At 40.7% G+C, this 288,358-nt stretch overlaps 1 protein-coding gene, 3 long non-coding RNA genes and 1 pseudogene across 8 annotated transcripts in view; 3 read left to right on the top strand and 2 right to left on the bottom strand.

Annotated features, from left to right (window-relative positions):
• The window catches only part of Adra1d (adrenoceptor alpha 1D), an 18,177-nt gene extending 12,276 nt beyond the window's left edge, over positions 1-5,901 (bottom strand). Inside the window, exon 1 of the mRNA XM_013159601.2 lies at positions 4,774-5,901. Within this exon, the coding sequence (XP_013015055.2) occupies positions 4,774-5,893 (1,120 nt within the window). The 5' untranslated portion in view covers positions 5,894-5,901. The remainder of the gene's footprint in view (positions 1-4,773) is intronic.
• Positions 5,902-61,411: 55,510 nt separating this feature from the next.
• On the top strand, positions 61,412-190,703 carry LOC106029041 (uncharacterized). 5 transcript variants are annotated; one of them, XR_010047520.1, is made up of 7 exons: positions 123,566-124,591; positions 145,278-145,355; positions 145,817-145,884; positions 151,408-151,524; positions 153,910-154,050; positions 182,058-182,173; positions 184,924-190,703. It is a non-coding gene; the product is annotated as an uncharacterized LOC106029041 (long non-coding RNA). The 5 variants fall into 5 exon arrangements; XR_010047523.1 differs by lacking the exons at positions 123,566-124,591; positions 182,058-182,173; positions 184,924-190,703 and adding exons at positions 61,412-61,570; positions 160,812-163,193; XR_010047522.1 differs by lacking the exons at positions 123,566-124,591; positions 182,058-182,173; positions 184,924-190,703 and adding exons at positions 123,125-123,531; positions 160,812-163,193.
• On the bottom strand, positions 100,618-189,166 carry LOC134476075 (uncharacterized). The gene is made up of 2 exons (XR_010047524.1): positions 188,874-189,166; positions 100,618-101,798 (listed from the first exon to the last, which is right to left on the bottom strand). It is a non-coding gene; the product is annotated as an uncharacterized LOC134476075 (long non-coding RNA).
• Positions 131,894-133,803, top strand: LOC134475917 (zinc-regulated GTPase metalloprotein activator 1A-like; annotated as a pseudogene).
• Positions 190,704-200,179: 9,476 nt separating the features above from the next.
• Positions 200,180-204,520, top strand: LOC134476074 (uncharacterized). The gene is made up of 2 exons (XR_010047519.1): positions 200,180-201,903; positions 202,228-204,520. It is a non-coding gene; the product is annotated as an uncharacterized LOC134476074 (long non-coding RNA).
• The last annotated feature ends 83,838 nt before the right edge of the window (positions 204,521-288,358 follow it).

Below are 288,358 nucleotides of genomic sequence, written 5' to 3'. Positions count from 1 at the left end.
TCCTGGGACACTGGCTGGATTGCATAGGGACTTTTGATACCACAGCCTCCACGTACACCTTGCAGTGCATTTGGGAAGGCATGATGGGCTCCAAGACTTTGGTGCTGCCCTGGGTGATGGCATTCAGAGGCCAATGAAGCTTGGTGACCTGCCCCTCAAGAGAAGGGCTATAAGAGCAAGCCTGGGGGACCAGCCAGTGGCCATCAGGAATGACAGGTGGTGAGGCTGGCATGCATGTGTGTATTTAGGTCTCAGGGGACAATACCATCTCTAGGTTTGGATGGGGGACACTCGCCAGGCCGGCCAAAGCCAAACACAGAGAAGTGCTGCTGCCAGGAAGACACCAAGGAGAGACGTGGCCCCTGGAGGCTCCTAAAAGAGCGAGAAGCTCTTCTGCAGAAGGGAGCTTGCCAGGGACAGAGTTCCCTGGTCCCTCCTGTCTCTCTCTCACTTGCAATGAAGGTGACCTGTGTGTCCACACCAAATGACTGGCCTAGACCAGTGGGGAGGGGGTACTTATACATCTTATGCCCCAGGCACAGAGATGTAATCAGGCCCACTTATGGCCAGCCTGCCCTGCTGACACTGCAGCTGCACTGGCCATGCCCTTATCTGGGGTCCTCCAGAAAGGCTCAGCTGTGACTCTGACTACTGCCCCTCTCATACACACACTGCAGGTTTGGGTTGCTCTAGACATCAGGCCACAGGCTGTCTGGAGAGAAGGGACAATTTGCACAGTTTCCTGTGATTTTCCATGGCACCCAGCCCTGCACCAGTTTGCTGACTAAGAGTATGTGCCTGTCCTGGGCAAGGCCACCAGGATTGGTGTCTGCATTCTCTTGTGCCCAGCCTGGAATACCTCTGTGACTGAAAAGGGAGCATTATTTGTAACCACAGATCAATACAAAAGGGGCCATGCAGTCACTATCCAGAGTAGATGGCTCAGCTGGTTATCAGCATTGAAGGCTGAGCAGGGGGTGCCCTCTTATTAGGTAAGGGGACTTCACCTGTCTACTCTCAGCTGTCACCAGCAGCTTCCTTCACTGCCTAGAGTTACAGCGTCAGACACATGACACACAAGGTTCCTGTTCTGTGACCCTCTATCAGTCTCAGGGGAACCCTATGCTCTGAAGTCCTTCCTTATGGGGAAAGTGGGGTAGCCAGAAATGTGTGGGATGATCCCCAGCCCCTGAGGGCCCTCCCATGTTTTGTGTCCCCAGGGGCCACTGCAACTCAGGACACCTCTCTGTCTGATCCATCGCATTTTGGTTTATAGGTGGAAGGTAACTCATGGCCCACTGCACCAATGTCCCTCTGGTGCTCAAGGCCTTTTCTTAAGGCTCTCATTACCCCAGGCTGCTTGCCAGCTGCTGTCTCTGCTGTGGCGAGGGTAGGCACTTCTACAAGGGTTGGTGTGGGGAGCCTCGAGGGTCGTGGCCTTCCTGGGTGCCTTTGAGGCCATGGTCTATGGCCCTTGCAGACACACACTGCTCTTTCTCAATTCCTCCATCTCTGACAGTTACCATATCTGGTGTGACCACTGGGACCTGTGAGGAGTATGGGGCCACCTGTGCCGCTTTCCTGTCTCTCCTGGCTGCCTCTTTCTCTGCCTCCTCTGGTTCAGTCAGAGCAGGTGCCCCCAAAGCTCTGTCTCGAGTCCTCTATTCTCTTCTCCCTCATCCTTTCTGGGAGACTGCACCACGTACTCCTGGAAGGATCCCATCTTTGTCCCCTCTGCCCATCTCCACACCCTCCCTCCTACCACACATGGGCACCTCTTTATCAACTTATGCCAGCCTCTTAGAGGACAGAATTCCCCAAAGGGCTGATTCTCAAAACATTCCCGGTTCCTTCAAAGCCACCCCCTCCCCAGGCCTAGGGATGTCAGGACCTCCTATTCTTTTTCCTTCCCACAAAGCCACTCCTGTTGCTGCAGCAGCCTCCACCCTCCCTCGTGCTGTGCAATGAACTCCAGACAGACTGGAATAGTCTGTTTCCTTACTTGGTCTCTGTCCTGTTTGCTCATTAACGCCAACTCCACTCAATTCAGCTCCCCCAGCATCCCTGAACCCTGTGTGTACATCCTAAGTGTACAGCTTAACTTTGCACATGCATATACCCATGCCATGTCCACGCCATGTGTAAGGGGTATCAGAGGTGTAGGGATTGGAAAAGAGCTATGAGTGCCAAAAAGGAGCAAAATCATGGGAATTTAAGGATAATTTCCTGGAAGAGGGGTCATGTGATCTGGGCCTCAAAAGCAGAAGTAGCCTTTTGCAGTACTGACATTAACAGTGAAAAGTGAGAAAAACCTAACATTCATCAGGAGATTGGATCAACGCACCATGGAACACTCTCAGAGGAACTGCTGTTAGAATGCCCAGCACTATGCAAATAAATCTCAAGGATGTAAGGTTAGGTGAAAAATGCAAACCGAAGGCTGACATACACAGAGGTGCCGCTGGTGTAAATCCGAAGGACGCACAGAGCAATGCTATATTTTGTTATGAACGCAAATGTTTGCAGTAAGAGTATACACAGATACATGGGGGTGATGAATGGCAGATTCGCCCCTGGGAGGCAAATGCAGAGAGGAAAAAGGGAGGAGGGCAGGGAGCTGCAGCTGCATTCGGTTCCGTGAAAGGAGTGAGAGGACCAGATCTGAGGCAAACATGGCAAAATGTTAACATCTGTTCAGGATCAGTGATTATAGGTTCACTGTTAGATTATTGCTTCCTCAGTTGTGCATTATTTTGTACCCAAATTTTAAAATAAGTTAAAGTAAAAAATAGAAAAGGAGGCATCTTTCTATAACAGGCCGAGCACCCCCTGCTGGGGTGGGACCCAGGTGCAGGGCAGGATGAGTGGGCCACAGCTGGGCAAGGCCCGAGCAGGGGTGTGGGGATGGAGCATGGGGAGCTGCAACTCCTGGTGGTGTGGGTGGTGTTAAAGAGAGGGATGCGAACTGCTTCACTGCTCCCCGCTCCAAGCATGCAGCTTTCAGGACGCTCCTCACTCTGCTGCCACAGCAGCCTTTGCTGGGTGATTTCCACATAGGGGATTCACTCATTCCTCACCCTGCGCTGGGTGCCAGTGTAGCTGACCCTCACCGTGTACCAGTCACTTTCACATGTGCAACTCACTGGACCTCCACTCAGCATTATTATCATCAGCACTGTTGGGGGATGAAACAGAGGCACAGAGAAGTGAAGGGTTGTTTTTCAAGATTACACAGCCAGTAAAAAAGAGGCAGAGCTGGGATTTGAACCCAGCCTGACTGGCAGCAGAGCTCCTGACCTTGCAGTCACGTACAAGGTGCTATTGTGGGGGCTACAGACTCAGGGATGACACAGCTGATGGGGCCTGGCCCTGTGGAGACTCAGGGCCAGTGAAGGAGTCAAATGCCAAACGCAGTGAGACACACAGATGTCACTACAACTGATGATCTAGTGAAGAAAGAGAACTGTGTTTTCAAGGAGAGAATAGGGAGAAGGACACAGCTGAGACTGACAGTCTAAGAAGAGGGGACATTTAGGCAGAGACCTAAGGGATGGGGAGTACGCCAAGAAGGGTGGTGGAGCAAGAGTAGGTGGGAGTGGAAAAGCAAGTGAAAAGGCCCAGAGATAGCCAAGAGCTTGACAAGGAACCAGGAGGGGGTGGGAGAGGGAATAGGCACATGCAGTGACCAGGTCCAAAGGCAGAGAGAGGTCCCAGTTCAGGCCTGCAGTGCTAATGTAAATACGCATGGGTCCCATTTTGGTGCAGACAGTAACAGATTTGAAAGCCACCTTTACTGGACCTTTGCTGTGGAGAGTTTGGATTCTGTTCCCAGGGCAGTGGGAAGGCATTGAGAGACTTAGGAGCAGAGTGGCAGATCTAATTCATAATGTATAAAGGTCACCGTGGAGGCAGTGTGGAGTGGCCTGTAGGGAGGAGGTGGGAGGCCATTGTCTCCTCCCTGACTCAGCCTCATGAGGCATCGGGGCCATGGGGAGAGTGATGTAGGGCAAATGTCCCCAGACAGCAGTCCCCTTCTCCTCCTGTGTCTCTCCAGCCCCTGGGTCTTGCTCCAGGGTTTCCAGGAGAGGCCTTAGGGGTGGGAAGAAGTCCCTGAGAACAGCTATCTGCCTCCTGGGACTGCAGGGCAACTTGTGGAGGAATCAGGAAAGGTCTGCACACAATGGACTCAGTAAAGAAGCCACAGACTAATAATCTTGATGTCCACTTAAGAATCTGCCCCTTCTTTCCCTTCCACACCCACAGACTCCTCTTCCAGCCCCTGCGGGAGGAGATTCAGAAGCAAGAATCTGGGCGCCTCTTACAGATACCGGCCTAGGCCCAATTTCCAACCGGATGTGTGCTGGGGTCACCAGGCAGCCCCTGGTGATGTGCGTGGTGCCTGGCCCGGCCTGTGGTTCAGGAATGACCACATATAGGCCCAACTGCTAGTACCTGCTTCTGCAGCGGTTATATGTAGGGAGTCACGGACGCTCCTGACTGCACTAGGAGCAGATGTGAACCTTGGTAGTCAGAGTTGGGAACATAAAACAAGGGTAGGGTTTGTAATGGCGACTCAGAAGAAGAGCTAGCAAAGTTCCTTGTAAAACGAAACCCGAGAGTAAAAAGAGCCTCTCTCTCCTTCTACCAAGTAAGAGACCAGACAAGTTGCTAAATCAACTTCCCCTGTCAGCTGAAGGGTCACCTTCATCTGCCAGGAAGGTGCTGCCACAGGCTGGAGAGGAGGGGCAGGGCCGAGCCCGTGGGGTCACTCACCGAGGGGCAGGACGAAGAAGAAGGGGAACCAGCAGAGCACGAAGACGCCCACGACGATGGCCAGCGTCTTGGCCGCCTTCTTCTCGCGGGAGAACTTAAGCAGGCGCACGGACAGTGAGCTGCGGAAGGTGTGGCCCTTGGTGCTCCTGGTCCCGCCGCGCGTCCCGTCGGTGCCGGTGGCCGCCCCGCGACAGTGGATGCGCAGCACCACCTCCGAGGCTTTGCCCCGCTCGCGTTTGACGCCGGCCTCCAGGCAGCGCGTGGTGCTGCGCGCAACCACGTACACGCGGCAGTACATGACCACGATGACCGCCATGGGAAGGTAGAAGGAGCACACGGAAGAGAACACGGCGTAGCCCGCCTCCTCCGTGATGCCACAGAAGCGCTCGTCCGGGGGCACGGGCTCCTTCCAGCCCAGCAGCGGCCCCACCGACACCACGAGGGCCACAGCCCAGAGCAGTGCCAGGATGGCGGCTGCCTTGCGCTCTGTCATGATGGACGGGTACTTGAGCGAGTGGCGCACGCCCACGTAGCGGTCCACGGAGATGGTGCACAGGCTGAGGATGGAGGCCGTGCAGCACAGCACGTCCACGGCGGCCCACACGTCGCAGAAGGCCCGGCCGAAGGCCCAGAAGCCCAGGACCTCCATGGTGGCCGAAAAGGGCAGCACGGTGGTGCTCAGCAGCAGGTCGGCCACGGCCAGGTTCACGATGAAATAGTTGGTGACCGTCTGCAGGTGGCGGTTGCAGGCCACCGAGAGGATGACAAGCAGGTTGCCTGCCACGGCCGTGAGGATGAAGGCTGCCAAAAAGACGCCCACGCCCACGCCCTGCGCGCTCACCACCAGCCCCCCGACGGCCGCCGTGCCGTTCACCTCGCCGCCCGCGCCCGCGCCCCCCGGCTCCCCAGCCGAGCTCCGGTTGTCCTCGCCGCCGCCCGCGCCCACCACGCCGCTGCTGCCGCCGCCGCCCGCGGCCCCCGGCACCCCGCCCACCGCCGGGCCCTCCGAAGCCGCCGTGCCGCCCGCGCCGCTCCCGCCGCCGCCAGCCCCGGAGCCCCCGGCGCTGCTGTCCGGGCGGGGACCCTCGAAAGTGACGCTCAGGAGGTCTTGGAAAGTCATCTCAACGCGCAGCCGTCGGGGGCCCGGCCGGGGCGCAGGACGAGCGGGGGGTGAGGAGGGGAGCCGCGAGCATAGCTGCGGGGCTCCGGGTCCAGCCCCGCGCGCAGGTCCCGTCGGCGTCCTGTCCAAGTTCCTGGGACGCGGAGCCGGCTGTGGAGCGCGGAGCTGCCAGGCCGGGCGGCTGCCGGGGACTCCGAGGCCGGTCGAGCGCCCAAGAGCCGGGCCCCGGCTGGGGCCGCGCGCCGCTCTGAGAGTGCCCGCGCGAGTGGGCAGAGCGGCGGCTCCGGGACCTGGCGGTGCCGGTAGCGGCCACTGCGGCGCTCCCAACTCGGCGCGGGGGGCGGGACGGAGGAGGGCCGGCGCAGGGAGGGAGGGGGCCCGGAGAAGGGGCCGCGCGCAGGCAGAACGGGGTGCCCGGGTCTGGAGGGGCTCGGCGCTGGTGCGCGCTCCGCCCGCGGCTGCCACCTACGCCTCGCAGCGGGCGCCCGCAACTGCCCTCTGCCCTCGCGGTGCCTTTGCGCCCTCGCCCGCCCCTCTCCTGGGCCTCCTCCCCCTTTGCCCTTAGCTGCGTTCCTCTTCCTCCCGCCCTCTCCAGCCTCGCGGTCACTCGCCGGTTGCCCTTGGGCGCACGGAGCTTAGAAGGCGCGATTCCCAGGTCCTCGGGCTCCCGCTTCGACCGCCAGAGAGCAGCAAGCGCCCGGGTTCTGCGGACTGCGGCCTGGACCGCGCAATGTCGTGGCGAGTCGCCACCAGAGAGTACCTGGGTGCACTGCTGCACCTCCTTTCTTCTCGCAGGCCGCGAACAGGGATCTGGCCTCAGGCGTCCCTGCCCAGAGTGGTGGCATGGAAAGAGCCCTGGAAGCGGTCAAAAGCCGGTGCTTGGCCCAGGCTGGGTATGACAGACCCGGGAACCAGAGGCTATGTGAGTGCAGCCCTCGGGCTCTCCCCACCACACAGTGATCGACATAGTACTAACTTTTGCACTGTTACTTTACTCCATATCAGATGTCGGAATAAATCTTCCTACTGCTACTCCAAAAATGCAGCCTTCTTCGGGGAGGGAGGGCTTAAGTGCTGGAGGGTGGGAAAGGTCACTTGGCAGAATGGCTAAAGCGGGAGGGAGGAGAAAGTCTGGCTCCGAATATCCAGGCTGCATCCTTAGTAGCTGTTTGTGCCTCAGTTCCTCGTCTGTGAAATGAGAAGTCCTGCCAAACTAACGGAGGGAGGGTTACATGGATTAACCCTTCTTAGTACCTGAGTATTTCAGCTGAGGGGGGGGGGTTTGGCAGGCAGGATCTGCACAGGGAAGGTGGGGGAGGGGTGCCACACTGCTGTGAAGCGGTGACACAGGTGGAGAAAAATGAGGACCAGCAGGACTGGCAAGGAGAGCGGTAGAGATGATTCACCGAGCCAACACAGAAGTCCTCACCAGGCTGCTGTCAGGTGCACCGAGCTGGACACTGGGTGGCAGAGGAAGGAGGACAGTGCCACCAAGTAGATGCAGCATGAGGATAACTTGAGTCATACAGGCAGTGAGGATCCATTTGGAGAGGTGTCTGGGAGGAGAGAAGAACTCATGGCTTAGGTGTCCTCTAGGTGTGGATGGCCCAGAGACAGGCAGGATGTCTGAGTGTCCCGAATGAGGGAGGTGGCTGTGAGAAAGCAGAAGACGGGAGATGTATCACCAGAAGAGTAATCTTCTCTCCTGCCTCACTAGCCCAGGAGGCCAAAGCTGTTATAATCACAGCTTAGCATGGCTCTTTCAAGGTCCTCAGGGGCCTTGAAGTCTTCAAGGATCTTTCGTGGATCTTTGGGAACCTAGTATAGCCAGTTGAAATGGGAGCACTGTGGCTTATAAGGATTAACTACAGTGTAGCCCTGGGTTTGGGCGTCCTTTCTGAAGCAAACTGGCAGAGGGCACTGAAAGCAGAGGCCAGGTGCTCCTCACTGGAGAGTGTTCGATGACAGGCCCATTGTCCACGCCTGGCTGCCCTCTCGGTGTGGTGGAGTCACCTAGATTCTGGGTGTGGTCAGTTTTTAAAGAAACCTGGGAATTGGAAAAATAATTAACCCCAAGTCTGGAGCTGGAATTCTAGGGAGCTACTTGGCTGATGTCACATAAAGACTGGTGACTGACTATGTCTAGAGAGGCAGAAGAAGACTGGCTGGAGGTATCTCTGTCAGCAGGGTGAGGAGGAGGTGTAGGATAGGGTTCCTGGAAGCAGATGGGGCAGTGTCACCCCATTTCAGGTTTCTGTAGTCCTCATGTGGTCTGCAAGAGAATTCCAGAAGTTCTCGGGGGGGGGGGGGAAGGAACATGGAATGGCAAGAGTTGTCAGTTTCTTGTGCCAGTTTATCACATGCTTAATCCTGGAGGGACCTGAAGGCAGGGAAGGTGCTAGGGGCAGATCGAGGAGGAGCTGTCTCCTCTGAAGGGAGAGCTCACAGTGCAGGGGCTGGAATAAAGCTCAGTGCCACCCCAGCTATACCAGCCACACCCATATTTTTGCTTGGATGCTTCCTGGGCACCTGAAATTAACCACGACCTAAATTAAACTCACCATTTGGACAGCCACATTCTTAACTTGGTCTACAAAAATGGCACTACTCTTGGGTCAACTGCCACAGCTAAAAACCTAAAATTCTCCTTTGGGTCATCTTCTGCCCCCTAACTAGCTGGTCTCCAACTTCATTAGTTTTTGCCTACTTGACTTTGTGAATCCATCTCTTCTCTTTGTCGTCTCTCCCTAAGGTTAGGTCCTGATCATTCCTTGTTCCAATTTTCATTTCTGACCCAATTATGCCTCTTTACAGTGTGTGGCTATATGAGTCTTCCTAAAGAGGATCATTTTACTCCTTTAAAACTAGTCTATTGATGGCTCACCAATGATTTAAGATCATAGAACTGTTGTTCCTGTGGGGCTGATCTCTTTCCTGTTTCTTCTGTTATTTTTTATTGGGGTGGTGGTGCTCAAAGTGATTAGTTTGGAGATGATGCCAGGAAGCATGAGACTAGGCTGGGTGGGACTCTGTGTTACAAGTGAATAAATATAAGACAGGAGCTTTTGTACCTGCAATGTTTGTCACATGCTATTTGTGTTTGAGGCTCTCAAGCATAATAGACACTGTCCTGAGGTATGTGCCCTCTCTAGATGGCTAGAACCTCCACACGGTCTAGGAACTCAGGCCCTCTGGTGTGTCACAAGTGCATTTCCATGAGGGGTCTGTCATTCCTGTACAATCATCTGCAGGGCTTCCTGGAAGATGAGGTTTCAGGGAGCGTTTATGCTTTTTGGGTCAAGAATTATCTTCCAAATCGGAAGAAGATGGTGGCTTGATAAGTTGCTGAGTGGAGAGCCTCTCTGGGAAAAACAGCTCAGACACTGGAATTTAACAACATGGAGAGGGCTGGATGAAGGGAGAGGGATTCTTGCACGACCAAGGAGGAAACTGAGGAAAAAAGGGAGGAGGAAGGAAAAATGCAGTTGGAGGGCTGGAGCCGGATGTGCTCACTGAGACCAGTCCTGTGCTGCGCTGGGCACGCTGTGGAGTCGGAGGATGCAAAGTCGCGCTGAAGCCCTGGCCACCGATAACTGGAGTTGGTGAGTCCGCGGCCCTTGGCGGGAGGACGCAGTGCAGTGTGGAGTGGAGCCAAGGTGGAGAGCTGCATTAATTCTCGGTGAGTGCTGGAAATTGGGTCCCGCCACGGCAGGTGTGGCCGGCTGGAAGACATCTTGCAATTGGGCAGAACAAGGCCTGAGTCCGGTGCTGCGGTGGCATCAGTTAGCTGCCCCTGGTCCAGAGAGGACTGGTGGGACCTGCTTGGGCTGGGTCACACCCCTGGTCAGGATCCAATAGCCAGGGAGGAAACTGTCCTGAACCTGTGATGTCTGCAAAGCACAGACTAAGTTGCCGAAGGCACTCGCTGGTTGACTGGCTCAGAGAAGTGGCCCTGCATGTACCTCAGATAACAGCAAACTGGAGAAGGCAGCAAAACCCCAGCCAGCACACTTCAGAAAAACCATAAGCAATACAGAGAGGGCCTGAGACCTCCACCACACACCTGTCAGAAAGAAACCAGAAACATGACAAGAGAAAGAAACAAGAAAAAGCCTCCAGGTGCTGATCCAGGGAAAGTAAGTCCAGGACAGGTAAATACAGAAGAGAATCAGAGCAGCAATCATGCGATATTGGTCACAACATCAGCAGACGTAAAGAAATACCTTTGTAACCTCATAGATGAACTTAAAACTGAATTTCTAATCCAAATGAGGCAAGATATAAAAAGATTAATAAAAGAAATGCTAAGCCCCTCTCAAGAAGACACAGATGGAACAATGGAGGAACCCAGAAAAGGAAGAGAAACCTTTGGTGAAGAATATAAACAAAATCTAGGATACATGAAACAAATCCAAAGAGATTACCAGGAAATTAAAAACTCCATTGAAAGCTGGCAAAATGCCTCGACAGAAACTAAAGTTAGCCTTTCAAAACTTGAATATAGATTTGCAATGTGTGATTGTGAAAGAAAAGAAAAAGACCTGTTAAAAATAACAAGGAACCAGGAAGTAACAGTTCAAAGGCTAGAAGATGACAAGAGAATCTGTAACTTAATAAAAAATGTGAGCAAAGAAGCAGGAGTAACCACAAATTACAAAGGCTATTCACAGAAATAATTAGGGAAAACTTCCCAAACATAGGAAAAAGAAAGAATATCCAGATAAATGAGGCATACAGAATTCCAACCAACTACAACCAAAACAGATCTACACCCAGATATATAATAATCAAGATCCCAGAAATTCACCACAAGAACAGAATATTAAAAGTGGTCAGAGAAAAGAAGCAGATCACCTACAAAGGAAAGTCCATCAAAATAATGACAGACTTATCAACACAAACTATCAAATCAAGAAGAGCCTGGGGGAAGCAGTCCAAACCCTGAGGGAAAATAACCTCCAACCCAGATTGATACACTCTGAAAAACTCTCTCTCAAAATTAATGGAGAAACAAGGTATTTCCAAGACAAGGAGGAACTATGGGAATTTGTGGCCACCAATCCAACCCTACAAAAAATACTGAAGGACATTCTAGAGAGAGAGAGAGAGAGAGAGAGAGAGAGAGAGAGAGAGAGAAATACCAAGATTCCAGCAACAGTGGCAGAGAGGCCTCAATGAACAGGGCAGTCAGTGGAATGAAGGAGAAAAAGGGACAAATAATAGCAGAAAAAATAGAATAGCAGAGATGAGGCAGAAAAGGTGGGCTATCATCTCTAATATAGATAGCCTTGGTACACTAACAAAAAGAAGCACAAGCAGAGTACATCAGGAGACAGGACCCATCGAGATGCTCTGAATAGGAAATACTCAACCTGAAAGAGGATTAATAATCTGAAAGTCAAAGATGAGAAAATGATGCTCTATGTGACAGGGAACCAGAGAGAAAAGGGACAACTTGTCCAGCAGCTGCAGATAAGTTGGAAAGTCATGACACTTTTTTGCAGTGGAGAACTACTCAGTTATAAGGAAGGAAAACTTTGTGGCTTTAGTAAGTAAAGGAGTATAGCTCAAGATCAACCTCAGTGGTAAAAAGGTTCAACACCACTTAGATAGATAATGGGTTGGCCCCCCGATCTAAAAACTAAAGGAGTTAGTGGGACCCAAAATATACAAAGCACTCTGAGAAAGGAAAGAGGAGGAATTGCCTAAAAAAGAAAGGCAGAGGACATTGTTAATAGTGTATCAGGATTTAAAAGCCATATTAGTCTTATTGCTCTGTTTAGTTTGATTTTATTTTGTTTCAGTCTGTCTACTCATACTAGATTTGAGGGCACAGACAGCTATTCCAAAAATAGCAGGATATACTACGGTAAATATTCTTAATTCCCTATTAACTTAAACTGAAGCCCTGTATTACTTACCTGTCTTACTATGACTGATCTTATTTGAATTTGGTTTGTTAGACCGCTGTTTTGTCTTGACTGATATTATTCAAATTTGGTATGCTTGATAGTATCAAGTCTAAGAGTAGAGGTAACTACTCTGAAGATGACAAGACATAATAAGATACCCATTCTGGTTTGATTATTAACTGCTTTTGAAGTCCTAAAATGTCTCCAATGTTGTGTTTTTACTAAAATTGCTATGCAATGCTATGTTCAATTATATTATGTCTGATGATGTAGACAATTATATTGAAAATAACAAGAGAAAGCATAGTAACTACTGTAGATCACCTAATATTGTGGTTTTATATGTCTTTTTTCATTTTTTTCTAGGAATTTGTTTTGTTTTGATCTGTTTTTCCCTATAATACAGAAAGGATAGGTATGCATGTAGAGATTCACACATGTGGAGAATTTCTAAACAGTTTACAGGAACAGATTATATAATGCATGATGTAATGAACAGATACTCTGAAGAAGAAGAGACACTAAGATACCCAGTGCTAATTCTGTAGCATTATGATATAAAATCTAGCAACTATTATTCACTGTTCAGAGTGATATTAGTCTAGTCTCTTATATTTAATTGCAGCATATGTAAAGATAAAGACAGCTACTTCGAAAAGAATGAGAGACATTATGGCAGCCATTGTTGACTTCCCTAATGTCAGGGCTTGAAGACCTAAAAAGCCTTCATCATCCTGTTCTGATTAGATTAGTACTATAATGTTCAGTATGTATTCACTGTGTGTGAAGATGGGGACAACTATTTGGAAGAAAACTAGAGACAATATGATAGACAGTGGGCTTGCCTTGAAACCCGTGTTTCTTAAAATTGTTTCCTTATGATCTGTTTTGTTGTGTTTCATTACGTTTAATCTTACCCTCTTTAAAAAATTTTTTGTTGGAGACCACTATGAAGCAGCTCTGAGCAGGATTTAAATTTTACTAATTGGCTTTCTATGTTTATCTGTGAGTCTGTCCTAGGCCTTGGCCCCTTGCCTGGTGACGGGAGCTGATTCTTAGTAAGTGAACCTCTGTGAATCACTGGTCCTGGCTGAGGCCTGTAGGGGCCTGTGAGGCCAGAGACACCTCAAAGGGCAAGATAAGGCCACAGCTGCAGACACTCTGGCTCCAACCCCAATTAACAAGGTAGAGACTGCAGCTGCAAAAATTGCTCTGGGTCTCCCTTCTTCCATGTCTTCATGATAAGACAGTGCTACTAAATTGACCTGATTCATGACTTGGAGATGTCCTTGAAGTGACTGTCAGTATCCTGCTCATTGCCTGCACTTTCCTCAGTCTCTCCACCCTTTGTCCTTGTATTTTTTCCTAATATAAGTGGACTGATCCAGAGAAGTTTTTGTCTTTATCCTCGAAGTGTCGAGCTTAATTAAGGGGTTTTGACCCTCCTGGAGCCCTAAAAATCATAGTTTGTCTCTTTTTATTTAATCTCCGCTGTATACTTGTTTGGGAGATTGGGGATCTAGGACAGAACCCGATAGAATTATCTTCGATTATTTTTTATTCCTTACCTTGAGTTGGCCTGTGGACATGTGGCCATCTTTCTTTATGGAAATGTTGGGGAGATTTCTGTCCCTGTCTTGCATGTGAACTGTGAGCACCTTCGCTGGAAGAGTACCTGCTGTCAGGTTTATTCCTTTGGTTGAAGTATTTGCCACAGTGGATGGAAGAAGAATGGCCATGACCAGTGGAGGTCTCTGTTGTGATGTGATGTGAGCTCCTTTCTCTCTCCTATCCCATCAACCCCCACAGAGCTCAGCTGAGCTGTGTTGTGTGACTTCTAATGGCAGAGGCTTCCTGGGCACAATAGGGAAGTTAGCAGCAATGCCGGTGGAAACTCTTACCTAGGAGGCAGCCACTGACATTCAGCCTCACAATTCTCTGCTACCTAACCTTTGGCAAATCTCAGTTGTCTTCTTTCTAATACAAGGCATTTGGGATTGATTTGATAACAGAGGTCAGGGTGCAAGGACTCCTGCTTCAAGTGAAGTCTTCATAGAACCCCAATGCAAACAGGCCCGAATTTGTAGAGAAACTCTGGCTGAATTAGGAGCAAACCTGAATCTGACCCACTGACCTTCCTCTAAGCCTCCCTCTGGTCCCTGAGGCACTCCCATGGCATCACAAGCCCAGGTGCCCTGTGACTGAGAACTCTGTTGGCCCTTGCGTGCTCTGTGATTTAGCAGCATGGATCCCAGTTAAAAATGGAAGACCAAGAGCCTCTATTCATCTTTCCTCCCTCATGGAACCCTTTTAAATAATAATAAAGAAAAAGGAAAAGTTGTTTTACAACTGATAAGTTCATGTCTAGTCTGAGTCTAATCCCTCAGAGCAGAGTGGAAGGAACTCTACTAGGAGGTTTGTGAGGGTACCAAGCTATTGTGCACCAATCTCTGTTCTGCAGATACGGTACAGGTTGGTTAACACTGTCAGAGCTCAGATGTTGAATGGGAGATAGTGTTGATGGAGAGGGCAATTGTGGCAGATATATCCTATTTGTAGGCAAGAGCTGGCCAACCATCAGTGCCACATCTCCAATCCTAAGCCACCTTCATTCATTTAAGAAAAGTTAACCAACCACCAGCTATGTGCTAGGAACTTTCTGGGAACCAGGGAGATAATGTTAAATAAAGCAAAGTCCCTGCCATCTTGGAGCTCACAACTAAATGGTTTAAACTCCACTAAGAAGAATTAGGACAGTTTTCTCTTTGTCATGGGTAGAAGTTTGGTCTGGGTTAGCTATCTGTGTCCTTGAGATTATTTTCAGTGAACTTTTCAAAGATGGTCCAATTCTAAAGGAGTCCTTCTGGTGCTTCCCTATCCCAGAATCATAGCAGACTAATATGATACAAATGCATGCATGTCATTGGGTGACTTGATTTAAACTTCCATTTCCTGAGATCAGACCCTGTGACTAACATAGACATTTATTTTATCTTTCAGCAACAAACTGGACTGACCTTTAACCTTACCTTAGTATACCCTGACCCATAGCCTTGACTGAGCCAAACCTTGACTGGCCCTTAACCTCAACCTTTCTGATCTCCTTAATTGTACCATTCTTCCCAGATACATGCTAAAGTTAGAAAGGGCACTAGATGAAGGGTAAGGAGTCTGTGTTCCCTTCCTCCAACTTTAAGAGCACTGTGGTGCTCAAGGCTGCCCCCTTCCTGAATATCTGGGGAAAGGATATTGTTTCTGTAGGAAGGACATGCCAGGTAGTCCATCTCCCTGCCCCATCCCTGTGTCAACAGAAGCTGGAGGAAATTTGAGGCCAGTTCTGATCTGATTGTTTACGCTAATATTTGCCAGACTCAATGGAGTTGGAATTTAGTGACCATAACTCTTCTTATGATAGAAATGGTAGAGGGCAGCGGTGGAATGATATTCCCACTGAATGTCTGGCTTGCAGCCCACTGTTCTGTGGACCCTTGGTGGGGGGGTGGGGACTCTGCTTTGCAGCTGTGTTTTCTTCTGCTCCTAAGAGATATTCCCTTGTTTCTTTTTATGTTGTTCAGTAGAGAGAATAGCTGGGAAGCCGGATATTGAATGAAGTTGGAAGACTCATTAGTGTCAAAAACTCTTAGAGCAGGGGTTAATTAGGATATAATAAGTCCTCCAAATTTCAGTGTCTTAAGTCAGTAAAGCATTCTTATTCAGTCAAAATCCAACATAATTCTACCTGTTTGAGCAGCTCTCCTGGAAGATTTTCATGGAGGTAATGGAGTCCAGATTGTTTCCAAGGTATGGTAGTGCTGCTTCCTAGAGACTTAGACTCTCCTAGGACCCTAAAGGTGTCTTATAAATTGTCTACATTGGTGTCCAAAGAACAAAGGGAGAGCACGGAGGATTACATGGCTATTTTAGGAGCCAAGCACAAAATGTGTGCTTAAGCTCACCAGTCCCTTGTCTCTACTTATGTGCAAGAGGGAAATGTGGTTTTATCAAGTTCCCACGAATAGAGGATGGGTTTGGTGACCGTCCAACCTGTCTATGCTTCAAGACAGCAAGAGACCTAGGAAGATCTGAGTTAGGCATCAGCTAGACAATACCTACTGGGTACATTGTGAAAAGAATGGTGAGACTGGCCTCTCTGAGTTCACAGCTGACACTCTATCCAGGGCCAAAGTCACTTTTGTGACTTTTCATGTGGCTATTTCTTCTAGATTGAGCCTGATATGTGCATTTCCAGCACAGCAGGCCATTTGGGAATATGCTGGTGACAGTGATAATCACTCAGTATGGGAGATGCAATAATACAATTAAGGAAAGCACTAGGGACTCAGCTACCACTGATTTAACTTTTATGGAAAAGGAGAAATTCCTTTTTATAGGATCCATCCTATGCACTGAGAATCTCAGCTTCCTTTATTAGTGTTTAAAATCCTACCCTTGTAACCTGGTTCTGCTAATTCCATGATTCAATGTATTTCTCTTTACATCACAGATTTCTCATACCTGCTAGCTGAAGTGAACTGCAAGGTTACTATCTCCTCAGGTGCCTGAGATACTATTAACCAGTGTGGGATGGGGACCTGGGAGAAGTGAGGAATTTCTGAGGAAGATATCACATGAGAGTATTTGGTAGTGATAGAAAGTTCCAGGGAAATACTTTGCTAACCTGACAAGTTCTCTGACCCCCAAGTGAAACAGCCAATGTTAATAAGGATATTTCCTAAGACAATTAAAACAAGCTAGTCCATTTAGAGGAAGTGGTCTATAATCAACTCGAGAGGCCAAGCAGGGTTGCATGACTCCAATACTAATTAGGGAATCTGAGACAACTCCTGCTGGGATGTTACTCTAGGAGTTCATGAATTAAGATGGCCCAAAGCCATTTTCCATTTCCTTTCTCCTGGGCCAAGATATAATCTCTGGAGAAGACAGTGAAAAAAGGAGGACTTCCCTTGATAATGATTCCCCAGAGGAATGGAAGGATGAAGGAACCTAAGATCTCAGTTCTTGCAGAAAAAAAAAAATTAGGAAGTAAGGTTGGTCTCCCCACTTGAGTTCCCCCATGTGACTTAGCTCCTGGACTTTCTCCTTCCCTCCTTCCTCTGTGGATTAGTCACTCAATTCTTTGTTACTCATTTCTCTGTTTGTAAAATAATAGTCTCATTCTGAATGGGGAGTAAGAGCTCACAAAAACCATGTCACTTGCTTCTTTGTGTCTCCATTGTCTTTGATTTATTCATCTGTAGAGTGATGTTTTATGATTACCTGTCCTACCTGGAGATAATAAAGTGCTTGGGTTTTCGGTGACTGTGACATAGGCATCTTTTCGTACTCAACATTCAGTGTAGCGTTGGTCTCTTGGAGCTGCTCAGTGAATGTTGAGTCAGTGAATGTAAATCGGACTTGAATGAATGGGTGAATGATACAAGATTGTGCATTTGAATATTACTGAGGTTTAGAATATGGGTCTTGTCCCAGGGTTCCAGGATTTTTGCAAGAAATAGGGTTTTCATATGTCCCAGGAGCCTCATCTCTCTGCCTCATCTCTCTCCTAGGAGGAGCCCATCCGAGAGGCATCCACAGGGAGCTGGTCTAGAGTGGGTCATACTCTTGTTCCAAGTTGGGAGTGATGTGTCAGTGCCATGGAACTTCTCAGCTTGTATCCCATGAGCCTTCCCTGGGAAGCTTTCTTGGGGTGACCCCTATGTCCATGTAGGTGGGTCTGCCTAGGTTAGTGTGGCCCATCAGTGGGTGGACAAGTCTGCTTAATCCTGGGACTCAAGCAACAGGCTCATTCAGTCTTCTTCAGGAATCTGGGACTAGATTTTAGTAAAGTTCAGATTTTTGTATCAAGGAGGAACCTGTTGCATACATGTGTGAGTTTTCCCTGAGCAATTGTGACGGAGGCAAAGATTTATCTAAGTGTATGAAGACTGAATTATTGGTCACTGAGTTTCATTTTCCTGTAGTAGTAGTGTATGTCCGTACTCTTTCTGTGGCCTTACAGTGGGAAGAATAAATGTCTCTGTCTTTTACCATTAAGTTAGGCCATCTAACTTGTTTTGACTGATGGGATGTTAGCTAAGTAGTGAAACCAGAGGGTTGAGATGTGCTGGTGTAGTTAGGTTTATGCTTTTTGTTTCTGCCATCACCATGAGAATGTCACATTCTAGGAGATTGTTCCATCTTTATCTCAGTCACCAGAATGAGATTCCCAGAGTGAAGAAGCTATCTTCACCAACCAGCAGATGTGTGACTGAGAAACAACATATATATGCCACGTATATACTCAATGCATGCCATTGAGATTTTGCGGTGTTTGTTATGTAGCAAGAACAGATTGACACAAAGAGAAATGAGTCCTTTTGATTTAAGGCCTAGTTGACATTGGCAATTGAGGGCATTATTTGCTGCTTTTGAATTGCAAGGCAGCCCATACTAAAGTTTAATATGCGAATAGGCTGTGACCTAGAAATTCAGGTTGATGCTCCCCAAGTGACATGTATAAATGCCCACAGCAGCTTCATTCATATGCTGGAATCTGCAAATGACCCAAGTGTCCTTCAGCCCTTCACAGAAGGTAGAGGAAGAATTGGCAGTGAGAGGCAGGAAGTTGCTGGGGGTGAAAGGAGAGAAAAGAATGGTGGCAGGGGTTCTGTGTGTCCTCACTTCTCTGGTGGCCTGTGTCCCCACATCCTGACTTCGTTGGTCTCCTTGTGCTCCATACTCTGCCTTCTCTCCTTGGGGAGTTTTTGGAGTTTGACCAGGCACCTTTTCTCTTGGCTTGAAAATATTTTCAAGGCAGTAATATGGAGGCACTTTTGGGACTCCTATAATTTGTTTCCTATCTCTCAGAGGTCAATGTCCATAGTTACCTAGTGCCTAGTACCTTAAAAATTATTTTATTATATTTTTTGGCCAGTGTTTTATTTGCTTCACATGGGATGCACATCTGATCCTTATTAAGCAATCTTGGCCAGGAATGGAATTCTTCTAGGACTGACCTGGAGGAAAGCTTGCTGTTTATCTTCAGGTTCCTGGAAGCAGATCTTAGGACAAGGACCCACATACAGTGATTTTCCCAGGAGAAACTGGTAAGGCCAGTGACACAAGGAAGGGAAAGCAGTCAAGAAAGCGCACTGTCTCCCACATATCCACAGAAGGTAACTTTGGATTCCAGGGCTGGGGGAGATTCTGAAATATGTCATGTCGCTGAAATGTTTTTGGGACCACAAAGGAGCTGGCTTTTGTTAGCCTCATTCCCAATAATTGATTGGCAATAATTGATTCAGGACTGTTATTTAAGGACCCAAATATTACAGTTAAGGAGGCTGGAGGTAGGGAAATCATACAGGTTATTTGAAATCTCTGCCATATATATGCTTCATGTGTATTTACTTGGAAGGATACACTATGCAAAAGGCACTGTATAGGGAAGAAAGAGTAGCACCTGGGTCTACTAGGATCTGATGAAGCCGATTGTCCATACATATAAGTAATTAGATGTTTAGTGTAAGGCAGGATATTGGGTGATTTTTCTTTCATTGGAAAACTGTCATTGATTAAATTGAGAGACTTTTCTTTGTCTTAACTTTTCTTTTGTATAAGACTGGGATCTGTTTGCAGTCTTGCTGCTGTTTATGATCTATAAATGTGTCTTTGCTAATAAAAGTGGGACATTTAGCTCTCTGATCTACAAGGTTTGAATAGTCAGGCCCTACTAGTGTCTTTCTCCCAGAGGAAAAGGGTCAACAGGAGATCTCTCTGTTTCGTTCAAGTCACATATTCCCCAGATAATCTTTGCTGAAATCAAGCCTCATATCAACGTAGGCACAAGAATTCAGATACTGAGTTTATATTCAAGATTCAGAAGTTTTTCCTAGAAGAGGTTTAGATTCAGTTGTCTCCAGCCTGACAGATGCCTGTCTCCAAATGAGCCCTGACAATTTGCATGTCCTATAGAAATCCAGAGAGGAGACACTGGACACAAGATTGAGATGGAAAAAGAACCTCACCCAACTTTATTGGTGACCCACAGCAGAGATTTCTCAATAGGTTTTAGCCTAGTAAGAACTACAAAGTTACTGGTTTACAATACCATCCTCCGGGCCCCAGTGGAGTCTATGGCTGTGTTCCACCTTGAGATTTTTCTTCTTGTGCTAAAAGACAATTTTGATAGTACAGTACAAAATGAAAGAACAAAAGGATTGAAAAGATATGGTTGATTCTGCAGAAAATGAAAACAAATATAACCAATAATGAAATCTGAATGTAGTAAATAGTGGAGAACCCAAACACAAAGAGAGTGGAGTTCTAACCCAGTACTGACTCATCGCTTTGGTGTGGCTTTGACAAGTCATGGTCAGCAAGGAACAAAGAGCCTCTACAGTTTCCACATCTGGCTGAAGGCTGTGGTCCATGGCCACGGACAGTGCATCTCAGTGGACCATCCAGGGAGAATTTAGAAATAAACGAAGACCTCACAAATGAGAACAAACGGAAGCTATTTATTCAAAGCTTGATATAGCAAGAGAGTCAGCTACAACACTTGCATATGGCTGGGAGTGAGAAATTTCAGGTATGTTATGATTGTTGGCATGCAGACCCCTGAGGTAGTTAATGGAAAGAGTGCCATCTTATGTGATTGGTGGGGGTGGCATGTTTGGCTTTCTCTGGTTAGTGATAAGCTGGAAGCAAATGCAAAAACAGAGAATATGGAGGTCATTGATAAATACCTGACCATTCTGGGCTGATTACTGCAGGGGCTTGACCTCCTGAGCTAGCTACTGCACACTGTGGGCCAGAGTTTTATAGTTGTATATGGTCTGGCCACTGTCCATTTTCATATTAAATCTCTGAAGAGATATTAGCACCTTGATCCAGAGCATTTGCAGTTTGAGTAAGGAATAAAATGTATCTTCAAGGACAGGACTGTTTGCGTCTAGGTACTGGGCCCACTGAGATCAGGGTGAGGTGCCAGACTTTGGGAAGGGCAAGGGTCAGACAGTAAGCAGAATGAAGTTCAAATTGGTATGAGTTAGGTGCAGGGTTGGGTGGTGGTCAGGTAAATGGTCAGAGCAGGGCAAAGGGTTGACCATAAGCTTTTTCTGAAGGTGAGTTACCTACATGGGGCTGACTCAGTGATGCTGCTCCACTTAGCCCCACTGAGCTCTGGTTTAAGGTCATGCTCTTCCCACTTTCCTAACATCTCCTATGGCACTAAGAGACCTCTCCCAGCTGCACCTGGTCCCTTGAGGGAGTGCTTTTAGGCATATGCTAGGGTTGGGGAGGAAGTGGCATGACTTTGAGAGCTGGGGCCCAGAGTGAAATTACAGCCTACAGTTTCTTCCTGCTGTGTGACAAGAGTGTCATCCCACTGGGAGGAAGGTGCTTTGAGCTGCACCTCCTCTGATGAGCCAGAACTGCCCCCTGCCATTGTATGAAGAATCAAGTTGCTATGATGTCAGATGTATGAGGGGATGGTAAGGATGTCAGGGGCTTTGTTTCTTTCATGGAGCCATTTAATGCACTTCCTTTTCGTTAAGAGGTTGACTCTGGGAGTAACAACAATCCATAATCTCCAGTCACTGCCTAGCTATTTTCTCAGATTAGCGGTTAGTGGTGAATACAGCAAAGAAGTTCCAGCTTTTGCAGAGAGACAAGGAGGAAAGCAAGGTGTGTTTGGCTGGTGACAAGTGAACTGAAGAGAAAACAACCATTATCAAAGTGTGGGGGCAGCTACTTGAGATTCTTACAGAATCCCTGTCTAGAAGGGTGACATCTGAGTTGTGATAGAATCATAAGAAGAGAGGAGGAGAGGGTAAGGCTTTGGGACAGGAGCTGGTGTGGGGGACAAAGCCAGGTCATGGAGCATTTGTGGGTCATGGTTGAGGATCTGTGTTTTTTTCCCGATGTTGAGAGGAAGCCAGAGAGAGCTTGTGTATATCCAGAGAGGGACTATGGCTGCTTTCACAGGAAAAGAAGTAGACAGATTTGAGATGTATTATGGAGGTGATCCAATGAGATATCTGGTGGGTTGGAGATGGAGGCTAATTGAGGCAAAGGAGGGTTCAAGGGTGGCTCCTGAATCTCTGACTTATATAACTCACTGCATGGTGGGGGCTGCTGTTCACTGACATGGAGAAGAATATTGGACAAGGAGAGGGAGTTTGGGGAGGAAAGTTAAGAGTTACAGTTTGGGCTGGGCATGATGGCATACACCTGTAACCCCATCACTCTGGAAGGCTGAGGCCAGATGATTGTGAGTTTGAGCCCAACCTGGGCAACTTAATGGCTTCCTGAGACCCTGTCTCAAAAACAAACAGTAAGAAAGGACTAAAGGTGGGGTGGATATAGTAAGTTTGAGATACACCTAGCTATCCAAGAGGAGGCTTCGTAATATCCAGATTGCAGTCCTGGGGAGGGGGCTGTGGGACACTAATCTAGGTGTAGATAGCAACCAGGTAAAAATGGATGTGATCACTTGGGAAGATGTACAGAGGGAGAAGAGAAGAGCTGTGGGGATACAGCAGAGGAAGAACTGCTGGAGAGGTATCTGGGAAACCTGGAGGGTAGGTGAGTTGTTTAGTTGTTTTTAATGTTCCTCAGAAAAAAAGTTTTTGCCTTGGGAATGCACTGAACCAAGTCAATACAGACAGCCATGCAGATGGGACCATCTGGGGTTCCTTAGCACTGAGGCTGTTACCATTCATGGGGAATGTGATCTCTTCTTTTTTAAGACTGCTGGGGACTTGGAGAGTGGGGATGGATGAGCACAAGTAAAAAGTCCCGAAGCTTGATGCTCTTAATGAAATTCAAAACTTTTTCTTCAAAAAACACTATGGTTAATTTTGGGAGTTCTACAAAACTAATTCTGTCAGTTTTTGTTTGCTGGTTTTCTCATTACTTTTCCACAAAAGAGTATTTTCAGAGGTCTGTTCTCTGTATTTTTGTTGATGTCACCTTATTGTGGTGTTATCTTTTAGTTTTAATTTTTTGTGGTTCTGGAGATTGACACCAAGGCTTCCTGCATGCCAGGAGTCAGACCCTTGTCCCCATGATACTATTTAACAAATTGATCTGGGCATTTTCCAATTTTTTTTTCAGTACTAAGGGATTGAACCCAGGGCCTTTACATTAAACTGTCTCCTCATTTTTAAAAAAATTTATGTTGAGACAGGGTCTTGCTAAATTACTAGACTGCACAGGCTGTGCTTTAACTTTCAATCCTCTTGTCTCAGCCTACCCGAGTGCTGGGATTGGACGTGTGCACCACCAGACAGAGTTTACGCTTCCCTCCCCAGTGACAACTCTCTAGCTCTGCTTTGATCATCCCACCCACCAGATAAAAAGTACCATGACCCCCCATCACCAAATTGCCCACACTTGGTGTCAGATCAGATGTGGTCCCAGAGCTGCCCTCCACGCTGATGTTGGAATTACAGGTGCGTGTCTTCACACCTGGCCTTATTTCACTTTTTTGTTTGTTTTTATTATTCCTTCTTTTCTTTTTTCTTTAGCAGTTATACTCCACAGACTGTGGCATTTTTCTTATTGTATCACATTAGAACTTCAATGACACCTAGTTGTCCCATTTTAAGGTACTAAGAATAAACTGGATTCAAGAGTTGTCAGCCTGGCCAACCCAGTGTAGTTTCCCCACAAATTTTGCTCAATGGTTTGAGTGGCCTTTAGTTACCTACTTAATTATTTCATTAGCAGGTGTGAAATTATGATTTTCTAACTCTGTCACTCCTTCTGTATTTATTAGCTGTTATTCCTTTATGCAGAACTTTTTTCATCAGTTGATTACTCTCAAATATCATTATACAGGAACAGCAAAGTATAAGTTTGAATCTTTCTTTGTTTTTATTTTTTATTTTGGTGTAAACATACCCTAGAATTTACTATCATGAGTTTAGCATATTGTCCAGTGGTGTTAAGTATACTTAATTGCTGTGAAATTTTTCATTCTCTAATCATTAACTAATTCCCTTTCTACTCCCTTTTCTGTTTACCATCCCATGGTAACCACCATTCTACTTTTTATTTCTATGAATTTCACTAGTTTAGTTGCCTTCCATAGTGTGATAATTCAATTTTGTCTATTTGTGACTCATTTAATAGAGTGTTCTCAATGTCCTCAATGTTCATACATGCTGTAGCATGTGAGAGGATATTATTTCATTTTAAGGCTAAGTAATATTATATAGTAATAAAACAAAATATAGTATTCTAGTAATGGGTTAATGGATACTTGGGTTGTGTCTAGCTCTTGAGAATAGTGCTGACAAGAACCTGGTTGTGCAAATATCTTCTCAAAATCTTACTTTCAAGTCTTTGGATGTATACTCAGGAATGGGACTGGCGTATCATACAGTAGTTCTAATTTAGCTTTTTGAGACCCTTCCATACTGATTTCAGTATGGATAGCACCATTCTATAATCCCACCAACATGTTTAGGAAGTCCAATTCTCCATATCCTTGCTATCACTTGCCTTCCTTTTTGGTTTTGATAGTAGTTCATTGTCTTGGTCATTTTCTCATTGCTAAGACACAATACCTGACAAACATGACTTAACGGAGGACAGGTTTATTTGGTTCACATCGTCAATCCTTGGTTGGCTGGCTCAAGATGGAAGCAGCATGGTGGAAGGGCCCGCTTCTGGGGGAAGCTGCCCAGACCATAGCAGCCAGGAAGCAGAGAAGGAAGGGTGGAGTTAGGAAGGACTATCTACCCTTTCAGGTCATGCCCCCAGTGACTCGCCTCTTCCACCTCCTACGATCAACTAAACGGTATCACCCTCATGATTCTAGCACCTTCCAAAAGCCCCATCTAGGACGGCATGAGACCTTTTGAGGACATTCTTGCTGTAAACCATAACAGTTATCCTAGTGTTTCTAAAGTGACGTCTCATTGTGTTTTTGATCTGCATTTCTTTGATTAGTGATGCTGAGTAGTTTTACATATGCCTGTTGGCCATTTATGTATCTTTTCTTAGAGAAATGTCTATTCAAGTCTTTTGCTTATTTAAAAAATTGAGTTATTTGGCTTTACTTTTTTGTTGAGTGGTAGAAGTCTTTTATATATTGTGGACTTAAACCCTTTATTGAATATATGACTTGTAAATATTTCCTCGTGTTTTTAGGTTGCTTTTTCACTCTTTGATTGTCTATTTTGATGTTCAAAGCTCTTTAAGCACGATGTTGTCTATTTTTGGTGTTGCCTGTGCTTTTGATGTCATAGAAGTCATTGCCAAGCCCAGTGTCATGAGGCTCTTTCCTAATATGTTCTTCTAGGAATTCTACAGTTGTGGTTTTACATTAGGTCTGTAATCCACTTTGGATCCATTTTTGTGAGATGTAATCTAATGCTCCTACTTCCTTTCTTTGCGTGTTGATATCTAGTCTTCCCAACAGCATTTGTTGGAAAGATCGTCCTTTCTCCAGTAAGTGGTATTGGCAGTCTAATCAAAGATCATTTGCCCATGTACCATTGGTTCAGTTCTGGACTCTCCATTGTATTCCATTGGCCTATTCATCTGCCTTCATGCAAAACTTCACTGTTTTCTTTTATCAGCTTCTGGAATAATAATTTGGTATCTGTTAATTTTAGATTTTACACATCCCCCAAAGTTCAAAGCTTGGTCCCAGCTGACGGCACTGTTGGGAAGTGGTGAAAACGCCAGGAGGTGGAATCTAGTCAGGGGAAGCAGGTCACAGGGTTGTGACTTTGAAGAGCGTGTCTTGTTCTGTCTCCTTCTTCCAGGCTCCTCTTCCCTCTAGCACTGTTCTCCATGAGGTGGTGTTTTACCTTACTACATGCTTCCCAATAGTTTTCTTCCTCAAGAAGCAACAGAGCCAAGAGACTGTGGACTGAAACCTCTGAAACGGTGAGCCAAAATAAGCATTTCTTCCTTTAAGTTGCTTTTCTCAGGTATTTTTAAAAATTTATTTTATTGGTATATTTTAGATATGCATAATGATCACACTTATCATAGGAAATTTGTATCCCTACGTAATATATCTTGATTCTTCTTTTCCCCAACCCCCTCCCCTCTGTTCAACTCCTTTCCCCTCCTTATTCACAAAAGCTTTGTTACCATTTTTTATTCTATTCTCTTTTTCACCCTTCTTTCTCCTCTTCCCCATCCTTTATTCCCCTCCCATTAGAGCATTTTTTTTTGCTATTTCACGGTATCTATTTGCAGTTTGGTCCTTATTTGCCCTTTTGGTTTCTCATACCAGATAAACAATATGACAGTTATCACCATAATTTTAGGTGACTTATTTCACCTAAAATTACAGTCTCAAGGAGCATCCATTTAGCTAGAAACATCTCAAGTTTATCCTTCTTTATGGCAGAGTATTACTCCATTATATAAAAAAAAACCCACATCATCTTTATTCGTTCCTTTGTTGATTGGGCTGTTTCCAAGACTTAGCTATTACAAATTCTTCTGCTATAACCATGAGTGTGCATATATCACTGTGGTATGATACTTTTAATTCTTTCAGAAGATAATAAGAAGGGAAACAATGAGGTCAAATGGAACTACTTGTCCTAGTTTTTTGAAGAATTTCCACATTGATTTCCACAGTGTACTAGTCTACACTCCCACCAATAGTGGAGAAGGGTTTATTTTTCCTTGTAGCTCCACAAGAATTTATTATTGGTTGATTTCTTGATAATAGATATTCTTCTTAGAGTGAGATGGAATTTATGCATGTCTTGGATGATCAGTGATGTTTGTTTGTTTTGTTTTTGGAACTGGGGATTGAACTCATGACCTCATGCTTGCCAGGCAGGTGCTTAAGCCACTGAGCTAAATTCCCAGCCTGTGACCAATGATGCTGAACATTTTTTCTTACGCTTTTTTTTTTGCTATTTATATTTCTTCATCTTGACCATAGCATATAATCTTCTTGATGATTTGCTGCATTTTGTTTGCCAGTAATTTTTGAGGATGATTATTTGTGGCTAGTTTCATTAGGGAGATTGGCTTGTAATTCTCTTTTTCGATTGGATCCTTCTCTGGTTTTGGTATTAGGGTAATGACTGCTTCCAGGAATGAGTTTGAAAATATTGCTTCCCTTTCAATTTCATTAAAGGGTTTGTGGAGAGGTAGCATTAGATAGTCTCTAAATTTCTTGTAGAACTCAACAGTGAACCTATCAGGACATAAGCTTTTCTTTGTTGGTAAGTTTTAAATTATATCTTCTTTTCATTGACTGATACTGGGCTATTTAGAATTTTTATGTCTTTTTAATTCAGCTTTTGCAATTCATATGTCTTTAGAAATCTATCCATTTCTTCTGTGTTTTCCCTCATTAGAATGTAGATTCTTGAAATATATATTGATGATATTCTGGACTTCTGCAAGATCTATTGTGATTTCATCCTTTTAATTACATGGATTTGAGTCATTTTTCCCTTTTTTTTGGATAAAGTTGGCTAAGTTTTGTCAATTTTATTTAATCTTTCAAAGAACCAACTGATTCATTGACTCATTGTATTGTTTTCTTAATCTCAATTACATTAAGTTTTTCTCTGGTCTTTATAATTTCCTCCCTTATACAAGATTTGGCCTTGAATTGCTCTTCTTTTTCTAGAAGTTTCAGGTTCAATATTAAGTATTTTTTTGAGATTACTTGATTTTTCTGATATGGAAATTCATTGCTATAAATTTCCTTTGTAGGATTGCTTTGATTGCATCCCATGAGTTCCTGTATATGGTATTGGTATTATTAATTAATTGTAGAAACTGTCTAGTTTTTTCTTTGCTTTCGTCTGTGACCCATTGGTTGTTCAGGAGGGTGTTATTTAATTTCCATCTGTTTATGAAGTTTTTATGATTTCCTTTGCCATTGAGTTCCAATTTCACTGCAATATGGTCTGACAACATGCATGGAATGATTTCAATTCCTTTGCACTTACTTAAGCATATTCTGTGAGTCAGTATATGGTCTGTTTTGGAGAATGTCTCATGCAGCTGAGAAGAATGTGTATTCTGATATTGTATGGTGGAACACTGTGTAGACATCAGCTGAGATCATATGTTCCAAGGTTTGGTTTATTTTGATCTGTCTTCTTGTGAAGACAGTGGAGTATTGAGGTCCCCCATTATATTTGTATGAGTGCTTCTTTGATTTTTCATATTCATTAATATTTGCATTATATTGTTGGTGTGCTGGTATTTGTTATATATCAAATATCATATATATTACTCTTGGATTGTTGACTTATCAAATATGTAATGACTAGTCTCTATTGATCAGTCTTGACTTTAAATCCATTTTTTTTTTGAGAGAAAGGTCTTACTATGTAGCCTCAAATTAGCAACACCTCCTACCTCTTGCCGTTGCCTCCTGACTGCTGGGATTACAGGTGTGCACCACCATGCCAAGGTTGAAATCCACTTTGTCTGCAAATAGAATAACTACCTCTACTTTTTTTCTGGGTTCCTGTCTCATGTAGTGTTAATTTATATGCTTTGACTTTCAGTCTATGAATTTTTTTGGAGTAAAATGTGTTTCCTATATGCATCATGTTGTTGGATCTTATTTCTTGACCCATTCTATCAATCTCTTTCTTTTGATTGGTTAATTGAGACTATTTACATTGATGTTTATAAGTGACATTTATTGACTTACCCTTGTCACACAACTTTCCTGTTGTTGGTTCCCTTTCTTTCTTCTCTGTTTAATTGCTTGCCTTGCATGGTGGATTCATTGCTGTTCATGGAACTGTAGTGTTCATTATCACTTTCTAGTATATCCTCAGAATATTTTGGAGTGCTGGTTTGGTGCTCGAGAATTTCTTCAGGTGTTCTTTGTCATGGAAATGTCTTATTTCTTAATTAATTTTGAAAGACAGTTTTGTGGGGTACATCAGTCTGTGTTGGAGGATGTTTTCTATTAGGGCTTGAAATATTTCACCCCAAGCTTTCCTTGACGTAAGGAAGGAAGCTGAGAAGTTTGCTGTAATTCTGATAGGCTTCCCTTTGTAGGTAATTTGTTTATTTTGTCTAACAGCTTTTAATATTCTATTCTTTTAATATTTTTTGATCATGATTAATTGAAGCCTACATGCCTTACTTATCTGTATGTCAAATTCTTTGTTCATGTTTGAGTTGTTTTCTGCCATTATTTCTAGGCACAGGTTGTTTTTATACCATTTGTGCTATCTCCTGTTTTATCTTTAATGACTCTCATCAATCTTATGTTGTCTTCTTTGCATCGTCTAGCAGCTGTTGGATTGATTTTTCATATTCACTTACTTTTTTTTTTTTTTTTTTGGTACAGAGGATCGTACTCATGACTGCACACTTGCAAGGCAGGCACTTAAGCCACTGAGCTAAATCCCTGGCCCCTTCACTTGCTATTTTTAAGAAATCTTTCTTTTCTTGATCACTAACCACAATCTTGCCCTTTAGATCTGATATTAATTCCTTACACTACACTTTAAATAGAATTTTCAGTATCTTGGACATCTGATTGAATCTTTTTCATGGATTCCATTTGTTTTCCTTGTTTGGCATTCATGATTTCCATCATTTTCCTAAGCTCTATTTTTTAATGTATATCTTCTCTAGATTCACTGTTCATGCCATTCATTATGGTCATCATCTCTGAAGTTATCTGAGAAATTATTTCTAACTTGTATATTTCTAGAGCCTCATTCATCTGATTTGTTACTTGTGTTATTCCATTTCAGAGTGTTCACATGAGTTGCTTTCAGATTTTCCTCCTCATTTTCCCCTGTGTTTGCCTTGAGGAAGCTAGAAGTCTGGGGTTGCATCTTGCTTCCATGTTCTCTGATTTTCTACTTTTTCAAACTCCTTAAGATACTGACATTTTTCAGTGTTACCTTATAGATGTTTCTAGTTTTTGGCTTTTGAGTCTGTTGAAAGATCTCATCTCTTCAATTTATTGAGGATAAAAAGTTACTGACCACTTGGCCTAGCCCCTGGTCTTTCGTACTGCTCTATAGTATTGTTTATGACCTCAAGCAATGTTGGTCTTGGTATACAAGAAAGAACAACTGATTAGAATAGCTATGTTACCCTGACTAATGTAGTACAATCAGTAATTAAAAGAGCATTAAGCACAGCCTAAAAAAATGACAAATGTAGTGATTACTAATTTGCCATCTTTAATCAGATGAACAAAATTTGTAGTTGTATAACAAAATCTAAATAAACCAGAAAGTAACTACAGTAAGTATTCTCTCAGCAGAGTTATTTTACCTTCAGTGGAGAAAAATTTAAAAGTGTAAGAGGGAAAAATAGAGATATAGAAGAGAAAGATTAGAAGTAGGGTTGAAGGACAAAAGAAGATTATGCAAGTTCTGGGAAACTGGTGAACAAAACAGGAGGGAAAGAAAGAATGAAGCAACAAGAAAACTATACACAGCATTCACACTCATAAAAACAAGAATAAACAAGAAAAAGAAAAAAAAAAAGAAAGGAAGAAAAAACCGTCCATTTCAGGGCATGACTCTGGTGTCCCTGGTACGCAAAGAGTACAGAAAGAGCCCAGAGCCATACTGGTTGACCTAGCAAACCTGCAGTAGAATTACAGCAGGGTGGTGGATAATCCAATGGAGCCTGCACTTTCAAATCCACTAAGGTTCAGTCTGATCCTGGTTTTCTGGCTATGAGGCTGGAACCTGAGTTCTGTCCACAACACTCTGGGTGCTTCTTGCTGGCCTGAGCTTGGCTCCCTGACACTGAGTGTCCCATGGCTTTGCCTCACTCTGACATTGGGGGACCCAAGATGGAGCAAATTCATGGCTGCTCTGCGTCCCAGGTTCAGCTGGTCCCTTTTGAAAATGATGACTCACTGATTGCTTGTCTTGGGGACATTTGAATTAGAATCACTCTCCAGTCTTTGCAGCCTTCAGTGTCCACCTCTCTGTTCCACTGGTGCGCTTCTCTGTAGAGGTCTCTAGAGTCTCTCATAGTCACTGTGTATGTGGATTTGAGCTGCCTTTCTCACACTGCAAGCTGGGGCTCAGGAAGAAATAACCATTTGTCATCTTCCTTTTATGCACTGGCCCAGTCTTTGCTCTCCCTGTGGGCTTCAGTTCTTGCTCCAGATCCTTGTTGGGCCCTGGGGCTTCTTCTTTTCTATATTCCATGTTTCTCTATATTCTATATTCTTCTTTGCTGCATTTCAGTGTCTGGACTTCAGATCTTGGAGAGGCTGATTTGCTGCTGCTCACCACTCCACCATCTTCCCAACAGTCTCCTTCTCAGGAATTTTGCCACAGCTAAGTGTCATAATTACCCTGGTTCTTAAAAAAACTCTTTGAGTAGTCATGGATTCTTCAATTTTTTTTGATGTGCCTCAAAATATTACAGTCATTACCCTGTCTTCAGCCAACAGTAAGGATTCTTTAAGTCTGCTCCAGTTCCAGCTTGTTACTTTGGAGAGTTCAAATCCAAGATATTCCTGGATCACCTACACCTCTTAGCTTAGGCCTGAATTTAGCTGTTTCTCTAAGAAGTTCCAGTTAGCTTTAATTTTAGAGATCAACATCTGCTAATGGCTTTGGGGTATAAATACCTATCACTAGATAATAAACCATCCAAGTATGAAACTTAACAGCAATAATTTATCATCCTATCTCTCTTAACAATTCTGGTAGCTGATCTGGACTCTCATGGTTTTCACTTGAGGGATTACTCATAACACTATAGTTAGTGGTGGTGTGTGGACTCTTCTCATGTCTTCCCACTTACATGACAAATTTCTGGACTAGAAAGGCTCAACCCTCCAGGGTTAGAATGGCTGAGGATCCTCAGGGATCTTTGTAAATGGAGTGTCAGAGAATTTTATGACATGTTTTATTACCACCATGCTGCTTTTCAAGTAGATGCATTTTGAAAATACACATGCAATATTAGGAAGAGAAAATTAAGCATAAGTTTAATGTGGCATTTGTAATTCAAGTTAAAGATTATGGAATTTTATTTAAATTTATTGCTTTTATATTTCTACTTTTTTATTTTAGCCTAAAGAATCAGTTTTATTCTTTACAGCTAATGCAGTTGCTTATTTGGTTTATTCTCATATGCAGATATATGTATTTCAGAAAAACAGTGGGGCCCCAAACATGTCTATGTTTAATGTCAGAATCTATAGCTATGTCATGTTACATGTCAAGGGAAATCGAGATGGTACATAGAAAAAGATGCTCATCAACTGACTTTAAGACAAAAACTATCCAAGTGGACTCATTATAATCATAAGTTTCCTTACACAGAGAGAAAAGTAGGAGTCAGAACCAGAGTGGTGGTAGCATTAGAAAGACTAGATTGGCTATTGCTGGATTCAAAGATGAAAGATTGCTATTGATTATTAGCTTACTATTGATCATGAGTAACATCTAGAACCTGTGAAAAGCATCTCTCTTATAACTTTCAAAATTGGTCACAACCCTGGTATTACCCTGATTTTGACATGGTAAGATCCATTTCAGTCATTTGACCTCCTGAACCGTAGGATTATAAATTTGTGTTGTTTGTGATAATTTGTTACAGATGCAATAGAAAATCAACATACTAATTTGGCTTCCAATAATCAAGCTACTATGTACAGTTAGAGATTTCTTTGTGGTTTATTTTGTCCTTGGAATCTGACTCACAGACACATACATGGCCAAAATACAGTTTCTAAGTCATTCAAATTAACTATCCTCTGTGGGTTCATCTTAATCACTTTCTCATTACAGAGGCAAAATACCCAACACCCACAATTTAGAAAAGGACAAGATTAGTTTGGCTCAAGTTGCCAGCCGTCATTGGCTGGCTCCAAGGCAGATAGGATGACTTATTTCACTTAGGAGTATGGTCTCAAGTTGCATCCAATTGCCTATAAAAGTTTCTGGTTTATCCTTCTTCATGGTTGAGGAGGGTAGTACTCTAGTGTATAAAAAAAATCCCACTTTTAAAAATTCTATTCCTCAGTTATATGACATAAAAAGTCTTGGACAAGATTCTACACACATTTTTTGGTTTTGTTTTGTTTTGTTTTTGAGACAGGGTCTTTCTATGTAGTTCAGCCTGGCCTTGAACTCACTGTGTAACCCAGATTTGCCTTGAATTCTTGTTGATCCTTCTGCCTCATCCTCCTGAGTTCTGGGGTTATAAGTATGCACCACCATGCCCAGATATTCCTTCTCTAATAATACTACAATATTCTTATTTACAAAGATGGGAAGGACCACAGACAGTGGCATGTGCTTGGAGAGATACAAGAGGGAGCAGCAACCCAAGGTAAGTGGTTTGTTGTTAAGGCAATATTCAGCTGGTTATTTTAACTTTTAGTGTTTCAATTTCATCATCTAAAAATGAGAATAATTTCTACCTCCTTAGCCTCTGAGGGGAGGAAATAGGCTAAAGAAGGGAACTAAAGTCAAGAGAGTAATAGGCATGTATTATCTCAGTTTGAGTTCCTCAAGAAGTGGACATTGAGACAGGGGTTCAAGCACTATCAGTTTATTTGGGTGTGACCCCAAAAAACATTGCTTAGGAGTGAGGATGTGAAATAAAGGGGGGAAGATGACAAATAAAAGCTTGTTTTTTTTAGATAGATCAACTAGACAAAAAATTAACAAAGAAGTAACAGAACTGAACCAAACATGTGAGCAAATGGACTTAGCAGATGTTTACAGAATGTTCCACCCATGACATCAGAATATACATCATTCTCAGCTGCACGTGAGACATTCTCCAAAATAGACCATATACTGGTTCATGGAAATGAAAGGAACAGATAATATGCAAAGGAACTGAAATTATCCCTTGCATATTTTCAGACCATGGTGCAATGAAATTGGAAATTGCTGACAAAAGAAACTACAAAAAATCCATGAACACATGGATAAAAACCTCCTGAACAATTAATAGATCACAAGTGAAATCAAAGAAGAAATTAAACAATAGCTACAAGTAAATGAAAATGCAGACACAACATACCAGATGTGTGGGACACAGGTCCTAAGAGGGAAAGTATAGCAGTGAATTCTCATATCAGGAAAACAGAAAGAACATAAATAACCTAATGTTACACCTCAAGCTTCTAGAAAAAAAGGAGAAAATGAAACCTAAAGCCCATAGAAGGAAGAAATTATGAAGATAAGAGCAGAAATCAATGCAATTGAAATTGAGAAAACAATACAAAGAATTAAGGAAATGAAGAGTTGGTTCTTTGAAAGAATAAATAAAATTGATAAACCTTTATCCAACTTTATTTAAAAAATGGAAAGAAAAGACTCAAGTTCATGTAATGAAGAATGAAAAGGGTTAAGTCACTACAGAATTTCAGATGATCATGAATACCTACTTTGAAAATCTTTACACTCATAGAATGGAAAACACAGAAGAAATGGACAGATGGTTAGATATGTACAAATTACCAAAGCTGAATAAAGAAGATACAAAATTCTGAATGACCCAGTATCAGTCAATAAAATTGAAAATATAATTAAAAACTTATCAGCAAAGAAAATCTCAGGTCTTGCTGGATTCATAGTTGAATTCCACAAGAAATTCAGAGAAAATGCCAACATTCCTCAAGCTTTTTAATGAAATTGAAAGGGAAGCTATATGCCTTAACTCATTCCTGATACAAAAAAACCAGACAAAGACCCAGGCAAACAAGAGAACTACGGACCAATCTCCCTAATGAACATAGATACAAACATTTTCACTATGATATTAGCAAACAGAATGCAGCAAATCATCAAGAAGATTATGCACCATGAATGATTAGGATTCATTCCAGGAATGCAGGAATGGTTCAATATACACAAGTAAATAAATACAATATGCTGTATCAACAGAACCAAAGACAAAAACACATGATCATCTCAATAGGTGCAGAAAAAGCTTTTGACAAAGCCCAACACTTATTCATGATAAAAACTCTACAGAAAATTGGAATAGATGGTCTTTATCTCAATCTGATAAAAGCCACCTATGACAAATCAACAACCAACACCATACTAAATGGAAAAAAAACCCTGAAAGCTTTCATTCTAAAATCTAAAACAAGATAAGGAGTCCACTATTCCACTCCTATTTAATGTAATTCTGGCAACATTATCCAGAACAATTAGACAAGAAAAATAAAAGGAATACAGATAGGAAAGGAAGAAATTAAATTATCATTATCCACAGATGACATGATGTATTTGCACAGAAAACCCCCCAAACTCCATGAAAGATATCTAGGTTTAATAACCAGAATCAGTTGAAAAGTTAGATACAAAGCCAACACTCAAAAATCTGTCATATTCATGTGTGTAACAACAAACTCACAGAAGAGAAATTAGGGAAACCTCATCCTTCACAATAACATCCAAAGAGAGAAATGACATACTAAAGAATAAGTTTAAAAAAAGAAGAAAGATCTCCATATTGAAAATTACAGTGCTCTAAAAAAAGAGATTGAAGAGGATCTCAGACAATAGAAAGGTACTTTTTTTCCTGGATAGGAATAATAAACATATTGAAAGTGGCCATATTCCCAAAATTGTTATACAGATTTAATGCAATCCTGATCAAGATACCATAAGCATACCTCAAAAAACTAGAGAAAACAGTGCTAAAGTTCATCTGGAACCTGATGGCAAAAGCAATCCAGGGCATCAAAGGCAAGGAAGGAGGCATCACAATCTCTAACCTGAAATTACACTACAAAGCTACTGCTATAAAACCAGCATAGTACTGGCAAAAAACAGAACTAAGGGCCAATGGAACATACTAGAAGATGCAGACACAACTCCAAACACATTCATCTACCTTATCTTTGACAAAGGGGCCAAATATATTCACTGGAAGAAAGACAGCATCTTTAATAAATGGTGCTGGAAAAACTGACTGTCTACATGCTGAAGACTAAAAGTAGACCCACGCCTATTAACATGGGTCTAGCTTAGTATTACCATGTACCAAACTAAAGTAAAAATGGATCAAAGATCTAAATATTATAACAGAAACACTGAATCTACTGGAAGAAAAAGTAGGCATAAGTCTTGAAGACATAGGAGTAGGTAGAGAATTCATGAACAAAACCCAGAGTGCATGGCAAATGCTTCAAAGAATCAATAACTGGGATCTCATTTTGTTAAAAAGGTTTTGTACAGCAAAATAAATCAAGAAAAGCGAAAAGACAATTCACAGAATGGGAAAAATTTTTAACGAATTGTCCCCCAGAGGACTTTTAACTAGAACATATAAAGAACTGAAAAAATTAGACCCCCCAAATTCAAAGACTCACTCCAAAAGTGGGCATCTGAGATGAATTCACACTTCTCAGATGAAGAAATATAAATGGACAACAAATATATAAAAAATGTTCAACATCGCTGTTCATTAAAGAAATGCAAATTAAAACAACACTGAGATTCCATCATACCCCAGAAAGAGTGGCTACCATCAAGAAATCACCCAATAACAAATGCTGGAGGGGCTCTGAGGAAAAAGGAACACTTCTCCACTGTTGCTGGGAATATAGACACAGTGGTACAACCACTGTGGAAACGAGTGTGGAGATTCTTGTGAAGCATTTTTTTAAAATTACTCTTTTATTTTTTAATTTTTGGTCTTTTTCCTTTTTAGCGGTACCAGGGATCGAACTCACGACTGCCTGCTTGCAAGGCAGGCGCTTATGCCGCTGAGCTAAATCCCCAGCCCTAGTGTGAGATTCTTCAAAAAACTAAGATTAGAAGTTTCATTAGCTTGAGCTATTCACCTTATGAGTATCTTCCCAGGAGAATTAAAACCATCATACCACAGTGATATGTTTATATTTATAGCAGTACAATTTGTAATAGCTAAATTTTGGAAACAACCCAAATGCCCATCAACTGAGGAATGGATTAAAAAGTTGTAGTATTTTTACAAAATGGAGTACTACTCAGCTATAAAGGAGGATAAATTTGAGACTTTTATAGGTAAATTGATGCAACTTGAGATCATGTTCATAAATGAAGTAAATCAGTCTCACACGTGTAAATATCACATTCTGTCCCCTGTATGAGAAATTGAAAAAGTAAATAAGATCTACAATGTACAATCAATATTTTGAAATGGGAAGAAATGTTTCAAAAGGAAAAAGGAACTAGGATGGGAGGAAGGGGACAGGACCATAGGGAAAAGGTAAAATAATGCAAGCCAGTTATACTATTAGTGTCTCTTAGTTCATTAAAAAGACAGATTTTTGCTAACATCAATTGGAGAAATTTTTGTGCCCATATCTCATACCCTGAGCAATTACTTTAAAGATAATAACATGCAACATACTAACTATTGTTATTTTCCTATGTTATTATGAAATTTTGTTTTACCATTTTTCCATAAAATAAAAAAGTAAATAAAGCCAAATAAAAGTGTGTTTTCAAGCCAGTTATTATGATGAGCAACTACAGTGTAATCCCACCAAGAAGTTCTTGGTACCAAATGCAGACATGACACCTCAGCGTTATCCCATTGTTGGAGTGGTGGAGGTGGGCATGACACACCCACTCCTGTGGATCACTGGGGTGGGCTGCTGGGAGTGGGTGCTAATTCCCCATTACTTCTTGCCTGCCCTCTACTCATGCAGGGAGAGCCCCAGCAGCCTGCAGTGATGGTGACCCGCTTAGAGCTTTCAGTGACACAGTCAGCCTACTGTGGTACCCGTGCTGCAGGTCCACCATGCTCGTGAGACCCTCAGGAGGGGCTGAAGGTGTAGCAGTTGCAGCCATGGGAATGGCTGGTTCTGGGGATGCGAGTGGAGCGCTGATGGCAAGTGCTATGTCACAGACATGGTACTCATGGTCATCAGCAAAATATGTGTTCGAATAGAAATGCTTTGATGCTTACCAAAATTTCTCCCAAATATTCTCTCAAGACCTACCTTGTCCATGGGAGCAGCTCCGGTCCCCACTCAACCATGACCGCCCCATGGCTGGCCTCATTTGGCTCTCTGCTGCGTGTTGGTCTTACTATTCTTGACACCCTCTGCTCTCCACGTCTTCCATCTAGCAAGAGGTTAGGAATGTGCAGATGCTGGAGAAGGACCTGTTAGCTGGTAGAATTAAATTCAGGATGCCACGTGGCTTTCCATTCATATATATTCCATTTTCATCCAGAAACTTCATTTTAGAGACGGAAACCTACTGATGAGGATGGTGTGTCAGGAGGCCTACGTAATCAAAGCTTGCGGATGACAAGCAATCTTCTCTTAAAAATTAGGTCCCATCTTTTCCTTCAGCAAAATGCTTAGTGGAACTGCTCACATGGAGCAAGCATGACTGGCAGCCACTCCACAGTGTCTCTCCTGGGACATGCATTTAAAAACACCCTCTTATCTCAGATCTTCTCTCTCCCCAGATGCCAGCCCCTCGTGCCCAGTCCTTATCTTCTGGAATCCAGCCCTATGGAGTCAGGGCCGAGCTCCCTCGGCCTTGGCTGGCTTGGCTGGCTGTCCCGCCTTCTCCCCTTACTGGGGGCAGTGGGAGCCCCAGCAGAGGACAATACTCACTGGCTTAGACCTGTTAGGAGTGAGGGGTGGAGAGAGAGGGACCCTGTCCCTTGTAAAAGTTTCTGTCTTTGTCTCCTTCTCCTGCCATAAGCCTGTCATCTTGAGGCCATGCTCACCTCTGGGAAGTAACTGGGGACCTTTATTTTTCCATTGTAACTTCTCTTTCTTTCTTTCTTTCTTTTTTTTTTTTTTTTTTTTTTGGTTCATGGGAGGTGAAAGCCCTAGAAAAACTCAAAACAGTGCCTAGAACAACCCGCTTCATGATCTCAAAAACTCGAGCTATCTGCCTGTGGGGTATTTTGTTGATAATATACAACAGAGCTGTCTGCATTTTTTCCCACTCAATTGAGTGACTTTTTGATGGATTTGACTGGTTGTTTTGGCATCGCGTAGGCACAAAAAGCAAGCTGGGGCTCCACAGAGGCGGCGAAATCAGACATGAATAATAATCATAATAAACCTTCACAGCATTTGAAAGTTCCCAAAGAGCCTTTCCCGGCGTTTACCTTGTTTCATCCTAGCATGCCCTGTGACACAAGAGAACGGGCATTATGACACCCATTGTTCTGGTGGAGGACAGAGGAGGCCTGGAGATGGGCATTGGCTTGTCCCCAGCACTGATCAGACCAGCACTCCTCATCCAGAGAGGGAAAGGAGGGGAAGAGAGAGTGAAGGCCTGATACGGCCGGCCACATGGCCCAGGGCTGGGTCAGAGCCTCTTCACGTTTGCTTCCAGCCGGGGAACCAAGTTGTAGGAGGAAAGCAAACATCAGGCTGGGACAAAAAGCCCACGAGATCTGAGCCAGTGCTGGGACTCGCAGGGGACCATACGTGAGCAAGCTTGCAGGACCGCTGCCTCCTCTTCAGCGCTGGTCTCGGGCATAGCTGTGAGGTGGGTGTGCTTGTCTTCAGTGTTCCTTCTGGGTTGCCTGCTCTGCCTCGGAGCTTTTAGCCCCCACTGGCCCTGGCCACATCTTCTGCTCCTCCATGGCAGATTCTTTCATCTTGGCTGCATCCTGCTGACCTCTCCCCCTTCCCTGGACCAATATGTACACCTGTTTCATCCACAGGTGTCTCCCTGGCTACCTCCCTTCCCTGGGACCTAGGACCTACGAATGGAATGAGGTGCTTATTAGATGACAGCACCTCAGGCCTCAGGTAAAATGCATTTGTTTTCGTCTTCTTGGGAAGGTGTCCCCTCCTGTGTTGGCCCAAGCTGTTGATCAGAGATGTGAGCTTCCTGCTCACCTTTCCTTGGATGATGTGCTCAAATCCTGCCTCCTCCAGGAAGCCTCTCTTGATTGCTCTGGTTCATACTGATTTTCAGTTTTCATGATCTTCTAGGAAGCTGAATGGATTGAGTTGTGGTCCCTGGCTCTCTCTTCCTTCTCCTCCCCTCATCCTCTTTCTCTTCCTTTTTTTTTGTAGTGGTAATTTGTATGCATTTGTGGCTCCTGATATACAGAACACTATATCTACTCCCTCCTATACAACTGTGAAGGGCTTCATCGTTTTCCAATAAGAACCTTACGGAGTTTTATTTATTAACAGAGAGCATATTTTTTCAAGAGACCAAATGATTATTTTCCCCCAAATATACTTCTAAAGAATTATGATTTGTTCATAGCTGTTGTCCTGGGTATCAACTCACTGACCAGGAGCTGTGCTCAAAGAAGATCCTTCTGAGGTCTCCCTGACTGTCCCCTCACTGCCACATCCTCCTGCTCGTATCTGTTTCTATCTGTACTCTTCCTTTCTGACTCCCAGAGCCCAGTTCCCATGCAGACACGCAGTCTTGCTAAGCTTCAGGTTCTTCTAAGAAAGTCCCCCCACCTTCCTGTCTTAAGTAATATGTTGTTTCTGCCAAAAATAATGTTGGATCCCTTCAGGTTTTACTTTTGTATACTTACTTTGCAACTCCCTTGAAAACAAATTTCCTCCTTCTTCAAGACACACTCCATCTGTTCTTCCTCCAAGTCACTGGCAACCACATCCTTTTGGTCCCTTTCTCTGTCGAGGGGCTTCGAAGATTCTTAGCTTCCTTGCCCCTCCACTAGATCATCCAACCTTGTCTAACCCGGAACCAGTTGAACCCCCACTTCCACTTCCACACCAGAGTCACCAGGCTGGCAGAGAGACCTGTGCAGTGTGGGGATCCCTGCCACAGAGACGTGTGGCCTCCACCTCGTTTAGCTCCCTCCTGATTCTTTGAAGCCTCTCTTCCTCCGCCTTTTCTCCACCCACCTTCCTGCTCTCCTCTGTCAACTCTGTCTCTGTCATCTTACACAAAGAGTGGATTTTCTCTGTCCTCATGGCCACTTCTGATTCTTCTTATCAAAACTTCCCAGGGGAGTGATTAGCCTTGCCCTGGTCTTCCAGCCCCAGCATCAGTCAGTCAAGTGAATCATGGGTGGGGGGACCCGGGCCTCCGAGGCCAGGTTTGGGAGGACAGAAGCTCCCCCTAGTCTCCTCTGCTCATCCAGCTTCCAGGCTGTGGGTGTCTCTCCTTTTCCTTCACCCATGGGTGCAGGCAGCTGGCCTCAGGTCAATGCTGGGCACCAGCTGGTAAGCTGAGGGCTGACCGTGGCGCCGATCACTGTAGCCTGACAGGGCACTGGCTGCAGGCCGCCCTGGGACATGTCCTGGTCCCCTTGGGAATCACGGGGGCTCTGGGCCCTCCCCACTCCACCCTCCCTCAGTTCCTCTTGAAAAGCCTCCCCCTCCCCCCACTGTGCCAAATGTGAATCATATTTTATTTTATGGCATTTTCTTTCAGTGAAAAACACATAGTTTGACCAATTAAAGTCTCTTTTGGACGAGGCCCCTGACAGAACGGGAGAGGCCTCTGAAAAGGACGTCCTGTTCCTGTGGCTTTTCATCCTGCTTTTTCCCCTTTGGTCACGGTTCGGATTTGGAAGCAGTAGCAACAGAATAAACTGTGTCAGCTCTGGGCTCTTGATGGCTGGGGCCCCGGGCCAAGCTCAGAAAGGCCTCTGCAGGCCCATAGGTTAGAGACGAACAGGGAAAGCAGCCGTTCCTACTGGGCAAGTGGAGAGCTGTAGAGGTGCCCACAGCAGGTGTGAGAGGCAGGGTGAGCTCAGAGAAGGGAGGCAGGGAGGCCCTGTGCTGGGCTGGGGCCTTCACCCACCGCACCTGCCCAGCTCCTGCTGCACCTGCTGGAGTGAAGAGCTGCAGGTCTGAACTGCAAAACGATAGATAGCACCTTGCGCTGTGTGCATCTTGGAGGTGGGGCTGGGGCAGGAGAGGAAAAAGGAGGCAGAGGTGAAGCTCGCTGGTGGTTTAGGTTGTAAAACCCTCTGGGGACTTCAGAATCTCTGAGCAAGGACAGGGTGTCTGCATGAGCAGAGGAGGCCAAGGCTGCAACATACACACTTTGTTGTCAAGGGGACTCCTCTTCTACCCACAGGCTAGAAAGACTCAGGGACGTGGGTCACAGGAGAGGCAGGGCAGAGGGAAGGTGAACTGGTTGCACATCTGTGCATCTGGCATGGTGTCAGGTAATTCACACATGTCTCAGTTCAGTTCACCAAGAACCCGTTCATTCACTTATTTCTTTGATCAGTTGACCAACATTTCTGGTCAGCCTGCCATCTACTTTCAAGGCTCCAGGAATGGAGGTCAGACGAGTTATGGCCCCTCTCCTAAGAGCTCATGGTGCAGAGGGGAGACATTAATGCCCAGGGCCCTTTTGTGAGGCTGGGCAGTCACAAGGAGCTTCCTGGAGGAGGCAGCCTTGGAGCTGTGCATGAAGGGCTTGACTATAATTTATGCAAGATGAAGGACTGAAGTGGGAAGCTGAGTGCTCCTTGTAGATCAGTGAATGCGTGAACAGGCACAGAGATTGGAGACAATGACAGTTCTGAAATATAAACGGCTTCCTGCAGCTGAGACAAGGCTTTGGGACGGGCTCAGAGGCTAAAGCAGGATGGGGAGGGCCTTGTAGTGGTCCGGAGGTGTAATGGGGCCTCGTTTCCATGGGAAGATGGTGCAACACTCCTCTATCTACTGACCTACCTACCTATCCTCTATTTGTTGAGCAGTTTATTTATAATTTTAAATATCCCACCCTGACATCAGTGTTTGAGGGGCCCCACTGGATTGAGGGAGCCCAGGTCGGGGCTGTGGGTAGGAATGTGAAAAAGAAGAAATGGGGTGGGTTAGGACAGTGGCTTCAGAGATGGTGACAATGAATGGTCCTGGACTAGACAGAAAGCTGAATGGAGTGGACACGATCAGATGTGGGGTGAGACCCTGGGCACAGTTTTTAGCCCATGCGATTGACTGATGACCCCTATTATGGATGGACAGAATTGAGCAAAGAGGAAAATGTGGCTCCTTTCTCTAGAAGAGGTTCAGTCTAGAAGGAAAGACAGGAGCAGGGCTAACGGTGTGGTATCACTGAAGAGGGGCAAGGAAGATGCCCAATTGTGAGCGTGGCGTCTGGCTAGGCTCCAGGAAGGTTTAGACTGCTGCAGGCGCTTTCAGGGGACCCAAGAAACCAGATGGGAAGAGGAGGAAGAATTTTGAGACAGAGGGAAGTAAACAGGACCTGGACTGATCCCTCCTTTCCCAGATGACAGGGCCACTGAGTGTGCGTTGCTCGTTGAAGTTCGGCATATTTTAAGAGAACACAGTGGAGAGGCAGGATTGTGGGCCTGGGGCCTGGGTAACCTCCACATTCAGGCATCCAGTGGATGGTTACTTAGGTAAATGTGGCATCCGTCTGAGGGCTCAGGGCTGAATATTCATGTATCTGTGGTGACCCGCAGCATGGGGTCATCCACTGAAAAGAACCAATCCCAGAGATTATTGAGATTTCCCTGTCTCTTTCTCTCTCTTTTCCTTCTTTCTTAGATAAAACAGAACACAATCCTTTGGGAAGATGAAAGAGACACATAGTTAACATTCAAACAATACAAGAGGATATGTAGTAAATAGAAAGTTTCCTTTTATGTAAATGTTAGTACACTATGTTTGCTGTTCATCTTTTCTTCAAAGTTTAACTAAATATCATGGATGTCATCCTTTATTTGAACTAAAAATCCACCTCCTTTATATAGTTGCATAATATTCCATAATATGTAAATCTAATATTTAATCAACCAGTTACCCTAAAAAACAAGAATCCAGTATGTTTCCATATAAACAGCATTGTAAAAATATCCTTGTCTCCATAAACATTATTTTGGGATTCACTTTGGCTACATGTAACAGAACATTCAAACAATAGAGAGTCAAACAAAAATAGAGGCTTACTTTTTCTCATGCGATGAGAAATGTGGGGTTGGCAAACACTGGCATTGATTTAGTGTCCCAAGGGTATCTCAGTATATTCTCCATGCTCACTTTTTCATGGCGATGAGATTGCTTTTCAGTGTATCAACCATACCTACAGTCCAGGTAGGAGGGAGAATGGAGGAAATTGCATTACCAGGTGAGTCTGTTATCTTATAAAAATCTGCTGAAAGCTGCTGCTGTGCTCATGTGTAGATGCTCTCCCATTTGGTCATAAGTGTAGCTTTTTCAGACATGGCTGGATCTAGAGTGTGTCATTGATTACGGTGCAATGCTAGGATCAAGGGCACTAGGATTAAGAGTGTGAGTGCCACCTCCCTAAGCAGCCGTGATAAGATATAAGGGATAGAAAGAGCTGTGGTCATCCCTGGCTTGCTTTGCCTCCTTCTGCCCACCGTGAACTGCTGTGCCACTAGCCTCGGAGCCAGCTGATTATGGACTGAAACCTCTACAGACGGTGAACTAAATGAACCTTTCCTCCTTTAACTTTGAGTGTCAGGTGTTTTGTCTCAGCAATAACAAAAGTAACTAAGACAACTTCCAAATACTTTTTTGCTTATACTTTATTAGACCTGTGTCAAGCAACTCTCCAGATAGGAATATCTGGAGAGAGGCTAAGAAATGGCTATTTTTTGGGCATGTTGCTTCTTTCAGAAAAAATTTGCAGTAAAGGAGATGATAGACATTGGGTAGATGTTTAGTAGGCTTTATCTCTAGGACAAAGTCTTATAATAGATTGAATTGCTGCCGAAAATCCTCATGGGCTTTTAAAATATTGATTGTGCCAAATTGTCCCAACCTCCAAAAAGGTTTTTACCAAGTATACTTAGTGCATAAGAGGGCTTGTTTCTACATCGCTGCTCAAAGGCTTGCCAAACCCCTCATGCTTTGCTAATCTGAAGAGTAAAAACATGATTTATCCATGTTTTAATTTGCATTCCTTTTGCTTTGAGTGAGCTGAGCATCTTTTAAATTCTGAAAATATTGGCATTTGAAGAGTGGTTGGAGAAGAAAATTCCCTGAGGGAGAATAAGAAGCAGAGGCTGTGAAGAGCTGGGCGGGGCGCATAAGAGATGGTGGAAGGAGGAGAAAGAGCGACTTCAAAGAGAAGAGGAGGCTGTGAGGACATTTTCAGAGGTTGCAAAGAGGTCAGAAAAGGACAGAAGGTGCTCATTCAGTTTGATAATACGTGCACTTCTTTCCTGTGAAATATTTTTGTTGTTGTTGTTTGTGTCATTCAGAAAAGTAAATATATTGAGAGGAGTTAAATAATTTGTTCAAAGTCACAGATCTTGCATTGAGGGAGCTGGGACTTGAATTTAGGTGTGTTGAATCTCTGGAATCTCTAAAAGCAGATCCTACAGGTGCTGCAGTGAAGGAGAGTGTGTGCTATTACCTTGAGGACTTCAGAGGGCTCTTGAGTTTGTAGATCCACGGGGCCCATTTTGAAAATGAGGGAACCTAATCTCTGTGTCAGTTAGCTTGCTATTACTGTAACAAAATGCCTGAAATAATCAAGTTTAAAAAAGGAAAGACTTACTTTGGCTCACAGTTTTGGGGGTTTAAGTTCATGGTTGGCCAGTCTGCTGCTTTGGGGGCTGTGGTGAGGTAGCCCACCATGGTGGGGAGTACATAGAGAAAAATAAACCTCCCATATGGCTGAAAGAGGAAAAGACGTAGAAAGAAGAGGGTGAATTTCTACAATCTTGGAGGGCTCATCTCCAATGACAGACCTGCACCTTGCCTCTTAAGAAGTACAACAGGCTGGAGACCAAGCCTTTCAAACATAGGCCTTTGGGGAACATTCCAGGTCTAATCTACAGCAACCCCATTAAGGTGAAGATACTTGTTAGAAAATATGAGAGTTGAACAAAACTCTAGATGCAGTTCTGGTCTAAGGTGATTTTGTGGTATCACTCCTTTGTCAAACAGGGAGTACTTGTAGCTTGAAATAAACAGGACACAACTGCACCTTTCAGCACTAAGGCAGAAACAGCATACCTGTACTCTATGGAAGTTCCCAGCCCTTAAAGGAAGAGACCTGGACCTATCTTACATAACACAAGATCAGGCTAATGGTAAATTCTGAGCCCTTTTGCTAGCTCTTGGAAAATGATCTGGGAGCTCAAGGCAGACTCCACACCCTTCTGAGAATTGCTATTTTACCTTTTCTCATGTTAGATCCTCTAAATTGCCTTATCTGGGGTCACTAATATGAGTTATCATTTCTCTTCTTAATAAAGCCAATCAAATGGCCATGCCTCTAGGATGTTTGATGATTCATTCACCCATTCACTTAAGACATTTTTACAATTAGGCTAAAATTAATTTATTGCTGTGCTAAAAATATATGGGTTAACACCCAGATAATCAATCCTACTTGAGGATTAGAATGGCAATGTACCAAGCTTCAGAAGTCAAGTTGTGATTGGCCAAGCTAGTCATAGCAGTATGCTCCTTTTTGATTTTGACACTAGGTACTTTCCCAGATATCCTTGCACCTGAATAGAGGTGGAAAGTGGGTTCAGTTATGTGATACAGTTCTGACCAATGGAGAGTGCATGAGAAGCTCACTGATTGGCAGTCTACCTTCTTTTTGCCTTAGGTGGTGTGGATGTGGTGCGTAGAATAGAGGCACACATTTTGTAACAGGAAGTGACAATAGGACATCAAGTAGCCTGAGAATAGGGAGCATAATGACAGGTTTTGATAACTTTGCTATCAATTCTGGGTTTCCAACCATTACATTTCTTATTACATGCCCTAATTAAACCCCTTGTAGTTTAAGCCACAGTTACCCAAGTGTTTGAGTGTTTGTAGTTTAAAAAGTCCTGTTATACCCTCAGGCTTTTATTTGTAATAAGACTCACTCACTATACATCAAATTTCAATCTTCACTAATATATCTTGGAGATTTATTCACACAGTTAAACTCACGTCTCCCTAATGCTGCTAACGGGGATATAGTATTCCATTTCAGTAGATACATCACAGTTTACTGCACATTTTCTTATTGGTCCAAATTGAGATTGCTTCTAGTGTTTTGTTCCCACAAAGCAGAGTTGTAATGAACATGTTAAATATATTTATATCAGATACTTTTTTCTGTTCATCTGGAGTTTAATCACTCATTGTGGAACTGCCATATCAATGCTCTGTGGATTGTAAAGTTGAGTGGGGTTGCTCAGTTGTTCTCTGGGAGAATTTGATCAACACACAGCCTTGCTAAGAGTGCACCTATGTGCCTCTTTCCCCACACTGCCATCACAGTGGCCCCGTTAAATGTTTACATTCTTAAAGTACAGTTTTATTTTTTGGTAATTTTTATTTTAAAGAGAATAAAACCAAGCAAAACAAAACAGAATAAAGCAAATTCAAACAAAACAGTGTAAGTGATACAGGACTTCAAGATAACAGGAAATCAACAATGGTTACCATAATGCCTCTTATTGACTTCAAAATAGCTGCCCATAACTTAAGCATAGTAAAAATCAAACAAAACAGAACAGAATAGAAGCAATAAAAACAAACCAATGAACGCAACAAAGGACTTCAAAACAAGATAGCATCCAAATGGCTACCATAATGTATCTTGTTATCTTTGAAATAGCTGCCCATGCCATTGGATATAATAACATCAAACAAGACAAAACAGAATAAAACCCAACTGAACAAAATAATGAAAATGATACAGGACTTCAAAACAAGATGGAAGGGAATTAACAATGGCTACCACCTTCAGAAGGAGCTCCTCTGCAGACACTACATTGCATATTGTTATCCTCTGAATAGATGACCAGACTGCCCCTGAAACACTAAACACTGCAATTACTGAGCTGTAATTTATCTCAGTAGCTATCATCGCAGCCAAAGTACAGTTTTTTTTTTTTTTTTTTGTCTTTTTCGTTTTTATCGGTACCAGGGTTCGAACTCACGACTGCCTGCTTGCAAGGCAGGCGCTTATGCCGCTGAGCTAAATCCCTACCCCCCAAAGTACAGTTTTAAAGAGGTATTTTATTGTTTTAACCTGCATTACTTATCTGTGATTAAGTAAGAACTGTTTTAATGTTTATTGGACATTTGTATTTCTTCTCTTGTAAGTCGATCCTTGTTTTTTTTTTTTTAATTTTCTTCTAAGGCACAGTCAGGCCCCTTTCTTATTTGCATAGATTTTTTTTCCCTCTGTTTGAATTTGTAGAATTAGCCCTTTGACTTATGTATTAGTTGGTGTTTCTGTTTTGGATTTCTATTTTTTAAAATGTTTTTGAGACAGGGTCTCACTTTGTAGTGCAGGCTAGTCTTGAACTTACTGTGCAGCCCAAACTGGCCTGAACTCTCAGCAATCCTCCTGCTTCAGCCTCCTGAGTGCTGCTCTACAAGCATGTGCCACCACACTTCACATCTTTTGGCTTTATTAATATACTTTCATCCTCTGGAAAGTTTTTATTTTTATGTAGTTGTATGAATTAGTCATTTTTTATGGCTTCTGAATTTTTAATTTATTTACAAAGGACTTTATACTTGGAATTATAATGCATTTGCTATTGTTTTCCTTCTAATACTTTTATAATTTCTTTTTCACACTTAAATATTTGTTTCAAATGGACATGATTCTTAAGCTTTTTACCTTTTATTGTTTGTAAATTACTAACAGTAAACAACAGCAACAGCAAACAGATTCTCAAATAGAAACATGAACGTATCGAGGTCTGTGTCACCTCTGGGTGGTAGGTCCCTTCGCCTTTGCAAACAAAGTGATGAGAATCCAGGCCAGGTCAGCACTGGCCAAGCCAGCTGCTTTTGAATCTGAGACAAAAATAGCTACATCTCAAGTATGTTCTTTCTTTCTTTCTTTCTTTCTTTCTTTCTTTCTTTCTTTCTTTCTTTCTTCCTTTCTTCCTTTCTTCCTCTTTTTCTTTCTTTAAATGGGAAAGGCACAGGGTTTTTCACATTCCCAGCCAGAGGGAATCTTTCTCAAACTTTCCATAGAGATTCTCCTTTGCACAGACACCAAACATGGACATTTTCCACTAGGGGACAGCGTGCTGCAGTTACAGGCTTCTGTACAGAGAGAACCGCGCAGAAGCGATGGCAGAGTGGCCCTCCTCCATGGCCTCTCCCTGGCCGTCTCAGGAAGTTAGGCTGAGTGTCTGTGGTTGTCACCATGAGGGTAACATGATCTTAGGACTGGGGTAGGAGAGTGGCTGAGTCAGAGAGCAGCCAGGCTGCAGCCCACTCTGAGCACCAGGCTTATCCTCCCAGGGAAAATAAGGGTTAGACTCCCTACTTCCCCGCTGCCTGGCCCTGCGCCCCGTCTGTCAGATGTGGAAAGGAGCCTAATTTCTGACCGGACTTCTCTTTCCCTTTCCTCCATGCTTCTGTGCTCCTCTTCACTCCCTCGTGTGCTTAGGGATGGGAAAAATCTTTAGAAATCACCCATGCAGGTCAGCACTGTGACAAGTTTAATAGGCAGGTGATATTTTCCAGGTGAGGACCCCACGTGTAGGATGCAAAGTGTCTAACCAAGACTGCAGACCTGAGAAATGCCAGTGCCAGGGTTCGAAGCCCAGGACTGGGCTGGACCCAGTGCTTGGGCTCAGCTGTCTCAGGTCTCCTGCTCTTGAGAAGGATACTGGTGGACAGTTATATCCTATCCTGTCTCTCAATATAAATAGCATTTTAATAAAATATTTAAAATGAGGAAAATTAATAAAATTCATGATGAATAAAATATTATTTTCATAAAGTTGGATCCGTATTACTGATTTTTCCTTTGACTTCAGGCTCTCATGGGGCACTGCTATGATGACTTATTCCTGGGCTCTGTACCCCATTCCCTTTCCCCTTGTGTAGGATGTACCCCCGTAACCCGCTCCTAGGCCTGTCCCTCTCCTCTGCCCTTGTGCTTAGCGTCTTGTGTGAGTACAATAGTAAGCCTTCAATGCTCATCTCAGTGTGGTTGGCAGCAAGTTCTCTAGGTCCTGCTCTGGACACATCACTGTTCTTGGCTGGGTTCACGTCTTGCATTTCACTGTTGCTGGAACTCCCCACCTGAATGCTGCTCACCTCCTCAAGACAGCCTGTCCTCATCTGAACGCTGCCCACTGCATCTGGGTCTCCCCTGACCCTCCCGTTTGTCAGTGCTAGCACACCTGCTCAACACCGGCTCTTCTCCTCCCTTCTGTATCGTCTTCTCTCAGGCTTTGTCGAGGTTATTCTCAACCTTGGAGGACTGCTTCCCATCCTCTGAGAATCCAGATCACATCACATCTTTCACTGACTACTTCCTGGGAGGTTGGAAGACATGGAAAAGAAGACAAAGACACTGTGGTTTGTCTGAGGACCATGGCGGTAGAGGAGTGGATGGTGGGTGGAAGGGATGGGCTTGCTTAGGGCTATGTACACAGGGCAAGTGGTGGTCAGAGGTGGAACTAAGGTGTGTGCTATTGCAATGTTTTCTCACCAAAATCCACATTTTATTCTGTAAGGGGATGTTGAAACCCTACTCTGTTCTAGGGATTTGCTGGCAACAGGGAAGCAAAGACTGAAAATCAGTTCAGTATAGGGAGCCGTTGAAGCTGGAGACTGATCACATGTGTGGGGCTAAGGCAAGGCCAACCCCGCCCCCCCCAAACAAACAGAAAGATCAGAACAAGCTATGTAAACAAGTTGTCCCAGCACAAAGAAGGCAAGGGGCCCGGAGCTACCAAGCAAAGGGTTGCTAGGCAGAGGGGCTGAAATTGACATCATTTTTCCCAGTATATAAATAAAGGTGCTACAGTGGTTGAGCAGTTCCTTTCCTCCCATCAGGAGGATAAGGGCTCCACCTGACCCCAGCTTTGTCTCTTCTTTATTTTTCTCATCCTCTCACCGGTCCTTAACCCCAAGAACCTCAGGAGCACACTGAGGTTAGCAGTTAGTGGCAGTTAGTGCCTGTCAAGCTTACAGCCTGTTAGGAGAGAGAGATGCTCTAATACCCACGCATGACATTTTGGAGTGACCCACTGTGCCTGAAAAGCTAGGCTGGGAAGGTTTCTTGTAGCAGTAACACTGGGCCAAACTCCAGTGCTGAATAGAGTGAGAGGGATGGCCGATGACGTGGTAATGATGTTGGTCCTGATTGAGGGTTTCACCGAAACCCTCAGGGGAAATAATGATGAGCAGGGAAACCCCCATCAGGATGGTGGTGCAGAGGCCCAAGAAGGCATCTCCCTTTGGAGATGCTGGTGATGACAGAGACCAGGAACTGATGTCAGCCACCCTGAACCAGACCAGAGCACTCACTGCTTGGTATCAGGGCCTGTCTCCCAGTTATGGCTTATGAACTAAGGCAAGGCTTCTTTGTGTCTTTTTCTTCTTCTTTTCTTCTTTTGTTAGCTGATTGTTTTTAATATGGTTTATTAATACAATAACAAATGCAGACATAAGAAGACTACAACATATAACCAATCCACTGAGTGACTCCTATTCCATGCCTTACAGTTAATAGCTTAAGGTATTTCACTACAGGTTCTCAGAAGTCCTGATTCAAACCTTAAAAGTAAATTCCATATAAAATAAAATACATTAACTGCTTATATCCTACATGGTGTCTTATAGACACATCTATTTTATACATATGTCTATATTTACATGCCACTCAGTACATGACCAACAGAGCAGAACATGACAGATGGCCAGACAGTGGACAGAGATATGCTACATAAATTGAACTGAGTTTTCACAATTCTTACATTATTTGTCTGTCACAGGAGACAGCTGCTGATGATTTTGAAGGGACAGGGCAAGGTGGGAGTTGGTAAAGAATAGGTTATTTCTAAAACAGATACCATTCAGTCTTACTTCCTAAGATTTTGTTGTAACTTGAGATATCCTGCTACAGTAGACAAAACTGGTAACAGCAACTTTTAAAACTCATTAGTTCTACAATATTGGCTGAAATGTAGTACGGAAAAGAATGTACACTTAAATATTTGGATTATATGGGATTCAATTTCTTGTAGTATGTAATTTTTAACCAGCTTAATTCTGTGCAGGTTACACACATGGCCATTTATGTAAAGTCATTGTAAGACAGTGTCCTTTTTTTGATTTTAAAGTGGAATTTGTCCCTTCTTGGAAGGGAACATTTGATATTTAACAGAGTTTTTAAGACTGCCTTTTTCTTCTTGAATGAAGAAGAAGTTACAAAGGCATTTGCTTGGCTTGCAAGCAGAATAAGAGGATATTTTTTCCCCCAGCTTTTCATTTTTCATTGCCTGTGCTAGGATCATAAAGAGACATTATTGCCACTGACTTTGACTTGATTCTAATCTGACTAAAAAGTCATTATGAATCAAAGAAAGGGAATTGTTATAGTAATTGCAAGTTCATCAGCTGGCATGGATATTGGACATCTGATCCCATTCTTTCCTTCCTATTGTGTAGTCCTCTGATTCAGAGTCTGCAGCCTCATGGGCCTGGGTCCCAGAGGAGCATCTACACTGAGTTTGGAGAGTTTGTGAAAGATTCAAAAGGGCACTGTGCTTCTGCCCCTCTTCCAGTTCTGGAGACACTGGTCCTGCTACCTGATAACTTCAGAGGACCGCCCCACCCCCAGGTGTCTCTCCCATTTGCCTGTCACATGTTTGGGGTTTTGCAGTTAACACATCACTTTTGTGTCTAAAATTTTGCATCTCCAGGCAAGGCTGGAGGAAGGAACATATCGGGATGCTATCATTCTGCAGAGTTTACAGTTTATAGCTCCTTATACCTTCATGATGTGGAGAAGGGGAGAGCTTCTTAGAGACCGGATGATTCTCAATGAGAAGAACTGGGTGAGGATGTGGGACAGAAGAACTGGCAGCTGTGGGACTAAGCTAGGCCTACAGGTGATGGGGTAGGGAAACACGTAATAGAGGCCTTGGAGTTGTGGACGCTTTGGCAGTGAGTGAAAGGCAACTCAGTCTGCTTGAAGGCACCACTTGGGATCCACTGTAGAAGGACAGAGAGGATTGAGGATTTTGTGGACATTTCTGCACCTCCCTGTGCCCTTCCACCACTCTCCAAAGCTTACTCTTTGTCAGATGGGTCCTCACTCTATGCCGTGGCTCATGGCAGACACAGTCTCCAAGGGGCAGCTTGTGGGGCAAGTGACCAAGGTATACATTCCTGCTCCTGCAGGGACTCCAGGCAGTCCTGGAGTTTTGCTCACTTTTTCCAGCTCCCTAGATCTCCTTCTCCCTGAATACCATCAGCACGAAGACATCAAGATGTTTCGTATCCCAGGAGACTGATGCCCCTCCGAAGTCTTACATTCCTGCCTTCATCAGTGAAGTCTAATTTGGGTTTTCTTTAATGCTTGACCAGACTCTGTAGCTGCACCTCCACCTGACATGCCTCATGCTGTTCCCCTTTCCAGTGATAAGAAAGAACAGACCTGGGGGACTCCTGCGAACTAAAAATTCCAGGTCCCAAAGTTCTTAGTGAACATTGTGTGAGTCAGCTATCATTTACATCAGAACCTCATAACCATGTCACCAGGTTCTACATTCAGGAGGTTCTGGGAACTTTGGATCACCCTGAGTTACTCTTTTAAAAATTGGGGGCCCAGACTACAAGCATTTAATGAATGAATGAATTTTTATTTTAAAGGGAATAAAACAAAACAATAAAATGGAACAAAACAAAACAAAGTAAGAACAATATCAGATTTCAAAAACAAGACAGAAGGAAATCCCCCATAGTTGCTATATGGCATATTGTTATCCTCTAAATAGACGCTCAGACTACTAGCTTTAGGCCTGCAAAGTCAATCAAACAATTCAAGAATGAAGTTGTTTTTTTTTACTTCACTTGTTATCATCTCAGCCTGTGTTCCTCTGAATCAGTCAGTTGCTTGGGGTTGGAGGTTGTTTCTTCTTGTCTCCCCACCTGCATGCTAGCTAGTTCACAGGAGGGCATGGCTTAGCTTTTGGTTCTCCTCCTGGAACACGACTGCCACTGGCTCATGGGAGGGTGCAGGTTGGCTTCTTGGTTCTCCTCCCAGCCTGCATGGCTACCTCTGGCCCCCAAGTATTTTATAATTCCAAGACAGAGTCTCCTCATCTCCTGGAATACCTGTCGCTGATGGCTTGTAGATCACTCTAAAGCCCTTCACACTCTGCTCTGTGTTGTAGAAAAGTATATTTCCCAGGCTCCTTTACACTCAGATCCACTTTTTGCACAAAGAATACTTGGGAATTTATGTTCTGGAGGTAGCTTTTAGCTGATGATTGTCCGGTGTAGCAATATAAACACCCAGCTCCCCTGGCACGGATCGGAATGACCCTGGAATGAATCATGTTGCAGTATTAGTCCATCCCCTCTCTGCTTAGTTGATATTTTACCCTTGCCTGGTTTTTTCTCTCATTTTTCTAACTTTCATTTTTTTTCTAACTTTTATTTTTTCTAACTTTTTGGAGCATGTTTGTGAGCCTTGTCTTTACAGTTAGTGTCAACTTCTAGAGATCAAGGAAGACACCTTACATTTCTGTGTCTCCCCTGAGCTGCCCAGCAGGTGCTGGGACATCCCTGGAACTACCCCTTGCCAGAGGTGGAGGGCTGTGGAGGTCAGTGCTGTCATTTCTAACAGACGAGGAAATGGAGGCCCAGGAAAGCTAGGGTGCACATGGCCCTGCAGGCCCGCCTTTTTTTCTCTTGCCTGAGATGTGCAGGGAGACACTGTGTCCTCAGGTCAGTTTGTTCCTGGCTTAGTGAGACATTATCATCATTCTTCTTGCTATATAGTGTTCAGAGACTTCCTTGCCTTTGGCAGATGAGATTGGGAACATCCCTGCAGCCTTCCTGATGACGAAACCCTATGTCATATGTGACAGGCAGGCTCTTCTGTAGGCTTGGGGATGTGGCAGTGAGTAGGAATGTGAAGGGGGGGGGTAACTAAAGAAAAGAGCAAAATCAAAGCAGGACTGGATTAGGGCACAAGTGTAGCATCCCACGGGGCTGCCCATTTTAGCCCAGCCTTGGGTTGGGCAGAGTGCAGAGAATGCTTCCACGGTAAATTCAAGCCTGAGCTGAATGTGGAAGGGCAATAGGTACGAAAGCAGGGAAGGACAATTCCCTACAAATTTCAGGATATAGACAACATCTGATGTAAAAATGAAACTTTTTGTACTGGATATGGTTTTTGTATGAGCTTATCAGAGCCATCTGGGATTTAAGTTCTGGATCTATCACTTACATCCTCTGGGACCTTGAGCAAGGTTCTTAAACTCTCCGAAGCTCTATCTTTTCTGTGAATTGGGATAGATGCCACCTCATTGGATAGTCATCCAGATCAAATCAGATTAACAAGTTTGTGACTTGTACAAATCTGCCAAGAAACAATTGCTGTGATACATTTCAGAACACGTTGCCATCACCTCCTCATCAAATGACTCTTGGTTGTTTTTCTACTGTGTGCAAATGTTGAATGCCAGGTTACAGTGTCCAAGGCTCAGCTTTGGACTGAGGGACCGCTATTTGAGAGATAGGCAACATGTCCCAGACTAGAGGCTTTGAGAGGCAGGTCAGCTTCATTACTATTTTTGGCTGAGTTCACCAAGAGGCAGGCATGTGGACGGTGTGAGTACAGCACTTTACTTAGGGGCTGATCACAGCGGGTAGGGGTTGAGCTAGGGAGGGGAATCAGCCCACACAGGATGTTTCATCAGCCAATTTCCACGTGTTCTCAGTCCAAGTGGAGACCCTGGGGGACGGTGTAGAGAATGTGCCCCATTAGAAGGCCATGGAACTGTGTATTGATCCACCAGTTTGTGGGGTGAGGGTACATTTGTCACTTCCAGCCTGGGTCACCAGCAGCAGAACAGATTCTAGTGTGCAGAGAGATGGCACGAGCAGCTGAGCGTGCATGAAGATGTGGACGAGGCAGTGCCGGTGTTGGCTTGGATGCCCAGCTCCTGGGCCCTGTCTCTTGCACGTGGATTCTGGGGAAGGAGTGTGGAGGCCAGTGGACTATGAGCAGGGTGCCTGCAGACATAGAGCCAGGGAACCCACCCGGACACAGCAGCGGGGATGGCTGCCAGGGACACAATGGGAGTCTGAGGACAGATGGAAGCCAGGTGATCTGACTGGTATTTTGCCCTGTGCCTCAATTAGTGCACTGTTATGGTTGCCTGGCACACAAACTTTACTTAAAGGAACTCTTCCCTTAAGACAGTGATTTATGGATGGGTTTGAGTTGTTTTTACCACTGTTGCTGAACCAGAAAGAAAAAAAAAATATTGGACTACTCCTCTCAGTGCTCCGTGCCACAGACTCCATTAACCTGCACTGCACATCCCCCCAGCCAGCCTCCCCAGCTCTACAAGACGGCACCAGATGCTGTGCGCCCCATGGTTCTCTAGCGGAGCTTCCTGCGTGTTATTTTTTATCTAGTGCCTTATAGCCTGACCTGGCCCTGGGACAGTAATTTGGATCCCAGAAGTTTCTGAAGGGCCGGAGTCACTGCATGGAGAGGGAAAGTGATAGAAGCGGGGAGCAATGAAGTTTGTGGTCAGCTGGGTAGTGGGGCTCAGTGGCTTAGGTTACGGATTGGGCTGAGCAGATGTAAGTAAGGATATAGCAAGGGGCTGTGCATGGCGCTGTCCAGGCAGACCCCAAACTGTGTGACCTGTCAGCCTGATGTGCTTAGCTCCGCCCCCACGCAGGGCCCTGAGAACACAGAAGTCCGTTTGATTCACTGGGCTCTCAGTTGTGTTGTAATTATGTGTGAATTGGAAAGCAAAGGAGTATCAGGCAGGGCTGGTGTGGCAGGGACTTGGAAGTTAGACCTGATAAAATAAATCATAAGGTGCATGGGAGCTTATGGAGCGGGTCAATGGCACAGGGGCAGAATTATTTAGGCTTGTGAGTATACCTGTTAGGAGAAATGGTCTCCGGGGCCTTTTCTTCCTGCTGGGGCAGCTCTGTCCTCTTTCTGGTGAACATTCCCAGCTTTTCCCTGAGCCTCTCCCGCTTCTCTACCTCAGGGCAGTATCTGACCAAAGGAGGGATCCCCTAGCAGAGCAGCCCAAAGTGCCTAGCAGCAGCCTTCACTCAAACAGAGCAAGCACAGGTGGGGAGATGTGCCAGCTTCCTCGGCCCTGAAGGGGACAGCCCTGATGCTCTGCCCACACATTCACTCCCTCCTACTGCAGACCCAGCTCCTGGGCACTCTCCTGGGCACGTTGGCCTTCCTTCCTGTGCTTGGCCCCCTACTGTGCACACGGGTAAGGGTTGCTTGGCAGCTTGCACACCTTGGGTCATCTGGTAGAGCCTTGTTCTTGTGGATGTGCAAGTTTGTCAGAACATCAAGGGGACTCAGCAGCTTCTGAGTGCTGGGATTACACGTGTGCCTCCCTGTGCCCGGCTCCGGGTCTCCTTTCTGTCTTCATTGCATAGCTCTGTCTATGCCCAAGTCTTTGATTAGGCCTCAGTGAACCCTGGGCCACGCACACAGGGTATTGCTCATGAAGACTGTAACAGGTGCTGTGGGCGGTCTGCCTACTGCCTTGTTTAGCTCTGTACTCCTACATCACTTACAGGGAGCCTTTGTCACCCGCCTAAAGCTTCTTTTTCATGTTCTGAATGTAGAGCCACCAAGAAGTGTCAATTGCTCCACCTTGATCGTGACACAATGTAGATATACAGCAAAACAGCACATAGGTACATACATGTACGGTCATTATGTATCCATTAAAAGTAAAAAATAAAAAAAGTGCTTGAGAGGTAATTAGGAGGCTGACTTGAGCACTGAGCAGAGTGAGTAGGACACTGCACTTGGCCAAGGAGACTCTGATATGTGCTCTGCATGGGCAATTCCTCCCCAGAAATCCTCCCCAGTGCTGGGCATCAGGTGCCCTCAGTGCTTGATAACCACCCTCTGCACTGTCCACTTTTCAATCCCAGTGTCTCCACAGGGCTTCCTGCTGTCACTTGTCCCCCGATTAAGCCTACACTCAGATCCTTGTCTTCCTGTGTGCACTCACACTTGGGTGACCTGACCTGAGGGTCAGTGGGGCTAGAGTTTCAGAAGTTTAGAGCATGGTGAGGTGATTGGGGCTCACTGATGAGGGGCCAGGGAACAGGAAGCATTGCAGCTGAAGGGCTGAGTATAGAGGGAGGTCTGAGGCCAAGTAAGGGTTGGGCAATCCTGGGGTACAGGGGTCCTCAGTGTAAGCTCTATAGCTCAAGAGGAGAAAGACTGAAATGAACCTGGAGTGCCCCTGAAGCCTGCTAGGCACTGACACTACTGAGGGCCTTGTTTTGAGAATTTACTATGAAGCGGTTTAGATCTTGGGAGAAAGTGCCTTTTCCATCAGCCAAAATCTACATCTTTTCTCACTTGGAGTCAGAGTGGCTGCTTGGGCATATTTTGCTAGGGCATTTGCATACCTTTGTCCTGACACAGTACTTGATCTGATTCCCAGTGAGGGAAACTTGGGTTAGTGAACATAAACTAAATCTTGATTCACTGTGTGGGGCCATGGTGGTGATCACATCTTAGGCTGCTCACTTCTCTTGGACTATACAGTGATTCTTCCACTGTGGTCATTGCATTGAGTTGCACACTGACCTGCAATTCAAGTTTTAACTTTGATCTAGACGTGGGTGCTGTTGCCTCAAGGAGACTAGCAAAGTGAAAGTGGGTCCCTGAGTGTAGCAAATGCATAGCTGGAGCCCCGAAGACATACGACTCCAAATGTTTTGTGTCCTCAGGGATGTTCTGTGGCCTGAATTCTAAGGTCTTCTATAATCTGACCTTGCAATGAATGCCAAGTGCCCATAATGACGATGTGCATTTCATTTCTCAAGCATCCATCTGTTCATCCTGAATCTGGAACACTTTACTCATTGAAAGAATTAAACAGGAGTTGGAAAGAACTCAGCAAGGCTGGCCAGAGACTCCAGGAACATTTGGCCCAAGAAAATACCAAAAGAGAAGGAGCTGGTGAAGGGAGGCTGAAGTCCCAGTGGCCGCCTCCCACAGAGCAGGGGCGGTAGAGAGGGCTGCTTCAAGAAGGATCTGGGTCAGACAGGAGGCCTCTGGTACGTGCTGGTGAGGGTAGATGATAAACTTCAATATCCAGCAGTAAAACACAGGAGCAAGTAGCTTGGACTGAGACCTAAAGATGTGCTGAGGAATTTGTTTGGTGGAAAATCTGGTTGGGAGATAGTTTTACCTCTTCTAATAATCGATGGATTTTTTTCATTAAATTTTTGTTGTAGAATTGCAGTTGGTCCTCTGTATCCATGTATTCTGCCTCTGCATCCATGTATTCTGCCTCTGCAAGTTAAACAAACTGTGAATTGAAATTATTTTTAAAATCACATTTATATTAAACATGTACAAACATTTTTCTTATCATCATACCCTAAGCAATACTGTATAGTTACTTACAAAGCATTTATATTGTGTTAGGTATTAGACACAATCTAACGATAACTTAAAACACACAGGAGGATGTGCCTAGGTTATATGATAATCCTATATCATTTTATATATCTGAATCTGCAGATTTTAGTATCTACGAGGGATCATGGGTACTCAGACATGGCTGAATATCATACATTCATAAAAGCCAATGAAAGGATTGAAGTTTAACAAATGGAACACACCCATGTAAGTAGCACTCAGAGGAACAATATGGGTAGCCCGCTGCCCTGTCTACACTCTCTTCTCGGTCACTACCTTCTCAAGGGTGAGTACTCTCCTGATTTCTAATTGCATACATTAATCTCGCCTATTCTTGAAATTTGTGTAAGTGGGATCATTTAGTGTACTGTTTCTTCTTGTTTGGTATCTTTTTTTTCAACATTGTAAGTCTGATTTCTTGTGTGTTATAGTAGTTCGTTGTTTTGATTCCTGAAGAGTATTTCATTTCATGATCACCCCAAGGTCTGTTGGTCCATTCTGCTTTGATGGAATCTTGAGTTGTTTCCAGTGTTTAGTTCTATAATAAAACTGCTACATTTTAAAACATGTCTTGGTGAGTATATGTTTGTATTCCCTCTGCTTATACAACAAGAAGTGGGATAGTTGGCTTGTGGATTAAGGGTCTCATTTATAGATGTCACAAAGCAGTTCTTCAAGTTGCTTTAACAACATCATTGTCAGCAGCTATGTATGACACAGCATCAATGCTAGCATTTGATGACTTATGTCTTTCACCTTAGCCATCCTTTGGTTGTGTAGTGATACCACGCTGTGCTTTTCCCCTAATGACAGGTGGGTTTGAGCATTGGCTTGCAGGTGTATTCAGCATTTGGTTACCCTCTTCTGTGCTCATTCAAACTATTGTTTGTTTTTCTATTGGGTTGCCTGTCATTTTCTTACTGATTGCACAGAAAAGATATATGATTTAGAGCAAATCTCTACTCCTTTCTAGATGTTTGTTTTCCCGTCTTATCTATGTTGTTATTATGAAATTACAACTCTAGCCTCCAGGCCTCTGGGGTAGGAATCCAATTTTGGCCTTTGAAATCAGCTTATTTCATCTCTTCAGCCCCTGTTACGTATGGGCAACTATTGAAGACTAGTCCAATGAGGCACTTGGTGAAGATTTCGGGAAGACCAAGCTGCTTTGGAGCACTGATGACTTTGAAAATTATGAAAACTGAGTTGTACAAATGACCCTGTGGCCATTGACTCATGAGGACCAAGGAGCTCCTCAGAGTGAAACCAACAACCAAGGAAGGCAGGAGCCTGGGGTGGGTAGAAAAGGAATAGGAAGAGGATGAAAGAGAGGAAGAGGAGGAGGGGGGGGAGGAGGAGGAGGAAGAGGAGGAGTGGGAGGAGGAAGAGAGACTAGAATTGTTTATCACTTAAAACCAGAAGGAAGAAAACTAGTTTAGCAGTTACTGCTGGTGCTCTGTCGTCTTAGGCCCTTGGTACTCGCTACTTCCTTACCCGCCTCAGGCTTTGTGCTGCAACTGAGATTCTCTTTGAGGGATTTCTTAGCTACTTTCTCATCATTGCACAGACTCAATTACTGACATGTATAACTTAAAGGAGAAAAGGCAAAGGAGCATGGCTGTGGAGAAGTAGCTCATGGCATGGCAGCAAGGAGGAGGACAGAGAGAGAGAGAGAGAGAGAGAGAGAGAGAGAGAGAGAGAGAGAGAGAGAGAGGAGAGGGAGGGAGAGAGAGAGGAGTGGGGAAGAGATAAGCCTTTCCAGGTCATACCCCTTGTGAGCTATTTCTGCTCATTTCCCACTTTTTAACAGCAGCAGATCAGCTATAAACTTATCAGTGGAGTCAGCTATTGGATATAGTAAAGATACATGCTTTTAACAAATTGGGAGGCTTTTACCCTTATTAGCATGCAGATCAAAGATTTTTAGCCTTTCTTCAATACCATGCCTGTAGAAGACATTATAGAAATATTTGTCAAGTGACTGAAAGAGTGCATGAATTTCAGCCTAGAGAAAGTGTGGCTCTTGATCTGCAGAGAGAGCATAATATGGTAATGGTGATGATGCAAAACCCATTGCTTCATCTGGGAGCCCAAGTAATGTCTCCTTAGGCTTTAAATCAGTCCTTAGCACTGACCTACCCAGCCTAATGATAATTAATACTGTCTAGTGGAGCCTGTCCTGCTTCTAGAATCCCTTCAGAGAGAACCAAGGAGTCTGGGTAGTCACTAGCAGACCCACATTTCCTAATGCCCTTGGTCCTACACTGCCACACAGAGGCTCCAGCGAAGAACAGTGACCTGAAGTGGTCTGAGATCCTTTGTTCGCCATTGCATGATCCCAGGCTGGAGTGGGAGGAGAAGGCCTCTCTTATTTATCACTGTTAGCTCAGCTCTGGTCTTCCCCAGGTCACCGTGAGCCTGAAATCCTGATGTGGGAAGTTGTTTTACCTCTTCATTCTTGAGCATGGGTGAGTGTGTTCCAGTTTGGGCCCTGGAATTACAGGTATCCCTGGCTTAATGACCTACTTGTTTAACAACTTTTGGACTTTCAGCAAGGTGTGCTGTTTGGATTTACAATCCGCAGCTCTGACTCATGTCTTATGGAGGCTTCTTCTACAGTATAGTACGGTAATTTTTGCTGGTTGCACTGTGTAGTACAGTACTGTGGCTTTATGTTCTGTTATACATTACAGTATTGCATGTTAAAAGTTACTCAAATAAAACCAGAGTCATCAAGTTGGAATTTCCTTTGACCATATCTTTGTTCTGAATAGTGGAATGTACATTCTATATGCAACTCATCATTTAGTCAGTTCATTTAATGGTCTAGTTGCAGGAATGGATCTTGGTCATTAAACTAGGAATGTCTATAGCATGCAGCTGAAATTCACATGTTTTCAGATCATGTCAGGGGTATAGCTTAGATCAGAGGTGCTGCCTTTGGCCCCTAGATTCCCTTGATCCTCCTTCCTGGCAACAACTCTACGTATTCTCTAATTTTGTAAGAAGAAGGCTTACCTTTGTCAGGCCATAAAAGTTATCATGTTGCTTCTGACTTTTTGACAAAGGGCACTGAATTATCTGGTACTTACATAACCAAGAAGGGCCACTCCAGATTTTCCTCCCAAGACTGATCCCATTTAGACAAGAGTAATTGCTTTTAAACAATTTCCTTATAGTCCAAAACACAGCTCTGCCTGCAGGCTCTCTCAACTCTCACCTGTCCTTTATCATTTACTGAGCATTTGCTAGGTGGCAGGCACTTGGCCAACCCCATAGCCACACATAATGCTTTGTAACTTTTTGTTTTAAAATAAGCTAAAAATTGTTGAAAGGTTGTAAGAATGGTGCATAGAACTCATGTATGCATACCAACTGGACTTATTAGCTGTTAAGATTTAACATGTTTACTTTACCATTTGTTATTGCCACTTTTCAACTTTGTCTCCTGAGTCACTTGGAAGTTAGTTACAGAGATGATGGCCCTTTGCGCCGATGCACTGTGTGTGTCCTCACTGCAATACAATGAAAAAACTGGAACTTAACATCTATGCAATATTACAATTTAACCCAAAGACTGTATATGATATTTTTCAGAAACCAATTCAAGATCATGTTGCAATTACCATGTTTCTTTAATCTCAACTTGAGCAACCTTTCAGTCTATGTTTTTCTTATATGACATTTTTGGAGAATAAAGGGCATTTATATATATCTCACAGTTTGGGTTTGCCTGATATTTCCTGCAGATTAGATTGAAGTTAAAAAATTTCACAAATGTGATGTGATGTCATTGGTCCATTGTATTAGGGGGCATTTTCTATCTGTTTGCCTATTTATTGGTGATACTAATGTTGGTCCATTTCATCTATGTTAGGAAACTTAGTGTGTAGAATTGTTCATGGTTTTTCTTTTTCAGCCCTTATATAGGCTGCAGTGATAACCCTTGTTTCATATCTAATATGAATAATTTGTACCTTCTTTTTTATTTTGTTGGTTTTGCTAGACACTTGTCAGTTTTATTGATATTTTCAAAAAACAAACTTGTCTGCTTTCTTTGAATTTATTTTTTCTCTTCTCTTCCCAGTTTCTTGATGTCAGAGGTTAGATTATTGATTTGAGACCTTTGCTGTTTTCTAACACAAGCATTTAACATAATCACTTGCTCCTCAATTTTGTTTTAGCTACAACCCACAAATCCTGATATATTATACTTTCATTTTTTCAGTTCTCTATGTGTTTTGATTGTCAGTGAGACTTTCTTTTTAGGAGTTGTTGATTGTGTAGAATTGTGATAGTTTCCAAATATTTGGAGATTTTCCTGTTACTTTTGGTCATTGACTACAAATTTGATTCCATTATAGTAAAAGAATACATTCTACTTCACCAAAATTGTTTTGAACTTCTTGAAGTTTACTTCATGGCCCAGGATAGAATCTAAGTCTTGGTATGTGTTCCATGGGAGCTTGAAATAAGTGTGTATTCTTCCGTTGGGAGGAGAGTTTTACAAACGTTGATTAGATCTTGTTAGTTGATGTGTTGTTGAGTTCTTTTTTTAAAAAAATTTCTTTATTTTAAAGAGAGTAAAATCAAGCAAAATAAAACAGAATAAAGCAAATCAAAACAAACTAATGTGACACAGGACTTTAAAACAATAGGAAATCAATATGGTTACCATAATGCCTCTTCTTGTTTTCAAAATAGCTGCAGACACCTTCAGGCATAGAAAAAATCAAACAAAACAGAGCAGAATAGAAGCAATAAAAACAAAAAAATGAATGCAATAAAGGACTTCAAAATAAGCCAATAGTAAGTCCAAAATGGCTACCATAATATATATTGCTGTCTTTAAAATAGCTGCCCATGCCATCAGATATAATATAATGAAACAAAACAAAACAGAATAAAACCCAACCCAACAAAACAATGAAAATTATACAGGACTTCCAAACAAAATAGTAGGCAGTTAACAATGGTTACCACCCTCAAAAGGAGATTCCCCCATGGATGCTACATTGCATATTATTATCCTCTGAATAGATGATCAGACTACCAGCTTTAGAAGTGCAAAGTCAATGAAAAACTAAACACTACAAGCATTAAATTGTATTTTACCTTAATAGCTATCATTGCAGCCTGTGTTTCTCCATATCAGCCAGTCCCTTATAGCAGAGGTGGTGGTAGTGGTGGTGGTTGGCTTTTTTTGTTCCCAGCCTGTGAGCTGGAATAGGCTGGCATCTGGTCTTCCTCCCAGTGGCCTACACATGGGGCTGATTTGCAAGCTGAGCTTGCTTCTTGTTGATTTCTTGTTCTCTTCCTCCCAGTCTGCAAATGGCACTGACTCATGGGAAAAGTCTGGCATCTGGCTCTCTCCTTAGTGGTCTGTGCATGGCACTGATTTGCAGAGAGGGCTTGCTTCTTGGTGACTTCTTGTTCTCTTCCTAACTGAGTTCTTCTGCAGCCTTGCTGGTATTCTGTCCTGTTGTCAATTATTGAGAAAAGGATGTTGAAATCTTTAACTATAATTATATACTTGTTTCTCCTTTAATTCTATCAATTTCTGCTTTACACACTTTGTTGCTCTATTGTTTGGAGCATATATATTTAGGATTTCTTTATATTCTTATTGGAAGGACCTTTTAATCATTATGTGTTATCTGTGGAAACTTTCTTTATTCTAAAGTCCACTTTATTTGATACAGTGTAGCTATTTTTACTTTTTTGGATTACCATAACTTTATTTCAACCTACCTATGTCATTATGTTTGAAGTTAATTTCTTTTACATAGCATAGAGTTGAGTCTTTCAAAATCTAGAGCCGGGTATGGTGGGCACACACTTGTAATCCTAGCACTAGAGAGGTTGAAGCAGGAGGATTGTTGTGAGTTAGAGACCAGCTTGGATTACAATGTGAGCTCAAGGCCAGCCTGAACTACATAGTGAGATCCTGTCTCAAAAAGACAAAAAATTTTAGTCCGCCATTCTGTGGTTAACACTATATTTAAATTATTTATTTTAGTGTCATTTTTGATATCTTATTGCTAAGATCTGCCTTTTTGTTTACTTTTGTGTTTTTTTGGTTTCTGTTTCTTTTTGTTACATTCTTTTAGGTGATTGAGTATTTTCAAGAATCTGACCTGTTTTCTGTACAATATTTTTGGTATATTGTTTTGTACAGATATTTAGTGGGTATGTCAGGCATTGCATTACATCTATATGCCTTACACGAGTCTGCTGTGTTAAATGTACCAACTTGAGTGAGTATAGAAACTTAATCTCTCTTATGTCCCTTTATTCTCCCTCACTTAAGATATAAATTGTTTTTAAATATTTCCTCTATAGACTTTGAGAATCATGTTAGACAGCATTACAGTTTTTGTTTCAACTGTTATAGTTTAGAAACTCAACAGAAAAAAAGACTATTATATTTATCTCACTAATGTTCTTCATTCTTGATGTTTCAAGATTCTTCATTTTTCAGCTCCCTCCATTTAGAAAAGTTCCCTTACTGTACTTTTACAACATATTCTCTCAGTTTTCCTTCAAAGTGATTTCACTGCATGTAGTATTCTGGGTTGACCGTTCTTCTCCTTCAGTACTGGGGAAATGTGTCCCTCCTTTCAGGCTCTGTGGTTGCTAATGAGCAAGTGTTGTCATGAGAACTGTTTCCCTCCTATAGACAACAAATGCTTTCCCTTTGACTGCTTTCAAGACTTCTTCCTCTGCAGAAAATTGACTATCATCTGTTACACTGAAGATTGCTTTGAGTTTGTCCTGTTTGATATCCCGTCATCTTGAATCTGTAGTTTCATGTCTTTTGATAAATTGGGAATATTTCCAGCCACTATTTCTTCGAATACTTTGTAAATCCCACCCACTTTCTGCACAGCTTGTGGAACATTGATGAATCAATATTAGATTGTTTCGTTTTAGCTTGACACATCTGAGGCTCTTCTTTTCAATCTTGTTTTGAGAAAGTCATTCAGCTTTTCTACTCTTCACTTTCTTCATCTCTAAATGGGAATAATAATATCTTTCAGTTTCATGAGGATTAAATGATGGTGAATGCTCAATAAAATTTATAGAATGAATGGGTGAATAAAAAAGCAAACGTCAGCTGATGCATTTTTTGAGCCAATTTACTTGTATTATAATGTTATAATAAAAATTCTCATAAAAATTCCTCATCTCTGCTTTCTTACCTTGCATAGATACAAGCCCCTGTAATCTGTAATTGACTTTCTCTTTACTGTAGGTTGGTAGTAAGCAGATTGGTAGTTCTTCGAGGGAAGGACCTAGTGTCCTACCATATTACCTATACCTTGGCAGATATTCTGTAAATGGTCATTGTCATTGTGTTTGAAAGGACAAAATAATTCCTGGATGCTGATGCAGAAAGCTCAGAGTCCAGGGCTAAAATAAGACTTTGGTGTTGGACTATGGTACATAATCCATACTATGATACCTTCGCTGTACTTTCTGATTACTCAGTGTCTTCTTATTCATAGGGACAGTTAAGTCTTTATCAGTCACATGCAAGAGGGCATTTGGAAGAACTCGTGAATTGTTCGATAAATTCAGTTCCATCCTCAGGAATAGAGCTCTGATTTTATGCTATGGTGAATGACAGTGTTGTCTTCTTTAAGTATGAGAAGAGCAGTATAATAACATTTAAGCCTCCCACACCTACAGGGCCTCATAAGGGAGATCACATCATTTTTAGTGATGAGGGGTAAGGGCCCCATAGTGGGTCCCCAATAATCTAAGGGAAGACAATGTACAGGGTGATGGTGATAAAGCATGTGCATGAAATTCTGTTTAATAGAGTTAAAATGAATAATTAGGGCAACCAGACAACCTCTTTATAATATTTCACCAAGAAATTATAGAAAGAACCAGTCAATAACTATGAAGGGGAAAAGAAAAAAGAAAATTAAAAGAATGAAAGAAGCAAAGATCAAGTGAATGTCTGAGTCTCATTAATGGTAGAGCACAAGAGTCAAAACCAAAGAACTTCTCATGTTTAGTGTCTTGGAGCTGCCTTCTCTGTTCCTTTGGATGGAATTAGCTGGATGAGTCTCTGTCCCTTTGCTCTGAATAAAAGGGCTTGCTTTCCATAGACTATCAGAATGGGAGCTGGAGCCAAGTCAGGCAGTAAGAACATGCTTAAACCAATGCTTCTTGGATTTTAATGCACACAAAATCCCCTGGCATCTTGTTAAAATGCATATCCCTGTTCAGTAAACTGGAGTGGGACCTGAGGTTTTTTTATTTCTAAAAGGTCCCATACTGAGGCTGATCTTGCTGATTGGAACACTACATTTTGAGGAGGAAGGGCCTAAGCAAACAACACACACACACATGTATGCACACAAGCATGGACACACATATGCAGCCCTGTACAACCTGTCCCCAATTTAAAATATTTTTTTATTTTTTGATGCTAGAAATCAAACTCAGGACCTCATGCTTGCCAGGCAGACACTGTGCCATTGAGCTATATTCCTGGCCCTTCTGGTTGAAAATCTTACAGAGAAGTTATCCCATGAATAGCCACTAGTAGATTTGATTTATGAACGGAACAGTGCATTCACTTTGCTTCCTGAGTACTTAATGACCTCTTATTCATTCATTCAGTCTTTACCAATAACACACTTAAAGTAAACAGAAAATCCCACGGACAACCATTGGTTACTTGGCTGAAATTTTAACTTTTCATTTAGTTCCCCCATAAAGCTGAGGGAAAAGTAATGACTTCAAAAGAACCAAATATTCTTAACTCATTTTTGGAATGGTAACCCAGGTTTTGTTAAAAATTAACAACACAGACTTTTTACGTTGGTGAATTAAAAAATACTTTAGAAGGGGCTAGTGATTTAGCTCAGTGGCATAAACACCTGCCTGGCAAGAGCAAGGTTGTGAGTTTAATCCCTAGTGCCACACACACACACACACACACACACACACACACACACAAACACACACAGCCAAAAAAAAAAAAACCCAAAATAAATAAATAAATAAAATAAAATTTTAGAATGAGAAAATCAGTATTTAAAAAACTGCAATAGTTTATTTTTCAAAGTTATACTCCTAAATGCTTCTCTGGGGGAGAAATCACAGAATAGCATGAAAGAAATGATTATTCAATAAATGGTACTGGGACAATACTTCAGCAATTTGGAAAAAATCAATTTACTGTGTCATCTTACTGTATACAAAAATTAATTTTGATAGATTAAAGGACCATAAATATTAAAAAGACAGTAAAAGCAAAAAATATTGGGAAATTCTTGATAAGATTAAAAGATTGAAAGCAATAATAAAGCAAATAAATTTTACTGTATAACATTAGAATTTTATGTCTGTAGCTTTCCTAGCTCCTCCCTTACTTTATAAACTAAATTCAGCTTAGTTCAGGAGAGTATAAACACTACTGCAATCAAGAGGCAGAATAAGGACAGGTGCCAGGAGGGCCCAGAAAGCAGGCGCTGAGCCTCCAGCCGAAGCCACCATGCACAAGGCTCCATGCCGGTGCCAGGAGGGCCTGGGAATCGTGTGTTCCACCTCCAGTCCCTGGGTTCTCCACAAGACAGGGTAACAGAATTGACAACCAACAGACTAGTCTGATAGAAGAAGAGACCAACAGCCAGAAGAGGACTTTTGCTTCAGGACTCAAGCCATACCCTTGCACAAAGACTGAGTGAGAGACGGCCTTGGGAAACAGGCTTGGAGACAGAGCTAAATAGCAATCCCTGGGACCCCCTGGGGGGCCAGGGCTTGGACCAGCAAGATCATAGGGTCTGAATCCTATTGTGGGAATAACAGGTTTGGAGAGAGTAACAGTCCAGAGAGGGCAGCTCTGTAAAAGAAGGCACTTAGTGTAGTAGAATGTTTGAGTTCTGGCCCTGCTTCCAGTATGCAGCAGGAATCAGTGCTCTGAATTACTGTAAACCAATAAAAGGGGCGTTCAATTGTCTTCACTAAAATGAGAGTCCTCTTTGTTTTGGTAAAGGAATCCTCAGGGATACCAGGGCAAATTTTTCAAAGAGTACATTATGGTGAGTGTATAACACCCATATTAATTTTTTAGAAATATTTACTGCTGAATTATTAATTTTAATTTTAGGAATCTTGTTATATTAAACAGTATGTACCTAACAGGAAAATAAAATATCAATAAAATTAAAGATTAAATTTTTAAAATGCAATGGGTGTTTAGAATAAACATCAACATTTTCAACATCAACTGTTTATCTCCTTATAAAATCTAAAAAATAGCAGCAGGAATAAATTCCTATGTGAACTACAATGAAAATACAAACAAAATTCTACCAAAGAAATAATCTTTCTTCAATTATCACAACCGAGGCCGCGTCCACATGTGACAACAATGTCAGTGTCAGTCTCACTTACACCGACGTCGTACGTGCTTAACTTTCCTTTCCTGTGTGGCAGCCGTGCTTGTCACCTCTCGTCTCCGCTTCTGTCAGGAGCTTCCTCTTACAGACTGCCCACTTAGCAGGAAAGTAGAATATCAATCAAGTAAAATATCAGATTAGTAATGAGTGCTTAGAATAAACATCAACATTTTCTACATCAACGGTTTGCTTAACTAAATATAAAAATAACAGCAAAAATAAATTTCTATGTGAACCACAATGAAAATACAAGTAAATTTCTACCACAAAAAGTCATTACTTCAATTGTCACTTCTAGGGCAGTTTTCACATTAGAACAGCATGTTCCATACTCAAGTGTCACTTACATTGATAGTGCATGTGTTTTGTTCTCCTGTCTTCTTTGGTGGGACATACTTGACGTCTTCCTGTTTTCTTTTCTTTTCTTTTCTTTTTTTTTTTTTTTTTTTTTGTCTTTTTCCTTTTTATCGGTACCAGGGATCGAATTCACGACTGCCTGCTTGCAAGGCAGGCGCTTATGCCACTGAGCTAAATCCCCAGCCCCCATCTTCCTGTTTTCTAAGGGGGTTCTTGTGATGTTTTGCTGTCTGCTCACCAGTCTGCTCCGGAATTCTTTTGAGGAGTGTCTTTGGGCAGTTAAATAGTTTTTTTTCCTTCTGTTGTAATTGACCACTCATCAATTCTAGTCCCAATCCTATAAGAAAATTTCTCCATGATATTTTTTATTTGCTATTTTCTTTGTAAACTATGAAACTATTTATGTCTGACATGTTTAGGATTGAATAAAATACAACCATCAGCTGGCCAGTGTTTTGTGTTTCTGGTGACATCAGAGATGCTGCATAATTTGTCAACAACATCTACTCTGCCTTTCATTTTGTTGCAAAGTGTGACAACTTCTGGTTCCATTTGTGTTGAATTCACTATCACTATCAATTTTTGTTTGTTTGTTTTGAGACAGGATCTCACTATGTAGTCCATTCTAGCCTGGAACTCACTGTAAAGCACAGGGTGACTTTGAACTCATAGGATCCTCCTGCCTCAGCCTTTTAAGAGGCTGACTTCCTTCCACCATTCCTGACTTCACTATTAATCTTATCATCGTGGCGTAATGTTGACAGTATAAATACTACTTTGTCTTTCTCTATATAGAGGCCAATGTTATGTCTTTCTGAAATCCAAAGATTGTGCTATACATTCTTCTGTTAAGAACTTGCAACATTTTTTTTTCAGGAATTTTGGTTCTATTCTTACAAATAGTTTCTGTGCTGATCATCTACTGTTCTTTTAGCAAATGTCTCAGTGTATAACTAGTGAACCAATTGTCAAATGTGATATTTGTTGAAATGAGTTCAACAAATCTGTTTACAATGTCACATGATTTATTTTTTTTTAAATTTTTTTATTTAAAGAGAAAAAAATAAAACAGTAAAAGGGTACAAGTAATACAGAATTTCAAAAAAAAGTAAGAAATCACTAGTTAACGGATTACATATTGTCATCTTAGAAATAGTTGTTCAAGTTACAAAATTAAAGCATCAAAGTGGACACTCAAACAGTGAGACTGCAAACAGTTGTGTTCAATGAGCCAACAAAAATTTAGTAATATGGTTTTCTATCTTACACACTTAAATATGCATGCAGTTATATCCTTTAGAGCACTTTCTTTCCCTCACTTTTTTACAATAACAATTACACATTTTGGGTTTTATTACTCCCACAGTTCTTATTACTTTTTTTTGAAGAGAATAAAACCAAATGTGACAAAACAAAACAGAGTCAGTCAAAACAAAAGGATGGACATAGAACATGATGTGAAAACAGAATACCAGGTGATCAACAATGGTTACCATAATGCCTCTTGCTATCTTAAAAAGAATTGCCTATATCACAGGTATAATAAAATTGAACAAAACAGTACAGAACAAAACCAATAAAACCTAGATATTGGAGACCTTACAGGACTTCAAAAAAAGATACCATGCCACATGATTTAATATTGTAGGAATAAAGATCTAGTGGCTGAGTTTCACAATAAATTTCTAAATTCAAGTTGTAAAGTGTCCTTGCATCTACCAAGGCATATATTTTTACACCATATTTGGAAAACTTATTTGGTATTTATTGCCAAAACCTTTAACTGCCATGAAATGATGCAAGTGGGTCATCAATTGTCCTGTATTCTGATGATGTACAAACTGCTTGACATTTTGAAACAAAGCTTTCAAAAAATGAGCAAATAGCAGCCAAATTGTTGGATTTCTTTCTTTTTTTCCAAATGTAGGCTAATTTTGAAAAAAAAATAAAATTTCTGAAGTATCAATATTGTTCTAAAAATCTCCACATCACGTCTGCCACTTCTCCCTAAGGCCTTTGGAATCTGATGATGAGAATGATAAAGTCCTGCCATGAAGGCTTTTAGTTCAGCTGAGTTACCAGGATAAATAAGGTTTGGAGTATTACTGTGGATGCACATAGAATGTTTTATTTGTATTTCATTATTAGTGTATTTCAAAACATCTTGTTACAAACAATTTCCAACATTGAACATTGGCACTGCATTCAGTAAGCTTCAGTCATGACAAGGGCTTAATAAGTTTCCCACATTGGATTACTTGGGTGTACATGGTTATTTTGTAGCATTTTGACTAGTCAAATATCTATTTACATTACTGTTTTCTCTCTCAGCTGAACCAAGCACTTCAATCTGTACTTCTCTATCTGTCACATCTTCGGCTCACATGATTCAAGCATCATTGGCAGCCAAATCACCTGATGACTCGCTTCAACCTCTTCCCAAAGTTATAAAAGTGGACCTTTATCAATGCTGTACTGAACTGGGTTACTTCTACATGAAAAATAAAAAGAAAACATGTAATAAAACAAATTATAAATACACAAAAATGTAACAGGGCACATAATGTGGGTAAAATTCACCTATTTAGAGTTTGATAAGTGTAGATTCACCTTGCCACTTGTCAAACCAAGTGAGTGAACAGAAAGATTGCTTCCTGTATTCCCCTAGCTCAGCTACTGAGATGCACAGCCAGCACCCATGATGCTGAAGTACATATTTTCATTAGAAAAGTATGGTGTGGGCATCTGTAACCCTGAGGGAAGCAGCAAGTGTTCCACCAACAGCAACAACACACACATTCCTTTTGGCTACACATGGTGTGTTCTCCAAAATGTAGCACATAGTGGTGAATAAAGCATACATAAGCAAATGCAAAGGAATCAAAATTTTACCCTACATATTATCAGATCACAATGTAATGACACTAGAACTCAGTAGCAAAAGGAACCACTGAAACTATGCAAACGTATGGAAATTAAACAACACACTCTTGAATAATCAATAACAGAAGAAATTAAAGAAGAAATAAGGCAGTTCCTAGAATTAAATGATAATGCTGGCACAACATACCAGAACTGAGAGGCCACAATGAACAGTCTTACAAAGGAAGTTTATAGTGGTGAACACTCACATCAGAAAAATACAGTGAGCCCAAATGAATAACACATAGCATGGTGCATCTCAGAGTTTTAGAAAAATGAGAACAATTCAAACCCAGAGCTTGTAGAAGGAAGGAAATTATAAAGATCAGAGCAGATAGTAGTGAAATGGAGACTAAAAAACATTCAAAGAGGCAAAGAATTGAAGAGCTGTTTCTTTGAAAGAACAAATAAAACAGATAAACCCTTAGCCAATCCTACAAAAATAAAAGAAAGAAAAGACAAAGTTAATGTACTTAGAAATGAAAGAGTTGGAGTCACAATGAACACTGCTGAAATCCAGAAAAGTATTAGCAACTATTTAACAAACACGTCAAACAACTAGAGAACTCAGAGTAAATGGAGAGACTATATATATATAGCCAAGAATGAACCAAGAAGCCTTAAAAATCTCTAACAATCCAATAACAAGGTAATAAAATTGAAGCAGATCTGTATCTGTATCTATATCATCTATCTATGTCTGTATCATCTATACCCATCTATCCAACTAAGAAAAGCCAAACAACTGATAGATTCACAATACTAATATTCCTCTAGCTTTTTAATGAAATTGGAAAGGAAAGAATACTTTAAAATAATTCTTGGAAGCTAATATCTTGATCCCAAAACCAAATCAGGATCCAACTAGTAAAGAGAATTATAGACCAATTTATCTAATGAACATAGATGCAAAGTCCTTAAGATACTGGCAAACAGAATGCAACAAATTATCAAAAAGGTTATACACCATGATGAAGTAGACTTCACCCCAGGGATACAAGGATTTGGCTCAGCACACGCAATAAATGTAATCCATCACATAAAAGAAGCAGGGACAAAAATCAAATGATCATTTCAATAGATGCAGAAAAAACCTTTGACAAGATCCAACATCCATTCATAACAAAACCACTCTGAGGAAAATAGGTGTAAAAGATCTTAATCTCAACATAATAAGAGCCATTTATAAAAAGCCTCCTGCCACAATCATATTAAATGAGAAAAAAACAAATGAGGAAAAACTGAAAGCCTTCTCCTTGAAATTGGGAACAAGACAAGGATGTCCATTATCACCACTCCTGTTCAGCATAGTCCTTGAAACATTAGTCAGAGCAGTCAGGTAAGAGAAAGAAATAAAAGAGGTATATATATGAAAGGATGGAATCAAAATATCATTATTTGTAAATGATATGATCCTTTATTTAGAAGACCCAAGAAACTCCACTGAGAGACTCCTAGAATTGATATCAAATTCATCAGTGAAGCAGGATACACAATAAATATACAAAAACCAACAGCATTTCTATGCACTGATAATGAACTCACTGAAAAATCAATTAGGAAAACAATTAGGCACAGTAGCACCAAAAGATTAAGTACTTAGATATTAACCTAATTAAGAAAATAAAAGATCTCTTCAATGAAAACTACATCAGACTGAAAAAGGAAATCAAGAAGAACATCAGAAAAATATTTCCTGTTACTGGATAGGCGGATCCAGCACAATCAAACTGGCTATATTTCCAAAGCTAATATATAGATTTAATGCAATCCCAATCAAAACATCAATGTCCTTTCTCATGGAGGTAAGAAATCCTAAAATTTGTATGAACTCAGGAGAGACCCAAAATTCAATCCTGGCTAACAAAAGCAAAGCAGGTGGCATCACCACCCAGACTTGAAGTTATACTATAAAGATACAGGAACTAAAATAAATTGTAGTGGTACAAAAACAGGCATGTGGATCAGTACAATAGAGGACACAGAACTCACCCCAGGCACATATGGCAATTTGATCTTTGACAAAGGGGCCAAAAACAAACACTGGAGGAAAGAAATCCTCTTTAATAAATGCTAGAAAAAAAATGATACTAGATATCTACAGGCAGATGATTTAGCCTAGATGCATATATTTCACCATGTACTAAACTAAAACCAAATTAATCAAAGATCCAAATGTTAAGACAGTAACAAATCTACTAGAAGATAAAATAGGTAAAACCCTTGAAGATGTATGTGTAGGCAAGGACTTTCCGACTAGAACCCCAGTGGCCCAAGAAATACTACCAAGACTTAACAAGTGGAATCATATCAAATTAAAAACTTCTGCACAACAAAGGAAACAACTAATAGAGTGAAGAGATAATCTACAGAATGGGGAAATGCTTTGGCCAGGTATTCTATGGACAGAGGACTAATATCAAGAATATATAAAGAACTCATCATGAGCTTCCCCAAAGTAAAAGACCTGGTGAAAACATGGGCAACCCAAATGCATAGACACTTCTCAGAAAACGTGCAAATGGCCAATAAATACATGAAAAAAAATGCTTATCATCCCTGGTCAGGAAAGAAATGCAGATTAAAACTACACTGAGATACCACCTTACCACTGAAGGAATGGCTACCGTCAAAACATCTAATCATAACAATGCCAGCCAGGATGTCGAAAGAAAAAGGAACTCTACTCTTGTTGGTGGGAATGTAAACTAGTACAGCCTTAGTGGAATAGAAATCTCATTTAACCCAGCTATCTCCCTCCTAGATTATCTTCTCCAAATAGTTAAACTCATCATAATCCAGGGATACATGCATACCCATATTTATAGCAGCACAATTTTTAATAGCAAGATCTTGGAAACAGCATATATATCCATAAACAGATGACTGAATAAAGAGAATGTATGCTGCTATGAAGACAGATGCACTTGAGGCATTTATAGATAAATGGATGTAATTTTAAAGCACAATGTTAAGTGAAATAAATCTGACACACAAGCTCAAACATTACATGGTTTCTTGTATATGACTATGTATATACTGTATATGTATTTGTATGTATACAATAAAGAGCAAAATGGAAGATAAATAGGAAATAGGGAGAAATTCTAATACTTCTCTAAATTACATATTTTGTTGTTTTGAACATATTGCAATATATATGCTAATTTGTTTCATTTATACTAATAGTTTATCTTCACTGAAAAGGAAGTTTGTTACTTGTTTCTTTTTTGTAAGAATCTTTTTGATTTATGTCTTGTATTGAGTAACTAATTTGAAGATAATGATATACAATGTAATAACTATGGTTATTCTCATTTTCTGGTTATAAAATTTGTTGTTTTAATAAGTAAAAGAAAAATAGAGACAAAGTAACTCAGCTTACTCTACACACTCGCCCCAATTCATAGAACTACAATTCCAAAATAGAAAAAGTTATATGAATTAAAAATAAATTACAAAAGAATATGACAGAAATAACAGCTACTGAAAACACATAAACATTAAAAGGCAAACCAATCTACTGGAATAGAAATATTTCCAATACATATAACAAACGACAAGTTAATGTTCTTTGCTATATAAAAGCATGCTTGACTTGCTAAGCATGATATTAATATTTCAATAGATGCACAGGTTTGCAGATAAGTCACAGAAGAGGAAATTTAAATGATGAAAACAGTAAAATGCACATTCACTTGTTATAAGTGTTTTATGAGCCATTCATCAAATTAGTCCAAAACAAAGGAAAAGGGGCAGCAGATCATACCAGCAGTGATGTAGTGTGGCAGGTGGACTAATGGTCTCCAAAGATGTGTGATCTATGTGGTGGGTGTCCTGTCAGGACTGCATCCCAATCCTCGGGACCTATCAATGTCATCAGGTGTTTATTCCCTATTACCTGGGCAAATCCTACATATAATCACAAACGTCTTTATAAAAGGAGACAGAGAGAGATTTATCTACCGAAGAGCAGCAGGAAATGTGAGGATGGAAACAAGACGTAGAAGTGATATGAGATCACAGAACAAAGATGGGGAGGGACCAGTCCTGTGGGATTTCCAAAAGGAACCGGACTGCTCACCCCTTAACTTCATCCTAGAAAAACAGATTGTGGATTTCTGGCCTCAATAAATTACAGGAGAAGTGTCCAGTTTGGTAGTAATTTGTTACAACAGCATTAGAAAACTAATGCATATGACAAAGCAACCTTCCTCGTAACTTTGAATGGGATGGTAATAGTGCAACGTTTTTTGCTACAGTCTCACAATATGTGTGAAAAGTTGTAAGAGTTTGATATTTAATGATTAAGCCATTGTATGTTTGGGAATCTATTTTAAGGAGGAAATTTGATAATGAAAACAGCTCTTTTATGGAAAGGTTGCCATTATTATAATAGCAGCAAGCTATAAACACAGAAAAAGAATCAGCTATCAATGGGGATAGATCATGATTTAGTTATAAAGTACTTATAAATATTTTCTTAAAATATATATGCTGTAGTATATAAACATGATATTGAAAGTAAAAGTCAGGATATAAAGTTAAACACGCACCATGATCTTGACTATGTAAAACTACACAGAAGCAAGACCACAAGAATACATGCCAGAAGTCATTCAATTGCCCTATCTTTTTTAGGTTTCCCATAATAAATGGATATTAGTTTTAAGCTAAAATAATTATTAAAATTAGTAATTGGGAATGGACAGAGGAGGGACTTAGGTCTTGAAGCTGGTATGACCAAACCTTGATGTTTTTTAAGAGAGCACCTCACTCTATAGTTCAGGCTGGTCTTGAACTCACTATGTAGCCCAGATTGGCTTCAAACTCATAGAAACCCTTCTGCTTCAACCTCCCGTGTTTGGGATTGCAGGTGTGCTCTACCATGCCTGGCAGGCCAGACTTTGGAAGAAGTAAATCTGAGGAAGCTCTCTAGACTCTATGGACAGGGGTAAGCAAAATGAACTAGGAGGTGTAGGGCCTTGTGGATTTGACTTGCAGAGGAATAGAGTAGTGAAGAGTAACAGCCAGGTAGAGGAAAGTTTGCCTTTACTTTGGGAGAGAGCACTATGACCATTTAGCGTATTTTGGGAAAAATCAGCTAAAACTTTGCTATGATTCACTAAATATTGCTAAAAAGAAGAGTATGCCCATCTGATGGTGCACCCAGCACCTAATGCTGCTTTCATTTTCTAGCAGAATCTTGAATTGTGCAGCTATCTCCCTTTTCCCTCTACTCAATCCACACAAATGAAGGAGTGATAGATACCCTGGCCCCAGCTGGACAGGGAGACAGAAGGTGGCTCTGACTTGTCTAAGCCACTCCCAGAAAGGCCACGCTGCCTCTCTCACAGTGTATTCCCAGAACCACAGATCTTAAAACTGTGCCCCAGACGCAGTAAACAACTAAAGGGTGTTGATGAGTGACAGAGCTCTTGGCATCCCCCTAGCAATTGTTACTGATCAGAAATGGAGGAAGGACCTTGATGGTTCCAATGAAACTGAAGAGCAGGACTTATACTGTTAGATGAAACATTCTCTGTGTCTTATAGACTTTGAACAAACAATCACACCACCCAGTGGCTGTTGGGTGCCATCTTGCCATCTTGAGAAGTCGGGATGAGAACAAATCCTCAGAGGAGTGAAGGGTCGAGGGAATCTCTAAGAAACAGAGTCAGAGCTTACCTTCCCTGCACTCCCAGTTATGGGTAATAATACGTTTCACTTAGGATCCTTTGTGTTGAAATTTCTAATGTAGAATATAAGGAGGGTTCAAGGATTTTTAATGGAAAACTTGAAAATATTTAAAGTTTCTAAAAATAGTTATCCTGAGACACTACACTGAGCACTAAAGTTATACTAGTGCTTCATAATCAGGTCCAGGTTTTCATCCGGTGAAGGAGCTACCTGCTAAGTGGATTGACAGGAAGAGACCGATGTTGTCTTTTTGGTCATGGAAAGGGCGTATGATTGAAGGTCTTCTTGGTGTTAGTATGCAGCAAGTAGGAATTTCTTGTCTTAGGTTGTGGTGTGCATCAATCAGGATGGAGAACTTTGTGTGCAACCACAAATAAGCTTGACAACAAAGTTTATTTTTTTTTGCTATGCTGCATGTCCATCATGGGTAAGTGGAATGGGCTCTTATACTGATGGAACAGTCGCAATCTCAAGTGCTTTCAGTCTCCTTGTGAGAGGAAAAGGAACATCTTCACAATGTGTAATGTAGAGAATTAAATGGTCCAACCCAGGAGTGATACACAGCGCCAGTTATGGGTGCACTCACCTTGTATGGTCATGGGAGGCCCCACTTTCAGAAGGGCTGCATGCTTGGGTTAATGCTCTGCTATTGCCATCTTGAAATTTAATATTTTTGAACAAGGGCCTCCACATTTTCATTTTGCTCCTGGCCACCTATAAATTCTGGAGCCAGCCTAGAGACAGGTGTCACTTAATCTTACCTCATCAACTAGAACTGGCCACCTGGTCCCATCTCAACCACAAGGGGGCAGGGAAGTGGAATTCTGTTTTGCACCAGAAAGGCAAAACCCAGAACTATTCAGTGAATAACATAGAAAATGACTACAGTGTGTGTATCATGGTCTTTTGTTTTTGTGCGAATGAGGGAAAGCCTCCTTTTGGTAGGTAAATCCCTAGGTGGATGGAAGAACTTATTTGCATAAAAGTCTCAGGAACAAGATTCAATATTTGGGAAATCTGTATGGTAAACTTAGCTCAAGAGTTGAGAAGAATCACAGAGGTTCCAGGACCAGGGCGATCTAACAAAGGATGGGGCTCACCGTGAAGACCATGGGCGGTGAGGGAGCATGTGCTCCGCCCAGTGTGTGCGAGCCTGGGGGCTCCTTGTCACAGCAGTCAGCTTGGGAATGTGATGAGTGAGCAGGGGCTGCTGAAGCAGGAGAGCTGCAGCCTGCTTCCCATGCATGGGGCTATTCCTGCCTTTGGCACAGGAGGTCCATCAGCCCTGGACAGGAGGGATAGGCCTGGTACTTGACAATGACAAAAAAATTGGTGTTATAACTCCAGAAAATATTAAGACTCTAATTTCTACCTCATCAGCATTTGGAAGTTAGAATAATTCCTTTTTAAACTGCTTCAGGCTCTGTAGCTCCTAGAAAATGTGAGAAGGAGGCTGCTTAGCAGGTTACTGGTCTGACATGTGTGATTAAATAGAGCAGTATGCAAAAGGTGCTCTAGACCTTATCCGGGGTTGGAGAAGCAGCTTATATAGTGACCATGCTCACGGAAAGCTGTGGGAAGGAGCCCTCTCTACCTGGAAGGAGAACCTGTCCCAGTCCTCAGGACAGCTAAGACAGGTACTATGAGGGTCACTGAATTTTCCTGTGGAGCAACTGTTGTGCAAGATGCGGGATCCTGGGTCTTGATCTCAGCAAGGTGCTGGAGGTTCAGGGATGAGTTAATTCCTGGAGAATCTGTGTCCCAGAAGACCTGCTTGGAATCCTGGCATCCCCATGGCCACAGAAAAGAGGCCAGAGGGACCAGCTGCTCTCTCCACATATTCACCTCAAGGCTGGGAGCTCATTTGGCCCTTGCAGGGAATCTCCTGAAAGTATAGGTGAGGGAGAAAGGACCCAATGCGATGAGCTTGACCAAATGAGCACTTTGTCTGCATGAGACGCTGTTGATGACCTGCCCAGCTGCCCTGTACCAGGAAGGAGCACCGCTTCTCCATCCACTGTGTGTGCCGGCTGCTGAAGGATCACAGGGAGCTCCTTCTCCTGAGAGCAGCCTTCAGCTGAGCAGCCCACCTCATTTGGAAGCTATATGTCCTCCGTTGAAGAAGGACCATTTTCAGACAGTGACTGACACGGGGTATAAAAGAGTAGGCTTCTTTTGGGAAGGGTCCACGCGTGCTCAGAACTCCCTGCTGAGTCCACATCCCTGCTCAGCTCCTTCCCCTGCCTTGTGCTACTTCTCTTGCACCCTTTGTTGTGATCCCTTGTCAATAAACTTTGTGCACCTGAATGTCCTTCTCACACTCCTTCTCCTGTGGGCTTGAGGAAGTGTTTGGCTCCCTCAGGGCAAGGTCCTGGCAGTGGGAGCAGGAGACAGAGCAGGAGCAGGAGACATGGTTTTCTTTCTTCATAGGTAGAAATAATCTTCCCATAAGGTGGGAAGGGAAAGTCATGGAAAAGGATTTCTGCAAGTCCAAGGGGATCATCACTCATGGCTTGAGGGGTCACAGTCAGCTCTCAGAGAAGGGACATGGGCTGAGGCCATGCTTCCATGTAAGCCAGTGTGGTCTGGAAAAAAACTTAGTTCCTGTGCTTGTCTCTTCCTCTCCCTTTCCCCTCCTCCCTTATGTCTCGTCCTGATTCGCCTCTTCCTTGGTCCTGCACATCACAGCTCCATTTCTCAAATTACTACTCACTCATCTGCACCTTTGTTCTTGCTGTTCCTTCCCTTAGGTTGCCTCTCTCCCCGACTGACCTTTCAAAAGTGACTCCAAGATTCTTTTTCCCTCCTAAATTTTTCTTTATTCTTCTCTAGTGGCAACTGCCCAAACTTCCTTGGATTCCTTCCTTCCCATCTTTCCCGCCATCACCAGTACCGACCTTTAACTAGTAACCACACTAGTTCATTGCACTTCTAGGCTGCAGGAGTAGACCATAATAAGCTCTCAGTAAGGTTGAGACAGAGGTCAACTCTCTGGGTTCTTTTGCTTCTGGGGGAGCTGACCTTGCAGTTGACACTCTGCAGTGCGTTTCAGAGGCCAGTCACTAGTTTCACAGGCATGAGAGGCAGGGCTGAGGCACCCATGCCTGCCATGGATGTCCAAAGCATGGTATTACTCCAGAATCTGTGGTTGCCCAGGGGACTTCTGAGCCCCAGTTCCAGGGAGAGGACATGCTTCTGTGTTTGTGGTACAGGAAGAAATTCTCTTGCTGAATCACTGCTGACTTTTTTGGGTGCCCAGTGCTTCCAAAAGTGTTTCAAGTGTCCAGTTTCTTGTAATGGATTATTATTACTATTTGCTTAAATAGTTTTTGTGTTCTATATCCAATCCTTGACTGGTATGACATGTTTATAGCACACTGAAAGGTAACCTGGGTTCATTCTACAGATTTAGATATCAAGGCCCAGAAAGGGAATTAAGTAGGATGATAACAGGGTCAGGACTGGAACCCAGGGCATCTGGTTTTTTGTCAGTGCTCTTTCTTCTATATCCAAGTGACATATCTGTCATTGTTGTCTTCACCTTCCTAGCCTCATTCTCTAGAATCCCTCTCCCTTCTGTGGGTTGGGTGGGGTTGATTTATTGCTTTAAATAGTTTGATTTTAGTACTTTACTGCTGCTGACAAACAGTCACTTAGTGGTTTTGTGCTCCACAGATTCATCGTTGGACAAGTGTTAATTTTGCAACACCAGGGATGGGCTAGTATTCATCTTTATCTTCTTATTTTATGGCCTTTTATGCTCTCTATTCAGGCTCCTTGAAATTCTCCTCCCAGAAGGGTAACCAGCAGTACTGGAACTCCCTATGAATGTGCCCTTGGGTCATATGATTGTGGTCCACAATGGCCCAGCAACATTTAACTGCCAGCCCTTGAATCTTTTACTTGTGGATTTTCTTTGAAAGCTGAGGTTCATTCTGTTCCTATAGCTGCAAGTACTGGAGGCTTAAGCCCTTATTATCTTACCAGAGAATCTTCTTATCAATGACAAGTGGGAGCTGGCATATGAATACTTCCATTCCCATATTACCCTTGGTGAGGAGAGCTCTCGGTCATGTTTATTAGCGTCCTGAATTTTCTGAGGGGACTTAGTCCTAACTGCTCAATGGTAGTAGTTTTTTGTCAACAAACACTGTACTGACTGCTTTCTTTTCATTCCCCAATATTTACCAGAATAACTTTCTAATAAACTACTTACTTAGAATCTTTTGCTCAGGTTTTGCATCTCAGGGAACCCAAAAGATTTTGCATCTGAGGGAACCCAAATGACAGTTTCTTCCCTGTCAGTAGGACAGCAAAGTTCCAGGAAAGACTACAGCGCCTGGTAAGGGTAGTCTAGGCAGCAGGTTGGCCAGAGACTTGCAGACAGAATTGTTGCCGGAGACCACAAAGCTTTTCTCTGAAGGAGGGGCCTTGTAGGTCCATGGGACTTGAAACTATTGTCCTTCTGTGCTGTTGTTGGCTGAGACCCTTTGCTGTGACTTGAATGTGTCCCCTGTAAAAACTGGTTGCTAAAATGATTATATTAAGAGATAGGGCCCTTAAGAGGTGACTAGTTCATGAGGACTCCTGCCCCATAAGTGGGGAGGGACCTTACAAAAATCTTTACACAGAACTGAATCTCTGGCCCTTCTGCTTCTTCCATGCAAGGACAGTGCCCCTCTTCTCTGGACGATGTGACCCTCACCAGAAGACCAGGGCAGCTGTGCCTTTATCTTGGATTTCCAGCTTCTATAATGGTGATAAATAAATTTCCATTCTTTATGAATTACCAAATTTTTGGGCAGGTGTGATGGTGCATCCTTATAATCTCAGTGCTTGGAAGACTGAGGCGAGAGGATCACTACAGGTTTGAGACCCATCTGAGGTACATTGTGAACTCAAAACCAGCCTGGACTAAATAGCAAGACCCTGTCTCAGAAAACAAAAACAAAACGAAAACACCAAAAAAAAAAAAAAAAATCCACCCCCCAAACCAAGTCTCAGGTATTCTGTTGTAAATGCACAAACAGACTAGGACACACTTAAGTAGGCTCCAGAATGTAAACTGGTTTTAGGGAAGTCCAGTGTGAAATGTGGAGGTTTTATATTCATCCCATTAAAGAAGATGAATATCTGCTTTCTTTGTCAAACCATAAACCATTCATAAAATAGTGTATTTACTCTGAATTTACCATTTGGGGCCATTTAACTCGTAAAATGTAAAGTTTGCTTCAAAGAATCCTGTTCACAATTGGCCTGGCTTAAAAACTTCTGGGAAGCAGCTCAGGGCAGATGATGTATTCTGTCCTCAAAGAGCGATGCTGTGCCAGGTGGAGAACCCAGGTGACACAACTGCACAATGACCACAGCCGAGACCTCCTTCATCACTCGATCCTGGTATTCTCTGTGGTTTTAAATAAGCCTTTAGCGATGATACAGAGCTTTAAAAATAAAAGCCTGTGGGGCTGCTGTTCTGTCTTAGCTCCTGGCATCAGCCTCCCACCCCCGGCTCCAGCACATGGCAGGACCCAAGGCCTAGTCCCCAGGGTCTTGTCCTCTTGCTCCACAGCCACCTTAGGCCTGATCTGAGGTCCAGTCGAGCCAAGAGTGGTCAACAGGGCAGAGAGAGTGAGAGTGACCCATGTGTGCAGAGATAAGGCCTCAGTTTGTTGATTCAGGGGCGTGTTTATTCTCTAAATAAACTTTCCTACTTCAAAAAGTTCTCTTTGGACTGATACTGAGTGTTTCCCTGTTACTCTTTCCCAGGGGAGAAGCTTGTGTTTTGCTTTTTATAAACTTATATAAACTGTTCCCACACTCATGTCCACTGGAAACCAAGCTCCTCTGATTCCTTCTCCCTGCACAGCCATAGTGTGTGTGTTGGGGGGGAGGCACTAGGGCAGGACTGGAAGCCACTCTCCTTTCAGAGTGCTCTGAGGTTATGTGGGTTTGAGGGGTTCCTTCCCCAGGACAGGAAACCTGCAGGGCTGAAGACAGACCATTCTCTGAGGTTGTGTGAGAACAGGCCATAACACTCTAAGAAGGTCAGTCACCCTGCTTCAGTTTTAAAGACAATGGCACTGAGGCCCTGGATGTGTGTGTGCAGGAGTGATTCATCCAAGACTCCTATGACAGAGAGAGGAAGGGAGAGGTCAGTCCACGCACTCAGCCCCTGCTTCTCTTCCTTTCCAACTGACAGGGCATGTGTCTAACTGTATCGGTTAGCTACTGCCACCTAATAAGTGACCCCTAAACTTAGTGCATTAAAACAACTACTTACTTCATTTATGATATGTGAGAGTCATTAATTTTATCTGCACACAGCTGAGCAGTTCTGGTGCTGTTCTTACCTGGGGTGACCTGTGAGTTCTCAGTCAGCTAAGGTTTGATATTCCCATTTGCTTGATACAATTGGCGGGCTGCTGGCTGGGGGACTGAACTACAGGGTCTCCTATCCTTAATTGGGTGGACCTGGGCTTATTTACTGGGTGGTAGCTTATTTACTGGTTGATAAGAACAGCAAGAGAGAAAATCCTAGTGACCAAGCACTTTCGTGTCACTGCTTTCATGTTATTTGCTGCTATCCTATTTATTAGTCAAAGAAAGTCACATAGAAAAGCTCAGATCCAAGGACTAGAGAAAGACTTCATCACTAGATGGAAAGAGAAGCAAGCTCTCTTTGCAAGTTGTTGGTCCAGAGAGGGGAGGACTTTTGTTATTTCTGCATCTATCATGGTTACAAGCAGTGCTGTGCCCCATGGGCTCCTAGCGTGGCCCTCAGTCCAGTGCCCAGTGCCCTATTATTTCCCTGCACTGCTAATCATGCAGTATATTCTTTTAAACCACTTGCTTCTTTTAACTCTAAGTCCCTAGTAAAGAGAAAGAACCTTAAGTGATTAGAAGATAAGTTTGGTGTGGGGAAAAGGACAAAACCAAGAACCAGTGGGCCCAGCAGAACACCCTAATATAATGGTTGGCTATAATGGTGCTGAGATGTCCCACACCTCACATTCTTCCCTCATTCTGTTTTTTTAAAAATTTTATTTAAAAGGGAAAAGAGAAAAACACAAAACAAAACAAAGCGGTGTAAGGGTACAAGTAATACAGAACTACAAAAAAAAAACAGTAAGAAATCATCAGTTAAAGATTACATATTATCATCTTAGAGATAGTTGCTCAAATCACAGTATCAAAGCATACAAAGTGGACATTCAAACAGTGAGACTGCAAACAGTTGTGTTCAATGATCCAACCAAAAACATTAATATGGTCAGCTATTTAACACCCCTAAACACACTTGCTGTTGTATCCTTTAGAGCTCTTTTTTTCCCTCTCTTTTTTACAACAAAATTTACACATTTTGGGTTTTATTACTCCTTAGTTCTTATTACTTTTTGGGGGGGAGAGAATAAAGTCAAATATGGCAAAACAAAGCTGTCAGTCAAAACCAGCTTCCCTCATTCTGGACCACACCATCCCTTCATTTCAGTGTTGATTCCACTGCCAACAGAAATCTCATGGTACTCCCATTTCTATTTGATCCTTCCTCAACTAGCTTCTATAACTCTCCAATCATGGAAGAGTCGATTGATCCCTATCTTTTCCATCACAGACTGAATAGACTCCCTTCTCAAGGGCATTTGAACTGTCAATACATATGGAAGGGCCAGACCTATGTATTCTCACAAAATGGGTGCAACCCCTCAGAATATGGAAAATCAGCATGGTCAGTCTTCAAGAACATATGTAATTCAGGACAAGTAAGTTGGGGTGGATGAGCAGTGACTGTAAGGTGTCTAATATTATGTGAAAGTTTTCACTGCATTTCTTACTACACTGAATCTGGAAGATCAGGTCACAAAACAGTATCTTCAATCCAGAAGTATGAAGAACCTTGAATTCTAAACTTGAGAATTGAAAGGAAACAGAGAACAAGAGCTCCTTTCCCCACTATGGGGAGCTTTAGGTCGAGGGGACTGGAGTCCAGGTTAACCAGGGGCGTCTCTTGGACAGTCAGCAACTTGCTGAATGGCCATTCCCAAACTAGGCTCTGTATGGCCTGCCAGGAGAGCAAGAACCATGAGACTCACTCCATAAACGTGCCTCTGAAACAAGAATAGGGAAAAGACTCCCTGCATAGCTGCTGCTAGGGCTGTAGGTGGCCAAATGGGGAAGAGTGAGCTTCCGTGCCTCTCACACACCCTTACAGCAGTTTAGCACTTAGAGAAGCAGCACTGACTGCATTCAGACAGTGGCATGGTGGGTCGTGATTCAAGTCGGCACTCAAACTCGCAAGTTGCAACCAGTTTATATTATGATTACTTAGATTTACAGAAGGTTACACAAAGAAGAATCAGGACACCCAACGCCTCCTCATCAGGAGGGCTAGCATTTCTCCAAGAACACAGCTTTGTCGGCCTCCTCAACCATATGGCTGCCATGCTGGGGAGCCAAAGTGCTGTGGGTCACCTTGGTATGGAGAAACCACAGCCTTTGATTCCCAACAATATTTTATGCCATTTTCAAAGCTTGCTTGCCAACTCAACACTTCATAATTATTCTGTACTATTGCAGAAACAGGACAATGAGAAGACCAAGGCCAAAGTCATTCTGATGCTCACACTGGCCCAGACTTGTGTTACTGCCTTACACACATGTATTAGTTCTTATGATGCCTGAGCTTCCACTCATGCCTGTCTCCACATTTGAAGGCAGAATCCACAGGAGGACAGAGAAGTCTGAGTTTAGTCTTCCACAAGCAATGTAAGCCCTTAACACAGCCTTTGTGGAGCAGTAGCTGTGGAAGACCAGGGTTTGTGCTCGCCAAGTATCTTGGTTACTTTTCTCTCATTATTGAGAAAAAATATCTGATGACCAAAATGAAAGAAGGAAAGGTTTATATAGCTTACAGTTTGTATAGGTTTCAGTCTGTACTCAGCTGGCTCTGTGGTAGGGTGGCATGGCTAAGGGGCAGCCGTTCATGGCAGCTGTGGCAGATGCCAAAAGTGGCAAGGCAAAAAAGGCAAAAGGGGTAAAAAGAGGAAAGCACACTCCTTCCTTCCCTTCCCTTGTATGCCAGCTACTTGCCCCTGGGTGGGTGCAACACTCACACTGCCAATCTGGGCACTAGACAATGAACCAATCAGAAGCACTAAACTCAGCTGCCTTGGAAAGTCCACCCCCCAAGACCATACCAGGATTTGGGTGGACAACCAAACATACACCATAACACCAAAGCATCAAAGGCCTTTCTAAAATTCCCCAAAGCTTTTTGGATACTGGCTATGCTCAGTGACATCCCACTTAGCAACATGCAGACTGTGTCACATGGCAGACATGGAAATCCTTATTGTGCTCAGGGTGGAGGAATGGGAAGCAGGGAATTGAGGCCTGCTCCTGCACTCCTCGTAGGTAAAAATCCAGGTGGTGGGGGATGTGCTTGGAAATCCAAGAATGAGGGGAAGCTTCAGTTATCCACCTGAGATTGGAGGTAAAGTCTTCCTTGGACAGTGACCTCTGCAAACATGGAAAGGTCACACTGGAGTAGAAACAGCAGTGAGGCTGTTTTTCCAAGACCCTGAGGTATCCCTGCCCTTTCTTCCTGTGGATTCTGTTGGGTGGAAGGTGATCTGGGAATGTGTCTGCGGTCCCTAGAGAGGGGCAGGGAAGGGACTGAGAAGCAACCAGGAATCGTTATGATGCCAGGCCAAGGGAGAACCCTGCATCACCCTGGACAGAGGCTGAAGAATGGGCAATGTTAAGCATCAGATGTGGGTGTTGGAGATAGAATTCCTGATAACAGCTCAAACAGCCTCTCAGCAGCAGCAGCCCCAACTGCAGAACCAGTATAGCCTGGAAGTGATTGAGGTTGGGTCTGATATCCACATCCCACCAGACTGACTCCTTACCTTTCTAATTCCCTATGAGCCTTGGAGTCAGCATAAATTTCCCATGATGGTTCATTCAGAAGAAACTTAACAGCCCACATGCTATTTCTTCAGCAATAGCTGAAATTAATGAAGAAACCCTGGCTATTCATCTCCGTGATGCTGGGTGTGCAGTGGGAGGCCACTGGTGCCGTTGGGAGCAGCAATGATGTCACTCTTGGACTCCTGTCTGTCAAAATAATGTGCTCTTTCCTGTCTCCCTAGAGTCAGGTAGGGGGAGCCCTGCCTGGCAGAGGCCAGTACATCTACCACATCCTCAAAAACTCCAGTCTCGTGAAGGGAAATGCTTGATTGTGACATCTGCTCCCCACAGTGGGAGCCCCTCAATGCCCAAAATCTATGACATCTGCTTCGAAGCAGGATGGGTGGGGCCTCCAGATCCCCAAGGCCTTTTCCCAGCTCTGAATCCCTTCCTGGATACAGGGCATATTCCAAGGCACCTTGCCTCTCTTTTCTGAGAAAACCAGACCATGAAAGGCCCAAGTAAAATTTTTAAGTGCTGGGAAGAGAACATCCCAGCAGTCCAGTGTCAAGCACCTTAGTGGACATTTGGGGCCCCTGGTTATGGGCTGATAGGAAGACAAAGGCTTTGCATGGGAAGTACAGGATGGTCATATCCTCAACCAAGCTGTGCCCTGAGTTGGACTTCCACAGTTTGGTCAGGAGACAAGTATTTAGGACTAAGTTTATCTGGGACATGGAGGAAACGGCAGCAGAGGGGAAGAGGAGATAAGCGTGAAGAACATGCTATGTGTTTAACTCCTGTGGGCCACTGGGGCCCAGAGCTTGTGGAGCACTTAAGAAGATAAGGCAGGACTTGTGCCCCAGAGGTCTCCCCCTCTTAGCAGGAAGGGATATGGAATCTTATGCACCACTTCTGTCCAGCATGGACTGAGGACTGTTGCTGGGGACGTCAACTCTCAAGCATGTCAGCCCTGTGTATGTGAGCTGAGAGGGCACAGAGCAGCCCCCAGCCAGTGAGTGATAACTGTTCTTAAAAAGCAGCTTTCAGTAAGAGAGGTAAATGGAGAGGTGACCAGGTACTGGCAGAGATCTGCTCTATCACCCAAACCAACTCTTTAGCTGGGGGTTTGTTCCTGTGCCTCACTTCCCATCTCTTTGGTTTTTGTCTGGGCTTGGACTGAGGTTATCCTCCTACCCTACGCAGTCACTAACCTCCTTCTCTGGATTGGTCTTTTTCCTGAGTTTCATCAAAAAGCTCCTTGAGCTGCTGTCCACACCCAACAGGTCTCAGATTTAGACTGCAGCAAGCCTTCCTTATAAACTGCACTTTCTCACCCAGGCTGACTTAGACCAACACATAAGTTTTCTTATTCTGGTACCTTCATCTTAACTCTAATTCCTCTCCTCAGATTTATGTTTCAGAGCTCTCAGTGTGTGTGTGTGTGCGTGTCCCATTCCAAAGAGATGCCCTGAATACTAAATTTGTAGTAAATTACCAATTTATTCTTCCTTTTATTGTATTCTGGTTTTTTCCCTTTTCATTGTATTCTGGTTTTTCCCTTTCTCCTTAAGTAGATACTATATCCTCTAGGAAAATTGGTCTAGAAGTAAGAAATCATGAGCTAAAACTAACTACTTAGGTCTTGTTCCATGGTGGGGAAGGGAAGGGAGGGGAGAGAGGATGAGAGAGAGAGAGAGAGAGAGAGAGAGACAGAGAGAGAGAGAGAGAGAGAGAGAGAGAGAGAGAGAGAGAGAGAGAATCAAAGATGAATGAGCACCTTGCAGAGATGCATAGATTTTCCAGGGCCCCCACTAGTCCACCTTGCCTGGCTGGACATACCAAATCACCAAGATAGCAGAGGAGATACTTAGCTAAACCAGATTAGAAGGCAAACTCTTCATTAGAAAGAGCCATTGCGGTCATTGTCTTCTAAGCAAAAATGAGACTGGAATTTAGAAGGATGTAACAAAGTAGGCAGTTGTTGGAAGATGGGCACAGAATGTTCCAATTAAAACCTGGTGATCAATGTTACTAAACTACACATGTAACAGTGGCAAATGTTATGAGGTATGTATTTTTACCACAATTATGAAACTTAAAAAGAAAATATTTATGTATTGTTAAAAAATAAAACAGAGAACAACACCAAAACCAGTTCTGAATGGCACAAGTGTTGGAAATTTGGAGAGTGGGTGACTGAGGGAGAATCTTCTGGATGACATTGATAAATACTCTGTACAGTTTTTAAGACCCAGGATCCTGGCAGTAATTCAGAGCCTGGATCAGACAGAAGGCAGTTTCTCGAAGAGAGAAATTAAGCATCTGGACAATTTTTACAAACACCCCCTCTAGCACCAGAATGGCATGATTGCTGCTGACGTGTTTTGGCCAGGACACTCACTGTCTAAAGAGAAGCACGCTGGGTGTGAAGGTCAGGCTTGTCCAGAGGAGGGAGAAAGCTTTCTTGCTTCCTAAAGGAATGATCATTTTGGTTGAGCAAGAAATCCTGGAGTTATGGAGACTGTCCAGCTTTCTGCCAGCAAGGAAAAAGCAAGTTTCAGCCCTGGGTCCTCCCATTTGTAGGAAGAATTACCCTTTTCTCCTGGAAGTCCTGGTCCCTGTTACCAAGGCTGTAGGGCAAAAGTGCATCAAATTTTAGGAAGCTGGAGGTAGACAGAGCTCTCACTGTCCTTGGGCACCTTTGGGAATTAGAAACACGGTTGGAAGGACCATTTGGCAATCAGTTCCTGGGAGAAACCAGAAATGACCTTTTTTCCCCAAACAAACCCAAGTGAAACCTGCAGTGTCCAGGGAGCCTATGCTAATGGTGGGGACCTATTCTCTCTTCTGTGATCTGAGGGAAGATTAGACCTTTAACCTGTCCCTGTAGATCAAAATAAAGTGGAAGCCCTCCTCACCCCTTTCCATGACCTCTGAAGGGCAAAGCTTTCCTTGAGTGATTTCTGAGAGTTTTTGAGTGTTCCCTTCTTCTTGGTGTGTTTGTTCCTAGCTTTTGCATCCAAACCTCAAATATTTATTTTGTCTTCCTATTAAGTGTGAACACACTCAGAACTTTCACTGTTTTTCCCCAAATTGCATCCAATAAGGTTTGAGGATTCATCGTCTTCAACTAATGCTAAAAGCTCTCTTTCCCTTGTCTCACTCTCCCCTGCTCATATCTCCTTTCTTTTTTCTCCTTCTTAGGCACCAGTGACTCCTACTGTTTTAGTGGAGTTCTTTTCCTCCTTCTCCCAAGTTTTGGCACCTGCTGGCAGTGGAGTTTGGTTCTACCCCAGGAGCCTGCGCTAAGCAATCTTTCCAAACAAACGTAATGCACTCCTGGAGTGGACTTCTGAGAAATTCAACTCCTCTCTGTCCTTAATTAGGAACAATTTAGCCTGCTTGAGAAAGACATTAATTCATTATGAATTAATGAATTAATCAAATCATCATCTGCTATTGACAGGGACATTTTTAAAAAACAGTAACCTTACAAATATCTGAAACGAAGCACTCTTACATCATCGGACCAAAGATAGTAATAATAAAAAATGATTACCAATCCAAGCCCATCAAAGTGTATTTTATACCATGTGCACGTGAATGCCCTGGGGTTCTTACTACATGCAATAGATGCTGACTTAGTCTGACTGTAGTGGGGCTAGCAGTTCTGCATCTCTCATAAGCTCCCAGGTGATGGTGGTGCTACTGGTCCACAGATCACACTTGGGATAGCAAAGTCATAGACCCAGAGTGTTCACAGTGGGCTGCTATTGGAATTACCTGAGGAGCTTAAAAATGCTGATACTTGGAACCATCTCAAGATTCTCATGTAGCTGAGAGTAGCTAGGCATTGGTAGTTCCAAAGACTTACTGTGATCTGAATGTATAGCTATAGTTGAGAACCACTGCCCTAGGGTACAGCATCAACACGTGTCTTAATATTTGATTTTTTCTTAATTGTAGAACTTCAGTCTGCAGAAAGGTGGACAGGTGAAAAGTACAACTCCTCACTCAGGTTGTGACCAATTAACACTTTCCAAGCAGTCCTCAGAACTTCTGAGTCTATTGGGCATGGTGGCACATGTTTGAAATTCCAGCACTTGGGAGGCTGAGGCAGGAAGATCACTACGAGTTCGAGGCCTGCCTGGGCTATGAAGTGAGTTCAAGGTCAAATTGAACAGCATAGTGAAACCTTGTCTTTAAAAGATAAGGAAAAAAATAATAAGGTTCTGTGGAGAGAACTTTGTAGGAACAGCTTTTGGATTACTGTGACAAATAAATAGCTTTGTTATCAAAAACCAATTTAAGAGAATTTGCTAATCAGCACAATGTTAAAATGAACTAAAATTAGAATAAAGATATAAAGTAGTGGTAAAATAAAACAACATAAAATAACATAAAACAATGCAAAATGTAGGCGATATTAGATGTAGAATAATGTCCATGATTAAAAAGAAAGCTTTGCTATGCTGTTAAATTGTATATGAAATAGCCAATATGTAATCTTATGTGACTTACAAAAATGGAAGTTTCATATGGCTCAAAAGTAATGATCTGATTAAAAACTAAATTTTTAATGACAAAGTAAAACAAGATTGAAAGCAAGAATCAGTCTCAGGAAGAGGTCCCTGGGGAAGCTGTCTGAGACAAGAACAGAGCTTGGGGCTGGGTGCCCACTCATTTATCCTTCTGATCTGGAGCTTCCTGGGACCTAGGATCCTGGGGACAGGGTCCTTGACAATGGCTTTTGGGGGGTTGGAAGTATGTCTTGAGATACCTACCATATCCCTTAACTGCTTTTAAAGCATCTGCAGGTGGCTTTTCCCCCAATAGGTAGCAAGTTGTTTCATTCAAGCCACTGGCAAACAGCCTGTAGACTGCCAAAATTTTTATTAGAGACTTACCAAGAAGAGTGCTGCTGCCAGGCTGGTCAACTTTGCAAATTAAATTCAATTTATTAAGCATTTATTAAGTCTTCCTCTGTGCCAGGCCTTGTTGGTACTGGAAAGACAACAATAAATCGGAGAGCAGACAGGGGGTTGCTGGTGTTGGGACCCTGGGATGGAATGAGGGAGTTTTGCAAGCTGGGGTCTCCCAGGAGTAGATTCTGAGATTAAGTTTAACATGCAAATCCATCAGAGATCTGGAGATCAAATGGGGATTTGATCAAGATCAAGCAGGGCTAGGCGGTGAGAAGTGCTGGCATGCAATTCACTCTCAACCCAGACCTCAGCTGACCCCACAGGGATTTCTGAGGTTAGGACAGCTCTGTACAGTCTCTCAGATTGTAGGAAATGTCCTCAGTTTTTATTGTGCCTCAAAGGCCAGTCCTGGAAATGATGCATGAAACAGGAGTTGAATTGCAAATATAATTATAAAAGTAAAGAAAACTTATTTCTGATATAGTACTTTTGCACATTAAAGATTCAGATGTAGCAGAGTATCTAATTACTACTGCATTGTAAATGCTGAACACAAATGATACCTATAACAGATATTCATAAGCAACATGGAATACAAAAAATATGTGTGAGTTTCACAGGTGACAAACCCACAAGAATTGCTAATACTATGTTTAAATTCATAGTTGAAGGAAGGTATAATGTTAGTTAATTTTAGTTAAGTAAATATTAGCTAATTTTTTTCTACTCAGGTTTGAGGATCTTCTAAATCTAATCCATATCCAGTCTGAAGAACACGGGTGTGCAATCTTTAGAGTGGATACAGTAGGGAGTCAGGAGACAGCAAGGCTGAACACCACTTGTTGGGTCAGATATTGTATTAGTTAGTTTTCCCATTACTGGGGACAAAATGTCCAATGCTCTTAATTTAAAGAAGGAATTAGTTTTAATTCACAGTTCAGTCAGCTCAGTCCATGATTGGCAAGCTCTTGAGACAAAATGACATAGTTGAAGGGCTTGGTAGAGGAAAGCTGCTCATGGCATGGTAAACATAGAGAAAGAGAGAGAGAGAGAGGGAAACGGAGAGAGAGAGTGGGGAAAGGAAGAAAGCAAGAGGAGAAAGGAGAGAGGGAGAGAGTCTCAGGGAAAAGACCCTTTTAGGTCGTGTCTCTACTGACCTATCTCCCCATCTTTTAACTGCACAGCCACCAATTCACTGGTGAGTATAGTGTCCTCATGATCCAGCCACCTTAACATGCCCCATCTCTGAGTACATGAGAGTTCTGGGGGAACATTTTAGATCCAAGTCTTAATATTTCATTCTTGACTCCCAAAAGACTCATATACATTTCATTATATGAAATGTGTTTAGCGCAGCTCTAAGAGTCACCAATGTCTTAATGGTTCTAGCGCTGCTGAAAAGTCCAAGTCCAAAGTCTCCTCTGAAACTTAAGCCAAAGTCTTAGGTGTGGGCCCCCCTACACAAATAAAAAGGAAAGTTGTATCAACTTGAGAAGTCTAGAAGCTTAACTAAATAACCCAACAGCTCTCCATCCTGAGGTGTAGAGGACATGCCATTACACAGTTACCTCTCTCAGATACTGTCCATTGTGTCAATTTGAGAAGGTCACAAGTCTAACTAAGTTATTCATCAGGGGACTGGGGTCCTTACTTTGTAAACATCCTTAGACTGTGCAAGAGAAGAGCATGGAGATGGTGTCAGTGCTACATCCACCCAAGGGGCATAGCCTGCTTACATATAAGGGAGGAAAAGAGGCTTGTTCTTCCCCACTTTTGCTCTTGTTGCTTTCCTATATTCTGTGACGTTGAAGTAATGCCCCAGTGACACCCCACTCTACCTTGGAGCCAGATATTTACAGGCTGAAACCTCCACAAACTGTGACCTAAATAAATATTTCCTTCTTTCATTTTGAACATTGAGTTTTTTGTCCCAGCAATGAGAGGAAAGCAAATGACATAAATACTTTCAATATAAAACGATGCAGGGATGACATTCTCATTCTAAAAGGGAGGACTAGGGAAATAGGAATGAAACCAAAATGAGAATGAAACTCAAAAGGACATTAACATTAAATCTTGTAGTTTCATGTTGAAAATCTAAAAAAGGTTACAAAAAATGTGTATGCTAAATGACTTGGGCAGCCCCACTCCTATGGCTTTGCTGGTTGCAGCCCTTGTTGCATCTCTCTCTGGTTGGCTATGCCCACTCCCTGTGGTTTTCCTCAGCACATGATCTACATGGCTGGAATTTTCAAGTTTTAGAGGTCTCTATTGCATGTTGACCCTGGTGTTCTAGGCTGCCTTGGAATTCTGAATAGAAGCCTCCTTGATCCCACAACTCTTACATTCTGCATCCCAGTAACACCAGTAGCATTATGCCAAGGTCTGCTATCAGCTTAAGCAGCCTTGAACCATGGTTTCAGTGGGCATTGAATGTCTGGATGGCCTTACCCAGTGACATGAATCCCAGGAAACCCATTTCCCAGGTAGGTCTTCTTGAGCAGAGGGCCTAAGGGCTCTCTTCTCAAATGAAAAATTTACACTTTTGAGCCTGTGATGTGTGGAATTTTGCTAATTCATAAAATTCCTTCAAGCCATTTTCCTATTGTCCTGATCTTTTTAATGATAATCTTTTCAACAACTACACTCTCATTTCCTCCAATTTTACAGGTGTTCCTCTTCTAGCCAAGCTTTGCGTGATTTAGTTCTGCTTTTTTGCTCCTGATTCTCACTGAAAATCTGACTGAATGCAGGCAGCACTATCCATGCTTGAAGTTCTAACTTTGAGCTTCCTTGAAATTTCTTCCAACAGGTTAATTAGCCTAATGCCCTCAACCACAATCATTCAGTTTCAGAACATGGTTATATGGAAGTTTTCTTCCAAAACTTAACACATATACTCTCTAGCCCAAGTGCCAAGGGAGTCTTTACTCATGATGAAACTGTCTGAGCCTGACCTTTACTGGCCACATTCTTATTAGCATTCTAATCTTCTGAGTTCTGACTAGTACCACACATCAAGCCTTGCTCATAGCATTCTAGGGCTTCTCTATAATCCCCAAGCTTCCCAAATTCCACCTGTAAACATTGTGTCAGCTTGAGAATTTTGGAAGTTTAAGTAACTCAGCAAAGGGGCAGAGTCCTCACTTTTTTTTAATGTAAGAGAGAAAAAAACATAGAAGAGAAAAAAAAAGCAAAAGAGACAAACAACAATAAGTAATCCAAAATAATAACAATATAGACTTTCAAAACAATATTAAAAAAATCCTAGATGATAGGAATTTAACAATGGTTATTATATTGTACATTGTTATCTTCAAAAGGATTGCTTGGATGACCAGATATGGCCATGCAAAATTGATCTAATCATATGAATATTAACTGTTCTTGTCCAAGAACTAATAGAATTAGTAGTATAGTCATCATAACTATATTATATATATATACACACACAAATTTATGTCTTTTTCCTTTTCCCTTCTTTCTTTCTTCCTTTCCCCTATCCTAGGTACTTTTCTCCTTTGAGCACTTTCTTACGCTTAGGCAATATTTATTTTAGACTTTGGATCTTATTTGCTCTCTCAGTTTCTTACACTAGGGAGACAATATGGTATTTACACATGTGAGTTTGATTTATTTCACTTATGAGTATGATCTCAAATTATATTCATTTACCTATAGAAGCCTCCATGCAATCTTTTGTTATAGCTGATTAGTATTCTATTATATAAAAATACCACATCTTTTTTATTCATTCTTCATTTGAAGGGCATTTGGATTGTTTCCAAGGTTTCACTATTACAAATTGTGCTGCTATAAACATGGGTGCACATGTGTCACTGTGGTATGATGTTTTGAATTCTTCTCGGAAAATGCCCAAAAGTAGAATAGCTGGGTCGAATGGAACCTCTAATCCTAGGTTTTTGAGAAACCTCCACATTTACTTCTACAGTGGTGGCACTAGCCTCCACTCCTGCCACCAGTGGAGAAGAGTTCCTTTTACCCTACAGCCTCTCTAGCAAATTTTATTGGTTATTTCTTGATCTTGTCCATTCTTTCTGGAGTGAGACAGAATCTCAATGGAGTTTTGGGAGTCTTCTGTGTTGAGTATCATGTCACCTGCAAATAATGATAATTTAACTTCTTCCTTTCCTATCCTTATTCCTTTCATCTTTCTCTTGTCTAATTGCTCTAGCTAATGTTTTCAGAACTATATTGAGTAGGAATTGTGATAGTGGACATTCTTGTTTGATTCCTCATTTTAGGTTAAAAGCTTTCAGTTTTTGTCCATTTAGTAAGATGTTGGCTGTTGGTTTATCATATATGGCTTTTATCAGATTGAGGTAAATATCATCTATTCCAATTTTCTGTTGGGTTTTTATCATGAATGAATGTTGGATTTTATCAGAAGGTTTTTATACATCTATTGAGATGATCATGCAATTCTTGTCTTTGTCTTGGTTGATATGGTATGGTATGTTTATTGATTTGCATGTGTTGAACCACTCCTGCATTCCTGGGATGAATCCTACTTGATCATGGTGTATAATCTGCTTCCAGTATTTTGTTGAGGGTTTTTGCATCTATGTTCATTAGGGAGACTGGCCTGTAATTCTCTTTTTTGGTTTGCACACATCCTGAGTATGAACAAGAGAAGGGCACCAAGATGGTGGGAGTGCTACACCCACCCTGGGAGGTGGGCAATGTACTTACAATACAAACAAGGAAAAGAGGCTCACTCTTCCTCCCTTTAACTCTTGTTGCTTTTACTGTCTTCTGACACCACAAATTGTTGCCCCTCCATTTGTTGTTTGTGTACAGGAATGCTATTGATTTTTGAGTGTTGACTTTGTACCCAGCTACATTACTAATGAGCCTCTGATGTTACTCAAATCTATATAACTCTTAAATGTTTTCTTCTGGTGTTGAAGGAAGTTTTTTCTTTTTTTGTGATGCTGAGGATCGAACACTAGGCCTTATGCATGCTAGACAAATACATTAATACTTGACCTATATCTCTAGCCATATCACAATGCTTTCTTCCTAACCACTTGACAATTTACCCTGAGCATCACTCAGGCAGTGCATTTGTTTACATACTATCTTGAGCATTACTCGGGCAGATGTCATTTCAACCAGTCATTTCTTGTTTGTAGGAGATAAACATGTATGTCTATGTGTTCTGTATTGATTGATTGCCTTTCCATACTTTTTATTTAGAATGTTATATTTGCCTTTAATATTTGTTTCTAGTGAAATCTAATAGTAAGTTCTAGTTATTTTGTTTCACTAATTTACGTTTATCTGTGCAAAATAACCTGTAAGTTTTGCTAAAATCTATAAGAACTCTTATTGTAAGTACATTTGATGCAATTTGTATACATCTCCAGAAAACAGTGATATTTTTTTATAATACAAAACAGACATGTTTGGGACACTGAGACTGAGTGGAATGTGCCAAAAGATCTGCAAAAGAAAAAACTGAAGAAGGGAGAAATGTTAAGATATCAGAGAGGAAAAACCTGTGTTGTGAAATAGAAAGACAATGCAGGCATCTCCTTCTTGTCAACAGAAATGGTAGAACTTTATTTTTTTTATTTTTAATTCTATTTAAAGAAAGACTAAACAAAACAGAAAATGGGTAGAAATAATACATACTTTCAAAGAAAAAATAAACAGTAAGAAATCACTAGTTGATGATTACATATTGCCTCTTACAAATAGTTGTTCAAGATACAAAAGTGAAACATACAAAGTGAAACATACAAACAGCAAAACTACAAATGGTTCTGTTCAACTACCCAACAAAAACCTAGTAATCGTATACACTTAAACATACATGCAGTTATCCATATCTTCACTTATGTTGAGATTAAACAAACCATAGCATGCTAAAATCACTCTGAACAAAGAATAATACTATATTGCTGGGTTTCACATCATGACACTACCGGATCAGTACTGGATACTGTAGTGTCTCTTTTTTTTCAAAGTATTTGTTCATTTCATCATGTGTTATAAGACCAGTTCTTGTAAACTGTTTATAGGTTCTACACATGCATAAGTCTTAACATGTACTTCTATCCTTTCTATATTAGAGGGAGAAACAAAACAAAGCATATTCCTATACACATGAAACAAAAAAAAGACATATAAAACCACTGTACAAGGAGTTCTACAATGGCTACTGTGTTGTCTCTTGTTATCTTCAATAGAATTGTCTATATCTTCAGACATAGTATAAGTGAATATAGCAATACATAACAATATTAATAAAAACAAAACTTTGTAGATAGTGTAAAACTTCAAAAACAGACAGTAATCAAACCGGAATGGGTATTGTAGTGATTCTTGTCATCTTCAGTGTAGTTGCCTATACTCTTAGACTTGATACTATCAATCATAACAGTTTTGAATAAAATCTGTTGATACCAAACAGCAATCAAACAAACCAGATTTAACTAAGATCAGTCATGATAAAACAGTATAAGTTGTACAGAGCTCCAGATTAAGTTAATAGGAAATTAAAGATGATTACTGTACTATATCCTGTTATTTTTGGGATAGCTGTCTGCTCCCTCAGATCTAGTACAAGTAGACAAAACGGGACAGAACAAAATCTAAGCAGAGCAGTGAGAGCAATGTGGGTTTTAAGTCCTCATATACTATTAACAATATCCTCTGCCATCTTTTTAAAGACTATTCCTCCCTCTCTCTCTAGAATGCCCTGCAGTATTCTCTGTAGAGTTGGATTGGTGGTTGTGAATTTCCCATGTTCCTCTTTGTCTTGGAAGAATCTTGTTTCTCCATTAATTTCTAGAGACAGTTTAGCAAGGTACATCAATCTGGGGTGGAGGTTATTTTCTTTCAGGGCTTAGAATACTTTGCTACAAGCTCTTCTTGTTTTGATGGTCTGTATTGAGAAGTCTGCCATGATTTTGATGGGTTTTCCTTTATAGGTGATCTGTTTCTTTTCTCTGATGGCTTTTAATATTCTGTTCTTATACTGAATTTCTGGAATCTTGATTATTATATGCGTGGGTGTAGCTCTGTTTTGGTTGTAGGTGGCTGGAGTTCTGTATGCCTCATATATCTGAATATCATTTCCTTTTCCTATGCTTGGGAAGTTTTCCTTAATTATTTCTGTGAATAGCCCTTGTAGTTTCTTTGTTTGTACCCCTGCTTCTTTATTCACATTCTTTACTCTTAAGTTATAGATCTTCTTGTCATCTTCTAGCCTTTGTATTGTTACTGCCTTTCCTTATTATTTTTAAGAAATTTTTCCTTTCATGATTACACATTGCAAACCTGTTTTCCAGTTTGGATAATCTGTCCTTAGTTTCTTTCAAGCAGTTTTGCCAGCTTTCAATGGAGTTTTTTATTTCCTGGTAATCTCTCTGAACCTGCTTCATGTATTCTATGTTTTCTTTATATTCTTCATCAAATGTTTCTCTCCCTTTTTTGTGCTCCTCCATTCTTCTATCTGTGTCTTCTTGAGAGGTGCTTAGCATTTCTTTTATTAGTCTACTTACATCTTGCTTTACTTGGTTAAATATTTCACTTTTGAACTCATCTATGAGGTCCCAAAGATGTCTCTTAATGTCCACTGATGCTGTGTCTGATATTGCATGTTTGCTGTCCTCAATCTCTTTTGTATTTACCTCTCGTGGATCAATGTTCTCAGGGATAGGAGCTGAGGACTTTTTCTTGTTGCTTCCTCTTCTCATGTTTTTGGTTTCTTCCATACAGGCATATAGAGGAGGTCCCAGTCCCTTTCCTTGTTGGTTATGGTTCTTCTTAAGTGCTCTGGCTAGATAATCCTGCCCACTCCAGTGTGTTATTGTGGTGCAAACAGGGGCAGCATATGCTGGCTCCTCCTCTCCAGGTCAGTCAACCTGCTGAGGTCTTCACTGCATTAGTGTGTGCTGTGCATAGGGAATTGGTTTGGGAGAACTAATTTGGTCTCAGCCAGGGGCATGACCCAGGCCAAGTATACCCCACCAATCTCATTTTGGAAGGGAACAACTGACTGAACACTGCTGTTCCTTGATCTTGGCAGTCGTGCCCAATTCCAAAATGTCTTCTCATCTGTGCCCCTTCCCCACGGAAGGGTTTTATTCCTGGCACTCACCGCAGGTCAGTACAGGTCCCTTGCTGGCTCCATTCTCCATTGGGCTTGCCAACCTCTGATGTCAGTGCAGCTGCACTTCAGTGTGACTGCGGTTCCAGTGAGTCGAAGTGGTGGGAATTCTGGCACATGAGAGCACGGAATCTTAGCTGCCCCAGGACTGCATGTTTGACTGGTTCTTTTTGCTTTAGTTTCTTTCTAGGTCAAGAGGATCCATATCCTTCTGTCCGGGACTTCCCATGATGTGTTATTTCAGCATCTGAGTTGTCTGTCTCAGGGAACCTCTGTATTTTGCTCTTATCTATCCACCATCTTTACCAGAAGCCAAATGCTAAAATTTAAAGAAGAAATGAAACTTTAAAAATTCTAATAGTGATCAATGATTATAATAATTCTACAGATGGTGGTAATATAGTTGACCAACATCCAGGAAACTATCTTATAATCAAAAAGTGAGGAAAATATATTATTATAAAATATTTATGTACCTTCTGGACCAAGCAATATGGAACTCATTTGATATTTATTCAAAACAAGTGGTTTCAAAAAGTCATTTACAATTTAGATTAGATCTAGTAGACCAAATAATTGAAAAATACAGGATAATGAAACATTAACAAAGACATCCATCATTGACACCTTCATCATTATGTTTAGTGGTTAAATGCTTTATTAAAATTATATCACCTACAGAAAAAAAGGAAAGGCCAGCATGACAAAGTAAAATGTGTTGTTTCAAGGATGACAATAAGGCAAACAGAATTCAGAAAGATACTAGATACTACTGTTCAGACTGTAATGTTACTTTGGGTATTGAATATTATAAGGTATATCTTACAAAGAAGAGTTACTGAATAAATTTGATAGAATTGTTGATTTTATATTTCCTGTTATATTACCTGATAAAAATTAATGAAAAAATGTGTAATTTTTGGTTATTTTGTATTTAAATAATTAGACTAGTAAGTGGTTAATCTATCATTAAACTATCATCTCAAACAAGATAGTACATCAAATAAAATATCTGAATTTCTTGTCTGAAATGTACTACTATTGCTAAGGTTTATATCTAGATGTCCCCCAAGAGCCTCATGTGTTCAGATGCAGGCCTTTTGAAAGGTGATTGGATCATGGGGTGCTACAGATAAGTGTGATGTTTGTGGTGCATGTTTGGAAGGGAGGTCACTGGGGGATGATCTGGAAGGACATATCTCTCCAACCCTTTTCTTCTCTTTTTGTTTCCCAGCCACTAAATTGGGGGGGTGTGGTTTTTATTGTAGCATCATTACAGATAGCCTTAGAAATATTACGTATGCAGCTTTCTTCCATCTAGACCCTTCTCCATGCCATTTTGCTTTTAAGCCTGCTGACCATGGAGTGAAGCTTCTCACATGTGAGCCAAAATATGTCTTTCCTCCTTTAAGTAGCAATTGTTGGGTATTTTGTCCCGGTGACCAGTAAAGTGACTGAGACAACTATCATTGATTTGGGGAATTGTTCTACTGAGAAGCTTTCCTGAGGAGCAGAGTTAAGTTCTTTGGTTCAGGATAGAGTTGGAACTGAGATCTGGGGCATATTATATTAGAAGAGGATGTGAACTCAAGACACAATTCTTCCTTCTTTATCAAGCATGATTCTCATTCAGAAAGTTAAGTTTAGGGGACTTCATCTCTACATCCCTGTCTTGCACCAATACACAGTGTTTCATAAAGTTAGTGATACTAGAAAATGGTTAATTTCATACTGTCTAAATCTAGTGTGCCAGAGTGAGTCATTCCTGTTTTATATCCTGACTCCCTTGCTATAATGTCATGGCAGACAGTGTGTGCTCTCACCCCTTGACTTGAAGCATCATTGTGTGATTTTCTTTATCCAATCGATTATTAACAGATTGGATGCAAACAGGCTTGAAATATACCTGTACAGTTGGACTTGCTTTCCTGTGCTCCTGTTTTTTGTCTTGAGAAAAACACCCCCTAGATAACTACTGGAAAAAGGAAAATATGGAGACACATGGAGCAGATACGGACCAAGCATGTGGCTTGGAAGCAAGATCAGCTGAGTTGGATTTAGACGAGCCAGAGCAGCCAACTTGTGGATACGTGGGCATGAGAATCTATGCTTACTGTTATACATACTAAATTGGGGAGGTGGTTTTTATTGCAGCACCATTACAGATAGACTTAGAAATGCCTTATTTTCAAGGCTTTATCATTTATAATAAACTGATATTTTCATTTTCCATCACTTGAAATTCCGTATAAGAAATTTATGAAAAAGATATCTATTAGTTTATTTTGGCATAATATTTGTTTTTTTCCTACATTCAAGCAATTGGTTACTCAAGACTTTACTATATATTGAACATATATAAGCTGATAAAACTCAAGGATAAATGGTAGAGTGATGGTGAAGTTATACAGGGGAGTTATTAGATATTCAATTCAGCAAGTATTTGCAGAGTTCCCATTATTTACAAGTCCTTTTCTATGCACCAGGGACACACAGATAGAAAATCCTGCTTTCACGGAGCTTTACCCTAGTCATCACTCACCAGATATGGGGGTTGTTCTATTCTATAGCCGTAGATAGTACTCAGTATCCCACCATGGATAATGACAGTAAAAGTAACACAAAATCGAGCAAGTTCACATCACTGAGACCTTACCAAAGGACTTTTTTGAAGAGAAAAATGTAAGGAATGGATGAAAACCTGGACAATAAGTGGCAATCAATTTCATTTAAAAATGGGAGGAAGAAATCTGCCAAGTGGGAACTTTAAAAATATAAACACAAATCAAAGTGAGGATGTGCTTTCTTGCCAGGAGTTTATCTTAAGGTCAAGCAATGGAAGAGAAATACATAGAGCCTTGGAGTTACAATGATTTTACTTAGGCTTTCCCAACTTTACCATAATGCAAACACAACACACACTCTGTAGAGACTGTACTTTGAATTTTAAATTTTGATTCTTTATCAGTGAGTGGTAGTGAAGTATAATACTCTTTCTTAGTGCTGGGCTGTGACAGTCAGTCCCAGCCTCCAGTATCCACATGATCATGGTGTCCTACAGTCCCCTGCTGTTGCTTATTGTATTGTTGTTGAGCTGTGATGCTGAATCTGTTAGCTGTATTAAATACAGTTTTGGCACACAATATCTTCAACTTGCAAAGAACTTACCAGGGTATAATACCATCATATGTTGAGCATCTGCAGCCTCTAATCATTACCAATTATCCTGTGTGGGACTGACTTTCTAAGTAAATTGGATACTTCTCTGTGGCTAACCACCTATGTAGCCTCAAATATCCCCTGCTTCTTCCAGATCTCTTTGCTTGCAAAGAGATCTCATTCTTTTAAGCAATCTCAGTGATGTATCTATCTGTTCTGCTGAAAAAAAAAATTCCTGGTGCAAATTCTGATTTTATCTAGCACTTAAGCCTAGACATTTCCAAAAGTGAGAATGCCAGACAATTCCCCATGTATTCATTTGGTTGAGTTGGTCACATATCTCAATATGGATTGGAGATTCAGAAAACGATAATGACTTGTACCAGATAGAAATTTATTTCTTGTTCACACATAACTTTGGCTGTCCACAGTTGGTAGGGTGGTGCTCTGTGTTATTAGGGACTCTGGCATCTCCTATCATGCTGCTCCTGTATTCTTGGCCTCTTGTCTAAGATGGCAGCATCTACATTCTGGGTTACAGGATAGGGAAGATAAGAAAAAGGCATATCCCTGCTGCTTCTTAGGCAAGAGGCAATGTTTCTACTGGCTGAAATGTAAACATATCACTTCTGTCAGCCACCGGGGAGGCTGAGAAATATTCTTTATTCTGGGTAGCCATGTGTGTCCAGCTAAAAATAAGGGGATGTAAAACAATAGGAGGAGTAACTACTGGGGGTAAGTTAGTAACATAAGCTCAGATTATGCTATGGTATAAATAACCCAGTATATGTCAGTGGCTGGACATGACTCATCCTTATGTGTCCTAAGACCCACAGTGGACAGGTGCTTTGCCATCAACACAGAGAGCTTAAAAGAGGATCAGGGAGCGTAGAGATGTCACTCTGGCCAGCAAATGCCCATAACTGATGCACATCATTTCTGTTTTCCATTGCCCTGTCCTTCCCCTAATTACCAGGGAGGCTGAGACGTGTGCGAACGCATTTGATTATTACCAACAAAGCAGTGAATGCCTTTGCCATAGGAGTTAAAAGTTGAATTCAGTTAAAAAGTGCACATGCGTTGATGCATATACAATGACTCATTGCTACCACAGCTGAAGGCGTTTTACTTTTCTTTTGGTCTGAGGAACTGAACTGAGGTCCTCCCACACACCAAGCGTGTGTTCTACAACTGAGCTACATCCTCAGCCCGAGCAGAGGTGTGGATTGAGCACTTTGTCAGCATGTAGCTTTGCTTTCTTCCCACACTGTTTTATTTGTGGTTTGGAGCTCCAGTTTGCTTCCAGCCCCGACTGCCAATGTGTGCTTTCTGTGTGTATCCACAGTCTTGAAGAAATGCCCTGGGTGCTGATGCTAGATTTTTCCATTTGACACAGAAGAGGTCTCCCTGTAATGACAATAAAAATAGCCTCCATTTACGTTGCTCCATTCTTGTCTCTTTAACCGAAGGAGCCAATTAAATAAAGTGTATCTTTCGGCGCCGGTTCTGTATTCACTTTTAGATTTAATCAGCCCTCTAAACCTGCAGCATAACTGCCTCATAATGTCAAGCTAATATATTGAGATCAACTTGAACCTACCATTCCCAAGGGTGGTTTTGTTTAAAGGCGAGTTGTAATTGAATTTCTAAACAACCCCAAGCTTTCAAGGTACCAAAATAAACATTATCCAACAGAAATTTACCCAGGAGTCTTGCTTAACTTATATGTCCTCTAAGGAACAAGTTTTTTAGAAATTTTCTTGTTTTTTTTTAAAGTGAGCTGAACTCTTAGATATCCCTTTTAAAATTACTAACCAGCATCTTTCAATTTTTGAAGCATTCAAAGCTAAATACCTAGATTTACAAATCAGGTAAATCAGCAGTTGATTATTCATTGAAAACCAATTTCTTTGCTTTACAGAAAGTTCCCTTCAGGCTATTTTAACCCTTGTGCTTTTTCATTGTTCAAGGAAGTATCTTCAGGCCTGTTCCGTGTGCCCAGTGTAAAGTTTACATTCTCTTCCGCTGGGACTTGTTTCCATCGAGGGGGAGCATCACTTTGTCTTGGCTTTGGGATCTGCCTTGGGCATTGGTGGAGCTCACTTTGGGGTGTGTCCTGGAGACCTATGGAGGTGTGGGGTTGGCATCTCTATCTGGTCCACGCCTTCTTCTTCTCTGGCACTGCTCTCTGCAGCTCTGCTTCTTAGCTGCCATAAATTCAGTGGCTTTGCTTCACCGTGCCTTTTTGCCATGGCATTCCCGCCTTGGAACCAGCCAACCCTGAACTGAAAATTTCTGAAATTGTGAGCTAAATTAAGTCTCAACCTCCTTTAGGTTGTGGTTGTCAAGTGCTGTGTCCCACATTCAAAGGTTTATCTTTAGCTACAGCACCCTTTCCCCCACCCACTGAACACATACCCTGCTCATCAGTCACCCCCCACAGTTCACCTCTTGCAAATATGTTGACTTTTTTTCTTCCTGGGTACTTTCTGAGGCTATTGCTTCCATCTAGAATGTTCCTTATCCCACATCCTCTTTTAAAGCTTGTTATGGTGGTCAACATTATGCTGGCTGAATTAAATCAGCATGGTGCTAAGCATGGATGGTGTCTTACTTTTTACTTGTCGCTGAGACAAAATACCTGAAGCCCAAATTTGGGAAAGGAAAAGTTTATTTCTTATAGTTTTTGGAGGTTTCAGTCCACACTCAGTTGGGTCCAAGACAGGCGGGCATGGCTGGGCTGCCTTTCATGGCGGCTGCAAACAGCAAAAAGCAAGCTGGAACCAGCAAAGAGCAAGACACACCTTCTTCCTGCCATTACATCACATCTTGGCTCCACCCCTATGTGGGTGGAGCACTGACAACATCAATTCAAGCACTAGACAATGAACCAATCACAAATGCACAATGCAAACTCATGAGGCCGGGGGACACAGACATAAACCATGACATTCTACTCCTGGCCCCCAGGACTCATGTACATCTGTTATATAAAAGACATTTAGTCCACCTCCAAGAGTTGCCAAAGTCCTAAGCTTCAGCATTGCTGAATAGTCCAAGTCCCAAGTCCCCTCCAAGATCTATGGCAAACTTAACTGTAACACTCTGTACAAATGAAGCAAGGTTAAACATTTCTGAAATGCAAAAACGTTACCATTCCAAAAGTTACAAACAGGGGAATATAAAGCATTGGAAACAAAGTAAGTCCAACATCCAGCAGGACAAACATTAAGTCCCAGAGTTCCATGCTCAGCATCTGAAGCAATCTGGTTGCAAGCTCCAAAAGGCTTGGGTGATTCCACCCCCATGGCACTTCCAGCGATTTCGCAGCTTTTCTCTTAAATCTTCTCTGCTCGCTTTTTGCAGCTTCCCTTGGATCATCCACATGCCTGGCTTTTTCAAACTTCTGGGGTCTCCACTGCACCTTGGGCTTCACACTTATATCTTCACAAATTGCCCTCTCAAGGGCATACTGCTTGGTCAGCCAGGCCCTTTGCAATCAAGGTGGAAGCCGTCTTACCCTCAGAATCTGTGCATTTTCCTTGCACCTAAAATCAGCACCTTGTGGATGCCGCCAAGGTTTGCTGCTAGTTGTAGCAGTAGCCAGGCTTTTCTCTCTCTTGGCTGTAGGGGTCAGTTGCCTAGATCGCAGGGCTCTGTTTACCTGATTGTGAGAAAAAGCTTCTCTATGTTGCCACCATTCTGGAACCTCATGTGGTCGCTGTCGCCATTCTGGAACATGGCACTCTGCAGTTTTTCCTTCTGAGCAAATTTTTTCACCTTTGTTGTGAGGCTGCACAGGGTGCGGACTGCACTTCCTGGGATGCCCCGTGGCCATCTTTCTTATTTCTCTTTTTCTCCTCAGGAATCAAAATCTCAACTCTGTCTTTACAATCCACAGCCTTCCTGGAATTTTCCTTCGGGCCAAACTTACAGCATTGTACATTATCCTGCTGGGCTCTTTGCTCCTGATTTGAAATATAAAGCTGGCTGAAAGCCCCCAACAATAGCCATGCCACAGCCTCAATGTTCGATTGCTTTTTAATTTCCTTTTCAAGATTAATCAGTCCATTGCCCTTTGTCTCAGTCTTAGGCAAAGTCTCTGGGCAGGAGCAAAACGCAGACAAATTCTGCCAAACCATAACATACATCATGTGGAGTCCAACGACCAATGCAGTCCTTCCCAGCAGAAACCTCCCAAGCCTGGTCTTTACCATTCAGCTTTCTATCAGCCTTCTGGTCTCCTGAGCTCTGACCAGAATCTCCTTTACAGAACAGCCTAAGCTACTCCGGCTCTAAGCATCCAGGCAACATGTCCAAACCTTTCCAAACTCCGCCCACAAGCCATTTCCAAAGCCTCTTGAAAACATGGTCAGGAATAGTCACAGTAAATGACCCCACTCCTCGGTACCAAATTCTGTCTTAGTTACTTTTTACTTGTCGCTCAGACAAAATACCTGAAGCCCAAAGTTGGAAAAGGAAAGGTTTATTTCTTACAGTTTTTGGAGGTTTCAGTCCATACTCAGTTGGCTATAAGACAGGAAGGCATAGCTGGGCTGCCTTTCATGGTGGCTGCAAACAGCAAAAAGCAAGCTGGAACCAGCAAAGAGCAAGACACACCTTCTTCCTGCCATTACATCACATCCTGGCTCCACCCCTATGTGGGTGGAGCACTGACAACATCAATTCAAGCACTAGAAAATGAACCATCACAAATGCACAATGCAAACTCATGAGGCCTGGAGGACACAGACATAAACCATGACAGATGACCCACCTGAGGAAAGTTGCTGGCATAAAAGGAGATGTGGAGTGAAAGAGTGCAGCGTTGTGGGTTCTGCTAAGTGTTGTTGTTTGGAGCGGTTGTTTCTCCTGGAGAAGCTTGTCATGCTGGTTCCCCTGATATGAACTCAGCTGTTATTATCAGAGGAGCTTGGGAATGGCTGTGTTTCACTTTTGGGGAGCTCTGGTCCTTACTTTAAGCATCACTTCCAGGCTCTAGAGGCAAAAATGTGTGCTGTTTAATTTCCAGAAGTTTATTCTGCTGGCTTCCTGATATGTACTCTACTGTTCTATCAGAGGAGCTCAGGACCTCATTGTTGCTGAGAAGGACTGCAGTACTTTTCGCCCTCGTCCTTATTTTGAGTGTCACTTCTTGGCTCCACTGCAGAACCCTCAACATGCTGGCACAGATCCTTCACCTTGCTGGCTTAGATTTTCTGGCTCCCACTGCTGACCTTTGGGCCTTTCCAGTGCAGAGCTGCAAAACAGACTTGGATGAATCCTTGTCATGGGCTCTAGGCCTCCTATTGAACTTGTGGGAGGCATTGTCATGGGCTCTAGGTCTTCAGCTGGACTCATGCAGGACACTGCTGTGGGATCTAGGCCCTTGGCTGGATTTTCTAGGTCTTTAGTGTTGTGGTAAGATTTCCTGTCTCTATAGATTTTCATGTTCTAGACACTTCATATCAACCTGTATAATATATGATCATTTCATGGCTGGCTTCTCTCACTTAGCATGTTTTATTCATGTCATAGCATATATTATACTACTTCAATCTTTTTTATACTTAGTGATATTATATGCTTAGTGACATACTATTATATGAATGTAAGTGTGCTCACTGGTCAATTGTATATCTTCTTTGGAGAAATGTCTTCAAATCTTTGCCTGTATTTTAGACATTTGTTATTCTTTTGTTTTCATTTTGTCTTTTGTTATTCTTTCTTTATTGTTCCTCATCAAATATATGAATTGCTTTTACACCCATTCTGTGGGTTGTGATTTCATTTTGCAGCACTTAATCTTCATTTTTGAAAATAATGTTGCTGGACATAGGATTCTTGGCTTGCTGTTTTTTATTTTTAGTGCTTTGAATATCATCCTGCTACTAGCGACTTTGAATATCGTTATTTCTGATGATGTGACTATTGACATTATTGACATTTCTTTGTATGTGATGAGCCAATTTCCTCTTATGGCTTTGGGATTTTAAATTTGGTGCTCAACATTTTGACTATAGTTTTGTGTATAGATACAGTTCTCTTTATGTTCATCCCTCATATAGTTTATTGTTCTTGTATATGTAGAGCAATTTCTTTCACCAAACTTGGGCAATAGTTATCCATTATTTCTTTGAATTTTTTTGCTCTTTATTGTTTCTTCTGTTACTCTTACATTACACATTTGTAGTTGGACTTAATTGTATCCTACATTTTTCAAGACTCTATTCATCTTTTTAAACTTTTTTATTTGCCTGTTCTCCAAAGTGTGGAGTGCCTATTGATAAATTTTCAAGAGTTCATAGAGTCTTTATTTTGTGAACCCATGTAGTGAGTTTTTCCTTTGGGGTGTTGTTTTATTCCTACTACAAGTTCTACTTGATACTTTTTAAAATTTCTATTTCTTTGTTCATGTTATCTATTTAATAAGGCATTTTCATTATAATTTCTGTTTAGATATATAGAGTGACCAAAAATATGGTAAATATTTAAAATTAAAAATATATTACAGTGAAGAAACATTGGTACTTACCCTCAAAATACTCCCTTTGTTTTGAAATCACCTATCCCATGGCACCTGTCACTTTCTGAAGCAGTTCTGAGAGCTGTCTTCCCTAAGTGTCTTATGAGAAGTGATCAAAAATACAGTGAATGTAGCTGCCAAGTGCCATTCATCAGAAAGGCAGACTTGTAAAAATATTACAGTGTGTCCTCACCTACTTTATTCACTAGATCTGGTGCTATGTTCCAAACAACCATGAAAGGTGAGTGTTTTGAATCAGTTTTAACATTGAGGGAGCCACAACTGTCTAACAATACCCTAACAATACTCAGGGAAAAGGACTTCCAGAACTGCTTCGGAAAGTGGCAAGAATGATGGACTTAAATGTGTATGAAGCAAGGAAAGTATTTTAATGGTGATTAATGATAATATAACTTTTACTGTAATAGAAATTTTAAAATAAAAAATTAAAAATAGACTTTTTCAATCACAATGCAGAGACTTCTATAGTTGATTGAAGATGTTTATAATAGCTACTTTGAAGTCTTTGTGTGTTGTGTTCTTCATTGGGCCCTTTCAAAGGCAGTTTCTATTTCTCGCTGCTTTCTCCTATGTATTTAGGTCATGCTTTCCTGCTCATTGGTCTGCTTTAAATTTTTTGTTTTGCAGACATGGACGCTTTGGGAAAAAAACTATAGCAGCTCTGGATATTGACGCCTCACTCCTCTGCCCCAGAGTTGATGCTATTTGCTTGGTAGTTTGTTTATTTATTTAGTGAATTGGTGAAATAACTTTGTGGAAATCTGTTTGTCCTGCAGTGTGAGGCCTCTGATGCTCAAATTTCCTTCTCCTGTTTGTAATTTTTAGTCTGCTACCTAGGAGCCACCCTTAAATTCACACTATGAACAGTCAACTGTTGTGCTTACGCTCCCTTAGTCTGTTAGAGTCTTACCCTTCTCTCAACTTTTGGGGAGAAAATGTACGTATATATTGGAGGCTGCTGTCACAGTCCGGGGAATTTATGTTTTGGTTCCACATTCAGCCAGTGACTGTCTTGGAAGCTCCCTCCTTGTTCTCTCTTGAAAGGGCACAGCCTTGGACTTGCTAGCATTTATCCAGACTTTCAGAGATGTGTATGGTTTTATTTTTAAGCCTGATTTCCTGGGAGTTCCCCTGGGTCAGAGTAGCGTATTATTTAGCCAGTGTTTCATCACAGATTGTATTTCACCTCCTTTGTGCCTATGAGACTTATGCTCTTTGTTGACGAATCTCTGTGTAGCTTGGGGAATGCTTACGAGACTGGCTCATCTCCAATTGCAATTACTCCTGAGTGCGTGCAGACTAACGCATGTGCACAGTCTTCTTGACCCCTGGGGCCAGCTGTGATCCCAAGAGGGCTCTTCTTGGCTGTCTTCTATGCTGTTAATTTCTGGCCACTCTGCCATTCCACTCATGCTGTTGCTACCAATATCTTGGAGCTACCATCATTCTTCCAATCACCCTTCACCAAGGTTTCCTGGTTTTCAGTAACATCCATATGGCATGGAATTTTCCACATGCAGTTCCAAGTATAGTCAGTCCCCTCAGGCAGTACTATGGAGCTCCTCATCTTAGGGCCTGCCACTTTTCCTGGGAAGAATCTCTGCAGGCCTGCACAGGACCCTGAGTGGGGAAAATGGACCAGTTATTCTCTTTTAGTGAGGCCATTGCTCTGCACATAAGCATTAGGTGGGGTGCTAGCATCTTGTCTTCTTGGCTCTCCCACACTAGCATGTAATCTCCATTTGAGGAGTAAGCTGGTGTAGAGATGATTGGGATTCAGTGCGCTCAGCCTGCCACGTGTAGGCTGGACTCCCACCACAAAGGTGGAGACTAGTTCTTTTATCCACCTACATCTAGAATAGTTTTTCAACTTGAGGTTGATGGAACAGGAAACACTAGAGTCCTGCTCCTCGCAGAATGGAACCGGGGGAAATAGAACCTCTGTTCTATGGTTCAACTACTACTGACCCTGGCTAGCATTGCTGAGACTTAACAGATTTTCTTGAATGTGTTTCCTCATCTACTCTGTGCCCTTAGGGCGATTTAAAAAATGCATAGATGATATTTTTAAAGAATCATTTTTTTGTCATTTCAGTTATTGTTTTGTTATAGAGTAAGTATGCCAAGCTCCTCACTCTGCATTCCTAAAATCCTCAAGATCAAATCTCTTAATATTATTGTTTAACCTTAAGTGATGATGGCCATGGAAATTGTGAGTCTTTTTTCCCCATCCCAAGCTTCTAAGAAAATCTGTTGATGCTACCTTGCAAATTTGAGCGTCAGTAGCTCCTTGTACCCTGCACTGTGTCATTGGGTCCAAACCACTGTCTTCTCCCAGCGGCAAGGGCCTGCTGCTTCTGTCCTTGTTTCTGTTTCCACTCTTCTGCTTTCTGTTCTTGACAGAGCGACTGGGATGATCCCTTAAAATTCTAAGGCAAAGACTTTCTCTATTCTCTCTCCCCTTTTGCTCACTCTACTCCAGCCAGTCTCCTCTTTCACGGCACAGGCCACGCCCTCTTGCACCTCAAAGCTTTGCCATGATTGTGTCCTCTTTACCTGCATTACTAATTCCTCTCCTCAAACCTTGCTCTGTATAACCTTCCTTAAGGGACCTGATATAGGAGAAGGCGTGGTGGCAAAGCTGCCTCGAAAAAATGAGTGGGACCAACATGTTAATTACAATATCCCAGGAAACACCACGACTCCATTTGTGTGTAGTACTTCATGGGAGCTCCCACTAGGTGTGGACCGCATAAAAGAAGGCCAGCCATCACAGAGCCATCACAGAGCTGTTATTTGTGAGTTCTCATCATAGCTCACACCCTGTTTCACTCTGCAGAACTGATTTCTTCCATACCCACTTACCACACACTTTTCAAATAAACTTAGGCACTGTTTTTGGCTTCTCATCAACCTTTGTTATAGGTGGGAAGAAATGGTTTGATTGACAAACCATTTCTAAAGCCTGCCCAGTACCAGACCCATGCTGTCCTTCTTTACAAGTGCATCAGCTCCTTAGTGATCCTCATCTTTTATTTTACCATGACATTCATCGTACATTACAACTTCTCTATTGTGACAATAATTTCTAGACTACCTCTTCCCACTGGCACATGAGGTAGATAGGGCAGGAATGTTTATTTCTTGGTGCTCTTATATCTTTAGCACTTAGAACTTTACGTGGAACAAAATAGATGCTTGTTAAATATATGTTGAATGTATTTTTCACAATTTCTGCTTGGTTGTGCAGAAATATGGCTGGATATAATTTAGGAAAGAATACAGAGGATGAATTTTGTCTTTGGGGTAAGAAAAACTGAGGTTTAATGAATGTTGTTTTCTGATTCTGTGGAACATTCTGATACAGTTCAGTCACTTCTGAGGAAAAAATGGAAATTTCACAGTCATGTTCCCAAGAAGAGATTAAAGGGAAAATAAAGAAAGAATGAAAGGAAAAAAAAAGAGAGAAAAAGAGTCTTGCTGTTGCATGAAGGTGAATGTGAGACCTCCCTGTCATACTGCATACCTTCTCTTCACGACATTTTTATTGGTAAAGCCAGTGCAGTAAGAGGACAAAAGCTCTAGGTCACTGGAAAGGGGTAAGGTGGCCATCCCACCTGTCTGCTCACTGTTTTTGATGGTGTCCTTCACTGTGACTCACTTCCAGCTTTTCTTTGCCCCTGTATTTACTTTACCCCAGGGGAGGTGAAATGATGTAGCTGGTTGCTAAATTCAGGAAGAATAAATGGAGCTTGCTCAACTCAGCAACCCCAGATTTCCTCGAGGGAGAGAGCCTACTTCCAGATCCTAGTTCTCATCTGCCCTTTGGTTCCTAAGTCTTTCCCTCATTTCTGCACCCAGATGGAGAGACCTGTCCCAGTCACCTCAGGATGCATAAATCTGCCCTTCTCTGTGATTCACCTAATAGGTCTCTTTCACAGTAAGCCATGTTCTCTAATTAGCCATTATAATGAGAAGGATGAAATTTAAGTCTTCAAATGCCATTCTTTTATGTTAATCATCAAATTGTTGAGAATTTAGGGAGGGGAGAAGGGAACCCCTGTATCTTGCTCTTGTTGTGTTGGTATGAACTGATTTATGTGGCCACCTAGTTGCAAGGGAAATTAGGAAATGATGCATTTGACTTCTCTAGTCTGTATTTGGAAGGCAAAAATTGAGAAGAGATTTGGAAAGACAAATTGAGTCTGTTGTACATGTCACAGAAGTCACTGAGGGCTTCATACTTGAGACCAGCGATACCTAATTGTTATTTGGGAACTGGTTAGAAATATGGACCACTGAGTTCTACTTAGCAAGATTCCTTGGAAAGTGGTCCCTGCAGATAGTGTTAACTAAATCCTGCCCATATTTGTAAACTAAGTTTTATTGGAACACAGGCACATCTGTCTGTTTGCAGTATTGCGAGTGCCTGTCTTTCACACAAAGATAGAGTTGAGCAGTTGTGGCAGAGGCCACATGACCTGAAAAGCCTAAAACATTTATCATCTAACCCATTACAAAATAATTTTGTTGTCCCTGGTCCGAGTCAAGTTGAGTGCTAAAAGTATGGCTTGGCTGACAATAGTGGGGAGATGCCGGACCAAGAAAGGGAAAGACGACCACTCCTCCAGAATGAGGAAATGGGGAGAGAACTGAAGTGGAAGAGGTAAGAGCTGGCAAAGAGAAAGACTGATGGGAAGAAAGGAGGATGTGGGTGAGAGAAAAGAAAGGCTGGACAGGCAGAGATTGAGTGAGAGTTGGATAGTCGATCAGGTGAAAAGAGGAAAGTTGATAGGCTCCTGGCTGGGTAGTCTCAGCAGTTTTAATCTCCCAACAGTGCCTAGCATGTCACCTAATTAGGATGAGCATGGATCAGTGATGTTGATTGAAAAAGGTGGCAACACAGTATATAAATTGAGGCTCCCCACTGAGCACTTTGCTTTCAAACTCAGGGACTTTGTGTTTTCACACACGCCCTGTGGGATAAGAGAGGGTCCAGATAATCTTATTCTTACAACACAGCTAAGAAGTTATGGCCAAGAGAGAGTCAGCGACATTTCTGAGGTCACCAAGCCAGAGGCTATCCCCAGGCAGGACTGGAGGCCGGCTCCTTTGCCCAATTCTTCCTCTAGGGGAGGCTGCATGAGAAGCAGGAGCCTGGCGCCCAGGGCAAGAACTGGTTTTCCACCTGGGACTGCCTGTGGCTGGTTTCTGTTGGCCTGAAGGAACTCCTGTTAGTTTTTTCAGCAAACCCCAACACCATTTGGGGTTTTTAGAGGGGTCCTCTGATTTTGTGATACCTGTGTTCAAAAGGTTGCATTTCAGCACCGGTTTGAGCTCTCACTGGGATGTGGGTGGGATGGAAATCAGAAGGGAAGAGGGTGGCAATATCTTCCAAAAATGTCTGGGCCTCAGGGGGACCAGAGATGACAACAGGAGAGGATGTTAGGACTCCCCAAAGATCTGGGTTGAACTTGTGGACCTCCTCTTTTTCTGGGGGTCCTGTCCCCGCTTTATCCTTCCAAATACCTTCTTTCTTCACTGTTTCTCCAGCTGCCTGAGGGCTGTTCCCAAGAGCCGTCCTGTGGCCTAGGTTTTGGATTATGCTCTGACTGCCTCAATTCCTGCTTCCAAACCCTATGCAAACTTCTCTGGCGTAGGTTGCCGCCCCTCAGAGCACTTCTGAATCCATTCCTCCTTGCTGACTTTCTGCAGAACCTTGGCACCCTTCATCTCATGCACAAGTTCAGCCCAGCTCTTTGGGGAGTCATAGTCCTCCAGGGGTAGTATTTGACCTCCAGGATCAGAAGTCAAAGGATAAATGCTTCCACTTCCTGTCCTTTCAAGAGACAGCTCTGGGAGATTTCCTCATCCATATTGATTTGATCCTTGTGGGATGGAGCCTCCACCATCCACAAGATCAACCTTAGTGACACAACCTTATATGGTTTTCCTACTTCCTTAACAGACCTCCCCTACTCCTAAAGTTCCCTTCCCTGGGACCACCTCCAAAATATCCATTTTCACCCAATTTTGTCAGGGTCTACTTTCGTTGAGATATATTTTAGATGAACAACTATATTATCATGAGGGGATTTTTGTGTCCTTTCTTCTGATATTTATACCTCTTATTTTTTCTTATTTTAGTCATCATCTAGGATCTTATACTGAAAATGTAATCCTGAGAGTTAGCATCTTAGAATGTTCCTAAATTTTGCATGACTAATTGTAATGTTTTAGCTTTGGATCTGGTGCTTGCTTTAGGGTTCTGGTAGAAAGTTAAAAAACTATTACTAAGGAAGATTTTTTGCTGCTACCCACTGACCACAGTTTGCAGGCAGTTGTGTAACAGCGTGAGTGGGCATATTTTAAGCCCAAGACAAGCACTGTGTTTATCAAGTGTCTTTTCTGCATTACATTAGTCAACTCTTGCCCTCATAATATTGTAGGACAATGTTGTTGTGTTGTTGTGTTGGTACGAACTGATTTATGTGGCCACCTAGCTGCAATGGAAATTAGGACAACGACTCCTGCCCTCGGTGGCTGCATACCACAGTTATTTTAACACACATTCATGGAGTAGCTAGGGTTTGACTAATCTGACTTGAGTAGGGCTCTAAGCTTTCTGTGAAAGTCTCTCATCTTCCTTGGACCAGTGCTGGAGCTAAGTTAAGACTCTTCTTATGTCCATGGCAGACATATGAGGAAGAACAAGTGGAAATAAGTGATGTTCCCTACAGCCAATGCTTACCACCACCGTCCAATTCTCACAGGATAAAGCAAGTTGCAGAGCCATGCCAACAATAAATGAAGATGGGGGAGGTGACTCAGCCTCTGGTGGAAGTGATTTCAAGTCACACGGTGAAGAGGAACAGGGAAAGATGAGAACGTAGGAAGAGGAATGCGCCTGGCATGTGCATCCTTTGAGATATTTGCAGACTCTCTCCCCCTAAGTATGTTATATAATTATGGTAACAGATTGTCAATTGTTGAAAAACATCATTGTGCACTGGAATAAACCCTCCTTGCCTTGATCTATTATTATTGTTAAATGACTGGTTATTATTTTCTAAAATGATTCCTGTGCTTAATAGGCTTCCACTGATGACTGTGGGTAAGGAGAGACAGGACTCATTCTGGGAAAGTATTGTCATTTCTTTCATGGGAGCAGAGTTCTCCTTCTCCACTGAGGGGTCAGTGACCATGTGGGCTCCATTTTCCTGGCTGCAGGATACAGCCTCCTATGATGGCACTGGTATGCTTCCCTGACCCTGCTGCTTGGCACAGATAGGGGAGGAGGGCCCACCTTCTGAGTGGCTCTGATGATAGCTCTGTTTTATAGGTTGGATTATGCTCTCCTCAAGTTCTTATGTTGAAGTCCTAACTCCCACTGTTTTGGAAGGTGATCTGTTTCAGAAATAGGATCTTTGAAGATGTGATCAAGTTAAACTGAACTCGTCAATGTGGCTCTCAATCCAGTATGAGTGGATCCTTATGAAAAGGGGAAATTTGGACAGAGAAAAGAAGACAGAGACTTGATTGATGCTTCCACAAGCCAAAGTCAAAGATTGCTGGAAATGATCAGAAGTCAGAGCAGAAACACGGGTTATGGTTCAGATCTAGTGTCTTCCCAACCCCAAGCATGTATGTGCTCAGAGCTGGGGCTCTTAGAAGGTAATTAGCTCACAGGACACTGTGCTTATCAGTGGATTCATCTACACGTGTCTCGAGCAGTGAATATACTGTTAGGAGACAAGGCCTTATTAGAGGCCGGTCAATGGGGCTGTGACCGGGAAGGGAAGGGAGTATCTTTTTCCCTGGCTCCTCCTTCTGTCTGCTTCCTGGCTGTCATGATGTGAGCAGCTGTTTTCTGGCAGACCCTTCCACCCTGCAGTTTCTGCCTTGGAGCCTGTTGACTAGGCACTATTACCATGAACCAAAAATAAACTTCTCCTTTAAACTATGGGTGTTGGGTATTTTATCTCAGTGAAGAGGAAAATGACCAAGATATGGTACAGATTCTTCCTCCAGCACCCACAAGAAACTAACCTTGCTTCATATCTTGATCTCAAGCCTTTGACTTCCAGAATTGTGAGGCAAAAACAAAACGAACTGCTCTTGTTTAAGCCGTCTCAATTCATGGTACTTTATGACAGCAGTCCTAGCCAATAACTATGTCCCCCAAATAATCACACTTGCAAATGCTATGAGATCCTGAGAGCTCTCCTTCCCTTCCTCCCTCACTCCCCATCTCTCAAACTCCTAACCTCTCTATCTCCCTATGGCTGTTTGTTTTGGTTTCACTATTTATTTGCTGGGTGAATTTGCACAAGTTGTCTAGTAGCTTTGATTTCTGTTTTTCCAATACAGCAGGAACAGCTAGTCCTATTTATGGACTTGTTTTGACAATGCAGTGCATACATATGATGATGTTTCCTCACATGGATTAAAGGGTGGCCATAGGAAGCATCCCTGAAGAGGAAGCTCCAAAGCCTAAATCTGAAAACAAAGGAGGTGACAGGGAGGAGCAGCCACCAAAGTCACAGGAGTTTTTCCATCGCTATGTAATAGTGCTGTCTCGTGGGAAATGCTAATTTTCCGCTCTGTCTCATTTTTGAAGACTTGGAATTTGAGTGTCCCTAAGGAATCCCTTGAGATATAACCCTTCGTGTTAAGAAATGGTTATCTTGCAGATGAAATAAAGTGACAGCATGTTGGCACTTGGTAGAGCCAGACCTTCATTGGCCCCAGGATTGGGGGTGGTTGGCCCAGTATGGGTCATCTCTGGAGGACACAGGAGGACTGGGGTGCATCATCCCACACAAGGAAGGTGGCGAGCCACAGTGTGGGTCTCCCTGAAGTAGCCTGTGGTTATCCATTTATATTTAGTCAATAAAAAACAGTGTGCCTGTGAGGGTGGGTGTAAATTGTTATTTACTGCTTTGGGAGAAAACTCCCACACAGGGCTCTCTGGCAGGGGAAGCTTTGACAAAAAAACTCTGGCAGACACAAGGTATGGCTTTTTATTTCCAGTGGGCTAAAAGGAACATTTTGTCTCTAATGTTTGTCAACCTGTCATCATTAAGAGGGAAAACAAAATCAGTGGGTGTCTTTCTGGCCAAACATGTTCATCAGTTAATATATATAGATAGAGAGCAACCACACTGTGCTAGGTAGGAGTGTCACGGTAACCAAGCCAGATGTGGCCCCTTTCCTTATGGAGGTAAGACAGATGAAAAACAGCTTTGATGACATTTGGGGGTAAGGACCCAAGCAAGACCCCCTCTCCTATCTTGGTTCTGATCATGGAGGTTAAGAAAACTAGTGAAAACCCAAAGTACTGACTTTGTTAATGGCTGAGAAGGAGCCAATAGTTCACTGAATTAAGGAATCTCTGGTATTAGGCAGAATAAAGAAGTTGGATGAGTTTTAAAGGAGAAAATTTGTCTTCCTACATCTAGATCTTGGGACTTACTGTTATCTGGGTAACAAATCAGCAAACTAGAGAAAGACTGTGAGAGCTAGGGTAAGGCAGCCTTTCCTTAGAGAGATTCTGCTGTCTTGCAAAATGTGCCTTCAACATCATTGTAAATATCCTAAACTTTTATTACAACTGTTTGTGGCAATGTAATAAGGGATATGGTAGGAACTGGATCTTGCACAATCATAGGAGGGGTTGGGGAAGCAGCATCTAGTGAGGGCCCTGGAGGTCCAGGAAAGGTCGTGAATCTTCTGAATCACAGGTGTGGGTGGAATGATTAGGCTTTCAGGAGCACCGGGGGCCAGGTTCCCAGGGCCTGAGAGGACTGGTGAAGAGAAGCTGGGGAGAAGTCTACGGAAGGCTGTGGCTGCTGTGTCGGCCTGCAGGACCAGCAGCTAAACTGGAGACCCCTGCCTGCACAGCAGGGCACAGCAAGGACCAGATGGGACCTGCTGGCGCTGTGTATGTGTCTTGCAGCATGGAACCACGAAGACTCTCAGGAAGTGAGGCTTGCTGGGTGCTTCCACTTTTCATATGTGGTACAATGTTTTCTTCTTTTGGCCAAGTCTAACTTAAAAACATACAGAGAAGGAAATTCTGTGAAACAGAGTCCCAGGGTAGCCAACTTTGCTTGTGCTGTTTGCATAAGAGGGGGAAACCATACTACCAACCCTGCAGGGAAAGATGCCCAGGACCAATGAGTCCCAGAAGCAGTAACTCCAAACATGATCCAGTTCCATCTGCTTTCTCTCAGGATGTCTCCACTCGCAGTCTTGGGAGGGAGAATCAAGTCAATAGGGGAATGAGACTGTTATAAGTTTGATGTTTTCCAGTGCCTTCTTAGGTATCCAGGACCAGATAGTGGGCAGTCTTTGTGCTGCATGACTCTGAACACTTCCAGAGGGACAGGATATGGGGTAAAATAGACCGAGGGGTAATCGCCACTGGTCTCTGATTGTGGGCTGGGTATCCCAGCACCCTGTATGTTTCTTGATGGCAAAACCAGATAAGTGAGCCTGTGTTGCTCCAGTGTTCTGTGATTTTGTCTCTGGGGCAAAACGGTGGGGTAATCAGGGAAGAACAAGAACTAAAGAGTGTGTCCTAAATGAAGGAACAGGGGCAGTTAGAAATTTAAACACTTTAAAATATGAAAGGGTTTCCATATTGCCCTAGTCTGGACATTTGTTCCTTCCAAAATTCATGTTGAAACTTATTTCCTAAAGTCATATGTCAATGGTATTTGGAAGCAAAACCATTGGGAGCTAATTAGGATTATAGGAAATCATGCGGGCAGGGCCTCATGATTGCACTTGTGGCTTTAGAAGAAGACAGAAGGGCTTCAATGTATATAATGAACTTTGATCATATTCATTCCCCCATTATCCATCCTGACACCCCTCCCTCCACCAAAATGTGAAACTAGAGGACAGGATGGGGCAAGGGAAGGTGATAGAGAGATGATTCAAGTATGTTATGTGCATGTGTAACTCTACCAGAATGCAATCCATTAAACCATTATATATAACCAATAAGCACTAATTCAATCCACTAAAGCAATATATATACAATAAGCACTAATAAAAATGTGGAAGAAAAAATAAAGAGGAAGCCTGCTGAGTCTTGTCATATGATGCCCTGCACCTGTACACCTTGGACCTTGGGATTTCTCAGCTTCCAGAATTATAAGAAATAATTTTTTTCTTTATAAAATACCCAGTCTGTGTTATTCAGTTAGAGCAAGAGAAAATGAGCTGAGAATTCTATACAGAGATTGCTTGAACTAATACTTGTAAAGGTAGACCCGGATGGACTTGGGTTTTCAGTTCAACATGTCAAGAAATATCCTAAGAGGTGGACTTCCTTATGGAGAAGTAAGACGTTTGCCCTGGGGTATTAAAAAAAGACTCAGTGATCTCCTTTCAGGAAGGACTCTGAAAGGGATTATATTAAGTGGCCTCCCTGGAGGAGAATCATTGTCAGGAAGTGATTCAGCATTGACTATGTCAGTCAACCGCAAATGGCCAGCGTTTACGTAGGCCCTGCTGTGTGCCACACTGTGCATCAGCATTGGGGAGACTGTGAAGGCACTGAAAATGAGGTTTCTGTGTCTTGCAGGTCAAAGCGGGGAGGGTGTGTGTGTGTGCATGTGTGCACACATGTCCAAACTCTACCCCTCCTTTTACAGATTGGGTTTCTGAGGACATCAGTTCTAAACAGAGATATGTATGCAGGAAGTTTATGAGGAGAATTCTTGGGCTGAACACTTGAAGGGAGTTAAGTATACAGAACTGGATAGAAGGATTGGGCAGTTGATTAGCTGCGATAAAAGCCTTTGCCCCCTCATAGAGAAGAGAGGGAAGGGGAGGGGAGGGAGGGAAGGAAGGGGAAAGGGGAGAGTTAAGAGACTGATTTATTTTAAAGAACTGGTTGAATGACTTAACTGTGAAGATGGGCAGATTCAAATTTGGAAGGGGTAGGCTGGCAGTATGGAGACTTATGGAAGAATTTCAGTTCAAGTCCAAAAATAGTCTGTTAGCAAAATTCCCTCTTGCTGGGGAAGTGAGTCCTTGTTCTAGTAGGACCTTCAACTGATTGTGGAGGATGATCTGTGTCATGATTTATGTCAGTGGCTCCCGAGCCTCATACAATTATGGACGTGACCAACTGTTTAGCACTGGGATTGGTGGTGTGAGTGCTATACCCACCCAGGAGTGGAACCAATATACAGTGTAAAGGCAGGGAAAAAGGTATGTCTTTCTGTCTTGCAGGTTTGCACCTTGCTGTTTGCAGCCAGCCATGAAGGACGGCCTGGCATGCCACCCTGCTGCTTGGAGCCAGCTGAGTATGGACTGACACCTCCAACCTGTAAGAAATAAACCTTCCTCTATTTTGGGGGTCAGGCACTTTGTCTCAGCAATGAGAAAAAAGTAACTAAGACAATCTGTTTTACTCAAAGCCTGCCAATTTAAATCCATCAAACAACAAAAATACCTCACACAAACACCCAGAATAACATCCAGAATGTTTGACTAAACATCCAGTTACAAGGGTGCAAAATTAGCCATCATAGGGATCCAACCTTTCTACCCCTGCAGTCCTTGGATTTGGTTGTCCCAGAGTGGGGCACAGTCTTCTGCCACCAAGCAGAGTACAGTTTTCTTTCTTTTTTTTTGTCTTTTTCCTTTTTATCGGTACCGGGGATCGAACTCACAACTACCTGCTTCCAAGGCAAGCGCTTATGCCACTGAGCTAAACCTCCAGCCCCGCAGAGTACAGTTTTCAAGGAGCCTCACTGTAAGGTCTCACTAGCTCCTGGCAGCTGACAGGGTCCCTCCGGTTGCCGGATAAGCACCCCAACACCTCCTGCATCTCTTTAAGGCTGGGTTTATGTTCTTTCCCACTCTCTCTTTTGATCACTGAGTTCTTTTTCCTGTCTGGCATACGCTTGCCAATGCAAAAACTGTCCCTGTCCATGAGCAGGCCTGGGACACTCTAGTCCTGCATTCAATTCATTATTTTGTTGTTTGAGTTTCCTCAAAGCATATTTCTGCCTTCCCAATTCTTGTTCAATATGAGAAAATGATGATTTCTTAAAAACAAGACATTTTGCCTTTTCTCTGGCTTGTCAACAGTTTTGAGCTTTTGAAAGAAATCTTAAAATATTTTTGTACATGAACATCTTTCTGGAACAAGCCACTGGTAATAATAAGCTTCCCACAAAGAAACAATCCCTGACTTCAGTTGTTGGGTTGATTGGTCTCAGCTGGACTCTCCCTGCCCTCTAGTAAAAATTGCTAATGAGCTGCAACATTCCAGAACGGAATGGAATGCTGTCTCCTCCTCCCTGTTATCCAGTTGCCTGGAAGCAAACGTGTAAGGTACTGTCCAAGAGAGGGCAAGAGAAAGAAGGAACAGAGAGAAGTAGGTGAGTGGTCTGCTAGTCAGCTCTCCGTGACTTTGACAAAATACCTGAGATAGATCAATTTAAAAAGAGGAAAAGTTCATTTTGATTCAGAGTTATGGGGGTTTCAGCCTATGATCAGGTGGTTCCATTGCTCTTGGGCTCTGCTGGGAATCTGGTGAAGGAAGCGGCTCTCCTCACAGTGACTGAAGATAAAGAGGAAGTAAGAGAGATGGGTCCCTACTATCTGTTTCAATGATCTCCCCACTAAGCCTCATTCACCTCTTAAAGGTTCCTGCATCTCCTAAATAGCACCACAGACTGGGGGCTGAGCCTTTAGATCTGAGCCTTTAGGAGACACGTCCAATCGTAACAGTCCATTAAATAGTCATTTCATTTTAAGCAATTTCCGATGTTTCTTCTTTCAGGGCTCCCTAGAGTGTGGTATGTGAACTGGAAGCCCTAGAAAACTTTATAGAACTCTCTACACCTACTTGATCACAGTCTTCGTAGGTGTGGGCCAGGAATCTGTGGTTTCATAAACCCTCTGTGTGATTTTAGGACATTTTAGGTTTGAGAAGCATTATAAAACCACACTTTGAAGGGAGCTTAAGTAGAGCTGGTAACAAGTGATTAGAATTTAGGGGAGCAGAAGTCATTATTCCGCTGGCCTCTGCTGCCTGTGAGCTGTGGGTTGTTGTTGTTTCTAATAAGCAGCCATTTAACCCTTTCAGCATACCATCCACCTCCACCTGTTTTTCCCTCTTTCCTTTCAAGTAAAAGCTGTTGGAGAGAGTGCTTCAAGATATAATGAAAACAAGGAATTCAAGAAACTGGGGTGGGTGGTAACCATGGTGCTGTGTGGGTAGGGGATGCTATTTCAGACTCAGAATACTCAGATTCAAATACTGGTCCTAGGTGACAAGTGACCCTAGCTTGTTGGTGACCTATCAAGAATATAGCGCTGATCGATTGTCTTAGATCTAGCTCTGCCCCAAATTTCTAGCATGTGTCAAATCCTGAAGATGCTGGAGTCTATGATACTGGGTTCAATGTTAATCTATTTTTTTTAACATTAATACAATTAGCTTTGCAAAGCTCATTATGCCTTCTTTTAAAGAAGGAGGCAGCCACTAATATATACTTAGGTTTCCCTAAGTGTTTCAAGAGTATGCTGGGAAACTTATGTTCCTAAGATTTTAAAATAAAATCATGATGGAGGTTGAAAGTTTGTTGCCCATAGCTTCCGATGCAAGGCTCCTTGGAGTTTCCTGCCCAATGGGGCAGGAGTTGGAGCCCGGACACAGTGGTTCTCCTGGTCCCACTGCCATCGTCCAGAGGCCTCAGCTGGCACCAAGAAAGACCCTGGAACTAAAAAAATGGCAGTTTTTAGTACTGTGATAATTTTTTCTTTGTAGCATAAGCCGAATAGGGTTCCTATGGCTCCCTCTGCAGCACGCTGGGTGGTTCGTGGCACTGAGGGACCCACAAACTGTTTGAAATGGTGTGACCTGAGCTTGTATGAGAGAATGCAGCCATGTGAGATGTTTCCAATTCAGAACTGGGAACCCAGAACCAGGCCTTAAAGACTCCCATCCTGCTGCCCACTCTTTTACTGGATAATGTCTCGCTGGTTTCCCTTTGATCACAATGACAATTATCGGGCAGTTTGGGAGATAATTCTGTAACATTGCTATGAAACCGCCTTCAAGCTCTGTTGAGAAATATAGTTCACCTGTGCTTTAGACAGTTCATATGCAAAAGGATACAGACTCGCTGAGAAAGGAGTTTCTGGAAAGACAGCATAGGAAGTGATGCGTGAAAGGCAGGCCTGCTGGAGTTTTGCCCAAGGCAGCCTCAGCCAAGGGCTGGCAGGAAGAGGAGGAAGGACGGAAGTAGATCTCTTTTTATGGCTGTATATATTTGTCAAATTATAATGAAAACAAACTTATTTTCTTACCCCCAATCATTTGGAGGTGGTCACAAAATGCAGCCTTCTCTCAGTGGAGCAGTTGGTTACTGTCGTGACTTATGCCAGTAACATAGATCAGACATGTTGTGTCCTTCCCAGTGTCAGCATGTACTGAATGATAGTAAATCCACAAGTTACATCAGTGTCATCAGTGTTATGAGGCTGACTATTCAAGGTTCACTCAGTAACCTGTAAACTGGGCAATTACACAGGTTCTTTTATTCCAAAGTTAGCTACTAATTTCTGTGACATTCAAATCACACATCACACTTCACCCAATAATTACAAAATAGCTAAGAAAGGATTAGCAGTGGCTACAGGATTGGGGAGGTAGGGCTGAAAGCCAAGGTAGAATCTACAGAGACATGAAGAATCACCACAGGTGGCTGGAAGGTCACAGGCCAGGCCTGACTTCCAGGAGGAGGAGCCCCCAGCGCCAGGCTTGTTGAGAGCACTGAAGTGGTTTGAATCTGAGTGTGAATGGCGGGCATTTGACTTTGGCTCATCAGCCAGGAAGATGCAGATGAGCTGAAGCTGAGAGACAGAGAGCTGGAGTCTGTGGCCTGTTTATCTCACGACACATTTAGCTGGTGGTCTAATGAGATGACGTGTCATTATGGCGCCACTGCCCTCCAGTAATGGGGTTCCTTTCTTTATATAATCTAGATGACGATTGCAGTTTTTGTTGGTCTGGAGAGTCCCATAAACTCACAGGTCTGGTTTTACATTGGGAGTTCATGTGTCCTTGATTTAACTTGATAAATTTATAAATGGTGACTTTTGTTAGCATGATTTGTTTATTTATCAGTCTGTGCCTTATGGCATTGCTATGTGGCTCGGAGTTATTTTTCTCAATGAGTCTCTTATGTCCAATAGCTGGTGGTTATCTATCAGTACCTACAAGTCATCAAGTCATCCTGCCTCACATTTCTACTCAAAATAGTGTAAAACTGCAAACAGAATCGCACAGGACAAAGCACTGCCTGAAAGCTGCTATTCTGTACACCACTGGGGTAGTAATACAGAGTCCCAAATGTCTCGCTGCACGGCGGAGGCCAGCAGTTTCCCTCTGGATGCATGTAGGAGTAGCTGCCTCACATAAAGAGGATTCCAAGCCACAGGGCCTGGTGGGGAGCAGGAGAGCCCTCAAGTTCTGTCTCAATAGTCACTCGCTGGGAAATCAGGCTTGGCTCCTCAGTCCCCCTACCCCAATCATGTTGGGAAAGCAGGAGGTCTACCCACTGTTGAGCCCAGCTCTCTGGAGCACCTAGAACTTTCCAAACTGTGTGAGATCACTTTAATGGCATTAATTGCATCTTTTTCATCAGTTTCTGTTTGAAATTCAGTTTTTGACAAAGGTTGGGCTAAAAACTAGAGAAGTTACCTGAAGAGATCATCTCATGGCCAACATGTTGCCATAACTCACAAGGAAGTGCATCGAAGAAATAATTGTATCCTACACAGGGCAACAATAAAATGTTCTATGTTTTCTTGCTTTTAAATAATTAAAATAGATTCCTTTTAAGATGTGTTACCTGTCTTCCTGTTTTTTTGTTGGTTTTCTTTTGGTTAGGACCATTCTCACTGAGGTTGGATCATTCTTAATTTTTCTTTCTTTTACTAAATGGTGGAACAAAAGACCACAGACATTTTCACCACTTATGTCTTTTAAATGTGGAAATAAAAATGAATTGAAAGATAGAGAAAAAAAATGTGCGAGCAACAGAGAAATAAGAATAGAAAGTCCTCGGGTTAAAGGCAAAGTGAAACACGTCCAGGACCATACATCAGTGAAGTTTCAGGGGGAGGTGTGATAAGGTTTCGTCTTAGATCTAAAGGGATAAAAGGCTAAACAACTAGAAATCTAGCATTATGAACAAGGGGAAAAATGCAAATTATGCCTTATTGTTTTTAAAGTTTATTTTTAACTGGCTTACAGTGATTGTACATATTTACGGAGTACGATATGATATTTTGATACATGCGTGCATTGTGTAATGATCTTCTCATTTTGTGGTCAGACATTCAAGATCCTATTGTCTAGCTATTTTGAAATTATTTTTGGCACTTTGTTTTCTTTCAAGTTTTGTTTGTTTTTTTATCTTACAAGCTTCTGCTGCCATTTGGAAAAGGGATGGCCCCAAAAAGCCACAAGTTAAAGGCTTGAGCACTAGTTTGCCTCAGTGGGAGGCGGCAGACTTTTACAGGTGGATGGTGGGAGGTCTCGGGTCACTGGGGCTGTATCCGTAAAGGACATTGTGAAACCCTGTTCTGTCCACTTTCCCTCTTTTACTGTCCAGACATAGGGAGAGTGGCTTCCCTCTTGCCCTTGTGTGCCACTGTAGGTCCAAAGAATAGAGTCAAGCAATCAGAGATTGCTGATGCCTCTAAAATTGGGAGCTAGAACCAACTTTTTCTTTTAATGAGTTGATTATTGCAAGTATTTGTATCTTTGTTGTTGTGTTTTTGTTTTTGTTTTTTGGGGTTTTTTTTTTTTTTGGTACCAGGGATTGAATTCATAACTTCATACTTGCCAGGCAGGCACTTATGCCACTGAGTTAAATCCCAAGCCCTTTTTTGAGACAGGGTCTTGCTCCATAGTCTGGACTGGCCTTGAACTTGTCCTACTCCTACCTTGGGCTCCAAGAGCTGGGATTACAGGCATGCGCCACTACACCCTGCACGAGTATATGCGCTAGTGATAGAAAGCTGTCTAACACAGTGCATTATTCTAAAATATTGATAAAGGTAGCTCTTTAAGGAGTACTGATTATGACAGATATCAAGCTGAAAACAGATAACCTTAATTGGGATCCTTAGTAAAAGGCATGTGTTGCCTCCTAGGATACTTGGACTCAATGTCCATGGTAGCATTGTATCCACACAGGAGGACAGTGGGCCTTGAACTGGAGCCCCATCAGTGCCACCCAGAGGACTTGTTGAACACAGGGCCTGGGCCCAGTCTCAGGTGGCTGACCACCTGCTGGGTCTGGAGTGGCCCCAGAAATGGCTTTTCTGACAAAAGCCCGAAGATGCTGATACTTCTGTTCTGCTGGGGGCCATACACTGAGAACCTCTGCTTTCCCGAATTGTTTCCAAAGTGCTGGAAACTCTGTCAGGTTCTGAATATGCACGAAAAATGATAAAGGAATGATGAATAGATAAGAAAATTTATTATTATTATTTTATTTATCTTTGTGGTACTGGGAATTGAACCCCAGGGCCTTTGCACTGAACTACAACCCTGGCCTTTCTACTTTTATTTTTGTTTTTAAAATTTGAGACAGGGTCTTGTGATCCTCTTGACTCAGTCTTCCAGAATGCTGGTATTATAGGCATGCAAATGCATGGTATTACAACATATCCAGCTCTCATTTATTATTTTTGAAACCTTGAGATAATACACATTCTATTGCTGATGCTTTTCCTTACTTTTAGTCCCTTACTGGTGTTTTTCAGGTGCTGACTACATTCTAGGAAAGAATCCTCTACTAGATCTAGACTTCATGCATTTATAAACACCCAAAATACCACTTGACATTTAACTTTGCTTGAGACCTTTTACTTTCTGAAATAAAGCTCTTAATTTTTATGATGTCACATCCATAAGGTTTTGTCTTCAATTCTGCGCTTTTGAGGTTTTGCTTAAGAAGCTTTTCTCTATGCAAACATTGTAGGACCTCTCTGGCTGTGTTCGTTTCCTGGTGTGCCTGCAATGAAGTGGGTGGCCTGACTAAGAGCAATGTGTTCTCTCACAGGTCTGGAGGCTGTGCATCAAGGGGTCATGCTTCCCTTGAAGTCTCCAGAGGAGCACTCTGTCTCTGCCATGGTCTTAGCTGTAGGTGTTGCCGGCAGGCATTTGTTCCTTTGCTTATAGATGTGGCACTCCAATCCTTTTCTGTCCTGTCACATAATGCACCTGTCATATTGGGTTAGGGACCACCCTAATGAAATATGACTCCCTCCTATTCTGATTACACTGACTAGACCGTACTTCCAAATAGAATCACATTTGCCAACATGAAGGGTTGGGCATTTAGTGTATCTTGGGGGGGGGTGCATGATCTATCCAATAATGCCCACATTTTAAGCTTCATCATTTTGTCATCTCACTTTAATGTCTGTAACCTCATTATATGCCCTTATTGTGTGTCATGTGAAGTTTATTTTTTTCCAAACAGTGACAGTTTTGCTGATATGACCTAGCACAGTATGGCTGGAGACTTGCAAATGTTTGTGTTCACTCCAGGCCTAGCAAATCAGAAAGGCAACCTGCAGTGGATTCCGTGGCCCCAGCCCCCAGGGATTCTGAGTCACTGAGCTGTACATTTCCTCTCAGATTCATGATGCTGTCTTTCTCATGTTTGGTGCTTCCATCTATAGAAGTGCTTATTTTTGAACCTCTGTTTCTGATCTGTTGCTTGATTTTTCTCCTCTTAGACCAATGGTTTGCATTTATAACTGTCATTATTGATACTGAAGTCTTTTAACATGTCTTAGTATCGGTAAGGTACATCTACTTCTCTTTAATATTCTTTTTAAAAATTAGCTTAATGTTCAGTTTTCCTTGTGTTTGCATGTAGTTTTTTTATTATTATTTTGAAGGTAGTAAAATACAACAGAATAAGATAGAACAAAGCCAGTTAAGATAGTGCAGTGAAATTGGTACAGAAGTTCACAGCAGGATACCCAGATAACAGTAACAGGTACCACAGTATTGTTATCTTCACAATAGTTGTCCTTTCAATGAGGTATAACAAAATCAAACCAAATACAGAACATCATAAAACTTATCAAAACAGAGTATTGAATAGAGCAATATAGTTAATCAGAACAAAGCAAAACAGTGATAACAATATTTGCCTTCAAAGAGATGGTAGAAGGAAATCCCCCTATTTACTATATTGCATGTGGTCAACCTCCCAAGAGATGCTCAGACTTCTGGCTCCCATTTGCTAAAGGCGTGTGTGTGTGTGTGTGTGTGTGTGTGTGTGTGTGTGTGATTTTTGATTCTCAACTGGTGCACCAGTAGGCTCATGGCTCCTTACCAGGGAGGTGAGCGGGTTTGTTTGTCGCTCAGCGCCCTAAGTTCCACCAAGGCGGGGATCTCGAGAGCAGCTGGCTGGCTGGTTCTCTCCGTGGGCCACCCGCCACTCACTGAAGCCATGGCTGCCTTAAAATTTATTTTTTAAAAAGTTTTATTTTGCTTTTTCTGGAAGAAATAGCTCAGTACAATGCCACATAAAAAACCAAATTTGCAAGTTTGGGAGGTCAAAAGTGAATCATCAGCATACTCATGCATGGATGAAGATGACCCATTATGGTAAAATATGTGTTTCTGTAACAGAAGAGTGATGTGGGTGAATGATGATGGTGATGATGGTGATAAAGATGACGATGGTGTCTCTGACAGTGGCCATGTAAACCAAAGTACCTGGGTTCCGGATGGCGGTGGGGTGCGCATCGCCTTCTGGCTGCTGGTGAGTTGGTGAGGGAGGGAGAAGACACCAACCAGGTGCCTGCAGCCTGACGGCGGCAGTGACACGGGGACCTGCCGCCTGAGTCTACATTTGAATGAACTATTATTCTGTTGTTTTCTTATACCTAGTGTTTCTGTTGATGCCTGATATCAATTGCATTATTGTTCTTATGAGGACAGGCTGCCTTTACCCTCTAGAAGGTTTTATATTACTTTGTTGTTGAGATTTTAAAATTTCACAATGATGTGGCTAAGTGTTTCTTATTATTATTTACAATATTTTATAGTATTATTTATATTTCACTTCAATCTGAAAAGGCTCTTTAATTCTGGAAATTAAAAGAAAAATTTTAATCTACTCATTTGTTCTTCTCTTCCTTTCTGTGATTCATTCTACACCTCTAGCTACTGTGTTTCTTAACTGTTGACTGCTACCAGTTGTGACGAGCTGTCACCTGGGTGTGGTGGTGCCCTGTTCCTTTTAGGAACCACCAGCTTCTAGGATAAAAGCACTGCATTCTGTGCTACAGTCCCCCAGGAAGGAGAGGGACAGGAGGGAGGTGGAGGTGAGCCCCAAGCAGTTCTCTTTCTAGTGTGTCCCACCTGCCACTGACTTCACGTCCATCGAAGACTATTAGCTAGGGACATTCCTGGAGTCACCCCACCTCTTACAGTGAGTTTCTCCAACCGCAGTTTGGGCTATGGCTTCTTCCTGTTTAGCTCAGTTTCACCTGCCTTTCACAGTTCAATTGTGTCTCGTAATTTCTAGGCCACCAAGGACCCTCCTTATTCCCTAGTATTTCCGTGATTTATTCTTCCAAAAAATACTTTTTTCTGACATTTCTAGGCATCTTACAAAGGTGAAGCTAGCACCAGTTTTGATTCTCAAATCTCCTAAAGATTTTTGTTGTTAATTAAACTTTTAAAACAATTTATTTTTGGTGGTGAGGTTGGCTTGCATGGCTGCATTTGGGCATTTTGACCTCAGCTCTTGTGCTGGATGGGAGGTGTGTTTTAGGCTGAAATGTTACCAGTTATTGTAACTGGAGATGAGAAGAGGAACCAGCTGAGGAGGACTGCTCTGAACTCATTCCCACTGAGAGGAAGTGAAAACAGGAAGAGGAAAAACTTGGTCCTGGTGCTAAGACCCCAGTCCCAATTATCACTGGGCATTTAGGTATTAGGAAGACAGCTCTACTGAACTACATTTTAACAGAGCAGCATAGCACAAGAATAGCAGTGATTTTAAATGAATTTGGTGAAAGAAGTGCAGTAGAGAAATCCTTAGCTGTGAGTCGAGGTGGAGAACTCTATGAAGAGTGGCTGGAACTTGGAAATGGTCACCTCTGCTGTTCAGTGAAGAACAGTGGCCTTAGGGCTATTGAGAATTTGAGGCAGCAGAAGGGGAAATTTGATTACATACTGTTAGAGACCACAACGTTAGCACACCCTGGTGATGTGGCTTCCATATTTTGGGCTGATGCTTAGTAGGGAGTTATCTTTATCTTGATTATATCATAATTGTTGTAGAATCAAAATATGGACTATAAGAGTATACCAGTTCAGTACAATGGCACATGAAAAACCAGATTTTCAAGTTTTGGAGGAGATCAAAAGTGAATCACCAGATTACTGATGCATGGATGATGAAGGTGATTCATTACGGTAAAATTTATGCTTTCATAACTGAAGAGTGGGATGGTAGATGATGATGATGATGATGATTGATGTTGGCTGTGTGAGCCAAGTTCCTGTGACCCTGAAATGGAGCAAGAATTGACTGATGTAAACACAAACAATGTGGATTTTCTTGAGTCAAATGATGAAGTAATCAGCAATGTGATTACATATTTGACAGGTAGAAATGTTGCAAAATGATCACATAATCATATAGAACAATTAGAAGTAGGTCTGAAAACATAGAGTCTTGGCAGGGGTGAAAGGTATTGGACTGAATGCCAGCAATGCCATTCAGTGTTGGAAATTGTACAGATTAAATGCTACAAGGTGCTATGAAATGCACAAAGGCTGAAATGCAAATAAAACAATCCGTATGCACCAATATCCATATTCAAAAATGCATTTATTATGATACTTTACTAGCTGAACTGAAAGCGTTCATAGGTCTGCTGTACTTAGAAATTACTTGTGGTGATCACAGAAAAGACTCATTGAAAAATGATGGGTCAAAATATACGCCCTTGTAAATGTGTGGGTAAAAATTTATGCCCTTGTAAATGTGAAGACCTGTTGTGCTTTCAGTTTAGAGATTTATCCTGGAACTCAGCCATGAGGTGCTTGTTCATATAGTAATAAACCAAATGATGTGAACAGACTTGTTCCTCCTATCTCCCAAATAAATTGGAAGTGTGACATTTGGCAGTTGGATCCTAGTTTCCAATTGACGTTACATCTACTAACAAGAGCACAAGTTGACCAGCAGGAACAAAGCAGAAATTCCAAATGAAATGCTGGAATTTCAAAACAAAGGATTGTATAATAAGGTCTTTGGATTTCAGAAATACATAACGTTGGCCTTGCATATGACAAAGTAAAACAAACTAGTACTGATGATGTCAACATTTCACCACGGTAGAATGTTGATCGGGAAACCTGGGCAAGACGGAAGACTGAGATGGAAATTATCTACATGAAAACCATAGATGGAGTAGATATTGTTGATGAATTATGTAGCAACTATGATGTCACTTGAAACACAAAGCATTGGCCCATGGCTGTGTTTACTTGATTTTAAACATGTGTGGCATGAGTACTTTGATAGCTTACAAAGAGAATAACAAGTACAAAATATGGAGAAATTTTCTTAGAGGATTGTGACTGGAGCTCACAAGAGATCATTTACAGCAGAGGAAAAGCAAAACATTTCTGCCCAGGGAACTAGGCAAAAACAATTATGGGGCACCCTGGTGAGCTGACAGGTGAACAGAGAGGCACAGCGTCACAAAGACCTACTACAACAACAGGAAAACAAAAAAGATGTTAGCTGTGATCTTCAAAAAAGCAGAGAAAAACAAAATATATGTGCTATCAGTATAAGTGAGATTTGTGTATGGGACATGCAGTTGTCGTGTGTGAAGACCAAGTTGGGTGTGACTGACAGTTGGAACAAACCTTATTTCAGTGGTAGACTTTTGTTTGTGTTTACAGTATGGTTCACATAGGTTTTTAGTTTTGATGTTATCATTTAGATTTTATAAGCAAGTAAACAGCTGATGTGAAAATGTCAATGTCTATTCTAAACACTCATTACATATATGACATTTTATTTTATCGACACCTTATTTCCCTACTAAGTGCATGCTGTGCAATATAGTAGGAGGCTCCTAACAAAACAGGAAGACATGATAGGTGACAAGACATAGCAAAAGAAAGCTGAGCACACGTGCTGTCAGTATAAGCGAGACATGTGCATGAAATATGCAGTTATGTGTGAAGTCTGCTTTGGGTGTGACAGTTGAAACAAAGCTTATTTCTGTGGTAGAGTTCTATTGGTATTTTCATTATAGTTCATATAGGAATTTATTTCTGATGTTATCTTTTAAGTTTTGTAAGCAAATACATATCTGAAGTGAAAATATTGATGCTTATTTTAAATGCACAATAATATTTAGAATTTAATACTTTATTGATATTTTGTGTTCCTGTTAACTACACACTATCTAATACAAAAAGAACCTCTTGAAAAAAACAGTAAAGCCACTGACATTTCAAATATGCTCTACAAAAGCCCAGGAAAGCAAAACACATGTGATGTCAGTATAAGTCATATGCACGTATGTCACGTGTACAGACTGCCTTAGGTGTGACAATTGAAGTAAAGATTTTTTTGTAAAGTTCTGTTGGCATTTTCATTGTAGTCATACAGAAATTTATGTGTTGTTCTTTTTTAAACTTTTTATACCAAAAAAATCAATGTTGAAAATTTCAATGCTTTTTTATAAACAATAAATATTAAAAATTAAAAAAATATTTTTGGTAAAAAGAAAAAAGTACTGAAAAAATATAATCACAGCTTCTATTGTGAAGTGTATTATATGGACTATCCAATAATAAGAATATTATATGAGGTTATCCAACAAAAGAATATTAATATAAATAGATTTTGTCAGATATTAAAAGATATTTTTAAAGCCAAGTTCATGATAAGAATATGGTGCTGTGATAAAGCAAAATGAACAGATCAATGGAGTAGATTAAAGACATCCCAGCATACATCCCAGCATATAATACTGATATTTAAAATCAATAGACAAAATATTGTGCTGCCACAACTTGCTGACTAATAATCTTGGGTAAAAAGACCTTTTATTTTTTTTAATTTAAAAAAAGATTAAGGTAAAAGAGGACATAACAAAACAGGTCAGAACAGAACAATTTAAGCAACATAGTGTTTCATCACAAGACAACTCGACATAACAGTGGCTATCATAGTGTCTCTTTCCTTGAAATCTTTGAGTATAACTTCATACACTATAGTATCAAACATAACAAGACAGTGTAAAACCACTCAAGAGATTGAAAGTATTTCAGGGTATTCAGAACCAACTAACAGAAAACGAACAATAGTTACTATATTATCTCCTTGTCCGTAAAAATTTTTGTTTATACTATCACGTATAATAAAATCCAAAAACATACAACATGATAAAACCGATGGAGACAGAAGAACAAGAGCTTGGTAGGACTTCAAAACAAGATGATATTAAATCAGCACTAACTATTATAATGTCTCATTTTCTTCAAAATAGCTGTTCATACCATCACAGACAGTAAAATCAAACAAGCTGGAATAAAACCATTCCAACTAATGAATGAAAACATTATAAGGCTTCAAAGCAATATAATGGGGAATCATGATTACCACATACTTTTATGTATTTTTACCAATTTTTACATTAGGGAAACTATTTGGTATTTATATATGTGAGTTTGATTTATTTCGCTGATGAGTATGGTCTCAAGCTGCATCCATTTATTTATAAATCTCAATATGATCATTCTTTATAGCTGAGTAGTACTCTATTGTATAAAAATACCACAACTTTTTATCCACTCCTCAGTTGATGGACACTTAGGTTGTTCCCAAGATCTTGCTATTACAAATTGTGCTGCTATAAACATGGGTGCACATATATCACTGTGGTATGATGTTTTCAGTTCTTCTGGGAATATGCCTAGAAGTGGAATAGCTGGAACAAATGGGACTTCCAATCCCAGCTTTTTGAGAAATCTCCAGACTGACCTCCACAATGGTTGTACCAGTCTACACTCCCATCAACAGTGCAGGAGAGTTCCTTTTTCCCCCCGCAGCCTTTCCAGCGTTTGTTGTCATTGGTTTTCTTGATCCTGGCCATACTTTCAGGAGTGAGATGATATCTCAGTGTGGTTTTAATTTGCATTTCTCTAATGACCAATGATGATGAACATTTTTTCATGTATTTATTTACCATTTGTATTTCTTCATCTAAGAATTGTGTATTCATCTCAGATGCCCATTTTTGGAATGGGTCCTTGAATTTTGGGGGTCTGATTTTTTTTTAATTCTCTATATGTTTTAGACAGAAGTCCTTTGTCTGAGGGACAGTTCACTAAGATTTTTTTCCCAGTTTGTAGGTTTTCTTTTCACTATGCTGGAGATTTCTTTTGACGTGCAGAAACTTTTTAGTAAGACGTGATCCCAGTTATAATTCTGGGAAGTATTTACCGTGTGGTTGGATTCCTGTTCATGAATTTTCTACCTACCCCTATGTCTTCAAGGTTTTTACCCAATTTATTTTCCAATAGATTTAGTGTTTCTGTTTTAATATTCAAATCTTTGATAATTTAGATTTTAATTTAGTACGTGGTGATAGGCATGGGTCTAGTTTTAGTTTTCGGCAAATGGAGAGCCAGTTTTTCCAGCACCATTTACTAAAGAGACTGTCGTTCTTCCAGTGAACCTGTTTGGCCCCTTTATCAAAGATAAGGTGGTTGAGTGTGTTTGTAGTTGTGGTTGTATCTTCTAATCTATTCCATTGAACTTCGACTTTGTTTTTACTCCAGTACCATGTTGATTTTACCACAGTTGCTTTGTAGTATAGTTTCAAGTCAGGGATTCTGATGCCTCCTGCCTTGCCTTTGCTGCTTAGAACTGTCTTTGCTATTCTAGGTCTCTTCTGGTTCCAGATGAATTTTACAAGTGATTTCTCTAGATCTATGAGGTACGTTGATGGTATTTTTACTTGGATTTCATTGAATCCGTACAACAGTTTTGGAAGAATGGCCATTTTTACAATATTTATTCTTCCTATCCACGAACAAGGGATGTCTTTCCATTTTCTGAGATCCTCTTCAATTTATTTTTTCAGTGTATTATAATTTCCCTATATAGATCTTCCACTTCTTTCATGAGAATAATTCCTAAATATTTCATTTTTTTAGTTGCTAGTGTGAAGGGTATGGCTTGTCTTATTTTTCTCTCTGTGATTTTGTTGTTAGTGTATAGGAATGCTATTGATATTTGAGTATTGATTTTGTGTCCAGCTACATTGCTAAATTTATTTATTATATCTAGGAGTCTTTCAGTGGAGTTTGGGCATCTTCTATGTAGAACATCATGTCATCCACAAATAATAATTTAAATTCCTCTTTTCCTCTTTTATTTCTCTCCCTTGTCTAAATGCTCTGGCTAGTATTTCCAGTACTATATTAAATAGGAGTGGTGATAAGGGACATCCTTGTCTTGTGCCTGATTTTAAGGTAAAGGCCTTCAGTTTTGGGCTCTTAGTTTGTCACAGATGGCCTTTATCATATTGAGGTAAAGACCACCTATTCCAATTTTCTGTAAGGTTCTTACCATGAATGAATGTTGGACTTTATCAAAAGCTTTTTCTGCATCTATAGAAATGATCATGTGATTCATACTTTTGGTTTATTGATATGGTGGATCACATTTATTGATTTATATATGTTGAACTATCCCTGCCTGCCTGGGATGAATCCCACTTGGTCATGGTGTATAATCTTCTTGATGATTTTCTGCATCCTATTTGCCAATATTTTATTGAGGGTTTTTGCATCTGTGTTCATTAGGGAGTTTGGCCTGTAGTTCTCTTTTTTAGTTGGGTCTTTCTCAGGTTTTGGTATTAGAGTAATACTTGCTTTCAGGACTGACTTAGGAAGGATTGCTTCCCTTTCAATTTCACTGAAGAGTTTGAGGAATGTCAGCATTAAGTCTTCTTTGTATTTCTTGTAGAATTCCGCAATGAATCCATCTGGGCCTGGGCTCTTCTTTGTAGGTAAGGACTTAATTACATTTTCAATTTCATTAATAGAAATTGGGTTATTTGGTAGTTTTACATCTTCTTGACTTACTTTTGGTACTTCCTATGTTTCTAGGAACCTGTCTATTTCTTCTGTGTTATCAAACCTATGAGAGTCCAGGTTTTCAAAATAGGAGTTGATGATTGTCTGTATTTCTATAGAGTCTGTAGTGATTTTGTTTTTTCATTCCTTATTGCATGAATTTGAACTTTTTCTTCCCTTTTTAAAATAAATTTGGCTAGGGGCTTATCAATTTTATTTATTCTTTCTTTGGATTGTTTTCTTAGTTTCTATTGCATTGATTTCTGCTCTGATTTTTATAATTTCCTCTCTTTTTTGGCTTTGGGCTTGACTTACTCTTCTATTTCTAGATGTTTGAGGTGTAGCACCAGGTTATTTATTTGCATTCGTTCTTTTTTCCTGATGTGGGAACTCAGTGCAATAAATTTTCCTCTGAGGACAGCTTTCATTGCATCCCACAGATTCCAATAAGATGTGTTTGTATTTTTGTTTGCTTGTAGGTATTGTTTAATTTCTTCTTTAATTTCCTCTGTGATCCACTCATTGCCAAGAGTATGTTATTCAATTTCCATGTGTTTGTGGGATTTTTGAAGTTTCTTTTATCATTAATTTCTAGTTTCTTGGTGCTATGATCCAATAACATGCATGGAATAATTTCAACTCTTTTGAATTTATTTAAATGTGTTCTGTGGGCTAGTATATGGTCTGTTTTAGAGAAAGTCCCATGTACTGCTGAGAAGAATGTATATTCTGATGATGTTGGATGAACACTCTGTATATGTTTTATCAAGTCCATTTGTTCACAGGTGTGATTCAATTCTGTTATTTCTTTGCTGATTTTCTGTCTGGTTGATCTGTCCCTTGGTGTCAATGGTGTGTTAAGGTCTCCCCTTATAATTGTGTTATTACTAATTTGATTTTTCATTTCTATTAATACTTGTTTTATATAATTAGTTGCTCTGGAATTTGGTGCATATATATTTAAGATTGTTATCTCTTCCTCTTCAAGTTTTCCCCTAACCAGTATGTAATGACCTTCTTTATCTCTTCTGATCATTATTTAAACTGTCAGAGAAAAAAGACAGACCACCTATAAAGGAAAACCTATCAGAATCACAGCAGACTTGTCAGCACAAACAATAAAGTCAAGAAGAGCATGGAGTGAAGTATTTCAGATCCTAAAGGAAAATAATTTCCAACCTGGACTGATGTACCCTGCAAAACTGTCCTTCAAAACTGACAGGTTTAAAGTTCACATTGTCTGCAAACAGAATAGCTACCCCTTCTTTTTTGGAGATTTCTGTTGCATGTAGTATTGTTTTCCATCCTTTGACTTTCAGTCTGTGAGTATCCTTTTGGGTTAGATGGGTCTCTTGTAGACAGCATATGGTTGGATGTTGTTTCTTGATCCATCCTGCCAGTCTATTTCTTTTAATTGGTGCATTGAGACCATTTACATTAATGGTTATAACTGTTTTATATTGGTTTATTGTTGACATGTTATCTTTTTGCTGTTGTATCTTTATCTTTCCATTCTGTTTAATTGTCTTCTTTGCTTAGTGGTTTTTTCTTAAGTATATCTACACTGTCATTCAGTATTCTTTGCAGGGTTGGCTTGGTGATTATGAAGTTCGTCAGCTGTTCTTTGTCATGGAAGTATCTTATTTCTCCATCAGTTTTGAAGGACAGTTTTGCAGGGTACATCAGTCTAGGTTGGAAATTATTTTCCTTTAGGATCTGAAATACTTCACTCCATGCTCTTCTTGACTTTATTGTTTGTGCTGACAAGTCTGCTGTGATTCTGATAGGTTTTCCTTTATAGGTGGTCTGTCTTTTTTCTCTGACAGTTTTTAATATTCTATTCTTATGTTGGATTTCTGGGATGGTGATTATTATATTTCTGGGTGTAGTTTTATTTTGGTTATGGCTATTTGGAGTTCTATATGCTTCTCTGATACTGATGTCAGTTTCCATTGTCATGTTTGTGAAATTTTCAGTGATTGCTTCTCTAAATATCCTCTTGACATCCTTTATGTTGTCCCCTTCTTTTTCATTTATCTCTATCGATCTTATGTTGTTTTTCTTTGCATCATCTTACAGCTGTTGAATTATTATTTTCTGATTCCTTGTTATTTTTAAAAGATCTTTCCTTTCCTGTTCACTAACTGCAATCTTGTCTTTGAGGTCTGAAATTCTATCTTCACTTTGTTGAGGTGGTTTTTACAACTTTCAATGGAATTTTTGGTTTCTTGTATATCTCTTTGAATCTGCTTCATGTATTCTGTTTGTTTCTTACATTGCTCATCCAGCAATTCTATCTTTTTGTTTTGTTCCTCCAATTTTTTAACTGTGTCTTCTTTAGATGTGTTCAGCATCTCTTACATTTCTTTTATCATTTCTTCTTTTACCTGGGAGATTATTTCTAGTGTGAATTCCTTTAAAGCTTCCCAGAATTGCTACTTTATTTCAGTTGCTAGTATTTCAAGTATTTCAGGTATATGGCATATATTTTCTTCTGTCTACATAGCTCCTAAGGTTTCTTGGGATGGGCTGGAGATTTGAGATTGTATTTTTGTCTTTTGTTTTGTCATTTCCCTATATTTCCATGTTTCAAGTATTATTCCAAGGCTTCTCCTGGGCCTGTTGGAAATCTTCTTCTATGCCCTTAGCTCCTGGGACTCTGGCCGCCCAGTTCCCTGGATTGAGAGAGGGTCATTGGAGGTTTGGCAGGCAAGCCCAAGACCTGTGAGTGTGGCAGGAAACTGGAAGTTCCTTGGCTGGTGGGAACAATGATCTTAAACTCCCAGGGCTTGGGATGGTGCGGGGACACTCACCTCCGGCTGCCCAGTTTCCAGAAATGAGGAAAAAAAGACTTTTTCTAAGCAGACCCTGGGTCCAGAACCAAAAGTGGAAAACGGATAAGATTTTATAAATTAAAAATAACTTTTTTAGTGCAGTAACATAAATCATAAACAACAAATAGCTACTAAAAATGTTCTTGAAATGGGGTAATAAACAAGGGGTTAATATTATTAGTATATAAATACCTAGATGAACACTTAGAAATAGAAGAAACTCTAATAAATGATAAATATGCTAAGTATTCCACCTTTTATATGGAAAACAATATCTACACAGTATGTTTAAACACTTGAATTGGCCACTGTTAATCAGAACATTGACACCCAAAAGTGACAGTAGTGGCACCTATTTACCTATAGGCATATAACCTGTAGGGACAGTGCTTTGTTCTAATATATCCTTAAATGTATCTAGCATATTTGATACAGTGTTGTATTTCTAGGAAAATGTTCTAAAAATAATCAGACAAATAGCTACAGATAGACTTATGTCCAATAGGTTTATTAATATTACCATTGTTTGTAATAGGGAAATTGTATAACAACCTATTCATCTATCATCAAGGAAACAGTTAAAGTAGTGGTTGTCGTGTGTGTGTGTGTGTGTGTGTGTGTGTGTGTGTGTGTCCTCTAGGTGGCATTTGGCAGTGCCTGGAGACATTTCTCTTTGACATTGGGGGAAGGCAGAGCTACTGCATTTTGTGGGAGGAGACCAAGGATATTGATAATCATCCTTTCATGTGCAGGACAGCTTCCTACAACAAAGAATTATCTAGTCCAAATGTCAATGGTTCTGAGGTTGAAAACCCTTGACATAAGTGATGGAACATTCATACACTGGGAAACTTAAATCTATGAAAGATGAGGCTGTATATTTCTATTTATTGAAATAGAAAGATAGCTATGAAATACAGGGGAGAAAAAGTGTCTGATTATAAATCAGATGTAGCAAAACAAATTTAGACTAAGTAGTGATTGAAAAAGTTAAGGTATCTGGTTGTAGCCAAATATTTATTGTCTCCAAAATTGCTTTACATGGTGTATCATCTTTGTAAAGTAATTATTAACTACCAAGTATTTGTGAATAGTCATCTTAGAAAGGTTGTCTCTTTTAATGATTCTATTTCTGGAGTGCCTAGTCTATACCAAGTGTTGGTTTACTGCACTTCTCTAATAAAAAATAGCCTTTTGCTAATACCAAAGCAATGCACATAAATTATACAAAATTAGAAAACATGGGTGAGTGAAAACATCTAAAAATTAAGACATTCTCACACTCACAGGACTCCATTTTGCAGAACATTGGCGCATATCTTTCCAGCTCTTTCCCTGTGTATGCATTGTGTATATATATATTACATATTATATATGTAATATATAATAAGTGAAATCAAGGTGTTTTGCAGTGTGCTTCTTTTACATTTCATTTCATTTTACATCTTTCTGGTATAATGCAGAATCATCCAGCATCTAGACCAATCTCATTTACAGCTGGCTTATCAGAAAGAGAGAGAGAGAGACAGCATTTAAAGCAACTGTTTTTAAAAAATGGTGATTAAAGGGGAAGAATCAAGCAGCTATTCTATCTCTCCACTAGGAACTGAATTTTAAGGTAACTAGAAAGCTCCAGGTAAACAGAAAATTCCATTTAATTTGTGTGCCTTTTGAGTCCTATTAAGACTCAAATCTTGGACACATTAGTAACTTATGGCTGGTTAGGAGTTGGATGCTGACCATTTGTTAGCAAGTAGCCAGGAATAACTCACTTCCTGGGAGACAGAGTTGGAAGTCTAGGAAGTATGGCAAAGTCACCTTCTGCAGACCCAGATGGTTCATTTCCTACTTGGCCAACAGCTCACAAACAATTCATGTTTAAGTGTTAGTTTTGCTCCATCTTCAGATTAAAGCATTTGAGAGAGGCTGTGGGTTAGAACCATTGATCGGAAGCAACAGAAACTATTTCTGATGAACAGAATTTATCAGAGGGTCTGGGAAGTTCATAGAAAACTGAACAGACAGGTCGCATAGGAGCTGTCTGCCCCAGTCAATGGACACCTTGTCCCAGAGGCAGTTGGCACCTCTGTTGTGGCTTATCTGCTCATGTTTGGCATCCACAACAGAACACTGGTCATGTGAAGGAAACTTCAGTGGACCTCGGTTCTTTCTGTCACTCTACTTAGATTTGGATTCCCAGGCTGGAATATCTGATTGGCCATGCTTAGGTCATTAACATCCCACCCTTCCTGGTGGTCACAGCATGGGAAATGTATTTGATGGACTCAGAGCAGCCAGTGTCAGCCACCCTAGAGCCCAGTACTTAGAATATCCAGCATATGACTGGATGCCCTTAATGTTACGATGAATTCACATTATCCTCCTCACCTTTTGGCCTTGTTTTTGTTGTCTTGGTCATATAGAAAGGAGGCTGAATCTCAAAGAAAATGAGCCAACTGCCCAGACCCTTCAGCATTCACTGACTGGATTTGAATCCAGATCTTTGGAACTCTTCCCATCACACTGCAAAATGGTGGTGTCCATGGCCAGGGAATCAAAGGGTGTAGAAGGTTTGCCACAGATCTGCTCTTGAGTCCTGGGCCAAGCTCAGAGGCTGAAGACTGTAGCTGTTCCTGCACTGCTGCTGAGGGGAGTTGTTTTTGATATCTAGCCTTGTATGAATTATATTCCTTCATGTTCTTAAAAAAATGTAGAATTTGGGAAAAAGTGTTGTAGGGAAAATACACGGTATTTTTTCATCAGATATAGTCGACTTGGGCATCCTACTAGTGAGAATGCAGGACTGGATCTGGAGTTTTCCCTTTATAATTCTATTTGCAAAGTAATTTTTCGGGAAAATTATGTATTATGCTGTCTCAAAAAGTAGAGGGTAACATTTTTGTGTGACGAAGCTATTTCCAACCCCAGATAGTCAAGGAAGGAAGTGAAATGTTGCACCCACAAATGAGACCCGTGCTAAAAACAGGTGGATTTGGGGAGCCTGATTCTGTCTGTGAGAGTTTGTGGGTGGCTGATGTCTGCTATGTCACTCAACTCTAGGAGCCGGGAGCATTTCGGACTGGATTGAAAATGATTTGGGGACTCAGCTCACCCTAGTAAAGAGATGGGAGATCTAAGGTGAGTCTTTCCCCTCCCTGGAACTTGTTTCTCCACTTGCAAAGTGAAACTATTTGGATCTATTCTTCCATAATAGGGAGGCTGTTGCAATTGCCGGAGGTGAGGGGTAATGACTTCAAGTGTAGTGGGAAAAGAGGCACCTGATCAGCCTGGGGAGTGGGTGTGAGGGTGCCTAGAGCACAAAGCATGGAGCTTGGCAGCAGCATGCTCCTTGCTACATAAGGGAAAAGTGTAAGGAAATGTTTTTCAACTCACCTCTATGGACAGACAGAACTTGGCAACCTCTCCTGGCAGCAGTCATGTTTAAATATTGCACAGCCTGCCCTCACCCTCACTGAGCTCTCTCCTGACACACTGCAGGGTGCAGGGCACATATGAGGGTGCTGCTTCTCCTGACCCAGGAGTCAGCTCAGGAAGCTCAAATACTAATGCTTTTTGCATCTTTTCTCTCTTCTGTCCAGCTCAGCACACAGAGGTTTGTTCCCTTTGTTCACTTGCAACTAGACTTCGGGATCAAGATAAAAGGCAGGTACTCAAGTAAAGCAAAAAAGAATCAAACATATAAATATTAAAACAGAAACACTAAACTTGCTAGAAGACAGGATAGGTAGAATGTTGAAGAAGTAGATGTAGGCTAAGACTCTAAGAACAAAGCCTTGATTGCACAGGAAATATTACAACTGGGATCTCATCTTATTAAAAAGCTTTTGCACAGCAAAAGAAACCACTGTATGTACTATAATTGGAAAACCCGCAGAGTTGGGAAAAAGATTTTGCTCCTGCTACTCAAAAGACTAATATCTAGAGTATATAAAGAACTCAAAAAATCAGATACCCTAAATTTAAAGATCCCACCCAAAAACGAGCATCTGAAATGAATAGACGCTTCTCAGATGAAGAGGTACAAACAACAAATAAATATATGAAAACATGTTCAACATCACTGGTTATTCAAGAGATGCAAGTTAAAGCAACACTGACAGAAAAGATGGTTACTCTCAAGAAATCAACCAATAACAAGTGTTGGCAGAGATATCGGGAAAAAGGAACTCTTCTCCACTATTGGTGGAGGTATAGATTGCTGCAATCACTAGGAAAGTCAGTGTGGAGATTCCTCAAAAAACTAAAATTAGAGGTTTCATTTGCCCCAACTACTCTCCTTCTTTATGTCTTACTAAAAACTCTTGGAAACAGCCCAAGTACCCATCAACAGATGAATGCATAGGGAAGTTGTGTGGTGTTTTTATACAACAGAATACCACTCCTTTGTAAATAAGGATAAACTTGAGACATTTCTAGGTAAATAGATGCACTATGAGACCATACTCTTAGGTAAAATAAATCACATACATGTTTAAATATTGCATGTTTCTGTGGTGTGAGAAACCAAACGTGTAAATAAGGTCCAAAGTGTATAACAGATATTGGGAAATAGGAAGAAAATGTTCAGATGGAAAAAGGAGCAAGGGATGGCAGAAGGGCAAAGTAAGGAAGAGGAAGAAAGAGAATAGAAGGAAAAAATGGAAACAAAGCATTTGCAAATCAGGGAGGGAAGAGGAGTTGAAAACAAGGAGGGAACCGGGGGGAAAAGAAGAATCAGGATGTATTATGAACAAGTACAAATTCCCTGTGATGAATATGATCATTATGTATACCCAAATGTACCAATAAAATTACTCTTAAAACGAGACAAAAGGCATGTGATAGCAGGAGACGCACCTACAGGTAATGTTTTCCCTTCTTTGTCTGAAGTATTTTGATGGAAGACTGCACCTGTAAAACACACTTGATCAGAAATGCAGTCTTGTACCAAGTGTGTGGGGGACTCTGGCAAACATCTTGTCCTCCCCGGGCCTCAGTTTCTGCATCAATAATATGAGAATAAACACAGTACCATCCACTTACATTTCTGATAGGGCATGGTACTTGACATTGGCATGTGATTGCTTCATAACACAAGTGTGTCTGTATTTAAGAGAGAGTAAGAGTTATTTAAAACTAAAACTGGCTTTAGCATTTGCTGCCTTTTAAGGGCAAAGGCAAGGGGTAGGCAGAAATACCTGCATCAGTGGGCACATAAATCTCTGTACTGCTCCCCTTTTTTCACGGAGTAGTCTGGGGCTGGAGTAGGGCCAGGACAATGGGAATTTCAGTCTCTTCCAGGTCTTCTGAGCCACTCAAGACCTGAAGAATGTGGGTCAGCGATTAGCAGACACTTTGGGAGTCTGTGTGTGTGACAGTATATGTCTGGAGCCAAGTAGGAAATGGGGAGCTCTGCTATTGCTACGATAAAAGGTATAAAGTAGCTGGAAAGAGAAAGGTGACACAGTGATGAGGGCTTTCACCTGTAACGGAAGGTACAGAGAGAAATTTCCAAAACAGATGATCCAAAGAGCCAGAGAATAGGAATGGTTGACACTCAGGTTCGGGGTGTGTGTGGTTATGATGTGTGTCTCTGCAAAGGGTGCTTCGCGCAAAGTAAAGGAAATCACAGAAAAGAGCCTGAGTTTCATGCTGGAATGGAATGGGAAGGAAACAAAAATTATTGCAGATGACATACAAATGAGGCCAAGATTTGCTGATGGTGAGTAGGGGAGGTGGCCCCAAGGGCTTGCAGGATGCTCGCAGGGAGACCTTGGACTTCCCACAGGAGGAAAGTCGGAGACTCAAGCCAGTTTTATTTAAATCTGACAGAGTGACATCAGGCAAAAGGCGGGTTGTATATTCATGGCTGAGAAACTACATGGTAGAAGATGATGAAGAGCAAGTTTGGATGATTGCCACTGGAAGAAGGAAACATTTACTATTTTAAAATATTAAAAATATCTCACTGGATGAGAGCGGATGGTAGCAGCCATCACAGATGTTTGTAAATGTTCTGTGCCTTTCTCCTTCCAAGTACTGGGAAAGTTGCACCCCCTGCCTGTTTGAAGTTAGACATAGTCACAGACAAGGCTTGATTCATAGATGTGACAGTGACATGTTTCTTCCTGTGTGTGCCTTGAGATGCTTTCTTTTTCCTCTGTCTTGCTAACTTCCAAGAATTTGGAGTGAGCCAGCTCTGTTATCCTGAATTCTCAGTGATAAAAGCATCAATAAACATGTTCCACACATGAGATAGACAGATGTGCTCACTTGTTCACAGGTGCAGCTAAGGCTTTTCTCTATCCAGACACAAAGCCTGAAACAGTTCACCAAGTGAAGGAGAAAGGATCTGGATGGAATCTAGAGACAGAGGAAGGGTGTGAGTCACCTGCACTCTCTCATCCTACCAGAGTCACTGTTATTTCCATGGAAACAAATGCATAGGGGTGGAGAGGAGGTCAGAGGCTTCTTCCCAAGAATGTGCTTGTCTCTCCACAATCTGAAGTGACCAACTTGGTGTGCAGGAAAGCAGGGAAGGGTGGTGCACCTTAAGACACCCAAGGTTTATCCACTTGTATATCCTGTCTAAATTTAGGCCAACCAAAGATGTGATTGCTTCCTTAATGGAAGAAATCAGCACTGATTTATGGAACACTCACTGTCACTCCAATGACAACCATTATTTCTATTTTGTTGTCATGTAATCAAAGCATAATATGGTTCTTATTTTAGTTCATTGCGGGGACAAGATATCCGGTATTCAAAAGTTAAAGGAGGAAAGGTTAGTTTTAGCTCACAATTTGTACAGGTTTCTGTCCATTACCAGCTGTTTCCAAGACTGGTTGGCATGGCAGGGGAGCATTGTAGGAGAGAAACAGTCCATGGTATAGCAGGCAGGAAGCAGCAAAGCAGAGAAGCTTTTTGAACTTTTATCCCACCCAGGCTGCAAGCCTATTGGGTGGTATCACCCACACCCATGATAGGTCCTCCCACCCACACCATCACTATGCTAAATTAATGAGTGGACTATCATACACCCTTAATCCCAGGATCATTACCCTAGACCTAGCCAGCTCTGAAAAACCCCACCTATGAGCACATACGGTTTTGGAGAGACATCTAGATCTAAGCCATAACGGTGTTCTTTATCACATGCTTTCTTGAGGGCCTGGTGATATATCTCAGTGGTAGGTGGACTGCTTAGTATGTGGAGGGACCTGGACTTGGTCCTTGCACTGAAAATATAAATGCTGTGTTGACCCAGTCATGGCCGGGTATCAGATAACTAGAGACAGCTTGTGTGACTTAGAGCCCACAAAATTGCTCATATTAGTCAATTTGCAGAGAGTCTGCAAACCTTAGCTAACATCACCTCACTTGTACAAAAGCCACTTCTACTTCTCCAGCCTGCTGCTAACCTGTACCCAGGTACAACCTCCTGTGGTGCCACAGGCAGCCTTCTCTAATTTGGAGCTGTAAGTTACAGAGTTCTGCCTTTCATCTACATGTCATTGTGCTGTGTTCTGCCACCAAAAGAACCTTTAAATCATATACTACACAAGGAGGGCAATCATTTCCCTAAAGACTGAAATAGAGCAGCCTATACATTAACTATTCAACTCTAACACCCACAGCCTATACTGACAACCTACTGTTTGTGTTCCATCTCAGATGATGCTTGTTACACAAAATAGCTTGGTGGAGGTCACATAATGATAGACTTAATAACTCCATTATCATAATGGTGCTATAAAACAGTTCCAAACTTGAGTAATAGTATTTGACATCCCATTATCAAACACTCAGCACCCACTTTCAAATATAGCCCAAGATACAGAAAATAAATTGTTAAGAATTCCACAAAATTAAAGTTCTCAGATGACTCCTGTCAGTGTTCACTTTGCTGTCTCAACTAAGGTGATCTCACTCCTGTGCCTACTAGAGATTAAGTCGCTTCTACAGCCAATCTAGTGTAGCTTCTTCAAGATGTCAAAGTAGAATTTGTCCCAAGTTGGGTGCTTCATTTTTTATAGAAAGAAGAGTTAACGGGACACATAAGATTAGCACAGCACTGTTACACGCTCAACAGATTCAGAACTACCAGAAACAGAGGGATCCCCCAATGCAGGCATCCCAACAGAAGCTTGTTATTTGCATTATTGCTGTTGAATGTAGTTTCCTTTCAGTGGTGTCCAAGAAAGGGTAGGAGAAAATGTCTTGGTATTAGCATCATTGTGATGCCAACCTCAGTCTCTGCCAATTTTCCAGTGTCATGAGAACCAAACCCAACTGGAAAAATCTCCACCAAGAGGCTACGAAGAGCACTTATTTTCCCAGCACAGTGGAGCCCTCTCTGTGTGATTCCCATACTTACCATGTCTGCAATGTCAGTGGCTTCCTCCAGCAAATGCCCCAGATTGTCAAGCTGAACTCCCCTCTGGGAGTAGGAGGATGTGTGGGGCTTCCCAGAAGTGCCCTTGAGTTAAGAATCCACAAAGCATCTCTCTCAATGAAGTGATGGGCAGGACAGAGTTGGCTCAGGAACACCCCAGGTTCCTTGCTGCTTGAGTGGGAAAAATCCCAGTGGTACTCCGCCAGCCCCAAACAGGACTGAGTTTCAGCTGCCCAAGCAACATCTTGTTGACTTTTCTTCCCTGCCCTTCTTTTTCACTCCTCTACTAGTACTTCTTGGACCATCTCCTAAATAAACTACTTCTATCAAAATCCTCACCTCAGGCTCTACTTGTGGGAAATACCTATTTTAGACTCCATACCTCTGGGAAAAAATCTATTGGTGCATATTCATGTCTCTCATAGTTTGATTTTCTATACACTTAAAATTTTAAATTTATCTTCTCAACATAGCCAATCACCAGGAATTGATTAAAGTATGGCTTTTAATTTTTTATTGATATAAAAGTTCTTCACGTCCAGATTCCCTCTGAAGTTTGTGCTCCTGGAACCCAGAGGTAACCTGAGTTCAGACGGAGCCAGTATCTCAAGCGAGCAGCCATTCCGAGCTCTGTGGAGGCCACCTGGAGGAGAGGAGGTCCTCTTGTCCCTATGCTTGCTTCAGCTGGAGCAGCTCTCTCTGAGATTCCGGATCTGGAATTTCAGGGAACACATGGACTCCTGAGGCATGAGGGACCTGGTGAGACCCCGTGCTCTGTCATCTGCTTTCTCCCAGAGCCTTGAATGTGTGCCACTTGGATGGCAGCTGTAAACCTTTCCACTGTCATTTGGCTCTGCAGGATGGCAGTACTCCAGTGCCCATGTCCCTCCATCTTTTATGAGGCCATCTTGGGTAAGTTGTGTGCCATTTAATTTTTTAAACAATTTTATTTTTTAAAAAATTAAGGGCTGGGGATTTAGCTCAGCAGCATAAGTGCCTGCTTTGTAAGTTCATGGTTGTGAGTTCGAGCCCCAGTAGCAAAAAAAAAAAAAAATTACTACTATACATTTATAATACAAATAAATATATCTATTGTTGGGGACTGGTATACATACATATCGCATCTTGACCCTTTTTGTATCCCTCTCTCCTTCCTCATCTCCAGAACCCCTTCCCATCACCATAAAATATTTCCTTTTCCTATCATTTTAAATTTTTTCTTTAAATTATTTAAACTTTGGGTTTCTCTTATAAAAGAAACTACATAATATTTAACCTTAGTGTCTGATCTATTTCACTTAACATTCTGGTCTCTTGATGCATCTATTTTCCTAAAAATGACCCTAACTCATCCTCCTTTATGACTGAGTATACTCCATTGTGTATATGTACCACCTTGCCTTCCTCTGTGGGAGCCTGAGTGAAGGAAGAAATGATCCTAATTGTCCCAAATGTCTCTTTGGGAAAACCAGGACCACTCTTAGTGTCCCACAGTGTTGGTGACAGCAGAAATAAGCAGGGTTACTTGGGAAAGGCTCTGAGAGTTAGGACTGAGGCTTAGTACACTGACACTCGCTGTTCCACCCTTGGGGGCATATTCAAGTGAATTGACCCATGATCTGAAAGGCAACACACACACACACACACACACACACACACACACACACATCCATCACAACAGCTGGAGGCCACCTTGAGTCCGTGGCAGGGAAAATGGATGGGCACCATTCAGTGGACACTCCCTGAAGATTGCTACACAGCTCTCAGAGCAGAGAGTCTGAGCTATGGAAGAGGAGCATTCAAAACCATGTTGAATGAAGGAGAGAAAAATAGTACAAGACCAACTTCACAATACCATTTACATGAATTAAAAGCACAAATATAAAAGAATAACATTTCATCTTTACAAAGATGTACACATGCACACTCCAGCATTCTAGTGTGGGAGACTGTGGGGATCAGAGACCAAAGGGAAATGACAAGAGATGGGCTTTGTACAATCTGCTGGCAAAAGTGGCCTTGCACCTAGTACTGGAGAAAACTCAGCCCTGGGTTCCTGAGGTTAAGAAACACCCTGACTTTGACCACGGGCCCGTTACATCCTTCAGCTTTTGCCCTTCCCCTTCCTGCCTGTTACTACTTGTATGTCTTTCTTCTGTCTCCCTTTCTCACTGCCTCACACTGCTGTGCCTCTTCAGCCTGGTTGCCATGCCCTTCCTCCTGCAGACTGCTTTTCTGAAAATCACCAGTGACTTTCACATGGCCAGATTCATTGGGAAGTTTTATTTACATTCATATTCATTTTTAAAGCTAAGATGAAGTTAACCCATCATTTTAGTATAGAGTTCTGTTTTGATAAATGCATGGAGTCATGCAGTCACCATCAGTCAAGATATGAAGTAGTTCTACTGTCCTCAAAACAGTCTCATGAATACAAAAGAATCATTCTCTTCTCCAATTCTCAAAGTTGGAAACAGCTTCTCTGCTTTTTATCACTATAATTTTGGTTTTCTGGGGATGGTGCAGCATAGCTTAGATGCCTTTTGTCCCCCATGTCTTAAAGGCTTGGTCCCCAAGATGGTGCTACTGGGAGGTGGTGGGACCTTCAGAGGTGCTTCATGGAGATACTTAGATCACTGGGTCAGGCACTCAAAGGGATGGTGGGCCTCCACCTTTCTTCATGGTCTTCACCTCCTGGCTAATGTGTTGAACAGTTTAGTGCCCTTTCTTATTAGGTAATCCAAAGAATTCCTAGAAACTTTTCTTATTGAGCACAAACTTTTATCCCAATGACAGAGCTCTATCACATGACTAGTGCTAGCTGCAAGGGAGTCTTGGAAATTGAGTGCTTCATTAGAGAAAGACATGGGAAAACAGTGTTGAGAATGGGTGCTCCATGAGGTTAGCCACATCATCTCCTTATCAACCTCTTTTAAAGAATCTTGTAGTTTGGCATTTATGCAGTGAAAATGAAGTTTAAATTTCCTTGCTATCTCTCTAATATCATCATCATCACCCCACTGTGGCCTTTTTTCTAGTTCTTGTTTGACTCACTCAAGTCTTTTCTTTCACCTATTAAGGGGAGGGTGTTATTTCTCCCAGTTCTTCACTTTGTTTCTATGGTAAGTGGCCACCCTTACCCTCTGCATAGCCTCTCTATGGACAAGATAGGGCATCATTTCTGACTCTGGTACCTTGAGATTTGGCTGATACAGTTAACAGACTTGATGCTGGGGCTGTAAACATACACAGGAAGTTGGTCTTGACCTTTCCCACTTTTGTCATCTGCCATGACAGAGCATGTCCCTGGAGCTGTTTGGCTCTGAATGACACTCTTGGAGCAAACCCAAGACCAACCTGTAGCTTGGAGCCAGCACAGCAGAGCCCAGCCAAGATTACTCGGACTCCTGCCAAAGCCCAGACCTGGGAGGGAGAGAAGTAAGTCTTGTCAGTTACTGAGATTTTGCTTGATTGCTATGCAGTATGAATGCAGCAAAACTGAACATAATCTGAATTATTATCCCCTACTCCTGATTTTATTAACTTTATTCATTTTTAGGATCTCAAATGAAATAGCATTTTCTAAGAGAGCATTTTCCTTAGCACACCAGTATAACTTGCAATTTTAGTTCTATTTTCAAGTTCATTTGTTATAAATCCACCTTCTACTATAGACTGTTAGTGCTCTCAGACTAAACTCGTATCTTATTTTTACTGCATATGTCAGCACCAAACTTACACATAGTAAGTGATCAATAAATGTTATGTAATGTTTATTGAATAAATGCCTCCAATTGAAGGAATGCTTTTCAACTATTGAAAATTTTGTTTTTAAAGAATCTCCAATGGTATATAACCTACAGATGTATCATTGCATCTGTAGTCCGAGCTGTGTGTATGAATGTGAATGTGTTCATAGAAAAATGCTCAAAGGAAGTACCAAATTATTAACCAGCCTATCTCTGTACAGAGGCATTATACCTTGTTTAATGTTTTATAGTTTTTTGTGTTTTACTTATATCTCCCAATATATTGATCACATATTACTTTTATAATCAGAAAACACAAAAAAGATATTAAAATGGGAGGGAAAATGAAGCCTTCATTATACTTTTCCTGGAAATATGATGAGAAAATTCTGAAGGACATCAGAAATCAGAACAAAGCCTGGGCAGCTGGCCAGAACTTTCTGAGTTGGAAATAGCTCCTCCTGGGTTTCTCTGTTCTCAGGGCTCCCCAGGGTCCCTTCCCTGCCTTTGGGAAGGGTGTGTGACAAATACAAGAAGGATCAGGGTTGTGAGGAAGGAGTGGTCCCCAGGGCTGGGCTGACTGGAAGGACAGAGCTGAGTGAGACCAGTTAGGTGGGAACACCAGGCCATCTGGAAGGGTACCGCATGAGCAGCCCCAGCCAAACGCACAAAGGGATGGCACACGGAGATTAGTCCCCCAATGACCATGACCTTGGAGGAATTGAGCACCCTGATGGACTGTTTGAATGTCACAGGCCAGAGGTTTTCATGCTAGACACCTTGGTCCCAGAGTTCCTAGTGTTGTCTTTTCAGGGATAAGAAAAGTCAAGGAGGAGGATGGAAAGGCCTCCATGTCTCCTGAGCTCAACCCAACCAGGTTCTCTGTTACCTACAAGAGACCACTTGGGGACAAAGCATTCTACTGCTGAAAGGGGAGGGTGACAAGATGCTTAAAGTCAATGCTGATGATGGGAACACCAGGGACTTTTGAAGAAGACAGTTTCCAATTTAGCATGAAGCTGTCATGTGTCTGGTGGGCCAGGCAGCAAAGACAGGGGCAGACTTGAGACTGGTGGCTGCAGTTGGTGAATAGTGTCCTAATAATAGTAATAGTCACTGAGCCAGGCACTGCTTCAAGTGCTTTGCCTGTATGAACGCATTTGCCTGTATAAACTCTTTGCCTGTTTTTCCTCACCAGGTCCAGTGAGGTAGGTACTATTATAATCTCTGTTTTATAGCAAAGGGAACTAGGCACAGAGATGGTAAATAACTCAAGGAAAACTCCCACAGCCTGAGGGAGGAGAAGCCGGGATGTGAGCCCAGGCTGCTGACTCTAGGGCCTGGCCTTGCATTTGTGCCCGGGGGATACAGAAAATAAAAGTCCATCTGCTGAATAGATTGGTATGCACTTCCAACATCATGGTCACTGTCACACCACTTCTGGGCCTTTCATTACCGACTAGAGAATTCAGGCTCTTAGACTGACAAGCTCCCAGTGCATGAGGACAGATGGCTGGATATGGGGGGCTGGATCAAAACCACACCTGAATGCAGAGGCTGAAATCTGGGGAGAGAGGGACATTGAAGGACTCTTAAATCAGGAGGAGGTGGTGCCTAGTGGAGTGGGGGAAAGGCTGTGGTGATTGGGAACGGTGAAGATACCCCAGGGAGATATACGCAGAATCAATGATGTACTTACATGACTATAATTCTGGAGCAGCACGTCTGTGTGTTTATCCTGCATCAGAGTCAAAATCTGCATTTGCAAGCCCAAATCCTCAGGCCTCATCCCCAGAAAGTCTGAGAATTTCATTTGTAACCAGCTGCCCACTGATGCTGATGTGCCTGGCCCACCATCGCCCCCCTCAGGAGTCCCAGTTTCTGTCTCCCACACCACAGAGCCCTTCTGCACACACAGAAGCTTAAATTCACCTTAAACACTCCCCCATTATATTTTTGTGACATTAGTGTTCTGAGAAATACACACGAAAGCTTACTTCCTCTCGTGTCCACCTGGTGCCCTTTGCTTTAATCATCCAGCCTCCCTAGTAACTGTTGTACATCTGTGTCTTTATACAAATGATTCTGATAGTCTGCTATGCCTCCCCAGCCTACTTCCAAATTCAGCTAGTTTCTTTCTTCCTTAAAAATGTACCTTCTCTAAGCTGCTTCCTCTGGCCCCTCAGTCTTATTTGGTTGTGCCTAATGTGAACTCCATGGCACTTTCTCCCTACCTTTACCATACACAAGGGCATAGCATTGTGTCCTTATTTGTCTCTCTCCTCCACATACATCCATTGACTTGGTCTTCCAGCTTTTAGAACAACTGTTGCTCAACAATGGTAACTGCACAGTCAGTATCTGATGAATTAAGCTAAATGAATGAATAAAACACGTTTCCCTCCTTCACAGCTACTACAGCTCATGTGTCTTCCATGGGGCACTCCTTTTTTTTTTCTGTGCTGGGGATTGAGCCCAGGGCGTTTGTAGGGAGTTGCACTCTCAGCTGCTTTTTCATTTTTCATTTTGGACTAAGTCTTGCTGAATTGTGCAGGGTGAGCTAAAATGTGCAATCCTCCTGCCTTAGCCCAGCAGAGTGCTGGGATTTTAGGCATGTGCTGCCACACTTGGTTCCACAATTTACTCTTAATAACACATTCTAACCTCCTGAACAAGCATGGAGAGTGAGCTTCATCTCAGATTCCTGCTCCTATTGATGACCATGAGAAAGGATATCAAGGTTATATTGGCTCAGGAGAAAAGAACAAGCAATTGATTAATCTTAGAGCAAGAGTGTGGTGAGTGGAGGTCATAGTGCTATGTCTATGTCACTCCTACTCAAGAGTGCTCTGGTTCTCCTGTGGTTCCGTCCTTGCTAAGAGTAGGGTTTCATGTCTTAAAGTCAAGGTTGAAGATATGACCAAGCCCAGTCTTTTTCCAGGGGTTTTGAGAAAGCCACCTTGGGGTGCTGGGGTGGGCAGGGAAGGGTCTTGGGGAGGGCAGTTCCCAGCAAAGGGAATCCTCTGCCTCAGGATAACTTCTCAGACATGAAACTGACTCTTCTGATGGGATTCGGGCTGCTACAGGGGTCTATGCAGACCCGATGCAAAGTGACGAGTGTGTAACCAAACTTTCCTCTGTTGCTGGAGTTTCCCAGGGCTGAGAGCCTCAGATTGGCTATCCTGGCCCTAGGGAGAGTTCCCAGATCTTGGCACATTTTTGGACCAGGAGCAGTTTCCAAATAAAGACCTGCATATCCTGACTGGTTGTCAAATGGAATTAGTGACTTTGAGTTCAGCCTGTTCCTCACTAGAATTACCACATACAGGGAATGTTCTAGTATCAGAGGAAATGCCAAGGAGAGGGTAAGGACCAGAGACCTGAGTGTTGGGCTGGTGGGTGAGCAGACAGGGGGCCAGGGAACACCACTTGTAACTCATGTGTGATGTTCCTAACTAAATAGACCTGATTTTTATTTCCTTTAGGCCTTATTTACTTTAGTTAAATATTCAGCGTGAATCAGTTACTCTTGCTGGACAAATGATTTTCTACTTGTCTGACTGGGGTCCCAGCTTAATATACAACAGTGCACCCATTCACAGCCCCAGAGCAAATTTAAGACAGTGACTGTTTAGCCCAGACTCTGAGATGTGGGAAACATCCTTTTGGGTTTGAAGGTCTCTCCAACCAGATCTACCTCCATAGAATTCCTGTATCCCTTCACCCCAGTACTGCCTTTGTGGGTTCCCTGGCAAGGGCTTCAGCTAATTTCTTCTCTAGACTCAATTCTAAATAGTGTGTGCCTCAATATCCAGAGCATCAATGACGTGGCTTTGCTTTGTGTCTTTACATAAAGCTTTGATGTTAAAGGATATGAGCTAGTGAGAAACATAACTCAAATTCACACCAATAGAGTAGGGGTCACTGTGGGCCCTGGGATAGCACCAAGTGGAGGTAATTTTGTGAGTTTTCTCAGGGGAGAGATGTTACTAAAGAGTATTTCATGACTGTACATAACTGTGGAACTTATGTACATGTACATGACTGTACATGACTGTGGAACTTACTAAAGGGAATGGCCATTTGTCACTGAGGGAAGTTGAGGCTCCTGAAAGAGAACAATGCCGAGTACAGCAATAGTATGTTATCAGATTAAGTCTATGGCAAAATACATTTTAGAATTCTATATACCTTGCCCCATTTTGGGAGTCACAAGACAGGTCTGTCAAAGATGGTAAGATTTCTATGTCCTCATCTGACAGTTTAGCTTTATTTAATTTTTTCCTAACTACTTAAGTATTTAAGTAGATAGAAAGAGTCTTAAGGACAAGAATTATGGGCTTGAACCAATACACATCAGTATAGAACCCATACTCAGAAAATTCTGAGAAGCTCACCCCTGCTGTCCCTTGGAGTGTTGAAGATGTCCTCCTTTCCCAGCCAGATTCCCTCGGGGATGATGTGCTAAGACGTGGTCCCTTGCCCTATGCTGTCAAGGCCTTCTCCAGAGGACATCAGAATGAAAAGCCAGGGCTTGCCATTAAGGCCTATGAAATTTGAAAGAAAAGCTATTTCAGGAAAGAGACCAGTCAGGATGCCTGAAGACTAGTTACCATGGTGACAAGATAAGACTCTGTCATATTGAAAACTAATAGCATTTTTTCCCTATAAGAAAACCATTCAGGTAGGTAGAGAGGGAAGCTCTGACTGAGGCTTTTGTCTACTGCGATCTTTTATCACCATGGGTGTTGGTCCACACGGGAGATAATGCTGAGTGCTTTTTGGACAAAACACTACACTGGGGGTTGGCATTGCTGGAGTTACAACGTAACTTGTGACCTTAGGAAAAACACACAATTTCCTCCGTGGCTCAGTTTCACTGTTTACCAAATGCATGACTGAGAATTTGGAGCAGTAATTTTGACACGTGTCAAACACTGAATCATTCAGTTATATCTAAGCAGGATTTCTTTTCTTTTCTTCAGTTCTATTTTACAGAAATTGTCAAGCTGATTCTAAACTGTATATGGAAATATAAAGAGCCTAGAATAGCCAAAGCAATCTTGAAAGAGAAGAACAAAATGGAGAGTTTATATTACATAATTTCAAGGCTGTTAAGCTACAATAATCAAACCCATGCAATACAGAAAAACAGATAGACCCAGAGATCTCAGGAACAGAAGAAAGGGGCCAGAAATAGACCTTCATTTGTGTCATTGTTTAATTTCAACAAAGAAAAATCATCTTGTGGGGAATGGAAAGCTTTTTCAATAAATAGTTCTGAAACAACTGCATATGTATATGGAAAACAAAGCCCTCAAAACTTCTATTCCTACTCACACCATCCATATACAGGCATCTTCTGGCATTCAAAGGGTTAGGGTTCCAGAACCCTAGCCTGCTACTTGATACTCAAGTCCTTTCTATAAAATTGTGTATTGTTTACACACAACCTATGCACATCTCCTATATACTCTCTAAATTACCTACAATGCCTAATACAAACACTAGGTAAATAGTTACTATACTATGCTTTTTAGGGATCAATGGTAACAAAATAAGTCTGTGTATACTCCTTGCATATGCAACCGTGGTTGGACCAACTGTATATGAGTAAGTACATGAGCAAGACTAGAGCTTAACAATGCTCAAAGGAGAGGGGCTACAGATGTGACCGAATTCACGTTTTATTCTTTGGAACTTTCTGGACATTTATTTTCTAATATTTTTCTCCTTGGTTGACTCTGCTAATGTGGAACCCGTATGGAGGATTGACTGCTCCATAAATTAATTTTAGATGAATCATAGATCCAAAATGTAAAAGCTGAGACTCTTTAAAGCAAAGTATGCCATCAGATTGTAAAACGCTTCTGTACATGTGCCCTGTGGGTTTCCCACGCACTGCCTGAGCCCCAGCCCGCTTCTCCTCTTGTCCTCAGTGTGCTTCAGGGATTGACTGAATATCTGTGATGGTTTGTGTTTGGTCTCTTGGGTACTCTCTGGATCTAAATGATGGAGGACACTGCTGTGGATCACAAATTATAAACTGAGCCGAGGGCCTGGAGGCCTTAATGGAAGCCTCACGTGTTCCGGATGCTGTGATGTCCCAGGGCAACATTGCATCAGCTGAATGCATCCTGGTTCCTTGGGAACCCAGTAGGAATAAAAATAGGGTTTCATCTTGGGGAAAAGACAAACTCCTTCTCTTACCCTGCCATCTCTCCCTACTGTCCTCATCAAGATAAAGATCCTCATTACCATAAAGTCATTGCCACACTCTGAATTACCGAAGGATAATCCCTCCAATTATGGTATATACCCAATAAATAGTGGCTAGTTTGGAGTGTCTGTGTCTACTCATCCTGGGACACAGACCTCCCAGCCCTCCGCCATGCATTACTAAATTTGTTTCTGTTTCTTATTTCATCCTTTTGCTGTATCCCTCACTAGGCAGATGGGGGACTGATCAGCCCCCGAAGGAACATGAGGACTCCCAGGCAAACGGCAGACACTCTAGTCTGATGATACTGAAGGTTTTGAGGACTACAGTTCTTTCCAGATCCTGAAACCAATCATTCTGGACCCCTGCTGGGCCTCAGCTTCCTCATCTGTGAAGTAAAGAGCTTAAATTCACTAGCAGGAGCTTTCTGCCACTTTAAACCTACCATCTTGTTTCACCAATTAAATACTTTATTTACTCAGTACCATTCATGCTCCCTCCTTGCTCGCCTCAGCTCCTCACCCTAGGCATCCTTTCTATTGTGCTGGGTGTGTATTTTCAGCTTTAATATCTTCTTGCAGAATGTGTATTACTTTAAGGTAGCAGTCCTAGTCCAGGTAAATGTCTCTATTCTATATATTGGCCTGTCTCAATTCTTTTCTTCTTTCTTTTTTCTCTCTATACCTACCTGTCAAGTGCAGCTTCACCCAGTGACTTACAAACTCTGTCATATGGGCCCCAAGGGTTCTTCTGTTATGTCACAGATCCCCAGGAGATGAGGAAAGATGTGGACAGTAGAGTTGCCCAACATTCCAGCTTTAATTCACCCATTATCTGTTTTATGCACTTGACATGTGTTTGCAAGGGATTTTGTTCTACTGCTGAAGTCTCTGTCCTAGATAAAAGCTGGAGTCCTTCCCAGCTTTACAGTGAGCAGCTGTGACACAGAATGTACTGTGCAGATATAGAAAACACAGACTCTATTCAATAGCACCAGCAAAAGTCCAGCAAAAGAGGCTCAGAAAAGGTCATAAAGTCCTGGCGGGCCCTGTATGCTGAGATGGACCCTGTGTATGAGATGCAAAGAGGCAGGAATCACCCTCCTCTGCTCTCTGGTCTACTCTTCAGGTCTGTGATGATGACAGAAGCTTTTCTTTTCCAATATGGAAGCACTGGACAGATATGTGAGCCTCTAAGTAGCTGTGGGCCCTGAATCAGCACCCCATTGATCTAGGTGGACACTGACAGCAGGTCTGTTCTGAGTAAACTGAGACTCATCTCTGGTTCATCCAGGGTCTGATCAACCTGCTCTGCAAGTGCGAATCTGGTTCACAAAATGTCAGAGTTTCTCCAGATGGAGTCAGGATACATAGTCACCCAGGAAAGATTAGAATGCAGATTTTTGGCATCATGGCTGCTTCAAATGGGTGGGAGAGTCTTGATATTCTAAATACATGTGTGAGCTCTGCTTCTCAGCTCTGCAGACTAGAAATGCGTCCTTCACAACTGCACTGGGGACAATTAGATTCGATTTCTTATACACAAGGCCATTAGAATGTCAGCTTGGTTATGGGTATACGTTAACCTTACCAGGAGGCCAGCTCTCCTGTCAGTCACTTGGGACATTGTGGGTACTTAAAAAAGCACATATGTAATGTGAGTATGAGCAAAAAGGGGCCTCATAGGCATGGAAAGGGAAAAGTGGTTGGTCTTAAGGAGCAAATCAGTTCGGCCACAAGATGCAGCTCCAAGGTTGGCAAACACAGGCCCTGAAGTGTGTGAGGGGCAGTGTTCATGCAGCTGGGAAAATAAACACACAGAACAAGGTCTGTGGACAAAGAGAACAAGAGCAGATAGCAAGCTGCCTTTAAGTCCCAACCTTACACTGTGTGTGTGTCTCTCCCATGTCCTTAAACACACCGGGTACTCAAAATTTTCATATTGGCAGTTGTCACTTGCTGCAATTATTTTCATTTTAAAATAGAGCACACCACTCATGAGAAAAAATTATAGTAACAGGATTACTATTGGCACCACCTGGGTTTGTCTTCAGAATTCTGAATTTAAGCATATTTCTACCACTAAGTGGCTCTGTGACCTGGCCTCAGCCAAACTAAGACAAAAAGATGCCAAGAGGTATGACAGGAACCTGTCGGGCTGTGACCCTGCTCCCAAGTCATGGACAAAAGTGTCCAGGACCACTCTGCTCTTAGGAGCTGGCCCTCTCCTACCTGCAGCTGTCTCCTCCCTCTCCTCCCATGAGCCGCCCACCCCTCACTTCCTTCCCTCTCAGTCTGTGGATCTTCTTGGCTCCTAACTGCCACCATGGCTTCTCCCTTCCCCTGTGACAGCAAACACCAAGAGAGGACGTGGCTCCCTCCTTCTTGCTTCTTCCTCCTCTGTTCCCTGACCTCAACCTCTCTCATACCTGAAAAATCCAAACTGGAAAATGACACTGGTTTTCAGCAATCAGATTGGGAACTTTTTTTAAAAAAATTGATCTTATCTAGTGTTGATGACAGAATAGATATTTTCATATACTCTTTTTGTGGAAGTATATAACTTTGCATCCTTTTGAGGGGAGACTTTTGGTGATGTATCTCAAACTTTCAAATTCTTTGACCCAACAAACTTACTACTAAGAATTTAGCCAGAGTATATCTATATAATTTATATTAGACACAAGTGTGTTTTAAAACAATTACATAACTGGGCATGGTGGCACACACCCACAATCCAAGCAATCTGGGAGATCGAGACAGGAAAATCACAAGTTCAAGCCCAGCTGGCTCAATTTAGCAAGACCCCGTCTAAAAATAAAAAGTAAGAAGAGATGGAGATGTTGCTTAGTGCAAAGGCCCTGGTAAGGCCCTCAGTCCCCAGTAAAACACACACACACACACACACACACACACACACACACACACACACACACTTTATGTGTAGAACAGTGAAATAAAAAATATGTGAGATGCAGGCTATATGTATGGCACACTCTTTTTTCACAATCTTGCTTGTGTCCAAAAACCAGGGAGACATGAATAGACACCAAGCAGGTGTCTGTTGAGTGTGCCTAGGTTTTTCCTGAAGGAGACTGCAAGAAATTGCTAGCTCTGGTTAGTCACCAACAAGGAAGGAAATACAAGATGAGGACGCTTTCACTTTTTACTTTATAACGTTATGTACAGTTTAAGAATTTTAAATTTATGGATAATTCTTAATTTAAATTCTAAGAGGTATCTGAACAGAAGATTACAGTTTTAATTCTCCTCTTTCTTCATTATGAGATATTAATGAAAAATAAGGGGACATAACAAGAAATAGTTGTAGAGAATATCAATTCTATAAAGAGTTTTGCTTTTCAAAGTGCAGGTTCGGGTTCCATACACTGTATCAGGGATATCACTAAAAGGTTGGTTCTGCTTTGGAAATACCTTGCCCAACTTCTTTCTTCCCGGTCTCCCAGGCCTATGGCTCAAGTTGAAAATTTCCATTCCTGAGAGACAAGTGCTGAGATGCCATTAACAGGGAAGTCCTGGGGACTAACCGTCTTGAGGGAGCACACCTCTCCTCTGGGTCTGAGCATGTTCTAGGCAGTCCAGCTAGCTAGGCTCTGGTTAACCTGCAGCAGACGCAAAGCTCACTCCCAGTCTTTGGAGCCCTGGCTATTAGCAAGTACGATTTAGATAAGACAGGAATTGACTTTATCCCAGGTTCAATTGCTGTGAGCCTGGACTTACTTGTGTGAATTTTAGCCTGAAAATACACAAGTTCTGTGGTGCCTACCAAGGCTTAACAAAGGAAAGGAAGGTGAAAAAGGAAATAAAAGTGATAGTTATAGAAAGTAAAGCAGGGATGGAAGGAGGACAATGGAGCGGGAAGAAGAGATATCCCAGGAAAAACTAGTGTGAAAGACAGATCTCATTGACCTGTGTTCAAGGATATAAGTATGGCATGTGTGCCCCTCCTCCGCCACAGTGATCTCACAGAAGCGGAGAGTAGCAAGTGAGACCTGAGGCCGGGTGGCTGGGGGGCTTAGAGCTGAGCTACGCCAACTGAAAAATTTGTAATCGCAGTTAGAAGCACAAAGTCAAGAGCTCTGCTGTAAAATATGATGGCTTTGTAATTAATCATTCCACAATGTCCAAATATTTTAAAACATCATGTTTTATATAATAAATACGTACAACTTTATGTGTCATTTTAGAACATCAAAAATTTTTAAAGTTGAAAATATTTAAATGTTAAAAATTAAGATAGAGGGAGTTATAGAGAGAGTGAGACACACACACAGAAAATGTCTTAAAATAAGCAAAAGAATGGAGGAGATCAGGTAATAAAGAGGAGAGACAAGGAAGAAGGGAATTGGTGAGAGCGAGGAAGGCAAAGGAGGGGCTGAAGTTTTTTCATAGGCAATAAATCTCCCCCATAAGCCAGATGAAGATGCAGTAAATTAATAGGAATTCAAGCATACAAATTTAATTTCCCTTCAAAGCAACCTGGGGTTTCTAAAAGAAGCCAGTGACTGGGGGCAAAATGCAGCCTTCCCAAGCTCATTATTTAAGAAAGTATTTGTAGCGAGAGGTATTTGACATGCTTTTGAGTTCAGCTAATTTCATGTTAGACCGCAGTCATCTCTTCTCTCTAATTCCCACTTCCGATTATGGGAAGAGAGGCGGCTTCTGAGAAAATAAAATCTATCACATCGGAAAGAAAGAAGGAAATGAGTGTGCAGCCGTGACTTAGTCAGGGGAGGACCCATCAGTTACCCTGGTCACTGCGGGAGGCTGGGCACCTGCAGAGCGGAGGATTGGAGGGGGGGGTCCAGGCCATGGCTCCTCTGCAGTGTGGCCTGGTCCGCTTGCTGCAGGACTCCCTGCCTTCAGGGTGGGCCGAGTTCCTCTGCATCCACAAGGACATTGCCCTGAGTCAGGACTGTGTTCACAAAAGGCCCAGTCCTGGGAAGGGGGAGGAGTCACTAATATCTGGAGCTTCTGAAAGAAACCATCATCGTGATCCCTGGTGAAGGTGTCATTGCTCCTGCCCCTTCAGTGGGTTCCCTTACAGCCTGGTGTGCCAGCTATTAGATCTTGTGTGCTTTGCTCCTTGTGGCCAGAACTTAGGACTTGCTTCAAAGGACTGAGCCAGCGCCGGTGGCCACTCTGCCTAGACCTGGCAAGAGCCCAAGGCTCTGGAAATTTATGTCCCCTGCAATCAAAAACTGATGCAGCAGGAGTCTGGAATCCTTCACCTGGAGGTGTGCTCTACAATCCAGGTCTGGACAGGGCTGGAACCCCCCCCAGCTGTTTCCCTTTCCTGCTCCGCTCACCCCACTGTCTTACTGGTGTCTCTGGAAGCACGTCCTTAGTAAATCACTTGTTCTTGTCCTTTCATCTCAGAGAAACATCCTTAAGACCCTAGCCCATGACACCTACTCTGTGCAGGACACGATGGGGAGGAAAAGGAAAAGAAAATTCCTTTGCAGTGTGACTCTCCTTAGAGGGACATCACAACACACACACACACACACACACACACACACACACACACACACACAGAGCTAATAAAAAATATTTCTTGAGCTACAACTAGGGTTTTTTTTTTTAATGTTGCAGCCCACAATGGAAAGAAGAGTAGGGGAGATTCCCAAAGAGGTGAATTTTGCAACCTGGGTAGAACTTGGAGTGCCTGATGGGTGCTGGTAATAATATTGAACACGGACTGCATTCTTTGTCTTTCGATTAGAACTCTGCTTAGCAGCAGAGTCAGGGGTAGGGAGACAGAAGCTTCCCCAAGGACCTGGCTGTCCATTCTTTTCACTGCTGCCTTATTCAGGAAGAAAGCTTCCTGCCAGGGCTGTTTCTTGTGAATTATTTGTAACCAGTCCAGAGGCCACCCACTTTTGATCACTAGTTTTTCTCCAAGATCTTAGTGTTTCAAATTCTCTTTGGGAGAAGAGGGCACAACATGAGGTGTGCTACCAGGATAGATGTGAAAATGCTTCCAGTTTTTTTCTGAAGAAATAAGCCCACCTTACTTGCAATTTCCTGTAGGCTGATTGGTGCACTTGTTCATTCATTCATTCATTCACTCATTTGTTCACTCATTCATTTGTCCCTCCATTCCTGAGCACCTAATGTATGTGGGGCATTGAACTAACCTCCAAGAGTTCGCTGTGTACTACAGGGGCAGACACACAGTATTCTAATTCAGTGTGATAAAGGCAATGATAGAAATCAGCATGCATGGGGCTTATCCGGGTACAGAGACCTTGAGCCACCACTGCCTACTGTTACCTGTGGAGGCCAACTGTTCTTGAATGAAGCCATATGTAAATTAGTGCCCGAGGCCACTCTTGGTGTGACCATACCCTTTTTGTCATACAGTTGACTGGTTCTGTTCTACACCGGGGCTCTCAAAATAATCACTAGCCATACGAAAAATCTTTTCTCTCATAGCATGAGTTTCCAGGGATAAAGAAAGTTAAACATCATTTAAACCATCTTCCTCACACAAATGTCAGAAACTTTTACAAAGTAAATTCCTCAAAGAGGAAAGCAAAATGTCAGGTAGTTCTCACCCAGGTAGGAGAAATTCACCTTTCACAGTATATCTCAAAGGGACACCCAAAATAACTCTGGGTCAAATCTCATTCTGTCTTTATTGAAGATCATATTTGTGAATGTTTTTGTAGCTGGTTTTATTAGCTTCTTGCTCTTATATGTCTTTTATTGTATGAAGGATATAACTTTAAATGTTAGGGCTATAGGTTTGATCTCCACATTTAGTTGGGGACTCATTTAGTTTACTAAGGATGTTACTGTAATTTGAAAATCTCACAAGGGCTTGAAGTCTTTATCCTCCTCCTTAGCAATGGTTTTGAGGAAGTCAAATTAACAATTCAGCAAACAGATAGACAATGGGAAATAGCTAGGACTCAGGGAAGACTCCCCAGTTTGCAATTTGTTTACAGGGTGTGGTGGAATCAACAATTCAGAGCAGGAATTCAGAATGAGAAGCAGTTTAGAGAGGGAAAGAAAATAAATACTATTGTGTATCTGTTGAGTTTGGGGTGCCCATGGAACACCCATATGAAACGGTCAGTGGTCAGGGACCGAGAATGTCCTGTGAGTGGAGGAAGGTCAGGAATGCAGTGATGGAAGTTGAAGCCATCAGCATATGAGTGGTAGTTAAAACCAAAATACAATAAGGTCCCTGTAAGAGCACAAAGAACAGTAGAGGGAATCAAAGACAGAGAATGAAGGTCCAGAGACATCACAAGAGAGGCAGATGGAAAGGAAGGGAATAGATTGTTTCAAAGGGGAGGGAGCATGTGCTTTGGACTGAATGTGTCCCTCAAAATTCACCTATTGACATCCTAAGGCCCCCTCTTAGTGTTATGCTATTTGGAGATGAGGCCTTGGTAATGTAATTAGATTTTGGTCAGGTCACGATGATGGAGTTCTCATGATGGAATTAGTTCCTTCATAAAAAGAGGCCAGAAGTCTTACTCTCTGTCTTAGTCACTTTCTTCATCTCTGACACCCACAAATTAAAAGAAGGTAGATTTAATTTGGTTCACAGTGTTTAGAAGATTCAGTCCATAGATGGTTGTCTCCAAGATAAGAAAGACATGGCAGAAGAGTCTGGTGGAGGACAGCTGCTCACATCATTGGCAGCCTGAGAAAGGAGGGGCAGTGAGGGAAATATGCCCTTCTAGAACAAGGATAATTCACTAATGGATACAGCATCTGCATGATCCAGTCATTTTCCAAAAGCCCAACTTCTGAGTACACGAGGCTTTAGAAGAACGCTCTAGACCTGAACTATGACACTCCCTCTCTCTCCATCTATGTGAGGATGCAGCAAGAGCATGGCTATCCCCAAGTCAGGAACAGCCCTGGGTCATGGAACTCCCCAGCTTCCACCTCTGTAAGAAGTGAGGTGCTCTTATTGAAGTCATCCAATGTATAACATCTCAAAATAGTAATCATAGCAAACTTGGACAAGTACTAAAATGCCAAGAAATCCAACCAGCTGAGGAGTGAACACAGTATGGAAGTAGTGAATGGGTGACTTTTTGGAAAAGGCAGGATCTCGTTTCCTGAGTAGAGAAGTCATAAGTCTTCTGGGAAGTGGAGGAGTAGGAAAGCACTGAGACGACAGAACGGACCAAGGGCAGTCTGAAATAAACAGGCTTAGGGTCCCAGCTTGCTTCAAGTCTGAAAGGAGGTTGCCAGGAGAGAAAGACAGGTGGGAAGTGTAAGGAAACGGGGAGACTGGAGAGAAAGCCTGGCTTTGTACGAGGAAAGGAGAAGATGGCTGTGGAACAGGTAATTCTATCAGGGGGTAGGGACAGGAAGTTGGAGTTCATTTCTGATGACCTAACTTTTCTCCATAAAATAGAGAACAGAGTGAGAATGAGGGTCAAGGAGGGGCTTTGTGAAGGCAAAGTAGATTAGAATAGTTATTGTTGGCAGTGGGAAATGAACCCCCTCCTCCTCCCCCTCCCCACCAAAGGAATTGTTTAATTCAGGCACCAGGAGCCAACTTGAGTTTGGAGACTCTGAATTTGTAATGATTCAGGTTTCTCCAACAACACTTGGCCTTAGAAGTGGGGAAAGTGATTTGGTGCATTGATTCTGAACAGGTGTTTTTTAGGACCGGTGAGCTGAAAGGATGAATGAATATGCAAGGAAATTGAGGATCTGATTAGAGAACAATCCAGAAAAAAACATTGCATCTGGGGCCAAAAAGCCAGAAAACAGACCAGGACACTGCCAAAATGAGGCACAGGGCCAAGTTGTGCTGTATCAAAAGTCAGATGTAGAAGATGGGATTGGGGGAGAAAGGGATGACTTGGTGGAGGACAGCTCACCTGTACCGGTGAGTGGGGCACTGCAGTTCAAGCTGGAGTAGAGCAGAGGCCCAGAGCTTGGCTGCAGAAATGGAAGGTTGGAAAAGAAAGAGTGATAGAGCATAAAAAATGGGCTGCTGGATGAGGCACCTTGCAGCACGGGGATCCCCAAGAGCAACATTAAACTAGAAGGGGCGCATTTGGGATAGTATGGCCATACAGCAGCATAACATTAGAGAAATGGGTGAAGAGGAAGAACCACAGACTGGAGTCATGTGATGAGGGAATAGGAAAGCAGAACCAGGAGTGTGGAAGCAGAAAGTAACTTGGACAACAAGTAGAGGTTGAATGCATGGTTGATCATCAGTAGAGCAGGGTTTTCTTTCAAGGCCATCAAGAGAATGAGCCAGAGACATGTGGCCCTCAGGAAGAGCAGCCCACTATGAAGAGGGCTTCAGAGGAACCAGGGTTCTCAGGGAGAGTCTGGTGGTTTAGAGCACAAAGGGATTCACTTAAAGTGGAAGGAAGTTTCCAGAATGTTCACAGGAATAGAGCTGGGGAATGGGTTAACCTGTTAGGGGATTCAGAAAGAGGAAAAGGTAAAGTCTGCAGGGAATGAAGTCTGGTTGGGGGAAGAGTAGCATTTTCCTGAACCTCGAGCTTTATAGGATGAGAGATATCTTAAGACAACACCCCAAAACCTTAACTCTAGGACAGTGGAGCTCCTAATTTGCCACTGCTGTGGATTTGAGGCCCATACCAATCACCTCACATCATGCTCAGATCAAACTGGTGGCTTAACCCATTCAGGTATAATGACCACTGGGCTGTGAGACTTCAACAGTGACCACTGCCCAAGGTGAACACAAGAGAGGTTCAGGGCCTGGGAGCAAAGCTGGGCACACCACAGCTTGCTGAGACTTCCCCAGGGGCTCCTTCATCCCCAACATTGAAGCATGGTGGACAGAGCAAGCACAGGCGTCCAGTCTACCCTGTTTTTAAGACTTGGATCCATCATTTACCAAGAACAAATTCTTGACTTTGAGGCTTGATTTTTTCATGTGTATGAAGTAGGCCTGTTTTCAGAAATTAAACACATGCAATTATAATTTCTACCACACTGTAAGAATTCTCTTCCCTCATGCCTCTCCTTCACTATCCAGCTACAGCTTGTCTTTTAAGCCCCAATGGCTACCTGATTTTCCCCTAGGATATTCCCCAAAGGTCTTGGTTCATACCTCTGACCATCCGTAAAGTGGCATAGGAGGAAGGACAAGCTGGCCCTGCTTGTGCTATAATGTCCTATTTCTGCCCTTTCTGTTTCTGCTCACTGGCTTCCCTCAAGGCATGGGGAGCTCCATGTGGGGTTTAATGAGTGATTGTGCTTTACAGCATTTAGCTCAGACTATAAATAGGACCTACATTTCAGTGGTGGGATTTTAAGACTGTGGGTGATAGGCTTCAAGAGGATTGGCCTGACCTCAGGATTTATCTAAAACCCCCAGTGAGTGAGTGGGTAAAAATAGTCACCAAGGAACCTATCTGGCCCAGGAAGCATTAATCAGTGTGCTAGAACCTTGTCCAGCACAAGCCTGGGGGTTGGGCAGGAGCTGTGAAGAGTGGGGCCTTTGAGGATCCGGAAGTGATCTGGAGCCAAGGCGGGACTGGCATTCCCAGACGCAGCTTTCCTGATCCTGGGCAGGCAGAGAAGTGAGTTTGCCTTCTGTGGAAGCTATTGGACTAATACAACCTCCAAAACAGAAAGCTGACCAAGATCTAATGTGGCTGAACATAGAGCAAGGTTCTAAATTTTAAAAAATCTTGTGAGGAGAAAATAAAGCTCATTCATCAATGACAGAAGTTAGGATCAAGATTCCTGGAGTGAAGAAGGGGCTCAAGGAGACCAGAACCCGGGTCTCATTCTCTCCTCAGTGTAGAGAAATTACAGGGAACTGTCATCCTCCTAGAGTCTGAATATGGAAACAGGAAGCAACTTAGTCTATTCCTGCTACCATAGCAAAATATCTTAGACTAGATAATTTATAAAGGATAGGGATGCATTTCTCATCATTCTGGAGGCTGAGAAGTCCTAGATCAAGGCACTGGCACAGTCAGAGTCTAGCAAAGACTGGCTCTCTATGTTTCTTGGGTGATCCTTATTACTGCACCTTCCTGAACAACGAATGCTGAACCCTCCCATGTGAAGGGAGAAGCTGGAGGCAGCTGTCTACAGTATGTTTTATAAGAGTATTAATCTGAGCCAGGCATGGTGGTGCATGCCTGTGATCCCAGAACTCTGGGAGGCAAAGGCAAGAAGATTGAAAGTTTAACCCCAATCTGGGTAGTTTAGCAATTTAATAAAATCCTATCTCAAAATAAAAAATAAAAACTAGTGATGTATCTCAATGCAAAAACCCAAGGTTCAAATCCCAGTACTGATATCTATATGTATATCTATCTACATATATTCATATCTATAGCTATGTCTATATATCTCATTCATGAGAGGGAGTCCTCATGATCCAGTCACTGCCCAGAAACACTACCTTCTAATATCATCACTTTGTGATAGCCTTCAACATTCAAGTTTTGGAGGGACACATATATTCAAATCAAGGGAGGACAGGAGGAAGTTTAGAGAAAGACAATATGGTGTCCATCCATGTTCTATGAGGTGCTATAACCAACAGAATCATACTTTGGGTGGCTCATAAAGTCATGTTTGGGAGGAAGAGAGTTGGATCAAACTCTGAGAACCTAACTAATGCTTTGTGCACTGCAAGCAAGACAAAAAGGAGAAGAGTACCGGATCGTCAAAGGCAGGCCGTTAGCCACACATCCCTGGAACATGGGTTGAAACAAGCTACCTGCTCTTCTTGGGAAGGACTTACAGAGAGCCACATGCAAGTGGATGTCCCACATATGTCTTCTGCCCGGTCCTTCCAGCACTTTACCACTTTGGGAAATTCCTTCCTTTGGAGTAAGGCACATATAATGGCTACAGGCAATTGTCAACTTGATTAGCTTGGTATCTACCCAGGAATTTGGAAAGCACGTTTCTGGGTGTGCAGAGGGGTCACAGAGACATGACCTTGGAGTCTGTATTTATTCCATTGTCCCTTCCTGTTTGGTGCTGCTCCTGTTCTTCCCAGCCACCATGAATTAAATATCCTTGCTTTGCCATGCTTTTAAAATTTTTTTATTTAAAAAACAAAACAAAAAGGATAGAAATGATACAGAATTCCAAAGAAATGGTAGGAAATTAACACTAGTTATTATATTGCATATTGTTATCTTGGAAGTAGTTGTTCAGGTTACAAGATTTTCATGCCTAACTCTTGCAACCTGCTACACCTTTGGCCATGATAATTCTGCCTTGGAGTCAGTTGATTATGAACTGGATCCTCTGAAACTCTGAGCCAAATATCCCTCTTCTCCTGTAAATTTTGGGTGTCAGGCATTGTGTTTCAGTGATGGGAAGGCTGACTGATCCAGCACAGTAGGACCAAAAGACCCTTTTGGAGCCACCCAGGATAACTCTACAAAAGTTGGCCAGTAGTCTCCTTGTAGAGGAAATGGAATCTCACACAACATGAGTTTGACTAGTGCAATGGAACTGGGGCTATTAGTGAATGCAGAAGTACATGATTTATCACTGGGACTCCATGAGTGCTGGTTGAATATGCATTGAAATTTGTGTAATAAAGAATTTTCTATTTTTCTTTTTTCTCATTTTCTATTCTTGGCCTGCTCACATGAAATATTTAGCTTGGATTCCTGGTCTAAAATTAAAAGCCCAGGTTAGAACAAATATGAAGAAATGAATCACACGCACTTATGTAGTTCTTGCTTAGAATAGTTGACCACAGAAAGAAATCACTCATGAGTACAATTCAAGGTCACAATGAGTTGTTTTTCGTCTCCTCTCCACTGGTGTTGGGCCTTGTTTCCAGTGAAATAACTCTTCTGGTATTTCACACCATTTGCGTTCCTGGTCACTCATGTTTATGAACCCCAAATTGCAGAAAGCACCTAAGAGTCATCTTTCTCCCTTAAGACTGCATGCTATGATCCAAACGCTTATCCCCTCTGCAACTTGTGATGAAATTTAACTGCACTGTAACAGTACTAAAATATAGGCCTTTTGAGAGGTGATTAGGTCATGAGGGTTCCACACTTGTGAGTGGGATTAGTGCTATTATAAAAGGATGAATTTGGCCCCTTTTTGTCTGTGCTCCCCTTGATCTTCTACCATGTTGTGACGTGCTAAGTAGGCCATGCTAGATGTTGTTGGCACCTTGACCTTGAACTTCCCAGGTTTCAGAAGTTTGGAAAACACACCTCTGTTCATCATGAATTACTCCTGGCTTCAGATATTCCATTATAGCAACACGAAACAGAGTAAGACACCATGTATAACTTTTAACCTGATGTCTCAATCCAGTGTTTTGAAGAAACCTTGGATTAAGAGAAGTGGGTTGTGAGGAGGAGAAGGAGGCAGTGTCCGGGAGAGCCCTGTCACACTGAGCAGATCATGTCTGTTTTCTTTGGTTGCAGAAGCAAGGTCAGTGTGGGGATCTATCACGAATTGCCCTGGACAGCCAGAGTGAGTTATATTTAGTGGTGAGAGGGGAAGAACTTCCAAAGATAGAATACATGCTCAAGCTCTAATGTGCAAGCTCAGACTTGGGGGTGGCTGGCAAAATGGGCTGGGGGATCTAAGCCAGAATAAATAAGTCAGGGCCAATGTAGGAGGAGGGTGGGCTTAGCAGGAGGTCCCATCTTCTGGGACTTGCACTTGAAATGACCTCCGTAGGATTCTGAATTCAGATCTTGCCCCGTTTCCAGTGGTATTTGCAGCAAGAAAGACCTATTTCCTTTCTTATTTTGTCTTTTCTCCCCAGTTCCTGACCTCTCCCTGCCTTCTATGACTCTCTTGACTTTTCCCATCCCTCTCACTGCTAATGGCAATTTGCCCTATGTGTGTGTGTGTGTGGGAGGGTGGGCAGAATTTATATTTGAAACCAGCAATATAGCAATGTAGGCAATGTAAAAAGCCTCTATGGAATGTGACTTTAAAATCTGAAAAGGCTATGCACTTGCCAAACTTGACCCTCCATGAGCTGATGTACTGACCACTGGTCAGTCAGGTTCCCTGGAACAAGGTACTTACACAGAAAACCCGTGTAAATATATAGATTTGAGCTCTGGAAGTACAGGGCCTTATCTAGACACAGTGATGAGCTGAGACCTGGAATCAGTCCTGGCCTGTCAAAGGCTTATTAGGCGGTGACAAAGCCCCCTGCTTGGGTCTTTTCTGTCCTGCTACACCCTGCTTCCCCCTCTGAGGCCAGGCTCTAAGGCAATCAATCACGTGTGTGTGTGTGTGTGTGTGTGTGTGTGTGTGTGTGTGTGTATGCTTAGTAGATTTTTTGGAGCAGTTTTTAGTTTATAACCAAATGGATTAGAAGATACTGAGATTTCCAGATACTTTCTGCCCCAACACATTCCTCTGTCCCTCAGCACATGTGAGGTCTTGAGTTCAATTCCAAGCACAGAAAAAAAAAAAAAATCCTTGCCATATCTGAGTCTGCTACTGCTCTGTTCTTTTCAGTTTTTTGTTTGTTTGTTTTTGCCTTTCAGTAAGGTTTGTAACTTTTCTCTTGAAAACTAGTTAAGATGTACTGGGTGAAAGAGTATGCAGTGAGTAGGCCTGTAGTAACATGGTCCTGTAAGGTGCAGGGAGAGAGAAAGTGTCTTCTAGTCCTGTGATCAATGAGTTGTTCAGTGAACCTGTGTGCATGAATGTGCCTTAGTCAGCACTCTCCCCCCACCCTGGTGTGACGGGCTGGCCTGTGTGGTTGGAAGTGAGAACATCCTTTCTCCCACATGGGAGACAAGTGGGGGCTGGATTGTACAAGTCCCTTCCCCCCAGGCCAGTTAGGCACTTTAGTTATTTTGGCACCTTCTCCCCTAAACATGGAGGCACAAGGAGATTTTCTCTGATACTGTACTTTAAGAACCTTGAAACTCACAGCCTCCACCCCTCCACTCTCATGACTGAGAGTTCTTGGAGATTTTAACTCAGACTTGTCCACACTGAACCTTTAGTAATTCACCAGTTACAACTTAGGTTTTTCTGTCATACTAATAGTTTCTAGTCATGGATTTTTACTCTGCTTAATTGTGATTCTGTGCATGATCCTGTCTTTTCCAACTTTGGAGCAGTTTAGCCTGTGACTTCACTGCTCTATAGACCTAACAAAAGCTGTTGCTGTGTCAATTTGTTCAGATTTTTACTTGTTAGGATACAGTGATGACCTTAGCCTACAAACCAGAAAGAGGAAGAAACAGAAAGACCTTGAAACTTTGGCCTTATGGAGAGATTGATCCCAAGGCTTCTTATAACAAAGCAATCCTTTCTAGAAGGAGAAATTAGCAGTTTACTTCAGAGCCCAGATGTGGACTTCTGCATGCTATAGTAACAAGATCTATAGCATGATCTAGCAGTGGATGCTCTGAAGGAGTGGAGACTCCTCAGTGTGTGGGTAGCAGATAGTTAAGGGTCTGAGCTTTGTATGCTAGCTCATATATTTTACTATAATAAGAGAGAAGATCTGGGATGGTTCCCTCAGTGCAAGGGTGAAGCACTTAGAAGAGCTCTTATCATCTGCAACCTGGTTCCCTGGGAGCAAGAACCTCCATGCTGTATGTGGTGCTCAGTATATGATGTGAGGCAGGGATACAGTCTGAAAATGTGTGATGACTGTTTAAAAAACAAACCAAGAGGCTAATCTAAAGTTATCTCTCCTAGCTTTGTTGTAGTTTGTGTCTGATGTCCCCCTAAAGCCTTATGCAGTCATGGGAGGAAACTTCTAGAGTCTGTGTTTGATTCGTGGTCCAATGCTGAGATTATGGGTGTGAGTGACCTTCATGTAATAAAGGGACAGAAAGAGTCTTCTCTGTGCTCTTCTCCCCCGTTTGCTCTTGCTACTTTTGCTGTCTTCTGCTGCCTTGAAGTGTTACCCCCCTGTCCTGCCAAGACTTGAGTCACCCTGCCTTGGAGCCAACTGATAATGGGCTGAAACTCTCACAAACTATGAACTAAATAAACCTTTCTTTTCTTTATTTTGTGCATAGGGTATTTTGTCTCAGCAATGAGAGAAAAGTAACTAACACAAGCTTCATTCATAAACTTTGATATGTGATTGATTTTTGCTATACAATTTACTTTGTCTTCCAATTCCCATTATGATTTCTTCTTAGACATAGAATTTATTTCAAAGAATATTTTAATAAATATCTAAACTCAAAAGAATAAAAGAGGCAGGCATACTTGTAAGCTGCGAGCAGTGGAATCCTTTCCATTTTTCAGGCCAATGGAATAGGACATAATGCTCAGGAAGTGTCTTGGGAATGAATGAACTCATGAGAGGGTGGCGCAGGCCTCCTATGTAGTCACTAAAGGAACAGAATGCAGGCATTTATCAGGTTCCTGACTAGTGCCCGCTGTGGGTCAGACATGTTACACATGTGCCTTCATCTAACGCTTACGTTGCCCTCACTAGGTGGACATGAAGGATAGCAGTTAGGAGTACGTCTTTCAAAGTCAGACACAGTCACAGTTTCACTGTTGTTTTCCTAAGTAATTATGAAATTTGGGCAACAATACAGTTAGCAAGCTCAGGCCTCTTCCACTTCTAATGCCACTGCAAGTGCAAGAAGGGGCTTCCCCAAAGAGGAACTTAAAGGGGTTCCTCTCAGTTTCTATAATTTGTTAAGATGCTCAGAACTCATTAAAAGCTACTATAATCACAATTGCAATTTATTATGGAAAAAGGTTTGGATAAAACCAGACAAGAGAAGAAGCTCATTTGGTGAAATCTGGAAAGATTAATCAATAAAATGCCAAAAGGTAAAATAAAAACATTATAAAGAAAAGTGAGGAAAACTATAAATGTAAGAACTTTTAAAAACAGGAAAGTTATTTGGAAAAACATAAAATAGAAAACACATAAAATGGGCAAATCATTTTTAAAATACCATTTAAAAAAGTACTTGAAAGAAAATATGTAATGTAAAGTAATAGATATTTCATGCAATAAGCAAAGCTTTTCGGATGATAGTAAACTAGAAAAGTTTCCAATTAATTTTATATGCAAAACCAGGCAATGTTAATTACTAATTTACTCATGAACTTAGTTGCAAAATCTTTAACAAAAACTTACCACACGAATGCCATAGAAATATAATTGGAATAAAGTTAGTTTTATCCCAGGAATATAAGGTTTAGAAAAATCCATTAATATATTAAAGCACAAACACTATGTGATAATCTCAATATGCACAGAAAAGGTATTGATAAAATCTATTCATGATTAAAAACTCTTAGCAAACTAGAAATACAAAGCCTTCTCTTAACCTCATTAAAAGCATCTATAAAATAGAAAAACAAAGATGTTATATCTCGTTCTATTCATTATTGTTCTGGAAAACTTATCAAAAAAAGAAAGAAAAGGTATAATAAATAGAATGAAAGGAATATAGCTGCTGCATACCAGCACAGTTCTTTTTTTTTTTAAGGAGAAAAAAAAAGCAGAAAAAGGGTACAAGTTATACAGAATTTCAGAAAAAAAATAAACAGTAGGAAATCACTAGTTACTGGATTACATATTGTCATCCTAGAAATATTTGTTCAAGTTACAAAATTAAAGCATATAAAGTGGACATTCAAACAGTGAGACTGCAAACAGTTCTGTTCAATGATCCAACAAAACTCAGTAATATCATTGTCTATCTTATACACTTAAATATACATGTAGTTATATCGTTTAGAGCACTTTCTTTTCCTCTCTTTTGTACAATGACTATTATACATTTTGGGTTTTATTACTCCCACGGTTCCTATTACTTTTTTTTGGAAGACAGTAAAGCCAAATGTGACGTAACAGAACAGAGTCAGTCAAATCAAAAGGATGGACATAATAGATAATGTAAAAACATAATACAAGGTGATCAACAATGGTTACCATAATGCCTCCCGCTATCTCAAATAGAATTACGTATATCATCAGTGATAATAAAATTGAACAAAACAGTAAAGAACAAAACCAACAAAACCAAAACATGGGAAACATTACAGGTCTTCAAAAGTAGATAATAGACAACTCAGATGCCGGAGTAAATCACTGTGGAGAGACTTGGACAGAGGGTGATGGATCCTCTTGACCCAGGAAGAAACTAAACAGAAAAGAGCTGGTCAAACACACAGTCCTGGGGCTATATTGGAGCAGCTAAGATTAGTGGCCGTGGGGCTTGCGCTGGAGTGCCTGAACTCCCACTGCTGCCAGTCACACTAAAGTTGGAGGTTGGTGAGCCCAACATAGAATAGAGCTGGCAGGAACATGCACTGACCCACTGTGAATGCTGAGAATAAAACCCTCCTACAGGAAAGGAGCGACCGACTGGTTGACATGTTGGAATCAAGCAGGATGGGCAGGAACAAGGAACAGCAGTGACTTCAGTGGGTTGTTCCCTTCCCAGACCAGATTGGTGGGATCTGCTTGACCTGGGTCATGCCCCTGGCCAGGACTCAATAAGTCATGTCAAACCAATTCTGTATGCACAGCACACACTAATGCAGTGAAGGCCCCCACAGGTTGACTGACCTGGAAGGGAGAGGTCAGCATACACTGTCCCTGTTTGCACCTCAATGACCAAAAGCAAACTGGAGAGGGCAGATATCCCTAGCCGGCATGCTTCAGAAGAATCATAACCAACAAGGAAAGGGGCTGGGACCTCCTCTAAACATCTGTATGGAAGAAACCAAACACATGACAAGAGAAAGAAATAAGAAAAAGTCCCTACCCCCCAGCCCTGAGAACATTGATCAGGGAGAGGTACAGACAAAAGAGATTGAGGGCAACAAACATGCAATATCAGACACGGCATCAGTGGACATAAAGAAATATCTTCAGGACCTCATAGACGAGCTCAAAAGTGAAATATTTAATCAAGTAAAGCAAGATATAAATAGATTAATAAAAGAAATACTTTAAAGAAGACACAGATGGAAGAATGGAGGAACACAAAAAAAGGAGAAAAATGATGAATGAAGAATATAAAGAAAACCTAGAATACATGAAGCAGAGTCAAAGAGATTACAGGAAATTAAAAACTCCATTGAAAACTGGAAAAACTGATTGAAAGAAACTAAAAATAGTATCAAAACTTGAAGACAGGCTTGCAATGTGTGATCAGGAAAGGAAAGATCTACTAAATATAACAAGGAAACAGGCAGTCACAATACAAAGGCTAGATGACCAGCAGATCTAAAACTTAAGAATAAAGAATGTGAATGAAGAAGCAGGGGTGAAAACGAAGGAAATACAAAGGCTATTCACAGAAATAATTTAAAAAAACTTCCCAAGCATAGGAAAAGGAAATGATATTCAGATGTATGAGGCATACAGAACTCCAGCCACCTACAAACAAAACAGAGCTACACCCAGACATATAATAATCAAGATCCCAGAAATTCAGTATAAGGACAGAGTATTAAAATCCATCAGAGAAAAGAAATAGATCACCTATAAAGGAAAACTCATCAAAATCACAGCAGACTTCTTGACACAGACCATCAAATCAAGAAGAGCTTGGAGCAAAGTATTCCAAGCCCTGAAAGAAAATAACCTCCAGCCCATATTGATGTACCCTGAAAAACTGTCTCTAGAAATTAATGGAGAAACAATTTGCTTCCAAGACAAAGAGGAACTAGGGGAATTCATGATCACCAATCCAACCCTACAGAGACTACTGAAGGACATTCTAGAGAGAGAAAAAAAGTACCAGGATTTCAGAAACAGTGGCAGAGAGGCCTCAATAGATGGGGCAGAAAGTGGAATGAAGGAGAAAAACAGACAACTAATGGCAGAAAAATAGCATAGCATAAATAAGGCAGAGAAATTTGGCTATAATCTCTAATATAGATGGCCTTGATACACTAAAAAAAAAAAAAAAAAAAAACCCCACAGGCAGAGTAGATCAGAGTAGATTAACCTGAAAAAAGATTTATGGACCAAAAATCAAATATGAGAAAACAATGCTCTATGTGACAGGGAACCAGAGAGAAATAGGGGCAACTCGACCAGCACCTGCAGATAGGTTGGTAAGACGTGATACTTTTGTGCAGTAGAGAACTACTCAGCTATAATGAAGGAAAACCTTGAGGCTTTTGTAAGTAAAGGAATACAACTTGAGATCAAGTCCAGGAGTGAGAAGGTTCGAAACCACTTAGGTAAATAGCAGGTTGCCCCCCGCCCAATCTAAAAACTGAGGGAGTTGGTGGGAACCAAACTGTGCAATGTACCCTGTGGGAGTGAAAGGGGAGGAATAGTCTAAAAAAAGAAGGAAGAGAATATTGTATAAAATAGTGTATCAGGATTTAAAACCCACATTACTCAACCTGCTCTGTTTAGATGGATTATATTTTGTTCCAGTTTGTCTACTTGCACTAGATTTGAGGGCACAGACAGCTACCTCAGATATAGCAGGATATAGTGCGGTAATCATCCTTAATCTGAAGCCCCGTAAAACTTATACTGTGTTAGCATGACTGGTCTTAGCTGAATCTGGTTTGTTAGATTGCTGTTTGATATCAATGGATTTTATTCAAATCTATTATGATTGATAGTATCAAGTCTGAGAGTATAGGCAACTACATTGAAGATGACAAGGTTCACTACAATACCCATTCTGGTTTGATTATTACCTGCTTTTGAAGTTTTACTCGATCTAAAATGTTTTGTTTTTATTAATATTGTTATATACTGCTATATTTAATTATACAATGCCTGATGACATAGACAATTATATTGAAAATAGCAAGAGACAACACAGTAACCACTGTAGAGCACCTTATATTCTGTACACAGTACATTGTACTGTGGTTTTAGTTTAATGTTTTTATAGTAATATGTTTTGTTTTTCCCTCTAATGCAGAAAGGATAGATATACATTTAGAGACTGATAGAACATAGAACCTATAAACAATTTATTAGAGCTGATCACATAATGCAAGATGAAATGAACAACTACTTTGAAGAAAAAGAGACACTACAGTACCCAGTGCTGATTCTATGGCATCATAATGTGAAATCAAGCAATACTATTATTCTTCATTCAGAATGATTTTAGTCTGTTTTGTTTTGTTTAATTTTAACATACATGAAGGTATGGACAGCTATTTTGAAGAGAATGAGAGACATTATGACAGTTATTATTGACTTCCTTGTTGTCTGATCTTGAAGACCTAAAATACCTTATTCATCTTGTTTAGATCAGTTCTATATTACGTTGTTTCATGTGAATTCTCTGTATGTGAAGATATGGACAACCATTTGGAAGAAAACCAACAATATGATAGTGAAGATCTCTGATTGTCTTGCTTTGAAATTTATGCCTCTTACATTGCTTTCTTATGTTCTGTCTTATTGTGTTAAATTTTATCCTCTAAAATAAAAAAAATTCTGGATTCTGAAACAAAACAAAACAAAACAAAACAAAAGTAGATAATAATCAACCAGAACGGGCATCATAATGAATCCCATTATCTTCACAGCTGTTGCCTAAACTTTCGAACCTGGTACTATCAAGCGAAACAGAATAGAGGAACATCAGTCAAAACAAGATGGTGAGAGCAATACAGGGCTTCAAATCAAGTAATAGAAAATTAAGGTGGGTTACTATAATATATCCTGCTATTTTTAAATTTATTTTCCCCTTAATTAAAAGGATAAAAATTAAAAAGTAAATAATAAAATGGAGATTGAGATAAAAGAGGGCATAACAACAAAACACCACAGATCAAAACATAACCATTTAAGCAAAATAGTGTTTCACCAGCACAGTTCTTGAAGTTCCCAAGGGAAAGGGTAGCAAAAGGATGGGAAAATAAAGACAACAGACAAAAGCTGAGGCCGGGTAGAGGTCAGGTGGAGCCCTCTCCCCTGATGGGAGCAAAGGAAGTGCTCAACTGCTATAGCACATTTATTTATACACTCAAGAGGAGGATGTCAATTTCAACCCCACTGCCTAGCAACTTGTTTGCCTGGCTGGCCTGAGCTCCTTTTCCAAGCTGGAACAGCTTTTTTACGTGGCTCCCTTTGGGCTCTCCATGTTCTCAGGACAGATCTTGCTTTAGCCCCATGTGTGTGATCAATCTCCAGCTTCAGTCACTCTTTACCCATAACTTCATATATGACATTGTTCATATTGAAAAGATTGTTAAAGTGGGGACTGGGGATTTAGCTCAGTGGCATAAGCGCCTGCCTTGCAAGCACTGGTTGTGAGTTTGATCCCTGGTACCGATTAAAAAAAAAAAGATTGTTAAAAGTAATTAAACTGTTTAGAAAGGTTCCACTTATAAAGTAAAATTATTAAAGATCTCATTTATTAAAAATCACATATTATAAGAATGAGTCTAACAAACCACCTGCAAGTGCTTTGTGAAGAAAAGTATAAAACATCACTGAAATATAATAGGAAAGATCTAAATAAAAGGAGATTATATTATATGTGACAGTTCATCTTGATGAGATTAAGAGATTCCTAGGCAGGTGATCAGATTATAAGGGCACTAACTTTATCAGTTGACCAACCCATTGATGAGTTAATAGATCAGTGGACTCTTAGAGGCAGGGCCTAACTGGAGGAGGCGGACATGGACCTTTGGAGGGTATGTCCTGGGCTATTTCCCTCTCTGCATCCTAGTTACCATAAAGTGAGCAACTTTCCTCCACTACACACTCTGCTGTGATTTTTCTGATTCTCTACAGTCCTAGAAGCAGTAGGACTAAATGAGAATGGCCTAAAAATCTCTGAAGCATGAGCCAAAGTAAATCTTTCTTCCCTAGTTGTTTATCTTGGGCACAGTAAGTCCCAAACTCAGGAACAAGTTCTCTTCTGGCAGAATGTTCATAAATCAGAGTTGTTCGTACATCCAACAAAATGAGTCTAATATAACTTTGACACAAATATACAATGTAAAGCACACATACACACAGAAAAAGCAAATGTGAAGTCTGTTCGTATCTGTGCAAGTTTGCAACCTGAGTGTTCATAAGTTCTGAATCAGTGGTACCTCTTTCATGAACTCAATTCTCTCCACAATTCTGGTCTCAAAACCAACTGAAAGAGAACTGAATCAAATTTCCCCATAAGCTCAGCATCCAACTTAAACACTGAATTGAATACAATTCTTGCCCAACTCAGTTTATGACCAACAAAAAGCTAACTATCAAGTTATGTTTATGTAGAGAAAAGCTTAATATCATAGACACAAAAAATCTCTGCAAATTCACATATAGAATCAGAGCATGAATTCAGATATTTCTAAAATTTATATGCAACACAGCAAGACACTGTCTCCAACAACAACAACATTTAACACTGCATCAGACATGGTGGCGTATGCCTGTAACTGCATCACTTGAGAGGCTGAGAGAGGAGGATCATCATGAACTTGAGGCCAACCAGGGTTACATGGCAAGTTCAAGGTCACTCTGACATGTACAGCAAGACCCAGCCTTAAACAATAAATAAATAAACAAATGAATAAATAATAAAAAGGAGGGTAAGAGGGATTGAAAGGAGAGGAGATGAATGGGGGAAAAAAGAAAGAATAAGCAAGATATATTATGTATACATACAAACTCCCTATGATGAATGTTATTTATATATATCTAAAATGTACCAATAAAATAAAAATTAAAAATATTAAATAGAATAATTTGTGCAAAAAAAGTATATGCAGAAACAAAGGTGCAACACCTAGATGCTACTGAGGAGAAGCAAGGCAGAGAAAGTTATTCTCAGTATTAAGACTGACTCCATTGCTAACCAGGCGAGGCAGGATGCTGATGCCAGGACAGGTGAGCCAACAGATTAAACAGAGGACTGGGAAGCAGACACCTGGGAACACAAAACCTCATTTATGCCACAGTGCGTACTGCAGGGCAGAGAGAAAGTTTTGAATCACTAAATATTCCATTGCCGTTTTATGTGGAAAGGGGAAGTAGGATTTTTATCCCCATCTGGTTCACAGGAATCAGTTTCAAGAAGAATAAAATTTTAAGTGTGAATTTAAGTATAAAGTATACCTTATATTTACCAAATATTAGCCAGATTAAAAAGTAAGGGATATAGATAGCAGTGTCAGTTAAAGACATAATTAAAACTGTATCAAGAATAAAAATACATTGTTTATAATTATAGTTGAGCAACAAAAAAAAAGGAAAAAGAAACCTATTTTTAAAAAACTATTAGCCCAAGCCACGCGGGGCCCAGGAAGAGAAAAGTCAGACTGAGCCTACCACGGGCTCTCCCGCCCTCCTGTACGCACCTGCTGGTTCGGAGGACAGGCTGAGTTGGCAGCAACGAGGTACAAAAAGCCACTGAATGCTTGAATTGTTTGGTTGATTTTGCAGGCCTGGAGCTGGAGGTCTGAGCATCTATAGGGACAGTGACAGTGTGCACTGTGGCAAGTATGGGGGTATGGGGGATTCCTTCTATCTCGTTTTTGAAATCCAATATTGTTCTTATTGCTTTGTTTCTTTACGATTAATTTTTTGTTTTATTCAATATTCTGTTTTGTTTTGGTTTGACATTGCTACATCTGATGGAGTGGACAACTATTGTGAAGTTAACAAGATATATGACAGTAGCCATTGTTGTGTTCCTATAGTCCTGCTTTGAAGTTCTGTACCAATTTCACTGCTTTGTCTTGCTTAGACTTATTTTGTTGGGTTTTATTATCTTTAAAATAAAATTTTTAAAAAGCTGTTAGCTTTTGGCCTTCTGAGGAGTGCGGCTGTAGTTTTGGTAAGAGAGCTAATTTATTTTGCACTGTCCTGAAAATACATGTGTATGCTACTTAGAAATCAAAGAAAACATAATAATGACACTCTACTTTTAAAAGTTGCAAAACATCTAACACTCCAAAGTAAGTAGGTCAAAAATAGGCAGCATCTACAAATAATATATCTGTAAAACCTTAGGATGAAAGGATGAAAAAGAAAGGTTTAATAAATCAAGGGATATGTAATGATCTCATAAGAAAGGATATTGAAGGATGCCAATTTCACTGAAATTAAACTAGAAATTTAACACTTTTACAAGAATGATTTTCTGGAAATCTTAATAAAATGATCTAAAAGTGCTTTATAAGACTATCAGGAAAAAATAGCTATGAAAAATTAACAGTTAAAAGACTCCATTTATCTTATGAATTAGAATAAATTATTAAAAAATCAATAACTTAAATAATTTGTTTCTGCTGGAAATGCAGATAGATTAATATAGCAAAATACAATGATCAGATGAGCACATCCAAAGCATGAGGCATGAAATCTACAAATGTAGTTGAAAATGTTTAGGCTGGAGATTTGGCTTATTTGCAAACAATATTGAAGTTTAACTCAGGCAATATTTTGGTATGTGAAAAGGAGGTTCTGTAGTAATTGGTAAAATATCATCTAACTTTTATAAAAATAGTTAAAGTTAAACTTGTACAGGTAAGCACACAAAGACATCAAGGATAAAAGCAACTAGCTGGCTGTGGGTGATTTTTGTGTTCTACTCTTTATCAGCATTTTCTAATTTTTTGAGAGGAAAATTTATTTTTAGCAAATCTGGTTAGCTATTTCAGGAAAATAAATGCAGATATAAACATACAATGTGGGAGGCTTTTCTTTAAAAAAAAAAAGCATTCCAAGGTGGGCATGGTGGTACACCCCTGTAATCCCAGCATTTGAGAGGCTGAAGCAGGAGGATTGTTGTGAGTTCAAGACCAGCCTAGGCTACAAGGCCAGCCTGAATTTCATAGTAAGACCCTGTCTCAAAAAAAAAATTCCAAATTTCTAGAAATTCCATCTCTTGAATTTCTTTTCCATCTGTATGACACTAAATATAAAATTATACCCCACAAATTTATTTAGCAACTCTTTCAAAATACTTGCACTGCGTTATGGTAAACAATTAAGAAAAACATCAATGAACTTCCATGCAAAACAACATATTATGCTTTAGTTTTACAGAAGTTGATTTATTCAAGACAGCTATCCCCCAACTATGTCAGACACCCAGCCTCATTTACTTCCCACTACACATATGCTTTCTCTCCACTACTTTTTCTAAGTTGCTGTAGGGTTTTACAGAGTCATTCTTTGGAGTTGAAATTTTCCATGCTTGGTCCTCTACCAAAGGTGATTTCATTTGGAAAAGATTGAAAAATGCATAGTGCAAAGTGTTCAGTCATTTTTGCAGTCATATAAGGATAAAGAAAAACACTATTTGAAAACCAATTTAAATTGCTTTTCTTCTATTGAACAGGAACTCTAAGTGGCTAGTTTGAGGAGGTTTAATAGTGCATCTCCCCAGTGCCCCAAACAACAGGTTTTTCTTGACAAATCGCCTGTTGTTGATCTCAGTGCTCTGATTTTTTTATTCCTCTTTTGCAGTCTTCATAAAAGAGAGTCTGGACTGGCAGGCAGTGTTAGAAGCTGAGTCGGGTTTAAGCGCTCAGGTGCCCTGATTGTCTCACACATACATACCACTCAAGTGCTGGTGTGTGTTCAGAGGGAGACAGCAACAACCCCACCGGCCGGGAGCATCATGGGAGATGCGCATGAGAAATCTCAGAGGAAATGGTGAGGCCCTGTGACCACTGGCTGTACCGAAGAGCCTGCCGGTTAGTGGCACTTATCTCACATTGTGCAAATCAACAAAGACAAACCAGCAAAGTGAACTCCTTAGGAATACAGTACAATGAGCGTTAGATCAGAGGTTGCACCTCCCACGTACACCTTGCATACTCAGAACTGAACCCATGCCTTCTATTGAAGGCATGATCAAAAAATACAGTGAATATTAAACCAATGTTTTAAACAGTTGCAGTAAAAGACATCACCATCAATTTCCCTTAAAAATACTCCTTCTCCATGTAAAAAAATACTTAGTCCATCATTCTGAAGCAGCTCTGGAGGTTCCTTTTGGTGAGTGTTTTTAGTTGTGTTGCCTTGGCTCCGTTGATGCCCTGAAAATAGTCAAGATGTTTACTTTTTGGGGTCATTCTGACTTTTAGGAGGAGCCAGAAGTGTCACTGTGCCTGATCCAGTGAATAAGGTGGATGAGGACACACTATAATGCTTTTATTTGACAGAAATTTCTGTATTTGTTTAAATCACGTTTTGTATATTTCCCAGACCTTTTTTATTCGTATTTTCTGACAGAGTTTTGCTAAGTTACCCAGGCTGGCCTCAAACTTGTGTTCTTCCTTTCTCAGCCTTCCAAGTATCTGGAATTACAGGCATGCACCACCACGCTCAGTTTTAGAGGTTCCTCTCAAGAAATGATTCTCCAACTGTTGCTGACTGTGATGGGATGTCAGTCCGAGGGCTGTCATGTGTGGTCATACAAATTGTGCACTGAGCAGTTCCTCCTGATCTCATTTGCCCGTTGCAGTAGCCAGCTTTACTGTTGCTGGACAAAATATTGGACACCTGCAACTTAAGGGATGTATTTGGTTCACTGTGCTGGCTCCAGATATCATGGTGGAGGGTGTGGCAGAGCAAGATGGCTTGGTGGATGGCAGTTGGGTAGCAGAACAGGGGAACAGCACCAAGATGAAGGAGAGAAGCCGGATGCAGGCCCCAAGGTCATACCTCCATGGGTTTCCAGGCACCCCTAGAAGTATGTTTTACTAATCTCCTTGGTGGCCTCCAAGCTAATCAAAGTGACAATTAAATCTGTCACACTAGTGGAAAAGAGAAGTAATTAAGAATTGTAGAAAAAAATACAGTTTCAACCTGTGCCTACTCAGGAGTTCACTTTCTAAAATGATGCTTTAGGCACTTAAAAATAACCCGATATCTTCTTACGCAAAACTTCAGATTTTGTTGTAAATTATTCCAAAAATACAAGTTCGGGAGAAGCACATCTTTTAAAGGGTTACTCAGCCAGTAAATTCTGGAGGAGAAATAATAGATGTCTGCTTTAGCAATAAGAAAATCTGATTATCATAAACAATAGGCCAAAACTACTACAGATGAAAATATGTATCACTGTCTAGGGCTAACCAACCAACTCACGAAAACAGATAAATAAAACTGAGAAAAGTATAAAGTTCTTTAGTTGACACCATAACCAACTCAAGACAATAATAATACTTAAACATTTGTATGACTCATACTAAGCACTGAATACTAGTCTCACCATTTTCTGCGTATCAACTCATTTAAGCTTTACAAAGTTTTATGAGGTATAATTTTTTATTTTGCAGATGAAGAGAGAGACAGAAAAGAGATAAAACCATGTCCTCCTTTGGCTCTAACAAATGACTACTCTGGATTCATGCACTTTGTTACAGTTGTATTCTTACCCCTTCTGAGTACCAGGCTGGTCTTGTGACTGCTTTGATCAGTAGAGCAGAAAAGGAAGTGAGAATGAGGCTGAGCTAGTCCACCGGAAGACAAAGGCAGGGAAGGAGCACCGGGGCAGCCGAGCCCACTCTGCAGCGTGCGCCTTGCTCTACACCACTCCCGGGCCGCAGATGAAGCAGAGGGAACAGAACGCTTCTGATGCAGGCGAAGTGGGAGAGTGGGAGGGACCCAGCAATTGCCAGGATGAGAGCTATAACTCAGAGAAGAACACCAAATGTGAATCTTCAGAACACGCTAGTAGCACACTGGAATGCTGGGTCAGTTAACAGTAACTAACCCTGATTCATACAAAAAATGCTTGGGATTTTGCAGTAGTTGCTTATGACAATTGAGGATGTGACCTGTTTTCAGTGATGCTGAAGCCCAACAAAGATCAGGGTGGTGACCAGAGTAAGACTTGTTTTGCTTGTTGCTGTAAAGGAGTGCACACACAGACATCTATCCTGATAGATATCCTGATAGATATCCTGAAGAGAGGCTTTAAGTTTGGGACTCTTGCTGAATGATTCTTAGGAAAACTGGAGGAAACTGGGAGTCATTTTTGAGCTGGATAGGTCAGAAAGTGCAGGCCAATTCTGAGACCTTGTCTGTCACCAGTGTAAGAAACTTTGAGTATCTTAGTAATTTTATCTGGTAGGGGGAGAATTGAAGCAGAGCTAGAGAATTGTCATTGGGAAGGGAAGAGCAAGATGGGTATGGTGGCACATGTCTACAATCCTAGTACTCTGAGAGACCGAGGCAGCAGGATTGCAAGTTCAAGCCCAGCCTGGACAACTTAGCATCTGAGTGAATCTCTGTCTCAAAATAGAAAAATAAAAAAGTGCTGAGAATGTAGCTCAGTGTGAAAGCCCTGGGTTCAACCCCCAGTACCATGATAGAGAGAAAGAAAAAAAGATTAATACATTTTTGTGGTTGAAATAGGGCCTTGTCTCTGCCATGTTTTAGTCGTGATCTCAGAGTAGCCATGTCCAATTATTGTTCATATTCTGCAAAAGTTGTTGGGAATGCTTTGCTTCAAGTCTCACTGCTAACGGACAGCTACTAGAGCCATTTTTTACTTTCTCAGAATCACTTTGGAACTCCCTGGGAGGAACCAATAAACCAGGAAATTCCCTGAAAGCAGTGCATTGTGGGGAATGTGGGTTTTATGTAGATATTGTCTACATGTCCAAAGAACCAACTGGTGGAGGAAGGAGGATGACAACTTTGGGAGAGAAAAGCTTGTGGAGGAGAGGCTCCTGGAAATGGGGCTCTTGGCCTGGAGCCCACACATCAGCACTATCCCTGGCTGGGGAGGGTGGCAGGAAACACTTTCTTCCTATGGGCACAGGTAGTGTCAAGCCAGCCAGGGAAGGGGAAAATATGATCTGTGGGGAGAAGTAGAGCAAAACTATAAAAAACAATGTGTCTAGAAGATGCAGAAGGCAAGCCAGGATCTGGAGAATGGTCACAGGCAAGATCCTGAAAACTACTTCCAGAAATCTGTGGCATTCTTGACAGTGTAAATAAGGATACTGCTTGGGGAAAAGGGGGTTGCTAGAAATTGTAGGCAATTATTCAAAGACACGTGGATGATAAATGTGAGAATGAACGAGATTGGAAGGACTTAAGAAATCCTGGGCTGGGGATTTAGCTCAGCGGCATAAGCGCCTGCCTTGCAAGTGTGCGTTTGTGAGTTCAATCACCGGTACCAATAAAAAAGAAAAAGCAAAGAAATCCTTCTACAGATGCTGAACCTAAGAATCACACTTGAAGGTAGTGAAGAACTGATTTGATGATGTAGAAATGTAAGTGACATCTCATGCAGATCTGAGAAAGCAGGAAAAAAGCAAGGTGGTGAAAGAGAGGAAGGAGCATCTGAGAAACAGAGTGGAGAAGAGAAAGCCCAAATCCCAAGACCCTCAAGGAAAAGCCCCAGCACAGGGAGCTAAAGCCAGGCTTCACATTTCCTCAGTTGTACTTTTTCCCCATTTTGAGCTTTCTAAAGCAAGATGCATCTTATGTCTTAAAATTTGTCTCTTATCCCCCGCCAAAAATGTAGTCAGTGATATGCTTTTTAAATTGATGCCATGTTAAAATCAAGGAAATATGTTAAGGGGAGAAATTCCTTAGCTGAAGCAATAGCCAAGTTATGGGATTTTAAAAGGCTCACTCGGGTTCCAAGGCATAATAATGGAGAGTAGCCCAAAATGAAGATTTCTTGGCGAAAACGTTTAACTTGTGGAGTAAAAACCCTACAAGTATCCAGGACTAAATATCAAGTTACACTAAAAAGATCAAATGCCAGGATGCCTCATGTCTGTTCTCCAACACCAAGGGTTAGAAGTTCACAGAGGCTGAAAGTGGTGGCCCAGGAATATTTTTACTCAGCAAACTTGTTCTTTTTTGATACCTAAAAAAGCTATTACTTGGACATACAAGGTATACGAATCAGGGGTATCCACCAAAAGAAAATCAATAGGAAAGGGAGAGAGAAGAGGAAAGGAAGAGAGAAAGAGAAAAAAAAGCAAGAGAGACAGAGAGATATACACAGACAAAGATTTATTTTAAGGAATTGTTCAGCAGTTGCAGAGGCTGGCAAATCTGAGATCTGCAGCGCACTGGAAACTTAGACAGGATTTTTGTTAGCCATTTCAAGCACAATTTCTTCTCCTTCATGAAACCTAGTTTTACTCCTATGGCCTTCAACAGATCAGCTGAGGCCCACCTCCCATTCAGAAGGACAATCTATTGTATTTAAAATCTTTGTAAATATTAGTCACATGCACAGAATATCTACAACATCTAGACTAGTTATTGGCCAGGCAGTTGGGCACCAGGTTTATGAGCCAAACCAAATTGACTCATAAAATTAGCCATCACATAAGGAGTCACAAAATATATCAGCCTTCTTTACAATAAATTTCTTGGAGATATTTTTGAAATGTAAGTTTAAAACTGAGAGAACTGTGCTTCAAAGAAGATTTCCGGTGACACAGAAAACAGCTAAAGAGATGTACATCTGTTTTTTAAATTGAACGGAAAAGCCAAAAATATTCTTGAATTATAAGCACTCTGACGTTAAAAATAATGCAAGTTAGATTTTAAGAAACCCCATATCATATTAATAAAAAAATAGAACAAAAAGACAATCAAGGTTTCGTCTCAGGTGGAGGAATTAAAAGGTACTAACTTATGTGCTCTGAGAGTAATTGGGAAAACATAATTTCAGTAATGATATCAAAATACTAAATTAACAAATTTTAATGTATTACTTTCCAAAACAATGAAAGAAATAGAATTTCACTCAAGTAGCTGGTGACTACTTGGCAAGGGAACTCTCCTTTGTGCCTGAGGAGCCTACATTAGGAAATCATACCCGGTAACACCTGACTGTTGGTCCTCAGGCCCAGGTACACCCTAGCATCACCTGGAGAGCTGCACACATTCTGATTCCCGGCACTGCCCCAGACCACTGCATCAGAATCTCCCGGGACATGGTCCAGCCACCAGAAATTACGTAGAGCCTTCAGTGACTCCAAATTTGTACAGCTAAATTTGAAAATCCTTGGTCTGTGTTTTCACTTTTCTTTATGCATCTCTGGGAAGGGTACTCAAACAGTTACTTCTCTCTCTCTCTCTCTCTTTCCTCTGAGTCACCTTTCCATTTATCCATAGTCATCATGGTGATAATCTACAATATCTTAGGTGAGCAGGCTCAGCATCTCTTGGGAACTTAGCGGGCAGGGATGCCCCATGGCTCTGCTTCCTTAAGTGTCCTTCTTGTTCCTCATCTTACTTCTTCAAATGTCTAATGGAATCCTCTTTACAAAACACAGATCTGACCATGCACAAATCCTCTCAAAAGCAAACAGAAACTCCGTAGTCCTTTCTAGTATTTTAAGATCCTAAAAATGGAACTCAGGGCTCTCTAAGCATTTGACATTTTTACTTTACCCCACAATTTCTTCTCGCCTTCATTTTGCATCCTTTGAGCTCTGGCTATCTCAGGCTGTTAGCGCTCCACCAAACGGGACAAGGACATTTCCCACTTCAGTTCTTAGACTAATGCTTTCTTCATCCATGATGCCTCTTTCCCCACTTTGCTATTAGTGCTTTGACTTTCTTCAAGGTCCAGCTCAGACACAGTTAGTCAGCTTTCCAATGCTGTAACAAAATACCTGACATAATCAATTTAAAAGGAGGAGAGATTTATTTTGGCTCACATTTAGAGCTTTTAGTCTCAAGTCACTTGGCTGTCGTGAAAGGAGTGTAAGACAGAGGAGGTCTATTCACTTGATGGTGGCCAAGAAGGAGAGAGAGAAACACACAGAGAAGGAAAGGTCTCAATATTCCCTTCAAGGGACCAGTGACCCAACTTCCTGGTCCTAGTCCCCAGCTCCCAAAGCTTACAGCACTTCCCAATATTGCCACTGGCCGGCAACCAGGTCTTTATCATAGATGGGCCTTTGGGGACCATCGAAGGTTTAGAAAACCTTCCTTGATGGCCCAGTTAAAAGGGACTTCTTGTTCTTGCATGGAGCCCTGATTTCATTTAATTTTATGTTGTTAAAATATCTGTCTTTCCTCCTGAATTGTGAATTCTTTGAGAAGAGAAACCATGCCCTTTAGCCCCTGGATCCACCAGTGAGTGCCTGTGGAACGAATGCCATAGGTCACATTCCAAATGCCTGTCAGCAAGGTCAGGCCCCCCTACATTCCACGGGCACTCCAGAGGGCAGCCCAGCCCACACTTCATTTCAACATGAGTGAGTATTTATTACTAAGGGTCTCTGACCTTGGCCTACTGAGCAACTCCTTGATATTCTGGAATTTCCATGCTCTCGCATTCTCCTCATCCTTCATTTCTCACTGGTAGAGTGTTCGCCCTGTCCTGACACCTTCTTCACGTCCCTCCCTTGCTACTTTCTTTTTGGGTGTCTGGCTTGTCCAAGCTGGATTCGAAGAATGTATCTGCTCCCTTCGGATGAGGACTCAATTTGTTTTAATTCTGGGGGTAGTATTGAAAACTCAATCTGAGAGTCTAAACAATCACCCTTGATTATTTGCTTGAGAAAAAGGCACAGAATTTCAGTGCTGATGGAGGAGAATACTCATGCCTTTGGGCAGACCTTTAAGAATAAACCTGTCTTAATTGGACAAAGGATAATTAAGGAAGTTAGCAGCACAGCGAGCCTATGGATTTTGGAATCATCCTAATCGTACAATCACAGATTCCCACAAGAGCCGCTGCAGCCTGGAGCTCTGACAGCCAGTCCACAGCCTGAGCCATCTAATGGCGACTGCAGGTGCCCATGCCTGAAGACAACAGCAGTGACTCTGGAGATGCAAAGCCCTAGATGAAAGCAAGCTTCTGAGGAGAGTACATTTTCCCAGATGCTTTTGACTTTCTGCATAACCTGACCCAAATATTCTACTCTCATATCATGCTTTCTCCCTCTTATAGACATATTATTTTTTAGAGAAAAAAGCAAAACAGAAAAAAGGATAGAAATAATACAGAATTTCAAAAAACAGTAAGAAATCAGTAGTTGATAAATTACATGTTGTTATCTTAGAAATAGTTGCTCAAGTCACAAAATCAAAGCATAAAAAGTGGACAGTCAAACAAGGACAGCACAAACCAGTCTGTTTGATGAGTTAACAAAAACTTAGTAGTATGGTTATCTATTTTACACACTTTAACCTACATACAGTTATATCCTTTAGAGCACTTTCCCTTTCATTATCAGAATATCTATTATACATTTTGAATCATATTACTCTTTCAGTTTTTTGTTATTATTTTTTACACTAGACAGACAATACAATATTTAGAAATGTGAGTCTGATTTATTTCACTTATGAGGATAGTCTCAAGTTGCCTCCATTTACCTATAAAAGCCTCAAGACCATCCTTTTTATAGCTGAGTAATATTCCATTGTATGAAAATATCACATTGTTTTCATCTATTCTGTGGTTGATGGGCATTTTGGTTGTTTCCAAGATTTAGCTATTACAAATTGCGCTGCTATGAACATGGGTGCACATATATCACTGTGATACGACCTTTTCAGATTTTCTGGGAAAACACCCAGGAAGGGAATAGCTAGATTGAATGGAACTTCCAATCCTAGTTTTTTGAAATCTCCATATTGATTTTCATAGTGGCTGCACCAGGCCACACTCCCATCAACAGTGGAGAAGTGTTCCTTTTTCCCCACAGCCTTGTCAACATTTGTTATCAGTTGATTTCTTGACGGCAGCCATTCTTTCTGGAGTGAGATGAAATCTCAATGCTGTTTTAATTTGCATTTCTCAAATGACCAGTGGTGGTGAACATTTCTTCTTGTATTTATTTGCCATTTATGTATCTTCATCTGAGAAGTGTGTGTTCATCTCAGATGCCCATTTTTGGAGAGGGTTTTTGAATTTGGAGGGGGCTTGATGTTTTTCAATTCTTTGAATATTCTTTGTCTGAGGGACTGCTGACTAAAATTCTTTCCCATTCTGTGAGTTTTTGTTTCATTTTGTCGGTGATCTCAAGTGCAAAAACTTTTTAATAATATGAGATCCCAGTTGTTGATTCTTTGAAGTACTTCCCATGTGGATTGTGTTTTGTTCATGAATTCTTTGCCTACCCCTATGTCTCCAAGATTTTTACCTACCTTGGTAGATATATTATTTACCATTGCAATAAAGTTCTGTTATTTTATATGCCAACCCCCTTCCCTATATAAATTCTCAAACACTAGAAGCCAGATTCTAGTGGACTCTTGATCAAGTTCCTACTGTGTGCTCCAAACCAAGAGAATAAACCAAGGGAGAAGAAACAGATAATCTAACTTAGAAGAAAGGCAAAGTGAACTAGAAAAGGAATATAAAGAGAAGTGTGAGGGTATAGTGCTTATTAAGCCACCAATTTAGAGAAAAGAAGGGAGATACCCAGAGAGCATGACTCTAAGAACTAGGAAGAGGTTATAGATAAATGAATATTTTTGACCTTGTAGAAGATCACTGTGAGAGATTTTGGAAGTTATAGAGTGATCAAAAAGTTTTTAAAAATCTAGGCAAGTCAAAAGCAAGGAAATTATTAACTCTAGGAAAAACAAAAGGTAAGAAGAGAAATATTATTGTAGTATGCTACAACATGCGTCCGTAAACATTTTTTATAACAATGTAAACACCGAACTATATTCAACCTGCAGTAATAATACTAAGAGAATGAGAGACAGTAGAGTGGACACTTTTTAAGTTTTTATAATGTAAACTTAATGAGCATTTCTTTTAAGTTGAGAGTATGTTTCTGCATTTTAATTCTAATTTCTTACTCTGGCTTGTCTTCATTTCTTTTTGTCAGTTTTTTTCTGATTTGTTGTACTTTTCTGATTTCCAGTATTCTTTCCATATCAAGAAGGTTAAGGAATTGTCTACAAGTTGCAATTCTGTGGGCATTCAAAAAATTTATCTGTTGATTTTATATGGTGTTTTAGCCATATGGTAGTTTTGTATTTTTAACTCAACATAATTTATTTATGTTTTATTTTACAATCCTGAAATTTTCATTATTGTCATAAAATGTTCTTTAAGATTACAAAATAGCACCATTCCTTAATTCTTTTAGGGTCTCAGTTATTTTTTGCAGTTGCACTTTTAAAAATGTATGGTATGAAATATAAATACAGCTTTACTTTTCTCCAAGTGGTTGTTCAACACTTTCAGAGAAAAATATTTACATTTCTGAAATACCACCACTATCATTCACTAAGTTCCCATGTGTGTCCACATTTATCTCAGGTCTAACAGTCTCATTCTGTTAGTCCATGTGTCCATCAATGATCCAGAAACACACTATTCTAGTTCCTAAAGTTTCCATATATATATTTGCAGGACTGGAGATTGAAGTCAGGTGCTTCACACTAAATTAGCCAATTTATTTTTATTGTGTAGCAGAATCTTGCCAAGTCACTAAAGTGCCTTGGCTAGGTCAAACTTGCAATCTTCCTGCTTCAGCCTTCCAGAGTACTGGAATTACAATCCTGTGCCACTAGGTCTGGCTTTTACCATACTTTCAATTCTTGGTAGGGCCAGATATTTTCAAAAATTTCTTGGCTTCTTTTGCTTGTTCATATTCTGAAGTTCAATTGGAACTTCAGAATCAATTTGTCTAATTCTAGGAAAAGAAAATCCTGCTTGCTGTTAGTAATTTCTATAGGAATTAAACTAATTTTGTAAATTAATTTAAGGGAAATAACTGAATGTCCTTATGCAAAGACACAATATGTTATTTGAAAAAGATTACAATTATCTAAAAGGTGTAATACTTTGAAGATCTATGTACTTAAGTACCAAATGATTGTTCGTTTTTTTTTTTTTTTTTTTTTTTTTGTCTTTCTGAAATAGGATCTCACTACACACTTCAGGCCAGCCCTGGGCTCATTTTGTAGCCCAGGCTGGTCTCAAAACCCGTAACAGTCCTCCTGCTGTAGCCATCTGAGTACTGGGATTACAAGAGTGCACCACAGCGCCCAGCTTCAATACAGTTTTGATATGGAAAAATACACAGCATGTAAATGTAGACAAACAGAAGCACATTAACAAGAGCTATTAAATCAGCATCCATGGTCCAACACAAATCAAGTAGACAAAATTAACTAAGAATATGAAGACATAAAATAACCAGTAAAGTAGATGCAAATGGAACTCTGTATCCTAACACCACCAAGCACATATTCACATCAGCATGGCTCATTTTTGGTACTGACCCCGTATTAGCCACCAGAATAGCTCAATACCAAGAAGTAGAAATAATACATACAATATTTTCCAATAACATTACAATAAAATTAGAAATTAGTAACATCAGAAAATTTTGGAGTAAAAAAAATCCAAAATTTTATCACAAATCCTTGTTACTTAAATTGTAGTCTGTAGGTAGCAGCACTGGCACTCTTACGAGCGTGTTAGAAACACAGAAAATTAAGTGGTCCACATCTACTGAGTGGGCCCTGCAATCTGCAACACCCAGAGGACACGCAAGCGCATGTTTACCCGCTGCTTCTAGAAAACGGCAATTAAAATGCACCTCAGAACTAAGGAATACATGCAGACTGGAACCCAGAAAGGAAATCAACTTTAAAAGTTTGTGTCAATAAAATTAAAGCAAATAAAATCAATTCATTAGCTACACAACTCAAAACATTAGAGGAAATACACAAAATCAACTGCAAGAAGTTATAAGAATGGGAAATTAACAAGTTAAAGTACCTCTTTAGAAATGAGAAAAGTAAACTAATAAAAAAAATTAAGCAAGCAAAAAAGGAGAAAGCACAAGCACAAAAGAGGCCAACACCAGTAACACCATAAATTTATTTTCCAAATGAGACTCTTTGCAGTTCTGTGCTATTAAATTTTAAATATGCGACTGTAAATGAAATTTTAAAATTTAGTTGAAGTAATTTTCTTGGAAGCTATAATTCATTAAAATAAATCCCAGAAGAAGCATAAAAATTATACAGATCAAAGTTATATGGACTAATTAATAAGGACTATTCTTGAAGGGTAAGCCTCTCACCACCCATAGGATATACACTGGCCCAAATGTTTTCCCATAAGAATTCCACCATATTTCTAAAGAGTAAATCAAGACTCATAAAAAGAGGAAAAAGCTCCAAATTAGTTTTTATAAATTGAGGATAACATTGACACCAACACCTGACAAAAATAGCACAGAAAAGAAAAATTCCATATTAATCTCACCTTCAAATATACATATTGATATTTCAAATATAAGCACAGCAATTAGAATCAAGTAGTTAATTAAAGGACTAGTAAGACCAAGAGCAATTATTCCATAAATATCAGGATGGTTTAGTGTTAGGAATAACAGTTCCATAATTCAAAATAATACTAATAATAGATTCTGAAAATAAATGCCCAACAAACTGATGATGAAAAGACAGGTGGCTTATCCTTGAAAGACTTTTTTTCCTTAGAAGACTTTTAAGGAAAGATATTAACTAATCCTAAATTAAGAACAGGATAAAGTGCCTATTATTACATTTTCCACTTAATGTTGTTCTGGAGATGTGAGCCACTGTTGTTGGACTGAAGAAAGATGATTCAGGTAAAAACACTGGAAAAAAGAATGCTAAATTGTTTCTCTTTGTGGATGATATAGAATTAACTGAAAACCTTTACAAACAAAAACAGAAAAAATGGGCTATAAAAATTAACATGTAGAAATCCATAACTTTCATATGTAGTAATTGCAATGAGCTAGAGATATAACAGTTTTGTTAACAGTAACAACAAAATATTAAATACTTAAGTGTAAACTTAATGAATATGTAGCTTACTCTAGGAAAAGTTTAAAATGACCCTGAAATACACTAAAGTGGATGTGGAGTCTCTGTTGTAGAAATCTTTGTCTTGGTTTCAGCAATTGACTACTAAATGCCTATGATTACTGATCTGTGATTTACGAATGGTTGTGTGACCCAAAGCTGGCCACCAAGAAAGTCACTATCAGCTCATCTGAGAAAGTTTCTCCCTCTTGAAAGGATCTCCAAGGAAGCTACCTTCTCTTCCTTCCCCAGATCTTGGTGTATCTGGGAAATGATATCCGAAGCTGCTGTAGTTATTTGGAAGCTCAGAAGGTCGAGTGGAGATCAGGACTAGCTCCTTGGTAACAGCCTTGATGTCCTTTTTATGCCATATTTGGGGCCACAGCTCGTGGACTCCCTGGCAATTAAGTAACGAGTTTCCTTGAGTTTCAGTCCACTTAAAACAGGTGTCTCTGTCATCCTCTAGCTAGCACAGTGTACCTGTTACTGCCCCAGAACCATTTTGAATTATTGTCGCTTTACAATGTTTTGATATAGAATGCTGTTGTCTGGGGTGAGGAGATAATTCCTTAACTTCTATAATTTCTTCCTTAAGTGACTTAAGCAGATGATTCCCAATGAGTCAATTTTAGACATCTAAATTTCTTAAACAATTTTCATTTCAATGACTTTCAAATTTCCTGAAGAACAAATATACATTTTATCAGAACATACATATTTAAACTTCTATGTATGCTTTACCCATGTTTCTTCATTTTTACTATAGGAATTTTAAATTGGATTTCCAGCAGCTGAACTATTTTGATTTTTTACAAAGAAATCTTCCTGAGATTTATTTCTATTAATTTTTATGCTGTGGATTCATTTACTTTTTGCTTGTTAAAATTTTATTTCTTTCTCTTTTCTTGAATACTTTTTCTTTTCTCCACTTTTAGGTAAAATAATATCTTTTATTGTTTTTACTTTAAAAAATAAATTTCATACTTAGGTTGAGAGCAACTTTATGCATATCCCCTAATTTAAATCATTAAGCATCCTGCTTCTCATTACTTTAAAATTAGCTGTTCTCATACCCTTGGTTGTCTCCTTAATACATTAATTATTCAAAAGTGTAGAGCTAAAGCTTTAAAAATATTTTATTATTTTTTGAAATCTTTTATTATTGTTTAATGTTATACTTTATTTGAAGATATGGATTGTATTACTCACCTTTCTGACTTAGATTTTTTTGTTGTTTTCCTCACAGTTATTTTGGATGGAGATTTTTTAAAAATCCTGTTATCATTTAAGAAGGAGGTATATTTTGCAATGCAAATACAATATGTTTTATGAACAAATGATAATTTTATAAAATAAGTTTTGAAACCATCATTAATTCCACTTTGTTAATCATATGATTCCAATCTTTTATGTCATTATTTTAGGATTTTTATGATGACCAATATTCAAATTTAAGAAATTTGTGTTGGGAAATTCTAGGACGTAGAACCCATAATGAAGCACTGTAGTAATGAGGCGTATGCTAGTGGACTTGGATTTGCTGCAGGGCATGGCTACCAGTGGAAGGGGCTGTTTGTGATGGTAGAGGAGCACAAAGTCATGACTGATCCTTGTTGGACCATCTTGCTGGAAGCACAGAAGAGCTGCTCAACTTTCCTCAAAAATGCTGGGTGGAAATGGGCACAGCAATGGCAGTAAAGCTAGGGGAGAAGCAGAGCAGGTAAGTTGCCTTTGAGGTCATCTTGGATGGATCCTCAGTTGATGCTGTACATTGTAGGAGAGAGCATGAGAATTGCTTTGCATCTCTGCAGATATAAAAATATTTTAGCTTGAGCTCTTCAAACTCGTGTTTTTCCTCAAGGTTCCAAAATGGGATATTGCTTTTGGATATTTTGTTTTTGTTTTGGGTCGTGTGATGTCCTCCAGTACTTTGGGACTCTGCTACCAAAAAGGCCACCACTGACTGTGACTCTTTGACCTTGTACCTCTAAGATCATCAGCCAACATAAAACTTTTCTTTATAACTCATTTGGTCTCTGGCATCAGCAACAGAAAACGGACTATCTCCAGGCATGTGGTCTACATCTACAGCCAGAGTTCCTATCAGGACCACACTCCATCCCCCATGGGGAACAGGGCTCCCTTCCCACCCTGTCCCACCACCCCAGTCCCTGCTGCTGCTCTCTGCATCTTCCAAATTCACTGCTTGCTCTTGAAAATTTGTCTAAAGTCTTCTTCTGGGAAAAGCCATATTAAGACAAATAGTAATTTTTATTATTTGTTTTAGCCTCATCAATCTTTGTAAACAAGCATTGCTGCAAGTGGAAGGTGAGAAATGTCCAAGCTAAGAAGCTATGCATGGCTGGCTTCAGAGCAGCTGAAGATATCACACAAATCGTTTATCACACTGTGCTTGATCTGACTGCAGAAATGTGATTCAGCCAATCCTTGGAGTGTGGAGGGGCTATTGTTCTGTTCCAGCCCTGACTTCACAGTCTGCTGGCTGTTCTGAGATCACTGAGTACACATAATATTAAATGACAACTCCTCCTGCAGGTGAAGCTTGGAGGTCTTCCTCCTGGGCCAACTGATAGAAGACAGGCCTAGGTCAACTAGGGGCAGAATCCAGCCATGGGCATAAAGGTAAGTTTGTTCCAAGTACAGCCCTTGTTCTATTCAGGGAGGCAGGAACTAGATTATAAATCATATACTGACTATAACAATAACACCACCAACAATAACAATAATGACCAGAAGTGGTACAACAGTTCTTTGATCCTCCAGAAACCCTTATCAGAGGGTCTCTTCTTCACCATGTGCTCCTGTTCTGAAATCCCACACTGCTCTCTCTCATCCCATAGTCACTGACACATTTAGTTGTGATGAATACTTTGTTTATCTACCTCCCAAGTAGAGAGTGTATTGATTAATGATTCATTCATTGAAAGCAATAATTTTATCTTTCAGTGCTGTATCCTTGGCAAAGAGCATGATAAACACACAAATAAATAAAAACTGTCACCTTTATAAGCAATAAGAAGAGACCCCATAGACAAGAAAGGGTGAATATTTGGGTAACAATACAGAAACAGTTCTTAAAGTCTCACGATTAAAAACAAAATCAAAAGATGATGGATTGATAGATAACAGGATAGAGAGCCTCTCTGAGAAAAACAACTCAGATGCTAGAATTTAGCACCATGGAGAAGACCAGATGAAAGGAGAGGGATTCTTACAACCCAGGAAGAATCTGAGGAAAAAGAAAAAAAAAAGAGAAAGGAAGGAAGGAAAAACATGGATGAAAGTCGGAACCAGACACACTCTCACTGGAGCCAATCCCGCACTGTGCTGGGTGTGTCTTGGAGGCAGTGCTGAAATTGGGGTTGGTGAGCCCAAGACCCTTGGTGGGAGGATGTGGCACAATGGAGAGTGGAACCAATCTGGAAAGCTGCACTAGCCCATGATGAGTGCTAGGAATTTGGTCCCGTGGAGGGGGTGACCAGCTGGACAACATACTGGAGTTGGGCAAGGATGGGCCTGAACCTGCAACCACAGTGGCATCAGTCAGCCACTCCTGGCCCAAAGAGGACTGGAGGGATTGATTGGGCTGGGTCATGCCCCTGGTCAGGACCCAATAGCCAGAGATGAAACTGTCCCTGTGATGTCTGCACCTCACAGACTAATGTGGTGAAGGCACTGGCTGTTTGACTGGCTTAGAGGAGAGGGGCCAGCCCACATCACCCCTGTGTGCACCTCACAGATGAACGTAAACTGGAGAGGGCTGCAATCCTCTAACCAGGATGCTTCAGAAAAACCATAAGCAATACAGAAAGGGCCAGAGACCTCCACCTTACACCTGTCTGAAAGAAACCATAAACATGACAAGAGAAAGAAACAAGAAAAAACCTCCAGCTGCTGACCCAGGGAAAGTAAGTCCAGGAGAGATAAATACAGAAGAAATCGTAGGGTAGCAAGCATGCAATATTGGACACAGCATCAGGGACATAAAGAAATACCTTTATGACCTCATAGACAAGCTTAAAACTGAAATTGTAATTCAAGTGAAGCAAGATATAAAAAGATTAATAAAAGAAAATGCTAAGCACCTCTCAAGAAGATATAGATGGAAGAATGGAGGAACCCAGAAAAAGGAGAGAAACCTTTGATGAAGAATATAAACAAAATCTAGAATACATGAAACAGATCCAAAGAGATTACCAGGAAATTTAAAACTCCATTGAAAGCTGGCAAAATGCCTTGACAGAAACTAAAGTTAGCCTTTCGAAACTTGAAGATAGATTTGTAATGTGTGATCATGAAAGAAAAGACCTCTTAAAAATAATAAGGAACCAGGAAGTAATAATTCAAAGGCTAGAAGACAACAAGAGGATCTATAACTTAAGAATAAAAAACATGAGCAAAGGAGCATGAGTAACCACAATGAATTACAAAAGCTATTCACAGAAATAATTAGGGAAAACTTCCCAAGTATAGGAAAAAGCAATGATACCCAGATAAATGAGGCATACAGAACTCCAACCAACTACAACCAAAACAGATCTACACCCAGGCATATAATAATAATGATCCCAGAAATTCACCACAAGAACAAAATGTTAAAAGCAGTCAGAGAAAGGAGCAGATCACCTATAAAGGAAAATCCATCAAAATAATGACAGACTTATCAACACAAACTATCAAATGCATGTAGAGATTCACACACGTGTAGAACTTCTAAATAATTTACAAGAATAGATTATATAATGCACGATGTAATGAACAGATACTCTGAAGAAAAAGAGACACTAAGATATCCAGTGCTAATTCTGTAGCACCATGATACAAAATCTAGCAATACTATTATTCTCTGTCCAGAGTGATTTTAGTCTGTTTTTTTTTTGTTTAATTTCAACATACATAAAAATATGGACAGCTATTTTGAAGAGAATGAGAGACATTATGGCAGCCATTGTTGACTTCCCTATTGTCTGGTCTTGAAGACCTAAAATGCCTTCATCATCCTGTTCTGATCAGTTTAGTACTATTTTGTTCAGTATGAATTCACTGTGTGTGAAGATATGGGCAATTACTTGGAAGAAAACAAGAGACAATATGATAGACAGTGAAGATCTGGTGGTCTTGCTTTGAAATCTGTGTTTCTTAACTTGTTTTCTTATTTCTGTTTTGTTATGTTTAATTTTACCCTCTTAAAATAAAAAAATTATAAAAAAATCAATTATCAATAAAAGTTAAAATTTTATGAATGTGACTTTTTTTATTCAGAGAAATTGCCATTCATGTGGAAAGACAAGGCCAATTTTAAAAGTTAAGAGACTTGAAAATATGCTTGTCAGAAAACCTTTGAAAAGTATTTAAATTGTATGCAAAATAACAGAACTGTGAGGTAAAATATAAGATGGTATCATATACAGATTTATAATAAAAATAAAAGCAGACATGTTTAAATGTTGTTGTAAACCTAGCATATAAAATTTTAAATTATCTAGATAGTGGTAAAATACTAATGTTTGTTAGATGTAAATCAGGAATAAGTGCTCTGATTTTAAAGATGGATCCAATTAACAAGCCAATAAAGGAGAAAATGAAATAATAAAAATACTTGTTTAGTCAAAATTAAGGTAAGAAAAGTAAAAATAAGAACAAACTGAAGTAGGCTAATTAAAAAATTAATTGCAGGATTGAATATTTAAGCCTAAATATATCATTACACATTAATATGTAGATTTGGCATCCAGTTAAAAGATAAAGATGAAATTAGATAAAAATGTGTTTATTGCTTATGAGAAACATATTTAAGTATAAAGATACAAAAAGATTAAAAGGAAGGGGGCTGGGGATTTAGCTCAGCGGCATAAGCGCCTGCCTTGCAAGCAGGCAATCGTGAGTTCGATTCCTGGTACCGATAAAAAAGGAAAAAGACAAAAAAAAAAAAAAAAGATTAAAAGGAATAAGGTAATAAAATATAATCATCCGTACTTTAAATAAAATACAGAGGATATGAGTATGCAATTATTGCATAAAACGGACTTTAAGACTATTATTAGTGGTAAAGAATATTTCAGCCAGATGCAGTGGTGCATGCCTGTAATCCCAGCACTCAGGAGGCTGAGGCAGGAGGATTGCCATGAGTCTGAAGCCAAACTGGGCTACAAAGTAAGTTCAAGGCTTGGCTGAACTACATAACAAGACCCTGCCTCAAAAAAAGAAAAAAAAAGAGAAATTAATATTTTATAATGATAATGATAGGAATCAATTTAATAGACCTATAAAATAATTTTAGAGTTCTAGATACCCAATAGCACAGCTTCAAAATATCTAAAGCAGATATTGACAGTACTATACAAGAAATGACAATTCCATAATTATGTAGGAGATTTTTACACAGTGTTGCATTCTACAGTTGTGAATATACATTCTTTTTAAGTGTGCATAGAATATTTGTCAAAATTGTCCATACGTAGGGATATAAGACAATTTCAACAAAATTAACAATACAGATATCTTTGAAAAATGTGGCCCCTAACACAGAGACATTAAGCCAGAAAATATTAATATTTGGACAGTCAGTTGGTTGTGAAGTGAAAGATGGAGAAACGGGAGCAACTGGCTAGACTGGACTATGGAACAGCTTTTCACAGACAGGAGTCCAAGCACCGCGCTCTACAGACTGCAGCACAGTGTGTCTGGAAGTGAATCAACTTACAATTCTGTAGTGGACTACTCATCACTGAGAAATACTAGACGTGCCTCCACATTGTTGAAATTTCTATCTGTAAGTTCTCTTTCCACCATAAAATCTTTGGTCTATTCAGTGTCTGTTTGCCAGACAGAACACGTCACCACATTTGAATCCTCTAATTTTCTAAGCTTGTTCCTGCTGAATATCTCTGACATCACCAGTATGCAGCCTTCTAAGCTCGTTGATTTTAGGCTTCTAAAAATAAATAAATACATCCTCCTAATGTGGAAGAGTCAATAAAGATCTTAAGAACCAATTGTTATTTGGATGTTTGAGGAATTTCAGAATAGTTCTGTATTAGCTTTTCCATTGTTGAGATCAAGTATCTGACACCCCCTAACCCTAAGCATTCAAGGCAAAAATAGCATAATAGAAAAGCATAACAGAACAAATGCTTTTTCTCCCATCTCACGGCAGCCAGAAATCAGAGCACAGGGAGGAAATGCCCATGAGAGATATACCCTCCAGAGGTGCTACCCCAGTGACCCCACCACCACCAAGGAGGCCCCATTTTGTGACAGAACTTTCAGCTGCAGCCATGAGTGGATTGCTTCACTGATAACTATAGCATCCCCCAATCCAATCCTTCTCCAATTAAGCTTTACTGTAACAGCATTTCACCCCTTGTTAGTGTGACACATTTCCTTATGCCAAACTTAATCTCTAAATACAGATAATAAAAAGATCTTAATTCCCTACACGATACAGCCGTCCTCCCTACAACCAAACTGCATTAATCCCTTCCCCCAAATCTCAGCAGTTTCAGCACTGCTCCAGCATCTAAGTCCAAAGTGTTCTTTGAGACTCAAGGCAAACCGCTAGCTGTGAATCCTTTTAAAAATAAGAAACAGATTATGTATTCCCAAGGTACAGAGTAAATACTCCCCAGTTTGAAAGGGAGGAATGAGGTTAGAAAAGGATCAGACCGAAGTCAAACTTCAGCAAGGCAAACAGTGAGTCCTATAGCTCCATATATGGCATTTATGGAGATGTGAATTCCAGAGGACTGAGGAGCTTGACTGCTATAGCCTTGCTGTTGCATCCCACACCGCCTCTCTCTTGGGCTGGCTCTGCTCACTGCCTACGGCTTTCCTTGGCAGACTTTCCACGTTCCTGGCGTATCTAACTTCAGGGATCTCCACTATGTCTTTGGTTCCATTCCAACATCTTTATACGTCTCCTTCTCAGAGGCACATGGCGTGGCTTCTCAGGTCTTCCTTTGAAATCTGGGTGGAAGTCTCACTGACTTAAAACTCTTACATTCTCTCAGCATGCCTGAAAAACCAGCATTGTGTAGGTGGCACCAAGGTCTACTGCCAGCTCAAGCAGTAGCCAAGCCCTTGTGGACCGTGGCTGTAGTGCACTCCCCGTGTTTGCATTACTGAGTCTGGTGAAATGAATCCCTGGGAACCAATCCCTAGGCAGCTCTTCTCAAGCAGGGAGCCCAGGTATAGATGATTTTCTGGATTTCTGCAACATCTATTGTGATTTCACTCTTTTCATTCCTAATTGCATAGATTTGAGTCTTGCCTTTTTTTGATAAGGTTGGCTAAGGGTTTCTCAATTTTATCTAATCTTTCGAAGAACCAAGGCTTCAATTCAAATTTCCTCTTCAAATAAAATATTTACACTTTTGCATATTTGAGCCTGTGGTGGGTGGGGTCTTGCTGATTCTGGAGCTCCTCTCACAGCATCTTTCCTTTTGTACTGGTACAGAGTTCCTGGTTTCTTTTCAGTGGTGCTAATCTCATCAGGAGCCAGACTTCCTTTGGCTCCAACTTTATGTATGGTTCATTTCTGGCCAAATTTTTAAGTTCTTCTTATCTTTCTAGTTTTCTTTTTTCGCTCTTGAGTGTCACTACAAATCTGGCTAAAAGCAGCAAGCAGCACAAGGGCCACAATCTGAATCTTAGAGTGCCTTGAAATTTCCTCTCCGGAGCTATTAGTTCCATGTTTAAATTTAGACTCATGCAAAGTCTCAAGACATGGGCAGACTTTTCATTTTTACTAGAGTGTGTCATGCATGGTCCTTAGTCCAGTTAGCAGGAGAGGCCTCACTCTTCACTGAAGCCTCTGAACTGGGCTTCACTGATCACATTCTCATCAGTATTCTGGTCTGAGCTCAAACCAGAATCACCCATCAGGCTGCTTTTACAGCATTTTAGGTTTTCTCTAAACAAATTCTTGTAATTTTTCTTTTACTTTTTTCTTTTATTTTAAAGAGAATAAAATAAAATAAAGCAAGACAAAACAGAGCAGAGCAGAGCAAAACAATGCAAATAACACAGAACTTCAAAACAAGCCAACAGGAAATCAACAGGGGCTGCCGTAATGTCTCTTGTTTTCTTTGAAACAGTTATCCATACCTTCACACACAATAAGTTAATACAAACAAAGTAGTATAAAAGCAATCAGAACAAAAGAATGAGAGCCTTATGAGTCTTCAAAATCAGGAAATAAATAATGGTTACCTTAATGTTTCTTGTTTTCTTCAAAATAGCTGCCTATACTTTCACACATATTGAAATCAAATAACAGAAAACAGACTAAAACCAATCAAACCAAGAATAAAAGTATTATTGGACTTCAAAACAAAATCATAAGAAATCAGCAATGCCTATCATGATGTCTCATTTTCTTCAATGTAGCTGTTCGTACCATCACACATATTAAAATCTATTCCTATAAACTCTTTTAAGTAGAGTTTTAGGGCTGTATAAGCCTATACATGTGCATCTATCCTTTCTGTATTAGAGGGAAAAACAAAACAAAGCACAGGATAAGAATGAGAAGCAAAAGTCAAATAAGTAACTATAAAAAGAGCAGCTAATTCTAAGATAATAACATGTAATTTATCAACTAGTGATTTCTTGCTTTTTTTGAAATTCTGCACTGTTTCTACTCTTTGTTGTTTTGCTTTTTTCCCTCTAAATTAAAAAAAACAGCTCCCAACAATAAAAATGTAGACTTTCAACACAAGGTGGTAGGAACATAATTAATTTTGTTGTCTTGCATAGTTATCTTATAAGTCTTACTTGAATTACCAGATATAGTCATGCAAAAATTGATCTGTTCCTATGAATGTTAACTATTTTGTTCCAAGAACAAATAGAATTAGTAGTACAATCATCTTAGTAATCTTAAGTGTATATATATAAATTTGTAACTTTTTTCCTCTTCCTTCTTTTCTCCTTTCCCTGAGTTATTTTTTCCTCTTTGAATAGTTTCTTACTTTACACAATATTTATTGAAGATTTTGTATCTTATTTACTATTTCAGTTTCTTACACTATGGAGACAATATAGTATTTATACATGTGAGTTTGATTTATTTCACTTATGAGTATGGTCTCAAGTCGCATCCATTTATCTATAAAAGCCTCAATGTGGTCCTTCTTTATAGCTGAATAATTCCACTGTATAAAAATACCATATCTTTTTATCCATTTTGTCAGTTGATGAGAATTTGTGTTGTTTCCAAGATTTAGCTATTACAAATCATGCTGCTATAAACATGGGAGCACATACATCACTGTGGTATGATGTTTTCAGTTCTTCTGGGAATCCGTCTAGAAGTGGAATGCCAGGGTCAAATGGGGTCTCCAATCCCAACTTTTTGAGGAACCTCCAGACTGATTCCACAATGGTTGTACCATCTAAACTCCCACCAACAGTGTGGAAGAGTTCCTTTTTCCACATAGCCTCTCCAGCATTTGTTATTGGTGGCTTTTTTGATCCTGACCATTCTTTCTGGAGTGAGATGGACTCTCAGTGTTGTTTTAATTTGCATTTCTCTAATGACTAATGATGAACATTTTTTCATCTATTTATTCACCATTTATATTTCTTCAGCTGACAAGTGTGTAGTCATCTCAGATGGCCATTTTTGGATTAGGTCTTTGAATTTTGGGGTTCTGACTTTTTAAAATTCTTTATGTGGTCTAGATAGAAGTCCTTTGTCTGAGGGAGAGTTGACTAAAATTTTTTTCCCCAATTCATGGGTTTTCTTTTCACTGTGTTAGAGATTGCTTTTGACATGCAAAACTTTTTTTAATAAGACGAGATCCCAGTTGTTGATTCTGGGAAGTACTTCCCATGCAGCTTGATTTTTGTTCATGAAATTCCCTGCCTACCCCTATGCCTTCAAGATTTCTACCTACTTTGTCTCCCAGTAGATTTAGTGTTTCTGTTTTAATATTTAGATCTTTGATCCATTTTGACTTTAGTTTAGTGCATGATGATAAACATGGGTCTAGTTTTAGTCTTCGGCATGTGTAGAGCCAGTTTTTCCAGCACCACTTATGAAAGATGCTATCTTTCTTCCAGTGAATGTGTTTGTCCTCTTTGTCAAAGATAAGTTGGCTGAGAGTGTTTGTAATTGTGGCTATATTTTCTAATCTATTCTATTGACCTTCAGATTTGCTTTTATTTCAGTGCCATGCTGTTTTTATCACAGTAGTTTTGTAGTATAATTTCAACTCAGGGATTGTGATGCCTCTTGCCTTGCCTTTGTTTCCTAGAATTGCCTTTGCTATTCTAGGTCTCTTCCGGTTCCAGGTGAATTTTAAGAATGACTTCTCATTCTGCTTTTCTGATATGGGAGATCACTGCAATAAATTTCCCTCTGATGCTTTCATTACATCCCACAGGTTCTGGTAGGTATTTTCATTTACTTGTGGACATTGTTCAATTTCTTCTGTGACCCACTGATTTTTCAGGAGTGTATTATTTAATTTCTATGTGTTTGGGGACTTCTTGTAATTTCTTTTGTCATTAATTTCCAGTTTTATACCATTGTGATCAGATAATATGCATAGAATAATTTCAGTTCTCTTGCATTTACTGAAATATGATCTATGGGCTAGTATATGATTTATTTTAGAGAATGTCCCATGTGAAGCTGAGAAAAATGTATATCTGGTGTTGTTGGGTGGAACACCCTATACACATCTATTAAGTCCATTTGTTCACTAGTTTGATTCAGTTCTTCTATTTTGTTGTGAATTTTCTGCCTCATTTATCTGTTTCTTTGTGTTAATGGGGTTTTAAAATTTTCCATTATAATTGTATTTTGCTTAATTGATTTTTCATTTCTATTAATATTTGTTTTATATAGTTGAGTGCTCCCATACTTGGTACATATATATTTAATATTGTTATCTATTCCTCTTGAAGCTTTTTCCTAACCATTATGTAGTGACCTTCTTTATCTCTTTTGATCATTCTTGGTTTGAAGTTCACATTGTCTGAAAACAGAATAGCTACCCATGGTTTTGTTTTGTTTTGTTTGAGTTCCTGTTGCATGAAGCATTGTTTTGACTTTCAATCTATGAATTTCCTTCTGGGTTAACTGGCTTCTTTGTATACAGCATATGTTGGATGTTGTTTCTTAATCCATTCTGCCAGTCTGTTTCTATTAATTGGTGAATTGAGGCCATTTATATTAATGGTTATAAGTGATATATATTGGCTTATTTTTGTCATGTTATCTTTCTGCTGTTGGTTCTTTACCTATCCCCTCTATTTCATTGTCTGTCCTGCTTAGTGGTTTCTTTCTGTTGGTGTTCTTGAAGTCATAGCTATTTTTATGTCTATCTAGAATATTTTTCAATATTTTTTGCAGGGTTGGCTTGGTGGTCATGAAGTTCTTCAGCTGTTCTTTATTGTGGAAGTATCATTTCTCCGCCAATTTTGAAGGATAGTTTTGCAGGATATGTCAATCTGGGTTGGAAGTCATTTTCTTTTAGGATTTGACATACTTCACTCCATGTTCTTCTTGATTTCATTGTTGTGTTGAGAGGTCTGCTATGATATTGATGGGCTTTCTTTTACAGGTGATTTGTTTCTTTCCTCTAGCAGCTTTCAATATTGTGTTCTTATGTTGAATTTCTGGGATGCTATTACACGTCTGGGTGTAAATTTATTTTAGTTATGGCTAATTTGAGTTCTATATGCTTTACTTATCTGTATGTCAGTTTCTTTCCCGTGTTTGGAAAATTTTCAGCTATTACTTCTGTAAATAGTTTTTTGATATCATTTGCACTGTCAGTTTTTTCATTTACATCTATTAATCTTATATTGTTTTTCTTTGCATCATCTTGAAACTGTTGAATTATTATTTCCTGATCGCTTGTTATTTTTAAAAGTTCTTTCCTTTCCTGTTAACTAGTTGCAGTCTTGTCTCAAAGATCTGAAAGTCTGTCTTTGCATTCACTGAGGCAGTTTTGTCAGCTTTCAATGAAATTTTTTTTTATTTCTTGCATATCTCTTTGAATCTGTTTCACACATTCTAATTCTTTTATTGTTCATTCAAGGTTTCAATTGTTTTGCCATGTTCCTCTAATTTTTTTAACTATGTCTTCTTAAATTGTGTTCATCATTTCTTTCTTTTTTTAAATTTTATTTAAGGAGAAAAAAAGCAGAGAAAGGGTACAAGTTATACAGATTTACAGAAAAAAATAAACAGTAGGAAATCACTAGTTAATGGATTACATATTCTCATCTTAGAAATAATTGTTCAAGTCACAAAGTTAAAGCTTGTAAAGTGGACATTGCAACAGTGAGACTGCAAACAGTTCTGTTCAATGATCCAATAAAACTCAGTGATATCATTTTCTATCTTATACACTTAAACATACATGTGGTTACATCATTTAGAGCACTTTCTTTTCCTCTCTTTTGTACAATGACAATTACACATTTTGGGTTTTGTTACTCCCACAGTTCTTATTACTTTTTTGGAAGGGAGTAGAACCAAATGTGACATAACAGAACAGAGTCAATCAAATCAAAAGGGTGGACATAATAGATAATGTAAAAGCATAATACAAGGTGATCAATAATGGTTACCATAATGCCTCCCGCTTTCTCTAATAGAATTGCCTATATCATCAGTTATAATAAAATTGAACAAAACAGCAAAGAACAAAACTGACAAAACCAAAACATGGGAGACATTGTAGTTCTTCAAAAGTAGATAAAAGTCATTGAGAATGGGCGTCATAACGAATCTCACTATCTTCATAGCTGTTGCCTAAACTTTCGAACCTGGTACTATCAAGCAAAGCAGAATAGGGCAACATCAGTCAAAAACAAGATGGTGAGAGAGTAATACAGGGCTTTAAATCAAGATAATGGAAAGTCAAAGTGGGTTGCTATAATATATCCTGCTATTTTTATTTATTTTTCCCTTAATTAAAAGGATAAAAATAAAAAAGTACAAATGGAGTGGAGATTGAGATAAAAGAGGGCATAACAGCAAATCAGCGCATATCAATATGTAACCATTTAAGCAGAATAGTGTTTCACCACAAGATAATCCTGACATAAAAGTAGTTACCATATTGTCTCTTTCCTTGAAATCCTTGAGTACAACTTTGTATATTGTAGCATTAAATATATCAAAACAATGTAAAACCATTTAAGAGAATTACAGCATTACAGGGTATTTAGAATCAACTAACAGAAAATGAACAATGGTTTCTGTATAATTTCCTTGTCTTTAAAAGTTTTTGCTTATACTATCGTACATAATAAAATCCAATAAGATACAACCTGTTTAGACCAATGGAGACAGAAGAACAAAAGTTTGATGAGACTTCAAAACAAGATGATACTAAATCAGTATTACCTATTAAGATGTCATTTTCTCCAAAATATCTGTTCCTATCATCCAATCTTCTCTGCCTCGTTTCTGTTGAGCTCTTTTTCTGTCATTAGTTGTCAGTTTGTCTTCTTCATTTTGTTCTCTGCTCCATTCATTGTGGCCTCCCTGCCACTATTTCTGGATTCTTCGTATTTTTCTTTTTTAGAATATCCTGCAATACTCTCTGTAGAGTTGAATTGGTGGTTGCAAATTCCCCCAGTTCCTCTTTATCCTGGAAGCACCTTGTTTTTCCATCAATTTCCAGGGACAGTTGTGCAGGATATCTCAATCTTGGCTGGAGATTATTATCTTTCAAAGCTTGAATTATTTCCCCCCACGCTCTTCATGATTTGATGGTTTGTGCAGAGAAATCTGCTGTAATTCTGATGGGTGTTCCCTTGTAAGTGGTCTGTTTCTTGTCTCTGACAGCTTTTAATATTCTGTTCTTGTATTGAATTTCTGGAATTTTTATTATTATATGCCTGGGTGTTGCTCTGTTTGGGTTGTAGGTGGCTGGGGTCCTGTATGCCTCATACATCTGAGTATCTTTACCTTTTGCTAAATTAGGAAAATTCTCCTGGATTATTTCTGTGAGTAGCTTTTGTAGTTCATTTGTTTGTGTCCCTACTTCTTCTTTTATGTTCTTAATTCTTAAGTTATGGATCCTCCTATCATCTTCTTGTCTTTGTATTATTGCTGTTTGTTTCTTTGCTACTTTTAAGAAGTTTTTCATTTCATTCTCCCATATTACAAATCTGCCCTCCAGTTCAGATAGTCTGTCCTTAGTTTCTTTCAAGCTGTTATGCCATTTTTAGATAGACTTTTTAGTTTCCTGGTAGTCCCTTTGAACCTGCTTCACGTATTCTGTGCTTTCTCTATTTTCTCCATCAAACAATTCTCCCCTCTTTTTCTGTTCTTCCATTCCACCATCTGTTTTTTCTTGGGTGGTGCTTAGCATTTCTCTAACTATTCTGCTTACTTCTAGCTTCAGGTCATTGATAACTTCATTCCTGAACTGATCTATGAGGCTCTTCTCTAGATGGCGCTTTATGTCTATTGGTGCAGTGTCCGCTATTACCTGTTTCTCAGGATTGGGGGCCGAGGAGCCTTTCTTGTTGCTGCCTCTTCCCATACTCTTTGTTCCTTATATATGCAAGCTTATATAGGAGGCCCAGCTTCCCTCCCTGTCAGCCACAGCCTGATCGAATTGCACCGGCTAGGTGTTCCTGCCCACCGCAGCACACCAGGAAGTTGCAGATCAGGCAGCCTACGTGGGGGCCCGCCCCTCCAGGCCACCCTCAGGCTCTGGGATCTGGGTTGGGCTAGCCTACTGGGTCCGCCAGCAGCGTCACGTAGGCTAGGCACTTCTCACCAATCCCTCTTGAGAGGGGGATACGTGGCTGAAGTCGCCACAGCGCCCTGCTCCCGCAAGTCTGCCCAGTCCCAGAATGTCTTCCGCTGGAGTCAAACTGTGGTAGAGTGTCAGTTTCTCTCACTCACCTCACCACAAGTCAGTGCACGGCTCCCAGCCCATCCTGCAGAGCTTCCGTGCGTCTCTCTCCCTGCCGAGCCGATGTAGACGCAGCCGCCGCACGGCGGGAAACCCAAATCCAGGCTTCCAATGGCGTGGGCTCCAGCCTCCACACTGAGGCTTTTCTGTTCCTGTTCTAGCACCAGGACTGCATTCCAAGTTGGTTTCTGTCAGCCCAGTTCATTCCTGGGTCAGCAGAGCATATCTCCACCTGCTTATGACTCCTTACTCCACACCATTCCTGAATTATGATCCGAGTCTTTCAGAGAGCCTCCGTAGCTGCTGTTATCTGTCCGCCATGTTCTCCCAGAAGTCCTCATCATTTCTTTCATTATGTCTATCATTTCTTCTTTTACCTGGGAGATTATGTCTGATCTGAGTTCCTTTATAGCTTTATGGAGCTCTTTCTGTACTTCAGCTGCTATCATTTCAGAAGTTTCAGGTGTATGGCTTACATTTTCTTCTGTGTCCATGTCTTCTAGTCTTGCTTGGGTTGGGCTAGAGGTTGTGACTGCATTTTGCTTTTCATTTTGTCATTTTCCTGTATCCCCCTGGGGCAACTGAATGCAAACTCTCAGTTGTTTCTTGGATTGAGTAGTTCAGAGGGGGATATTAGGCAGTCCATACCTGGTCCCTAGTGACACTGAAAAGCTCCCCAAATCAGAGGAAGTGTGCTGGGTGGACTTTCAGCACACCCCACATGACTCACTGAAGCTCCCTGGCTGCTTGAGGTCACTGGGCAGGGCCCTCCAGGTTCCCAGCAAAGTTCCGTGGCTGCACATGAAGGTAGAGTTTGCTGTGGAGGCCTTCAGGTCGCACCTCTCAACATGCAACAGATCCTGGCTATCTGCGGGTCACTAGGTGGGGCCCAACCAGGACCTGAGTGAGGACCCAAAGATCCTGGACTGTTTGGGGATGCTGGGTGGGGCCCTTCCAAGCTCCCAGCAAAATCTTGCAGCTGCACAGCTAGACAGAGTTTGCTGTGAAGGCCTTCAGGTTACACTGCTCAACATGCAGCAGATCCTGGCTATCTGTGGGTGTCTGGGTACAGTCTTTGATTCTCATAATGTTTCCAAACTCCTCCTGTGAGGCAGATCCAAGGTCTTCTGTACCACATGGTCAGCAACATTTACACGTCTCTGGTACCAATTTTCTTTATTGGTTAGCTTTCTCAGAAGTGCAGGTCAAAATGCTAATAACTTATTGTAGTCAGTTTGAATTGCTGACATAAAATACCTACACTTGTAACTTTATTAAAAATTAGTGTATGTTTGTGATGCATAATAGTTACCTTAGTTTGGGGTACTTGGTATATATGTATCATATTGACTGGTTACAATTCCTTTATCCTCCTTCCTTAGCTTCCCCTCTCCTCCTTTCCCAGATCCCTTTGTCCATTTCCAAAAACTCTCCTCCATTTCTCCTTTCAGCTACTCTTTAATTTCTATTTGGGGGTTCTCGTATAAAAGAAATCATGTGATATTTTATTGTCTGTGTGTGATTTATTTCATTTATTATGGTCCCAAGATGCATCATTTTCCTGTAAAGGGCATGAACTTATTTTTATGGCTGAATAATTTTCTTCATGCATTTATCTCTTGATGAATACCCAGACAGTTTCCAGGGCTTAGCTACTGTGAATTGTTCTATCATAAACATGGATATTCATGTATCCTTATAGCATGATAACTTTTAAACTTTCAGGAATATACCCAGTATAGGTATAGCTGAGTCAAGTGCAATTTCTATTTTTAGTGTTCTGAAGATCTTTTTGACATTTATTTCCACAGTGGTTATACTAGTTTACCAACAATGTAGAAGCATTCATTTCCACCCACAACTTTACCAGAATTTGTTATTTTAGTGAGATCTTAATTATAGCCATTCTGATTGTAATAGAATGGAATCTCAGATGTTGAATGATTTTTATGTATTTATTGGGTATTCATATTACCTTTTTTCTTTAGAAGTATATTTAGTTCTATTTAACTTTTTAGGGAGGAAATTGGGTCATCTGTTTTGGGAGGATAAATGTTTTAGAGTTCTTTAAATATATTAGAAGTAGGGGCTGGGGATTTAGCTCAGCGGCATAAGCACCTGCCTTGCAAGCAGGCAGTCGTGAGTTCGATCCCTGGTACCGATAAAAAAAGGAAAAAGACAAAAAAAATACGTTAGAAGTAGTGGTGTTAGATCATCTCTAAATTTCTTGTAGAATTAGCAGTGAATCCATCGGGGCCTACGCTTTTCTATGTCGATAGGTTTTTAATCACATCTTTGCTTTCATTGATTGATACTGGTTTATTTAGGATTTTAATATCTTCTTGAGCCAGCTTTGGTAATTCATATGTATGTAGGAAGTTTGAGGTTCAACATTAAGTTGTTTATATGTGCTTGCTCTGTTTTCTTGATATGGGTATTCACTGCTATAAATTTCCCCCTTAAGACTGCTTTCATTGTGTCCCACAAGTTCCAATAAGTCATACTGTCATTATCATTCACCTGTAAAAACTATCTAATTTCTTGTTTAATTTTATCTGTGACCCATTGGTTGTTCAGTAGGGTGCTATTTAATTTTCATGTGTTAATGAAGTCCTTGTGATTTCCTTTGGCATGGATTTCCAACTTCATTGCATTGTATTCTGAACTATGCATGGGATAATTCCAATTCACTTACATTTATAATTTTAATCCTTAAACATGTTCTATGAGCCAGGTATGGTCTATTTTGGAGAATGTCTCATGTGAAGCTGAGAAAAATGTGCATTCTAATGTGGGGTGAGACATTCTGTGGACATCTACTAAGTCGATTTGCTCAAAAGTTTGATTTAGTGCTAATGTTTCATTATGGATTTTTTTGTCTAGTTGATTTGTCTTTTTGTGATGGGGTATTGAGGCATCCCAATACAATTGTATTAGAGTTATTGAGTTTTTATGTCTGTTAATAATTTTTTATATAGTTGGGTTTTTTTTATTAGTAGTATTTAGGACACTTTCAGTAATGATTACTTCTCTGAGGTTTCTCCCAGGTGTGGCTGGTTTTCGGTTTTGCATCTGTTGGAGGATCTTCTTCAGTTTGTTGGAGATAAGAAATTGTTGCATTTGGCCTAGTTCCTGGTATTTTGTCACTGTGTCACTGTATTTTCTGTGACCCTTAGTTAATCTCAGTCATGGATTATCAGGGCCAACAGTTGTTTAGAATAATTATGTCAGTTTCAGCTATACCAATAGCATCAAAGACAGCTTAGAAAACAACAAACTGAGCTAACCCTTAATTTACAACTTTTAACCGTATGAACTAGATTTGTGATTATATAACAGAATATAAAACAAACCAAATAATTATATGTAATATATAAGTCCATAATGTGTTAATTTTTGCCTTCAGGGTTAAAATTTCAAATGGATTAAGGAGAAAATAGAGAAGTAGAAGAAGAGAAAAAGACTAGAAGTAAGGTTAGAGGACAAAGGGGAATCTTGCCAACTTGGGGAAACTGTTACAGAAGACTAAAGGAAAAGAGAGAAAGAAGAGATAAAAGAAAGAACAGAACACAACCACGCCCATAAAGAGGCTAGGAACCACTCTTGCACTCATTAAAAAAAAAAAAAAAAAAAAATGAAAGGGCGAGAGAAAAACAAAGCAAAACAAAACAAAATAGGGGATGGGGATTTAGCTCAGTGGCATAAGTGCCTGCCTTGCAAGCATGTGGTCCTGAGTTCGATCCCTGGTACCAAAAAAAAAAAAAAAGATAAATTTTTAAAAAAAGTAAATGTAAAAGAAAAACAAATAGTCCACTATCAGGATTTTTTTCTGGTTTCACTAAATAACCTGTGGAGACAGAATCCCAACTCATGCCACTCTATCCCAGCAGGCCAGCAGTTGCTTTATGGTGGTTAACCTGTGAAGACAGAATCCCAACTCATGCCACTCTATCCCAGCAGGCCAGCAGTTGCTTTATGGTGGAACAGTAGATAACCTCAGCAGCCCTGCCCTAAGATCAGACTCACTGGGCTCGCTGCAGTCCAAGCAATTTCTATGAGTCTGCACCCAGCTGGGAGCTGCCGGAGGAAGCTGGCAGCAGCTCTGATTCTGGGCTTATCCAGGCCAACTCTCTTCTTATGGCTTATGGAAGTGGGGCTTGGGGAAGAGTCCTGGGAGAGATACGTCCTCCAGTGATTCACCTCCTCCAACCGGAGAGCCATGGACAGCAGTGGGTCAGTCCACTGGTGAGTGTAGAGCCCGTGATCCAGTCACCTCTCAGTCAATCTCTGAATCTAACTGGATTGAAATGTAAACCTAACTGTTATAAATTCTTTTGATATAATAAGGAAATCAGCCAATCACATTACATAGTGTTTTCCTTACTTTTCAAAGATGCTTGAATGATCACCCATTGTTCTAGGAAAGTTTTCATGCTATATCAGAAAGGCTTTAGGTAGTCCAATCACAATGACTCCACTGGTTTGCCCAGAGACAATGGGACTTATAGTTAATAAGGTTGCTAGGGGACTCTAGGGGATGCCACATTACTACATCGCCTGGTAGAAATACTTTGATTATCAATTACTAAACTATTTTAGCCTGATTTCATTCAAGTGTGTTTCCTTTGGTAAATTCCAGAGTTAGAACCACCTTCTCATTCTCAGGCCCAAGGCCAGGAGGCCGTATTCAGGGTCCCAATCTCTGTACTCCCTTTGCCCACAAGGCTGGTCTGTCCTATGTAACCTCCATTCTTCTTTATAGTTCTGTATTATTCTCCAGCCATAATTGCTCCAGAAGAGGCAGAGATCTTTAAAATGAATGGGTATTTGAGATGACCAAGTCTTCACTTCCCTCATGTAACAATCCACTCCACCAACTTCCTGCACCATAAATGTTACCATTCAGCACATATTAAAACACCTCATTGCCAGCTGAACTAACAAGAATTTTGGTTTTCATTATTGGATTGGATTGTCTGCACAATGGCCAGTTATCTGCCTTGTTTTTAGCACCTACTTGACTTTCGTACTGGGGACAGTTGGCACTGACAGAAAGTGATCAAACAGCAGATAGTTGGTCAGCAATCATATTAAGGAAGGGTTTTGTCACCTCCATGAGTTCATAGGCTTCTTAGACTTTGGATATTTCAGAGCATGGCCTTCTCAATATTAGGAAATATTCTCCTTCCATCCCCTGGGACAGTCCTGGGCTCTTCACTCAGTCCTTAGTTGACAATCCAGACCACCTGAAACTGTCTGTCTCAGGTTTTTTGCTGCCAAACACAAGGGAGGGAAGAAGAGAAGGTGTAAAGGTGAAATCCTCTGCTCGTGAGTTCTAAATAAATTCGACACTTTTGCATTACCCAGAAAAATCAGCATAATAAGATCAATGCAATAATCCACATTCCACTCCCTGAAGCACTGACGCTCCAGCACAAAAGACCAAAAAAAGGCAAAGAAAAGAATATAAAAATTGTTGGGAATGAGAAATGATTAGTAACTACAATGTGCAAGGGTAAAAGCTAGCTCTATCTGCCTAGCTAAACAGAATCATTTTAAAAATTCACATTTAGTTGGGCCTGATTTATCTTTAGCCAATCTAATGAAAAGCTAAATTCCAAAGCTTTCCTCCAGAGTGATTTCAGTGCTCAAACCTTCTCATGGCAACTACAGTGCACTCAGTTTTCAAGTAGCATAATTAAAACAAGATGCCAGTTGAAGGCTTTGGAGTGCCTTAGAATAGAAACTGATTTCTCATCAAAAAATGTACACAAAGGTATAGTGTTTCAGGAGGCAGGAAGGGAAATTTAGATAACTGTTCTATTCTTGGCTGTGCCTCTGACTTACCTAGGATTGCATGCCAGTCACTTAACCCTTCAGGCTCTGCTCTATGATCTCATCTCTAAAAATACGGAGGGTGCCTCTCTTTCTTACCTTCAGCAGATTGCAAGGATCAAAGGAGACAACACATCTGGAAATGCCACAGAAATGAAACAATACATAGGATATTATAATTACTAATGTTTGTTATAATGATTGTAGGGGAATGATGACATTTGAAAAATTTTGCTGGGATAGCACTGTGGAGTTTGTAGAATGGGCCAAGTTTGGCACCTATTGAATTCTAACATATCAATATTTTACTGACAGTAAATAGTGAAAGTAACAGAGATGGGGGCAGGTTAAAGCAGTAGGAAAGGTCACTTTGGTCCCTCTGAACATAGCTTTGTAACCAGGGCCACATGGGTGAACCAAGGGGCAGATGGGCCATGGAGTCTTCAGAGAATGAAGAAAGAGAAAAGAAAGGAATGAAGTGAATTATGGACAAGATCTGGGCCCCTAAAAGGAAGGCACGGAGAGAACGAAGGGCTGTTCCATTTTTATGCAGGGATGGTGGTGAGATAATGAAAGGTTGATTGATTTCTGTTCAGCTCCTTTATCAAACTAGTGCTCCTTAACCTCCTAGGATCATGGGCCCCCTTGAAATCTTACAAAAGCCACAGAGCCCTAATGCTGGGAGCATAGGGGACCATCTTACAACCTATGTATTTCTGCAAATTATGGACGCTCAGGTGTGGGATGTAGGTTTAGAAACCTGGACTTTAAACTCTTAAAATAGTCTAAACTCTCAAAATATAACGGTCTTTAAACTCTCAAAATACAATTTCCATCCCTCTTTGATTTTCCAAGATTTCATCATCAGGATTTTTGAGCTGTTCATGGGTCTGACTGAATTTTAGTGAAATAAACAATCTAAGATGTCCTGTAGTGGTGAGCGACACTAATTACATCCACCAAGGCAAGATTAGCCTTATTGTTTACAAAGAGGCCAAGCATATGAATGTACCTGCAAGCTTCTGAGCATACCCACAACTAGCCCCCGGGCTGGCAAAATGAAAACTCTACCCTCTTGTGCAGATTACTATATACACTGAATCATCTGCAAACTCAGGCCCCAGAAAAGATCCACCTAGGGCACTGATAGGCTCTTCCTCACTGTGAGTCCCAACCAAGGATCCAAGTGAGCTTATGCCTGGAGGCACCAAGTCCCACAGGGACCCCTTTACCATCATTTTCATCACTAGGCCTTTGCATGGGCTGCCTCTTTGACACTGGAAATATTGCCTCCTGTGAGTAAAATTAGGAATGGGTAAGTACATGTGATAAAATAGGTTAAGGAATAATTCAACATGAATGAAAGAAAATAATAAAATCTTGGAATTAGTCTACTCCACTCTCACTGTCTAACATTATCCATCATCCACTCTAACATTAATACCAATGTGAGAGTAATGAATAGTGGTAATAACATTAAAACTGATATCACCAGTAACATCACCACTAATACACGGAATCATATTTCCTTGGAAAGTGTTCTGGCTTGTCTACATTTTTATGCAGAATGATTACTTCTTGCATATACATAATGCACATATTTAGACAAAGAAATGTAGGTATAAATTGACTACTTTGACCTTAAAAAATAATCACTATATCATTTTACTCCTGGGTGATCTTCCTGGGTATTTTAGAGTATGTACATGTATGCATGTGAGTACACACACACACACACACACACACACACACACACACACACACGCAGAGCTCACTGTGATCTGGAAAGGTAGCCGAAAGCTGTTTATGTGCTAGTATGGACAGGAAAGAGAGTCTTTTTGAAAGCTTTATTTTGTAGTCAAAAGAATGAAATGAGATTCACCTTTTACATATGAATTTGCATTCTGTAAAAGTCTCTTATTCTTCAGATGAGATGTGATAAATCATGCAATGAAATGCTTGTCCACAGCAAGGTGGACAGATACTCAGATTATTTTCCCCAAAACTTCCTGTGCACCATCACTAACACTTGCTAAACCCTCAGGGATTTCAAAGACAATTGTTGGCTCCTTCCTTCATCCCAGAAAGTTAGCAGGCTTCATTCCATGTGTGCACCCCTGGACTCTCTGTGAAGACACTGGGATTCGTATGCTCCCCAGCATCCACTCTGAAGATATCTCCCTGAAGGCCCAAGCTGGCATAGTGGGGGCATGCTATTCATTTGCTAGCTCGTATTTTTTGTTGTAGGCAAAGTACCTGGAAATGACCCAGATATCACATTATTGTCAAAATTCCTATACAAAAGGCTGCTGCAGTCTTCCTCAATATCACTTCATGAGACATGGCAGAAAATTATCTCATCAGTGTAAGGTGTGCTGGAGATTATTTCTGATGGAGAGGTATGATTTCCCATAAAGGAATAATCTAAAACAAGAGGAAAACTTATGAATGTAGTTCATGTGAAGATAGGTATTTTGCTCACTTATATTTTGCCTGATGCTTTTCTATGCTACCCTCAGTGTTTTTTGCCTGTGCGTTAGTTTTTTCAGGGTTGTCCCCTGATGCGGTCTCACTTTTTCTTCCCTGTTGACTTGTGAGGCCACCACTGTTTTCCATGGTAAGGGTGAAATATCTCAGAAAGAAGCACCATGGCTAACATTGCTTATAAAAATCCATTTCCCAGCCTCCTTCACAGTCAGTTGTGGTCATATGACTAAGCCTAGCCAATGGGAGGCAAACTAAAGCTTTTATGGGGCCACCTCCGGGTCTGCCCATAAAAACTTCCTACATATGACCTTCTGTCTCCTCAGGAAAGCTTGAAAGCCACTTACAGTCCTTAAAGTGACAAAATGAAATGGAAACACAAATGCAGTAAACACATATACACACACCTCACTGGTGATCTGAAATCTGTGAATGGGAAACAAATTCCCATATGTTGAGCCATTACATGTTTGAATCATTTTGTTATCTGTTTATCCTAGCCAAACTAGCATACAAAAATGTACCATGAAATAGAATGCTAGCAATGCAAAGTTCTAAAATTGTATGCTGCTGGCCTAATTAGGCAGGAATAGTAGGGTAGCTTGTGTAGCAGAAGGAAAGATGGAGATAAATGGCAAAACACTCATTAAAATGAGACCTTCAATGATGTGGAAGGCAGATCACATGCATGCTCAGCCAGTGACTCTGAAGGAGATGTTTTCAAGTAATTATAAATCAGAGAAACAAGAAACCTAGCTTAACACAGCTATGATTGTAATGGTAGGCTGGGGTCTCCAATTTGCAAGAATGAGCAAGTTCTGTGAAAGTCCTAATATGCCAAAAAACGGCAGTGTACCACTGCAGATGGGCAAGCAAGCAGCTCCCACAGGCTCCAGGCTTGAGTCTTCCAATACCTGCTGGGAGGAACTCATCATTTCTCTGGGCCAGTGACTATTGAACGTTTCTCTGACTTCCTCTATCAAATGGAATGTTCCATGTAGTTTTCTGTAACTTTCTACTGCAGTTCCATTGTACTGTATGAAATTTTTATTCTTTCCTCAGGTAACGTTCATATGACAGAACAAGGTGGGTATGTGTCTCTTAAACCATTTGGGCAAGTGTAACAAAATGTCATGCACAATGGCACTCATTTAAAGACACGTATTTCTCTTGCCTCTGTAGGCTGGAAAGTCCAAAATCATGGTGCAGGTACACATGGTGTCTGGCGAGAGTTGTCTTCCTCATTCGCTCTGTGAAAGGGTGAAAGGCTGAGGCAGCTTCAGGGTCTCACTGACCAGGGCACTAATCCCCATTTATGAGGGCTCCACCCTGACGACCTAATTACCTATCAAAGACTCCACCTAATACCATCACACTGGAGATCAGGTTTCAGCATATGAATTTGAGCAGGGCACATTCGATCTACAGAGATACTTTTGTTTTTGGTTTATCAGTGAAGAAAGTAGACCCAGAGAGGTTATGAGCATGATTGAGACTTTGGCCTGGCCATACCCCTATGCCATGCATTATCAATCATAAAGGGTAAGTCCAGTAATGTTTCGTTTTCCCAGTAATTCTCAGGAAAGCTTGTTAGGTGATGCTCCATAGTAACACTGAAAAGATAGGTGGTCATTCTTCTGCCTTATTTCCAAGTTATGCGTAATTTTTCGTAACAGCATTTAATGAAGTCCTTATGATTTAATTCTAAAGTAAGCAATATAATTATTGTAAGAGGAAATCTTTATATAAAACCATACCCATATATCTTGTCAGTTCAATTACTGAAGGCTTGAAAAATACCATTTTCAACTAGAAACACTGACATTCTACACAAAAAGATTTTCTGGATTCAGGCAATAATCCAGTCAAATCCTCAATAATGACAACTTACCCAAGTGACTGTCTGGCTGGAATTTGGACAAAATTCCCTGCATTGATTTGCTGCCAAAAGTCTTAGAATTGTAGTCCAAGAGGCAGGTTGTATCCAGAACCCCCAAGCCAATGGCCAATTTGCACAATTCATTCTCTGAATCAATCAATTTAGTGGGAGCAAACCTGACTCAAATTAAATTTCACCTCCGACTCCTGCTTGTGCCTGGGGAGATTTATTGCTCTCCTCCTTTCTTATCCTCTCTCAATGGCTGCTTCAAGAACATGACCTGGGACAAACCTAGCTTGAGGAAGCTATAAAGTTGGTGAGATGCATTTCCTGTGCTTTTCCACTTTTTAAAAAATATATTTTTTTATTTACTTGCTTGCTCCACTTATGAAGATACTGCTCCTGTCCCATATTCCTAGGGCAGCTTTATTAAAGAAATTCAAGTAAATATTGCATCTTTGGGTTCTGAATTTAATCTCATAATTACCCTTGGATGAAAAACAGATCCTTTTAGCTGAGTAATTCATCCAAACAATAATTAAAGTTGACGTGATGCACTTAATTAGAAATAGGGCCTGATACAAAAGGGCAGGAACTCTTCAGAGAGGTTCAGTGGAAAGTTAAATGCACTGGGCTTGTGATACCAAGTGGGAGTGAGATGCTAATTGTGCAGCATGTGAAGCAGACACACAACTGTGCTGCAGTACACACTGGCTATAGGACATGCGTGTCCTTCATAGAGGGTGGTACGCTACTCTAAACAGGAAGTCCAACAAAATTTCATTTCCCTGAATAACACTCCAGAGATGGAGTGTTATTTTACCAGTCTTTTACCAGTTCCTGGTAGCACTGAACGGACAGTTGTTCTTTTGCCTTGTTTCCAAATTCTGGATAAGTTTTTATAACAGCCTCTCATCTAGTCCTTATCTCTTATTTCCAAAATAAGGGACATAATTATCATAAAAGGAAATCCTTAGTTATGATATGAATTACACTAAGTGACAATTGACTAGTCTCCGGGGTTAGATTCCAAAGGAGTAGGCTCTTGTTCTGCAGAACCAGGTCCTGGTGAGTCCAGGCTCCTGGGACTTTGTGAGTGTACAGGCATCTGGCCTCAGCCTCCCCACTGGTAGGGACAGGAGACCTCTGCTTGGCAGAGCCAAGAGGGACCTTTCTCATTGTCTCCCAGGCTTGAGCTGCCTAAGGCGGAGCCCAAATTACTGTCCTGTGAGAGTCTCCTGGCTGGGAGCTCAGAAGATGAGCAAAGTCCCCATTATCTCCCTGCCAGAGTCCCAGCTTCAAGCCAGCTCAGGAATTCACTGTCCACAGCTAAGCTGTCCTCATCTGAACCAGCTCACATCTCCCAACCTCCCAGCCTTCTCCAATGCCAGAGAAGGCCTGTGACAATGGACCCAACACTGACACCTCTCAAAGCATTTCTCCCTCCCCCTCACCACGTCATCTGCTTCTCCTCCTTTTCTTACATCTATTCCTGCTTCTTCTCTTCCTCTCTACCTCTTCTTTCCATCCAAGCCTTTCACATTTGACCATGTCTCTCTCTTCATCAGGATAAAGCACAAGCCCATCACCATCTGTCTCAACCACCATTCCTCCAAACTTCTCTGGCTAACACCTACTCTATCTCAGGTTTCTACTTAAGCCCCATTTTCTCAGAAAGAACTACCTCCACACCAGGTGTAAAAGCAGCTCCCCTTTCAGTCACCTCAGAATGCACTATTCTCTAAAACCTGGAGCAAACACTCTGATGCCTACATAAATAGGTACCTGTGTGCCTGCTTGCCCTCTCAAGAGGCCACTTGGATGGACTCTGTGGCAGCACCATGCCTGTGCTTCCAGCCCCACTCAGTGCCTCACCAACCACTGTGCCCAGCTCTTAGTAGATGCCCCATAAACACAGAATGGGTGATTCAACTTCTGTGCACTGTCACCTCCCCAAGCTGAAGTCTTTCTTCTAGAATATGATGGGTCCTCTGGCAGTAAGGAACATCCAACTTAAGAAGCCCGGTCCCTGATTGAGAATCTGTGTGATCTTGTATGCCATCCACATACCACCTCGAGGCTTTCTCTGATTACCTTGGGGACAGCTGTGCTCCCCACCGCAGACCCGAGGCACAACCAGGCACTGTGTCTCTTCAGGACTCAGCCCTGCTCCCAGGCAGCCGGTCACACTTGCCTCACATCTAGGTCCCAGTCCTCCCCTTCTCCCTTGTTCTAACCTGAGCTAGCACTGAGCATCCAGGAGCCTCTGCCAGGTCTCCCTAACTGGAGAGGAGGGAGTCTTGAGCACACAAAGCTGGCCCTCAGATGCCTAAGCGACCTACCTGACCCTTGACTGCCTCATTCCCTGGGGGAAGTGGGACAGGGTGGCGCTCCTTCTGGTTGGAGCCTCAGTTCTAAACTATGCAGAAGTGATTAGGGGCTTAACTCTGTCATCGCAGGCTTGGTGCTGGAATGGGCCAGTCTAACACCCAGCAGTCCTGTTTGTTCACTGCCAGCTCAGCTGAACCTTGACCTACCTGACCTACCCTCTTTCTGCCTTCAAGGTATCTCAACCTGACCTCTGTCACCACTGGCACTGCCTCTAGGGTCCACTTGCAATACCTTGAACTCACCGGGCTCCCTTTGTGACAGGGCCTTTCCTCAGTGCACTTCCTGCCACCTTCCCTTCCCTGTCTGTTGGTCTCTGACAGGTCACAGCTTTGCAGGGAGGCCCTCTTGACTTGAGCAGGCAAGTCCAGTCTTTCCTTTTCCACTCTCACAGCCCCATACTCCTTTGTTCCTAGCGCTCACTTCATCTTCTGATTGCAAGCTCACCATGATGAAGCTTTGCTTCCACCATTTACAGAGTCATTGTGGCAGCTGGGAAAGAGAGTCTGAGCACTCTTAGATGCCTAGCTCCTGGCACAGTCCTTATCTCTCGGAGACCTGACTATTTCTTTAAATAGCCGTTGAATGAATAAGTTGATGATGTACCACCTTATTTCAAAGCATAATTTCAAGCAATTATATTCAACCATGGAATGCAATTGATATGAGATGAACATTATCCATCCCCAGCACAGACTGCTCTGGACAGCCCAGGCATAGTGCTCAGGATAGAATGAGTCAGCAGTGACCTGAGACGCATGTTGCAGCAGCCATAGCATGGCCAGTAAGTGCTGGTGATTTGTAGGAAGAGCATGGTGTAGGAAGAGCATGGAGCAAGAACTGAGAGATGACCACAGCTGAACCCAGACAAAGGGACAGGTTAAAATGCACCCATACCAAGAGGCTCTCAAGTCAGTGTCTTACAAGGTGGCTCCTCTAAGCCATTAGTGGAATTAACTGCTTGTACAGAGTCCACATCAAGCCAGCTCCACATGCTTGTAAATACCACCCAGAGTTCGGTTACTGTCTTTCCCTTCTTAGTGACTGTGGTTTGTTTGCCAAGTTTTTCCTCTGCCAGTGAGCCCTGCAAAGTGGCCATCTCTTGCCAGAATCTCCCCTCTGCTGTTCAAGGTGGTTGGGAACCAAGTTTCTTCTCTGGGTCTCAGAAAGCTGGTAACCAGTGTGTCTGGAATGGTGAGAATCAGCTCAGCTCAGTGTGTGTGTGTGTGTGTGTGTGTGTGTGTGTGTGTGTGTGTTTGCCTCTGGGTTTGTTTATTTTTTTTAAGAATCTGGGAAAATAACCAAGAATTCTATTTTAAAAAAACTTGTTCTGAAAGTACACCTCAAACCTAGTTCTCACAGCATGGGAAAATGACCCTAAAGGTAGCTTTTTCTCCCATCTTACTCCAGATTTTGTCCTCAGATGAGCAAAAAAGCCTCCTCCTTGTCTGTTGCTTGTGGAAGTTCCACATTAGGACTTCACTCCATCTTTCTTTGCTTCTCTGATGTAATGAATACCAACTTTGTTTTCCTCTTATGCCCTGGAAACATTGCCTTACTCCAGGCAAATAAAAAGGGTGATGTGTGTATGTGTCTCTGTGTGTGTGTGTGTGTGTGTGTGTGCATGTGTGTGTGACAATCTTAACCAGGAGACAGGATGTAATCTTCCCTGATGGGGCTGGAAAGGGAAACCATCAGGTTGAAAGCTCTCCACCTTTAAGGATGATTGACCCCGTGATGGCAGGACCGGGGCACTGCCAGATCTCATGCCAAGGTTGCAGAGTGGAGGCAAAACATGCAGCAGGGTAGGGCCCAAAGCATCCTGAGGAAGGAAAGTATGGCAAGGACAAGGCTAGTCTCAGGAGGAAGAGGGAGCAGGAGTCGGGAGCCCCCGATGGAGAGGCTCCCCAGTGCCAGGCCAGGAGAGAAGCGGGTGCCCGCATGTCACAAAGGTCAATATTTGGCTCAGAGACTGTCCAAAGTAAGCCTCTGTTCAACACCTGTCAAGTGGCTGTGTCAGGCTTGGGGTTACGGAGCCTACTGTGCCCCAGAGGGAGGACAGAGCTGCTCTGAGGCTGGGACTGAGGAGGTGTTGGGGCCTCTGAGAGCCAATTAAGGAAATGGCCTGTCATCTGGGAAGGTGTGAGCCCAGCACTGTCCAGCTAGTCTCTTCCCTCCCCACTCTCCACTGATGCCAATGGGGAATCACTCTGATGACAGCCTCTCTGAGGCTCTCACGGGGATAGAGGTCACATCTCCCTTCCCATTGCCTCTGTTCCTCAAAGTTGGCAGGATGAGGGGACAAAAGATCCCATGTTCATCATTTGAAGCATTAATTTTGTTAAAATTAACACACTAACCAGAGCAGCATTCCTAAGTTACCCTTGGAGGATTAGTTCCATGGATTCCATACTCAGTTGTTGTTTAAAAGTAAATGTTTAATAAATAGTGCTAGAGTGCCCCTCCCAGACTGCCAGCATGGACCTTCCCCTTAGGTCCCCAGCACCACCTCCTGGACCTAGTACTGCTATTGGTCTTTGGTTCCCACCCCTTCTTCCAGAACCTTGGGCTACAGCAGATTACCGTGCTGGTTCAATGAGAGACTCAGCAACTCCTCACCCAAACAGAAGACCTCAGCAAGTTCCAGTCAATGTGGTGAGTTTGCCCCTAAAATAGAGGTCTTCAGTGGGTAAATAGGAGCAGTAGTGAAGCTCCCTCCAATTGTAAGACCTTGGTGAGCCTGGCAAGAGAGTGGGTCATTCTCTCCTGTCCACAGAGAACATCAGGCAGTTTGAATAGTGTGCCAATAAGGCATCCTCCAACTGGGAGAAAATTAAAAAGACTTATGAGATACCCAGGGACACAGTAGAGCCTCAGCCCACACAAACATATAGACAAGGAGATCTGGTTACATAACAACAGCAAGAACTGAGAATTGACCTATACATTACTCCTAGGCTAGTTATCCCAGGAAGAATATAGGACTCACTCAACAGGCCTGCAGGAGGATTTCAAGTGCCTGGCTCACCTCTTTGTTGCAGTACTCAGCAATCAGACAAACATCACCCACACAGTAGGACCCTAAGATATACACTACTGGCAGTTGAGACTATTGGGATTGAAAGATCAAATATTTGCCCAAAAGGTGAAAATGGCAAAATGAAAAGGCAAAATGAAATTTCAAACATCTAGTTCATCAGGAGCAAGTACAGGCAACATTGAAATAGAGGACTTTAAAAGTCATACCCCAGAAATCTCTGAAAAAAATAGCAAATGAAATAAAGAAACAAATTCATGAGGCTACAGATGAAATCAAATTGGAAATAGTTTCCTATGTAAAGATAGAAATAACAACCTTAGTAAAGGAGTTACTCAGCATAGCCAGAGAAGAAATAGATTTAAAAAATACAGGAACATAAGAAATTGATTGAAACCTTGAATGAATAATATAGAAAACAAGCAGAATCTATGAAACAGATTCAAAGCAATATATAAGAAACAAAAAATGCTATGGAAAGCTGATAAAACCATTTAAATGAAGCTAAGGATAGAATTTCAGACCTTGAGGACAGAATCACAGTTAGTGATCATGAAAGAACTTTTAAAAACAACAAAGCAACATGAAATGACAATATGGCAGCTTCAGGATGACACTAAGAAAAATAATACAAGGCTAATAAGCATCAAAGAAGATGCAGGAGTCAATGCAAATGACATAGGTAAAATATTCACAGAAGGAAGAACAGAAAATTTCCCAAAGATGGCGGGAAAATCTGATATACAGATAAGTGAAGCATATAGAATGCCAAATAGCCACAACCAACATAAATCTGTACCCAGACATATAATAATTAGAATCCCAGACATATAATATAAAAACAAAATACTAAAAGCTGTTAGACAAAAGACACAATTCACCTATAAAGGAAAGTCCATCAGAATCATGGCAGTCCTTTCAACTCAAACCCTCAAGTTAAGATGAGCTTGTGAGTACAGTATACCAAGCCTTGAAAGTAAACAGCTTTCAACCCAGACTGATGTACTCAGCAAAACTGTCTTTCAAGTTTATTAGAGAAACAAGATACTTCCATGACAAAGAACAACTGAAGAAATTCATGTCCACCAAACCAACCCTAGAAAGAGTATTGAAAGACATATTAGATAGAGACAAAAGTGACCACAATCTCCAGAACAGCAACAGAAAGACACCACCAGGCAAGGCAAGCAATTAAACAAGGGGAAAAAGCAGAAAACAAACAACAGGAACATAACATGACAAAGTTGAGCCAGTACATATCAGTTATCTCCATAAATGTAAATGGCCTCAATTCACCTATCAAAAGAAATAGGTTGACAGAATGGATCAAGAAACAGGATCCCACAATATTCTTTTTTTTTTTTTTTTTTTTTTTTTATCGGTACCAGGGATCAAACTCATGACCGCCTACTTGCAAGGCAGTATCTTAGGCCACTGGGCTAAATCCCTAGCCCCCGTCCCACAATATTCTGTATACAAGAAATACATCTGACTCAAAAGGAAACTCAGATTAAAAGTCAAAAGATGGAAAACAATATTCCATGCAACAGGAACCCAGAAAAAAGTAGGGGTAGCTATTCAGTTTGCAGACACTGTGAACTTCAAACCTAAAATGATTAAAAGAATATAGATCACTACATACTTGTTAGTGGAAAAATTCAAGAAGAAGAACTAAAAATTATAAATATATATGCTAATCAAACACAGGAGTATACAACTATATAAGACAAATACTAATGGACATGAAAAACCAAATACACAAGAACACAATTGTAATAGGAGACCTTAATACCCCACTACCCTTTAATACCCCACAAAGAGATAGATCAACTAGACAAATAGTCAGCAAAGAAATAATAGAACTGAATCATACCCATGAGCAAATGGACCTAGCAGATGTTTATGGAGTATTTCACCCAAATACATCAGAATATACATTCTTCTCAGCTGCACATGGAACATTCTCTAAAGTAGACCATATTTTAAACCATAAAACATTCTTAAGTAAATGCAAAGGTATTGAAATTATCTCATGCATAATATCTGAAGATAGTGCACCTGAAATTGGAAATTAATGGCAAAAGACATTGCAAAACCTGCATAAATACATGGAAACTAAACAACAACATTCTGAACAGCATTGGGCCACAGGTGAAATTAAAGAAGAAATAAAATAATACTTGCAATTCAATGAAAATGCAAATACAACATACCATAACCTGTGGGATGAAAGCAGTCCTAAGAGGGAAAATATATAGCAATAAATTTCCACATCAAGAAAACAGAATGAGCACAAATAAACAACTTTATTACATCTCAAGCTTCTAGAAAAGGAAGAGCAAATCAAACCTAAAGCTCATAGAAGAGAGGAAATTGTAAAGATCAGAGCAGAAATTAATGCAATTGAAACTAAAAAAAACAATACAAAGAATTAATGAATCAAAGAGCTGGTTGTTTGACAATAAACATAATTGATAAACCTCTAGCCAATTTTATCAAGAAAAAGAAAGGAAAAAACTGAAATTCACACAATAAGGACTGAAAAGAGAGAAATCACTATAGATCCCATGGAAATTCAAAAGTTCATGAATACCTACTTTGAAAATCTCTACCCATAGGATGGAGAACACAGAGGAAATGGACAGATTTCTAGAAACATATGAACTACCAAAGCTCAATCAAGAAAATATAACAATTTTGAATACCCCAATGTCAACCTTTGAAATTAAAAGCGTAATTAAAAACTTACCAACAAAGAAAAGCCCAGGGCCTGATGGATTCATGGCTGAATTCCACAAGAAATTTAGAGAAGATTTGATGCCAATATTTCTTCAACTCTTCCATGAAACTGAAAAAGAAGCAATCCTCCCTAATCATCCCTGGAGGAAAGTATTACTCTGATACCAAAACCAGAGAAAGACCCAACCAAAGGAGAACTATAGGCCAATCTCACTAATGAACATTGGTGCAAAGATTCTCAATAAAATATTGGCAAACAGAATGCAGCAAATCATCAAGAAGATTATACACCATGACCAAGTGGGATTTATTCCAGGAATGCAAGGATGGTTTAACATATGAAAATTAAAAAATGTAATGCACCACATCAACAGAGCCAAAAACAAAAATCAGATGATCATCTCAAGAGATGCAGAAAAAGCTTTTGATGAAGTCCAACACTTGTTCATGATAAAAACCCTACAGACACTTGTAATAGATGGTATCTACATCAATTTCATAAAGGCCATCTATGACAAACCAACAGCCAACATTATACTAAATGGACAAAAACTGAAAGGCTTCACTATAAAATCAGGAACAAGACAAAGATGTCCACTATCACCACTCCTATTCAATATAGTTCTGGAAATGTTAGCCAGAGCAATCAGAAAAGAGAGAGAAATAAAAGGAATAAAGATAGGGAAGGAAGAAGTTAAATTATCATTATTTGCAGATGACATGACACTTCATATAGAAGACACAAAAACTCCATTGAAAGACTACTAGAGGTAATAAACAAATTCAGCAGCATAGCCAGATACAAAGTCAGCATTCAAAAATCAATAGCATTCCTGTACACAAACAAAAACTCACTGACAGAGAAATTATGGAAATTATGCCTCTCATGATAGCATCTAAAAAAATGAAATACCTTGGAATCAACATAACCAAGAAGGTAAAAGATCTATATGCTGAAAATTATACTAGTCTTAAAAAAGAGATTGAAGAAAATATTAGAAAATGGAAGGATATTCCTTGTTCTTGGTTAGGAAGAGCCACAATTGTGAAAATGACCATACTTCCAAAACTGTTATACAGATTTAATGCAATTCCAATCAAAATACCATTAACATACCTTACAGATCTAGAGAAAATATTCTTAAAATTTATTTGGAATCAGAAGAAACTGAGAAAGCAAAGGCAATTCTGAAAAACAAAGGCAAAGCAGGAGGCATCTCAATTCCTGCCTTGAAATTACATTACAAAGCTACAGTGATAAAACCAGCATGGCACTGGCAAAGAAATAGACATGAGGATCAGTGGAATAGATTAGAAGATACAAACACAACTACAAGGACACTCAGCCACCTTATATTTGACAAAGGGGCTAAACATGTTCACTGGAAACAGGACGGCCTCATTAATAAATGGTTTTAGAAAAATTGGCTCTCCACATGCCGAAGATTGAAACTAGACTCATGTCTTTCACCATGAACTAAACTAAAGTCAAAATGGATCAAAGATCTAAATATTAAAACAGAAACACTAAATCTATTGGAAGACAAGATAGGTGGGAAACTTGGAGACACAGGGGTAGGCAAAGAATTCATGAACAAAACACAAACCACATGGGAAGTACTTCAAAGAATCAACAACTGGAATCACATCTTATTAAAAGTTTTTGCACTTCAAAAGAAAGCACCAACAGAGTGAAAAGAAAACCCACAGAATGGGAAAGAATTTTAGTCAACAATCCCTCAGACAAAGGACTTATATCCAGAGTATATAAAGGACTAAAAAACACCAAAACCCCAAATTTAAAGATCCTTTTCAAAAATGGGCATCTGAGATGAACACACATTTCACAGATGATGATATACAAATGGCAAATAAAAACATGAAGAAATGTTTGCCATCACTGGTCATTCAAGAAATGCAAATTAAAACAGCATTGGGATTTCATCTCACTCCAGAAAGAATGGCTGCCATCAAGAAATCAACTGATAATAAATGTTGGCATGTCTGTGGGGAAAAAGGAACACTTCTCTACTGCTGGTGGTAGTGCAGACTGGTGCAGCCACTATGGAGATTCCTCAACAAACCAGGATTAGAAGTTCCATTCAAACCAGCTATTCCCCTTCTGGATATTTCCCCGCAAAATTGAAAAGATCACCCCACAGTGATATATGTGCACCCATGTTTATAGCAGCACAATTTGTGATAGCTAAATCTTGGAAACAACCAAAATGCCCATCAATCACAGAATAGATGAAAACGATGTGATTTTTTATACAATGGAATATTACTCAGCTATAAAAAGGATGGTCTTGAGGCTTTTATAGGTAAATGGAGGCAACTTGAGACTATCCTCATAATTGAAATAAATAAGCCTCACATTTATAAATATCACATTGTCTCTCTAGTGTAAAAAAAATAAAAACTAAAAGAGTAATCAGATCCAAAATACATAATAGATATTGTAAAAATGAAAGGGAAGGAAACTGCTCTAACGGATAGAAGTATATGGATGTTTAAGTGTATAAGGTAGATAACCATATTACTAAGTTTCCATTAGATCATTGAACAGAATGGTTTGCACTGACAATGTCTGAGTGTCCACATTTTATGCTTTTATTTTATAACTTGAGCAACTATTTCTAAGAGGACAATATGTAATTTATCAAGTAGTAATTTCTTAGTGCTAATAGTATTCTTTGAAATTCTGTATTACTTCTACCTTTGTCTGTTTTGTCTTATTTTTCTTTCTTTTTTCTTTAAATAAGAAAATAGTGCTAGAGAAACCCAACATCCGTATTTATTTTTTTAAAGGATGTCTATCTTACACCACTCACAAAAATTAACTTGAAATGAAATGAAGATTTAGATGTAAGACCTAAAACTCCAAAATTCTTATAAGAAAATGCAGGGGAAAGCTCCCTGCAACTGGCCTCAGCAATGATTCTTTTACATGAAGCCAAAAGGAAAGGCAACAACAGCAAAAAGCCAAGAGGCTGCATCTGACTGAAAAGCTTCTGCACAACACAGGAGACACGAGGATGGAAAGGAGACCTTGGAGAGACAGAAAATATTTGCAAACCAGATAACTGACAGGGGTTAATATCCAAAACACATTTTTAAATAACTCACAATCCAACAGCAACAAGCAAACATGCTGATTTTAACACTGGCCAAAGGACTTGAACAGAATTTTCTACAAAAATTACACATTAATAACCAACAGGTAAGTGAAGAAGTACTCTACATTACTACCTTAAGGGAATATGGTTTTTGTCAAAAAGACAGAGGTAAGTGATGACAAGGATATGGATAAAAGAGATTGCTCACACACTGTTTGTGGGAAAGTAAGTTATTGCAGTCACACATACCCCAGAGAAATGTTTTCCTCCCTAAATTTTAATGCAGTCTCAACAAAAAAAATACCAACATCATTTCTCAAGAAAGAAAAAAATCCTGCTATTTGCAACAATGTGAATGGGCCTTGACAACATTATGCTAACTGAAAAAAGTCAGAGAAAGACAAATTCTATGTGGTCACACTTCTATGTAGAGACTAAAAAGGCTGAACTCACAGAAACAGAACTAGGATGGTGATCACCAGGTGTTGAGGGGAGAGGAAGTGGGGAGCTGTTAACTGAAAGGTACAAACTTGCAATTATGCAAGAAACAGGTTACGGGGATTTAATGTGATCCATCCCGCGGGATCGGTCCGTGGGCCTCGCCTGGAGAGGGGACAGGGATGAAGGGCTGGGCAAGAGAAAAGAGAAATGGAGACAAGGTGGGATTCCATTCAAGTCTCATTTATTCTTAAAATGGCTACAACTTATATAGGGTGGAGGTGGACCAATGGGGCAGGAAGAGGGCAGGGAGTGTTATCTGATAGGTCATCATCACATCCGGATATGTGAGTAAGCAGGAGAGGATTATGGGAGATGTAGGCTGAAGCGGGAAGTTGCTCACGTCATGCGCACTGTAGGCAAGGGGAGGATCATGGGAAATGTAGGCTGACACACAAAATGCCCTCAGGTGGGAGGGGCAGGGCGGTAGCAGCCATTCTGAGCTGCTCCCTACATTAATGTGCAGCATGGTGAATCCAGTTAACAATACCATATTGTATACTGAAAATTAAGAGATTATATTTTAAATATTCTCATCACATGCACACAGGCAACATGTGAAGGGATAAATTAATTATCTGGTTTGCAGTAGTCATTTCAGTGTGTGCATACAGCAAAACATCGCATTGCACATGACCACTGTACTCTTTTTTATCAATTGTACCTTGATAAAGCAGAAAGGGAAAAGATGCTTATTAACCCTACTTAAATGAAAATAAATTAACATGGCAGAGGTTTTCTTTTCCTTGTAGTTGTATAGATTTACCTTGTTTTAGGTGCATTTTATTAAATGAATATTGGCATTTCAGCAAGAAGTATTTTACTATAAAGGTTTCAAATATTTTTAAATATGAATATAAATTTACTTTTCCCTCAGACTCAAAAGGATCATCTCAACCACCCAAGCCCCAGATTTCAGGAGCACACACTGTACAAGGATGACACTAGAGAAATCATTTCATGCAGCAGAGCTGGAAAACTGAGCATGAGAGCTGTGGTGTGCATGCGTGTGCATGCATGGCCACCCATGCACCTGTGTGTAACAGCATGTACAGTTGCCTCTGTCTCTAAAGTTTGAAGTGATTTTCCTGTTCTATTGTACATTTTTTCCACTGTCCTAACTTCTTTGCAATAAGTGTAACTTTCATAATCATAAAAAGCTGGTAAAGCTATTTCCATTTTGAAAAAAGTAGATGGCAACTTCTTCACCAACAAAATTATCCTTTGTTTTCACCCCCTAGAGCTGTGTTTATGGCCAACAGCCAGAGTGACTAACACAGTGCCCAAGATCCATAGCTACAGCCTCCTAAACCCTTCCTGTGTTCGTTTTCCCTCAGTTTCTCTGACCTGGTGGGGTGCTCTGCGTCCCCTCTGCCTCCATCCCTGCAGCCCTCCAACTACATTTCATGAAGTATCAAGGACATCCTAAAATTTTAATAGCATGCATCTCCTTGGACCTGAGATGTCACAAAAGAGGATGATACCCTGAATCCACCAATCCTGCTCCTGAATAAATGGATGGGGAGACAATTATTTGCCTCATTCCAATTTCATGCCCACCAGATGTGGCAACAATTCTCCAAGGTCCCCAGTCTTTTTCACTCTGTTTCAAATGAACAGATCCTAGTAATGACTTTACCAGGAAAAAATTACCTTCTTGAGCTAAGCTTTAAATTGCCTTATTTTTTTCTAAGTATAGCTAGCTGGTTCTTGGGATATTTTTACATTCTAGATTTTTCTGGATTGCATCTCCTGGCTCAGTACTTCTTAGGATTTTGTGGAACTGCTGGTTCCTGTTCCATAAGTCTGGGGTAAAGCCCAAAGTTCTGCATTTCTAATGTGTGTTCAGCTGTAGCCAAAGATGCTGGTCAGGAGACGCCCCTGTGAGCAGTGCCACCATGGCTCACAAGGGCTGACAGAAGGTAAATATTGAATCCCACTGTATCTGACGACCTATTTTTTCCCATCCTGTCATTTCTTGCAACTCTGTATTATAAGTTACTCTAAATTAAGCACTTAAATAATGTATTGCTATTATTTTAATAACATTAGGTAAACAAAATGCAAAACTTAAGTGATAGGATTGTTAATAGTACATTTCTCTCAATGTCCAATCTCTTATTTCTTGGGGTATTTCACTCTTCTGTACCTATCTGGGACCTCATGCTTGCTGTATCAGAGTGGTCTAGTAAGGCTGCCTGCAGAGCTTTATTTGGAAGCTCACACTAGTGGGTTAAATTTAAAGGTTTCCGCCAATGTTCTGTGTGACTCTGAACACACTTCTCACTTGTGATTCTCAGTTTACCCGTGAGTCAGAGGAGGTGACGACACCATGAAATACACAGGGCTGTGATACTTATGTGAGATCCTGGCCTGCAGCAGATTGATCCATAAGTGACAGTAATAAATTCCAATACTTCTGTGTCCTTTCTGAAGTCTTTTTTTAAACATGGTACTGGGGCTTAGATCCAAGGGCCTTTGCACTGAGCTACATCTCCAGTCACATACCCAGTCCTTTTTTAAAAAATATTTTTTGAGACTGGGTCTTGCTGAGTCTCTAAGTCACCCAGGCAAGATTTGAATTTGCATTCTTCCTGCCCCAGCCTCCCAGGGTGCTGGAATTTCAGATGTTGTTTTGTTTACTTTTCTTATTGTTGAGATAAAATAGCCAACATCCAAAGTTAAAGGAGGCAAGGTTGATGTTGGTTCACAGTTTGTAGAGGTTTCGGTTCACAGTTGGCTGGCTCCAAATCAGAATGGCATAGGAGAGGAGAAACGGTTCATGGCAGGCAGAAGACAGCAAGCAGTGAAGTAGTGAAGCGGCAAGCAATGAGTGACAGAAGAAGCTTCTTTCTGTCTCTTCCATATTCTGTCTAGGCTACCTGCTGTTAGGGCAGTAGCACTCATCCCCAGAACTGTGCCAAACCCATCAGAGGACTCATTTAATAATCACACAACATTAGTCCCAGAATCACACATTCTAGGTGCAGCCACCTCTGAAAAACACCCAACAATGACTGTACAAGGCTTTGGGGGAACATCTAGACACAAGTCATAATAGGCTTTGGGGGGACATTCCAGATCCAAATCATAATGCTTTCCCGTCATACAGTTTAATGTAACAGAACGTGATTATTTGATTAACCACTCCACTGACTATGGATGGGAATTGTCTCCAATTTTGTTTCCAATGGAACTCTCAGCATCTAGCACATTTCTGATACAGAAAAAATAAGAAATAACTATTGAATGTAACCAAAAAAATTACATTTATCAAAAATCATTATTCTATTTCACCAACACCGGAGTCTACTACATTCAAATCCTGATGTTAACCACATGGAGCTCATGTCAGGCTTCACAAGCTAGAGGCTCTCTCCTCCCCAAGACTCTCCTCACTTTAAAAGCTGACCACACTCAGGAAGCTCCAAGCCCACCTGCACTTCGGACTCACTAACTGTAAATCTGGGGCTTCTGACAATCTGCTCAGGTTTAATAATTCAGTGACTCAAAAAATCAGAAAATCGCTATGTTTATGGTCATGTTTTGATCATAAAGAATCAGGCAAAGGAAGAGTCACACAGGTTCAAACTAAGAGAATTCAGAGCTTCCTTGTGGAGTTAGAGTGCACTCCTCGTGCACATGGAGCTGGCTCAACCACTAGAGAGCATCACTGAACTCCGGGGGTCCAGTTTTTAACTGGGGTTTTGGTATGTAGGCATGATTGACTGAATAACTGGCTGTATAAAAAATAAATAATTGGCTGTATCGCTAGGCACAATTTCCAGCCTCCCCAGAGGTCCTGCTGACACAAAGTTCTTCTTCCTTTTTTCTTTCTTCTTTCTCTCACTCTCCCTCTTATCTTTTTCCTTCCTTCCTTCTTTCCTTTCTTCCTTCCTTCCTTCCTTCCTCTCTTTTCTTCCTTCTTGCTTGCCTTCTACCTGCCTGCCACTGTGATGAACCTCCACCCAGACACAACTAGGTACCCACCCTAAATTACATCATTAGCATAACAGAGACACTTCTCTCAATCAGGAATTTCCAGCCGCATGGAACTACTCTGTCCCAGGGGTAAAGACCAGATACATAATATTTTAAATTCCACAACCATTTTAAACAATTTTCAGTGAAACAATGTTATTTTGTCCCACTAAAATTGGAAGAATTTGGTTGGATGTGGTGCGTACATTGTAAGCTTAGAGCTAGGAAGGTTGAGACAAGTTTGAGGCCAACCTGGGCTACAAGAGTTCAAGCCAGTGTGACTGTTAAAAAAAAAAAAAATTAGGAATACTTACAACTTCCAAAGATGGAGAGAGCAAGAAGAGAACTCCTATCACACTATGGTTGGAAGTAAGTTGGTCAAATCATCTGTAATAGAAGAAACCCTGAAATATATGCTAAGTCTTAAAATGTTTATACCCTTCCCCCAAACCCAATGATTTATAATCCATGATTGGAAAGCATCATAAATGTATAGAAATGTATTTGCAATTATGCTTGCCACATTATTTATTATATAAAAAGTTGGAAATATAAAAGTCTAGTGACAAGGGGTAGAATGGATAAATAATGGCAGATTCACCCAATGACATAATGTGCATCTATTAAAGGTATTTGCATGGAATGACTAAAGACAGAGAAATAAGTTGAAGTCTACACTTAAAAGAACAAGATTTTAAAATCAATATTCACTCTAATATTAATAGTATCTAACTCTGGAAGATAAAATTGTGGGCAATTATTCTTTCTTAACATTTTTCTGTGATTTTTATAATGATTTTATTACTATTATAGTCAGAAAAACATGCTGTAAAGAAAACTGCCTTTAAACCACGCAGGGCCTAATGGAATACAATTATGAATTATAATCACAAATTTTCTTTCTCATTCATTAAAGTACATCAGGCAAAACCTTTGCTTGGCACCAACTTCTTGATCATCAATTTGAGAGAATTTTATAACTCCAAAGAATAAAGCCTCCAATCTTTCCAAATTTCATGTAAGTTTTCACAAGCTGTTCTTCTCTATAATTTGTTCAGAATTGAGGAATTGTTACTTGCTATCATCTCTGCCAGGCTCAGAGGAATAAGTGACAGCTGATGCTCAGCATAGTGTACCTTGTGTACTGTCCTATCCATCCCACTCAGCTCTGGCAGGCTGTTAGGGGTGTTTGGATGATAAACCCATCATGCGTCACTGTCTCTGGTTGCTGGGAGTCCTAGAGCTGCATCCTGGCATCAGTAAGCCTGCAGGCTACCTGCTGGTAAAGGCAAGCACCAAGCCATGACTCCCACTGCAGTCCTGTGGTCCAGACCCTACTCGGGTTTTCTACGCCGACCTTAGGGCAGGCATAAAGATGTGAGTCACTCCTCCTCCATATGACAGAGAATTCTATCAAAAGGAGCCCACTGTCTATTAAAGTAGGAAGCTTCCCAAAGCTTTCCAACAGCACAGCATGCCTTAAGAGAATCACACTGGTGTGCCCTGAAGCAGCAGGTACTGAGTAGGCGGTAGGCACAGCGATAAAGGGTACATAGTCTGTAGAGAATTTTAGAGGTAGGAGCAGGGTACAGTAGAAGGTGGTTGGCTATCAGGTACCAAAACACAGATGGAAGTAATAATTTCTAGTGTTCCACAGCACGATGGCTGACTATAGTTCACAATAACCTACTATATCTTTCATGAATAGCTAGGAGGAGCTCAAAGCTTCCAAACACAATAATAAGGAGATGGGTACATTAGTTACACTGATTTGGTTAGTACACATTATATACATGTATTAAAAATAGCACATTCTACCTCATAAAATGTACAATACTTATTATGCATGTTAAATTACAATTGCATGTTGAATGAGTTATAATTACCTATTAAACATTTTTTAATGTTTAAGGAGGTGGAAATTCTAGCTATCTTGATTTGGTCACTACAAATTAAATGCATATATCCAATTACCACATTGCAATCCTTAAATATGTATAAATAAAACAATATTTTAATAATCAACACTAAAAATGAGCGTATTATTAACATATATACCAGCAATTCTAACAAGGCTTTTGATAAAATTCCTTCTCAGAAGTTATTTTGTTAATTACTTTCTAAACAATTGCGATGATTACTGTTGAGACTTAGTCGTGTGTATGAATGCTACATATTAAGACATTTTATCATTTATTCTTTGCAAACATGGTATTCTACACAGAAGTTAATTTCGAACACTCCCAGGTAGAGTGTGTGCCCTGACACTTGGGGACACCTCACACCAGTTCCAGATGCTCTGAGCTCACTTCCAGGGTTCTTATCTCCAACCCTGTAGTTTCTCACCTACCTTTAAATAGTGCATTCCAATTAACAATGATGGCACAGTGATTCTAAGGAGAAAGAAATCCAGATGGAATTATTTCAGCTGCCATATATGTAATTACCAGAATTTGTATTTGCATAAAATTTTTCCAACAATTAAATACTGTACAAACTTCAAGGTATTACATTTTTGCTTGATAAATGAAAAATTTCATTCATCATGAAGCATATATTACCAAATATACATAATGTATTTAAAGTGGAAATGTATTCTTTTTTATTAGCTATTTTCTATGAGAAAAAATAATGAAACTAGTGACCATTACTGATTAGTATATGATTATTACTGAAAAACTTGTCCAGTTTTAAAATGATCTACCTAGTATGTGACATAAGCAAGGTACATTACTCTTCTAGCTCCTGGATTCACATCTTTGTGTTTTTTTCTTCTAGGCTGGATGCCATTACTATTCCCTAAACCCACACAATCAAAGGTTTTGGTTCCTTATGATTTCAAAATTTGGAAATGCTGATTAACTACTCGGGGCCATGTTGTCCTGGGTAGGTTAATTTAGGTGATGCGCTGAGAGGATTAAGAATAATATGAGGATTATGAAGGGGGAAACCTAGGCGTTGGGCCCGTTTACTAGCTCTCTGACCTTAAACAAGTTACGTATCCTCCCCAGATTTCAGTTTTCTCCTCTGTAAAGTGTGGACTTAACAGTCTTTCTCACAGTGCTTGTTAATGTGAACAAACAATATTACTACTAACACATTAACACAAAGAAGTGGACTTCCGAGAAGGTAGTGGCATGATGAACAGCAGAGAAACAGCTTCTCCAATATTTGGACTCCAGATGCTGAAATACAGCAACATGAAGAACAGAAGAAGTGGGAAGTGGGTCCTGGGAGCCCAGGAAGGACCTCAAGTGAGAAGTAGAGTCCATGTGAAGACTGAACAGCGAGACCACAAAGCAGAAAATGGAGGTGGCAACTGGAACTTTCTACCTGAGCCCCAGCTCATAGCATAGGATACATCTGCAGAGATGTAACCTTCTAGTGAATCCAAAGGCCTCCACAGAGAAGCACACCTGTGAACAGAGCAGTGGACTAAGTGGACTGCAATGCCTAGTGAGTTAGGCAGATTCAGCTGTCTGCCCAGGAGTGGACAACTGACCAGTAGCCATTTTGGAAAGGGGCCAGCTGAAGTCAGAGCTCAGAGAAGCTGCAGGTTGGTTCTGTCCAGCAGCTCCAAGTGTCAGGGTGAGGCACAGCTGAATTCAAGCTGGCAGGATTCAGGGAGCCAGGTTCAAGCCAGCAGGAGGCACTTGGAATGCTGCAAGCTGAAAAACTCTGATCCCAGCCTCATAGCCAAAAACCAGAAGCAGCCTGAACTTCTGTGGAATTAAAGGCCCAGGTTCTCTGTGATTCCACCACTGCTGTAATTCTACTGGTGGCTTACTGGGTTCAGTCAACATGCATCTGAACCGTCTGACTCTATTGTAACCAATAACAGAGAGACATACCCTAAAGTAATTTTTTTCTGCTTTTCTTCTTTTCTTTGCTTTTTAATTTTCAATTTTTTTTCTGTTCTTTTTCTCTTTTTCAGGTTATTTGTTCTTATTTTTGTATGAGTGAGAAGATTGTTTCTAGGGCTTTTGTTGTTGTTGTGGTCTTGTTCTGTTCTTGTTTCTGTTTCTTCATTCTTTCCTTTCTTCCTGCCTTCTTCACCAGTTCTCAAAGCCTGTGTAATCTTCCTTGATCCCTCAGCCTGGATTCTAATTCCTTTTTCTTCTTCAATTTCTCTATTTTTCCCCTGTCCCTTTTAAATTTTCTCCCCTGAGTATAAAATCACCATATTGAGAGGATATTTACTGCACACAATTTTCTGCTTCATTTCATATTTTATTATATAACTCCAAGCCTTGTTCACACAGTTAAATGTGACAAATTAATAATTACTGTTCTTTCTCATTGCTTACGCTGTGTTTGATGCCACTGTTGTTACTGATTGCACTACTTTAGCCAAGGTGACATAGTTGTTCTGATCAATGCTAAGATTACCGAGGATCATAAACAATACTGTCTTGCTTACTTTTCTCTCATTGCTGAGACAAAATACTCAACATGCAAAATTAAGAAAGCAAGGTTTATTTAGCTCACAGTTTGTGGAGGTTTCAGTCCATAATCAGCTGCCCCTAAGGCAGGGTGGTGACAGCAAGAGCGACAAGAGCAAAAGGATGAGCAAACCTCTTTTCATCCCTTGTATCATAATTAGACTACTCCCCACCTCCAGCATGGGTGTAGCACTCACCATCTCCATGCTCTCCTCTTACACAGACTTGGGATGTTTACAAAGTAAGGACCCTTGGTCCCTTGGTAAATAACTTAGTTAGCATCTAAACTTCTCAAATTGACACTATGAACAACATCCTAGAACTCAAAGGGCTTGTCTTCTACATCCACATCCCAGGATGCAGAACTGCTGAGTTACTTAGTTAAGTTTCTAAGACTTCTAGACAAGTTGACACAATGTATCAACCATTACAAATACTACAGGCCAGTTCCAAAGAACCAGGGGGTAGGCCAAAGAGACAACAGCTACACTTCCCCAATAAATTGAAGAGGTAGGATTTCACAACAGACAAAGACCCAAAAGCCCACTTCATCTGGGAAACATCTCTGAGAAGCAGTCATTTCCTAAGGGTTCATGATACTAACAATAAAGATCCCAACCATAAACGATTTACTATCAGTGTAAGAATTACACTTTAAAAAACAGAAAATGAGAAAAGACAGAAGCAAGATTCAACCCTAGACTTCCAGCTTGCTAAAGGCAAACAGGGGGGAAGTAAAGTGAAACGATTCAAAAGCAGAAATAACAAAGCAGGTCAATGAGGCTCTAGAAAAAGATCAGATGAGAAGTTATTTCTCAGACAACTTTAGAAAAGATGATGATAACAAAAGGCATAATTAGTGAATCTAGAGAATATACAGATAAAAAGAGAAGAGCTTAGGAAACTGACGGAAACCATGAATGTCCAACATAAAAAAGACATGAAATCTATGAAACAGAGTCAGCAGATGTCTAAGAGATTTAAAATTCTATTGGAAGTACAGATAGCAGAATGAACCAATGTGAGGATAATATATCAGATCTAGATGACAGGACTACAGTTACTGATCATGAAAAAGGTTCTTAAAAATAGCAAGGGGCCATGAAAACTGAATCCAACAGCTGCTAGATGTTGCAACAGAGAATAACATAAAATAGATTAGAGTCAAAGAAAAAGCAGACCGTAGCACAATCAGCATAAAAAACCTGCTTACAGAAGCAGTGGCAGAGAACTTCCCAAGTGTGGAAAATAAATTTGACATCAGATAAGTGAGGCATACAGAACTTCATTACCCATGATCAAACAATTTATGTCAAGGCATACAATAGTCAAGGTTCCAGAAATTCATAAGAATATGAAAGCTGTGAGACAAAAGAAAATGTCACCTATAAATGAAAGCAGATTTCATCAATACAGATTCTCAAGTCAACGAATGCTTGGAATAAAGTACTTCAAGCTCTAAAATAAAACAACCTCCAACCAAGGTTGATGTACTTCACAAAACTATCTTTCAAAATTGATGGAGAAACAAGTCATTTCTATGGCAAAGAACATCTGAAGAAATTCATGACCACCAAAACAGCACTCCACAATGTTCTGAGGACATTCTAGAAAGAAATAATGAAGACTACAACTCCATGACTCTAACAGAATGAATCTACTAAACTAAAATGAGTAGGTGGGAGGGGAATCAACAACAGTAAAGTGATACAATAGGGATACGTGAATGTGTATTAGTTACACCCATGCATGTAAATCATCTCAATTCACCAATCAAAAGAAACAAACTGACAGAATGGATCAAGAAGCAAGCCCCAACAATATGCTCCACACAAGAAATACATTTAATTAAAAAAGAAATTCATAGACTGAAAGGCAAAAGATGGAAAACAATATGCCATGCAACAGGAACACAGAAAAAAACAAGGATAGATATTTGATTTGCAAAGTGGACTTCAAGCCAAGACTGATTAAGAGAGATAAGGTTACTACATTCTTGTTAAGTGAGCAATCCAAGAGAAAGAGTTAACAATCATAAGTATGTATGTACCAAATACCAGAACAATCAATTATATAAAATAATTATTAATGGACATGAAAAATCAAATAAGCACTAGTACAATTGTAATGAAGGAACACAATAACCTACTGTCACAAGTAGATTAACTAGCCAAAAAAAGAAATAATTGAATTGAACCAACCTTTTGAACAAATAGACTTAGTAGATATCTACAGTGTCCTACCTACCACATGACATCAGAATACATATTCTTTTCTGCTGCACATGGGACATTCTTCAAACATCCAAACTAGCTCATAGAATATGTTTAAGTAAATGCAAAGGAACTGAAATTATCTCATGCAAAATATCAGACCCTAGTGCAATGAAATTGGAAATCAATAGCAAAGAAAACCACCAAAACTTCATAAATATAAGGAAATTAAAATAACACCCTCCTGGACTACCAATCAGCCACAGATGAAATTAAAGAAGAAATTAGTCAGTTTCTACAGTTAAATGATAATGTTAATACAACATACTGAATTTATGGGATGCAATGAAAGCAGTCCTTTGAGGGACGTTTATAGTGGTGAATTATCATATCAGAAAAACAAAATATGCTAAAATAAACAACCTAATGTTGAATTTCAATCTTCTAGAAGAAGAGCAAGTCAAGCCCAAAGCTCATATAATGGAAGAAATTTTAAAAATTAGAACAATTAATTAGAGAAATCAATGCAATTGAGATGAAGAAAACAAGACAAAGAATCAAGAATTGAAGAGTTGGTTCTTTGAAACATTAAATAAAATTGACAAACCATTTACCCACCCTTATCAAAAAAAGAAAAGAAAGACTCAGATCCATGCAATTAGAAATGATTCTGCAGAAATCTATAAGATCATTAATACCTACAACAGACTCTGCAGAAATCCATAAGATCATTAATACCTACTATGAAAACCTATATTCTAGTAAGATAGAAAGCACAGAAGAAATGGACACATTCCTATACACATCTGAATTGTCAAAAATGAATCAAGAATATAAAAACATTCTAAATGAACCAGTATCAGTCGATGAAACTGAAGATATAATTAAAAGCCTACCCACAAAGAAAAGCCCAAGTCCTGACAGAGTCAATGTGGATTTCTAAAAGAAATTTGAACAAATTCAATGCTTAAACCAGCATTGTTCTGATATCAAAACCAGAGAACCAACCAACCAAAAAAGAGAGCTGTGGGCCAATCTTCCTAGTGAATATAGATACAGAAATCCTCAATAAGACCTGGCAAACAGAATGCAGCAAATCATCAAGAAGATTTTACACCAAGATAAGTAGGATTCATCCCAGAGATACAGGAATAGTTCAATATATGCAAATCAATGATTAGAATGTACCATCTTAACAGAGCCAAGGACAAAAACCATATGACCATCTCAATAGATGCAGAAAAAGCATTTGGAAAGAGTCAAACAACATTCGTGATTTTAAAAAACCTACAGAAAATTAGATATATGGTCTTTATCTCAACATGATAAAAGCCATCTACGACAAATCGACAGTAACATCATACTAAAAGGACAAAAGCCAAAAGCTTTCACTCTAAAATCATGAACAAGACAAGGATGCCCACTAGTATCACTCTTATTCAAAATAATTCTAGAGACATTAGCCAGAGCAATTTGACAGGAGAAAGAAAAGGAATGAGGGAGGAAAGGATGCAGATGACATGATAAACAGAAGACCCCAAAAACTCCACTAGAAGACTTCAGGTTTTAGTAGCAAAATTCAGCCACATAACTGGACACAAAGTCAACATTCAATAGCATTTTTGTACATAAATAACAAGCTTATGGAGAGAAAAACAAGAGAAGCAACTTTCACCATTGCATCCACAAAAAAGAAATATCTAGAAATCAATTGAATGAAGGAACTAAAAGACCTCCACATTTGAAAACTATAGGACTGAAAAAGGAGATGAAAAAAATATCAGGAAATGCAATGATATCCCTTGTTCTGCACTTTATTGGCTAGAAATAAACAATATAGTGAAAACATACTTCCACAATTGTTATAAACAAATATCATTAATGCACCTCAGAGAGATAGAGGAAACAATTCTAAAATTCATTTGGAACCAGAAGAGTATGGCAAAAGCAATTCTGGGCAACAAAGGTAAGGCAGGATGTATCATAATCCCTGACTTGAAATTATACTATAAAGCTACTGTGATAAAAACAACATGATACTGGCAAATAACAGACTCAGTGATCAATGGAACGATTAAAAGATGCAGAAACAATTCAAACACACTCAACCACCTTATCTTTGACAACAAATACATTCAGTAGAAAAAAGATAGCCTCTTTAATAATAGTATTGAAAAACTGATTTTCCACATGCAGAAGATTAAAACTAGACCCGTGTCTTTCACCATGCACTAAACTAAAATTGAAGTGAGTCAAAGATCTAAATATTAAATCTGCTAGAAGCTAGAATAGGTAGAACTCCTGAAGACATTAGTGTAAAGAAAGACTTTGAACAAAACCCCAATCACACAGTAACTATCACAAAGAATCAACAACTGGGATCTCATCTTATTAGAAAGCTTTTGCACAGCAAATGCACTCACCAACAGAGTGAAAATACAACTCACAGTGTGGGGGAAAAGTTTTGCCATCTGTTCCTCAAAAGACTAATATCTATAATATATTAAGAACTCAAAACATGAGACTCCCCAAATTTAAAGGCCCAATCCAAAAAAAAGGGCATCTGAAATGAAGACACTTATAAAGCAAAAAAAAGTAGAAAGGCAAATAAATATATAAAAAATGTTCAGTATCTCTGGTCATTCAAAGATGCCAATGGAAACAATGCTGAGAGTCCATTTCACTTCAGCAACAATGACTACCATCAAGAAATCAGCCACTAACAAATTCTGGCAGAACTGTAAGGGAAGAGGAACCCTTCTGCACTACTGGTGGGGGTGCAGACTGGTGCAACCACTATGATAATCGACATGATGATTCCTCAAAAAACTAGGTGTAGAAGCCCCATCCAACCCAACTATTTCCCTTCTTGGTACCTTACTGGGAGACTTAAAAATATCATCACAACAATATATGCATATCCATATTTATAGTGGCACATTTTGTAATAGTTAAATCTTGGAAACAGCTCAAATGCCTATCAATGGATAAATGGACAAAGATGTGATTTTTTATGCGATGGAGTACTACTTGGCCATGAAGAAGGATAAACGAGACATTTCTAAGTAAATGGTTGAACCTTGAGACTATACTCTTAAGTAGAATAAATTGAACATACATATTTAAATATCACATAATTTCTCTGATATGACAAACCCAAAGTATAAATGACCACCAAAATGTATAATAGATATCATAAAATAGAAAAAAAAAAACATTAGGGTCAGGGGTTTAGCTCAGCGACATAAGCTCCTGCCTAGCAAGCATGATCATGAGTTTGATCCCCAGTACCAAAAGAAAGAAACAACGAACTCAAGTGAGAAGGGGAACTAGGGAAGGACAAGGAGGAAGGAAGGAAGGGAAAAGAAAAAAGAATAAAAGGAAAAATGGGAGCAAGTTTTTTAAATGAGAAGAAGGATTGAAGGGAGCAGAGAGGACAGGGAATAAGAGAAGAATCAAGGTATATCATCATGTGCAGGTACAAATCTTATATGATGAATGTGATCATTATGTATATCTAAAATGTACCAATAAAATTAATTTTAAAAGAATAATATGAAGAAGTAGGAAGAAGAACATAGAGAAAATTTCAAAATAACCAGTGTTGATGAAATTGGTCTTAAATTTTTTCCCTTAACAAAATCTTCTGTTTTCTGATCCTGGACATGTGCCCCAATTCTGATAGCCACTGCTATTTTAATCACCAGAGACCAAGTTTTATGAGCACATCATTCCATGAAATGTGATTTATGAATACTAGTAATTATTGGTTTCTAATACCACATGGTAGAAAATCACAATGTACTTTAAATACTAAGACACAGACTGACAAGGTAACCTCCTGCCTTTCCTGGGCAAGATGCCTGGGGCACCTGCTAACCCATAACACAAAGGCCCACCAGTGTACTGCACTGATGCAGAGAAGCCAGGGCCTATTGACTTACAGAGCAGGCAGTCCAGCAACCTCACAAGGGGCTGTAACATCCACATCCCCTAAAAACCAGAGTCACCTCCTTTGTCAGGATCTGGGGCACAGGATTCCCAAGTCCCTTCATGCCACTAACCCACTGCTTCTTCCTGGCCCACCCTCTCGTGCTTCAGTGGTGCCTAACATCTGTTCCCCAAGACCTACACTGTGCAGCTTTCAATACTCCTGCGGGCACGATGACCACACTTTGCAGGGTGCCTGGCGTTATCCTGGTTTAAGTCAGTTCTCTCAGAGAGTTGTTAACAGTGTCTCCCTTTTCCTCTAAAATTCCTCAGGCTGAATAACAAATCACTTGCTCCTCTGTCTACAGAAGAAGACAAGGCCGTGGCTTTAATTGTCCTAAGGGATTATAAGTATTCCTTGAGTAAATACTATTTAGGAAGATTAATGGGGAAAGTAGCATGTGAGAAACCATCATATGCAACACTTGAAAATCATTAGCACTCTTCTGTATAAACAGCAAAATCACTGAGAAAGAAATTAGGGAAGCCACACGCTTCACAACAGCATCCCCCCACCAAAAGAAATACTTAGGAATTGATCTAACACAGGAAATAAATTTCTACACGTTGAAAATTACAGTATTCTGAAAAAAGAAATTGAAGAGGATCTCAGAAAATGGAAAGACATTCCTTGCTCATGGATAGGAAGAACCAACGTTGTGAAAACCATGCTTCCAAAATGGTTATATAGATTTAATGCAAGCCCTATCAAAATACCTTTGGCATATCTCACAGATCTAGAGAAAACATTCCTGAGATACATCTGGGACCAGAAAAGGTCTAGAATAGCACAGGTAATCTTGGACAACAAAGGCAAGGCAGGAGACACCACAAGCCCTGACTTGAAATTATACTACAAAGCTGCTGAGATAAAGTCAGTGTGATACTGGGGAAAAAAATCAGACCTGAGGATCAAAGGAACAGAACAGAAGATGCAGAACACAACTCTGAACACATTTAGCTGTCTTTGATGAAGGAGCCAAACATATTCACTAGACAAAAGATAGCCTCTTTAATAAATTATGCTAGAGAAACTGGACTTGTGCATGCCGAAAACTAAAACTAGGCCCATTATCACCATGCACTAAAGTCAAAATGGACCAAAGATCTAAATATTAAAATAGAAACACTAAATCTACTGGAAGAAAAAGTAGGGAGAAATCTTGAAGACCTAGGGGTAGACAGAGAGTTCTTGAACAAAACGCAGACTGCATGGGAAATACTTCAAAGAATCAACAACTGTGATCTGGGATCTCATCTTTTAAAAAGTTTTTGTGCCTCAAAAGATATCACCTACAGAGTGAAAAGAAAACCCACAAATTGGTAAAAAAAAATTTTAGCCAACTTTCTCTCAGACAAAGGACTTCTAACTAGAACATAAAAAGAATTTAAACAAATCAGGCCCCACAAATTTAAAGACCTAATCCAAAAATGGGCATCTGAGATAAATACACAATTCTCAGATGAAGAAAAAATACAAATGGCAAATAAAGAAACAAAAACTGTTCAACATCATTGATCTTTTGAGAAATAGAAATTAAAACAACACTGGGATTCCATCTTACCCCAGAAAGATGGCTATCATCAAAATATCATCCAGTGAAAGCTGGTGGCGCTGTGGGGGAAAAGGAACCCTTCTACCACTGGTGGTAATGTAGAACGGTGCAAGCACTGTGGAAATTAGTGTGGTGACCCCTCAATAAATTAGGATTGTGCTGTCATTTTTGAGTGCTTGATCGTTTTTTTCATGCCTATCTCTTGTAATGTGAACAATTACTTTGAAGATAACAATCCACTAATCATTGTTCATCTATTATTTGTTCTGAAATTCTGTATCATTGTTTTTTATTCTTTTTTCATAAAAAAAAGAAACCTAGGGTTAGAGGTCCCATTTGATCCAGCTATTCCCCTTCTGGGTACTTTTCCAGAAGAATTGGAAACACGATGCCACAGTGATATATGTGCACCCATGTTTGCAGCAGTACAATTTGTTGTAGTTAAATCTTGGAAACAGCCCAAATGCCCTTCAAATGAGGAATAGATTAAAAAAAAAAAGATATGGTATTTTTATGCAATGGAGTATTACTCCACTATAAAAAAGGATGGCACTGATGCTTTTATAGGTAAATGGATGCAATTTGAGACTATATTCATAAGTGAAATAAATCAGACTTGCATTTTAAACATTGTTTTATCTCCCTCGTGTAAAAAACTGAAAGAGTAAACAAGATCCAAAAGGTACAATAAATATTGTGAAAGCGAAACTGCTTAAAAGAAAAGAATAACTTTTCTTTTCTCCTTTCTGGGGAAAGGAGAAAAAAAGGAAGGGGGGAAATACACACACACACACACACACACACACACACACACACACACACACACGTAGCTAAGTAATAGTATTACTCAGCCTATATGTGGTAGTCTGAGCAACTCTTGAAGACAACAATGTACAATATAAGAACAATTGTTAATTTCCTATTATCTTGTTTTGAAATTCTGTATCATTTTTAGTTTTTGTCCTTTATTCTCTTTAAGATAAAAAATTTTCCATCATAAAAATTCTAAGCTAAAAAGACATAAAGATTAAAGGTGGATGCTGAGACTCCACACACCTAATAGGATTTGGAGCTCTGATCTGCTCACGTTAGCAATCACAGCAGCTGACGTGGTGCTCGGGCTTCTGGAAGCTGCAGAAGAGGGAAGTTGTGGTGTGTTTTTCAGCTCAGCTGCTCCATCATGCTTCCTGACTCATTCTGGGTTTGGCTGGAGAGAGATATGTGTTGGATCGGCTTCCCAGGTATCAAATCCTCAGCCCTCTAGAACTGTGCCTTCCATTTGGTCTCCAATATGCCTTGTCGCTGGCACCTCCAGGGCCCAGGTTCTCCGCGGAGGTTGGACGGCTCTGCACAGGCCCCCCAGGACCTCCTGTGCCCTTGGTGAGAAGCTGACCCTCAAACTTCTCCTCTCTACCAGTGCTCCATAATGTCTCTTGAAAGTTTCTGTAATGAAGAGCCCCAGATAAACACATTTCAGAAACCCCCTGGGAAGTAGACACACAGCCACTTATAAAAAGTCCCAAAAAGGCTGGGGTGAGTGTGGCTCGGTGGTAGAACACTTGCCTGATGTGTGTGTTTCCATCCTCAGTACTACAAAAATAAAAGCCCCGGAAGAAATACAACAAAGAAACATCACTGGCTGCTCCCCGTATTTTGGGGCCAGGGGGCTACTCTGCAATACCTAGTAGCCCCAATGCCACCATTTTTGGAAATAGTGCCCAAATTTCTCTCACTTATATTAAGACTGGTAAAACGGAAACACTCTCCAGCTGCCAAGGTGATTCCTGTCCTTTTACTCTAAGTCAGTGTGTACCGGGAGAAGCCTCTGACCCAAGGCAGGACCCCATCTCTCTCTGGTACCTACTGGTGAACAGTAGCTGTCTCCAACAGCCAAACCCTTTGTGCTCCTTTTTCTGTGGTAGAGGAAGAGCTAAACCAGAACAATTCCTCCTCCAGATGGAGCAAATCCTCGGGTCATGGTGATAAGAGATACCAGGAGGGATAACAGAGGGAGTAAAAGGCAGCCCAGGAGGGTAGGGGAAAAAAGAAGAATCCCTGGACCTAAGAAAATCAAGGGCAAACCTGACAAAAACCCACACGCTTGCTTTGAAGTACTTGCTTTTAGTGGACTATTTAAAAGTCACTAATTTTAGAGGTCACATAGCTGAGCAATATATTCTCAGGTTCCCCCTGGCTTTGCTGCAGATAACACCTCTGATGTGAGGGTCATGATGGTAATGGTTACGTAGGTAACTTTTCTGGGACTTGAAGGTTGCTTTTGTTGAAGCCTCCAGCTCTTCACTTGCATCTGTGTGAATGCACGATGGGTGACATCTCTCACATCAGGGGGCTGAAAAGTCTATGCTCAGGTCAAATGAATGCCACTGTTTTCTGAACGAGTGTCCTATGAGGAGTGTCTTATGGATCATGCACACTAGGACAGTGGGTTCCCTCACATCCATCACCTTTCCCTGTGCCTTAAGTCACCCCATTTCTTCACCCCACACATAACCCTAAACCTCATCTTCAAGGAAATAGAATTGAGTCTTGCTTTCCTGTTTCCAGGGGTGGCTACCTCAAGAACAAACTCACTCTGTTTTGAAAATTTGGCATTTCAGTAATAGGCGTTTGTGCAATGGCCCATTTGGGCCGGGTTTGGTAAAATTAACACTGTGATGAGTCAACACTTCTGATTGATTTGTTTGGTTTTGCTGTATCGCATTACTCCCTTGACAGGTAGCTTTGGCAATGGAGAATAGGGGAAACTTCCAATCAGAAAACAGACTGGACAAGGGGCTTCAGTGGCCCAAAGGAGTAGAAAGTGGTCCCCAAGGACTACTCTGGGCGCCACTATGTGAGCCTGAGAGCAAAGCAGAGCTCAGACACAGGAGAACAAAGAGAGCGTGGGGAGAGGCAGCCTCCGAAGCAGAGTAGCCTTGAGGTTGACTTTCTGGATCACAGAGCTAGTGTTATGGGCAGGGCTCCCTAAATCCTGATAGAATGGGAAAAGATCTGGCCTAGGGGCCAAAGTTGGCCCAAGGCTGAGCCTGAGGTAGAGTCAATGGCTTCATCTATGTATAGCAAAACCTTGCACTGATAGAAAGAAACTACAGCAGTAGAGCCTACTTCCCTTTCTAGAAAAGCTGCCAATATCTCTCTTCCTCTCCAAGAGGCATTTATCTTTTCAGTCTATCTAGTACTACAATGAGGTCACCCATCACTCTACATGGGCGTGTCACTTACCTGTGGGCACGATAATGCTGCATAACGAACAGCCACACAACCTCAGTGGCATTCCACAGTAAGCACTCACTCCTCTTGCTTCTGGGGTCAGCTGACGTCCACCAGGCTGCTTCCCTGAGCTTGGCATGGCTTGCTGTGGGCCTCGATGGCTGTCAGCTGCTGCAGGCTGCCCTTAGCAGGGACCACTGGGCCATGAGATGTGTTCTTTGTAGGGCTTTTTTGGGGGCTTGGAGCTGTCACTCTGCCACTTCTGCAAAGTTCTGCTGGCTGAAGCATGTTGCACTGGTGGTCTAAGATCCAAATGCTGGGACGAAAACTCTACCTCTTCAGTGAGAGAAACTGAAAGGTTATGTGTCAATAAGCAGTTACGAAGAGAGGTGAGGAACTGGAGTCGCTGATGACTCACACTGTCTCGGGGGTAATACCCTCAATACCCTTCGTTCATTTTGATTGCACTTTTTAAAAAAATCAGAACTTTCATTCTACCAGAAGTAAGATATGACAACTTGAGTAATTCTGTTTATCTGTGTGGCCATTAGAAATGCAGAGCTTGATTTAAACAGGGCGATTATGAAATAAACAATTCAGGAGAGACATCCTGCTAAGTGTGGGGCTCTCATGTATCATTTCAGAGAACCAGAGAGGAAGGGTGCTTCTCTGGCACATATCCAGTAAGCAATCTTCAGTCTGAGAGATGCAAATAAATATGTGCGCCCTGCATCTGAGCACCCCAATTCCATGAGGATGATGGAGTTCTGAGAGATCGCCATTCCTCCTGAGGTTGCAAGAGACTAAGGTACTTCCTAGGTTATCTCTAGAAAGGCAGTGCCCAGATAGGACTGACTTCCCAGGGTGTTTGGCCTCATCCCCTCCAACCTCCCAGCCACCTCTGGCAGGCTGCATCTACGGGTCCCTGCAGCATCCCTGGCCGCTCCTCTCCAAAAGCAACGTATGGACATCTAAGCTCCAGCCAAGTCATTTCCAGGAAGCAATGACTATTTTTTCCTTTGTCATTTTTGACAGCAGATCTTCACAGGGCAAGGCCACAGCTGACATTCCACTGGCAGAGCTAATAGCTGTAGAAATCCAGCAAATACATGTTTGAAGACCTTACTTGTCTTCAGGAGGCACTTATTTTATTTCCACTTGTTTTTCTGCCAGCTTCTTGGGCAATTGTTATGACTGCTTTGGTGCATTTCCAAGAGAAGCTAGCAATACTGCAAAGGCCAGAAGCCAAAAAGGAAGTGAAAAGAAACAGCTCTGCTGTCACTGGTAATAAAGAAGACAGGAAAATGCCATCAAGCTTCCTGCTCCAGCTGCAGAAGCTATGAAACAGCACCACTCACACCCCGGGGGAGGAAACCCAAGAATGAGAAAATCTAGGAAGCACTGAGGAGAAAGATAAAAATGTCACTACACTGTATGGATGTCCTATAAAGAGGACCAGGGTGCGGAAGTCAGGAGGACTTGAGCGATCACAGGGGAGGCTTGCCATAGCTGACAGCCTGCTGTTACCACCCACAGACATTCCTCCCAGGACTGTGCAGAGAGACTCGCACAGAGCCCTTGCTAATAAACAGGCTCTGTGCTAGAACATCCATCTTCTTCTAAGCTTTGTCTCTATTCATATGGTAATTTTTGAACTAGGAAAATAAACCTGTTCTTTGAAGAAGGAATGTCTGGACTTTTCTACCACAAATTCATATGCATTTTTATTTAAATCTACTGAGTTTGCAGAGCTTACCACAGTCAGCATTTCTTCTCATTTTAGCAGGTCTATTGAGAATTAAAATGTAAGCTCCCATCGGAAATCTGAAAATAAAAGTCTCTGTGGTTTAAGACAGATAGGTGACAGACCAAAGAAAAGAAACCCGTAGTGACAGCATTGATCACAAAAGGGAGCCAAGGTTCTCCAATATGCCTCAGTAAAGTTGGAATTTCAGTCTCCAGACAAGCTCAGAGTGGTACACAAAGGATTATTGTCCTGGAACTTTCTGTGTGTTCAGGGCCTGTACTAACTAGTGTGGTAAGCGGGGCTTACCTGGCCAAGCGGGGCTATTGAGCTCTTTTGAAATATGGCTAGTACTGAATTGTTAGCTTGTTAAAGACTTTTATTGATTTAAATTTGGATAGTGGCCACTGCACTGGACCACAAAGGTTAGAATTGGGCCAGTCATGGTGGCACATCCTCATAATGCCAGCATATGGAAGGCTGAGGCATGAGGGTTGCTATGAGTTCAAAGCCAGCCTGGGCTATATAAGCAAGTTCAAGGCCAGCCTGAGCTGCATAGTAAGATCTTGTCTAAAAAAAAGTTTAGAGTTGATTCTTTTCTACTGAATTGCGTTTTGTTTTGCTGTATTCACTAGAGCTTCCTCTGTGAACTTAAACTGCTTGGGGTGTCAGGCTGTGCTCCCCTCCCTCCCCTGGGCTGGGTCAGGGGCTCAGGAATGCAAGGGTGATGCAATAGTTGTCACTTTGGAGACAGCTAACCCGAAAGGGGCAAACATCGGCATGGGAAAATTTGGAATGGAGCACGTGGGTGCCTGAGGGCCAAGGTAGTTGGACTCATGGTGCAGACAGAAAAAATAAAAAGAGCTGAGAAGAGAGATTTCTAGATTTTCAGACTCTGCCCTTATTGGAATGTGTCCTTTACAGACAGAAAAATGAGCTGGCCTTTTGAGGAAAGAGGAAGGAGCATTTATAAATGTGTTATCCAGACAGCCAGCAGAGAGAAAAGGGAGAGATGAGGAACAGGCAAACAGCGATGCTAACGCAATTCCTCCAGAACCCAAACAGTAGGGTCAGGAAAGCTGTTCTCTCCCATGACTTTCTACTCTGAGAGAACTGACCCACTAACTTCAAGATGATTCTTGTGCAAACATGCATAGTGTGCTTTTGATTAAGTATCAAAACAAACTGGTGCTTTTGGGAAAAACTTGGCCACTGCCCAAGGTGAATCCTGGGGTTCCTGGGTCTGTGTTATGAATCAGGGCCAGGAGTCCCATGTGGAGATGCAGATGTGGAGCCCTAGGGACCATTTCAATCACTCAGTAACCATCCAAGAGGAGACACATGTAATGCGAGCCTGGGGTGGGGGAGGACTGGACACATGGCAGTGGAGCAAGGCGTCTCAGATGGCTCTGTCCAGTTGTGATGGTTCTGCAGTACCATCCAAAGGAGTCTAATAAGTATCCTATTTGAGGATGCGTGACAGAGTGGTACAGATGTGTGACAGCTGGTGGCCCAGGAGTTAGGAGAGAACATAGTACCTATGGTGGAGACTGCGGGTAAGGTTTCAGGGAGACGGAGGTACCTAACAGGAATTAGAGCATCTTGGATTTGGGTTTATTCCTTCAGAGCAACACTGACTTCACCACAGCCCGAGGGACACCTCATGCCCACATCCTGTCAGTCCCAACCCAGTTGCTTAGCAGACTTGTCTCGTGTTTAAAACAACCAGTATTTTATTTCTAAACAGCTTCTTGATTTTTGTATATGACTGACCTCTCCTTCCAAGTCACAGAAGGTGACAGTATTGGTTGTCTACTTGGGAATAGAATAAAACATGTCAGGTGCCTTCTTTCAGTGTGAGGTTTTTAGCAAGTGCGATGCTAGGGGGAAAATCCACACAAGGCAACTGTTAAGTCTACAGACTACGCTGTTTTCGGTAATCACTGGGACTCATGGAACTCATGGAAGCTGTTAAGCTTGTGTGATGGTTTATTAGAAGAAAAGAAAAAGAGTAAAAGCAGCATGGAAAGAGACTCATTGGGTGGAATTCAGGGACTTCTGTGGTCCTATCCTCCCTGAGTCAAGAGCGCTGCTTTCCCAGCACGTGTGTGACAGTAAGAATATTGCCAGCCAGGGAAGCTCCCCTGAGCCCTGGCTTCAGAGATTTTTACTGGGGCTCCATTATACAGTAGCAACTAATCAATAGGTTGATTGATTTGTTTGCCATATGAGTGACTTTAGTCTTCAGGTCAGTGGACCCTAAAGCATATGGTTGATATTTCTGATATGGCCCATCCCTGTTCTAAAATATGGCTGGCCACTACCAAAATCATACTATTAGACTATCCATTATGACCAAAGCTCACAAGATACTTCTTTCAGGAAAAACATTTTCAAGATGAAAATTCCCAGAAGCCAAGGTCAAATGCCAGATCTCTTTGGAGGCACAGTTAAATTTTTCACTATATGCTCACACATAATAAGTTCAAGATGGTTTGAAGATTTAAATGTGAAACAAATTAAAGAACCAGAATAAAATATGAGTGAAAGTTTAACAATTTTAGGATGTAGAAATTCTACCTAAATACTATTTATCCTTAAATCATAAAAGACTAAATCCATAAAAATATGAAATTTCTGAACTAGACACTGTAAACAAAATGAAAAGATAATAAAAATTAGAAAACACATTTACATGATCCTAAACTAACAAATTGACATAAAAGGACTCAATATATTAGAAAGGTTCATACAATCCCTAAGTAACTAAACATTACCAGAAAAAATAAATGTACACTTTGATGAATGTGTTAATTAGTACATACCCGAGAAAGGATGGTTTATTTAAAGTCATTAAAATATAAATTTTAAAGTGACATTTTACCTCTAGAAACATGTTTTATAGAAACTGTGTGCAAAGTCAGAAATATGTGTACACATGTGTGAATGGCATTATTTGCAATAGAGATAAGAAACACTCTAAATGTTCAAGCCATATAAAGAAATGTTAGGTAATATAGTTTGTACACACAATAAGGTCGATGCCTACAAAGGTGAGTTTGTCCATAAGGCGCTCACCAAATAGGTAAGTTATGATAGAATATTTATAGTCTGGCTTTGGTTTCATATAAAATGTATATAAATATAACAATGGACATATATATATAACAATATATCAGAAAAAGAAAACTTGTACAAATTTTTAATACTAAATTTATTGAAATAGCATGAAATAAATGCAGGTTACTTTTGGCCTCTACAATTATAAAAGGTGCACAAAATGGTGACCATGATTTTCCAGAAACTTGTTAGTACAGTTAGTTCCTGAAATGCATATACATTTTGTGGTGTAATTAATAGAGATAGAGATGAAAAGTTAAGACTTTTAAGGCAGTACCCCAAAATGGAAATGGGAGATTCACTTTCCTGTTTTACTTTGTTACTTTATGCTCTTTCCCTGTGTCTAGATCTTATCAAGTCTGGGTTTTGTTGGCTCACAGCAAGCTTCCTCCTCACTCCAGGCTGCAGTGTCACCCACACCACAGCCATGGGAGACAGCAACCTTCCGTAGACCTCCCTCCTTCTGCCCACAGCCCGGGAAACCTCAACCTGTCTTCCCACACCAGGGCTTCTGGAGCTAAAAGACTTTTGTCTGATTCTTCAGCTCCTGGTCCTGAGTTTGTGCTTCCCAAGCTTCTCCTGAATTTGTATAAATTTAACTGTAACACAAATCCTTTATTTCATACCGTTCGTGGTGGCTCTGCTTTCCTCATTGGATCCTGACCACTACCACACATATGTGTGTGTTGGAGGTATAACATGAGGAATTTTTTCTGACGGGAAAACTTGAGTTTCAGTTTTCCCCTTAAAAGCTCTGGTACCATCTTCCCATTGCCTCCAGGGCCGCGATGCTCTCTGGTCATATCCTGACCAGAGATGTGGTCAGGGAACTTGGGAACAAACCCCTCTTGATCTCAGTTCTCGCAGTGTGGCTCAGATAGCCAGAAACACACATAAAAAATGCTAAATCCTAAGGGAAAGAAAATATTCACAGATCAAAACAAGACAATTTCCAGAGGAGAGTGAAATTCTGCCAGAACTAACAGGGAACCCTAGAACTCCCCATACAGCTCGGGGACCCATACCGCTTGAATGTTTACCTTGAAGTCCCTAGAAATGTCTTCATTAGGTTTGTAAACCTGTAAGAATCCCAATAGGAACGTGAATAAAAATTAGGAAGAAGAATGAACAAATGTTTCAACTTTGCCCCCACTCCATAACTTTTCAAACACGGTCTCAGTCCTCACGATATGTTCTGAAGTCGATCTTATTATTCCTGTTCTGAAGACATAAAATTGAAGCTCAGAGATGATGAATAAATCTTCCAAAGCCACACGGTTGACCAGTTGGAAAAGCAGGATCCGAAGTAGTTCCATGGGGTTACTTGACGTGCGCTCATACACGCACGTGTGGGTTGGCTAGGAGGGCCTGTGGCTCAGCTTGTCCCTGCTGGCCTCAGGCTTAGTGCTGGGCAAGGATTGTGACATGTCTTCATTCACATGTGACTGCCAGGCCATGTTCTTCTTGTGTGGCTGACAAGTACTTGAGATGACCAGTGGGAACTTGACATGTTGCTTAATGTCTAAGCTCAGAATGGATACATGGTCATTTTTACTTTGTCCTGCTGGCCACAGCCAACAGGATCCCAGTCTAGGAAGACTAGCAAAGTACTCCCTGACAGCGGTGGGGGAAGAAGTATTGATCCAACATTGCCTCCCAAAGTCTTGACCTCTAATTTCCGTTTTTCTTCTGGGGCACAGGTTTGTCTCCAAGGAATGAGGCCTTTCCTTCTAACAAACTCTCTTTCACTTTGGGTAATCTCATAACTGTAGGATAAGAATGACCGTGGTACTTACTATCAGTTACTGAGTAATAAACCATCTGATAACTTAACATTGTAAAATGACAAAAAGATTTTGTTTTTCTCATGAACTTGTAATTTGCACAGGGCTCAATGAGGATAGCTTATCTGTCCCAAATGGCATCAATCAGAGTGCCGCACAAACCAGGGTAACAGCAGTGAAGGGCTGTGGTCATCTGAAGACTCACTTCTCTTGTGTATCTGATAGTTGGACTTTTCTGGTGGCTGGACATCACCTGTGTATTACCCCACTTACATATCTCCTCCACAGGGCTTCTGGAACTTTCTTACAGCCTGGTGGCTGGATTCCAAGTATTCCTGAAGAGAACAAGACAGAAGTGCATGAAATTTATGACTGTGATGCTGTTCCTGTTTGGAAGTGAGACAAGGGAACATGCAAGAGAGCTCCCCACATGCAAGAGCAGCCCAAGTTCAGCTGTTCTTCCCTCTAATCCCAGGTCTTTCAGCAGATGAGGGAGGGAGGTCTGGAGAATCCGAGGCCCAGGTAACACTTCAAATCAATTAAACCAGAATCCTTGGAGAAAAGACCCAGGAATCAATAATGTTTAAAATTGTTCAGGAGATTTTAATCACTGCTACAGTTTTAGAATGATGGCTCTGGTTAAACATAATGCTCACTGAAGACTACAGGAGCCTGTGTCGGCTGGCAATGCAAGGTGTGCTCAGGAAATGTCATCGGTCCGTACTGTCTGTAGCCCTTCCCTTCACCCTTTGCAGGGTTTTTATTTCCAGTAAACTCGAGGACTCTCCCTCTGCACTCCTTGCCCCACTTTATCTTGCTTTCACAGCACTGATAGAGCACTAGATGACACCAGTCCATACTTACTGGCCTGTCCATTCATTATCAGCCATCTCCCCTAGAGCGTAAGACCTACGGGCCAGCATTGCCGAGCTGTCTAACTCCAGGTGCTCCCATTCATGAATAACCCAAGGTGAACGGTGCCCCTTGCAGTTGCCTGCAATAGTACTTAAAACACAGGAAATATTCTATTCAATAAACATTGTTGAGTGAATGAACGTTAGAAAGTAAATACAGATTCTCTGGCCATGGAGAGTGGCTTTTTCTTTTCATCATCACCATCCTTTTCAGCATCACTGTAGTAACATCATCATAATCATCAATGTTAATTAACAAGCCTCCATATGAAATTTCCTTTGAAGACATAATTCTAAAAAGTAATGCTTTGTTAGCTATGAAATCAGCATGGTACTAGAATAAAAACAGACCTGAAGATCAACTACAACTACAAACATACTCAGCCACCTTATGTTTGACAAAGGGACCAAACACGTTCACTGGAAGAAAGACTTTTTTTTAAATCTTACTTACTTTTTCAGTTTCTTACATTAAGCAATACAGTATTTACCATGTGGGTTTGATTTATTTCACTTATGAGTATGGTCTCCAGTCACATCCCTTTACCTATAAAAGCCTCAGTGTGGTCCTTCTTTATAGCTGAGTAGTACTCCATTGTATAAAAATATCACATCTTTTTTATCCATTCTTCAGTTGATGGGCATTAAGTTGTTTCCAAGATTGAGCTATTACAAAGTGTGCTGCTATAAACACAGGTGCACATATATCACTGTGATATGATGCTTTCAGTTCTTCTGGGAATTTGCCCAGGAGTGGAATAGCTGGGTTAAATGGGACTTCCAATTCCAGCTTTTTGAGATAATCCAGACTGACCTCCACAGTGACTGCCACAGTCCAGACTCCCACCAATAGTGCAGAAGAGTTTCTTTTTCCCCACAGCCTCTCCAGCATTTGTTATTGGTGGTTTTCTTCTTGTCTCTTTTGTTTCTTGTTTTTCTTGTAATTTGTTTTGTTTTGTTTTTCCCTCTAACACAGAAAGGATAGATGTACATGTATAGGCTTATACATGCTTAGATCTTCTCTTAAAGAGTTTACAAGAATTGATTTTATTACATGTGATAGTATGAACTTTGAAGAAAACAAGACATTATGGTAGCCATTGCTGACTTCCTATCATCTTGTTGTGAAGTCCAGTAATGCTTTTATTCTTTATGTTGTTTGGTTTTAATCTGTTTTGAATTATTAGAGATTTCAATATGTGTGAGGCTATGGACAGCTATTTTGAAGAGAACAAGAGACATTATGGTCGCCATTGCTGATTTTCCTATTGTCTGGTTTTGAAGGCTTGTAATGCTTTTATTCTTTTGATTGGTTTTATACTATTTTGTCTTGTTTGAATTCATTGTGTGGGAAGATATGGACAACTATGTTGAAGAAAACAAGACATTATGGTAGCCCCTGTTGATTTCCTATTGTCTTGTTTAGAAATCCTGTGTTGCTTGCATTGTTTTATTTTGATCTGCCTTGTTCTGTTTTGTTTCGTTCCATTCTCTTTAAAATAAAAAAAAAATTAATGCTTTGTCAAGGTGAATGAATGTTCATCATGCCTCACACCCTCCATCCTCCACCCCAAATGGCTTTGGAGCCAGGAAATCAAATTCAGGATTCACCTTTTTCACTAATAGTGATGGGACCAAAGACAAAATATTTATTCTTAAATGCTTATAACAATTACTTTTAAACTCTTACAGTTAAAAGATGTTATATACAAAGTGCCTATGACAAATAAAGGTATAAAAAATATTTCACTAGCACTCAGGGAAATGCTAATTGAAACAAATTAATATTTATCCCATTATTATTGGTAACAATGATAAAGTGAGATAAAACTGCCAATAAGATAATGTTAGTTGTACCAACAGATAAAACCTTAAAATCTCAGTGACTTAACAAATAGACTTAATCTTCCCTTTAAACAAATCAGCAGTGAAGGGAAAGAGTGCTTTATTCCCTTTCTTGAGACTAAGCCGGATTCTCTCTTGGAGCTCTGTGGCCCTCTGTGGGCCTTGGAGAACACCAGTAGATCTCTGCCTCCTTTCAGAGAAGGGACTGTGTCTCAGACTCACGCAGAACAGCTCCTTACTTCCATCTCACCGAAAGGCAAGTGAGGCTTGGAAATGCAGTTCTTGGCTTCATTGCTGCCACTGGCAAAAACTATACCAAAAACCAAGAGTAGGACTCTTAGTGGCCCCCTGGCTCCCTCCACCATGCCAGGGAGGGTGTGGACAGCGGGGTTCTCCTGCATGCAACCAGCAGAAATGCAAGTCAGTCACAGGACTGTGAGGGCCCCATTTGGCAGTAACTTTTAAAATTCAAAACATGGTTTTCACATGTCCCAGCAACTCCACTTCTTGGTACCAGTCCAAGAATCTTTAGCAAATGGGCCTAAAAAGACACAGGCACTAGAAAGTTTAGTATAGCATTCTTGTAATCATTGCCAAGCCTAGATGTTTATCAAAAGAAGAAAGTCCAAACAGACTATGTCTATGGTGTCCTGGCATACTATGTAGCAGTTTTAAATGAGACAGATCTGCACCTACTGGCCTGGGAAGTACTCGGTGTCATGCTGCTAAGTGAATGCAACAACTTTAAAAAGCAGGCCTAACTATACCTTAGAGTTTCTGTTAATAACAAACATAAAAACATGCGTTTTCTATATGGTTGTAATTTTAATGTTGCACAGGAAACATGCCTGAACACAAATGCAGAAACATAAAGATCGTGTAGCTGAGCAAGTACAGACCCTAGCAGGCCCACAAAACCTTATAAAAGGTGATGTCTTAATTCCCCTTCTAGGTGTAAACCCAAAAGAATTGAACACAAGCACTTAGATATTGGCAAGCAAGAATGTACAGCAGCACCACTTGCAGCAACCAAAAGATAGAAGCAACCCAAATGTCAGCCAGAAGTAAATGAAGCAACGAAATTCCATGTTTGTATGTATAGCAGATTATCCGGTCATACAGAGCAGCTTCTGAGACCTGCTACCAAGTGGATGAGCCTTGGAATGTATTCAGTGAAATAAGCCAGACACAAGAGAAAATACTGTATGACCCACTTTATATGAAATATCTATCTAAAACAGGCAAATTCATAAAGAAAATGGATTAGAATTTACCAGAGGCTGGGTGGTACTAGATAGGAAATTATAGCTTAATGGGCACAGGTTTTCTGTCGGGGTGATGAAAAATTTTGGAGACCATGATGATGACTGAATAACATAGTAGAGATGATTAATACTGATGAATTATATACTAAAGATCACTAACATGGGAAACCCTATGTGATATATATTTTACTAGAATTAAAAGTGGAAAAAAGGAGAATTGACTGATATGTAATTAAACTTCAAATAAAACTCCCAAAAAAACAATCAGATGATTTAATTTCTTCCTAACTCACCTTCACAGAGACTCAAATGGGCTTTGCTTAAGTCAAGAGACAGGAGCACGGGTTATAAAGGCCTCTTCTGGAAACCAGAGCTTCTACCCCAGCACACTATTTTTGACATTGGTATCTACGTTTGCTGTAGACTATTTTAAATGAAAGAGACTTGTGTAAGGGAAGAATGTAATTAAATCTGTGGAAGAGTGTGCTATTTAAATCTCTCTAATAGGAAATCTGCTGCTCCTAGTCATGTACTATGAGAAGCTGATAACAGAGAGAAAATGTGAACCAGCGGGTAGGAGGTCTGCCTTTAGATCAATCAGACGGCAGAAGATCAGTTCATATCAATACAGCTCTCCACGGTGTCCTGTGTGCTTCGAGGGGCTGGGGAGTGGGAGATTAAATGATTTATGAGTTTAATTTGCCTTGCTGTTTGGAAGACTACCGCCGCCCTGCACTCTGAACACGGGGAAATTGATTAAAATAACAATCGTTGAGAGCAAAACCTCTAGTCATCAGCAAAGAGGAGATGTTTTCCTCTCTTGGAATTGGAATTATGATTCTGGCTGCCCCAGGTCATCTCCTCGGCCCTTGGAGGCCAGTGTGGAATTTTCTAAACTAACAAGCTTTGACCTTTGCTAACAAGTTCAGTAGAAAAAGTAAAAAACAAAACAAAACGCCTCCTACTGGTCTCTGTTTTGCCTCTGCTCTTTAGGGACTCGAGTTCTTAGATAAATGCATCTGCAATCAAATAAAAATTAGTAAATGTCTGTTGAAATGGGGATGGGAATGGGAGGAATGGGAGGATGCACTTGCTTCCTGGGTGCAGCTGAGAAGGCGGGAGTCGCAGGGGATGGTAAAGAAAAGCCTCTGAGGTTGAGAGGGGATGTGCAGTAGAGGACACAGGTGCCAACCAGTAGGACTCACCTCAAATTAGCCTCCGTGACCTGTGAGTTTTCCTCGCTGAGCCACAGGGATGATGGCACTGTTTTCCGCATCATTTGGATGCAGATAAAAGAGAGATTAGTGCAGGCCAGTGCAGGAGCATGGGGGGGGGGGGGAGCGTGAGCGGCGGGCTTTAATCGGGGGCTGGCGGTGGAGAACCAAGGCCTACACTGCCTTAGGCTGAAGTGAATCAAGGTGGCGCTGAGTGCCAAGTCAGCTGACAAATCAGAAGTGGCAAACGAAACAAGGATTTGCTCTGTTTCCACCCCGGCTGTTCTGACAGCAACTGGAGGTTCTGATGCCACTCAGACATTAAGTAGCCGGAGCTGGTGCAGACGCCATGGTGAAGGCCAAAGTCCTCCCCAGCACTGACCTTGCCTAAGAGACCAGCTGCATCCCAGGCTCCCCGGGCGCTTCTGGGCAATTGGTTATAAATGTGGAGCTTCCCTAGAGCACCTGCCTGAACTCCCTGCACTCTGGAGCCCAGGCAGGAAGACTGCAAGTTCAAGCCTGGGCAACCTAGTAACTTAGAAAGACCATCTCTCAAAACACCTTTTCAAAAACTTTAAAAAGCTTGGGGTTGTAGCTCAGTGTGAGGCTCCTGGGCTCAATCCCTAGTACCACAAAAGGGAAGAAAGAAAGGGAGGGAGAGAAGGAAAGGAAGCAAAGAGAAGGGAAGTGAAAGAAGGGAAGGGAAGGGGAGGGGAGGGGAGGGAAGAGATGGGATGGGAAGGGAGAAAAAATAAAATTTCAAGTTCCCTTTGCAGGCTAACTCACTATAATGATTTCTGGAATTGGTCTAGGATGCAGAGTCCCTCTCTCTGTCTGTCTTTCTCTGTTTCTCTCTTTCTGTCTGTCTCTCTGTCTCTGTCTCTGTTCCTCTCTGTCTCTCTTTTCTCTCTCTGTCTCTTTCTGTCTCTCTCTGCCTGTCTGACTGTCTGTCTCTGTCTCTCCCTCTCTCTTTCCTCCTCAGTCAGGTGCGCTCAGTATGCTCCCTCCTGGCATAAAATATATTCACCTGCAAAGCAGGAAGCTTTACTGAGATTAGGGCAGAGTTTTCACAGGGACTCATTATGTGGACAGGATTCATTACATGGCTGGCCAATGACTGGATGGATGTAGCTCTCCAGTTTTCCTTCCCTCCCTTGGAAGTCTGGTAACTGAAAGTCCCAGCTCTTTAAAAAGCACATGTTTGGTATTTCTGGTGACTAGCTCTCATCTTGATGATATTAGGCACCCACCTAAATTCCAAAAGTTTTTGATGTTCTGTGCCAGGGAACAGGGAATTATTCTTTACTACATGCAGATCAGTATTTACCAATATATAAATTATTATAAATCAGGTATATTCTTTGTTATTCTACAGAGTTAGGGTTTGAAGTATTAGGCACGAGTACCACCTAGTTTGGACAGGGATTACTTTGATTTGTTTTCTGCCTAGATTTTGGTGTCTCCTTCCATAAAATGCAAGTATTATATAATTATTTTTGAAAATCTGTCTTGAGACCATGCTTTCAAGTGAAATAATCATTCACACATTTAAATATCACATTGTTTCTTTTGTGTGAGAAACTGAAAGGATAAATAAGGACCAAAATGGATAATAGATATTGGGAAGTAAGAAGAATTTTCAAATGGGAAAGGGGAATAAGGGGAGAGGGGAAGAAAAAGGGGAAAAAAGGGAGAATTGAAGAAAAAAACGGAAACAAAGTTTATGTAAATAAGGAATGGAAGAAGGGTTGAGGGGCGGAGAGAGGGATGGGGAAAAAGAGAAAAATCAAGATGTATCATGTAGGGTACAAATTCCCTATAATGAATATGATCTTTTTGTACATTGACAATATACCAATAAAATTAATGTTTAAAAAAGAAAATAAAAGTCTGTCTGGGAGCTTAAGCCAAAAGGATGATAAGGTCAGGCTCAACCAGAACAGTTCAGTGATTTGATACAATCCTGTCTTATATAAAAATTGGGTTCAAGCTGATTCAGAGGAACACAGGCTGGGATGATAGCAGCTGAGATACAAAAACAACTTACTTAATGCCTGTATTGTTTGCTTGACTTTGCAGGCTTGGGGCCAGTGGACTGCGCATCTGTTTGGAGGATAAAAATATACAATACAGCAGCTACAGGAGGTTTCCTTCTGTTTTATTTTTGAAATTCAATATTGTTCTCTCTGTTTTGTTCCATTTTATCATTTTGTTTTATTCCCTTCAAAAGAAAACAGAAATAAATAAAACAAACAGTGCTCGATCCCCAGGTAAAAGAAAAGAAAAATATTGATTCAGCAAAGAAACATGTAGAAAAACTATCAGAAAGATATAAGTCAGCATGGTTAAGTGATTAATTCCTCAAAAGGAATGTTTATGATTTCTGTAATATGTGTAATATGTCCATATTTTCTGTACTGTTTCAACATTTAAGATGTCAAGTTGATACTTTTAAAGAATCACAACTTTAAACAATTTCAGCATATGATTTACATATTTAAAACACAAATTTGGCCTCCTTTCCTGGTAAGCAGCCCTGGGGCAAGCCAAGAGAACCAGTCAGCGTCTCCCCTGAGCCTACCAGCGCACGGGCTGAGAATCAAACTTCCCATCCGTTTCTCCTCTTTCCCCCTTCAGCAACAGTGGGCAGAGGGCTGAGCGTCTCTTGGGAGGATGACTGTGCGCAATATAGCAAATATGGGGCATTTCCTTCTAGCTTCTCTTTGAAAGCAAATGTTGTTTCCACTGTTTTGCTTTGTTTTGATTGATTGTTTTGCTCTATTCGATATTCTGTTTTGATAGGTTTTATAATGTTCTGTTTTTGGTTTGATTTTGAATGGACAACTATCGTGACGATAACAAGATATACTACGGTATCTATTATCATTATCCCAGTAACCTGCTGTGACATTCTGTACTAATTTCACTGCATTGTCTCAATTGGCTTTGTTCTGTCTTGTTCTGCTGTATTTTACTACCTTCGAATTAAAATTTTTAAAAAAAACACAAATTTAAATATATAGATGGAAGAGTTATGAAGAAAGGTTATACCCATGCAGTGAAACACTCAGATCAAGATGTAGAGCACTTCCATGGGCCTGAACTCCCTCTGAATGTTCAGTCTGTGCCATCTCACCACAGAGCCTGCCTGCTCTGAGCTTTAGTACTATACACAAGTTTGGTCTAGTTTTGAACTTCTGTAAGTGAAATCACATCAAATGTGCTCTATCGTATCACCTTCCTTCTGCCAGATTATGTAGAGACATTTCCATGTAGTATCTGAAGCCAATTCCTTTTCATTGCTGCATAATAATATTCCATTGCATGCTGGGCATCAGGCTGTTTCCAGTATGATGCTATTATGAATAAAGCCACTACATTTTTGTACAAGTATCTTTGTCTCTTGGGACATGTATACAAGGAGTTGAATTATTGAAGCATAAATGTATGTTGAACATTTTGAAAGAAATCACCAAACAATCTGATGGCTTATTTCACTTGACATTCCCAGTACATTTATGAGAGCTCTAGTTATTCAGTCTTCTTACCATGCTTGCTATTGCCAGTCCAGTCTGAGGTGATACTTGGCATAGTAACCTGCATTTTATTGATGTTACATTGTGGCAAGTATATTTTCACTTGTTTTGGGGGCACTCATATTTACTTTTGTAAAAATCCTACTCAAATTATTTGTCTATTTTTTAATTTGAAAAGCCACTTAGCTTCAAAGTTGTTTTTGATCAGTTTTCATTTTATTGTCTTACAAAGCCTGAAGGTGAACCTACACATACACTTTCACTGATCACCTACTATGGGCTGAGAATAGTTGTGGTTAATCTAGTTACATTGTTTCATCATCTTGCTCTATATCTTTATTTCATTTAAAATTGACCTACCTACCATCTCATGCCTTTAAAGAATCTGCTCTAAAAATGATAAAAATAAGCTATTGGTTTGCTCTCTAACTTTCTCTTTAGATTCTTTTTTTTTTAATTTAGAGGGGGAAAAAGCAAAACAGAAAAAAGGGAGAAATAATACAGAATTTCAAAAAAAAGTAAAAAATCAGTAGTTGATAAATTACATACTATTATTTTAGAAGTAGTTGTTCAACAGCTGTTTGCAGTCTCTCTGTTTGAAAGTCTACTTTGTATTCTTTGATACTGTGATTTGAGCAGCTATTTCCAAGATGATAATGTGTAGTCTATTAACAGGTGATTTCTTACTGTTATGTTTTTTTTTTGTAGTTCTGTATTATGTGTAACCTTACACTGCTTTGTTTTGTTTTGTGTTTTTCTCTTTTTCCTCTTAAAAAAAAAAAAGAAGTAGTTGTTCAAATTACAAAATCAAAGCATAAGAAGTAGACAATCAAACAATGCCAGTACAAGCTATTTTTCTCTTTAGATTCCTAAATAAATTTTAAAATACAGAATTTTAAAGTAGAGATTCCCACCTGAGTCCCTCTCACACTACTGTGTGTTGATTAGAGGAAATCATGAGCACTTTGCTGTGGCATCCTGGAGGAGATTCCTCATCCCCCTTGCTTAGCTTGAGGCAGTGATTCTAACCAGAGTGAATCTAGGTGTTAACCTAGAATCTACTGCCTTGTAGCCTTATTTCTGGATGGTGGAAAGTACAGCTACAGACAATTTTGTTGGTATTTTTGGTGAAAATAGGCATTTCTTTCTGTTGACCGTATGGCTAGGAATCATAGAGTAGTTATGTTTAACTATATAAGAACTGCAATATATTATTTAGAGTGTTCACGTCAATTTTTGCTCCCAACAGATATATATATAACAATTCTAACTGTTCCACATCCTTGATATTTGATATTTTCACAATTTTTATTTTAGTGCATTCTATATTCTGTTGAAGATCAATTGTACTTTAAATTTGCATTTCCTTTCAAGATTTTTTTTAAAAGTTTGCAAAGTTATGACTTTCAGAATTAGCACTAAAAACAGAACAACTGAATTAATTTTGTTGTTTTTAAATTTTCACTCTCTTGAAGTTTTAAAGCAATGCTTGATGGATTGAATGAGATCATGTATTACTCAGGTTTGCAAGAACATAGCAATTAGAGTAATGGACTCCAGAGGTCATTAGCATTTCCATTGCTAAGGGACCCTTTCAAAACTTTTAGTCTCCTGTAGGTATCTGGACCTTGGAAAATCTGGTGGAGTTTATTTTCTCACCATCTACATTATGGATAAAGTTGCTTTCTGCATACTTAAAAAAATATATTTTTCAAAGGTTCATTATGGCAAGAAGGGTTAGAATTGGAATAACCAAATTATCCATGCTGAAAAGGAAATCTTTGTCAGATTTTAATAAATCACTTAACTTTGGAATAATCATTTGGAATAATCATTATACATGTCCTGTGTTGGAGATAGTGACTTTTGGTCTTCAATAATTACTTACTTTTTCATGAGTTTGTGTCTTGTAATTTATGTGATTTTTCATGCTTTCTAAGAAGGGACTATGTACTATATCAATTCATGTAACGATCAGGACAGCACCTAACATACAGGAGCTCAATAAAAGTTGTTAAATTAATGAATTAAAATTGTTCTTTGTTATGCATATTCAGTGTCAGCACAAAGCTCTGCAAATGACAGATGACCCAGAAATGTTTGTGCATGTGAAGTCTAAAAGCTGGGAAGAAAGGAATTTCAATAAGTAGAAGGCAAGAGAAGAAAAGAAATCCCAGCAAGTTTCCCTTTACATACGCAAGATCTCATTTATTTTCAGAATACACATTCTCTACAGCACACATCTGGATATCCCAGGGGCCCCTCAACAAAACAGATTCAAGCTGAGGACATTATATATACACCCAGAGCAGTAGGCTTAGTCACTTTCCCATCACTGAGACAAAAGATCAGCATCCACTATTTAAAGGAGACGAAATCTATTTTGACTCATGGTTTCATGTGCGGTCAGCTGGCTCCAAGGCAGAGACACAGGATGGAAGGACATGGTAGAAAAAAGGTGCCCAACCCATGGTGGCCAGGAAGCAGAGAAAGAAGGGAAGAGCTGGGCACAAGAAATACACCCTTCCAAGTCACACCCCCAGAAACGTGCTGCCAGCCAGGCCCCATTTCCTAACAGCACACTCGCTGCTTACTCACCAGTGGGTGATTCCACTGATGAGTACCAATCATGCTCTGAACACATGAGAACTCTGGGGAACATCCTGGAGAGATAGATTCCCTTTACATAAGCAAGATCTTTACATTTGCAGAATGGAACACTCTAAAAGCATATCCAGATATCTAAGAATATACCAAAGACCCTTCAAGTCAACAGGTTCAGAACTAAGGTCACTATCTACCTTCAACACCTCCTCTTAGCCAACACTGTCACAAGTTGACACTGCCCACCTACCCCCAAGCCAAAGAGTGAGTAACCCTCTACTCTTCTCTCTTCCTCACAACCCTATCCATTTTTAGGTTATTTTATCCAACACACATTTGTTGAGATTTTTTGATAAACCTGATTTTGTTCTTGATATTGAGGACATGCATTTTAGATAACTTCACCTTCAGAAGTAGTTCTATTATTCAAGAACCTAACTATTATAATCTTGATTTCCTAGGCAACAGCCTACCATCTGAGACATGTTCCAGACTTAAGGACAAAGGCTAGAAACTTCATTGCACTGCTTAATTTTCCATTCATAGAGGATGAGTCAAGGATGACTCATCTGATAACTATTTTTGTTGAATCGCTATGTCTGAGAGAAATAGCTCCATTCACAAAAATTTTCCCTTTTCTTCTTACTGCTGTAGTAGAGACATCATGTATTTAATTAGATTTCTCAAATGTGTGAGGACTTCAAGAAGATTAGTGATGCCTGGGAAAAGGTCATTCAGACATATATGCGAAGCCACAGAACACATTGACCCAGAGGAAGCAAGAGAGAGTGTATCTCAAACCCAGAAATGTTACTTCCAGACAATGTCAATGTCAAACTCTAGACAATGAAAATGATACTAGAATGAGATAGCACAGAAAAAAATCCACTCAATGTTATAATCATTGTATGAGTGGTTAATGTGAACACAGAAAATAAAAGGGCTCTCTGGGCTATAAATATCTGACTCTTTGAAGACTTATAGTTGGCAAAATTTTACTCTGATTTGCCATCTCCCACCTGAAATCCACCCTATACCATCTTCTCACCCAGGCAGCTCCAGGCCGCAATCAAGAAAGAAGCTAGTACAAATATTTACTTGTCCTGATATCTTATTTCTAACCATTTCCTTTTCTTTCATATTCTCCCCATCTATGCTCATCAAACAATATATTTATCATTTGTAAATCCATCTTTAAACATGTCCTCTTCCCCAGTTCTTTTCCTCTTCCTTTTGTTCTTTTGCTTTCTCTCCCACTTTCTGTGGTCTAAATGCGAGCCAGAGACTACCTTGATCAAGGTTAAGATGAGTAATGCTTGGACTGCACTTCAAGAAAATGAAAGTGTTTAATGATATCTACCAGTGTCCAGAAACCATAAAATTCTTTATAGATTTTCTTTTCCTCCTCTAATAAGTCTTTTTGTTATCAATTCAAGATAAAACAAAAAACCTTGAACATATTTTCAATATGATCAGTTAGTACTCTGTTTATGAATGTTGAAAGAGTATAACTTTACATTTCTACTGTGAGTATGCAATATTTTGGCCACACTTTTATGGGGACAAAACTGCTATTAAGAAGATCATTACTCAGAAAAATTTCGGTGGGAGTTTCCAACCATCAAACCTGAAACCTGCTTTTGGAAGCCAATCTGTAAACTGAGACTTCCAAATTTGGAAGTGTCCTTGTTTTCTGGTTTTACGAGGCTGTGTGGTTTTCATGCAGATGGCTTAGAGGGAAGAAGCATAGATATTTTTCATATATGGAGAAGCTTTATAAGTGTTGCACACCGTGTGTGGGTGTGCATGTGGACGAAATTAGGTAGTTACTTTTTGTACCTTAAATGTATCTCCTTGGCCACTTATGGGAGTGGGTATGTGGGAAGAACTGTAAATTGTTTATTTACAAATGAGAAAGCTGGCAGAACAGAGCCTAGAAGCCAAAGGAAACCACTAGAGAGAGAGTTCCTTCTACCCCGTGGCTCCCAACACCATGCAATACCAGTAAAAGGGTTGAGAAGTAGCACTGTGTGGGAGAGCGGGCTAGCAGGATGGGTTCTGCCCCAACTTCCGGTTGTACCTTTTCCCCGGATTTCCGCACCCAAAGTTATGAGCCCATAATCTGTAATTTGGCCCATACGTTTAAAGTGTAGGCCCCAGCAGGGTACGACTGGGAGAGGGAAGGTTTAAGAGGTGGGACTTAATGGGAGGCATTCAGATCACTGGGGCCACAGCCTCACAGGAGATTGTGGGACATCAGGTAGACATCACTTTTTTGCTCCCTGGCTAGGAGATAATTGGTTTGGCTCAGCCATGCAGCCCTGCTATGATATGCTGCCTCAGCACAAGCCCAAAGCAGTCAGGTGCACAGGTCTCGGACTGGAATTTCAAGTGAACCAAAATCAACCTTTTCTCTTTCTAAATTGATTATCTCAGGAATTTTATGATACTGTTGGAAAGCTGACTAACACATGACTCCACCTCAGAACATGAGTTTCCAGCATGTTGGAAAGTAAACCATGGAGAAAATCTTAGCTTATATTTGGAGAAAGATTTAACTTTTGGGTTTGAGATGTAAAGCTGTTCACCTCCTTGCTTCCTCCTGGCATGGAGAGGGGTATTGAACCCTCCAGGACTCTGTAAATCAGCTGATCATAGGTCTGTTTCCTTACCCTGGAGTGATTAAGGAGGGTGATGAGATGCAAAAGCAGAAGAGCAGGGAGGAGGATCTGGGAGGATTGTTCTTCTCCTCCTCCAGATCTTAATCTCAGACAGACCTGAGACCTACTAACCATATTACAAAAGCCATGGTGTTGATCCCAAATACTAAGGTTCCCAGGCTGCTCCAAATGTGTTACTGAGCTTTTTACTACCGTGATAAAATCTGTGAGATAACTTAAAGCAGGAAAGATTTATTTTGGCTCAGTTTCAGAGGCTTCAGTCCATGGTCACCTGGGCCCATTGTTTCTGGGCTTCTTGTGAGGAGGAACAGCATGGCAGGAAGCATGTAGAAGAATGCTGTCACCTCACTGTGCCCAGGAAACGAGAGAGGGAAGAAGCCAGAGAGCCTGTACTCGTGGGCTTTCCTCTCCTTCCACTCTGACTTTGTCTGAGTCCCTGCTGTGCTTAATGATACCACCCAGAGGCAAGGCAAGTGTCCCCTATCAGTTTGCTGGCTCTGGAAGCAGCCTCACATACACCCAGGAGTGTACTTTATTAGTTTCCTAGGCGTCTCTGAGTCCAACCAAGTTGGTAGTCAAGCTTAACTATCACACTGTCAAAATTAACTATCAAAATTAACTGAAGGATGGGGATAGAGTTTAAGAAAAACCAAACCAATCATTACAATCAGTGTGCTGAGTTCTGCCTGGGGTTGAGTTTATTGGATATTATTGGATATTTATTACTACAGGCCTCCTACAGCTTTGGGAAGAATGCAAATATAAGCCAAAAATAAGGATCACATGCCTGTAACGGCCAGAGAAAGGCCCATCATATAAGCTGAAAGAGGGTCATAAAAAAAGACCTTGAATGCCAGTCTTCTAAACCACAAGGTAAAATGACCTAGTAATATCTTGAAACTGAGCATTCAGATTGCAAATCTGCCTTTGATCTCATATAGATATGGGAAGGGATGGGTAAAACCAAGCCATAAGAGAACCAAAAGGAGCTATCTCCTTCCACAAGGATGACCTCTTGTACTTCTAATTTCTCAGCTATAAAATGGAAATTTGGGGCTAGGGATGTAAATCAGTGGCACATTATTTGCCTGGCAAGCAGGAGGTCATGAGTTTGATTCCCAGTACCAAAAATAATAAATAATAAAAATAAATAAAATGGAGATTTTACTTAGTATTTATATAGTATCAGGCCCTATTTTACAAACTTTACAGCATTAACTCATTTAATCTTCTTTCAATTTTGACAATATTAATTTTCCTAGTCCATGAAAATGGGATGTGTATTAACTATCTAAAATTTTCTTCATCAGTGTTTTACAACTTCCAGTGTACAGTTCCATCGTCATTTTGTTGCTGTTTTTGCTACATAAATGGCATTATGTTCTGTTTTCTTTTCAAATCATTTTTTGTTGATGCATAGAAACATCATGGATGGAGGTTAATTCGGTGGCCTGTAACACTAGCAATGTATGAGTTCTAATAGTTTGTTTAAAAAGAAATCCTCATCGTTTTAACATACATGATCATACTTATTTGCCAACAGATAATTTCATTTCCAATTTGAATGCCTTTTATTTTTTTCTTGCCTGATTGCTTGGGCTGGGACTTCTTGTATTACTCCATTTTCAGACTAGAAGGATTAATATTGGCAAAATGCTGTTACTACCCAAACCAGCCTACAAATCCAACACAATCTCTATCAAAATTCCAAGGGCATTTTTGTAAGAAAAAAATCTAAATATTTATATGGAACCACAAAAGATTTTGAATAGCCAAAGCAATCTTGAGTAAGTAGAACAAAACCAGAGACATCACTATGTGTTTTTAAAACATACTACAAAGATTCAGGAATAAATACAACATGCAGTCATAAAAACATACATATAGATCAGTGAAGCTGAATAGAGAAACCAAAAATGAGTCTATGCACCTACAGTCAGTTGATCTTTGACAAAGACACTCTGAATAAGCAATCAGAGGGTTGGATACTGGTTGCCTGCCAGGTGTTGAGGGAAGAAGGGGCTGGGGAAAGGGAACAAAGCTTCTGCAGCACAGGACGGATGTGGACAGATGTGCGGCAGCAAAGTCTGTAGTCATTATCACTGTATTGTATACTTAAAATTCACTGAAAGAGTGGATCTGAAATACCCTTATCCCAAAACAAACCAACAAAAACACATTAGGTAACTATGCGAGGTGATGGCTGTATTAATCAGCTTGACTATGATAATCATTTCACACTGTATCTCTCCAAACATCAAATTGTTCAAGTTAAATAGATACATTTTTTTGTCAATTTCACCTCGGTAAGGGTGTGTGTGTGGGGGGGGGAGTAAATTTACTTAATTTAGTTTTATCTTTCAAAATTCACAAAATGAATATGAGAGAAATTTAAATGGTTAAATTTTCAAATGACTTTTAAAAGTTTGTAACATTTGTATTTCTCAAGTTACTAAAGCTTAAAACTCTGCCTTTAGAGTTTGGACTTTGGGGTACCCTGTGATGCTCATTAGTCCCCCAGCCCTACCTCTACAGGGACAGGATTCCCAGGATGAGCACCGGAATCTCCAGAATCTGCCTAACAACATCTCCAACAAAACCTATCACCCTTGCCTGTCTCCTCCCTAAACTGATACAGGAGCCCCACCCACAGCTCCTGCTTATCAAATCAGGATCTTTGCCAGTGCAATGTACTTTAACCATAATGCAAGCTTCCTGACCACTCTGTACCATCAACTTAGGTATCTCCTCCTTCAGGTGAACCCTCTCTAAAAACCAGTGCTCCCCCACCCCACTAACTGCATTCTCCCCGCATCCTATGTGTACCTCCTTCTTGAGTTTAACTCACTGTGTCACTGTCCTGTGATGCTTCATGAAAGTTTCCCCTCTGCTGTGAGCTAATGAAGGAAGGACTCAGGCATGACAATGTAAATAAATGAGCCAAGAGAAAAAAAAGACACGAATTCAAGAAGCAAGCATCAAAGGTCTTAATAGTAATTGATATTGATTATTGGGTCTTAAAATTGACCTGACCAACTGGATATTTTGTCACTGTTTTTCTATATGATACCTGCAAATCTGAGCAAATTCTTTACTTCTCTGACTCTTCATTGTTCCTCAATTGATCAAATATCAATTGAGCCCCGATGATATCATAAATTTACAGCTGCAAGTAAATGAGATAAAGACTGTGAGCACACTTTCAACTATGGTCTAGTCTTTTAAGAGGTTATTATTAAAAGTTTGTGACTCACAATATAAAAACATGAGTTGAAAACAGAAAGGCCTGGAAGATATCAAGTTGAAACCCTTCATTTTATTAATAAGGAACCCAAGTCCATGGGTGAACAGATTTTATCCAAAATCACACAGTGACACAGGTTTCAGAGTTTTCTCAAACCTGGAATTACTGATTCTTCCCAATACCTCAGTCTCCTTAGCATATTGCAGCTTAATTTTAGGAGACAGGGTTGTTCTCTTCAATGAGTACTTTCCACTTGGAGAATAGCCATTTTTAAATGCACTTTCAATTTTGAAATTGAAAGTCTAACTTTTCACATGCCTACATTGTGTTCCTGGGTGCCATGTACTTGTTTGCATGAATTTGTAAAAGACCAGCAGGGACACAGAATCCTCAATCAATGTTCTACTTCAATCAGTCCCCAAGAAAGAAGAAGCCTGACTGTCTTTTAGGGGTTTTGTCTTTCAGGGATTAAGCCACCACAGCAAACAGGGATCTACTGGCTCGGCTCACAAGCTCCTCTTTGAGGTCTTCCACAGGTCACTAGCTCTATAAAATTGTGCTGTTTGATTTTTGAGTAAAGAGATAGAAAGTTTCCACAACTTCCAAAGTGCTAGGGAAAGAAGCTCACAACTTGAGCAGATTTAAATCTTCTTAGAATATTGTGTTCCGTCATTGCTCAGAGTGGTTTTGGAAGTCGGGTTGGTGGTGGCTGGCACACTCCAGGGGAGAGGATGTGTGGCATTTCGTCAGAGTTGAAGCAGGAGACTTGGATCAGGAAATCAGAGTGGTTTCTCTGCCCACTCAACAGTGACTCGCCTCGCAGTTTTGGTCCAGATGTGTCCCAGATTTTAGCCAACCGTGGAATTCCTGAGAGCTGAAAAATCAAGCTGTCAAAATGTCCTTTCTGAACATCTGCTGTATCTAGTCCTGTGTCAGACGATGACAGCAACATTATCATTGTCTCCACTCACACGCGTTCCTGTGCCAGTCATCTTGCTGGGCACTTTGCATACATTTGTTTATATTATACCCGTCCTTTGAGGTATTCTTATCCTCATCTTACAGATGAGAGAAGTTAGCATCTCAAAACTACACAAATTGCAGTTGTAAATAGCTGGTCTTTTGTGCCCGACTTTTTTCAACAATGCATTGGATGCATAAGTATTTCATTCCTTCCTATTAACAAAGAACATTCAATTGTATGATGCACCCTATTTTAAAATCCATTTGTCAGTTCGTGAACATTTGGGTTTTTTCCACTTTTTGACTTTATGAATAATCTGCTATGAACATTTAAATATGTTTTTTGTGCGAAGTGTATTTTTTATTTCTTTTAGCATATCCCTAGGAGTAGAGTCACTGGGCCATATGGTAATTCTATACTTAACATTTTGAGAAACTTTCAAAGTTTTTTCCAAAGTTTCTTTACACTTTATAATCTCACTAGCAATATGTTAGAGCTTCAAATTCTTCATGTATTTGCTAATGTGCTATTGTCTCTTCTTTTATAATAACCATACTAGTGCATATAAAGCAACATCTCATAATTTTGAATTGCATTTTTCTGGTGATAACAAAATTGAGCATGTTATTTTATGTGCTTATCAGTCATTTATACATGTTCTTTTAGGAAAATATCTATTAAAATACTTACCAGCTGTTTTTTTTGTTTTTTTTTTTTTGTTGTTGTTGTTGTTTTTTTGCGGTACCAGGGATTGAACTCACGACCTTCATGACCTCACACTTGCCAGGCAAGTACTTATGCCGCTGAGCTAAGTCCCCGGCATAAAATACTTTACTAAGGATTTAAATACATACTCAGCAAGCTGCTTATAAAACTAACAGTGAAGATGGATCAAGGTGAGTGTACATGTAACCTTCTTTCTGCTCAAAAATTCTAAGAAATGACAGAAAAGGTTATATTTAATAAAAATAAGCATAAAGATATGAGAAATTAAACATAAAGAATGCCATCAGGAAACCAAATAATTTAAGTAATGCCAAATATAGGAGGCATCGAACAAAAAGCTTAGGATCACATGGTTTCACAGGAGAATTTCACCAAATTTTCAAAGAACTAACACCAACCCTTCTTAAATACTCCCATAAAACAGAAGAATGGAATACATGCCCCACTTTATTTTATGAGGCTAACATCATCTCAGAACTAAAGCCAGAAAAAGATGACTTAAGAAGACAATGCACCAGTATCACAGATGAACATAGAACATGTAAAAATCCTTCATAGAATACTATCACACTGAATTTAACAGCACAGTAAAAAGAGCACACACCATGATCAAGTGGGATTTATGTCTGGGATTTAAAGGTGCTTCAATACATTAAAGTTAATTGACATGATACATTGCACTAACAGAATAAAAGACAAAAACCATATGATTATTGTTAAATACAGAAAAAGATATTCTGCAAATTCAACATCCTTTCATGATAAACCTCTCTCAAAATGCATAGAAGCAACAAAATTCAACACAATAAGGGGCATATACGAAAAACCCAGCATTAGTAAATGAAAACTGAAGGATTTTTCTTAAGGGGTAAGGATACCCTGTCTTGCCATTGCTAGTAAACATAGTATGGAAATCTTAGCATAATCAGACAAGAAAAAGAAATAAAAGTTATTCCAATTAGAAGGGAAAAGGTAAAATTATCTCTGCTGGCACAGGAACATGATCATATGTATAGGAAACTCTAAAGATTTTAGAGAGAGTAAAAGGCCTGTTAGAACTGATAAATGAAATCAGTCAACTTGCAGGATACAAGATCAACATACATCAGTAGCACTGCTAGACATCAGCAATGAACTATTAGAACAAGAAATTAAGAATACAATGTCATTTGCATTAGCAAAAACAAAAATATTGTAAAATTAATTTTAAAAGATGAAGGAACTGAACCCTGAAATTTATAAAACATTGTGAAGAATATCTAAAAAGATGCAAAAAACTGGATAGTGATCCCATGTTCATGGGCTGGAAGAATTATTGTTGTCAAAATGTCTTTACTCTCCAAATGTATTTAGAGATTCAATGGTATCCATGTCAAAATTCTAAAGTTATTTTTTACAGAAAAAAATGAATCTTAAAATTCATATGAAATAAGTTTGAATATCCAAAACAATCTTGAGCAAGCAAAACAAATTTATAGACATCACAAAACCTGTTTTCAAAATATACACAAAGGAAAGTCAGAAAATGTGTCCAAAAGAACCTAATATGTAGTGGAGTCCTAGAATAGAAAAATAACACTAGGTAAAAACTAAAGAAAAAAAGATAAAGTATAGATGTTAGCAAATAGTAATGTATCAATAAGATGTTAACAATAGAAGAGAGTGGGCACTTTAATTCTGTAAATCTAAAAGTTAGAATCTACTTTAGAAACAATTATAATAAGTAGCAAATATGAAAAAACACAAGAGCCAGGAGAGTGGCATTCTAGAAGGGCACCTATGAGGCCCTGGTTTCATGTCCCGCACCACAACAAACAACAAAAGAAACAGGAACACTGCTTTAAAATGTTATTCTGTATACACATAGTGTCATATTATGCATGTATAAAGAAATATGTATGCATAATTAAAAATGAATTAATATCAACATGTAAATAAACCCACAGTCACCCAATAATTATATAAATTAGATTTGTTTCCTATTAAGAATCACATAGATAGCTAAAGGAAAACATTGACCTCATAAAACTTTTACCAATACTGAAATTTAATAGCAAGGTTAATTACACAAGTTGTTTTTAGCAAGAATTGAAAATCTGAACATACACAGCTTACTTAAAATTAAATGAATGTTTTAAATTTAAATGCATAATTGTCACTGTAAACAAAGCAATTCCTTTTACTTACAAATTAATGTGTTTAATGAACATATTTTCTTATTCATAATAAAACTGAGATTGACTAATTAATTGAAAAGTTCAAAATATAACTAAATCTGTGAAAAACACTTAAATTACTGTTTTTTGTCTTGGTTATAACAAGGTTTGAAGTCAGTATTATAAACAGTAAGTTCTCTAATTTTTAATTTATAATACAGTTTTTCTTTGTCTTAATAGAGATAATTAACCAAAATAATGATAATGGGAAATTAAATAGAATCATCTTTGGAACTATGAGCCTATAGACTCACTCAAAATTTTTTAATATTAAAAAATAGCTGGACATGCAAAGTTGTAATCCTAGCATTCAGGAGGCTGGGGCAGCAGGATCACAGCAAGTTTAAGGCTAGCATAGACTACATAATGAGTTCAAGATCAATCTGAAATACACAGTGAGACCCTGTCTCAAAAAAAAAATTGAAAATAGAATCAACTCAAGCATAAATTTATCCTAATCTGGAATTTTCTTTATGAGAAGAGTTTTAAACTATACATTTAGTTTCTTAATTAGATATAGGATTGTGACATTTTATTTCCTCTTTCATCAATTTCTATAAATTATGTTTCTCTTGGAACTTGTCTATTTCACTTTAACTTTAAAATGTATTAGCAAGACAATACATTTCAGTTATAATCATCAATGTTAATGGTCTTTATTCAATCAAAAGACACTGACTGGCAGAATGGATCAAGAAGCAAGATCCAATAATATGCTGCATAAAAGAAACACATTTAATTCAAAAAGTAATTCATAGACTGAAAGTCAAAGGATGGAAAACAATATTCCATGTGACAGGAATCTAGAATAAAACAAGGGTAGCTATTCTATTTGCAGACAAAGTGAATTTTAAGCCAAGACTACTTAGGAGAGATAAAGAACGTCACTACATCCTCACAAAGGGGACAATCCAAGAGGAAGAGATAACAATAATAAGTGTATATGCAACAAATACCAGTGCACCCAGCTATTTAAAAAACTTACTAACAGACATGAAAAGTCAAATAAACTCTAATACAATTGTATTGGGACACCTCAATACCCCACTGTCACAAAAAGACAGATCAACTAGACAAAAAAAATCAATAATGAAATATTAGTACTAAATCAAACTTTTGAGCAAATGGACTTGGTAGATGTCTAGAGTGTTCCACCCCACAACATCAGAATACACATTCTTCTCAGCTGCACACAGGACATTCTCCAAAATAGATCATATACTGGTTCATAGAACTTGCTTAAGGAATTGAAATTATAAATGCAAAGGAACTGAAATTATCCCATGCATACTTCAGGCCACAGTGCAATGATGTTGGAAGTTCATGCCAAAGGAAACCACAAAAACTTCATGAACAAGTAGAAAATAAATAGCACCCTACTGAACAACCAATAGGTCACAGATGAAATTAAAGAAGAAACTAGACAGCTTTTACAGTTGAGTGATAATGACAATACAACTTATTGGAACTTGTGGGACACAATGAAAGCAATTTTCAGAGGAAAATTTATAGCAGTTAATACCCATATCAAGAAACAGAGCAAGCACATATTAATAATTTAATGTTGAACCTCAAACTTCTAGAAAAAGAAGTGCAGGCTAAATCAAAGTCTCATACAAAGGAGTAAACTACAAAGATCAGAGCAGAAATTAAACTAAAAAACAATTAGACTAAGAAATTAAACTGAAAACAATAAGACTAAAAAATGCAAAGAATCAATAAATTGAAAAGTTGATTCTTTGAAAGATTAAATAAAATTGAAAAACCCATAGCCAACCTTATCAAAAAAAGGAAAGAGAAGACTCACATCCAGGGCTGGGGATTTACCTCAGTGGCATAAATGTCTGCCTGGCAAACACAAGGTCATAAATTCAATCCCTGGTACAAAAACAAACAAACAAACAAACAAAAAACTCACATCCATGCAGTTAGGAATGAAGACGACAGAATCACGATAGACCCTGCAGAAATCCAGAAAATCATCTATGCCTACTTTGAAAACTTGCATGTTAATAAAATGTAAAATACAGAAGAAATGGACCAATTCCTAGATATATATAAATTACCAAAACTGACTCAAGAAGATATAAAAATCCTAAATAAACCAATATCAATCAATGAAATAAAAAAAGGAATTAAAAACCTATCAACAAAGAAAAGCCCAGTCCCTGATGGATTCATTGTTGAATCCTACAAGAAATTTAGAGAAAGCCTAACACCATGATTTCTCAAATTCTTTAATGAAATTGAAAGGGAAGTAATACTTCCAAATTCATCCCTAGAAGCAAGCATTGCCCTGATACCAAAATCAGAGCACGACTCAACTAAGAAAGAGAATTACAAGCTAATCTTCCTATGAACATTAATGTAAAAATCCTCAAAAAGATACTGGCAAACAGATTGCAGCAAATCATTAAGAAGATTGTACACCATGATCAAGTAATTTTCAAACCAGGGATGCAGAGATGATTCAACATATGTAAATCCAAAAATGTAACACACCATGTTAACAGAGCCAAGGACAAAAATCATATTATCATTCCATAGATGCAGAAAAATCTTCTTACTAAGTCCAGCACCCATTCATGATAAATACCATACAGAAAACTGGAATAGGTGGTCTTTGTCTCAATCTGATAAAATCACCTATAACAAACAGCCAACATTATATTAAATGGGCAAAACCTGATAATTTTCTCTCTAAAATCAGAAACAACATTCAAATGTCCACTGTCTCCACTCTTATTCAGCATAGTCCTGGAAACTTTAGCTGGAGCAGTTAGACAAGGGAAAGAAAAGGAATAAAGACAGGAAAAAAAGAAGTTAAAGTATCATTACTTGCAGATGACATGAAACTCTACTTAGAAGACCCCAAAAATTCCACCAAAAAACTTCTAGATTTAATAAGCAAATTCAGTAACATATCTGGTTACAAAGTCAATACTCAAAAATCAATAGCCTTCCTGCACATAAATAACAAACTCACTGAGAGAGAAATCAGGGAAACAGTATCTTTTACAATAGCAACCAAAAAATGGAATACTTAGGAATCAATCTAACAAAGGATGTAAAAGTCTTCTACACTGAAACTACAGTACTCTGAAAAAGGAGACTGAAGAGGGTACTAGAAAATGGAGGGATATTCCATGCTCTTGGGTGTAGGGAGCGGCACAACAGCCCCAGTGCTGCCTCCCCAGGGCTCCCTCCTATGGGCACATAATGAGCCTGCCTACATTAACCATAATCCTCTCCTGCTTATGTCATATATCCGGAAGTGACAATGACCCATCAGAAACCACCCCGTAACGTCTTCCTGTCCCACCAGCCGCCCTTGGCCCATAAAGGATCCGACCACTTCCTGAATAAATGAGACTTGATTGGACTCCTCAACTTGTCTCCATCTCTCTTTGTCTCCTTCCCTGTTTTATTCATCCTCGTTCCCGCTCCCGGTATATACTCCATGGATTGATCCACAGACCAGATCAAGTGGCGCCCAACGTGGGGCTCCTGGCACAGGGGAGTCAACAAGGGAGCCATTTGAGAACGCCAGCTAAAAGTGAAAGCAAATTGAATCAAGGACTGAGGCATGCATGGACAACCACCTGACATGCCACCCAAGTCATGGTAAGTGAACGGCAACCCCATCCCCTTTCCCCAACATGGATCAAGCATTGAGCGAACATGAATTGTTTGTGGGAGGCCTTAGCAAGGCATTAAAGACAAGAGGGGTAAGGGTTAGAACAAAAGAATTGTTGCAGTATTTTCAGTTTATCCATAAAGTTTACCCTTGATTCCCCCTAGAGGGCTCTATAGATACCAAGAGGTGGAAAAAATGTAGGAGATGCTCTAAAAGATTATTATAGGGTCTTTGGTCCTGAAAAGTTCTAGTGACCACTGAGCTGCTGATCCAGTGGCATACAGATCCTCAGATTGAG

This window comes from Cavia porcellus, unplaced genomic scaffold (genome assembly GCF_034190915.1).
Source record: "Cavia porcellus strain 051 isolate PalLab524CR breed Dunkin Hartley unplaced genomic scaffold, mCavPor4.1 scaffold_5, whole genome shotgun sequence".
Lineage (NCBI taxonomy): Eukaryota > Metazoa > Chordata > Mammalia > Rodentia > Caviidae > Cavia > Cavia porcellus.
This window is presented reverse-complemented; position numbering and strand designations above follow the sequence as displayed.